Below are 262,887 nucleotides of genomic sequence, written 5' to 3' on the forward strand. Positions count from 1 at the left end.
AGTGTCTGTGAGAGAGAGTCTGTGAGAGAAAGTCTGTGAGAGAGTGTCTGTGAGAGAGAGTCTGTGAGAGACAGTCTGTGACAGTGTCTGTGAGAGTGTCTCTGTGAGTGTATGAAAGTGACTGTGAGAGTGTCTGTGTGAGAGAGTCTGTGAGAGAGAGTCTGTGAGAGAGAGTCTGAGAGAGTCTGTGAGAGAGTATGTGAGAGTGTGTGGGAGACTGTGAAAGAGTGTCTGTGATAGTCTGTGAGAGAGAATCTGTGAGAGTGTCTGTGATAGTGTCTGTGAAAGAGAGTCTGTGAGTGTCTGTGAGAGTGTCTGTGTCTGTGAGTGAGTATCTGTGAGAGTCTGTGAGAGAGTCTGTGAGAAAGTGTCTTTGAGAGTGTCTGTGAGAGTGTGTCTGTGAGAGTGTCTGTGAGAGAGTGTCTGTGAGAGAGAGTCTGTGAGAGAGCGTCTGTGAGAGTCTGTGAGAAAGTGACTGTGAGAGTGTCTGTGAGAGAGTGTCTGTGAGAGTGAGAGAGTGTCTGTGAGAGTGTCTGTGAGAGTCTGTGAGAGAGTGTCTGTGAGAGTATCTGTGAGAGTGTCTATGAGAGAGTGTCTGTGAGAGAGAGTCTGTGAGAGAGTGTCTGTGAGAGAGTGTCTGTGAGAGAGTGTCTATGAGAGAGTGTCTGTGAGTGTATGAAAGTGTCTGTGAGAGTGTCTGTGAGAGTGATTCTGTGAGAGTGAGTCTGTGAGAGTGAGTCTGTGAGAGAGTGTCTGTGAGAGAGTATGTGAGAGTGAATCTGTGAGAGAGTGTCTGTGAGAGAGTGTCTGTGAGAGAGTGTCTGTGAGCAAGAGTCTGTGAGAGAGTGGCTGTGAGATTCTGTGAGAGAATGTCTGTGAGAGAGTGTGAGAGAGTTTCTGTGAGAGAGTATCAGTGATAGTCTGTGAGAGTGTCTGTGAGCGAGAGTCTGTGAGAGAGCATCTGTGAGAGAGAGTATGTGAGAGAGAGTCTGTGAGAGTATCTGTGAGAGTGTCTGTGAGAGTATGTGAGAGTCTGTCTGTGAGTGTCTGTGAAGGAGGGTCTGTGAGAGAGTGTCTGTGAGAGAGAGTCTGTGAGAGAGTGTCTGTGAGAGAGTGTCTGTGAGCAAGAGTCTGTGAGAGAGTGGCTGTGAGAGTCTGTGAGAGAATGTCAGTGAGAGAGTGTGAGATAGTTTCTGTGAGAGACTGTCTGTGAGAGTGTCTGTGAGAGAGTGTGTGAGAGTGTCTGTGAGAGTGAGTCTGTGAGAGTGAGTCTGTGAGAGAGTGTCTGTGAGTGAGTGTCTGTGAGTGTATGAAAGTGTATGTGATAGTGTCTGTGAGAGTCTGTCTGTGTCTGTGAGAGGGTGTCAGTGAGAGAGTATCTGTGAGAGTGTCTATGAGAGTGTCTGTGAGAGAGAGTCTGTGAGAGAGAGTCTGTGAGAGAGTATGTGAGAGAGTGTCTATGAGAGAGTGTCTGTGAGTGTCTGAAAGTGTCTGTGAGAGTGTCTGTGAGAGTGAGTCTGTGAGAGTGAGTCTGTGAGAGAGTGTCTGTGAGAGAGTGTCTGTGAGAGAGTATGTGAGAGTGAGTCTGTGAGAGTGTCTGTGAGAGAGTGTCTATGAGAGAGTGTCTGTGAGTGTGAGTCTGTGAGAGAGTGTCTGTGAGAGAGTGTCTGTGAGAGAGTGTCTGTGAGAGAGTGTCTGTGAGAGAGTATCTGTGTGAGAGTCTGTGAGAGAATGTCTGTGAGAGAGTGTCTGTGAGTGTATGAAAGTGTCTGTGAGAGTGTCTGTGAGAGTGTCTGTGAGAGTGAGTCTGTGAGAGTGAGTCTGTGAGAGTGAGTCTGTGAGAGTGAGTCTGTGAGAGAGTGTCTGTGAGAGAGTATGTGAGAGTGAATCTGTGAGAGAGTGTCTGTGAGAGAGTGTCTGTGAGAGAGTGTCTGTGAGCAAGAGTCTGTGAGAGAGTGGCTGTGAGATTCTGTGAGAGAATGTCTGTGAGAGAGTGTGAGAGAGTTTCTGTGAGAGAGTATCAGTGATAGTCTGTGAGAGTGTCTGTGAGCGAGAGTCTGTGAGAGAGCATCTGTGAGAGAGAGTATGTGAGAGAGAGTCTGTGAGAGTATCTGTGAGAGTGTCTGTGAGAGTATGTGAGAGTCTGTCTGTGAGTGTCTGTGAAGGAGGGTCTGTGAGAGAGTGTCTGTGAGAGAGAGTCTGTGAGAGAGTGTCTGTGAGAGAGTGTCTGTGAGCAAGAGTCTGTGAGAGAGTGGCTGTGAGAGTCTGTGAGAGAATGTCAGTGAGAGAGTGTGAGATAGTTTCTGTGAGAGACTGTCTGTGAGAGTGTCTGTGAGAGAGTGTGTGAGAGTGTCTGTGAGAGTGAGTCTGTGAGAGTGAGTCTTTGAGAGAGTGTCTGTGAGAGAGTGTCTGTGAGTGAATGTCTGTGAGTGTATGAAAGTGTATGTGATAGTGTCTGTGAGAGTCTGTCTGTGTCTGTGAGAGGGTGTCAGTGAGAGAGTATCTGTGAGAGTGTCTATGAGAGTGTCTGTGAGAGAGAGTCTGTGAGAGAGAGTCTGTGAGAGAGTGTATGTGAGAGAGTGTCTATGAGAGAGTGTCTGTGAGTGTCTGAAAGTGTCTGTGAGAGTGTCTGTGAGAGTGAGTCTGTGAGAGTGAGTCTGTGAGAGTGAGTCTGTGAGAGAGTGTCTGTGAGAGAGTGTCTGTGAGAGAGTATGTGAGAGTGAGTCTGTGAGAGTGTCTGTGAGAGAGTGTCTGTGAGAGAGTGTCTGTGAGTGTGAGTCTGTGAGAGAGTGTCTGTGAGAGAGTGTCTGTGAGAGAGTGTCTGTGAGTGTCTGAAAGTGTCTGTGAGAGTGTCTGTGAGAGTGAGTCTGTGAGAGTGAGTCTGTGAGAGAGTGTCTGTGAGAGAGTGTCTGTGAGAGTGAGTCTGTGAGAGAGTGTCTGTGAGAGAGTGTCTCTGTGAGAGTCTGTGAGAGAGTGGCTGTGAGAGAGTGTCTGTGAGAGAGTGTTTGTGATAGACTGTGAGAGTCTGTCTGTGAGAGAGAGTCTGTGAGAGAGTGTCTGTAAGAGTGTCTATGAGAGTGTCTGTGAGAGAGAGTCTGTGAGAGAAAGTCTGTGAGAGAGTGTCTGTGAGAGAGAGTCTGTGAGAGAAAGTCTGTGAGAGTGTCTGTGAGAGTGTCTGTGTGAGAGTGTCTGTGAGAGTATCTATGAGAGTGTCTGTGAGAGTGTCTGTGAGAGTGTATGTGAGAGAGTGTCTGTGTGAGAGAGTCTGTGAGAATCTTTGAGAGAGTGTCTGTGAGAGTGTCTGTGAGAGTGTGTCTGTGAGAGTGTCTGTGAGAGAGAGTCTGTGAGAGAAAGTCTGTGAGAGGGAGTCTGTGAGAGTGTCTGTGAGAGAGTCTGTGAGCGAGAGTCTGTGAGAGAGTGTCTGTGAGAGTCTGTGAGAGTGTGAGAGAGTGTCTGTGAGAGAGTGTCTATGAGAGAGTGTCTGTAAGAGTGAGTCTGTGAGAGAGTGTCTGTGAGAGAGTATCTGTGTGAGAGTCTGTGAGAGAGTGTCTGTGAGAGAGTGTCTGTGAGTGTATGAAAGTGTCTGTGAGAGTGTCTGTGAGAGTGTCTGTGAGAGTGAGTCTGTGAGAGTGAGTCTGTGAGAGTGAGTCTGTGAGAGTGAGTCTGTGAGAGAGTGTCTGTGAGAGAGTATGTGAGAGTGAATCTGTGAGAGAGTGTCTGTGAGAGAGTGTCTGTGAGAGAGTGTCTGTGAGCAAGAGTCTGTGAGAGAGTGGCTGTGAGAGTCTGTGAGAGAATGTCTATGAGAGAGTGTGAGAGAGTTTCTGTGAGAGAGTGTCAGTGATAGTCTGTGAGAGTGTCTGTGAGCGAGAGTCTGTGAGAGAGCATCTGTGAGAGAGAGTATGTGAGAGAGAGTCTGTGAGAGTATCTGTGAGAGTGTCTGTGAGAGTATGTGAGAGTCTGTCTATGAGTGTCTGTGAAGGAGGGTCTGTGAGAGAGTGTCTGTGAGAGAGAGACTGTGAGAGAGTGTCTGTGAGAGAGTGTCTGTGAGCAAGAGTCTTTGAGAGAGTGGCTGTGAGAGTCTGTGAGAGAATGTCTGTGAGAGAGTGTGAGAGAGTTTCTGTGAGAGACTGTCTGTGAGAGTGTCTATGAGAGAGTGTGTGAGAGTGTCTGTGAGAGTGAGTCTGTGAGAGTGAGTCTGTGAGAGTGAGTCTGTGAGAGAGTGTCTGTGAGAGAGTATGTGAGAGTGAATCTGTGAGAGAGTGTCTGTGAGAGAGTGTCTGTGAGAGAGTGTCTGTGAGCAAGAGTCTGTGAGAGAGTGGCTGTGAGAGTCTGTGAGAGAATGTCTGTGAGAGAGTGTGAGAGAATTTCTGTGAGAGAGTATCAGTGATAGTCCGTGAGAGTGTCTGTGAGCGAGAGTCTGTGAGAGAGCATCTGTGAGAGAGAGTATGTGAGAGAGAGTCTATGAGAGTATCTGTGAGAGTGTCTGTGAGAGTATGTGAGAGTCTGTCTGTGAGTGTCTGTGAAGGAGGGTCTGTGAGAGAGTGTCTGTGAGAGAGAGTCTGTGAGAGAGTGTCTGTGAGAGAGTGTCTGTGAGCAAGAGTCTGTGAGAGAGTGGCTGTGAGAGTCTGTGAGAGAATGTCTGTGAGAGAGTGTGAGATAGTTTCTGTGAGAGACTGTCTGTGAGAGTGTCTGTGAGAGAGTGTGTGAGAGTGTCTGTGAGAGTGAGTCTGTGAGAGTGAGTCTGTGAGAGAGTGTCTGTGAGAGAGTGTCTGTGAGTGAGTGTCTGTGAGTGTATGAAAGTGTCTGTGATAGTGTTTGTGAGAGTCTGTCTGTGTCTGTGAGAGGGTGTCAGTGAGAGAGTATCCGTGAGAGTGTCTATGAGAGTGTCTGTGAGAGAGAGTCTGTGAGAGAGAGTCTGTGAGAGAGTGTATGTGAGAGAGTGTCTATGAGAGAGTGTCTGTGAGTGTCTGAAAGTGTCTGTGAGAGTGTCTGTGAGAGTGAGTCTGTGAGAGTGAGTCTGTGAGAGAGTGTCTGTGAGAGAGTGTCTGTGAGAGAGTATGTGAGAGTGAGTCTGTGAGAGTGTCTGTGAGAGAGTGTCTGTGAGAGAGTGTCTGTGAGTGTAAGTCTGTGAGAGAGTGTCTGTGAGAGAGTGTCTGTGAGAGTGTCTGTGAGTGAGTGTCTGTGAGTGTATGAAAGTATCTGTGATAGTGTCTGTGAGAGTCTGTCTGTGTCTGTGAGAGGGTGTCAGTGAGAGAGTATCTGTGAGAGTGTCTATGAGAGTGTCTGTGAGAGAGAGTCTGTGAGAGAGAGTCTGTGAGAGAGTGTATGTGAGAGAGTGTCTATGAGAGAGTGTCTGTGAGTGTCTAAAAGTGTCTGTGAGAGTGTCTGTGAGAGTGAGTCTGTGAGAGTGAGTCTGTGAGAGAGTGTCTGTGAGAGAGTGTCTGTGAGAGAGTATGTGAGAGTGAGTCTGTGAGAGTGTCTGTGAGAGAGTGTCTGTGAGAGAGTGTCTGTGAGTGTGAGTCTGTGAGAGAGTGTCTGTGAGAGAGTGTCTGTGAGAGAGTGTCTGTGAGAGAGTATGTGAGAGTGAATCTGTGAGAGAGTGTCTGTGAGAGAGTGTCTGTGAGAGAGTGTCTGTGAGCAAGAGTCTGTGAGAGAGTGGTTGTGAGAGTCTGTGAGAGAATGTCTATGAGAGAGTGTGAGAGAGTTTCTGTGAGAGAGTGTCAGTGATAGTCTGTGAGAGTGTCTGTGAGCGAGAGTCTGTGAGAGAGCATCTGTGAGAGAGAGTATGTGAGAGAGAGTCTGTGAGAGTATCTGTGAGAGTGTCTGTGAGAGTATGTGAGAGTCTGTCTATGAGTGTCTGTGAAGGAGGGTCTGTGAGAGAGTGTCTGTGAGAGAGAGACTATGAGAGAGTGTCTGTGAGAGAGTGTCTGTGAGCAAGAGTCTGTGAGAGAGTGGCTGTGAGAGTCTGTGAGAGAATGTCTGTGAGAGAGTGTGAGAGAGTTTCTGTGAGAGACTGTCTGTGAGAGTGTCTGTGAGAGAGTGTGTGAGAGTGTCTGTGAGAGTGAGTCTGTGAGAGTGTCTGTGAGAGAGTGTCTGTGAGCAAGAGTCTGTGAGAGAGTGGCTGTGAGAGTCTGTGAGAGAATGTCAGTGAGAGAGTGTGAGATAGTTTCTGTGAGAGACTGTCTGTGAGAGTGTCTGTGAGAGTATGTGAGAGTCTGTCTGTGAGTGTCTGTGAAGGAGGGTCTGTGAGAGAGTGTCTGTGAGAGAGAGTCTGTGAGAGAGTGTCTGTGAGAGAGTGTCTGTGAGCAAGAGTCTGTGAGAGAGTGGCTGTGAGAGTCTGTGAGAGAATGTCAGTGAGAGAGTGTGAGATAGTTTCTGTGAGAGACTGTCTGTGAGAGTGTCTGTGAGAGAGTGTGTGAGAGTGTCTGTGAGAGTGAGTCTGTGAGAGTGAGTCTGTGAGAGAGTGTCTGTGAGAGAGTGTCTGTGAGTGAGTGTCTGTGAGTGTATGAAAGTGTCTGTGATAGTGTCTGTGAGAGTCTGTCTGTGTCTGTGAGAGGGTGTCAGTGAGAGAGTATCTGTGAGAGTGTCTATGAGAGTGTCTGTGAGAGAGAGTCTGTGAGAGAGAGTCTGTGAGAGAGTGTATGTGAGAGAGTGTCTATGAGAGAGTGTCTGTGAGTGTCTGAAAGTGTCTGTGAGAGTGTCTGTGAGAGTGAGTCTGTGAGAGTGAGTCTGCAAGAGAGTGTCTGTGAGAGAGTATGTGAGAGTGAGTCTGTGAGAGTGAGTCTGTGAGAGTGTCTGTGAGAGAGTGTCTGTGAGAGAGTGTCTGTGAGTGTGAGTCTGTGAGAGAGTGTCTGTGAGAGAGTGTCTGTGAGAGAGTGTCTGTGAGAGAGTATGTGAGAGTGAATCCGTGAGAGAGTGTCTGTGAGAGAGTGTCTGTGAGAGAGTGTCTGTGAGCAAGAGTCTGTGAGAGAGTGGCTGTGAGAGTCTGTGAGAGAATGTCTATGAGAGAGTGTGAGAGAGTTTCTGTGAGAGAGTGTCAGTGATAGTCTGTGAGAGTGTCTGTGAGCGAGAGTCTGTGAGAGAGCATCTGTGAGAGAGAGTATGTGAGAGAGAGTCTGTGAGAGTATCTGTGAGAGTGTCTGTGAGAGTATGTGAGAGTCTGTCTATGAGTGTCTGTGAAGGAGGGTCTGTGAGAGAGTGTCTGTGAGAGAGAGACTATGAGAGAGTGTCTGTGAGAGAGTGTCTGTGAGCAAGAGTCTGTGAGAGAGTGGCTGTGAGAGTCTGTGAGAGAATGTCTGTGAGAGAGTGTGAGAGAGTTTCTGTGAGAGACTGTCTGTGAGAGTGTCTGTGAGAGAGTGTGTGAGAGTGTCTGTAAGAGTGAGTCTGTGAGAGTGTCTGTGAGAGAGTGTCTGTGAGAGAGTGTCTTTGAGAGAGTGTCTGTGAGAGAGTGTCTGTGAGTGTCTGAATGTGTCTGTGAGAGTGTCTGTGAGAGTGAGTCTGTGAGAGTGAGTCTGTGAGAGAGTGTCTGTGAGAGAGTGTCTGTGAGAGTGAGTCTGTGAGAGAGTGTCTGTGAGAGAGTGTCTGTGTGAGAGTTTGTGAGAGAGTGTCTGTGAGAGAGTGTCTGTGAGAGAGTTTTTGTGATAGACTGTGAGAGTCTGTCTGTGAGAGAAAGTCTGTGAGAGAGTGTCTGTGAGAGAGAGTCTGTGAGAGACAGTCTGTGAGAGTGTCTGTGAGAGTGTCTGTGTGAGAGTGTCTGTGAGAGTGTCTGTGAGAGTGTATCTGAGAGTGTATGTGAGAGAGTGTCTGTGTGAGAGAGTCTGTAAGAATCTTTGAGAGAGTGTCTGTGAGAGTGTCTGTGAGAGTGTGTCTGTGAGAGTGTCTGTGAGAGAGTGTCTGTGAGAGAGAGTCTGTGAGAGAAAGTCTGTGAGAGAAAGTCTGTGAGAGAAAGTCTGTGAGAGAGTCTGTGAGCGAGAGTCTGTAAGAGAGTGTCTGTGAGAGTCTGTGAGAGTGTGAGAGAGTGTCTGTGAGAGAGTGTCTATGAGAGAGTGTCTGTGAGAGTGAGTCTGTGAGAGAGTGTCTATGAGAGAGTATCTGTGTGAGAGAGTGTCTGTGAGAGAGTGTCTATGAGAGAGTGTTTGTGATAGACTGTGAGAGTCTGTCTGTGAGAGAGAGTCTGTGAGAGAGTGTCTGTGAGAGAGAGTCTGTGAGAGACAGTCTGTGACAGTGTCTGTGAGAGTGTCTCTGTGAGTGTATGAAAGTGACTGTGAGAGTGTCTGTGTGAGAGAGTCTGTGAGAGAGAGTCTGTGAGAGAGAGTCTGAGAGAGTCTGTGAGAGAGTATGTGAGAGTGTGTGGGAGACTGTGAAAGAGTGTCTGTGATAGTCTGTGAGAGAGAATCTGTGAGAGTGTCTGTGATAGTGTCTGTGAAAGAGAGTCTGTGAGTGTCTGTGAGAGTGTCTGTGTCTGTGAGAGAGTATCTGTGAGAGTCTGTGAGAGAGTCTGTGAGAAAGTGTCTTTGAGAGTGTCTGTGAGAGTGTGTCTGTGAGAGTGTCTGTGAGAGAGTGTCTGTGAGAGAGAGTCTGTGAGAGAGCGTCTGTGAGAGTCTGTGAGAAAGTGACTGTGAGAGTGTCTGTGAGAGTGTCTGTGAGAGAGTGTCTGTGAGAGTGAGAGAGTGTCTGTGAGAGTGTCTGTGAGAGTCTGTGAGAGAGTGTCTGTGAGAGTATCTGTGAGAGTGTCTATGAGAGAGTGTCTGTGAGAGAGAGTCTGTGAGAGAGAGTCTGTGAGAGAGTGTCTGTGAGAGAATGTCTGTGAGAGAGTGTCTGTGAGAGAGTGTCTGTGAGTGTATGAAAGTGTCTGTGAGAGTGTCTGTGAGAGTGAGTCTGTGAGAGTGAGTCTGTGAGAGAGTGTCTGTGAGAGAGTATGTGAGAGTGAATCTGTGAGAGAGTGTCTGTGAGAGAGTGTCTGTGAGAGAGTGTCTGTGAGCAAGAGTCTGTGAGAGAGTGGCTGTGAGAGTCTGTGAGAGAATGTCTGTGAGAGAGTGTGAGAGAGTTTCTGTGAGAGAGTATCAGTGATAGTCTGTGAGAGTGTCTGTGAGCGAGAGTCTGTGAGAGAGCATCTGTGAGAGAGAGTATGTGAGAGAGAGTCTGTGAGAGTATCTGTGAGAGTGTCTGTGAGAGTATGTGAGAGTCTGTCTGTGAGTGTCTGTGAAGGAGGGTCTGTGAGAGAGTGTCTGTGAGAGAGAGTCTGTGAGAGAGTGTCTGTGAGAGAGTGTCTGTGAGCAAGAGTCTGTGAGAGAGTGGCTGTGAGAGTCTGTGAGAGAATGTCAGTGAGAGAGTGTGAGATAGTTTCTGTGAGAGACTGTCTGTGAGAGTGTCTGTGAGAGAGTGTGTGAGAGTGTCTGTGAGAGTGAGTCTGTGAGAGTGAGTCTGTGAGAGAGTGTCTGTGAGAGAGTGTCTGTGAGTGAGTGTCTGTGAGTGTATGAAAGTGTCGGTGATAGTGTCTGTGAGAGTCTGTCTGTGTCTGTGAGAGGGTGTCAGTGAGAGAGTATCTGTGAGAGTGTCTATGAGAGTGTCTGTGAGAGAGAGTCTGTGAGAGAGAGTCTGTGAGAGAGTGTATGTGAGAGAGTGTCTATGAGAGAGTGTCTGTGAGTGTCTGAAAGTGTCTGTGAGAGTGTCTGTGAGAGTGAGTCTGTGAGAGTGAGTCTGTGAGAGAGTGTCTGTGAGAGAGTGTCTGTGAGAGAGTATGTGAGAGTGAGTCTGTGAGAGTGTCTGTGAGAGAGTGTCTGTGAGAGAGTGTCTGTGAGTGTGAGTCTGTGAGAGAGTGTCTGTGAGAGAGTGTCTGTGAGAGAGTGTCTGTGAGTGTCTGAAAGTGTCTGTGAGAGTGTCTGTGAGAGTGAGTCTGTGAGAGTGAGTCTGTGAGAGAGTGTCTGTGAGAGAGTGTCTGTGAGAGTGAGTCTGTGAGAGAGTGTCTGTGAGAGAGTGTCTCTGTGAGAGTCTGTGAGAGAGTGGCTGTGAGAGAGTGTCTGTGAGAGAGTGTTTGTGATAGACTGTGAGAGTCTGTCTGTGAGAGAGAGTCTGTGAGAGAAAGTCTGTGAGAGTGTCTGTGAGAGTGTCTGTGTGAGAGTGTCTGTGAGAGTATCTATGAGAGTGTCTGTGAGAGTGTCTGTGAGAGTGTATGTGAGAGAGTGTCTGTGTGAGAGAGTCTGTGAGAATCTTTGAGAGAGTGTCTGTGAGAGTGTCTGTGAGAGTGTGTCTGTGAGAGTGTCTGTGAGAGAGAGTCTGTGAGAGAAAGTCTGTGAGAGGGAGTCTGTGAGAGTGTCTGTGAGAGTGTCTGTGAGAGAGTCTGTGAGCGAGAGTCTGTGAGAGAGTGTCTGTGAGAGTCTGTGAGAGTGTGAGAGAGTGTCTGTGAGAGAGTGTCTATGAGAGAGTGTCTGTAAGAGTGAGTCTGTGAGAGAGTGTCTGTGAGAGAGTATCTGTGTGAGAGTCTGTGAGAGAGTGTCTGTGAGTGTATGAAAGTGTCTGTGAGAGTGTCTGTGAGAGTGTCTGTGAGAGTGAGTCTGTGAGAGTGAGTCTGTGAGAGTGAGTCTGTGAGAGTGAGTCTGTGAGAGAGTGTCTGTGAGAGAGTATGTGAGAGTGAATCTGTGAGAGAGTGTCTGTGAGAGAGTGTCTGTGAGAGAGTGTCTGTGAGCAAGAGTCTGTGAGAGAGTGGCTGTGAGAGTCTGTGAGAGAATGTCTATGAGAGAGTGTGAGAGAGTTTCTGTGAGAGAGTGTCAGTGATAGTCTGTGAGAGTGTCTGTGAGCGAGAGTCTGTGAGAGAGCATCTGTGAGAGAGAGTATGTGAGAGAGAGTCTGTGAGAGTATCTGTGAGAGTGTCTGTGAGAGTATGTGAGAGTCTGTCTATGAGTGTCTGTGAAGGAGGGTCTGTGAGAGAGTGTCTGTGAGAGAGAGACTGTGAGAGAGTGTCTGTGAGAGAGTGTCTGTGAGCAAGAGTCTGTGAGAGAGTGGCTGTGAGAGTCTGTGAGAGAATGTCTGTGAGAGAGTGTGAGAGAGTTTCTGTGAGAGACTGTCTGTGAGAGTGTCTGTGAGAGAGTGTGTGAGAGTGTCTGTGAGAGTGAGTCTGTGAGAGTGAGTCTGTGAGAGAGTGTCTGTGAGAGAGTATGTGAGAGTGAATCTGTGAGAGAGTGTCTGTGAGAGAGTGTCTGTGAGAGAGTGTCTGTGAGCAAGAGTCTGTGAGAGAGTGGCTGTGAGAGTCTGTGAGAGAATGTCTGTGAGAGAGTGTGAGAGAGTTTCTGTGAGAGAGTATCAGTGATAGTCCGTGAGAGTGTCTGTGAGCGAGAGTCTGTGAGAGAGCATCTGTGAGAGAGAGTATGTGAGAGAGAGTCTGTGAGAGTATCTGTGAGAGTGTCTGTGAGAGTATGTGAGAGTCTGTCTGTGAGTGTCTGTGAAGGAGGGTCTGTGAGAGAGTGTCTGTGAGAGAGAGTCTGTGAGAGAGTGTCTGTGAGAGAGTGTCTGTGAGCAAGAGTCTGTGAGAGAGTGGCTGTGAGAGTCTGTGAGAGAATGTCTGTGAGAGAGTGTGAGATAGTTTCTGTGAGAGACTGTCTGTGAGAGTGTCTGTGAGAGAGTGTGTGAGAGTGTCTGTGAGAGTGAGTCTGTGAGAGTGAGTCTGTGAGAGAGTGTCTGTGAGAGAGTGTCTGTGAGTGAGTGTCTGTGAGTGTATGAAAGTGTCTGTGATAGTGTTTGTGAGAGTCTGTCTGTGTCTGTGAGAGGGTGTCAGTGAGAGAGTATCTGTGATAGTGTCTATGAGAGTGTCTGTGAGAGAGAGTCTGTGAGAGAGAGTCTGTGAGAGAGTGTATGTGAGAGAGTGTCTATGAGAGAGTGTCTGTGAGTGTCTGAAAGTGTCTGTGAGAGTGTCTGTGAGAGTGAGTCTGTGAGAGTGAGTCTGTGAGAGAGTGTCTGTGAGAGAGTGTCTGTGAGAGAGTATGTGAGAGTGAGTCTGTGAGAGTGTCTGTGAGAGAGTGTCTGTGAGAGAGTGTCTGTGAGTGTAAGTCTGTGAGAGAGTGTCTGTGAGAGAGTGTCTGTGAGAGAGTGTCTGTGAGTGTCTGAAAGTGTCTGTGAGAGTGTCTGTGAGAGTGAGTCTGTGAGAGTGAGTCTGTGTGAGAGTGTCTGTGAGAGAGTGTCTGTGAGAGTGAGTCTGTGAGAGAGTGTCTGTGAGAGAGTGTCTCTGTGAGAGTCTGTGAGAGAGTGGCTGTGAGAGAGTGTCTGTGAGAGAGTGTTTGTGATAGACTGTGAGAGTCTGTCTGTGAGAGAGAGTCTGTGAGAGAGTGTCTGTAAGAGTGTCTATGAGAGTGTCTGTGAGAGAGAGTCTGTGAGAGAAAGTCTGTGAGAGAGTGTCCGTGAGAGAGAGTCTGTGAGAGAGAGTCTGTGAGAGTGTCTGTGAGAGTGTCTGTGTGAGAGTGTCTGTGAGAGTATCTATGAGAGTGTCTGTGAGAGTGTCTGTGAGAGTGTATGTGAAAGAGTGTCTGTGTGAGAGAGTCTGTGAGAATCTTTGAGAGAGTGTCTGTGAGAGTGTCTGTGAGAGTGTGTCTGTGAGAGTGTCTGTGAGAGAGAGTCTGTGAGAGAAAGTCTGTGAGAGGGAGTCTGTGAGAGTGTCTGTGAGAGAGTCTGTGAGCGAGAGTCTGTGAGAGAGTGTCTGTGAGAGTCTGTGAGAGTGTGAGAGAGTGTCTGTGAGAGAGTGTCTATGAGAGAGTGTCTGTAAGAGTGAGTCTGTGAGAGAGTGTCTGTGTGAGAGTTTGTGAGAGAGTGTCTGTGAGAGAGTGTCTGTGAGAGAGTGTTTGTGATAGACTGTGAGAGTCTGTCTGTGAGAGAAAGTCTGTGAGAGAGTGGCTGTGAGAGAGAGTCTGTGAGAGACAGTCTGTGAGAGTGTCTGTGAGAGTGTCTGTGTGAGAGTGTCTGTGAGAGTGTCTGTGAGAGTGTATGTGAGAGTGTATGTGAGAGAGTGTCTGTGTGAGAGAGTCTGTAAGAATCTTTGAGAGAGTGTCTGTGAGAGTGTCTGTGAGAGTGTGTCTGTGAGAGTGTCTGTGAGAGAGTGTCTGTGAGAGAGAGTCTGTGAGAGAAAGTCTGTGAGAGGGAGTCTGTGAGAGTGTCTGTGAGAGAGTCTGTGAGCGAGAGTCTGTAAGAGAGTGTCTGTGAGAGTCTGTGAGAGTGTGAGAGAGTGTCTGTGAGAGAGTGTCTATGAGAGAGTGTCTGAGAGTGAGTCTGTGAGAGAGTGTCTGTGTGAGAGAGTCTGTGAGAGAGAGTCTGTGAGAGAGAGTCTGAGAGAGTCTGTGAGAGAGTATGTGAGAGTGTGTGGGAGACTGTGAAAGAGTGTCTGTGATAGTCTGTGAGAGAGAATCTGTGAGAGTGTCTGTGATAGTGTCTGTGAAAGAGAGTCTGTGAGTGTCTGTGAGAGTGTCTGTGTCTGTGAGAGAGTATCTGTGAGAGTCTGTGAGAGAGTCTGTGAGAAAGTGTCTTTGAGAGTGTCTGTGAGAGTGTGTCTGTGAGAGTGTCTGTGAGAGAGTGTCTGTGAGAGAGAGTCTGTGAGAGAGCGTCTGTGAGAGTCTGTGAGAAAGTGACTGTGAGAATGTCTGTGAGAGTGTCTGTGAGAGAGTGTCTGTGAGAGTGAGAGAGTGTCTGTGAGAGTGTCTGTGAGAGTCTGTGAGAGAGTGTCTGTGAGAGTATCTGTGAGAGTGTCTATGAGAGAGTGTCTGTGAGAGAGAGTCTGTGAGAGAGTGTCTGTGAGAGAGTGTCTGTGAGAGAGTGTCTATGAGAGAGTGTCTGTGAGTGTATGAAAGTGTCTGTGAGAGTGTCTGTGAGAGTGATTCTGTGAGAGTGAGTCTGTGAGAGTGAGTCTGTGAGAGAGTGTCTGTGAGAGAGTATGTGAGAGTGAATCTGTGAGAGAGTGTCTGTGAGAGAGTGTCTGTGAGAGAGTGTCTGTGAGCAAGAGTCTGTGAGAGAGTGGCTGTGAGAGAATGTCTGTGAGAGAGTGTGAGAGAGTTTCTGTGAGAGAGTATCAGTGATAGTCTGTGAGAGTGTCTGTGAGCGAGAGTCTGTGAGAGAGCATCTGTGAGAGAGAGTATGTGAGAGAGAGTCTGTGAGAGTATCTGTGAGAGTGTCTGTGAGAGTATGTGAGAGTCTGTCTGTGAGTGTCTGTGAAGGAGGGTCTGTGAGAGAGTGTCTGTGAGAGAGAGTCTGTGAGAGAGTGTCTGTGAGAGAGTGTCTGTGAGCAAGAGTCTGTGAGAGAGTGGCTGTGAGAGTCTGTGAGAGAATGTCAGTGAGAGAGTGTGAGATAGTTTCTGTGAGAGACTGTCTGTGAGAGTGTCTGTGAGAGAGTGTGTGAGAGTGTCTGTGAGAGTGAGTCTGTGAGAGTGAGTCTGTGAGAGAGTGTCTGTGAGAGAGTGTCTGTGAGTGAGTGTCTGTGAGTGTATGAAAGTGTATGTGATAGTGTCTGTGAGAGTCTGTCTGTGTCTGTGAGAGGGTGTCAGTGAGAGAGTATCTGTGAGAGTGTCTATGAGAGTGTCTGTGAGAGAGAGTCTGTGAGAGAGAGTCTGTGAGAGAGTATGTGAGAGAGTGTCTATGAGAGAGTGTCTGTGAGTGTCTGAAAGTGTCTGTGAGAGTGTCTGTGAGAGTGAGTCTGTGAGAGTGAGTCTGTGAGAGAGTGTCTGTGAGAGAGTGTCTGTGAGAGAGTATGTGAGAGTGAGTCTGTGAGAGTGTCTGTGAGAGAGTGTCTATGAGAGAGTGTCTGTGAGTGTGAGTCTGTGAGAGAGTGTCTGTGAGAGAGTGTCTGTGAGAGAGTGTCTGTGAGAGAGTGTCTGTGAGAGAGTATCTGTGTGAGAGTCTGTGAGAGAATGTCTGTGAGAGAGTGTCTGTGAGTGTATGAAAGTGTCTGTGAGAGTGTCTGTGAGAGTGTCTGTGAGAGTGAGTCTGTGAGAGTAAGTCTGTGAGAGTGAGTCTGTGAGAGTGAGTCTGTGAGAGAGTGTCTGTGAGAGAGTATGTGAGAGTGAATCTGTGAGAGAGTGTCTGTGAGAGAGTGTCTGTGAGAGAGTATCTGTGAGCAAGAGTCTGTGAGAGAGTGGCTGTGAGAGTCTGTGAGAGAATGTCTATGAGAGAGTGTGAGAGAGTTTCTGTGAGAGAGTGTCAGTGATAGTCTGTGAGAGTGTCTGTGAGCGAGAGTCTGTGAGAGAGCATCTGTGAGAGAGAGTATGTGAGAGAGAGTCCGTGAGAGTATCTGTGAGAGTGTCTGTGAGAGTATGTGAGAGTCTGTCTATGAGTGTCTGTGAAGGAGGGTCTGTGAGAGAGTGTCTGTGAGAGAGAGACTGTGAGAGAGTGTCTGTGAGAGAGTGTCTGTGAGCAAGAGTCTGTGAGAGAGTGGCTGTGAGAGTCTGTGAGAGAATGTCTGTGAGAGAGTGTGAGAGAGTTTCTGTGAGAGACTGTCTGTGAGAGTGTCTGTGAGAGAGTGTGTGAGAGTGTCTGTGAGAGTGAGTCTGTGAGAGTGTCTGTGAGAGAGTGTCTGTGAGAGAGTGTCTTTGAGAGAGTGTCTGTGAGAGAGTGTCTGTGAGTGTCTGAATGTGTCTGTGAGAGTGTCTGTGAGAGTGAGTCTGTGAGAGTGAGTCTGTGAGAGAGTGTCTGTGAGAGAGTGTCTGTGAGAGTGAGTCTGTGAGAGAGTGTCTGTGAGAGAGTGTCTGTGTGAGAGTTTGTGAGAGAGTGTCTGTGAGAGAGTGTCTGTGAGAGAGTGTTTGTGATAGACTGTGAGAGTCTGTCTGTGAGAGAAAGTCTGTGAGAGAGTGGCTGTGAGAGAGAGTCTGTGAGAGACAGTCTGTGAGAGTGTCTGTGAGAGTGTCTGTGTGAGAGTGTCTGTGAGAGTGTCTGTGAGAGTGTATGTGAGAGTGTATGTGAGAGAGTGTCTGTGTGAGAGAGTCTGTAAGAATCTTTGAGAGAGTGTCTGTGAGAGTGTCTGTGAGAGTGTGTCTGTGAGAGTGTCTGTGAGAGAGTGTCTGTGAGAGAGAGTCTGTGAGAGAAAGTCTGTGAGAGGGAGTCTGTGAGAGTGTCTGTGAGAGAGTCTGTGAGCGAGAGTCTGTAAGAGAGTGTCTGTGAGAGTCTGTGAGAGTGTGAGAGAGTGTCTGTGAGAGAGTGTCTATGAGAGAGTGTCTGTGAGAGTGAGTCTGTGAGAGAGTGTCTATGAGAGAGTATCTGTGTGAGAGAGTGTCTGTGAGAGAGAGTCTGTGAGAGAGTGTCTGTAAGAGTGTCTATGAGAGTGTCTGTGAGAGAGAGTCTGTGAGAGAAAGTCTGTGAGAGAGTGTCTGTGAGAGAGAGTCTGTGAGAGACAGTCTGTGACAGTGTCTGTGAGAGTGTCTCTGTGAGTGTATGAAAGTGACTGTGAGAGTGTCTGTGTGAGAGAGTCTGTGAGAGAGAGTCTGTGAGAGAGAGTCTGAGAGAGTCTGTGAGAGAGTATGTGAGAGTGTGTGGGAGACTGTGAAAGAGTGTCTGTGATAGTCTGTGAGAGAGAATCTGTGAGAGTGTCTGTGATAGTGTCTGTGAAAGAGAGTCTGTGAGTGTCTGTGTCTGTGAGAGAGTATCTGTGAGAGTCTGTGAGAGAGTCTGTGAGAAAGTGTCTTTGAGAGTGTCTGTGAGAGTGTGTCTGTGAGAGTGTCTGTGAGAGAGTGTCTGTGAGAGAGAGTCTGTGAGAGAGCGTCTGTGAGAGTCTGTGAGAAAGTGACTGTGAGAGTGTCTGTGAGAGTGTCTGTGAGAGAGTGTCTGTGAGAGTGAGAGAGTGTCTATGAGAGTGTCTGTGAGAGTCTGTGAGAGAGTGTCTGTGAGAGTATCTGTGAGAGTGTCTATGAGAGAGTGTCTGTGAGAGAGAGTCTGTGAGAGAGTGTCTGTGAGAGAGTGTCTGTGAGAGAGTGTCTATGAGAGAGTGTCTGTGAGTGTATGAAAGTGTCTGTGAGAGTGTCTGTGAGAGTATCTGTGAGAGTGTCTATGAGAGAGTGTCTGTGAGAGAGAGTCTGTGAGAGAGTGTCTGTGAGAGAGTGTCTGTGAGAGAGTGTCTATGAGAGAGTGTCTGTGAGTGTATGAAAGTGTCTGTGAGAGTGTCTGTGAGAGTGATTCTGTGAGAGTGAGTCTGTGAGAGTGAGTCTGTGAGAGAGTGTCTGTGAGAGAGTATGTGAGAGTGAATCTGTGAGAGAGTGTCTGTGAGAGAGTGTCTGTGAGAGAGTGTCTGTGAGCAAGAGTCTGTGAGAGAGTGGCTGTGAGAGTCTGTGAGAGAATGTCTGTGAGAGAGTGTGAGAGAGTTTCTGTGAGAGAGTATCAGTGATAGTCTGTGAGAGTGTCTGTGAGCGAGAGTCTGTGAGAGAGCATCTGTGAGAGAGAGTATGTGAGAGAGAGTCTGTGAGAGTATCTGTGAGAGTGTCTGTGAGAGTATGTGAGAGTCTGTCTGTGAGTGTCTGTGAAGGAGGGTCTGTGAGAGAGTGTCTGTGAGAGAGAGTCTGTGAGAGAGTGTCTGTGAGAGAGTGTCTGTGAGCAAGAGTCTGTGAGAGAGTGGCTGTGAGAGTCTGTGAGAGAATGTCAGTGAGAGAGTGTGAGATAGTTTCTGTGAGAGACTGTCTGTGAGAGTGTCTGTGAGAGAGTGTGTGAGAGTGTCTGTGAGAGTGAGTCTGTGAGAGTGAGTCTTTGAGAGAGTGTCTGTGAGAGAGTGTCTGTGAGTGAGTGTCTGTGAGTGTATGAAAGTGTATGTGATAGTGTCTGTGAGAGTCTGTCTGTGTCTGTGAGAGGGTGTCAGTGAGAGAGTGTCTATGAGAGTGTCTGTGAGAGAGAGTCTGTGAGAGAGAGTCTGTGAGAGAGTGTATGTGAGAGAGTGTCTATGAGAGAGTGTCTGTGAGTGTCTGAAAGTGTCTGTGAGAGTGTCTGTGAGAGTGAGTCTGTGAGAGTGAGTCTGTGAGAGAGTGTCTGTGAGAGAGTGTCTGTGAGAGAGTATGTGAGAGTGAGTCTGTGAGAGTGTCTGTGAGAGAGTGTCTGTGAGAGAGTGTCTGTGAGTGTGAGTCTGTGAGAGAGTGTCTGTGAGAGAGTGTCTGTGAGAGAGTGTCTGTGAGTGTCTGAAAGTGTCTGTGAGAGTGTCTGTGAGAGTGAGTCTGTGAGAGTGAGTCTGTGAGAGAGTGTCTGTGAGAGAGTGTCTGTGAGAGTGAGTCTGTGAGAGAGTGTCTGTGAGAGAGTGTCTCTGTGAGAGTCTGTGAGAGAGTGGCTGTGAGAGAGTGTCTGTGAGAGAGTGTTTGTGATAGACTGTGAGAGTCTGTCTGTGAGAGAGAGTCTGTGAGAGAGTGTCTGTAAGAGTGTCTATGAGAGTGTCTGTGAGAGAGAGTCTGTGAGAGAAAGTCTGTGAGAGAGTGTCTGTGAGAGAGAGTCTGTGAGAGAAAGTCTGTGAGAGTGTCTGTGAGAGTGTCTGTGTGAGAGTGTCTGTGAGAGTATCTATGAGAGTGTCTGTGAGAGTGTCTGTGAGAGTGTCTGTGAGAGAGTGTCTGTGTGAGAGAGTCTGTGAGAATCTTTGAGAGAGTGTCTGTGAGAGTGTCTGTGAGAGTGTGTCTGTGAGAGTGTCTGTGAGAGAGAGTCTGTGAGAGAAAGTCTGTGAGAGGGAGTCTGTGAGAGTGTCTGTGAGAGAGTCTGTGAGCGAGAGTCTGTGAGAGAGTGTCTGTGAGAGTCTGTGAGAGTGTGAGAGAGTGTCTGTGAGAGAGTGTCTATGAGAGAGTGTCTGTAAGAGTGAGTCTGTGAGAGAGTGTCTGTGAGAGAGTATCTGTGTGAGAGTCTGTGAGAGAGTGTCTGTGAGAGAGTGTATGTGAGTGTATGAAAGTGTCTGTGAGAGTGTCTGTGAGAGTGTCTGTGAGAGTGAGTCTGTGAGAGTGAGTCTGTGAGAGTGAGTCTGTGAGAGTGAGTCTGTGAGAGAGTGTCTGTGAGAGAGTATGTGAGAGTGAATCTGTGAGAGAGTGTCTGTGAGAGAGTGTCTGTGAGAGAGTGTCTGTGAGCAAGAGTCTGTGAGAGAGTGGCTGTGAGAGTCTGTGAGAGAATGTCTATGAGAGAGTGTGAGAGAGTTTCTGTGAGAGAGTGTCAGTGATAGTCTGTGAGAGTGTCTGTGAGCGAGAGTCTGTGAGAGAGCATCTGTGAGAGAGAGTATGTGAGAGAGAGTCTGTGAGAGTATCTGTGAGAGTGTCTGTGAGAGTATGTGAGAGTCTGTCTATGAGTGTCTGTGAAGGAGGGTCTGTGAGAGAGTGTCTGTGAGAGAGAGACTGTGAGAGAGTGTCTGTGAGAGAGTGTCTGTGAGCAAGAGTCTTTGAGAGAGTGGCTGTGAGAGTCTGTGAGAGAATGTCTGTGAGAGAGTGTGGAAGAGTTTCTGTGAGAGACTGTCTGTGAGAGTGTCTATGAGAGAGTGTGTGAGAGTGTCTGTGAGAGTGAGTCTGTGAGAGTGAGTCTGTGAGAGTGAGTCTGTGAGAGAGTGTCTGTGAGAGAGTATGTGAGAGTGAATCTGTGAGAGAGTGTCTGTGAGAGAGTGTCTGTGAGAGAGTGTCTGTGAGCAAGAGTCTGTGAGAGAGTGGCTGTGAGAGTCTGTGAGAGAATGTCTGTGAGAGAGTGTGAGAGAATTTCTGTGAGAGAGTATCAGTGATAGTCCGTGAGAGTGTCTGTGAGCGAGAGTCTGTGAGAGAGCATCTGTGAGAGAGAGTATGTGAGAGAGAGTCTGTGAGAGTATCTGTGAGAGTGTCTGTGAGAGTATGTGAGAGTCTGTCTGTGAGTGTCTGTGAAGGAGGGTCTGTGAGAGAGTGTCTGTGAGAGAGAGTCTGTGAGAGAGTGTCTGTGAGAGAGTGTCTGTGAGCAAGAGTCTGTGAGAGAGTGGCTGTGAGAGTCTGTGAGAGAATGTCTGTGAGAGAGTGTGAGATCGTTTCTGTGAGAGACTGTCTGTGAGAGTGTCTGTGAGAGAGTGTGTGAGAGTGTCTGTGAGAGTGAGTCTGTGAGAGTGAGTCTGTGAGAGAGTGTCTGTGAGAGAGTGTCTGTGAGTGAGTGTCTGTGAGTGTATGAAAGTGTCTGTGATAGTGTTTGTGAGAGTCTGTCTGTGTCTGTGAGAGGGTGTCAGTGAGAGAGTATCTGTGAGAGTGTCTATGAGAGTGTCTGTGAGAGAGAGTCTGTGAGAGAGAGTCTGTGAGAGAGTGTATGTGAGAGAGTGTCTATGAGAGAGTGTCTGTGAGTGTCTGAAAGTGTCTGTGAGAGTGTCTGTGAGAGTGAGTCTGTGAGAGTGAGTCTGTGAGAGAGTGTCTGTGAGAGAGTGTCTGTGAGAGAGTATGTGAGAGTGAGTCTGTGAGAGTGTCTGTGAGAGAGTGTCTGTGAGAGAGTGTCTGTGAGTGTAAGTCTGTGAGAGAGTGTCTGTGAGAGAGTGTCTGTGAGAGAGTGTCTGTGAGTGTCTGAAAGTGTCTGTGAGAGTGTCTGTGAGAGTGAGTCTGTGAGAGTGAGTCTGTGAGAGAGTGTCTGTGAGAGAGTGTCTGTGAGAGTGAGTCTGTGAGAGTGAGTCTGTGAGAGAGTGTCTCTGTGAGAGTCTGTGAGAGAGTGGCTGTGAGAGAGTGTCTGTGAGAGAGTGTTTGTGATAGACTGTGAGAGTCTGTCTGTGAGAGAGAGTCTGTGAGAGAGTGTCTGTAAGAGTGTCTATGAGAGTGTCTGTGAGAGAGAGTCTGTGAGAGAAAGTCTGTGAGAGAGTGTCCGTGAGAGAGAGTCTGTGAGAGAGAGTCTGTGAGAGTGTCTGTGAGAGTGTCTGTGTGAGAGTGTCTGTGAGAGTATCTATGAGAGTGTCTGTGAGAGTGTCTGTGAGAGTGTATGTGAAAGAGTGTCTGTGTGAGAGAGTCTGTGAGAATCTTTGAGAGAGTGTCTGTGAGAGTGTCTGTGAGAGTGTGTCTGTGAGAGTGTCTGTGAGAGAGAGTCTGTGAGAGAAAGTCTGTGAGAGGGAGTCTGTGAGAGTGTCTGTGAGAGAGTCTGTGAGCGAGAGTCTGTGAGAGAGTGTCTGTGAGAGTCTGTGAGAGTGTGAGAGAGTGTCTGTGAGAGAGTGTCTATGAGAGAGTGTCTGTAAGAGTGAGTCTGTGAGAGAGTGTCTGTGAGAGAGTATCTGTGTGAGAGTCTGTGAGAGAGTGTCTGTGAGAGAGTGTCTGTGAGTGTATGAAAGTGTCTGTGAGAGTGTCTGTGAGAGTGTCTGTGAGAGTGAGTCTGTGAGAGTGAGTCTGTGAGAGTGAGTCTGTGAGAGAGTGTCTGTGAGAGAGTATGTGAGAGTGAATCTGTGAGAGAGTGTCTGTGAGCGAGAGTCTGTGAGAGAGCATCTGTGAGAGAGAGTATGTGAGAGAGAGTCTGTGAGAGTATCTGTGAGAGTGTCTGTGAGAGTATGTGAGAGTCTGTCTATGAGTGTCTGTGAAGGAGGGTCTGTTAGAGAGTGTCTGTGAGAGAGAGACTGTGAGAGAGTGTCTGTGAGAGAGTGTCTGTGAGCAAGAGTCTGTGAGAGAGTGGCTGTGAGAGTCTGTGAGAGAATGTCTGTGAGAGAGTGTGAGAGAGTTTCTGTGAGAGACTGTCTGTGAGAGTGTCTGTGAGAGAGTGTGTGAGAGTGTCTGTGAGAGTGAGTCTGTGAGAGTGTCTGTGAGAGAGTGTCTGTGAGAGAGTGTCTTTGAGAGAGTGTCTGTGAGAGAGTGTCTGTGAGTGTCTGAATGTGTCTGTGAGAGTGTCTGTGAGAGTGAGTCTGTGAGAGTGAGTCTGTGAGAGAGTGTCTGTGAGAGAGTGTCTGTGAGAGTGAGTCTGTGAGAGAGTGTCTGTGAGAGAGTGTCTGTGTGAGAGTTTGTGAGAGAGTGACTGTGAGAGAGTGTCTGTGAGAGAGTGTTTGTGATAGACTGTGAGAGTCTGTCTGTGAGAGAAAGTCTGTGAGAGAGTGGCTGTGAGAGAGAGTCTGTGAGAGACAGTCTGTGAGAGTGTCTGTGAGAGTGTCTGTGTGAGAGTGTCTGTGAGAGTATCTGTGAGAGTGTATGTGAGAGTGTATGTGAGAGAGTGTCTGTGTGAGAGAGTCTGTAAGAATCTTTGAGAGAGTGTCTGTGAGAGTGTCTGTGAGAGTGTGTCTGTGAGAGTGTCTGTGAGAGAGTGTCTGTGAGAGAGAGTCTGTGAGAGAAAGTCTGTGAGAGGGAGTCTGTGAGAGTGTCTGTGAGAGAGTCTGTGAGCGAGAGTCTGTAAGAGAGTGTCTGTGAGAGTCTGTGAGAGTGTGAGAGAGTGTCTGTGAGAGAGTGTCTATGAGAGAGTGTCTGTGAGAGTGAGTCTGTGAGAGAGTGTCTATGAGAGAGTATCTGTGTGAGAGAGTGTCTGTGAGAGAGTGTCTGTGAGAGAGTGTTTGTGATAGACTGTGAGAGTCTGTCTGTGAGAGAGAGTCTGTGAGAGAGTGTCTGTAAGAGTGTCTATGAGAGTGTCTGTGAGAGAGAGTCTGTGAGAGAAAGTCTGTGAGAGAGTGTCTGTGAGAGAGAGTCTGTGAGAGAAAGTCTGTGACAGTGTCTGTGAGAGTGTCTCTGTGAGTGTATGAAAGTGACTGTGAGAGTGTCTGTGTGAGAGAGTCTGTGAGAGAGAGTCTGTGAGAGAGAGTCTGAGAGAGTCTGTGAGAGAGTATGTGAGAGTGTGTGGGAGACTGTGAAAGAGTGTCTGTGATAGTCTGTGAGAGAGAATCTGTGAGAGTGTCTGTGATAGTGTCTGTGAAAGAGAGTCTGTGAGTGTCTGTGAGAGTGTCTGTGTCTGTGAGAGAGTATCTGTGAGAGTCTGTGAGAGAGTCTGTGAGAAAGTGTCTTTGAGAGTGTCTGTGAGAGTGTGTCTGTGAGAGTGTCTGTGAGAGAGTGTCTGTGAGAGAGAGTCTGTGAGAGAGCGTCTGTGAGAGTCTGTGAGAAAGTGACTGTGAGAGTGTCTGTGAGAGTGTCTGTGAGAGAGTGTCTGTGAGAGTGAGAGAGTGTCTGTGAGAGTGTCTGTGAGAGTCTGTGAGAGAGTGTCTGTGAGAGTATCTGTGAGAGTGTCTATGAGAGAGTGTCTGTGAGAGAGAGTCTGTGAGAGAGTGTCTGTGAGAGAGTGTCTGTGAGAGAGTGTCTATGAGAGAGTGTCTGTGAGTGTATGAAAGTGTCTGTGAGAGTGTCTGTGAGAGTGAGTCTGTGAGAGTGAGTCTGTGAGAGTGAGTCTGTGAGAGAGTGTCTGTGAGAGAGTATGTGAGAGTGAATCTGTGAGAGAGTGTCTGTGAGAGAGTGTCTGTGAGAGAGTGTCTGTGAGCAAGAGTCTGTGAGAGAGTGGCTGTGAGAGTCTGTGAGAGAATGTCTGTGAGAGAGTGTGAGAGAGTTTCTGTGAGAGAGTATCAGTGATAGTCTGTGAGAGTGTCTGTGAGCGAGAGTCTGTGAGAGAGCATCTGTGAGAGAGAGTATGTGAGAGAGAGTCTGTGAGAGTATCTGTGAGAGTGTCTGTGAGAGTATGTGAGAGTCTGTCTGTGAGTGTCTGTGAAGGAGGGTCTGTGAGAGAGTGTCTGTGAGAGAGAGTCTGTGAGAGAGTGTCTGTGAGAGAGTGTCTGTGAGCAAGAGTCTGTGAGAGAGTGGCTGTGAGAGTCTGTGAGAGAATGTCAGTGAGAGAGTGTGAGATAGTTTCTGTGAGAGACTGTCTGTGAGAGTGTCTGTGAGAGAGTGTGTGAGAGTGTCTGTGAGAGTGAGTCTGTGAGAGTGAGTCTGTGAGAGAGTGTCTGTGAGAGAGTGTCTGTGAGAGAGTATGTGAGAGTGAGTCTGTGAGAGTGTCTGTGAGAGAGTGTCTGTGAGAGAGTGTCTGTGAGTGTGAGTCTGTGAGAGAGTGTCTGTGAGAGAGTGTCAGTGAGAGAGTGTCTGTGAGTGTCTGAAAGTGTCTGTGAGAGTGTCTGTGAGAGTGAGTCTGTGAGAGTGAGTCTGTGAGAGAGTGTCTGTGAGAGAGTGTCTGTGAGAGTGAGTCTGTGAGAGAGTGTCTGTGAGAGAGTGTCTCTGTGAGAGTCTGTGAGAGAGTGGCTGTGAGAGAGTGTCTGTGAGAGAGTGTTTGTGATAGACTGTGAGAGTCTGTCTGTGAGAGAGAGTCTGTGTGAGAGTGTCTGTAAGAGTGTCTATGAGAGTGTCTGTGAGAGAGTGTCTGTGAGAGAAAGTCTGTGAGAGAGTGTCTGTGAGAGAGAGTCTGTGAGAGAAAGTCTGAGAGTGTCTGTGAGAGTGTCTGTGTGAGAGTGTCTGTGAGAGTATCTATGAGAGTGTCTGTGAGAGTGTCTGTGAGAGTGTCTGTGAGAGTGTATGTGAGAGAGTGTCTGTGTGAGAGAGTCTGTGAGAATCTTTGAGAGAGTGTCTGTGAGAGTGTCTGTGAGAGTGTGTCTGTGAGAGTGTCTGTGAGAGAGAGTCTGTGAGAGAAAGTCTGTGAGAGGGAGTCTGTGAGAGTGTCTGTGAGAGAGTCTGTGAGCGAGAGTCTGTGAGAGAGTGTCTGTGAGAGTCTGTGAGAGTGTGAGAGAGTGTCTGTGAGAGAGTGTCTATGAGAGAGTGTCTGTAAGAGTGAGTCTGTGAGAGAGTGTCTGTGAGAGAGTATCTGTGTGAGAGTCTGTGAGAGAGTGTCTGTGAGAGAGTGTCTGTGAGTGTATGAAAGTGTCTGTGAGAGTGTCTGTGAGAGTGTCTGTGAGAGTGAGTCTGTGAGAGTGAGTCTGTGAGAGTGAGTCTGTGAGAGTGAGTCTGTGAGAGAGTGTCTGTGAGAGAGTATGTGAGAGTGAATCTGTGAGAGAGTGTCTGTGAGAGAGTGTCTGTGAGAGAGTGTCTGTGAGCAAGAGTCTGTGAGAGAGTGGCTGTGAGAGTCTGTGAGAGAATGTCTATGAGAGAGTGTGAGAGAGTTTCTGTGAGAGAGTGTCAGTGATAGTCTGTGAGAGTGTCTGTGAGCGAGAGTCTGTGAGAGAGCATCTGTGAGAGAGAGTATGTGAGAGAGAGTCTGTGAGAGTATCTGTGAGAGTGTCTGTGAGAGTATGTGAGAGTCTGTCTATGAGTGTCTGTGAAGGAGGGTCTGTGAGAGAGTGTCTGTGAGAGAGAGACTGTGAGAGAGTGTCTGTGAGAGAGTGTCTGTGAGCAAGAGTCTTTGAGAGAGTGGCTGTGAGAGTCTGTGAGAGAATGTCTGTGAGAGAGTTTCTGTGAGAGACTGTCTGTGAGAGTGTCTATGAGAGAGTGTGTGAGAGTGTCTGTGAGAGTGAGTCTGTGAGAGTGAGTCTGTGAGAGTGAGTCTGTGAGAGAGTGTCTGTGAGAGAGTATGTGAGAGTGAATCTGTGAGAGAGTGTCTGTGAGAGAGTGTCTGTGAGAGAGTGTCTGTGAGCAAGAGTCTGTGAGAGAGTGGCTGTGAGAGTCTGTGAGAGAATGTCTGTGAGAGAGTGTGAGAGAATTTCTGTGAGAGAGTATCAGTGATAGTCCGTGAGAGTGTCTGTGAGCGAGAGTCTGTGAGAGAGCATCTGTGAGAGAGAGTATGTGAGAGAGAGTCTGTGAGAGTATCTGTGAGAGTGTCTGTGAGAGTATGTGAGAGTCTGTCTGTGAGTGTCTGTGAAGGAGGGTCTGTGAGAGAGTGTCTGTGAGAGAGAGTCTGTGAGAGAGTGTCTGTGAGAGAGTGTCTGTGTGCAAGAGTCTGTGAGAGAGTGGCTGTGAGAGTCTGTGAGAGAATGTCTGTGAGAGAGTGTGAGATAGTTTCTGTGAGAGACTGTCTGTGAGAGTGTCTGTGAGAGAGTGTGTGAGAGTGTCTGTGAGAGTGAGTCTGTGAGAGTGAGTCTGTGAGAGAGTGTCTGTGAGAGAGTGTCTGTGAGTGAGTGTCTGTGAGTGAGTGTCTGTGATAGTGTTTGTGAGAGTCTGTCTGTGTCTGTGAGAGGGTGTCAGTGAGAGAGTATCTGTGAGAGTGTCTATGAGAGTGTCTGTGAGAGAGAGTCTGTGAGAGAGAGTCTGTGAGAGAGTGTATGTGAGAGAGTGTCTATGAGAGAGTGTCTGTGAGTGTCTGAAAGTGTCTGTGAGAGTGTCTGTGAGAGTGAGTCTGTGAGAGTGAGTCTGTGAGAGAGTGTCTGTGAGAGAGTGTCTGTGAGAGAGTATGTGAGAGTGAGTCTATGAGAGTGTCTGTGAGAGAGTGTCTGTGAGAGAGTGTCTGTGAGTGTAAGTCTGTGAGAGAGTGTCTGTGAGAGAGTGTCTGTGAGAGAGTGTCTGTGAGTGTCTGAAAGTGTCTGTGAGAGTGTCTGTGAGAGTGAGTCTGTGAGAGTGAGTCTGTGAGAGAGTGTCTGTGAGAGAGTGTCTGTGAGAGTGAGTCTGTGAGAGTGAGTCTGTGAGAGAGTGTCTCTGTGAGAGTCTGTGAGAGAGTGGCTGTGAGAGAGTGTCTGTGAGAGAGTGTTTGTGATAGACTGTGAGAGTCTGTCTGTGAGAGAGAGTCTGTGAGAGAGTGTCTGTAAGAGTGTCTATGAGAGTGTCTGTGAGAGAGAGTCTGTGAGAGAAAGTCTGTGAGAGAGTGTCCGTGAGAGAGAGTCTGTGAGAGAGAGTCTGTGAGAGTGTCTGTGAGAGTGTCTGTGTGGGAGTGTCTGTGAGAGTATCTATGAGAGTGTCTGTGAGAGTGTCTGTGAGAGTGTATGTGAAAGAGTGTCTGTGTGAGAGAGTCTGTGAGAATCTTTGAGAGAGTGTCTGTGAGAGTGTCTGTGAGAGTGTGTCTGTGAGAGTGTCTGTGAGAGAGAGTCTGTGAGAGAAAGTCTGTGAGAGGGAGTCTGTGAGAGTGTCTGTGAGAGAGTCTGTGAGCGAGAGTCTGTGAGAGAGTGTCTGTGAGAGTCTGTGAGAGTGTGAGAGAGTGTCTGTGAGAGAGTGTCTATGAGAGAGTGTCTGTAAGAGTGAGTCTGTGAGAGAGTGTCTGTGAGAGAGTATCTGTGTGAGAGTCTGTGAGAGAGTGTCTGTGAGAGAGTGTCTGTGAGTGTATGAAAGTGTCTGTGAGAGTGTCTGTGAGAGTGTCTGTGAGAGTGAGTCTGTGAGAGTGAGTCTGTGAGAGTGAGTCTGTGAGAGTGAGTCTGTGAGAGAGTGTCTGTGAGAGAGTATGTGAGAGTGAATCTGTGAGAGAGTGTCTGTGAGCGAGAGTCTGTGAGAGAGCATCTGTGAGAGAGAGTATGTGAGAGAGAGTCTGTGAGAGTATCTGTGAGAGTGTCTGTGAGAGTATGTGAGAGTCTGTCTATGAGTGTCTGTGAAGGAGGGTCTGTTAGAGAGTGTCTGTGAGAGAGAGACTGTGAGAGAGTGTCTGTGAGAGAGTGTCTGTGAGCAAGAGTCTGTGAGAGAGTGGCTGTGAGAGTCTGTGAGAGAATGTCTGTGAGAGAGTGTGAGAGAGTTTCTGTGAGAGACTGTCTGTGAGAGTGTCTGTGAGAGAGTGTGTGAGAGTGTCTGTGAGAGTGAGTCTGTGAGAGTGTCTGTGAGAGAGTGTCTGTGAGAGAGTGTCTTTGAGAGAGTGTCTGTGAGAGAGTGTCTGTGAGTGTCTGAATGTGTCTGTGAGAGTGTCTGTGAGAGTGAGTCTGTGAGAGTGAGTCTGTGAGAGAGTGTCTGTGAGAGAGTGTCTGTGAGAGTGAGTCTGTGAGAGAGTGTCTGTGAGAGAGTGTCTGTGTGAGAGTTTGTGAGAGAGTGTCTGTGAGAGAGTGTCTGTGAGAGAGTGTTTGTGATAGACTGTGAGAGTCTGTCTGTGAGAGAAAGTCTGTGAGAGAGTGGCTGTGAGAGAGAGTCTGTGAGAGACAGTCTGTGAGAGTGTCTGTGAGAGTGTCTGTGTGAGAGTGTCTGTGAGAGTATCTGTGAGAGTGTATGTGAGAGTGTATGTGAGAGAGTGTCTGTGTGAGAGAGTCTGTAAGAATCTTTGAGAGAGTGTCTGTGAGAGTGTCTGTGAGAGTGTGTCTGTGAGAGTGTCTGTGAGAGAGTGTCTGTGAGAGAGAGTCTGTGAGAGAAAGTCTGTGAGAGGGAGTCTGTGAGAGTGTCTGTGAGAGAGTCTGTGAGCGAGAGTCTGTAAGAGAGTGTCTGTGAGAGTCTGTGAGAGTGTGAGAGAGTGTCTGTGAGAGAGTGTCTATGAGAGAGTGTCTGTGAGAGTGAGTCTGTGAGAGAGTGTCTATGAGAGAGTATCTGTGTGAGAGAGTGTCTGTGAGAGAGTGTCTGTGAGAGAGTGTTTGTGATAGACTGTGAGAGTCTGTCTGTGAGAGAGAGTCTGTGAGAGAGTGTCTGTAAGAGTGTCTATGAGAGTGTCTGTGAGAGAGAGTCTGTGAGAGAAAGTCTGTGAGAGAGTGTCTGTGAGAGAGAGTCTGTGAGAGAAAGTCTGTGACAGTGTCTGTGAGAGTGTCTCTGTGAGTGTATGAAAGTGACTGTGAGAGTGTCTGTGTGAGAGAGTCTGTGAGAGAGAGTCTGTGAGAGAGAGTCTGAGAGAGTCTGTGAGAGAGTATGTGAGAGTGTGTGGGAGACTGTGAAAGAGTGTCTGTGATAGTCTGTGAGAGAATCTGTGAGAGTGTCTGTGATAGTGTCTGTGAAAGAGAGTCTGTGAGTGTCTGTGAGAGTGTCTGTGTCTGTGAGAGAGTATCTGTGAGAGTCTGTGAGAGAGTCTGTGAGAAAGTGTCTTTGAGAGTGTCTGTGAGAGTGTGTCTGTGAGAGTGTCTGTGAGAGAGTGTCTGTGAGAGAGAGTCTGTGAGAGAGCGTCTGTGAGAGTCTGTGAGAAAGTGACTGTGAGAGTGTCTGTGAGAGTGTCTGTGAGAGAGTGTCTGTGAGAGTGAGAGAGTGTCTGTGAGAGTCTGTGAGAGAGTGTCTGTGAGAGTATCTGTGAGAGTGTCTATGAGAGAGTGTCTGTGAGAGAGAGTCTGTGAGAGAGTGTCTGTGAGAGAGTGTCTGTGAGAGAGTGTCTATGAGAGAGTGTCTGTGAGTGTATGAAAGTGTCTGTGAGAGTGTCTGTGAGAGTGAGTCTGTGAGAGTGAGTCTGTGAGAGTGAGTCTGTGAGAGAGTGTCTGTGAGAGAGTATGTGAGAGTGAATCTGTGAGAGAGTGTCTGTGAGAGAGTGTCTGTGAGAGAGTGTCTGTGAGCAAGAGTCTGTGAGAGAGTGGCTGTGAGAGTCTGTGAGAGAATGTCTGTGAGAGAGTGTGAGAGAGTTTCTGTGAGAGAGTATCAGTGATAGTCTGAGAGTGTCTGTGAGCGAGAGTCTGTGAGAGAGCATCTGTGAGAGAGAGTATGTGAGAGAGAGTCTGTGAGAGTATCTGTGAGAGTGTCTGTGAGAGTATGTGAGAGTCTGTCTGTGAGTGTCTGTGAAGGAGGGTCTGTGAGAGAGTGTCTGTGAGAGAGAGTCTGTGAGAGAGTGTCTGTGAGAGAGTGTCTGTGAGCAAGAGTCTGTGAGAGAGTGGCTGTGAGAGTCTGTGAGAGAATGTCAGTGAGAGAGTGTGAGATAGTTTCTGTGAGAGACTGTCTGTGAGAGTGTCTGTGAGAGAGTGTGTGAGAGTGTCTGTGAGAGTGAGTCTGTGAGAGTGAGTCTGTGAGAGAGTGTCTGTGAGAGAGTGTCTGTGAGTGAGTGTCTGTGAGTGTATGAAAGTGTATGTGATAGTGTCTGTGAGAGTCTGTCTGTGTCTGTGAGAGGGTGTCAGTGAGAGAGTATCTGTGAGAGTGTCTATGAGAGTGTCTGTGAGAGAGAGTCTGTGAGAGAGAGTCTGTGAGAGAGTGTATGTGAGAGAGTGTCTATGAGAGAGTGTCTGTGAGTGTCTGAAAGTGTCTGTGAGAGTGTCTGTGAGAGTGAGTCTGTGAGAGTGAGTCTGTGAGAGAGTGTCTGTGAGAGAGTGTCTGTGAGAGAGTATGTGAGAGTGAGTCTGTGAGAGTGTCTGTGAGAGAGTGTCTGTGAGAGAGTGTCTGTGAGTGTGAGTCTGTGAGAGAGTGTCTGTGAGAGAGTGTCTGTGAGAGAGTGTCTGTGAGAGAGTATGTGAGAGTGAATCTGTGAGAGAGTGTCTGTGAGAGAGTGTCTGTGAGAGAGTGTCTGTGAGCAAGAGTCTGTGAGAGAGTGGCTGTGAGAGTCTGTGAGAGAATGTCTATGAGAGAGTGTGAGAGAGTTTCTGTGAGAGAGTGTCAGTGATAGTCTGTGAGAGTGTCTGTGAGCGAGAGTCTGTGAGAGAGCATCTGTGAGAGAGAGTATGTGAGAGAGAGTCTGTGAGAGTATCTGTGAGAGTGTCTGTGAGAGTATGTGAGAGTCTGTCTATGAGTGTCTGTGAAGGAGGGTCTGTGAGAGAGTGTCTGTGAGAGAGAGACTGTGAGAGAGTGTCTGTGAGAGAGTGTCTGTGAGCAAGAGTCTGTGAGAGAGTGGCTGTGAGAGTCTGTGAGAGAATGTCTGTGAGAGAGTGTGAGAGAGTTTCTGTGAGAGACTGTCTGTGAGAGTGTCTGTGAGAGAGTGTGTGAGAGTGTCTGTGAGAGTGAGTCTGTGAGAGTGTCTGTGAGAGAGTGTCTGTGAGAGAGTGTCTTTGAGAGAGTGTCTGTGAGAGAGTGTCTGTGAGTGTCTGAATGTGTCTGTGAGAGTGTCTGTGAGAGTGAGTCTGTGAGAGTGAGTCTGTGAGAGAGTGTCTGTGAGAGAGTGTCTGTGAGAGTGAGTCTGTGAGAGAGTGTCTGTGAGAGAGTGTCTGTGTGAGAGTTTGTGAGAGAGTGTCTGTGAGAGAGTGTCTGTGAGAGAGTGTTTGTGATAGACTGTGAGAGTCTGTCTGTGAGAGAAAGTCTGTGAGAGAGTGTCTGTGAGAGAGAGTCTGTGAGAGACAGTCTGTGAGAGTGTCTGTGAGAGTGTCTGTGTGAGAGTGTCTGTGAGAGTGTCTGTGAGAGTGTATGTGAGAGTGTATGTGAGAGAGTGTCTGTGTGAGAGAGTCTGTAAGAATCTTTGAGAGAGTGTCTGTGAGAGTGTCTGTGAGAGTGTGTCTGTGAGAGTGTCTGTGAGAGAGTGTCTGTGAGAGAGAGTCTGTGAGAGAAAGTCTGTGAGAGGGAGTCTGTGAGAGTGTCTGTGAGAGAGTCTGTGAGCGAGAGTCTGTAAGAGAGTGTCTGTGAGAGTCTGTGAGAGTGTGAGAGAGTGTCTGTGAGAGAGTGTCTATGAGAGAGTGTCTGTGAGAGTGAGTCTGTGAGAGAGTGTCTATGAGAGAGTATCTGTGTGAGAGAGTGTCTGTGAGAGAGTGTCTGTGAGAGAGTGTTTGTGATAGACTGTGAGAGTCTGTCTGTGAGAGAGAGTCTGTGAGAGAGTGTCTGTAAGAGTGTCTATGAGAGTGTCTGTGAGAGAGAGTCTGTGAGAGAAAGTCTGTGAGAGAGTGTCTGTGAGAGAGAGTCTGTGAGAGAAAGTCTGTGACAGTGTCTGTGAGAGTGTCTCTGTGAGTGTATGAAAGTGACTGTGAGAGTGTCTGTGTGAGAGAGTCTGTGAGAGAGAGTCTGTGAGAGAGAGTCTGAGAGAGTCTGTGAGAGAGTATGTGAGAGTGTGTGGGAGACTGTGAAAGAGTGTCTGTGATAGTCTGTGAGAGAGAATCTGTGAGAGTGTCTGTGATAGTGTCTGTGAAAGAGAGTCTGTGAGTGTCTGTGAGAGTGTCTGTGTCTGTGAGAGAGTATCTGTGAGAGTCTGTGAGAGAGTCTGTGAGAAAGTGTCTTTGAGAGTGTCTGTGAGAGTGTGTCTGTGAGAGTGTCTGTGAGAGAGTGTCTGTGAGAGAGAGTCTGTGAGAGAGCGTCTGTGAGAGTCTGTGAGAAAGTGACTGTGAGAGTGTCTGTGAGAGTGTCTGTGAGAGAGTGTCTGTGAGAGTGAGAGAGTGTCTGTGAGAGTGTCTGTGAGAGTCTGTGAGAGAGTGTCTGTGAGAGTATCTGTGAGAGTGTCTATGAGAGAGTGTCTGTGAGAGAGAGTCTGTGAGAGAGTGTCTGTGAGAGAGTGTCTATGAGAGAGTGTCTGTGAGTGTATGAAAGTGTCTGTGAGAGTGTCTGTGAGAGTGAGTCTGTGAGAGTGAGTCTGTGAGAGTGAGTCTGTGAGAGAGTGTCTGTGAGAGAGTATGTGAGAGTGAATCTGTGAGAGAGTGTCTGTGAGAGAGTGTCTGTGAGAGAGTGTCTGTGAGCAAGAGTCTGTGAGAGAGTGGCTGTGAGAGTCTGTGAGAGAATGTCTGTGAGAGAGTGTGAGAGAGTTTCTGTGAGAGAGTATCAGTGATAGTCTGTGAGAGTGTCTGTGAGCGAGAGTCTGTGAGAGAGCATCTGTGAGAGAGAGTATGTGAGAGAGAGTCTGTGAGAGTATCTGTGAGAGTGTCTGTGAGAGTATGTGAGAGTCTGTCTGTGAGTGTCTGTGAAGGAGGGTCTGTGAGAGAGTGTCTGTGAGAGAGAGTCTGTGAGAGAGTGTCTGTGAGAGAGTGTCTGTGAGCAAGAGTCTGTGAGAGAGTGGCTGTGAGAGTCTGTGAGAGAATGTCAGTGAGAGAGTGTGAGATAGTTTCTGTGAGAGACTGTCTGTGAGAGTGTCTGTGAGAGAGTGTGTGAGAGTGTCTGTGAGAGTGAGTCTGTGAGAGTGAGTCTGTGAGAGAGTGTCTGTGAGAGAGTGTCTGTGAGTGAGTGTCTGTGAGTGTATGAAAGTGTATGTGATAGTGTCTGTGAGAGTCTGTCTGTGTCTGTGAGAGGGTGTCAGTGAGAGAGTATCTGTGAGAGTGTCTATGAGAGTGTCTGTGAGAGAGAGTCTGTGAGAGAGAGTCTGTGAGAGAGTGTATGTGAGAGAGTGTCTATGAGAGAGTGTCTGTGAGTGTCTGAAAGTGTCTGTGAGAGTGTCTGTGAGAGTGAGTCTGTGAGAGTGAGTCTGTGAGAGAGTGTCTGTGAGAGAGTGTCTGTGAGAGAGTATGTGAGAGTGAGTCTGTGAGAGTGTCTGTGAGAGAGTGTCTGTGAGAGAGTGTCTGTGAGAGAGTGTCTGTGAGAGAGTGTCTGTGAGTGTGAGTCTGTGAGAGAGTGTCTGTGAGAGAGTGTCTGTGAGAGAGTGTCTGTGAGAGAGTATGTGAGAGTGAATCTGTGAGAGAGTGTCTGTGAGAGAGTGTCTGTGAGAGAGTGTCTGTGAGCAAGAGTCTGTGAGAGAGTGGCTATGAGAGTCTGTGAGAGAATGTCTATGAGAGAGTGTGAGAGAGTTTCTGTGAGAGAGTGTCAGTGATAGTCTGTGAGAGTGTCTGTGAGCGAGAGTCTGTGAGAGAGCATCTGTGGGAGAGAGTATGTGAGAGAGAGTCTGTGAGAGTATCTGTGAGAGTGTCTGTGAGAGTATGTGAGAGTCTGTCTATGAGTGTCTGTGAAGGAGGGTCTGTGAGAGAGTGTCTGTGAGAGAGAGACTGTGAGAGAGTGTCTGTGAGAGAGTGTCTGTGAGCAAGAGTCTGTGAGAGAGTGGCTGTGAGAGTCTGTGAGAGAATGTCTGTGAGAGAGTGTGAGAGAGTTTCTGTGAGAGACTGTCTGTGAGAGTGTCTGTGAGAGAGTGTGTGAGAGTGTCTGTGAGAGTGAGTCTGTGAGAGTGTCTGTGAGAGAGTGTCTGTGAGAGAGTGTCTTTGAGAGAGTGTCTGTGAGAGAGTGTCTGTGAGTGTCTGAATGTGTCTGTGAGAGTGTCTGTGAGAGTGAGTCTGTGAGAGTGAGTCTGTGAGAGAGTGTCTGTGAGAGAGTGTCTGTGAGAGTGAGTCTGTGAGAGAGTGTCTGTGAGAGAGTGTCTGTGTGAGAGTTTGTGAGAGAGTGTCTGTGAGAGAGTGTCTGTGAGAGAGTGTTTGTGATAGACTGTGAGAGTCTGTCTGTGAGAGAACGTCTGTGAGAGAGTGTCTGTGAGAGAGAGTCTGTGAGAGACAGTCTGTGAGAGTGTCTGTGAGAGTGTCTGTGTGAGAGTGTCTGTGAGAGTGTCTGTGAGAGTGTATGTGAGAGTGTATGTGAGAGAGTGTCTGTGTGAGAGAGTCTGTAAGAATCTTTGAAAAGAGTGTCTGTGAGAGTGTCTGTGAGAGTGTGTCTGTGAGAGTGTCTGTGAGAGAGTGTCTGTGAGAGAGAGTCTGTGAGAGAAAGTCTGTGAGAGGGAGTCTGTGAGAGTGTCTGTGAGAGAGTCTGTGAGCGAGAGTCTGTAAGAGAGTGTCTGTGAGAGTCTGTGAGAGTGTGAGAGAGTGTCTGTGAGAGAGTGTCTATGAGAGAGTGTCTGTGAGAGTGAGTCTGTGAGAGAGTGTCTATGAGAGAGTATCTGTGTGAGAGAGTGTCTGTGAGAGAGTGTCTGTGAGAGAGTGTTTGTGATAGACTGTGAGAGTCTGTCTGTGAGAGAGAGTCTGTGAGAGAGTGTCTGTAAGAGTGTCTATGAGAGTGTCTGTGAGAGAGAGTCTGTGAGAGAAAGTCTGTGAGAGAGTGTCTGTGAGAGAGAGTCTGTGAGAGACAGTCTGTGACAGTGTCTGTGAGAGTGTCTCTGTGAGTGTATGAAAGTGACTGTGAGAGTGTCTGTGTGAGAGAGTCTGTGAGAGAGAGTCTGTGAGAGAGAGTCTGAGAGAGTCTGTGAGAGAGTATGTGAGAGTGTGTGGGAGACTGTGAAAGAGTGTGTGTGATAGTCTGTGAGAGAGAATCTGTGAGAGTGTCTGTGATAGTGTCTGTGAAAGAGAGTCTGTGAGTGTCTGTGAGAGTGTCTGTGTCTGTGAGAGAGTATCTGTGAGAGTCTGTGAGAGAGTCTGTGAGAAAGTGTCTTTGAGAGTATCTGTGAGAGTGTGTCTGTGAGAGTGTCTGTGAGAGAGTGTCTGTGAGAGAGAGTCTGTGAGAGAGCGTCTGTGAGAGTCTGTGAGAAAGTGACTGTGAGAGTGTCTGTGAGAGTGTCTGTGAGAGAGTGTCTGTGAGAGTGAGAGAGTGTCTGTGAGAGTGTCTGTGAGAGTCTGTGAGAGAGTGTCTGTGAGAGTATCTATGAGAGTGTCTATGAGAGAGTGTCTGTGAGAGAGAGTCTGTGAGAGAGAGTCTGTGAGAGAGTGTCTGTGAGAGAGTGTCTGTGAGAGAGTGTCTATGAGAGAGTGTCTGTGAGTGTATGAAAGTGTCTGTGAGAGTGTCTGTGAGAGTGAGTCTGTGAGAGTGAGTCTGTGAGAGTGAGTCTGTGAGAGAGTGTCTGTGAGAGAGTATGTGAGAGTGAATCTGTGAGAGAGTGTCTGTGAGAGAGTGTCTGTGAGAGAGTGTCTGTGAGCAAGAGTCTGTGAGAGAGTGGCTGTGAGAGTCTGTGAGAGAATGTCTGTGAGAGAGTGTGAGAGAGTTTCTGTGAGAGAGTATCAGTGATAGTCTGTGAGAGTGTCTGTGAGCGAGAGTCTGTGAGAGAGCATCTGTGAGAGAGAGTATGTGAGAGAGAGTCTGTGAGAGTATCTGTGAGAGTGTCTGTGAGAGTATGTGAGAGTCTGTCTGTGAGTGTCTGTGAAGGAGGGTCTGTGAGAGAGTGTCTGTGAGAGAGAGTCTGTGAGAGAGTGTCTGTGAGAGAGTGTCTGTGAGCAAGAGTCTGTGAGAGAGTGGCTGTGAGAGTCTGTGAGAGAATGTCAGTGAGAGAGTGTGAGATAGTTTCTGTGAGAGACTGTCTGTGAGAGTGTCTGTGAGAGTGTGTGTGAGAGTGTCTGTGAGAGTGAGTCTGTGAGAGTGAGTCTGTGAGAGAGTGTCTGTGAGAGAGTCTGTGAGCAAGAGTCTGTAAGAGAGTGTCTGTGAGAGTCTGTGAGAGTGTGAGAGAGTGTCTGTGAGAGAGTGTCTATGAGAGAGTGTCTGTGAGAGTGAGTCTGTGAGAGAGTGTCTATGAGAGAGTATCTGTGTGAGAGAGTGTCTGTGAGAGAGTGTTTGTGATAGACTGTGAGAGTCTGTCTGTGAGAGAGAGTCTGTGAGAGAGTGTCTGTAAGAGTGTCTATGAGAGTGTCTGTGAGAGAGAGTCTGTGAGAGAAAGTCTGTGAGAGAGTGTCTGTGAGAGAGAGTCTGTGAGAGACAGTCTGTGACAGTGTCTGTGAGAGTGTCTCTGTGAGTGTATGAAAGTGACTGTGAGAGTGTCTGTGTGAGAGAGTCTGTGAGAGAGAGTCTGTGAGAGAGAGTCTGAGAGAGTCTGTGAGAGAGTATGTGAGAGTGTGTGGGAGACTGTGAAAGAGTGTCTGTGATAGTCTGTGAGAGAGAATCTGTGAGAGTGTCTGTGATAGTGTCTGTGAAAGAGAGTCTGTGAGTGTCTGTGAGAGTGTCTGTGTCTGTGAGAGAGTATCTGTGAGAGTCTGTGAGAGAGTCTGTGAGAAAGTGTCTTTGAGAGTATCTGTGAGAGTGTGTCTGTGAGAGTGTCTGTGAGAGAGTGTCTGTGAGAGAGAGTCTGTGAGAGAGCGTCTGTGAGAGTCTGTGAGAAAGTGACTGTGAGAGTGTCTGTGAGAGTGTCTGTGAGAGAGTGTCTGTGAGAGTGAGAGAGTGTCTGTGAGAGTGTCTGTGAGAGTCTGTGAGAGAGTGTCTGTGAGAGTATCTGTGAGAGTGTCTATGAGAGAGTGTCTGTGAGAGAGAGTCTGTGAGAGAGAGTCTGTGAGAGAGTGTCTGTGAGAGAGTGTCTGTGAGAGAGTGTCTATGAGAGAGTGTCTGTGAGTGTATGAAAGTGTCTGTGAGAGTGTCTGTGAGAGTGAGTCTGTGAGAGTGAGTCTGTGAGAGTGAGTCTGTGAGAGAGTGTCTGTGAGAGAGTATGTGAGAGTGAATCTGTGAGAGAGTGTCTGTGAGAGAGTGTCTGTGAGAGAGTGTCTGTGAGCAAGAGTCTGTGAGAGAGTGGCTGTGAGAGTCTGTGAGAGAATGTCTGTGAGAGAGTGTGAGAGAGTTTCTGTGAGAGAGTATCAGTGATAGTCTGTGAGAGTGTCTGTGAGCGAGAGTCTGTGAGAGAGCATCTGTGAGAGAGAGTATGTGAGAGAGAGTCTGTGAGAGTATCTGTGAGAGTGTCTGTGAGAGTATGTGAGAGTCTGTCTGTGAGTGTCTGTGAAGGAGGGTCTGTGAGAGAGTGTCTGTGAGAGAGAGTCTGTGAGAGAGTGTCTGTGAGAGAGTGTCTGTGAGCAAGAGTCTGTGAGAGAGTGGCTGTGAGAGTCTGTGAGAGAATGTCAGTGAGAGAGTGTGAGATAGTTTCTGTGAGAGACTGTCTGTGAGAGTGTCTGTGAGAGAGTGTGTGAGAGTGTCTGTGAGAGTGAGTCTGTGAGAGTGAGTCTGTGAGAGAGTGTCTGTGAGAGAGTGTCTGTGAGTGAGTGTCTGTGAGTGTATGAAAGTGTCTGTGATAGTGTCTGTGAGAGTCTGTCTGTGTCTGTGAGAGGGTGTCAGTGAGAGAGTATCTGTGAGAGTGTCTATGAGAGTGTCTGTGAGAGAGAGTCTGTGAGAGAGAGTCTGTGAGAGAGTGTATGTGAGAGAGTGTCTATGAGAGAGTGTCTGTGAGTGTCTAAAAGTGTCTGTGAGAGTGTCTGTGAGAGTGAGTCTGTGAGAGTGTCTGTGAGAGAGTGTCTGTGAGAGAGTGTCTGTGAGTGTGAGTCTGTGAGAGAGTGTCTGTGAGAGAGTGTCTGTGAGAGAGTGTCTGTGAGAGAGTATGTGAGAGTGAATCTGTGAGAGAGTGTCTGTGAGAGAGTGTCTGTGAGAGAGTGTCTGTGAGAGAGTGTCTGTGAGAGAGTGGCTGTGAGAGTCTGTGAGAGAATGTCTATGAGAGAGTGTGAGAGAGTTTCTGTGAGAGAGTGTCAGTGATAGTCTGTGAGAGTGTCTGTGAGCGAGAGTCTGTGAGAGAGCATCTGTGAGAGAGAGTATGTGAGAGAGAGTCTGTGAGAGTATCTGTGAGAGTGTCTGTGAGAGTATGTGAGACTCTGTCTATGAGTGTCTGTGAAGGAGGGTCTGTGAGAGAGTGTCTGTGAGAGAGAGACTGTGAGAGAGTGTCTGTGAGAGAGTGTCTGTGAGCAAGAGTCTGTGAGAGAGTGGCTGTGAGAGTCTGTGAGAGAATGTCTGTGAGAGAGTGTGAGAGAGTTTCTGTGAGAGACTGTCTGTGAGAGTGTCTGTGAGAGAGTGTGTGAGAGTGTCTGTGAGAGTGAGTCTGTGAGAGTGTCTGTGAGAGAGTGTCTGTGAGAGAGTGTCTTTGAGAGAGTGTCTGTGAGAGAGTGTCTGTGAGTGTCTGAATGTGTCTGTGAGAGTGTCTGTGAGAGTGAGTCTGTGAGAGAGTGTCTGTGAGAGAGTGTCTGTGAGAGTGAGTCTGTGAGAGAGTGTCTGTGAGAGAGTGTCTGTGAGAGAGTGTTTGTGATAGACTGTGAGAGTCTGTCTGTGAGAGAAAGTCTGTGAGAGAGTGTCCGTGAGAGAGAGTCTGTGAGAGACAGTCTGTGAGAGTGTCTGTGAGAGTGTCTGTGTGAGAGTGTCTGTGAGAGTGTCTGTGAGAGTGTATGTGAGAGTGTATGTGAGAGAGTGTCTGTGTGAGAGAGTCTGTAAGAATCTTTGAGAGAGTGTCTGTGAGAGTGTCTGTGAGAGTGTGTCTGTGAGAGTGTCTGTGAGAGAGTGTCTGTGAGAGAGAGTCTGTGAGAGAAAGTCTGTGAGAGGGAGTCTGTGAGAGTGTCTGTGAGAGAGTCTGTGAGCGAGACCTGTAAGAGAGTGTCTGTGAGAGTCTGTGAGAGTGTGAGAGAGTGTCTGTGAGAGAGTGTCTATGAGAGAGTGTCTGTGAGAGTGAGTCTGTGAGAGAGTGTCTATGAGAGAGTATCTGTGTGAGAGAGTGTCTGTGAGAGAGTGTCTGTGAGAGAGTGTTTGTGATAGACTGTGAGAGTCTGTCTGTGAGAGAGTGTCTGTGAGAGAGTGTCTGTAAGAGTGTCTATGAGAGTGTCTGTGAGAGAGAGTCTATGAGAGAAAGTCTGTGAGAGAGTGTCTGTGAGAGAGAGTCTGTGAGAGACAGTCTGTGACAGTGTCTGTGAGAGTGTCTCTGTGAGTGTATGAAAGTGACTGTGAGAGTGTCTGTGTGAGAGAGTCTGTGAGAGAGAGTCTGTGAGAGAGAGTCTGAGAGAGTCTGTGAGAGAGTATGTGAGAGTGTGTGGGAGACTGTGAAAGAGTGTCTGTGATAGTCTGTGAGAGAGAATCTGTGAGAGTGTCTGTGATAGTGTCTGTGAAAGAGAGTCTGTGAGTGTCTGTGAGAGTGTCTGTGTCTGTGAGAGAGTATCTGTGAGAGTCTGTGAGAGAGTCTGTGAGAAAGTGTCTTTGAGAGTGTCTGTGAGAGTGTGTCTGTGAGAGTGTCTGTGAGAGAGTGTCTGTGAGAGAGAGTCTGTGAGAGAGCGTCTGTGAGAGTCTGTGAGAAAGTGACTGTGAGAGTGTCTGTGAGAGTGTCTGTGAGAGTGTCTGTGAGAGTGAGAGAGTGTCTGTGAGAGTGTCTGTGAGAGTCTGTGAGAGAGTGTCTGTGAGAGTATCTGTGAGAGTGTCTATGAGAGAGTGTCTGTGAGAGAGAGACTGTGAGAGAGAGTCTGTGAGAGAGTGTCTGTGAGAGAGTGTCTGTGAGAGAGTGTCTATGAGAGAGTGTCTGTGAGTGTATGAAAGTGTCTGTGAGAGTGTCTGTGAGAGTGAGTCTGTGAGAGTGAGTCTGTGAGAGTGAGTCTGTGAGAGAGTGTCTGTGAGAGAGTATGTGAGAGTGAATCTGTGAGAGAGTGTCTGTGAGAGAGTGTCTGTGAGAGAGTGTCTGTGAGAGAGTGTCTGTGAGCAAGAGTCTGTGAGAGAGTGGCTGTGAGAGTCTTTGAGAGAATGTCTGTGAGAGAGTGTGAGAGAGTTTCTGTAAGAGAGTATCAGTGATAGTCTGTGAGAGTGTCTGTGAGCGAGAGTCTGTGAGAGAGCATCTGTGAGAGAGAGTATGTGAGAGAGAGTCTGTGAGAGTATCTGTGAGAGTGTCTGTGAGAGTATGTGAGAGTCTGTCTGTGAGTGTCTGTGAAGGAGGGTCTGTGAGAGAGTGTCTGTGAGAGAGAGTCTGTGAGAGAGTGTCTGTGAGAGAGTGTCTGTGAGCAAGAGTCTGTGAGAGAGTGGCTGTGAGAGTCTGTGAGAGAATGTCAGTGAGAGAGTGTGAGATAGTTTCTGTGAGAGACTGTCTGTGAGAGTGTCTGTGAGAGAGTGTGTGAGAGTGTCTGTGAGAGTGAGTCTGTGAGAGTGAGTCTGTGAGAGAGTGTCTGTGAGAGAGTGTCTGTGAGTGAGTGTCTGTGAGTGTATGAAAGTGTCTGTGATAGTGTCTGTGAGAGTCTGTCTGTGTCTGTGAGAGGGTGTCAGTGAGAGAGTATCTGTGAGAGTGTCTATGAGAGTGTCTGTGAGAGAGAGTCTGTGAGAGAGAGTCTGTGAGAGAGTGTATGTGAGAGAGTGTCTATGAGAGAGTGTCTGTGAGAGTGTCTGTGAGAGTGAGTCTGTGAGAGTGAGTCTGTGAGAGAGTGTCTGTGAGAGAGTGTCTGTGAGAGAGTATGTGAGAGTGAGTCTGTGAGAGTGTCTGTGAGAGAGTGTCTGTGAGAGAGTGTCTGTGAGTGTGAGTCTGTGAGAGAGTGTCTGTGAGAGAGTGTCTGTGAGAGAGTGTCTGTGAGTGTCTGAAAGTGTCTGTGAGAGTGTCTGTGAGAGTGAGTCTGTGAGAGTGAGTCTGTGAGAGAGTGTCTGTGAGAGAGTGTCTGTGAGAGTGAGTCTGTGAGAGAGTGTCTGTGAGAGAGTGTCTCTGTGAGAGTCTGTGAGAGAGTGGCTGTGAGAGAGTGTCTGTGAGAGAGTGTTTGTGATAGACTGTGAGAGTCTGTCTGTGAGAGAGAGTCTGTGAGAGAGTGTCTGTAAGAGTGTCTATGAGAGTGTCTGTGAGAGAGAGTCTGTGAGAGAAAGTCTGTGAGAGAGTGTCTGTGAGAGAGAGTCTGTGAGAGAGAGTCTGTGAGAGTGTCTGTGAGAGTGTCTGTGTGAGAGTGTCTGTGAGAGTATCTGTGAGAGTGTCTGTGAGAGTGTCTGTGAGAGTGTATGTGAGAGAGTGTCTGTGTGAGAGAGTCTGTGAGAATCTTTGAGAGAGTGTCTGTGAGAGTGTCTGTGAGAGTGTGTCTGTGAGAGTGTCTGTGAGAGAGAGTCTGTGAGAGAAAGTCTGTAAGAGGGAGTCTGTGAGAGTGTCTGTGAGAGAGTCTGTGAGCGAGAGTCTGTGAGAGAGTGTCTGTGAGAGTCTGTGAGAGTGTGAGAGAGTGTCTGTGAGAGAGTGTCAATGAGAGAGTGTCTGTAAGAGTGAGTCTGTGAGAGAGTGTCTGTGAGAGAGTATCTGTGTGAGAGTCTGTGAGAGAGTGTCTGTGAGAGAGTGTCTGTGAGTGTATGAAAGTGTCTGTGAGAGTGTCTGTGAGAGTGAGTCTGTGAGAGTGAGTCTGTGAGAGTGAGTCTGTGGGAGTGAGTCTGTGAGAGAGTGTCTGTGAGAGAGTATGTGAGAGTGAATCTGTGAGAGAGTGTCTGTGAGAGAGTGTCTCTGAGAGAGTGTCTGTGAGCAAGAGTCTTTGAGAGAGTGGCTGTGAGAGTCTGTGAGAGAATGTCTGTGAGAGAGTGTGAGAGAGTTTCTGTGAGAGAGTCAGTGATAGTCTGTGAGAGTGTCTGTGAGCAAGAGTCTGTGAGAGAGCATCTGTGAGAGAGAGTATGTGAGAGAGAGTCTGTGAGAGTATCTGTGAGAGTGTCTGTGAGAGTATGTGAGAGTCTGTCTATGAGTGTCTGTGAAGGAGGGTCTGTGAGAGAGTGTCTGTGAGAGAGAGACTGTGAGAGAGTGTCTGTGAGAGAGTGTCTGTGAGCAAGAGTCTGTGAGAGAGTGGCTGTGAGAGTCTGTGAGAGAATGTCTGTGAGAGATTGTGAGAGAGTTTCTGTGAGAGACTGTCTGTGAGAGTGTCTGTGAGAGAGTGTGTGAGAGTGTCTGTGAGAGTGAGTCTGTGAGAGTGAGTCTGTGAGAGAGTGTCTGTGAGAGAGTGTCTGTGAGAGAGTGTCTGTGAGTGTATGAAAGTGTCTGTGATAGTGTCTGTGAGAGTCTGTCTGTGTCTGTGAGAGAGTGTCAGTGAGAGAGTATCTGTGAGAGTGTCTATGAGAGTGTCTGTGAGAGAGAGTCTGTGAGAGAGAGTCTGTGAGAGAGTGTATGTGAAAGAGTGTCTATGAGAGAGTGTCTGTGAGTATCTGAAAGTGTCTGTGAGAGTGTCTGTGAGAGTGAGTCTGTGAGAGTGAGTCTGTGAGAGAGTGTCTGTGAGAGAGTGTCTGTGAGAGAGTGTCTGTGAGAGAGTATGTGAGAGTGAGTCTGTGAGAGTGTCTGTGAGAGAGTGTCTGTGAGAGAGTGTCTTTGAGAGAGTGTCTGTGAGAGAGTGTCTGTGAGTGTCTGAAAGTGTCTGTGAGAGTGTCTGTGAGAGTGAGTCTGTGAGAGTGAGTCTGTGAGAGAGTGTCTGTGAGAGAGTGTCTGTGAGAGTGAGTCTGTGAGAGAGTGTCTGTGAGAGAGTGTCTGTGTGAGAGTTTGTGAGAGAGTGTCTGTGAGAGAGTGTCTGTGAGAGAGTATTTGTGATAGACTGTGAGAGTCTGTCTGTGAGAGAGAGTCTGTGAGAGAGTGTCTGTGAGAGAAAGTCTGTGAGAGAGTGTCTGTGAGAGAGAGTCTGTGAGAGACAGTCTGTGAGAGTGTCTGTGAGAGTGTCTGTGTAAGAGTGTCTGTGAGAGTATCTGTGAGAGTGTCGGTGAGAGTGTCTGTGAGAGTGTATGTGAGAGTGTGTCTGTGAGAGTGTCTGTGAGAGAGAGTCTGTGAGAATCTTTGAGAGAGTGTCTGTGAGAGTGTCTGTGAGAGTGTGTCTGTGAGAGTGTCTGTGAGAGAGTGTCAGTGAGAGAGAGTCTATGAGAGAAAGTCTGTGAGAGGGAGTCTGTGAGAGTGTCTGTGAGAGAGTCTGTGAGCGAGAGTCTGTAAGAGAGTGTCTGTGAGAGTCTGTGAGTGTGAGAGAGTGTCTGTGAGAGAGTGTCTATGAGAGAGTGTCTGTGAGAGTGAGTCTGTGAGAGAGTGTCTATGAGAGAGTATCTGTGTGAGAGTCTGTGAGAGAGTGTCTGTGAGAGAGTGTCTGTGAGTGTATGAAAGTGTCTGTGAGAGTGTCTGTGAGAGTGTCTGTGAGAGTGAGTCTGTGAGAGTGAGTCTGTGAGAGTGAGTCTGTGAGAGTGAGTCTGTGAGAGAGTGTCTGTGAGAGAGTATGTGAGAGTGAATCTGTGAGAGAGTGTCTGTGAGCGAGAGTCTGTGAGAGAGCATCTGTGAGAGAGAGTATGTGAGAGAGAGTCTGTGAGAGTATCTGTGAGAGTGTCTGTGAGAGTATGTGAGAGTCTGTCTATGAGTGTCTGTGAAGGAGGGTCTGTTAGAGAGTGTCTGTGAGAGAGAGACTGTGAGAGAGTGTCTGTGAGAGAGTGTCTGTGAGCAAGAGTCTGTGAGAGAGTGGCTGTGAGAGTCTGTGAGAGAATGTCTGTGAGAGAGTGTGAGAGAGTTTCTGTGAGAGACTGTCTGTGAGAGTGTCTGTGAGAGAGTGTGTGAGAGTGTCTGTGAGAGTGAGTCTGTGAGAGTGTCTGTGAGAGAGTGTCTGTGAGAGAGTGTCTTTGAGAGAGTGTCTGTGAGAGAGTGTCTGTGAGTGTCTGAATGTGTCTGTGAGAGTGTCTGTGAGAGTGAGTCTGTGAGAGTGAGTCTGTGAGAGAGTGTCTGTGAGAGAGTGTCTGTGAGAGTGAGTCTGTGAGAGAGTGTCTGTGAGAGAGTGTCTGTGTGAGAGTTTGTGAGAGAGTGTCTGTGAGAGAGTGTCTGTGAGAGAGTGTTTGTGATAGACTGTGAGAGTCTGTCTGTGAGAGAAAGTCTGTGAGAGAGTGGCTGTGAGAGAGAGTCTGTGAGAGACAGTCTGTGAGAGTGTCTGTGAGAGTGTCTGTGTGAGAGTGTCTGTGAGAGTATCTGTGAGAGTGTATGTGAGAGTGTATGTGAGAGAGTGTCTGTGTGAGAGAGTCTGTAAGAATCTTTGAGAGAGTGTCTGTGAGAGTGTCTGTGAGAGTGTGTCTGTGAGAGTGTCTGTGAGAGAGTGTCTGTGAGAGAGAGTCTGTGAGAGAAAGTCTGTGAGAGGGAGTCTGTGAGAGTGTCTGTGAGAGAGTCTGTGAGCGAGAGTCTGTAAGAGAGTGTCTGTGAGAGTCTGTGAGAGTGTGAGAGAGTGTCTGTGAGAGAGTGTCTATGAGAGAGTGTCTGTGAGAGTGAGTCTGTGAGAGAGTGTCTATGAGAGAGTATCTGTGTGAGAGAGTGTCTGTGAGAGAGTGTCTGTGAGAGAGTGTTTGTGATAGACTGTGAGAGTCTGTCTGTGAGAGAGAGTCTGTGAGAGAGTGTCTGTAAGAGTGTCTATGAGAGTGTCTGTGAGAGAGAGTCTGTGAGAGAAAGTCTGTGAGAGAGTGTCTGTGAGAGAGAGTCTGTGAGAGAAAGTCTGTGACAGTGTCTGTGAGAGTGTCTCTGTGAGTGTATGAAAGTGACTGTGAGAGTGTCTGTGTGAGAGAGTCTGTGAGAGAGAGTCTGTGAGAGAGAGTCTGAGAGAGTCTGTGAGAGAGTATGTGAGAGTGTGTGGGAGACTGTGAAAGAGTGTCTGTGATAGTCTGTGAGAGAGAATCTGTGAGAGTGTCTGTGATAGTGTCTGTGAAAGAGAGTCTGTGAGTGTCTGTGAGAGTGTCTGTGTCTGTGAGAGAGTATCTGTGAGAGTCTGTGAGAGAGTCTGTGAGAAAGTGTCTTTGAGAGTGTCTGTGAGAGTGTGTCTGTGAGAGTGTCTGTGAGAGAGTGTCTGTGAGAGAGAGTCTGTGAGAGAGCGTCTGTGAGAGTCTGTGAGAAAGTGACTGTGAGAGTGTCTGTGAGAGTGTCTGTGAGAGAGTGTCTGTGAGAGTGAGAGAGTGTCTGTGAGAGTGTCTGTGAGAGTCTGTGAGAGAGTGTCTGTGAGAGTATCTGTGAGAGTGTCTATGAGAGAGTGTCTGTGAGAGAGAGTCTGTGAGAGAGAGTCTGTGAGAGAGTGTCTGTGAGAGAGTGTCTATGAGAGAGTGTCTGTGAGTGTATGAAAGTGTCTGTGAGAGTGTCTGTGAGAGTGAGTCTGTGAGAGTGAGTCTGTGAGAGTGAGTCTGTGAGAGAGTGTCTGTGAGAGAGTATGTGAGAGTGAATCTGTGAGAGAGTGTCTGTGAGAGAGTGTCTGTGAGAGAGTGTCTGTGAGCAAGAGTCTGTGAGAGAGTGGCTGTGAGAGTCTGTGAGAGAATGTCTGTGAGAGAGTGTGAGAGAGTTTCTGTGAGAGAGTATCAGTGATAGTCTGTGAGAGTGTCTGTGAGCGAGAGTCTGTGAGAGAGCATCTGTGAGAGAGAGTATGTGAGAGAGAGTCTGTGAGAGTATCTGTGAGAGTGTCTGTGAGAGTATGTGAGAGTCTGTCTGTGAGTGTCTGTGAAGGAGGGTCTGTGAGAGAGTGTCTGTGAGAGAGAGTCTGTGAGAGAGTGTCTGTGAGAGAGTGTCTGTGAGCAAGAGTCTGTGAGAGAGTGGCTGTGAGAGTCTGTGAGAGAATGTCAGTGAGAGAGTGTGAGATAGTTTCTGTGAGAGACTGTCTGTGAGAGTGTCTGTGAGAGAGTGTGTGAGAGTGTCTGTGAGAGTGAGTCTGTGAGAGTGAGTCTGTGAGAGAGTGTCTGTGAGAGAGTGTCTGTGAGTGAGTGTCTGTGAGTGTATGAAAGTGTATGTGATAGTGTCTGTGAGAGTCTGTCTGTGTCTGTGAGAGGGTGTCAGTGAGAGAGTATCTGTGAGAGTGTCTATGAGAGTGTCTGTGAGAGAGAGTCTGTGAGAGAGAGTCTGTGAGAGAGTGTATGTGAGAGAGTGTCTATGAGAGAGTGTCTGTGAGTGTCTGAAAGTGTCTGTGAGAGTGTCTGTGAGAGTGAGTCTGTGAGAGTGAGTCTGTGAGAGAGTGTCTGTGAGAGAGTGTCTGTGAGAGAGTATGTGAGAGTGAGTCTGTGAGAGTGTCTGTGAGAGAGTGTCTGTGAGAGAGTGTCTGTGAGTGTGAGTCTGTGAGAGAGTGTCTGTGAGAGAGTGTCTGTGAGAGAGTGTCTGTGAGAGAGTATGTGAGAGTGAATCTGTGAGAGAGTGTCTGTGAGAGAGTGTCTGTGAGAGAGTGTCTGTGAGCAAGAGTCTGTGAGAGAGTGGCTGTGAGAGTCTGTGAGAGAATGTCTATGAGAGAGTGTGAGAGAGTTTCTGTGAGAGAGTGTCAGTGATAGTCTGTGAGAGTGTCTGTGAGCGAGAGTCTGTGAGAGAGCATCTGTGAGAGAGAGTATGTGAGAGAGAGTCTGTGAGAGTATCTGTGAGAGTGTCTGTGAGAGTATGTGAGAGTCTGTCTATGAGTGTCTGTGAAGGAGGGTCTGTGAGAGAGTGTCTGTGAGAGAGAGACTGTGAGAGAGTGTCTGTGAGAGAGTGTCTGTGAGCAAGAGTCTGTGAGAGAGTGGCTGTGAGAGTCTGTGAGAGAATGTCTGTGAGAGAGTGTGAGAGAGTTTCTGTGAGAGACTGTCTGTGAGAGTGTCTGTGAGAGAGTGTGTGAGAGTGTCTGTGAGAGTGAGTCTGTGAGAGTGTCTGTGAGAGAGTGTCTGTGAGAGAGTGTCTTTGAGAGAGTGTCTGTGAGAGAGTGTCTGTGAGTGTCTGAATGTGTCTGTGAGAGTGTCTGTGAGAGTGAGTCTGTGAGAGTGAGTCTGTGAGAGAGTGTCTGTGAGAGAGTGTCTGTGAGAGTGAGTCTGTGAGAGAGTGTCTGTGAGAGAGTGTCTGTGTGAGAGTTTGTGAGAGAGTGTCTGTGAGAGAGTGTCTGTGAGAGAGTGTTTGTGATAGACTGTGAGAGTCTGTCTGTGAGAGAAAGTCTGTGAGAGAGTGTCTGTGAGAGAGAGTCTGTGAGAGACAGTCTGTGAGAGTGTCTGTGAGAGTGTCTGTGTGAGAGTGTCTGTGAGAGTGTCTGTGAGAGTGTATGTGAGAGTGTATGTGAGAGAGTGTCTGTGTGAGAGAGTCTGTAAGAATCTTTGAGAGAGTGTCTGTGAGAGTGTCTGTGAGAGTGTGTCTGTGAGAGTGTCTGTGAGAGAGTGTCTGTGAGAGAGAGTCTGTGAGAGAAAGTCTGTGAGAGGGAGTCTGTGAGAGTGTCTGTGAGAGAGTCTGTGAGCGAGAGTCTATAAGAGAGTGTCTGTGAGAGTCTGTGAGAGTGTGAGAGAGTGTCTGTGAGAGAGTGTCTATGAGAGAGTGTCTGTGAGAGTGAGTCTGTGAGAGAGTGTCTATGAGAGAGTATCTGTGTGAGAGAGTGTCTGTGAGAGAGTGTCTGTGAGAGAGTGTTTGTGATAGACTGTGAGAGTCTGTCTGTGAGAGAGAGTCTGTGAGAGAGTGTCTGTAAGAGTGTCTATGAGAGTGTCTGTGAGAGAGAGTCTGTGAGAGAAAGTCTGTGAGAGAGTGTCTGTGAGAGAGAGTCTGTGAGAGAAAGTCTGTGACAGTGTCTGTGAGAGTGTCTCTGTGAGTGTATGAAAGTGACTGTGAGAGTGTCTGTGTGAGAGAGTCTGTGAGAGAGAGTCTGTGAGAGAGAGTCTGAGAGAGTCTGTGAGAGAGTATGTGAGAGTGTGTGGGAGACTGTGAAAGAGTGTCTGTGATAGTCTGTGAGAGAGAATCTGTGAGAGTGTCTGTGATAGTGTCTGTGAAAGAGAGTCTGTGAGTGTCTGTGAGAGTGTCTGTGTCTGTGAGAGAGTATCTGTGAGAGTCTGTGAGAGAGTCTGTGAGAAAGTGTCTTTGAGAGTGTCTGTGAGAGTGTGTCTGTGAGAGTGTCTGTGAGAGAGTGTCTGTGAGAGAGAGTCTGTGAGAGAGCGTCTGTGAGAGTCTGTGAGAAAGTGACTGTGAGAGTGTCTGTGAGAGAGTGTCTGTGAGAGAGTGTCTGTGAGAGTGAGAGAGTGTCTGTGAGAGTGTCTGTGAGAGTCTGTGAGAGAGTGTCTGTGAGAGTATCTGTGAGAGTGTCTATGAGAGAGTGTCTGTGAGAGAGAGTCTGTGAGAGAGTGTCTGTGAGAGAGTGTCTATGAGAGAGTGTCTGTGAGTGTATGAAAGTGTCTGTGAGAGTGTCTGTGAGAGTGAGTCTGTGAGAGTGAGTCTGTGAGAGTGAGTCTGTGAGAGAGTGTCTGTGAGAGAGTATGTGAGAGTGAATCTGTGAGAGAGTGTCTGTGAGAGAGTGTCTGTGAGAGAGTGTCTGTGAGCAAGAGTCTGTGAGAGAGTGGCTGTGAGAGTCTGTGAGAGAATGTCTGTGAGAGAGTGTGAGAGAGTTTCTGTGAGAGAGTATCAGTGATAGTCTGTGAGAGTGTCTGTGAGCGAGAGTCTGTGAGAGAGCATCTGTGAGAGAGAGTATGTGAGAGAGAGTCTGTGAGAGTATCTGTGAGAGTGTCTGTGAGAGTATGTGAGAGTCTGTCTGTGAGTGTCTGTGAAGGAGGGTCTGTGAGAGAGTGTCTGTGAGAGAGAGTCTGTGAGAGAGTGTCTGTGAGAGAGTGTCTGTGAGCAAGAGTCTGTGAGAGAGTGGCTGTGAGAGTCTGTGAGAGAATGTCAGTGAGAGAGTGTGAGATAGTTTCTGTGAGAGACTGTCTGTGAGAGTGTCTGTGAGAGAGTGTGTGAGAGTGTCTGTGAGAGTGAGTCTGTGAGAGTGAGTCTGTGAGAGAGTGTCTGTGAGAGAGTGTCTGTGAGTGAGTGTCTGTGAGTGTATGAAAGTGTATGTGATAGTGTCTGTGAGAGTCTGTCTGTGTCTGTGAGAGGGTGTCAGTGAGAGAGTATCTGTGAGAGTGTCTATGAGAGTGTCTGTGAGAGAGAGTCTGTGAGAGAGAGTCTGTGAGAGAGTGTATGTGAGAGAGTGTCTATGAGAGAGTGTCTGTGAGTGTCTGAAAGTGTCTGTGAGAGTGTCTGTGAGAGTGAGTCTGTGAGAGTGAGTCTGTGAGAGAGTGTCTGTGAGAGAGTGTCTGTGAGAGAGTATGTGAGAGTGAGTCTGTGAGAGTGTCTGTGAGAGAGTGTCTGTGAGAGAGTGTCTGTGAGTGTGAGTCTGTGAGAGAGTGTCTGTGAGAGAGTGTCTGTGAGAGAGTGTCTGTGAGAGAGTATGTGAGAGTGAATCTGTGAGAGAGTGTCTGTGAGAGAGTGTCTGTGAGAGAGTGTCTGTGAGCAAGAGTCTGTGAGAGAGTGGCTGTGAGAGTCTGTGAGAGAATGTCTATGAGAGAGTGTGAGAGAGTTTCTGTGAGAGAGTGTCAGTGATAGTCTGTGAGAGTGTCTGTGAGCGAGAGTCTGTGAGAGAGCATCTGTGAGAGAGAGTATGTGAGAGAGAGTCTGTGAGAGTATCTGTGAGAGTGTCTGTGAGAGTATGTGAGAGTCTGTCTATGAGTGTCTGTGAAGGAGGGTCTGTGAGAGAGTGTCTGTGAGAGAGAGACTGTGAGAGAGTGTCTGTGAGAGAGTGTCTGTGAGCAAGAGTCTGTGAGAGAGTGGCTGTGAGAGTCTGTGAGAGAATGTCTGTGAGAGAGTGTGAGAGAGTTTCTGTGAGAGACTGTCTGTGAGAGTGTCTGTGAGAGAGTGTGTGAGAGTGTCTGTGAGAGTGAGTCTGTGAGAGTGTCTGTGAGAGAGTGTCTGTGAGAGAGTGTCTTTGAGAGAGTGTCTGTGAGAGAGTGTCTGTGAGTGTCTGAATGTGTCTGTGAGAGTGTCTGTGAGAGTGAGTCTGTGAGAGTGAGTCTGTGAGAGAGTGTCTGTGAGAGAGTGTCTGTGAGAGTGAGTCTGTGAGAGAGTGTCTGTGAGAGAGTGTCTGTGTGAGAGTTTGTGAGAGAGTGTCTGTGAGAGAGTGTCTGTGAGAGAGTGTTTGTGATAGACTGTGAGAGTCTGTCTGTGAGAGAAAGTCTGTGAGAGAGTGTCTGTGAGAGAGAGTCTGTGAGAGACAGTCTGTGAGAGTGTCTGTGAGAGTGTCTGTGTGAGAGTGTCTGTGAGAGTGTCTGTGAGAGTGTATGTGAGAGTGTATGTGAGAGAGTGTCTGTGTGAGAGAGTCTGTAAGAATCTTTGAGAGAGTGTCTGTGAGAGTGTCTGTGAGAGTGTGTCTGTGAGAGTGTCTGTGAGAGAGTGTCTGTGAGAGAGAGTCTGTGAGAGAAAGTCTGTGAGAGGGAGTCTGTGAGAGTGTCTGTGAGAGAGTCTGTGAGCGAGAGTCTATAAGAGAGTGTCTGTGAGAGTCTGTGAGAGTGTGAGAGAGTGTCTGTGAGAGAGTGTCTATGAGAGAGTGTCTGTGAGAGTGAGTCTGTGAGAGAGTGTCTATGAGAGAGTATCTGTGTGAGAGAGTGTCTGTGAGAGAGTGTCTGTGAGAGAGTGTTTGTGATAGACTGTGAGAGTCTGTCTGTGAGAGAGAGTCTGTGAGAGAGTGTCTGTAAGAGTGTCTATGAGAGTGTCTGTGAGAGAGAGTCTGTGAGAGAAAGTCTGTGAGAGAGTGTCTGTGAGAGAGAGTCTGTGAGAGAAAGTCTGTGACAGTGTCTGTGAGAGTGTCTCTGTGAGTGTATGAAAGTGACTGTGAGAGTGTCTGTGTGAGAGAGTCTGTGAGAGAGAGTCTGTGAGAGAGAGTCTGAGAGAGTCTGTGAGAGAGTATGTGAGAGTGTGTGGGAGACTGTGAAAGAGTGTCTGTGATAGTCTGTGAGAGAGAATCTGTGAGAGTGTCTGTGATAGTGTCTGTGAAAGAGAGTCTGTGAGTGTCTGTGAGAGTGTCTGTGTCTGTGAGAGAGTATCTGTGAGAGTCTGTGAGAGAGTCTGTGAGAAAGTGTCTTTGAGAGTGTCTGTGAGAGTGTGTCTGTGAGAGTGTCTGTGAGAGAGTGTCTGTGAGAGAGAGTCTGTGAGAGAGCGTCTGTGAGAGTCTGTGAGAAAGTGACTGTGAGAGTGTCTGTGAGAGTGTCTGTGAGAGAGTGTCTGTGAGAGTGAGAGAGTGTCTGTGAGAGTGTCTGTGAGAGTCTGTGAGAGAGTGTCTGTGAGAGTATCTGTGAGAGTGTCTATGAGAGAGTGTCTGTGAGAGAGAGTCTGTGAGAGAGTGTCTGTGAGAGAGTGTCTATGAGAGAGTGTCTGTGAGTGTATGAAAGTGTCTGTGAGAGTGTCTGTGAGAGTGAGTCTGTGAGAGTGAGTCTGTGAGAGTGAGTCTGTGAGAGAGTGTCTGTGAGAGAGTATGTGAGAGTGAATCTGTGAGAGAGTGTCTGTGAGAGAGTGTCTGTGAGAGAGTGTCTGTGAGCAAGAGTCTGTGAGAGAGTGGCTGTGAGAGTCTGTGAGAGAATGTCTGTGAGAGAGTGTGAGAGAGTTTCTGTGAGAGAGTATCAGTGATAGTCTGTGAGAGTGTCTGTGAGCGAGAGTCTGTGAGAGAGCATCTGTGAGAGAGAGTATGTGAGAGAGAGTCTGTGAGAGTATCTGTGAGAGTGTCTGTGAGAGTATGTGAGAGTCTGTCTGTGAGTGTCTGTGAAGGAGGGTCTGTGAGAGAGTGTCTGTGAGAGAGAGTCTGTGAGAGAGTGTCTGTGAGAGAGTGTCTGTGAGCAAGAGTCTGTGAGAGAGTGGCTGTGAGAGTCTGTGAGAGAATGTCAGTGAGAGAGTGTGAGATAGTTTCTGTGAGAGACTGTCTGTGAGAGTGTCTGTGAGAGAGTGTGTGAGAGTGTCTGTGAGAGTGAGTCTGTGAGAGTGAGTCTGTGAGAGAGTGTCTGTGAGAGAGTGTCTGTGAGTGAGTGTCTGTGAGTGTATGAAAGTGTATGTGATAGTGTCTGTGAGAGTCTGTCTGTGTCTGTGAGAGGGTGTCAGTGAGAGAGTATCTGTGAGAGTGTCTATGAGAGTGTCTGTGAGAGAGAGTCTGTGAGAGAGAGTCTGTGAGAGAGTGTATGTGAGAGAGTGTCTATGAGAGAGTGTCTGTGAGTGTCTGAAAGTGTCTGTGAGAGTGTCTGTGAGAGTGAGTCTGTGAGAGTGAGTCTGTGAGAGAGTGTCTGTGAGAGAGTGTCTGTGAGAGAGTATGTGAGAGTGAGTCTGTGAGAGTGTCTGTGAGAGAGTGTCTGTGAGAGAGTGTCTGTGAGAGAGTGTCTGTGAGTGTGAGTCTGTGAGAGAGTGTCTGTGAGAGAGTGTCTGTGAGAGAGTGTCTGTGAGAGAGTATGTGAGAGTGAATCTGTGAGAGAGTGTCTGTGAGAGAGTGTCTGTGAGAGAGTGTCTGTGAGCAAGAGTCTGTGAGAGAGTGGCTGTGAGAGTCTGTGAGAGAATGTCTATGAGAGAGTGTGAGAGAGTTTCTGTGAGAGAGTGTCAGTGATAGTCTGTGAGAGTGTCTGTGAGCGAGAGTCTGTGAGAGAGCATCTGTGAGAGAGAGTATGTGAGAGAGAGTCTGTGAGAGTATCTGTGAGAGTGTCTGTGAGAGTATGTGAGAGTCTGTCTATGAGTGTCTGTGAAGGAGGGTCTGTGAGAGAGTGTCTGTGAGAGAGAGACTGTGAGAGAGTGTCTGTGAGAGAGTGTCTGTGAGCAAGAGTCTGTGAGAGAGTGGCTGTGAGAGTCTGTGAGAGAATGTCTGTGAGAGAGTGTGAGAGAGTTTCTGTGAGAGACTGTCTGTGAGAGTGTCTGTGAGAGAGTGTGTGAGAGTGTCTGTGAGAGTGAGTCTGTGAGAGTGTCTGTGAGAGAGTGTCTGTGAGAGAGTGTCTTTGAGAGAGTGTCTGTGAGAGAGTGTCTGTGAGTGTCTGAATGTGTCTGTGAGAGTGTCTGTGAGAGTGAGTCTGTGAGAGTGAGTCTGTGAGAGAGTGTCTGTGAGAGAGTGTCTGTGAGAGTGAGTCTGTGAGAGAGTGTCTGTGAGAGAGTGTCTGTGTGAGAGTTTGTGAGAGAGTGTCTGTGAGAGAGTGTCTGTGAGAGAGTGTTTGTGATAGACTGTGAGAGTCTGTCTGTGAGAGAACGTCTGTGAGAGAGTGTCTGTGAGAGAGAGTCTGTGAGAGACAGTCTGTGAGAGTGTCTGTGAGAGTGTCTGTGTGAGAGTGTCTGTGAGAGTGTCTGTGAGAGTGTATGTGAGAGTGTATGTGAGAGAGTGTCTGTGTGAGAGAGTCTGTAAGAATCTTTGAAAAGAGTGTCTGTGAGAGTGTCTGTGAGAGTGTGTCTGTGAGAGTGTCTGTGAGAGAGTGTCTGTGAGAGAGAGTCTGTGAGAGAAAGTCTGTGAGAGGGAGTCTGTGAGAGTGTCTGTGAGAGAGTCTGTGAGCGAGAGTCTGTAAGAGAGTGTCTGTGAGAGTCTGTGAGAGTGTGAGAGAGTGTCTGTGAGAGAGTGTCTATGAGAGAGTGTCTGTGAGAGTGAGTCTGTGAGAGAGTGTCTATGAGAGAGTATCTGTGTGAGAGAGTGTCTGTGAGAGAGTGTCTGTGAGAGAGTGTTTGTGATAGACTGTGAGAGTCTGTCTGTGAGAGAGAGTCTGTGAGAGAGTGTCTGTAAGAGTGTCTATGAGAGTGTCTGTGAGAGAGAGTCTGTGAGAGAAAGTCTGTGAGAGAGTGTCTGTGAGAGAGAGTCTGTGAGAGACAGTCTGTGACAGTGTCTGTGAGAGTGTCTCTGTGAGTGTATGAAAGTGACTGTGAGAGTGTCTGTGTGAGAGAGTCTGTGAGAGAGAGTCTGTGAGAGAGAGTCTGAGAGAGTCTGTGAGAGAGTATGTGAGAGTGTGTGGGAGACTGTGAAAGAGTGTCTGTGATAGTCTGTGAGAGAGAATCTGTGAGAGTGTCTGTGATAGTGTCTGTGAAAGAGAGTCTGTGAGTGTCTGTGAGAGTGTCTGTGTCTGTGAGAGAGTATCTGTGAGAGTCTGTGAGAGAGTCTGTGAGAAAGTGTCTTTGAGAGTATCTGTGAGAGTGTGTCTGTGAGAGTGTCTGTGAGAGAGTGTCTGTGAGAGAGAGTCTGTGAGAGAGCGTCTGTGAGAGTCTGTGAGAAAGTGACTGTGAGAGTGTCTGTGAGAGTGTCTGTGAGAGAGTGTCTGTGAGAGTGAGAGAGTGTCTGTGAGAGTGTCTGTGAGAGTCTGTGAGAGAGTGTCTGTGAGAGTATCTGTGAGAGTGTCTATGAGAGAGTGTCTGTGAGAGAGAGTCTGTGAGAGAGAGTCTGTGAGAGAGTGTCTGTGAGAGAGTGTCTGTGAGAGAGTGTCTATGAGAGAGTGTCTGTGAGTGTATGAAAGTGTCTGTGAGAGTGTCTGTGAGAGTGAGTCTGTGAGAGTGAGTCTGTGAGAGTGAGTCTGTGAGAGAGTGTCTGTGAGAGAGTATGTGAGAGTGAATCTGTGAGAGAGTGTCTGTGAGAGAGTGTCTGTGAGAGAGTGTCTGTGAGCAAGAGTCTGTGAGAGAGTGGCTGTGAGAGTCTGTGAGAGAATGTCTGTGAGAGAGTGTGAGAGAGTTTCTGTGAGAGAGTATCAGTGATAGTCTGTGAGAGTGTCTGTGAGCGAGAGTCTGTGAGAGAGCATCTGTGAGAGAGAGTATGTGAGAGAGAGTCTGTGAGAGTATCTGTGAGAGTGTCTGTGAGAGTATGTGAGAGTCTGTCTGTGAGTGTCTGTGAAGGAGGGTCTGTGAGAGAGTGTCTGTGAGAGAGAGTCTGTGAGAGAGTGTCTGTGAGAGAGTGTCTGTGAGCAAGAGTCTGTGAGAGAGTGGCTGTGAGAGTCTGTGAGAGAATGTCAGTGAGAGAGTGTGAGATAGTTTCTGTGAGAGACTGTCTGTGAGAGTGTCTGTGAGAGAGTGTGTGAGAGTGTCTGTGAGAGTGAGTCTGTGAGAGTGAGTCTGTGAGAGAGTGTCTGTGAGAGAGTGTCTGTGAGTGAGTGTCTGTGAGTGTATGAAAGTGTCTGTGATAGTGTCTGTGAGAGTCTGTCTGTGTCTGTGAGAGGGTGTCAGTGAGAGAGTATCTGTGAGAGTGTCTATGAGAGTGTCTGTGAGAGAGAGTCTGTGAGAGAGAGTCTGTGAGAGAGTGTATGTGAGAGAGTGTCTATGAGAGAGTGTCTGTGAGTGTCTAAAAGTGTCTGTGAGAGTGTCTGTGAGAGTGAGTCTGTGAGAGTGTCTGTGAGAGAGTGTCTGTGAGAGAGTGTCTGTGAGTGTGAGTCTGTGAGAGAGTGTCTGTGAGAGAGTGTCTGTGAGAGAGTGTCTGTGAGAGAGTATGTGAGAGTGAATCTGTGAGAGAGTGTCTGTGAGAGAGTGTCTGTGAGAGAGTGTCTGTGAGCAAGAGTCTGTGAGAGAGTGGCTGTGAGAGTCTGTGAGAGAATGTCTATGAGAGAGTGTGAGAGAGTTTCTGTGAGAGAGTGTCAGTGATAGTCTGTGAGAGTGTCTGTGAGCGAGAGTCTGTGAGAGAGCATCTGTGAGAGAGAGTATGTGAGAGAGAGTCTGTGAGAGTATCTGTGAGAGTGTCTGTGAGAGTATGTGAGAGTCTGTCTATGAGTGTCTGTGAAGGAGGGTCTGTGAGAGAGTGTCTGTGAGAGAGAGACTGTGAGAGAGTGTCTGTGAGAGAGTGTCTGTGAGCAAGAGTCTGTGAGAGAGTGGCTGTGAGAGTCTGTGAGAGAATGTCTGTGAGAGAGTGTGAGAGAGTTTCTGTGAGAGACTGTCTGTGAGAGTGTCTGTGAGAGAGTGTGTGAGAGTGTCTGTGAGAGTGAGTCTGTGAGAGTGTCTGTGAGAGAGTGTCTGTGAGAGAGTGTCTTTGAGAGAGTGTCTGTGAGAGAGTGTCTGTGAGTGTCTGAATGTGTCTGTGAGAGTGTCTGTGAGAGTGAGTCTGTGAGAGAGTGTCTGTGAGAGAGTGTCTGTGAGAGTGAGTCTGTGAGAGAGTGTCTGTGAGAGAGTGTCTGTGAGAGAGTGTTTGTGATAGACTGTGAGAGTCTGTCTGTGAGAGAAAGTCTGTGAGAGAGTGTCTGTGAGAGAGAGTCTGTGAGAGACAGTCTGTGAGAGTGTCTGTGAGAGTGTCTGTGTGAGAGTGTCTGTGAGAGTGTCTGTGAGAGTGTATGTGAGAGTGTATGTGAGAGAGTGTCTGTGTGAGAGAGTCTGTAAGAATCTTTGAGAGAGTGTCTGTGAGAGTGTCTGTGAGAGTGTGTCTGTGAGAGTGTCTGTGAGAGAGTGTCTGTGAGAGAGAGTCTGTGAGAGAAAGTCTGTGAGAGGGAGTCTGTGAGAGTGTCTGTGAGAGAGTCTGTGAGCGAGAGTCTGTAAGAGAGTGTCTGTGAGAGTCTGTGAGAGTGTGAGAGAGTGTCTGTGAGAGAGTGTCTATGAGAGAGTGTCTGTGAGAGTGAGTCTGTGAGAGAGTGTCTATGAGAGAGTATCTGTGTGAGAGAGTGTCTGTGAGAGAGTGTCTGTGAGAGAGTGTTTGTGATAGACTGTGAGAGTCTGTCTGTGAGAGAGAGTCTGTGACAGAGTGTCTGTAAGAGTGTCTATGAGAGTGTCTGTGAGAGAGAGTCTATGAGAGAAAGTCTGTGAGAGAGTGTCTGTGAGAGAGAGTCTGTGAGAGACAGTCTGTGACAGTGTCTGTGAGAGTGTCTCTGTGAGTGTATGAAAGTGACTGTGAGAGTGTCTGTGTGAGAGAGTCTGTGAGAGAGAGTCTGTGAGAGAGAGTCTGAGAGAGTCTGTGAGAGAGTATGTGAGAGTGTGTGGGAGACTGTGAAAGAGTGTCTGTGATAGTCTGTGAGAGAGAATCTGTGAGAGTGTCTGTGATAGTGTCTGTAAAAGAGAGTCTGTGAGTGTCTGTGAGAGTGTCTGTGTCTGTGAGAGAGTATCTGTGAGAGTCTGTGAGAGAGTCTGTGAGAAAGTGTCTTTGAGAGTGTCTGTGAGAGTGTGTCTGTGAGAGTGTCTGTGAGAGAGTGTCTGTGAGAGAGAGTCTGTGAGAGAGCGTCTGTGAGAGTCTGTGAGAAAGTGACTGTGAGAGTGTCTGTGAGAGTGTCTGTGAGAGAGTGTCTGTGAGAGTGAGAGAGTGTCTGTGAGAGTGTCTGTGAGAGTCTGTGAGAGAGTGTCTGTGAGAGTATCTGTGAGAGTGTCTATGAGAGAGTGTCTGTGAGAGAGAGTCTGTGAGAGAGAGTCTGTGAGAGAGTGTCTGTGAGAGAGTGTCTGTGAGAGAGTGTCTATGAGAGAGTGTCTGTGAGTGTATGAAAGTGTCTGTGAGAGTGTCTGTGAGAGTGAGTCTGTGAGAGTGAGTCTGTGAGAGTGAGTCTGTGAGAGAGTGTCTGTGAGAGAGTATGTGAGAGTGAATCTGTGAGAGAGTGTCTGTGAGAGAGTGTCTGTGAGAGAGTGTCTGTGAGCAAGAGTCTGTGAGAGAGTGGCTGTGAGAGTCTTTGAGAGAATGTCTGTGAGAGAGTGTGAGAGAGTTTCTGTAAGAGAGTATCAGTGATAGTCTGTGAGAGTGTCTGTGAGCGAGAGTCTGTGAGAGAGCATCTGTGAGAGAGAGTATGTGAGAGAGAGTCTGTGAGAGTATCTGTGAGAGTGTCTGTGAGAGTATGTGAGAGTCTGTCTGTGAGTGTCTGTGAATGAGGGTCTGTGAGAGAGTGTCTGTGAGAGAGAGTCTGTGAGAGAGTGTCTGTGAGAGAGTGTCTGTGAGCAAGAGTCTGTGAGAGAGTGGCTGTGAGAGTCTGTGAGAGAATGTCAGTGAGAGAGTGTGAGATAGTTTCTGTGAGAGACTGTCTGTGAGAGTGTCTGTGAGAGAGTGTGTGAGAGTGTCTGTGAGAGTGAGTCTGTGAGAGTGAGTCTGTGAGAGAGTGTCTGTGAGAGAGTGTCTGTGAGTGAGTGTCTGTGAGTGTATGAAAGTGTCTGTGATAGTGTCTGTGAGAGTCTGTCTGTGTCTGTGAGAGGGTGTCAGTGAGAGAGTATCTGTGAGAGTGTCTATGAGAGTGTCTGTGAGAGAGAGTCTGTGAGAGAGAGTCTGTGAGAGAGTGTATGTGAGAGAGTGTCTATGAGAGAGTGTCTGTGAGAGTGTCTGTGAGAGTGAGTCTGTGAGAGTGAGTCTGTGAGAGAGTGTCTGTGAGAGAGTGTCTGTGAGAGAGTATGTGAGAGTGAGTCTGTGAGAGTGTCTGTGAGAGAGTGTCTGTGAGAGAGTGTCTGTGAGTGTGAGTCTGTGAGAGAGTGTCTGTGAGAGAGTGTCTGTGAGAGAGTGTCTGTGAGTGTCTGAAAGTGTCTGTGAGAGTGTCTGTGAGAGTGAGTCTGTGAGAGTGAGTCTGTGAGAGAGTGTCTGTGAGAGAGTGTCTGTGAGAGTGAGTCTGTGAGAGAGTGTCTGTGAGAGAGTGTCTCTGTGAGAGTCTGTGAGAGAGTGGCTGTGAGAGAGTGTCTGTGAGAGAGTGTTTGTGATAGACTGTGAGAGTCTGTCTGTGAGAGAGAGTCTGTGAGAGAGTGTCTGTAAGAGTGTCTATGAGAGTGTCTGTGAGAGAGAGTCTGTGAGAGAAAGTCTGTGAGAGAGTGTCTGTGAGAGAGAGTCTGTGAGAGAGAGTCTGTGAGAGTGTCTGTGAGAGTGTCTGTGTGAGAGTGTCTGTGAGAGTATCTGTGAGAGTGTCTGTGAGAGTGTCTGTGAGAGTGTATGTGAGAGAGTGTCTGTGTGAGAGAGTCTGTGAGAATCTTTGAGAGAGTGTCTGTGAGAGTGTCTGTGAGAGTGTGTCTGTGAGAGTGTCTGTGAGAGAGAGTCTGTGAGAGAAAGTCTGTAAGAGGGAGTCTGTGAGAGTGTCTGTGAGAGAGTCTGTGAGCGAGAGTCTGTGAGAGAGTGTCTGTGAGAGTCTGTGAGAGTGTGAGAGAGTGTCTGTGAGAGAGTGTCAATGAGAGAGTGTCTGTAAGAGTGAGTCTGTGAGAGAGTGTCTGTGAGAGAGTATCTGTGTGAGAGTCTGTGAGAGAGTGTCTGTGAGAGAGTGTCTGTGAGTGTATGAAAGTGTCTGTGAGAGTGTCTGTGAGAGTGAGTCTGTGAGAGTGAGTCTGTGAGAGTGAGTCTGTGGGAGTGAGTCTGTGAGAGAGTGTCTGTGAGAGAGTATGTGAGAGTGAATCTGTGAGAGAGTGTCTGTGAGAGAGTGTCTCTGAGAGAGTGTCTGTGAGCAAGAGTCTTTGAGAGAGTGGCTGTGAGAGTCTGTGAGAGAGTGTCTGTGAGAGAGTGTCTCTGTGAGAGTGTCTGTGAGCAAGAGTCTGTGAGAGAGCATCTGTGAGAGAGAGTATGTGAGAGAGAGTCTGTGAGAGTATCTGTGAGAGTGTCTGTGAGAGTATGTGAGAGTCTGTCTATGAGTGTCTGTGAAGGAGGGTCTGTGAGAGAGTGTCTGTGAGAGAGAGACTGTGAGAGAGTGTCTGTGAGAGAGTGTCTGTGAGCAAGAGTCTGTGAGAGAGTGGCTGTGAGAGTCTGTGAGAGAATGTCTGTGAGAGAGTGTGAGAGAGTTTCTGTGAGAGACTGTCTGTGAGAGTGTCTGTGAGAGAGTGTGTGAGAGTGTCTGTGAGAGTGAGTCTGTGAGAGTGAGTCTGTGAGAGAGTGTCTGTGAGAGAGTGTCTGTGAGTGAGTGTCTGTGAGTGTATGAAAGTGTCTGTGATAGTGTCTGTGAGAGTCTGTCTGTGTCTGTGAGAGAGTGTCAGTGAGAGAGTATCTGTGAGAGTGTCTATGAGAGTGTCTGTGAGAGAGAGTCTGTGAGAGAGAGTCTGTGAGAGAGTGTATGTGAAAGAGTGTCTATGAGAGAGTGTCTGTGAGTATCTGAAAGTGTCTGTGAGAGTGTCTGTGAGAGTGAGTCTGTGAGAGTGAGTCTGTGAGAGAGTGTCTGTGAGAGAGTGTCTGTGAGAGAGTGTCTGTGAGAGAGTATGTGAGAGTGAGTCTGTGAGAGTGTCTGTGAGAGAGTGTCTGTGAGAGAGTGTCTTTGAGAGAGTGTCTGTGAGAGAGTGTCTGTGAGTGTCTGAAAGTGTCTGTGAGAGTGTCTGTGAGAGTGAGTCTGTGAGAGTGAGTCTGTGAGAGAGTGTCTGTGAGAGAGTGTCTGTGAGAGTGAGTCTGTGAGAGAGTGTCTGTGAGAGAGTGTCTGTGTGAGAGTTTGTGAGAGAGTGTCTGTGAGAGAGTGTCTGTGAGAGAGTATTTGTGATAGACTGTGAGAGTCTGTCTGTGAGAGAGAGTCTGTGAGAGAGTGTCTGTGAGAGAAAGTCTGTGAGAGAGTGTCTGTGAGAGAGAGTCTGTGAGAGACAGTCTGTGAGAGTGTCTGTGAGAGTGTCTGTGTAAGAGTGTCTGTGAGAGTATCTGTGAGAGTGTCGGTGAGAGTGTCTGTGAGAGTGTATGTGAGAGAGTGTCTGTGTGAGAGAGTCTGTGAGAATCTTTGAGAGAGTGTCTGTGAGAGTGTCTGTGAGAGTGTGTCTGTGAGAGTGTCTGTGAGAGAGTGTCAGTGAGAGAGAGTCTATGAGAGAAAGTCTGTGAGAGGGAGTCTGTGAGAGTGTCTGTGAGAGAGTCTGTGAGCGAGAGTCTGTAAGAGAGTGTCTGTGAGAGTCTGTGAGTGTGAGAGAGTGTCTGTGAGAGAGTGTCTATGAGAGAGTGTCTGTGAGAGTGAGTCTGTGAGAGAGTGTCTATGAGAGAGTATCTGTGTGAGAGAGTGTCTGTGAGAGAGTGTCTGTGAGAGAGTGTTTGTGATAGACTGTGAGAGTCTGTCTGTGAGAGAGAGTCTGTGAGAGAGTGTCTGTAAGAGTGTCTATGAGAGTGTCTGTGAGAGAGAGTCTGTGAGAGAAAGTCTGTGAGAGAGTGTCTGTGAGAGAGAGTCTGTGAGAGACAGTCTGTGACAGTGTCTGTGAGAGTGTCTCTGTGAGTGTATGAAAGTGACTGTGAGAGTGTCTGTGTGAGAGAGTCTGTGAGAGAGAGTCTGTGAGAGAGAGTCTGAGAGAGTCTGTGAGAGAGTATGTGAGAGTGTGTGGGAGACTGTGAAAGAGTGTCTGTGATAGACTGTGAGAGAGAATCTGTGAGAGTGTCTGTGATAGTGTCTGTGAAAGAGAGTCTGTGAGTGTCTGTGAGAGTGTCTGTGTCTGTGAGAGAGTATCTGTGAGAGTCTGTGAGAGAGTCTGTGAGAAAGTGTCTTTGAGAGTGTCTGTGAGAGTGTGTCTGTGAGAGTGTCTGTGAGAGAGTGTCTGTGAGAGAGAGTCTGTGAGAGAGCGTCTGTGAGAGTCTGTGAGAAAGTGACTGTGAGAGTGTCTGTGAGAGTGTCTGTGAGAGAGTGTCTGTGAGAGTGAGAGAGTGTCTGTGAGAGTGGCTGTGAGAGTCTGTGAGAGAGTGTCTGTGAGAGTATCTGTGAGAGTGTCTGTGAGAGAGTGTCTGTGAGAGAGAGTCTGTGAGAGAGAGTCTGTGAGAGAGTGTGTGTGAGAGAGTGTGTGTGAGAGAGAGTGTATGTGAGAGAGTGTCTGTGAGAGAGTGTCTGTGAGTGTATGAATGTGTCTGTGAGAGTGTCTGTGAGAGTGAGTCTGTGAGAGTGAGTCTGTGAGAGTGAGTCTGTGAGAGAGTGTCTGTGAGAGAATATGTGAGAGTGAATCTGTGAGAGAGTGTCTGTGAGAGAGTGTCTGTGAGAGAGTGTCTGTTAGCAAGAGTCTGTGAGAGAGTGGCTGTGAGAGTCTGTGAGAGAATGTCTGTGAGAGAGTGTGAGAGAGTTTCTGTGAGAGAGTGTCAGTGATAGTCTGTGAGAGTGTCTGTGAGTGAGAGTCTGTGAGAGAGCATCTGTGAGAGAGAGTATGTGAGAGAGAGTCTGTGAGAGTATCTGTGAGAGTGTCTGTGAGAGTATGTGAGAGTCTGTCTGTGAGTGTCTGTGAAGGAGGGTCTGTGAGAGAGTGTCTGTGAGAGAGAGTCTGTGAGAGAGTGTCTGTGAGAGAGTGTTTGTGAGCAAGAGTCTGTGAGAGAGTGGCTGTGAGAGTCTGTGAGAGAATGTCTTTGAGAGAGTGTGAGAGAGTTTCTGTGAGAGACTGTCTGTGAGAGTGTCTGTGAGAGAGTGTGTGAGAGTGTCTGTAAGAGTGAGTCTGTGAGAGTGAGTCTGTGAGAGAGTGTCTGTGAGAGAGTGTCTGTGAGTGAGTGTCTGTGAGTGTATGAAAGTGTCTGTGATAGTGTCTGTGAGAGTCTGTCTGTGTCTGTGAGAGAGTGTCAGTGAGAGAGTATATGTGAGAGTGTCTATGAGAGTGTCTGTGAGAGAGAGTCTGTAAGAGAAAGTCTGTGAGAGAGTGTATGTGAGAGAGTGTCTATGAGAGTGTCTGTGAGTGTCTGAAAGTGTCTGTGAGAGTGTCTGTGAGAGTGAGTCTGTGAGAGTGAGTCTGTGAGTGAGTGTCTGTGAGAGAGTGTCTGTGAGAGAGTATGTGAGAGTGAGTCTGTGAGAGTGTCTTTGAGAGAGTGTCTGTGAGTGTGAGTCTGTGAGAGAGTGTCTGTGAGAGAGTTTCTGTGAGAGAGTGTCTGTGAGAGAGTGTCTGAAAGTGTCTGTGAGAGTGTCTGTGAGAGTGAGTCTATGAGAGTGAGTCTGTGGGAGAGTGTCTGTGAGAGAGTGTCTGTGAGAGAGTGTGAGAGAGTTTCTGTGAGAGAGTGTCTGTGAGAGTGTCTGTGAGAGAGTGTGTGAGAGTATCTGTGAGAGTGAGTCTGTGAGAGAGAGTCTGTGAGAGTGAGTCTGTGAGAGAGTGTCTGTGAGAGAGTGTCTGTGAGAGAGTGTCTGTGAGAGAGTGTCTGTGAGTGTATGAAAGTGTCTGTGAGAGTGTCTGTGAGAGTGAGTCTGTGAGAGTGAGTCTGTGAGAGTGAGTCTGTGAGAGAGTGTCTGTGAGAGAGTATGTGAGAGTGAATCTGTGAGAGAGTGTCTGTGAGAGAGTGTCTGTGAGAGAGTGTCTGTGAGCAAGAGTCTGTGAGAGAGTGGCTGTGAGAGTCTGTGAGAGAATGTCTGTGAGAGAGTGTGAGAGAGTTTCTGTGAGAGAGTGTCAGTGATAGTCTGTGAGAGTGTCTGTGAGTGAGAGTCTGTGAGAGAGCATCTGTGAGAGAGAGTATGTGAGAGAGAGTCTGTGAGAGTATCTGTGAGAGTGTCTGTGAGAGTATGTGAGAGTCTGTCTGTGAGTGTCTGTGAAGGAGGGTCTGTGAGAGAGTGTCTGTGAGAGAGAGTCTGTGAGAGAGTGTCTGTGAGAGAGTGTCTTTGAGCAAGAGTCTGTGAGAGAGTGGCTGTGAGAGTCTGTGAGAGAATGTCTGAAAGCGAGTGTGAGAGAGTTTCTGTGAGAGTCTGTCTGTGAGAGTGTCTGTGAGAGAGTGTGTGAGAGTGTCTGTGAGAGTGAGTCTGTGAGAGTGAGTCTGTGAGAGAGTGTCTGTGAGAGAGTGTCTGTGAGTGAGTGTCTGTGAGTGTATGAAAGTGTCTGTGATAGTGTCTGTGAGAGTCTGTCTGGGTCTGTGAGAGAGTGTCAGTGAGAGAGTATCTGTGAGAGTATCTATGAGAGTGTCTGTGAGAGAGAGTCTGTGAGAGAGAGTCTGTGAGAGAGTGTATGTGAGAGAGTGTCTATGAGAGAGTGTCTGTGAGTGTCTGAAAGTGTCTGTGAGAGTGTCTGTGAGAGTGAGTCTGTGAGAGTGAGTCTGTGAGAGAGTGTCTGTGAGAGAGTGTCTGTGAGAGAGTATGTCAGAGTGAGTCTGTGAGAGTGTCTGTGAGAGTGAGTCTGTGAGAGAGTGTCTGTGAGAGATTGTCTGTGAGAGTGAGTCTGTGAGAGAGTGTCTGTGAGAGAGTGTCTGTGAGAGAGTGTCTGTGTGAGAGTCTGTGAGAGAGTGTCTGTGAGAGAGTGTCGGTGAGAGAGTGTTTGTGATAGACTGTGAGAGTCTGTCTGTGAGAGAGAGTCTGTGAGAGAGTGTCTGTAAGAGTGTCTATGAGAGTGTCTGTGAGAGAGAGTCTGTGAGAGAAAGTCTGTGAGAGAGTGTCTGTGAGAGAGAGTCTGTGAGAGACAGTCTGTGAGAGTGTCTGTGAGAGTGTCTGTGTGAGAGTGTCTGTGAGAGTATCTGTGAGAGTGTCTGTGAGAGTGTCTGTGAGAGTGTATGTGAGAGAGTGTCTGTGTGAGAGAGTCTGTGAGAGGGAGTCTGTGAGAGTGTCTGTGAGAGAGTGTCTGTGAGAGAGAGTCTATGACAGAGAGTCTGTGAGAGAAAGTCTGTGGGAGAAAGTCTGTGAGAGTGTCTATGAGAGAGAGTCTGTGAGCAAGAGTCTGTGAGAGAGTGGCTGTGAGAGTCCATGAGAGAATGTCTGTGAGAGAGTGTGAGAGAGTTTCTGTGAGAGAGTGTCTGTGAGAGTGTCTGTGAGAGAGTGTGTGAGAGTATTTGTGAGAGTGAGTCTGTGAGAGAGAGTCTGTGAGAGTGAGTCTGTGAGAGAGTGTCTGTGAGAGAGTGTCTGTGAGAGAGTGTCTGTGAGTGCATGAAAGTGTCTGTGAGAGTGTCTGTGAGAGTGAGTCTGTGAGAGTGAGTCTGTGAGAGTGAGTCTGTGAGAGAGTGTCTGTGAGAGAGTATGTGAGAGTGAATCTGTGAGAGAGTGTCTGTGAGAGAGTGTCTGTGAGAGAGTGTCTGTGAGCAAGAGTCTGTGAGAGAGTGGCTGTGAGAGTCTGTGAGAGAGTTTCTGTGAGAGAGTATCAGTGATAGTCTGTGAGAGTGTCTGTGAGCGAGAGTCTGTGAGAGAGCATCTGTGAGAGAGAGTATGTGAGAGAGAGTCTGTGAGAGTATCTGTGAGAGTGTCTGTGAGAGTATGTGAGAGTCTGTCTGTGAGTGTCTGTGAAGGAGGGTCTGTGAGAGAGTGTCTGTGAGAGAGAGTCTGTGAGAGAGTGTCTGTGAGAGAGTGTCTGTGAGCAAGAGTCTGTGAGAGAGTGGCTGTGAGAGTCTGTGAGAGAATGTCTGTGAGAGAGTGTGGGATAGTTTCTGTGAGAGACTGTCTGTGAGAGTCTGTCTGTGTCTGTGAGAGGGTGTCAGTGAGAGAGTTTCTGTGAGAGTGTCTATGAGAGTGTCTGTGAGAGAGAGTCTGTGAGAGAGAATCTGTGAGAGAGTGTATGTGAGAGAGTGTCTATGAGAGAGTGTCTGTGAGTGTCTGAAAGTGTCTGTGAGAGTGTCTGTGAGAGTGAGTCTGTGAAAGTGAGTCTGTGAGAGAGTGTCTGTGAGAGAGTGTCTGTGAGAGAGTATGTGAGAGTGAGTCTGTGAGAGTGTCTGTGAGAGAGTGTCTATGAGAGAATGTCTGTGAGTGTGAGTCTGTGAGAGAGTGTCTGTGAGAGAGTGTCTGTGAGAGAGTGTCTGTGAGTGTCTGAAAGTGTCTGTGAGAGTGTCTGTGAGAGTGAGTCTGTGAGAGTGAGTCTGTGAGAGAGTGTCTGTGAGAGAGTGTCTGTGAGAGTGAGTCTGTGAGAGAGTGTCTGTGAGAGAGTGTCTCTGTGAGAGTCTGTGAGAGAGTGTCTGTGAGAGAGTGTCTGTGAGAGAGTGTCTGTAAGAGTGTCTATGAGAGTGTCTGTGAGAGAGAGTCTGTGAGAGAAAGTCTGTGAGAGAGTGTCTGTGAGAGAGAGTCTGTGAGAGAGAGTCTGTGAGAGTGTCTGTGAGAGTGTCTGTGTGAGAGTGTCTGTGAGAGTATCTGTGAGAGTGTCTGTGAGAGTGTCTGTGAGAGTGTATGTGAGAGAGTTTCTGTGTGAGAGAGTCTGTGAGAATCTTTGAGAGAGTGTCTGTGAGAGTGTGTCTGTGAGAGAGAGTCTGTGAGAGAAAGTCTGTGAGAGGGAGTCTGTGAGAGTGTCTGTGAGAGAGTCTATGAGCGAGAGTCTATAAGAGAGTGTCTGTGAGAGTCTGTGAGAGTGTGAGAGAGTGTCTGTGAGAGAGTGTCTATGAGAGAGTGTCTGTAAGAGTGAGTCTGTGAGAGAGTGTCTGTGAGAGAGTATCTGTGTGAGAGTCTGTGAGAGAGTGTCTGTGAGAGAGTGTCTGTGAGTGTATGAAAGTGTCTGTGAGAGTGTCTGTGAGAGTGAGTCTGTGAGAGTGAGTCTGTGAGAGTGAGTCTGTGAGAGAGTGTCTGTGAGAGAGTATGTGAGAGTGAATCTGTGAGAGAGTGTCTGTGAGAGAGTGTCTGTGAGAGAGTGTCTGTGAGCAGGAGTCTGTGAGAGAGTGGCTGTGAGAGTCTGTGAGAGAATGTCTGTGAGAGAGTGTGAGAGAGTTTCTGTGAGAGAGTGTCAGTGATAGTCTGTGAGAGTGTCTGTGAGCGAGAGTCTGTGAGAGAGCATCTGTGAGAGAGAGTATGTGAGAGAGAGTCTGTGAGAGTATCTGTGAGAGTGTCTGTGAGAGTATGTGAGAGTCTGTCTATGAGTGTCTGTGAAGGAGGGTCTGTGAGAGAGTGTCTGTGAGAGAGAGACTGTGAGAGAGTGTCTGTGAGAGAGTGTCTGTGAGCAAGAGTCTGTGAGAGAGTGGCTGTGAGAGAGTGTGTGAGAGAATGTCTGTGAGAGAGTGTGAGAGAGTTTCTGTGAGAGACTGTCTGTGAGAGTGTCTGTGAGAGAGTGTGTGAGAGTGTCTGTGAGAGTGAGTCTGTGAGAGTGAGTCTGTGAGAGAGTGTCTGTGAGAGAGTGTCTGTGAGTGAGTGTCTGTGAGTGTATGAAAGTGTCTGTGATAGTGTCTGTGAGTGTCTGTCTGTGTCTGTGAGAGAGTGTCAGTGAGAGAGTATCTGTGAGAGTATCTGTGAGAGTGTCTATGAGAGTGTCTGTGAGAGAGAGTCTATGAGAGAGAGTCTGTGAGAGAGTGTATGTGAGAGAGTGTCTATGAGAGAGTGTCTGTGAGTATCTGAAAGTGTCTGTGAGAGTGTCTGTGAGAGTGAGTCTGTGAGAGTGAGTCTGTGAGAGAGTGTCTGTGAGAGAGTGTCTGTGAGAGAGTAGGTGAGAGTGAGTCTGTGAGAGTGTCTGTGAGAGAGTGTCTGTGAGAGAGAGTCTTTGAGAGAGTGTCTGTGAGAGAGTGTCTGTGAGTGTCTGAAAGTGTCTGTGAGAGTGTCTGTGAGAGTGAGTCTATGAGAGTGAGTCTGTGAGAGAGTGTCTGTGAGAGAGTGTCTGTGTGAGAGTTTGTGAGAGAGTGTCTGTGAGAGAGTGTCTGTGAGAGAGTGTTTGTGATAGACTGTGAGAGTCTGTCTGTGAGAGAGAGTCTGTGAGAGAGTGTCTGTGAGAGAAAGTCTGTGAGAGAGTGTCTGTGAGAGAGAGTCTGTGAGAGACAGTCTGTGAGAGTGTCTGTGAGAGTGTCTGTGTGAGAGTGTCTGTGAGAGTATCTGTGAGAGTGTCTGTGAGAGTGTCTGTGAGAGTGTATGTGAGAGAGTGTCTGTGTGAGAGAGTCTGTGAGAATCTTTGAGAGAGTGTCTGTGAGAGTGTCTGTGAGAGTGTGTCTGTGAGAGTGTCTGTGAGAGAGAGTCTGTGAGAGAAAGTCTGTGAGAGGGAGTCTGTGAGAGTGTCTGTGAGAGAGTCTGTGAGCGAGAGTCTGTAAGAGAGTGTCTGTGAGAGTCTGTGAGAGTGTGAGAGAGTGTCTGTGAGAGAGTGTCTATGAGAGAGTGTCTGTGAGAGTGAGTCTGTGAGAGAGTGTCTATGAGAGAGTATCTGTGTGAGAGAGTGTCTGTGAGAGAGTGTCTGTGAGAGAGTGTTTGTGAGAGAGTGTGAGAGAGTGTCTGTGTGAGAGTCTGTGAGAGAGTGTCTGTGAGAGAGTGTTTGTGATAGACTGTGAGAGTCTGTCTGTGAGAGAGAGTCTGTGAGAGAGTGTCTGTAAGAGTGTCTATGAGAGTGTCTGTGAGAGAGTCTGTGAGAGAAAGTCTGTGAGAGAGTGTCTGCGAGAGAGAGTCTGTGAGAGACAGTCTGTGAGAGTGTCTGTGAGAGTGTCTGTGTGAGTGTGTGAAAGTGACTGTGAGAGTGTCTGTGTGAGAGTCTGTGAGAGAGAGTCTGTGAGAGAGAGTCTGAGAGAGTCTGTGAGAGAGTATGTGAGAGTGTGTGGGAGACTGTGAAAGAGTGTCTGTGATAGTCTGTGAGAGAGAATCTGTGAGAGTGTCTGTGATAGTGTCTGTGAAAGAGAGTCTGTGAGTGTCTGTGAGAGTGTCTGTGTCTGTGAGAGAGTATCTGTGAGAGTCTGTGAGAGAGTCTGTGAGAAAGTGTCTTTGAGAGTGTCTGTGAGAGTGTGTCTGTGAGAGTGTCTGTGAGAGAGTGTCTGTGAGAGAGAGTCTGTGAGAGAGAGTCTGTGAGAGTCTGTGAGAAAGTGACTGTGAGAGACTGTCTGTGAGAGTGTCTGTGAGAGAGTGTGTGAGAGTGTCTGTGAGAGTGAGTCTGTGAGAGTGAGTCTGTGAGAGAGTGTCTGTGAGAGAGTGTCTGTGAGTGAGTGTCTGTGAGTGTATGAAAGTGTCTGTGATAGTGTCTGTGAGAGTCTGTCTGTGTCTGTGAGAGAGTGTCAGTGAGAGAGTATCTGTGAGAGTGTCTATGAGAGTGTCTGTGAGAGAGAGTCTGTGAGAGAGAGTCTGTGAGAGAGTGTATGTGAAAGAGTGTCTATGAGAGAGTGTCTGTGAGTATCTGAAAGTGTCTGTGAGAGTGTCTGTGAGAGTGAGTCTGTGAGAGTGAGTCTGTGAGAGAGTGTCTGTGAGAGAGTGTCTGTGAGAGAGTGTCTGTGAGAGAGTATGTGAGAGTGAGTCTGTGAGAGTGTCTGTGAGAGAGTGTCTGTGAGAGAGTGTGAGAGAGTTTCTGTGAGAGAGTGTCTGTGAGTGTCTGAAAGTGTCTGTGAGAGTGTCTGTGAGAGTGAGTCTGTGAGAGTGAGTCTGTGAGAGAGTGTCTGTGAGAGTGAGTCTGTGAGAGAGTGTCTGTGAGAGAGTGTCTGTGTGAGAGTTTGTGAGAGAGTGTCTGTGAGAGAGTGTCTGTGAGAGAGTATTTGTGATAGACTGTGAGAGTCTGTCTGTGAGAGAGAGTCTGTGAGAGAGTGTCTGTGAGAGAAAGTCTGTGAGAGAGTGTCTGTGAAAGAGAGTCTGTGAGAGACAGTCTGTGAGAGTGTCTGTGAGAGTGTCTGTGTAAGAGTGTCTGTGAGAGTATCTGTGAGAGTGTCGGTGAGAGTGTCTGTGAGAGTGTATGTGAGAGAGTGTCTGTGTGAGAGAGTCTGTGAGAATCTTTGAGAGAGTGTCTGTTAGAGTGTCTGTGAGAGTGTGTCTGTGAGAGTGTCTGTGAGAGAGTGTCAGTGAGAGAGAGTCTATGAGAGAAAGTCTGTGAGAGGGAGTCTGTGAGAGTGTCTGTGAGAGAGTCTGTGAGCGAGAGTCTGTAAGAGAGTGTCTGTGAGAGTCTGTGAGTGTGAGAGAGTGTCTGTGAGAGAGTGTCTATGAGAGAGTGTCTGTGAGAGTGAGTCTGTGAGAGAGTGTCTATGAGAGAGTATCTGTGTGAGAGAGTGTCTGTGAGAGAGTGTCTGTGAGAGAGTGTTTGTGATAGACTGTGAGAGTCTGTCTGTGAGAGAGAGTCTGTGAGAGAGTGTCTGTAAGAGTGTCTATGAGAGTGTCTGTGAGAGAGAGTCTGTGAGAGAAAGTCTGTGAGAGAGTGTCTGTGAGAGAGAGTCTGTGAGAGACAGTCTGTGACAGTGTCTGTGAGAGTGTCTCTGTGAGTGTATGAAAGTGACTGTGAGAGTGTCTGTGTGAGAGAGTCTGTGAGAGAGAGTCTGTGAGAGAGAGTCTGAGAGAGTCTGTGAGAGAGTATGTGAGAGTGTGTGGGAGACTGTGAAAGAGTGTCTGTGATAGACTGTGAGAGAGAATCTGTGAGAGTGTCTGTGATAGTGTCTGTGAAAGAGAGTCTGTGAGTGTCTGTGAGAGTGTCTGTGTCTGTGAGAGAGTATCTGTGAGAGTCTGTGAGAGAGTCTGTGAGAAAGTGTCTTTGAGAGTGTCTGTGAGAGTGTGTCTGTGAGAGTGTCTGTGAGAGAGTGTCTGTGAGAGAGAGTCTGTGAGAGAGCGTCTGTGAGAGTCTGTGAGAAAGTGACTGTGAGAGTGTCTGTGAGAGTGTCTGTGAGAGAGTGTCTGTGAGAGTGAGAGAGTGTCTGTGAGAGTGGCTGTGAGAGTCTGTGAGAGAGTGTCTGTGAGAGTATCTGTGAGAGTGTCTGTGAGAGAGTGTCTGTGAGAGAGAGTCTGTGAGAGAGAGTCTGTGAGAGAGTGTGTGTGAGAGAGAGTGTATGTGAGAGAGTGTCTGTGAGAGAGTGTCTGTGAGTGTATGAATGTGTCTGTGAGAGTGTCTGTGAGAGTGAGTCTGTGAGAGTGAGTCTGTGAGAGTGAGTCTGTGAGAGAGTGTCTGTGAGAGAATATGTGAGAGTGAATCTGTGAGAGAGTGTCTGTGAGAGAGTGTCTGTGAGAGAGTGTCTGTTAGCAAGAGTCTGTGAGAGAGTGGCTGTGAGAGTCTGTGAGAGAATGTCTGTGAGAGAGTGTGAGAGAGTTTCTGTGAGAGAGTGTCAGTGATAGTCTGTGAGAGTGTCTGTGAGTGAGAGTCTGTGAGAGAGCATCTGTGAGAGAGAGTATGTGAGAGAGAGTCTGTGAGAGTATCTGTGAGAGTGTCTGTGAGAGTATGTGAGAGTCTGTCTGTGAGTGTCTGTGAAGGAGGGTCTGTGAGAGAGTGTCTGTGAGAGAGAGTCTGTGAGAGAGTGTCTGTGAGAGAGTGTTTGTGAGCAAGAGTCTGTGAGAGAGTGGCTGTGAGAGTCTGTGAGAGAATGTCTTTGAGAGAGTGTGAGAGAGTTTCTGTGAGAGACTGTCTGTGAGAGTGTCTGTGAGAGAGTGTGTGAGAGTGTCTGTAAGAGTGAGTCTGTGAGAGTGAGTCTGTGAGAGAGTGTCTGTGAGAGAGTGTCTGTGAGTGAGTGTCTGTGAGTGTATGAAAGTGTCTGTGATAGTGTCTGTGAGAGTCTGTCTGTGTCTGTGAGAGAGTGTCAGTGAGAGAGTATATGTGAGAGTGTCTATGAGAGTGTCTGTGAGAGAGAGTCTGTAAGAGAAAGTCTGTGAGAGAGTGTATGTGAGAGAGTGTCTATGAGAGTGTCTGTGAGTGTCTGAAAGTGTCTGTGAGAGTGTCTGTGAGAGTGAGTCTGTGAGAGTGAGTCTGTGAGTGAGAGTCTGTGAGAGAGTGTCTGTGAGAGAGTATGTGAGAGTGAGTCTGTGAGAGTGTCTTTGAGAGAGTGTCTGTGAGTGTGAGTCTGTGAGAGAGTGTCTGTGAGAGAGTTTCTGTGAGAGAGTGTCTGTGAGAGAGTGTCTGAAAGTGTCTGTGAGAGTGTCTGTGAGAGTGAGTCTATGAGAGTGAGTCTGTGGGAGAGTGTCTGTGAGAGAGTGTCTGTGAGAGAGTGTGAGAGAGTTTCTGTGAGAGAGTGTCTGTGAGAGTGTCTGTGAGAGAGTGTGTGAGAGTATCTGTGAGAGTGAGTCTGTGAGAGAGAGTCTGTGAGAGTGAGTCTGTGAGAGAGTGTCTGTGAGAGAGTGTCTGTGAGAGAGTGTCTGTGAGAGAGTGTCTGTGAGTGTATGAAAGTGTCTGTGAGAGTGTCTGTGAGAGTGAGTCTGTGAGAGTGAGTCTGTGAGAGTGAGTCTGTGAGAGAGTGTCTGTGAGAGAGTATGTGAGAGTGAATCTGTGAGAGAGTGTCTGTGAGAGAGTGTCTGTGAGAGAGTGTCTGTGAGCAAGAGTCTGTGAGAGAGTGGCTGTGAGAGTCTGTGAGAGAATGTCTGTGAGAGAGTGTGAGAGAGTTTCTGTGAGAGAGTGTCAGTGATAGTCTGTGAGAGTGTCTGTGAGTGAGAGTCTGTGAGAGAGCATCTGTGAGAGAGAGTATGTGAGAGAGAGTCTGTGAGAGTATCTGTGAGAGTGTCTGTGAGAGTATGTGAGAGTCTGTCTGTGAGTGTCTGTGAAGGAGGGTCTGTGAGAGAGTGTCTGTGAGAGAGAGTCTGTGAGAGAGTGTCTGTGAGAGAGTGTCTTTGAGCAAGAGTCTGTGAGAGAGTGGCTGTGAGAGTCTGTGAGAGAATGTCTGAAAGCGAGTGTGAGAGAGTTTCTGTGAGAGTCTGTCTATGAGAGTGTCTGTGAGAGAGAGTCTGTGAGAGAAAGTCTGTGAGAGAGTGTCTGTGAGAGAGAGTCTGTGAGAGACAGTCTGTGACAGTGTCTGTGAGAGTGTCTCTGTGAGTGTATGAAAGTGACTGTGAGAGTGTCTGTGTGAGAGAGTCTGTGAGAGAGAGTCTGTGAGAGAGAGTCTGAGAGAGTCTGTGAGAGAGTATGTGAGAGTGTGTGGGAGACTGTGAAAGAGTGTCTGTGATAGACTGTGAGAGAGAATCTGTGAGAGTGTCTGTGATAGTGTCTGTGAAAGAGAGTCTGTGAGTGTCTGTGAGAGTGTCTGTGTCTGTGAGAGAGTATCTGTGAGAGTCTGTGAGAGAGTCTGTGAGAAAGTGTCTTTGAGAGTGTCTGTGAGAGTGTGTCTGTGAGAGTGTCTGTGAGAGAGTGTCTGTGAGAGAGAGTCTGTGAGAGAGCGTCTGTGAGAGTCTGTGAGAAAGTGACTGTGAGAGTGTCTGTGAGAGTGTCTGTGAGAGAGTGTCTGTGAGAGTGAGAGAGTGTCTGTGAGAGTGGCTGTGAGAGTCTGTGAGAGAGTGTCTGTGAGAGTATCTGTGAGAGTGTCTGTGAGAGAGTGTCTGTGAGAGAGAGTCTGTGAGAGAGAGTCTGTGAGAGAGTGTGTGTGAGAGAGTGTGTGTGAGAGAGAGTGTATGTGAGAGAGTGTCTGTGAGAGAGTGTCTGTGAGTGTATGAATGTGTCTGTGAGAGTGTCTGTGAGAGTGAGTCTGTGAGAGTGAGTCTGTGAGAGTGAGTCTGTGAGAGAGTGTCTGTGAGAGAATATGTGAGAGTGAATCTGTGAGAGAGTGTCTGTGAGAGAGTGTCTGTGAGAGAGTGTCTGTTAGCAAGAGTCTGTGAGAGAGTGGCTGTGAGAGTCTGTGAGAGAATGTCTGTGAGAGAGTGTGAGAGAGTTTCTGTGAGAGAGTGTCAGTGATAGTCTGTGAGAGTGTCTGTGAGTGAGAGTCTGTGAGAGAGCATCTGTGAGAGAGAGTATGTGAGAGAGAGTCTGTGAGAGTATCTGTGAGAGTGTCTGTGAGAGTATGTGAGAGTCTGTCTGTGAGTGTCTGTGAAGGAGGGTCTGTGAGAGAGTGTCTGTGAGAGAGAGTCTGTGAGAGAGTGTCTGTGAGAGAGTGTTTGTGAGCAAGAGTCTGTGAGAGAGTGGCTGTGAGAGTCTGTGAGAGAATGTCTTTGAGAGAGTGTGAGAGAGTTTCTGTGAGAGACTGTCTGTGAGAGTGTCTGTGAGAGAGTGTGTGAGAGTGTCTGTAAGAGTGAGTCTGTGAGAGTGAGTCTGTGAGAGAGTGTCTGTGAGAGAGTGTCTGTGAGTGAGTGTCTGTGAGTGTATGAAAGTGTCTGTGATAGTGTCTGTGAGAGTCTGTCTGTGTCTGTGAGAGAGTGTCAGTGAGAGAGTATATGTGAGAGTGTCTATGAGAGTGTCTGTGAGAGAGAGTCTGTAAGAGAAAGTCTGTGAGAGAGTGTATGTGAGAGAGTGTCTATGAGAGTGTCTGTGAGTGTCTGAAAGTGTCTGTGAGAGTGTCTGTGAGAGTGAGTCTGTGAGAGTGAGTCTGTGAGTGAGTGTCTGTGAGAGAGTGTCTGTGAGAGAGTATGTGAGAGTGAGTCTGTGAGAGTGTCTTTGAGAGAGTGTCTGTGAGTGTGAGTCTGTGAGAGAGTGTCTGTGAGAGAGTTTCTGTGAGAGAGTGTCTGTGAGAGAGTGTCTGAAAGTGTCTGTGAGAGTGTCTGTGAGAGTGAGTCTATGAGAGTGAGTCTGTGGGAGAGTGTCTGTGAGAGAGTGTCTGTGAGAGAGTGTGAGAGAGTTTCTGTGAGAGAGTGTCTGTGAGAGTGTCTGTGAGAGAGTGTGTGAGAGTATCTGTGAGAGTGAGTCTGTGAGAGAGAGTCTGTGAGAGTGAGTCTGTGAGAGAGTGTCTGTGAGAGAGTGTCTGTGAGAGAGTGTCTGTGAGAGAGTGTCTGTGAGTGTATGAAAGTGTCTGTGAGAGTGTCTGTGAGAGTGAGTCTGTGAGAGTGAGTCTGTGAGAGTGAGTCTGTGAGAGAGTGTCTGTGAGAGAGTATGTGAGAGTGAATCTGTGAGAGAGTGTCTGTGAGAGAGTGTCTGTGAGAGAGTGTCTGTGAGCAAGAGTCTGTGAGAGAGTGGCTGTGAGAGTCTGTGAGAGAATGTCTGTGAGAGAGTGTGAGAGAGTTTCTGTGAGAGAGTGTCAGTGATAGTCTGTGAGAGTGTCTGTGAGTGAGAGTCTGTGAGCGAGAGTCTGTGAGAGAGCATCTGTGAGAGAGAGTATGTGAGAGAGAGTCTGTGAGAGTATCTGTGAGAGTGTCTGTGAGAGTATGTGAGAGTCTGTCTGTGAGTGTCTGTGAAGGAGGGTCTGTGAGAGAGTGTCTGTGAGAGAGAGTCTGTGAGAGAGTGTCTGTGAGAGAGTGTCTTTGAGCAAGAGTCTGTGAGAGAGTGGCTGTGAGAGTCTGTGAGAGAATGTCTGAAAGCGAGTGTGAGAGAGTTTCTGTGAGAGTCTGTCTGTGAGAGTGTCTGTGAGAGAGTGTGTGAGAGTGTCTGTGAGAGTGAGTCTGTGAGAGTGAGTCTGTGAGAGAGTGTCTGTGAGAGAGTGTCTGTGAGTGAGTGTCTGTGAGTGTATGAAAGTGTCTGTGATAGTGTCTGTGAGAGTCTGTCTGGGTCTGTGAGAGAGTGTCAGTGAGAGAGTATCTGTGAGAGTATCTATGAGAGTGTCTGTGAGAGAGAGTCTGTGAGAGAGAGTCTGTGAGAGAGTGTATGTGAGAGAGTGTCTATGAGAGAGTGTCTGTGAGTGTCTGAAAGTGTCTGTGAGAGTGTCTGTGAGAGTGAGTCTGTGAGAGTGAGTCTGTGAGAGAGTGTCTGTGAGAGAGTGTCTGTGAGAGAGTATGTCAGAGTGAGTCTGTGAGAGTGTCTGTGAGAGTGAGTCTGTGAGAGAGTGTCTGTGAGAGATTGTCTGTGAGAGTGAGTCTGTGAGAGAGTGTCTGTGAGAGAGTGTCTGTGAGAGAGTGTCTGTGTGAGAGTCTGTGAGAGAGTGTCTGTGAGAGAGTGTCGGTGAGAGAGTGTTTGTGATAGACTGTGAGAGTCTGTCTGTGAGAGAGAGTCTGTGAGAGAGTGTCTGTAAGAGTGTCTATGAGAGTGTCTGTGAGAGAGAGTCTGTGAGAGAAAGTCTGTGAGAGAGTGTCTGTGAGAGAGAGTCTGTGAGAGACAGTCTGTGAGAGTGTCTGTGAGAGTGTCTGTGTGAGAGTGTCTGTGAGAGTATCTGTGAGAGTGTCTGTGAGAGTGTCTGTGAGAGTGTATGTGAGAGAGTGTCTGTGTGAGAGAGTCTGTGAGAGGGAGTCTGTGAGAGTGTCTGTGAGAGAGTGTCTGTGAGAGAGAGTCTATGACAGAGAGTCTGTGAGAGAAAGTCTGTGGGAGAAAGTCTGTGAGAGTGTCTATGAGAGAGAGTCTGTGAGCAAGAGTCTGTGAGAGAGTGGCTGTGAGAGTCCATGAGAGAATGTCTGTGAGAGAGTGTGAGAGAGTTTCTGTGAGAGAGTGTCTGTGAGAGTGTCTGTGAGAGAGTGTGTGAGAGTATTTGTGAGAGTGAGTCTGTGAGAGAGAGTCTGTGAGAGTGAGTCTGTGAGAGAGTGTCTGTGAGAGAGTGTCTGTGAGAGAGTGTCTGTGAGTGCATGAAAGTGTCTGTGAGAGTGTCTGTGAGAGTGAGTCTGTGAGAGTGAGTCTGTGAGAGTGAGTCTGTGAGAGAGTGTCTGTGAGAGAGTATGTGAGAGTGAATCTGTGAGAGAGTGTCTGTGAGAGAGTGTCTGTGAGAGAGTGTCTGTGAGCAAGAGTCTGTGAGAGAGTGGCTGTGAGAGTCTGTGAGAGAGTTTCTGTGAGAGAGTATCAGTGATAGTCTGTGAGAGTGTCTGTGAGCGAGAGTCTGTGAGAGAGCATCTGTGAGAGAGAGTATGTGAGAGAGAGTCTGTGAGAGTATCTGTGAGAGTGTCTGTGAGAGTATGTGAGAGTCTGTCTGTGAGTGTCTGTGAAGGAGGGTCTGTGAGAGAGTGTCTGTGAGAGAGAGTCTGTGAGAGAGTGTCTGTGAGAGAGTGTCTGTGAGCAAGAGTCTGTGAGAGAGTGGCTGTGAGAGTCTGTGAGAGAATGTCTGTGAGAGAGTGTGGGATAGTTTCTGTGAGAGACTGTCTGTGAGAGTCTGTCTGTGTCTGTGAGAGGGTGTCAGTGAGAGAGTTTCTGTGAGAGTGTCTATGAGAGTGTCTGTGAGAGAGAGTCTGTGAGAGAGAATCTGTGAGAGAGTGTATGTGAGAGAGTGTCTATGAGAGAGTGTCTGTGAGTGTCTGAAAGTGTCTGTGAGAGTGTCTGTGAGAGTGAGTCTGTGAAAGTGAGTCTGTGAGAGAGTGTCTGTGAGAGAGTGTCTGTGAGAGAGTATGTGAGAGTGAGTCTGTGAGAGTGTCTGTGAGAGAGTGTCTATGAGAGAATGTCTGTGAGTGTGAGTCTGTGAGAGAGTGTCTGTGAGAGAGTGTCTGTGAGAGAGTGTCTGTGAGTGTCTGAAAGTGTCTGTGAGAGTGTCTGTGAGAGTGAGTCTGTGAGAGTGAGTCTGTGAGAGAGTGTCGGTGAGAGAGTGTCTGTGAGAGTGAGTCTGTGAGAGAGTGTCTGTGAGAGAGTGTCTCTGTGAGAGTCTGTGAGAGAGTGTCTGTGAGAGAGTGTCTGTGAGAGAGTGTCTGTAAGAGTGTCTATGAGAGTGTCTGTGAGAGAGTCTGTGAGAGAAAGTCTGTGAGAGAGAGTCTGTGAGAGAGAGTCTGTGAGAGAGAGTCTGTGAGAGTGTCTGTGAGAGTGTCTGTGTGAGAGTGTCTGTGAGAGTATCTGTGAGAGTGTCTGTGAGAGTGTCTGTGAGAGTGTATGTGAGAGAGTTTCTGTGTGAGAGAGTCTGTGAGAATCTTTGAGAGAGTGTCTGTGAGAGTGTGTCTGTGAGAGAGAGTCTGTGAGAGAAAGTCTGTGAGAGGGAGTCTGTGAGAGTGTCTGTGAGAGAGTCTATGAGCGAGAGTCTATAAGAGAGTGTCTGTGAGAGTCTGTGAGAGTGTGAGAGAGTGTCTGTGAGAGAGTGTCTATGAGAGAGTGTCTGTAAGAGTGAGTCTGTGAGAGAGTGTCTGTGAGAGAGTATCTGTGTGAGAGTCTGTGAGAGAGTGTCTGTGAGAGAGTGTCTGTGAGTGTATGAAAGTGTCTGTGAGAGTGTCTGTGAGAGTGAGTCTTGGAGAGTGAGTCTGTGAGAGTGAGTCTGTGAGAGTGAGTCTGTGAGAGAGTGTCTGTGAGAGAGTATGTGAGAGTGAATCTGTGAGAGAGTGTCTGTGAGAGAGTGTCTGTGAGAGAGTGTCTGTGAGCAGGAGTCTGTGAGAGAGTGGCTGTGAGAGTCTGTGAGAGAATGTCTGTGAGAGAGTGTGAGAGAGTTTCTGTGAGAGAGTGTCAGTGATAGTCTGTGAGAGTGTCTGTGAGCGAGAGTCTGTGAGAGAGCATCTGTGAGAGAGAGTATGTGAGAGAGAGTCTGTGAGAGTATCTGTGAGAGTGTCTGTGAGAGTATGTGAGAGTCTGTCTATGAGTGTCTGTGAAGGAGGGTCTGTGAGAGAGTGTCTGTGAGAGAGAGACTGTGAGAGAGTGTCTGTGAGAGAGTGTCTGTGAGCAAGAGTCTGTGAGAGAGTGGCTGTGAGAGAGTGTGTGAGAGAATGTCTGTGAGAGAGTGTGAGAGAGTTTCTGTGAGAGACTGTCTGTGAGAGTGTCTGTGAGAGAGTGTGTGAGAGTGTCTGTGAGAGTGAGTCTGTGAGAGTGAGTCTGTGAGAGAGTGTCTGTGAGAGAGTGTCTGTGAGTGAGTGTCTGTGAGTGTATGAAAGTGTCTGTGATAGTGTCTGTGAGTGTCTGTCTGTGTCTGTGAGAGAGTGTCAGTGAGAGAGTATCTGTGAGAGTATCTGTGAGAGTGTCTATGAGAGTGTCTGTGAGAGAGAGTCTATGAGAGAGAGTCTGTGAGAGAGTGTATGTGAGAGAGTGTCTATGAGAGAGTGTCTGTGAGTATCTGAAAGTGTCTGTGAGAGTGTCTGTGAGAGTGAGTCTGTGAGAGTGAGTCTGTGAGAGAGTGTCTGTGAGAGAGTGTCTGTGAGAGAGTAGGTGAGAGTGAGTCTGTGAGAGTGTCTGTGAGAGAGTGTCTGTGAGAGAGAGTCTTTGAGAGAGTGTCTGTGAGAGAGTGTCTGTGAGTGTCTGAAAGTGTCTGTGAGAGTGTCTGTGAGAGTGAGTCTATGAGAGTGAGTCTGTGAGAGAGTGTCTGTGAGAGAGTGTCTGTGTGAGAGTTTGTGAGAGAGTGTCTGTGAGAGAGTGTCTGTGAGAGAGTGTTTGTGATAGACTGTGAGAGTCTGTCTGTGAGAGAGAGTCTGTGAGAGAGTGTCTGTGAGAGAAAGTCTGTGAGAGAGTGTCTGTGAGAGAGAGTCTGTGAGAGACAGTCTGTGAGAGTGTCTGTGAGAGTGTCTGTGTGAGAGTGTCTGTGAGAGTATCTGTGAGAGTGTCTGTGAGAGTGTCTGTGAGAGTGTATGTGAGAGAGTGTCTGTGTGAGAGAGTCTGTGAGAATCTTTGAGAGAGTGTCTGTGAGAGTGTCTGTGAGAGTGTGTCTGTGAGAGTGTCTGTGAGAGAGAGTCTGTGAGAGAAAGTCTGTGAGAGGGAGTCTGTGAGAGTGTCTGTGAGAGAGTCTGTGAGCGAGAGTCTGTAAGAGAGTGTCTGTGAGAGTCTGTGAGAGTGTGAGAGAGTGTCTGTGAGAGAGTGTCTATGAGAGAGTGTCTGTGAGAGTGAGTCTGTGAGAGAGTGTCTATGAGAGAGTATCTGTGTGAGAGAGTGTCTGTGAGAGAGTGTCTGTGAGAGAGTGTTTGTGAGAGAGTGTGAGAGAGTGTCTGTGTGAGAGTCTGTGAGAGAGTGTCTGTGAGAGAGTGTTTGTGATAGACTGTGAGAGTCTGTCTGTGAGAGAGAGTCTGTGAGAGAGTGTCTGTAAGAGTGTCTATGAGAGTGTCTGTGAGAGAGTCTGTGAGAGAAAGTCTGTGAGAGAGTGTCTGCGAGAGAGAGTCTGTGAGAGACAGTCTGTGAGAGTGTCTGTGAGAGTGTCTGTGTGAGTGTGTGAAAGTGACTGTGAGAGTGTCTGTGTGAGAGTCTGTGAGAGAGAGTCTGTGAGAGAGAGTCTGAGAGAGTCTGTGAGAGAGTATGTGAGAGTGTGTGGGAGACTGTGAAAGAGTGTCTGTGATAGTCTGTGAGAGAGAATCTGTGAGAGTGTCTGTGATAGTGTCTGTGAAAGAGAGTCTGTGAGTGTCTGTGAGAGTGTCTGTGTCTGTGAGAGAATATCTGTGAGAGTCTGTGAGAGAGTCTGTGAGAAAGTGTCTTTGAGAGTGTCTGTGAGAGTGTGTCTGTGAGAGTGTCTGTGAGAGAGTGTCTGTGAGAGAGAGTCTGTGAGAGAGAGTCTGTGAGAGTCTGTGAGAAAGTGACTGTGAGAGACTGTCTGTGAGAGTGTCTGTGAGAGAGTGTGTGAGAGTGTCTGTGAGAGTGAGTCTGTGAGAGTGAGTCTGTGAGAGAGTGTCTGTGAGAGAGTGTCTGTGAGTGAGTGTCTGTGAGTGTATGAAAGTGTCTGTGATAGTGTCTGTGAGAGTCTGTCTGTGTCTGTGAGAGAGTGTCAGTGAGAGAGTATCTGTGAGAGTGTCTATGAGAGTGTCTGTGAGAGAGAGTCTGTGAGAGAGAGTCTGTGAGAGAGTGTATGTGAAAGAGTGTCTATGAGAGAGTGTCTGTGAGTATCTGAAAGTGTCTGTGAGAGTGTCTGTGAGAGTGAGTCTGTGAGAGTGAGTCTGTGAGAGAGTGTCTGTGAGAGAGTGTCTGTGAGAGAGTGTCTGTGAGAGAGTATGTGAGAGTGAGTCTGTGAGAGTGTCTGTGAGAGAGTGTCTGTGAGAGAGTGTGAGAGAGTTTCTGTGAGAGAGTGTCTGTGAGTGTCTGAAAGTGTCTGTGAGAGTGTCTGTGAGAGTGAGTCTGTGAGAGTGAGTCTGTGAGAGAGTGTCTGTGAGAGTGAGTCTGTGAGAGAGTGTCTGTGAGAGAGTGTCTGTGTGAGAGTTTGTGAGAGAGTGTCTGTGAGAGAGTGTCTGTGAGAGAGTATTTGTGATAGACTGTGAGAGTCTGTCTGTGAGAGAGAGTCTGTGAGAGAGTGTCTGTGAGAGAAAGTCTGTGAGAGAGTGTCTGTGAAAGAGAGTCTGTGAGAGACAGTCTGTGAGAGTGTCTGTGAGAGTGTCTGTGTAAGAGTGTCTGTGAGAGTATCTGTGAGAGTGTCGGTGAGAGTGTCTGTGAGAGTGTATGTGAGAGAGTGTCTGTGTGAGAGAGTCTGTGAGAATCTTTGAGAGAGTGTCTGTTAGAGTGTCTGTGAGAGTGTGTCTGTGAGAGTGTCTGTGAGAGAGTGTCAGTGAGAGAGAGTCTATGAGAGAAAGTCTGTGAGAGGGAGTCTGTGAGAGTGTCTGTGAGAGAGTCTGTGAGCGAGAGTCTGTAAGAGAGTGTCTGTGAGAGTCTGTGAGTGTGAGAGAGTGTCTGTGAGAGAGTGTCTATGAGAGAGTGTCTGTGAGAGTGAGTCTGTGAGAGAGTGTCTATGAGAGAGTATCTGTGTGAGAGAGTGTCTGTGAGAGAGTGTCTGTGAGAGAGTGTTTGTGATAGACTGTGAGAGTCTGTCTGTGAGAGAGAGTCTGTGAGAGAGTGTCTGTAAGAGTGTCTATGAGAGTGTCTGTGAGAGAGAGTCTGTGAGAGAAAGTCTGTGAGAGAGTGTCTGTGAGAGAGAGTCTGTGAGAGACAGTCTGTGACAGTGTCTGTGAGAGTGTCTCTGTGAGTGTATGAAAGTGACTGTGAGAGTGTCTGTGTGAGAGAGTCTGTGAGAGAGAGTCTGTGAGAGAGAGTCTGAGAGAGTCTGTGAGAGAGTATGTGAGAGTGTGTGGGAGACTGTGAAAGAGTGTCTGTGATAGACTGTGAGAGAGAATCTGTGAGAGTGTCTGTGATAGTGTCTGTGAAAGAGAGTCTGTGAGTGTCTGTGAGAGTGTCTGTGTCTGTGAGAGAGTATCTGTGAGAGTCTGTGAGAGAGTCTGTGAGAAAGTGTCTTTGAGAGTGTCTGTGAGAGTGTGTCTGTGAGAGTGTCTGTGAGAGAGTGTCTGTGAGAGAGAGTCTGTGAGAGAGCGTCTGTGAGAGTCTGTGAGAAAGTGACTGTGAGAGTGTCTGTGAGAGTGTCTGTGAGAGAGTGTCTGTGAGAGTGAGAGAGTGTCTGTGAGAGTGGCTGTGAGAGTCTGTGAGAGAGTGTCTGTGAGAGTATCTGTGAGAGTGTCTGTGAGAGAGTGTCTGTGAGAGAGAGTCTGTGAGAGAGAGTCTGTGAGAGAGTGTGTGTGAGAGAGAGTGTATGTGAGAGAGTGTCTGTGAGAGAGTGTCTGTGAGTGTATGAATGTGTCTGTGAGAGTGTCTGTGAGAGTGAGTCTGTGAGAGTGAGTCTGTGAGAGTGAGTCTGTGAGAGAGTGTCTGTGAGAGAATATGTGAGAGTGAATCTGTGAGAGAGTGTCTGTGAGAGAGTGTCTGTGAGAGAGTGTCTGTTAGCAAGAGTCTGTGAGAGAGTGGCTGTGAGAGTCTGTGAGAGAATGTCTGTGAGAGAGTGTGAGAGAGTTTCTGTGAGAGAGTGTCAGTGATAGTCTGTGAGAGTGTCTGTGAGTGAGAGTCTGTGAGAGAGCATCTGTGAGAGAGAGTATGTGAGAGAGAGTCTGTGAGAGTATCTGTGAGAGTGTCTGTGAGAGTATGTGAGAGTCTGTCTGTGAGTGTCTGTGAAGGAGGGTCTGTGAGAGAGTGTCTGTGAGAGAGAGTCTGTGAGAGAGTGTCTGTGAGAGAGTGTTTGTGAGCAAGAGTCTGTGAGAGAGTGGCTGTGAGAGTCTGTGAGAGAATGTCTTTGAGAGAGTGTGAGAGAGTTTCTGTGAGAGACTGTCTGTGAGAGTGTCTGTGAGAGAGTGTGTGAGAGTGTCTGTAAGAGTGAGTCTGTGAGAGTGAGTCTGTGAGAGAGTGTCTGTGAGAGAGTGTCTGTGAGTGAGTGTCTGTGAGTGTATGAAAGTGTCTGTGATAGTGTCTGTGAGAGTCTGTCTGTGTCTGTGAGAGAGTGTCAGTGAGAGAGTATATGTGAGAGTGTCTATGAGAGTGTCTGTGAGAGAGAGTCTGTAAGAGAAAGTCTGTGAGAGAGTGTATGTGAGAGAGTGTCTATGAGAGTGTCTGTGAGTGTCTGAAAGTGTCTGTGAGAGTGTCTGTGAGAGTGAGTCTGTGAGAGTGAGTCTGTGAGTGAGAGTCTGTGAGAGAGTGTCTGTGAGAGAGTATGTGAGAGTGAGTCTGTGAGAGTGTCTTTGAGAGAGTGTCTGTGAGTGTGAGTCTGTGAGAGAGTGTCTGTGAGAGAGTTTCTGTGAGAGAGTGTCTGTGAGAGAGTGTCTGAAAGTGTCTGTGAGAGTGTCTGTGAGAGTGAGTCTATGAGAGTGAGTCTGTGGGAGAGTGTCTGTGAGAGAGTGTCTGTGAGAGAGTGTGAGAGAGTTTCTGTGAGAGAGTGTCTGTGAGAGTGTCTGTGAGAGAGTGTGTGAGAGTATCTGTGAGAGTGAGTCTGTGAGAGAGAGTCTGTGAGAGTGAGTCTGTGAGAGAGTGTCTGTGAGAGAGTGTCTGTGAGAGAGTGTCTGTGAGAGAGTGTCTGTGAGTGTATGAAAGTGTCTGTGAGAGTGTCTGTGAGAGTGAGTCTGTGAGAGTGAGTCTGTGAGAGTGAGTCTGTGAGAGAGTGTCTGTGAGAGAGTATGTGAGAGTGAATCTGTGAGAGAGTGTCTGTGAGAGAGTGTCTGTGAGAGAGTGTCTGTGAGCAAGAGTCTGTGAGAGAGTGGCTGTGAGAGTCTGTGAGAGAATGTCTGTGAGAGAGTGTGAGAGAGTTTCTGTGAGAGAGTGTCAGTGATAGTCTGTGAGAGTGTCTGTGAGTGAGAGTCTGTGAGAGAGCATCTGTGAGAGAGAGTATGTGAGAGAGAGTCTGTGAGAGTATCTGTGAGAGTGTCTGTGAGAGTATGTGAGAGTCTGTCTGTGAGTGTCTGTGAAGGAGGGTCTGTGAGAGAGTGTCTGTGAGAGAGAGTCTGTGAGAGAGTGTCTGTGAGAGAGTGTCTTTGAGCAAGAGTCTGTGAGAGAGTGGCTGTGAGAGTCTGTGAGAGAATGTCTGAAAGCGAGTGTGAGAGAGTTTCTGTGAGAGTCTGTCTGTGAGAGTGTCTGTGAGAGAGTGTGTGAGAGTGTCTGTGAGAGTGAGTCTGTGAGAGTGAGTCTGTGAGAGAGTGTCTGTGAGAGAGTGTCTGTGAGTGAGTGTCTGTGAGTGTATGAAAGTGTCTGTGATAGTGTCTGTGAGAGTCTGTCTGGGTCTGTGAGAGAGTGTCAGTGAGAGAGTATCTGTGAGAGTATCTATGAGAGTGTCTGTGAGAGAGAGTCTGTGAGAGAGAGTCTGTGAGAGAGTGTATGTGAGAGAGTGTCTATGAGAGAGTGTCTGTGAGTGTCTGAAAGTGTCTGTGAGAGTGTCTGTGAGAGTGAGTCTGTGAGAGTGAGTCTGTGAGAGAGTGTCTGTGAGAGAGTGTCTGTGAGAGAGTATGTCAGAGTGAGTCTGTGAGAGTGTCTGTGAGAGTGAGTCTGTGAGAGAGTGTCTGTGAGAGATTGTCTGTGAGAGTGAGTCTGTGAGAGAGTGTCTGTGAGAGAGTGTCTGTGTGAGAGTCTGTGAGAGAGTGTCTGTGAGAGAGTGTCGGTGAGAGAGTGTTTGTGATAGACTGTGAGAGTCTGTCTGTGAGAGAGAGTCTGTGAGAGAGTGTCTGTAAGAGTGTCTATGAGAGTGTCTGTGAGAGAGAGTCTGTGAGAGAAAGTCTGTGAGAGAGTGTCTGTGAGAGAGAGTCTGTGAGAGACAGTCTGTGAGAGTGTCTGTGAGAGTGTCTGTGTGAGAGTGTCTGTGAGAGTATCTGTGAGAGTGTCTGTGAGAGTGTCTGTGAGAGTGTATGTGAGAGAGTGTCTGTGTGAGAGAGTCTGTGAGAGGGAGTCTGTGAGAGTGTCTGTGAGAGAGTGTCTGTGAGAGAGAGTCTATGACAGAGAGTCTGTGAGAGAAAGTCTGTGGGAGAAAGTCTGTGAGAGTGTCTATGAGAGAGAGTCTGTGAGCAAGAGTCTGTGAGAGAGTGGCTGTGAGAGTCCGTGAGAGAATGTCTGTGAGAGAGTGTGAGAGAGTTTCTGTGAGAGAGTGTCTGTGAGAGTGTCTGTGAGAGAGTGTGTGAGAGTATTTGTGAGAGTGAGTCTGTGAGAGAGAGTCTGTGAGAGTGAGTCTGTGAGAGAGTGTCTGTGAGAGAGTGTCTGTGAGAGAGTGTCTGTGAGTGCATGAAAGTGTCTGTGAGAGTGTCTGTGAGAGTGAGTCTGTGAGAGTGAGTCTGTGAGAGTGAGTCTGTGAGAGAGTGTCTGTGAGAGAGTATGTGAGAGTGAATCTGTGAGAGAGTGTCTGTGAGAGAGTGTCTGTGAGAGAGTGTCTGTGAGCAAGAGTCTGTGAGAGAGTGGCTGTGAGAGTCTGTGAGAGAGTTTCTGTGAGAGAGTATCAGTGATAGTCTGTGAGAGTGTCTGTGAGCGAGAGTCTGTGAGAGAGCATCTGTGAGAGAGAGTATGTGAGAGAGAGTCTGTGAGAGTATCTGTGAGAGTGTCTGTGAGAGTATGTGAGAGTCTGTCTGTGAGTGTCTGTGAAGGAGGGTCTGTGAGAGAGTGTCTGTGAGAGAGAGTCTGTGAGAGAGTGTCTGTGAGAGAGTGTCTGTGAGCAAGAGTCTGTGAGAGAGTGGCTGTGAGAGTCTGTGAGAGAATGTCTGTGAGAGAGTGTGGGATAGTTTCTGTGAGAGACTGTCTGTGAGAGTGTCTGTGAGAGAGTGTGTGAGAGTGTCTGTGAGAGTGAGTCTGTGAGAGTGAGTCTGTGAGAGAGTGTCTGTGAGAGAGTGTCTGTGAGTGAGTGTCTGTGAGTGTATGAAAGTGTCTGTGATAGTGTCTGTGAGAGTCTGTCTGTGTCTGTGAGAGGGTGTCAGTGAGAGAGTTTCTGTGAGAGTGTCTATGAGAGTGTCTGTGAGAGAGAGTCTGTGAGAGAGAATCTGTGAGAGAGTGTATGTGAGAGAGTGTCTATGAGAGAGTGTCTGTGAGTGTCTGAAAGTGTCTGTGAGAGTGTCTGTGAGAGTGAGTCTGTGAAAGTGAGTCTGTGAGAGAGTGTCTGTGAGAGAGTGTCTGTGAGAGAGTATGTGAGAGTGAGTCTGTGAGAGTGTCTGTGAGAGAGTGTCTATGAGAGAATGTCTGTGAGTGCGAGTCTGTGAGAGAGTGTCTGTGAGAGAGTGTCTGTGAGAGAGTGTCTGTGAGAGAGTGTCTGTGAGTGTCTGAAAGTGTCTGTGAGAGTGTCTGTGAGAGTGAGTCTGTGAGAGTGAGTCTGTGAGAGAGTGTCTGTGAGAGAGTGTCTGTGAGAGTGAGTCTGTGAGAGAGTGTCTGTGAGAGAGTGTCTCTGTGAGAGTCTGTGAGAGAGTGTCTGTGAGAGAGTGTCTGTGAGAGAGTGTCTGTAAGAGTGTCTATGAGAGTGTCTTTGAGAGAGAGTCTGTGAGAGAAAGTCTGTGAGAGAGTGTCTGTGAGAGAGAGTCTGTGAGAGAGAGTCTGTGAGAGTGTCTGTGAGAGTGTCTGTGTGAGAGTGTCTGTGAGAGTATCTGTGAGAGTGTCTGTGAGAGTGTCTGTGAGAGTGTATGTGAGAGAGTTTCTGTGTGAGAGAGTCTGTGAGAATCTTTGAGAGAGTGTCTGTGAGAGTGTGTCTGTGAGAGAGAGTCTGTGAGAGAAAGTCTGTGAGAGGGAGTCTGTGAGAGTGTCTGTGAGAGAGTCTATGAGCGAGAGTCTATAAGAGAGTGTCTGTGAGAGTCTGTGAGAGTGTGAGAGAGTGTCTGTGAGAGAGTGTCTATGAGAGAGTGTCTGTAAGAGTGAGTCTGTGAGAGAGTGTCTGTGAGAGAGTATCTGTGTGAGAGTCTGTGAGAGAGTGTCTGTGAGAGAGTGTCTGTGAGAGAGTGTCTGTGAGTGTATGAAAGTGTCTGTGAGAGTGTCTGTGAGAGTGAGTCTTGGAGAGTGAGTCTGTGAGAGTGAGTCTGTGAGAGTGAGTCTGTGAGAGAGTGTCTGTGAGAGAGTATGTGAGAGTGAATCTGTGAGAGAGTGTCTGTGAGAGAGTGTCTGTGAGAGAGTGTCTGTGAGCAAGAGTCTGTGAGAGAGTGGCTGTGAGAGTCTGTGAGAGAATGTCTGTGAGAGAGTGTGAGAGAGTTTCTGTGAGAGAGTGTCAGTGATAGTCTGTGAGAGTGTCTGTGAGCGAGAGTCTGTGAGAGAGCATCTGTGAGAGAGAGTATGTGAGAGAGAGTCTGTGAGAGTATCTGTGAGAGTGTCTGTGAGAGTATGTGAGAGTCTGTCTATGAGTGTCTGTGAAGGAGGGTCTGTGAGAGAGTGTCTGTGAGAGAGAGACTGTGAGAGAGTGTCTGTGAGAGAGTGTCTGTGAGCAAGAGTCTGTGAGAGAGTGGCTGTGAGAGAGTGTGTGAGAGAATGTCTGTGAGAGAGTGTGAGAGAGTTTCTGTGAGAGACTGTCTGTGAGAGTGTCTGTGAGAGAGTGTGTGAGAGTGTCTGTGAGAGTGAGTCTGTGAGAGTGAGTCTGTGAGAGAGTGTCTGTGAGAGAGTGTCTGTGAGTGAGTGTCTGTGAGTGTATGAAAGTGTCTGTGATAGTGTCTGTGAGTGTCTGTCTGTGTCTGTGAGAGAGTGTCAGTGAGAGAGTATCTGTGAGAGTATCTGTGAGAGTGTCTATGAGAGTGTCTGTGAGAGAGAGTCTATGAGAGAGAGTCTGTGAGAGAGTGTATGTGAGAGAGTGTCTATGAGAGAGTGTCTGTGAGTATCTGAAAGTGTCTGTGAGAGTGTCTGTGAGAGTGAGTCTGTGAGAGTGAGTCTGTGAGAGAGTGTCTGTGAGAGAGTGTCTGTGAGAGAGTAGGTGAGAGTGAGTCTGTGAGAGTGTCTGTGAGAGAGTGTCTGTGAGAGAGAGTCTTTGAGAGAGTGTCTGTGAGAGAGTGTCTGTGAGTGTCTGAAAGTGTCTGTGAGAGTGTCTGTGAGAGTGAGTCTATGAGAGTGAGTCTGTGAGAGAGTGTCTGTGAGAGAGTGTCTGTGTGAGAGTTTGTGAGAGAGTGTCTGTGAGAGAGTGTCTGTGAGAGAGTGTTTGTGATAGACTGTGAGAGTCTGTCTGTGAGAGAGAGTCTGTGAGAGAGTGTCTGTGAGAGAAAGTCTGTGAGAGAGTGTCTGTGAGAGAGAGTCTGTGAGAGACAGTCTGTGAGAGTGTCTGTGAGAGTGTCTGTGTGAGAGTGTCTGTGAGAGTATCTGTGAGAGTGTCTGTGAGAGTGTCTGTGAGAGTGTATGTGAGAGAGTGTCTGTGTGAGAGAGTCTGTGAGAATCTTTGAGAGAGTGTCTGTGAGAGTGTCTGTGAGAGTGTGTCTGTGAGAGTGTCTGTGAGAGAGAGTCTGTGAGAGAAAGTCTGTGAGAGGGAGTCTGTGAGAGTGTCTGTGAGAGAGTCTGTGAGCGAGAGTCTGTAAGAGAGTGTCTGTGAGAGTCTGTGAGAGTGTGAGAGAGTGTCTGTGAGAGAGTGTCTATGAGAGAGTGTCTGTGAGAGTGAGTCTGTGAGAGAGTGTCTATGAGAGAGTATCTGTGTGAGAGAGTGTCTGTGAGAGAGTGTCTGTGAGAGAGTGTTTGTGAGAGAGTGTGAGAGAGTGTCTGTGTGAGAGTCTGTGAGAGAGTGTCTGTGAGAGAGTGTTTGTGATAGACTGTGAGTCTGTCTGTGAGAGAGAGTCTGTGAGAGAGTGTCTGTAAGAGTGTCTATGAGAGTGTCTGTGAGAGAGTCTGTGAGAGAAAGTCTGTGAGAGAGTGTCTGCGAGAGAGAGTCTGTGAGAGACAGTCTGTGAGAGTGTCTGTGAGAGTGTCTGTGTGAGTGTGTGAAAGTGACTGTGAGAGTGTCTGTGTGAGAGTCTGTGAGAGAGAGTCTGTGAGAGAGAGTCTGAGAGAGTCTGTGAGAGAGTATGTGAGAGTGTGTGGGAGACTGTGAAAGAGTGTCTGTGATAGTCTGTGAGAGAGAATCTGTGAGAGTGTCTGTGATAGTGTCTGTGAAAGAGAGTCTGTGAGTGTCTGTGAGAGTGTCTGTGTCTGTGAGAGAGTATCTGTGAGAGTCTGTGAGAGAGTCTGTGAGAAAGTGTCTTTGAGAGTGTCTGTGAGAGTGTGTCTGTGAGAGTGTCTGTGAGAGAGTGTCTGTGAGAGAGAGTCTGTGAGAGAGAGTCTGTGAGAGTCTGTGAGAAAGTGACTGTGAGAGTGCCTGTGAGAGTGTCTGTGAGAGAGTGTCTGTGAGAGTGAGAGAGTGTCTGTGAGAGTGTCTGTGAGAGTCTGTGAGAGAGTGTCTGTGAGAGTATCTGTGAGAGTGTCTGTGAGAGAGTGTCTGTGAGAGAGAGTCTGTGAGAGAGAGTCTGTGAGAGAGAGTCTGTGGGAGAAAGTCTGTGAGAGTGTCTATGAGAGAGAGTCTGTGAGCAAGAGTCTGTGAGAGAGTGGCTGTGAGAGTCTGTGAGAGAATGTCTGTGAGAGAGTGTGAGAGAGTTTCTGTGAGAGAGTGTCTGTGAGAGTGTCTGTGAGAGAGTGTGTGAGAGTATCTGTGAGAGTGAGTCTGTGAGAGTGAGTCTGTGAGAGAGTGTCTGTGAGAGAGTATGTGAGAGTGAGTCTGTGAGAGTGAGTCTGTGAGAGAGTGTCTGTGAGAGAGTGTCTGTGAGTGAGTGTCTGTGAGTGTATGAAAGTGTCTGTGATAGTGTCTGTGAGAGTCTGTCTGTGTCTGTGAGAGAGTGTCAGTGAGAGAGTATCTGTGAGAGTGTCTATGAGAGTGTCTGTGAGAGAGAGTCTGTGAGAGAAAGTCTGTGAGAGGGTGTATGTGAGAGAGTGTCTATGAGAGAGTGTCTGTGAGTGTCTGAAAGTGTCTGTGAGAGTGTCTGTGAGAGTGAGTCTGTGAGAGTGAGTCTGTGAGAGAGTGTCTGTGAGAGAGTGTCTGTGAGAGAGTATGTGAGAGTGAGTCTGTGAGAGTGTCTGTGAGAGAGTGTCTGTGAGTGTGAGTCTGTGAGAGAGTGTCTGTGAGAGAGTGTCTGTGAGAGAGTATGTGAGAGTGAGTCTGTGAGAGTGTCTGTGAGAGAGTGTCTGTGAGAGTGAGTCTGTGAGAGTGAGTCTGTGGGAGAGTGTCTGTGAGAGAGTGTCTGTGAGAGAGTGTGAGAGAGTTTCTGTGAGAGAGTGTCTGTGAGAGTGTTTGTGAGAGAGTGTGTGAGAGTATCTGTGAGAGTGAGTCTGTGAGAGAGAGTCTGTGAGAGTGAGTCTGTGAGAGAGTGTCTGTGAGAGAGTGTCTGTGAGAGAGTGTCTGTGAGTGTATGAAAGTGTCTGTGAGAGTGTCTGTGAGAGTGAGTCTGTGAGAGTGAGTCTGTGAGAGTGAGTCTGTGAGAGTGAGTCTGTGAGAGAGTGTCTGTGAGAGAGTGTCTGTGAGAGTGAGTCTGTAAGAGAGTGTCTATGAGAGAGTGTCTGTGTGAGAGTTTGTGAGAGAGTGTCTGTGAGAGAGTGTGAGAGAGTGTTTGTGATAGACTGTGAGAGTCTGTCTGTGAGAGAGAGTCTGTGAGAGAGTGTCTGTGAGAGAAAGTCTGTGAGAGAGTGTCTGTGAGAGAGAGTCTGTGAGAGACAGTCTGTGAGAGTGTCTGTGAGAGTGTCTGTGTGAGAGTGTCTGTGAGAGTATCTGTGAGAGTGTCTGTGAGAGTGTCTGTGAGAGTGTATGTGAGAGAGTGTCTGTGTGAGAGAGTCTGTGAGAATCTTTGAGAGAGTGTCTGTGAGAGTGTCTGTGAGAGTGTGTCTGTGAGAGAGAGTCTGTGAGAGACAGTCTGTGAGAGTGTCTGTGAGAGTGTCTGTGAGAGAGTGTCTGTGAGAGAGAGTCTGTGAGAGAAAGTCTGTGAGAGGGAGTCTGTGAGAGTGTCTGTGAGAGAGTCTGTGAGCGAGAGTCTGTAAGAGAGTGTCTGTGAGAGTCTTTGAGAGTGTGAGAGAGTATCTGTGAGAGAGTGTCTATGAGAGAGTGTCTGTGAGAGTGAGTCTGTGAGAGAGTGTCTATGAGAGAGTATCTGTGTGAGAGAGTATCTGTGAGAGAGTGTCTGTGAGAGAGTGTTTGTGATAGACTGTGAGAGTCTGTCTGTGAGAGAGTCTGTGAGAGAGTGTCTGTAAGAGTGTCTATGAGAGTGTCTGTGAGAGAGAGTCTGTGAGAGAAAGTCTGTGTGAGAGTGTCTGTGAGAGAGAGTCTGTGAGAGACAGTCTGTGACAGTGTCTGTGAGAGTGTCTCTGTGAGTGTATGAAAGTGACTGTGAGAGTGTCTGTGTGAGAGAGTCTGTGAGAGAGAGTCTGTGAGAGAGAGTCTGAGAGAGTCTGTGAGAGAGTATGTGAGAGTGTGTGGGAGACTGTGAAAGAGTGTCTGTGATAGTCTGTGAGAGAGAATCTGTGAGAGTGTCTGTGATAGTGTCTGTGAAAGAGAGTCTGTGAGTGTCTGTGAGAGTGTCTGTGTCTGTGAGAGAGTATCTGTGAGAGTCTGTGAGAGAGTCTGTGAGAAAGTGTCTTTGAGAGTGTCTGTGAGAGTGTGTCTGTGAGAGTGTCTGTGAGAGAGTGTCTGTGAGAGAGAGTCTTTGAGAGAGTGTCTGTGAGAGAGTGTCTGTGAGTGTCTGAAAGTGTCTATGAGAGTGTCTGTGAGAGTGAGTCTATGAGAGTGAGTCTGTGAGAGAGTGTCTGTGAGAGAGTGTCTGTGTGAGAGTTTGTGAGAGAGTGTCTGTGAGAGAGTGTCTGTGAGAGAGTGTTTGTGATAGACTGTGAGAGTCTGTCTGTGAGAGAGAGTCTGTGAGAGAGTGTCTGTGAGAGAAAGTCTGTGAGAGAGTGTCTGTGAGAGAGAGTCTGTGAGAGACAGTCTGTGAGAGTGTCTGTGAGAGTGTCTGTGTGAGAGTGTCTGTGAGAGTATCTGTGAGAGTGTCTGTGAGAGTGTCTATGAGAGTGTATGTGAGAGAGTGTCTGTGTGAGAGAGTCTGTGAGAATCTTTGAGAGAGTGTCTGTGAGAGTGTCTGTGAGAGTGTGTCTGTGAGAGTGTCTGTGAGAGAGTGTCTGTGAGAGAGTCTGTGAGAGAAAGTCTGTGAGAGGGAGTCTGTGAGAGTGTCTGTGAGAGAGTCTGTGAGCGAGAGTCTGTAAGAGAGTGTCTGTGAGAGTCTGTGAGAGTGTGAGAGAGTGTCTGTGAGAGAGTGTCTATGAGAGAGTGTCTGTGAGAGTGAGTCTGTGAGAGAGTGTCTATGAGAGAGTATCTGTGTGAGAGAGTGTCTGTGAGAGAGTGTCTATGAGAGAGTGTTTGTGAGAGAGTGTGAGAGAGTGTCTGTGTGAGAGTCTGTGAGAGAGTGTCTGTGAGAGAGTGTTTGTGATAGACTGTGAGAGTCTGTCTGTGAGAGAGAGTCTGTGAGAGAGTGTCTGTAAGAGTGTCTATGAGAGTGTCTGTGAGAGAGTCTGTGAGAGAAAGTCTGTGAGAGAGTGTCTGTGAGAGAGAGTCTGTGAGAGACAGTCTGTGAGAGTGTCTGTGAGAGTGTCTGTGTGAGTGTGTGAAAGTGACTGTGAGAGTGTCTGTGTGAGAGTCTGTGAGAGAGAGTCTGTGAGAGAGAGTCTGAGAGAGTCTGTGAGAGAGTATGTGAGAGTGTGTGGGAGACTGTGAAAGAGTGTCTGTGATAGTCTGTGAGAGAGAATCTGTGAGAGTGTCTGTGATAGTGTCTGTGAAAGAGAGTCTTTGAGTGTCTGTGAGAGTGTCTGTGTCTGTGAGAGAGTATCTGTGAGAGTCTGTGAGAGAGTCTGTGAGAAAGTGTCTTTGAGAGTGTCTGTGAGAGTGTGTCTGTGAGAGTGTCTGTGAGAGAGTGTCTGTGAGAGAGAGTCTGTGAGAGAGAGTCTGTGAGAGTCTGTGAGAAAGTGACTGTGAGAGTGCCTGTGAGAGTGTCTGTAAGAGAGTGTCTGTGAGAGTCTGTGAGAGTGTGAGAGAGTGTCTGTGAGAGAGTGTCTATGAGAGAGTGTCTGTGAGAGTGAGTCTGTGAGAGAGTGTCTATGAGAGAGTATCTGTGTGAGAGAGTGTCTGTGAGAGAGTGTCTGTGAGAGAGTGTTTGTGATAGACTGTGAGAGTCTGTCTGTGAGAGAGAGTCTGTGAGAGAGTGTCTGTAAGAGTGTCTATGAGAGTGTCTGTGAGAGAGAGTCTGTGAGAGAAAGTCTGTGAGAGAGTGTCTGTGAGAGAGAGTCTGTGAGAGACAGTCTGTGACAGTGTCTGTGAGAGTGTCTCTGTGAGTGTATGAAAGTGACTGTGAGAGTGTCTGTGTGAGAGAGTCTGTGAGAGAGAGTCTGTGAGAGAGAGTCTGTGAGAGAGTATGTGAGAGTGTGTGGGAGACTGTGAAAGAGTGTCTGTGATAGACTGTGAGAGAGAATCTGTGAGAGTGTCTGTTATAGTGTCTGTGAAAGAGAGTCTGTGAGTGTCTGTGAGAGTGTCTGTGTCTGTGAGAGAGTATCTGTGAGAGTCTGTGAGAGAGTCTGTGAGAAAGTGTCTTTGAGAGTGTCTGTGAGAGTGTGTCTGTGAGAGTGTCTGTGAGAGAGTGTCTGTGAGAGAGAGTCTGTGAGAGAGCGTCTGTGAGAGTCTGTGAGAAAGTGTCTGTGAGAGTGTCTGTGAGAGTGTCTGTGAGAGTGAGAGAGTGTCTGTGAGAGTGGCTGTGAGAGTCTGTGAGAGAGTGTCTGTGAGAGTATCTGTGAGAGTGTCTGTGAGAGAGTGTCTGTGAGAGAGAGTCTGTGAGAGAGAGTCTGTGAGAGAGAGTCTGTGAGAGAGTGTGTGTGAGAGAGAGTGTATGTGAGAGAGTGTCTGTGAGAGAGTGTCTGTGAGTGTATGAATGTGTCTGTGAGAGTGTCTGTGAGAGTGAGTCTGTGAGAGTGAGTCTGTGAGAGTGAGTCTGTGAGAGAGTGTCTGTGAGAGAGTATGTGAGAGTGAATCTGTGAGAGAGTGTCTGTGAGAGAGTGTCTGTGAGAGAGTGTCTGTTAGCAAGAGTCTGTGAGAGAGTGGCTGTGAGAGTCTGTGAGAGAATGTCTGTGAGAGAGTGTGAGAGAGTTTCTGTGAGAGAGTGTCAGTGATAGTCTGTGAGAGTGTCTGTGAGTGAGAGTCTGTGAGAGAGCATCTGTGAGAGAGAGTATGTGAGAGAGAGTCTGTGAGAGTATCTGTGAGAGTGTCTGTGAGAGTATGTGAGAGTCTGTCTGTGAGTGTCTGTGAAGGAGGGTCTGTGAGAGAGTGTCTGTGAGAGAGAGTCTGTGAGAGAGTGTCTGTGAGAGAGTGTTTGTGAGCAAGAGTCTGTGAGAGAGTGGCTGTGAGAGTCTGTGAGAGAATGTCTTTGAGAGAGTGTGAGAGAGTTTCTGTGAGAGACTGTCTGTGAGAGTGTCTGTGAGAGAGTGTGTGAGAGTGTCTGTAAGAGTGAGTCTGTGAGAGTGAGTCTGTGAGAGAGTGTCTGTGAGAGAGTGTCTGTGAGTGAGTGTCTGTGAGTGTATGAAAGTGTCTGTGATAGTGTCTGTGAGAGTCTGTCTGTGTCTGTGAGAGAGTGTCAGTGAGAGAGTATATGTGAGAGTGTCTATGAGAGTGTCTGTGAGAGAGAGTCTGTAAGAGAAAGTCTGTGAGAGAGTGTATGTGAGAGAGTGTCTATGAGAGTGTCTGTGAGTGTCTGAAAGTGTCTGTGAGAGTGTCTGTGAGAGTGAGTCTGTGAGAGTGAGTCTGTGAGTGAGTGTCTGTGAGAGAGTGTCTGTGAGAGAGTATGTGAGAGTGAGTCTGTGAGAGTGTCTTTGAGAGAGTGTCTGTGAGTGTGAGTCTGTGAGAGAGTGTCTGTGAGAGAGTTTCTGTGAGAGAGTGTCTGTGAGAGAGTGTCTGAAAGTGTCTGTGAGAGTGTCTGTGAGAGTGAGTCTATGAGAGTGAGTCTGTGGGAGAGTGTCTGTGAGAGAGTGTCTGTGAGAGAGTGTGAGAGAGTTTCTGTGAGAGAGTGTCTGTGAGAGTGTCTGTGAGAGAGTGTGTGAGAGTATCTGTGAGAGTGAGTCTGTGAGAGAGAGTCTGTGAGAGTGAGTCTGTGAGAGAGTGTCTGTGAGAGAGTGTCTGTGAGAGAGTGTCTGTGAGTGTATGAAAGTGTCTGTGAGAGTGTCTGTGAGAGTGAGTCTGTGAGAGTGAGTCTGTGAGAGTGAGTCTGTGAGAGAGTGTCTGTGAGAGAGTATGTGAGAGTGAATCTGTGAGAGAGTGTCTGTGAGAGAGTGTCTGTGAGAGAGTGTCTGTGAGAGAGTGTCTGTGAGCAAGAGTCTGTGAGAGAGTGGCTGTGAGAGTCTGTGAGAGAATGTCTGTGAGAGAGTGTGAGAGAGTTTCTGTGAGAGAGTGTCAGTGATAGTCTGTGAGAGTGTCTGTGAGTGAGAGTCTGTGAGAGAGCATCTGTGAGAGAGAGTATGTGAGAGAGAGTCTGTGAGAGTATCTGTGAGAGTGTCTGTGAGAGTATGTGAGAGTCTGTCTGTGAGTGTCTGTGAAGGAGGGTCTGTGAGAGAGTGTCTGTGAGAGAGAGTCTGTGAGAGAGTGTCTGTGAGAGAGTGTCTTTGAGCAAGAGTCTGTGAGAGAGTGGCTGTGAGAGTCTGTGAGAGAATGTCTGAAAGCGAGTGTGAGAGAGTTTCTGTGAGAGTCTGTCTGTGAGAGTGTCTGTGAGAGAGTGTGTGAGAGTGTCTGTGAGAGTGAGTCTGTGAGAGTGAGTCTGTGAGAGAGTGTCTGTGAGAGAGTGTCTGTGAGTGAGTGTCTGTGAGTGTATGAAAGTGTCTGTGATAGTGTCTGTGAGAGTCTGTCTGGGTCTGTGAGAGAGTGTCAGTGAGAGAGTATCTGTGAGAGTATCTATGAGAGTGTCTGTGAGAGAGAGTCTGTGAGAGAGAGTCTGTGAGAGAGTGTATGTGAGAGAGTGTCTATGAGAGAGTGTCTGTGAGTGTCTGAAAGTGTCTGTGAGAGTGTCTGTGAGAGTGAGTCTGTGAGAGTGAGTCTGTGAGAGAGTGTCTGTGAGAGAGTGTCTGTGAGAGAGTATGTCAGAGTGAGTCTGTGAGAGTGTCTGTGAGAGTGAGTCTGTGAGAGAGTGTCTGTGAGAGATTGTCTGTGAGAGTGAGTCTGTGAGAGAGTGTCTGTGAGAGAGTGTCTGTGTGAGAGTCTGTGAGAGAGTGTCTGTGAGAGAGTGTCGGTGAGAGAGTGTTTGTGATAGACTGTGAGAGTCTGTCTGTGAGAGAGAGTCTGTGAGAGAGTGTCTGTAAGAGTGTCTATGAGAGTGTCTGTGAGAGAGAGTCTGTGAGAGAAAGTCTGTGAGAGAGTGTCTGTGAGAGAGAGTCTGTGAGAGACAGTCTGTGAGAGTGTCTGTGAGAGTGTCTGTGTGAGAGTGTCTGTGAGAGTATCTGTGAGAGTGTCTGTGAGAGTGTCTGTGAGAGTGTATGTGAGAGAGTGTCTGTGTGAGAGAGTCTGTGAGAGGGAGTCTGTGAGAGTGTCTGTGAGAGAGTGTCTGTGAGAGAGAGTCTATGACAGAGAGTCTGTGAGAGAAAGTCTGTGGGAGAAAGTCTGTGAGAGTGTCTATGAGAGAGAGTCTGTGAGCAAGAGTCTGTGAGAGAGTGGCTGTGAGAGTCCGTGAGAGAATGTCTGTGAGAGAGTGTGAGAGAGTTTCTGTGAGAGAGTGTCTGTGAGAGTGTCTGTGAGAGAGTGTGTGAGAGTATTTGTGAGAGTGAGTCTGTGAGAGAGAGTCTGTGAGAGTGAGTCTGTGAGAGAGTGTCTGTGAGAGAGTGTCTGTGAGAGAGTGTCTGTGAGTGCATGAAAGTGTCTGTGAGAGTGTCTGTGAGAGTGAGTCTGTGAGAGTGAGTCTGTGAGAGTGAGTCTGTGAGAGAGTGTCTGTGAGAGAGTATGTGAGAGTGAATCTGTGAGAGAGTGTCTGTGAGAGAGTGTCTGTGAGAGAGTGTCTGTGAGCAAGAGTCTGTGAGAGAGTGGCTGTGAGAGTCTGTGAGAGAGTTTCTGTGAGAGAGTATCAGTGATAGTCTGTGAGAGTGTCTGTGAGCGAGAGTCTGTGAGAGAGCATCTGTGAGAGAGAGTATGTGAGAGAGAGTCTGTGAGAGTATCTGTGAGAGTGTCTGTGAGAGTATGTGAGAGTCTGTCTGTGAGTGTCTGTGAAGGAGGGTCTGTGAGAGAGTGTCTGTGAGAGAGAGTCTGTGAGAGAGTGTCTGTGAGAGAGTGTCTGTGAGCAAGAGTCTGTGAGAGAGTGGCTGTGAGAGTCTGTGAGAGAATGTCTGTGAGAGAGTGTGGGATAGTTTCTGTGAGAGACTGTCTGTGAGAGTGTCTGTGAGAGAGTGTGTGAGAGTGTCTGTGAGAGTGAGTCTGTGAGAGTGAGTCTGTGAGAGAGTGTCTGTGAGAGAGTGTCTGTGAGTGAGTGTCTGTGAGTGTATGAAAGTGTCTGTGATAGTGTCTGTGAGAGTCTGTCTGTGTCTGTGAGAGGGTGTCAGTGAGAGAGTTTCTGTGAGAGTGTCTATGAGAGTGTCTGTGAGAGAGAGTCTGTGAGAGAGAATCTGTGAGAGAGTGTATGTGAGAGAGTGTCTATGAGAGAGTGTCTGTGAGTGTCTGAAAGTGTCTGTGAGAGTGTCTGTGAGAGTGAGTCTGTGAAAGTGAGTCTGTGAGAGAGTGTCTGTGAGAGAGTGTCTGTGAGAGAGTATGTGAGAGTGAGTCTGTGAGAGTGTCTGTGAGAGAGTGTCTATGGGAGAATGTCTGTGAGTGTGAGTCTGTGAGAGAGTGTCTGTGAGAGAGTGTCTGTGAGAGAGTGTCTGTGAGTGTCTGAAAGTGTCTGTGAGAGTGTCTGTGAGAGTGAGTCTGTGAGAGTGAGTCTGTGAGAGAGTGTCTGTGAGAGAGTGTCTGTGAGAGTGAGTCTGTGAGAGAGTGTCTGTGAGAGAGTGTCTCTGTGAGAGTCTGTGAGAGAGTGTCTGTGAGAGAGTGTCTGTAAGAGTGTCTATGAGAGTGTCTGTGAGAGAGAGTCTGTGAGAGAAAGTCTGTGAGAGAGTGTCTGTGAGAGAGAGTCTGTGAGAGAGAGTCTGTGAGAGTGTCTGTGAGAGTGTCTGTGTGAGAGTGTCTGTGAGAGTATCTGTGAGAGTGTCTGTGAGAGTGTCTGTGAGAGTGTATGTGAGAGAGTTTCTGTGTGAGAGAGTCTGTGAGAATCTTTGAGAGAGTGTCTGTGAGAGTGTGTCTGTGAGAGAGAGTCTGTGAGAGAAAGTCTGTGAGAGGGAGTCTGTGAGAGTGTCTGTGAGAGAGTCTATGAGCGAGAGTCTATAAGAGAGTGTCTGTGAGAGTCTGTGAGAGTGTGAGAGAGTGTCTGTGAGAGAGTGTCTATGAGAGAGTGTCTGTAAGAGTGAGTCTGTGAGAGAGTGTCTGTGAGAGAGTATCTGTGTGAGAGTCTGTGAGAGAGTGTCTGTGAGAGAGTGTCTGTGAGTGTATGAAAGTGTCTGTGAGAGTGTCTGTGAGAGTGAGTCTTGGAGAGTGAGTCTGTGAGAGTGAGTCTGTGAGAGTGAGTCTGTGAGAGAGTGTCTGTGAGAGAGTATGTGAGAGTGAATCTGTGAGAGAGTGTCTGTGAGAGAGTGTCTGTGAGAGAGTGTCTGTGAGCAAGAGTCTGTGAGAGAGTGGCTGTGAGAGTCTGTGAGAGAATGTCTGTGAGAGAGTGTGAGAGAGTTTCTGTGAGAGAGTGTCAGTGATAGTCTGTGAGAGTGTCTGTGAGCGAGAGTCTGTGAGAGAGCATCTGTGAGAGAGAGTATGTGAGAGAGAGTCTGTGAGAGTATCTGTGAGAGTGTCTGTGAGAGTATGTGAGAGTCTGTCTATGAGTGTCTGTGAAGGAGGGTCTGTGAGAGAGTGTCTGTGAGAGAGAGACTGTGAGAGAGTGTCTGTGAGAGAGTGTCTGTGAGCAAGAGTCTGTGAGAGAGTGGCTGTGAGAGAGTGTGTGAGAGAATGTCTGTGAGAGAGTGTGAGAGAGTTTCTGTGAGAGACTGTCTGTGAGAGTGTCTGTGAGAGAGTGTGTGAGAGTGTCTGTGAGAGTGAGTCTGTGAGAGTGAGTCTGTGAGAGAGTGTCTGTGAGAGAGTGTCTGTGAGTGAGTGTCTGTGAGTGTATGAAAGTGTCTGTGATAGTGTCTGTGAGTGTCTGTCTGTGTCTGTGAGAGAGTGTCAGTGAGAGAGTATCTGTGAGAGTGTCTATGAGAGTGTCTGTGAGAGAGAGTCTATGAGAGAGAGTCTGTGAGAGAGTGTATGTGAGAGAGTGTCTATGAGAGAGTGTCTGTGAGTATCTGAAAGTGTCTGTGAGAGTGTCTGTGAGAGTGAGTCTGTGAGAGTGAGTCTGTGAGAGAGTGTCTGTGAGAGAGTGTCTGTGAGAGAGTAGGTGAGAGTGAGTCTGTGAGAGTGTCTGTGAGAGAGTGTCTGTGAGAGAGAGTCTTTGAGAGAGTGTCTGTGAGAGAGTGTCTGTGAGTGTCTGAAAGTGTCTGTGAGAGTGTCTGTGAGAGTGAGTCTATGAGAGTGAGTCTGTGAGAGAGTGTCTGTGAGAGAGTGTCTGTGTGAGAGTTTGTGAGAGAGTGTCTGTGAGAGAGTGTCTGTGAGAGAGTGTTTGTGATAGACTGTGAGAGTCTGTCTGTGAGAGAGAGTCTGTGAGAGAGTGTCTGTGAGAGAAAGTCTGTGAGAGAGTGTCTGTGAGAGAGAGTCTGTGAGAGACAGTCTGTGAGAGTGTCTGTGAGAGTGTCTGTGTGAGAGTGTCTGTGAGAGTATCTGTGAGAGTGTCTGTGAGAGTGTCTGTGAGAGTGTATGTGAGAGAGTGTCTGTGTGAGAGAGTCTGTGAGAATCTTTGAGAGAGTGTCTGTGAGAGTGTCTGTGAGAGTGTGTCTGTGAGAGTGTCTGTGAGAGAGAGTCTGTGAGAGAAAGTCTGTGAGAGGGAGTCTGTGAGAGTGTCTGTGAGAGAGTCTGTGAGCGAGAGTCTGTAAGAGAGTGTCTTTGAGAGTCTGTGAGAGTGTGAGAGAGTGTCTGTGAGAGAGTGTCTATGAGAGAGTGTCTGTGAGAGTGAGTCTGTGAGAGAGTGTCTATGAGAGAGTATCTGTGTGAGAGAGTGTCTGTGAGAGAGTGTCTGTGAGAGAGTGTCTGTGAGAGAGTGTGAGAGAGTGTCTGTGTGAGAGTCTGTGAGAGAGTGTCTGTGAGAGAGTGTTTGTGATAGACTGTGAGAGTCTGTCTGTGAGAGAGAGTCTGTGAGAGAGTGTCTGTAAGAGTGTCTATGAGAGTGTCTGTGAGAGAGTCTGTGAGAGAAAGTCTGTGAGAGAGTGTCTGCGAGAGAGAGTCTGTGAGAGACAGTCTGTGAGAGTGTCTGTGAGAGTGTCTGTGTGAGTGTGTGAAAGTGACTGTGAGAGTGTCTGTGTGAGAGTCTGTGAGAGAGAGTCTGTGAGAGAGAGTCTGAGAGAGTCTGTGAGAGAGTATGTGAGAGAGTGTGGGAGACTGTGAAAGAGTGTCTGTGATAGTCTGTGAGAGAGAATCTGTGAGAGTGTCTGTGATAGTGTCTGTGAAAGAGAGTCTGTGAGTGTCTGTGAGAGTGTCTGTGTCTGTGAGAGAGTATCTGTGAGAGTCTGTGAGAGAGTCTGTGAGAAAGTGTCTTTGAGAGTGTCTGTGAGAGTGTGTCTGTGAGAGTGTCTGTGAGAGAGTGTCTGTGAGAGAGAGTCTGTGAGAGAGAGTCTGTGAGAGTCTGTGAGAAAGTGACTGTGAGAGTGCCTGTGAGAGTGTCTGTGAGAGAGTGTCTGTGAGAGTGAGAGAGTATCTGTGAGAGTGTCTGTGAGAGTCTGTGAGAGAGTGTCTGTGAGAGTATCTGTGAGAGTGTCTGTGAGAGAGTGTCTGTGAGAGAGAGTCTGTGAGAGAGAGTCTGTGAGAGAGAGTCTGTGGGAGAAAGTCTGTGAGAGTGTCTATGAGAGAGAGTCTGTGAGCAAGAGTCTGTGAGAGAGTGGCTGTGAGAGTCTGTGATAGAATGTCTGTGAGAGAGTGTGAGAGAGTTTCTGTGAGAGAGTGTCTGTGAGAGTGTCTGTGAGAGAGTGTGTGAGAGTATCTGTGAGAGTGAGTCTGTGAGAGTGAGTCTGTGAGAGAGTGTCTGTGAGAGAGTATGTGAGAGTGAGTCTGTGAGAGTGAGTCTGTGAGAGAGTGTCTGTGAGAGAGTGTCTGTGAGTGAGTGTCTGTGAGTGTATGAAAGTGTCTGTGATAGTGTCTGTGAGAGTCTGTCTGTGTCTGTGAGAGAGTGTCAGTGAGAGAGTATCTGTGAGAGTGTCTATGAGAGTGTCTGTGAGAGAGAGTCTGTGAGAGAAAGTCTGTGAGAGAGTGTATGTGAGAGAGTGTCTATGAGAGAGTGTCTGTGAGTGTCTGAAAGTGTCTGTGAGAGTGTCTGTGAGAGTGAGTCTGTGAGAGTGAGTCTGTGAGAGAGTGTCTGTGAGAGAGTGTCTGTGAGAGAGTATGTGAGAGTGAGTCTGTGAGAGTGTCTGTGAGAGAGTGTCTGTGAGTGTGAGTCTGTGAGAGAGTGTCTGTGAGAGAGTGTCTGTGAGAGAGTGTCTGTGAGTGTCTGAAAGTGTCTGTGAGAGTGTCTATGAGAGTGAGTCTGTGAGAGTGAGTCTGTGGGAGAGTGTCTGTGAGAGAGTGTCTGTGAGAGAGTGTGAGAGAGTTTCTGTGAGAGAGTGTCTGTGAGAGTGTTTGTGAGAGAGTGTGTGAGAGTATCTGTGAGAGTGAGTCTGTGAGAGAGAGTCTGTGAGAGTGAGTCTGTGAGAGAGTGTCTGTGAGAGAGTGTCTGTGAGAGAGTGTCTGTGAGAGAGTGTCTGTGAGTGTATGAAAGTGTCTGTGAGAGTGTCTGTGAGAGTGAGTCTGTGAGAGTGAGTCTGTGAGAGTGAGTCTGTGAGAGTGAGTCTGTGAGAGAGTGTCTGTGAGAGAGTGTCTGTGAGAGTGAGTCTGTAAGAGAGTGTCTATGAGAGAGTGTCTGTGTGAGAGAGTGTCTGTGAGAGAGTGTGAGAGAGTGTTTGTGATAGACTGTGAGAGTCTGTCTGTGAGAGAGAGTCTGTGAGAGAGTGTCTGTGAGAGAAAGTCTGTGAGAGAGTGTCTGTGAGAGAGAGTCTGTGAGAGACAGTCTGTGAGAGTGTCTGTGAGAGTGTCTGTGTGAGAGTGTCTGTGAGAGTATCTGTGAGAGTGTCTGTGAGAGTGTCTGTGAGAGTGTATGTGAGAGAGTGTCTGTGTGAGAGAGTCTGTGAGAATCTTTGAGAGAGTGTCTGTGAGAGTGTCTGTGAGAGTGTGTCTGTGAGAGAGAGTCTGTGAGAGAGAGTCTGTGAGAGACAGTCTGTGAGAGTGTCTGTGAGAGTGTCTGTGAGAGAGTGTCTGTGAGAGAGAGTCTGTGAGAGAAAGTCTGTGAGAGAAAGTCTGTGAGAGTGTCTGTGAGAGAGTCTGTGAGCGAGAGTCTGTAAGAGAGTGTCTGTGAGAGTCTTTGAGAGTGTGAGAGAGTATCTGTGAGAGAGTGTCTATGAGAGAGTGTCTGTGAGAGTGAGTCTGTGAGAGAGTGTCTATGAGAGAGTATCTGTGTGAGAGAGTATCTGTGAGAGAGTGTCTGTGAGAGAGTGTTTGTGATAGACTGTGAGAGTCTGTCTGTGAGAGAGAGTCTGTGAGAGAGTGTCTGTAAGAGTGTCTATGAGAGTGTCTGTGAGAGAGAGTCTGTGAGAGAAAGTCTGTGAGAGAGTGTCTGTGAGAGAGAGTCTGTGAGAGACAGTCTGTGACAGTGTCTGTGAGAGTGTCTCTGTGAGTGTATGAAAGTGACTGTGAGAGTGTCTGTGTGAGAGAGTCTGTGAGAGAGAGTCTGTGAGAGAGAGTCTGAGAGAGTCTGTGAGAGAGTATGTGAGAGTGTGTGGGAGACTGTGAAAGAGTGTCTGTGATAGTCTGTGAGAGAGAATCTGTGAGAGTGTCTGTGATAGTGTCTGTGAAAGAGAGTCTGTGAGTGTCTGTGAGAGTGTCTGTGTCTGTGAGAGAGTATCTGTGAGAGTCTGTGAGAGAGTCTGTGAGAAAGTGTCTTTGAGAGTGTCTGTGAGAGTGTGTCTGTGAAAGTGTCTGTGAGAGAGTGTCTGTGAGAGAGAGTCTTTGAGAGAGTGTCTGTGAGAGAGTGTCTGTGAGTGTCTGAAAGTGTCTGTGAGAGTGTCTGTGAGAGTGAGTCTATGAGAGTGAGTCTGTGAGAGAGTGTCTGTGAGAGAGTGTCTGTGTGAGAGTTTGTGAGAGAGTGTCTGTGAGAGAGTGTCTGTGAGAGAGTGTTTGTGATAGACTGTGAGAGTCTGTCTGTGAGAGAGAGTCTGTGAGAGAGTGTCTGTGAGAGAAAGTCTGTGAGAGAGTGTCTGTGAGAGAGAGTCTGTGAGAGACAGTCTGTGAGAGTGTCTGTGAGAGTGTCTGTGTGAGAGTGTCTGTGAGAGTATCTGTGAGAGTGTCTGTGAGAGTGTCTATGAGAGTGTATGTGAGAGAGTGTCTGTGTGAGAGAGTCTGTGAGAATCTTTGAGAGAGTGTCTGTGAGAGTGTCTGTGAGAGTGTGTCTGTGAGAGTGTCTGTGAGAGAGTGTCTGTGAGAGAGTCTGTGAGAGAAGGTCTGTGAGAGGGAGTCTGTGAGAGTGTCTGTGAGAGAGTCTGTGAGCGAGAGTCTGTAAGAGAGTGTCTGTGAGAGTCTGTGAGAGTGTGAGAGAGTGTCTGTGAGAGAGTGTCTATGAGAGAGTGTCTGTGAGAGTGAGTCTGTGAGAGAGTGTCTATGAGAGAGTATCTGTGTGAGAGAGTGTCTGTGAGAGAGTGTCTGTGAGAGAGTGTTTGTGAGAGAGTGTGAGAGAGTGTCTGTGTGAGAGTCTGTGAGAGAGTGTCTGTGAGAGAGTGTTTGTGATAGACTGTGAGAGTCTGTCTGTGAGAGAGAGTCTGTGAGAGAGTGTCTGTAAGAGTGTCTATGAGAGTGTCTGTGAGAGAGTCTGTGAGAGAAAGTCTGTGAGAGAGTGTCTGCGAGAGAGAGTCTGTGAGAGACAGTCTGTGAGAGTGTCTGTGAGAGTGTCTGTGTGAGTGTGTGAAAGTGACTGTGAGAGTGTCTGTGTGAGAGTCTGTGAGAGAGAGTCTGTGAGAGAGAGTCTGAGAGAGTCTGTGAGAGAGTATGTGAGAGTGTGTGGGAGACTGTGAAAGAGTGTCTGTGATAGTCTGTGAGAGAGAATCTGTGAGAGTGTCTGTGATAGTGTCTGTGAAAGAGAGTCTGTGAGTGTCTGTGAGAGTGTCTGTGTCTGTGAGAGAGTATCTGTGAGAGTCTGTGAGAGAGTCTGTGAGAAAGTGTCTTTGAGAGTGTCTGTGAGAGTGTGTCTGTGAGAGTGTCTGTGAGAGAGTGTCTGTGAGAGAGAGTCTGTGAGAGAGAGTCTGTGAGAGTCTGTGAGAAAGTGACTGTGAGAGTGCCTGTGAGAGTGTCTGTGAGAGAGTGTCTGTGAGAGTGAGAGAGTGTCTGTGAGAGTGTCTGTGAGAGTCTGTGAGAGAGTGTCTGTGAGAGTATCTGTGAGAGTGTCTGTGAGAGAGTGTCTGTGAGAGAGAGTCTGTGAGAGAGAGTCTGTGAGAGAGAGTCTGTGGGAGAAAGTCTGTGAGAGTGTCTATGAGAGAGAGTCTGTGAGCAAGAGTCTGTGAGAGAGTGGCTGTGAGAGTCTGTGAGAGAATGTCTGTGAGAGAGTGTGAGAGAGTTTCTGTGAGAGAGTGTCTGTGAGAGTGTCTGTGAGAGAGTGTGTGAGAGTATCTGTGAGAGTGAGTCTGTGAGAGTGAGTCTGTGAGAGAGTGTCTGTGAGAGAGTATGTGAGAGTGAGTCTGTGAGAGTGAGTCTGTGAGAGAGTGTCTGTGAGAGAGTGTCTGTGAGTGAGTGTCTGTGAGTGTATGAAAGTGTCTGTGATAGTGTCTGTGAGAGTCTGTCTGTGTCTGTGAGAGAGTGTCAGTGAGAGAGTATCTGTGAGAGTGTCTATGAGAGTGTCTGTGAGAGAGAGTCTGTGAGAGAAAGTCTGTGAGAGAGTGTATGTGAGAGAGTGTCTATGAGAGAGTGTCTGTGAGTGTCTGAAAGTGTCTGTGAGAGTGTCTGTGAGAGTGAGTCTGTGAGAGTGAGTCTGTGAGAGAGTGTCTGTGAGAGAGTGTCTGTGAGAGAGTATGTGAGAGTGAGTCTGTGAGAGTGTCTGTGAGAGAGTGTCTGTGAGTGTGAGTCTGTGAGAGAGTGTCTGTGAGAGAGTGTCTGTGAGAGAGTGTCTGTGAGTGTCTGAAAGTGTCTGTGAGAGTGTCTGTGAGAGTGAGTCTGTGAGAGTGAGTCTGTGGGAGAGTGTCTGTGAGAGAGTGTCTGTGAGAGAGTGTGAGAGAGTTTCTGTGAGAGAGTGTCTGTGAGAGTGTTTGTGAGAGAGTGTGTGAGAGTATCTGTGAGAGTGAGTCTGTGAGAGAGAGTCTGTGAGAGTGAGTCTGTGAGAGAGTGTCTGTGAGAGAGTGTCTGTGAGAGAGTGTCTGTGAGTGTATGAAAGTGTCTGTGAGAGTGTCTGTGAGAGTGAGTCTGTGAGAGTGAGTCTGTGAGAGTGAGTCTGTGAGAGTGAGTCTGTGAGAGTGAGTCTGTGAGAGAGTGTCTGTGAGAGAGTGTCTGTGAGAGTGAGTCTGTAAGAGAGTGTCTATGAGAGAGTGTCTGTGTGAGAGTTTGTGAGAGAGTGTCTGTGAGAGAGTGTGAGAGAGTGTTTGTGATAGACTGTGAGAGTCTGTCTGTGAGAGAGAGTCTGTGACAGAGTGTCTGTGAGAGAAAGTCTGTGAGAGAGTGTCTGTGAGAGAGAGTCTGTGAGAGACAGTCTGTGAGAGTGTCTGTGAGAGTCTCTGTGTGAGAGTGTCTGTGTGAGAGTGTCTGTGTGAGAGTGTCTGTGAGAGTATCTGTGAGAGTGTCTGTGAGAGTGTCTGTGAGAGTGTATGTGAGAGAGTGTCTGTGTGAGAGAGTCTGTGAGAATCTTTGAGAGAGTGTCTGTGAGAGTGTCTGTGAGAGTGTGTCTGTGAGAGAGAGTCTGTGAGAGACAGTCTGTGAGAGTGTCTGTGAGAGTGTCTGTGAGAGAGTGTCTGTGAGAGAGAGTCTGTGAGAGAAAGTCTGTGAGAGGGAGTCTGTGAGAGTGTCTGTGAGAGAGTCTGTGAGCGAGAGTCTGTAAGAGAGTGTCTGTGAGAGTCTTTGAGAGTGTGAGAGAGTGTCTGTGAGAGAGTGTCTATGAGAGAGTGTCTGTGAGAGTGAGTCTGTGAGAGAGTATCTATGAGAGAGTATCTGTGTGAGAGAGTATCTGTGAGAGAGTGTCTGTGAGAGAGTGTTTGTGATAGACTGTGAGAGTCTGTCTGTGAGAGAGAGTCTGTGAGAGAGTGTCTGTAAGAGTGTCTATGAGAGTGTCTGTGAGAGAGAGTCTGTGAGAGAAAGTCTGTGAGAGAGTGTCTGTGAGAGAGAGTCTGTGAGAGACAGTCTGTGACAGTGTCTGTGAGAGTGTCTCTGTGAGTGTATGAAAGTGACTGTGAGAGTGTCTGTGTGAGAGAGTCTGTGAGAGAGAGTCTGTGAGAGAGAGTCTGAGAGAGTCTGTGAGAGAGTATGTGAGAGTGTGTGGGAGACTGTGAAAGAGTGTCTGTGATAGTCTGTGAGAGAGAATCTGTGAGAGTGTCTGTGATAGTGTCTGTGAAAGAGAGTCTGTGAGTGTCTGTGAGAGTGTCTGTGTCTGTGAGAGAGTATCTGTGAGAGTCTGTGAGAGAGTCTGTGAGAAAGTGTCTTTGAGAGTGTCTGTGAGAGTGTGTCTGTGAGAGTGTCTGTGAGAGAGTGTCTGTGAGAGAGAGTCTGTGAGAGAGTGTCTGTGAGAGTCTGTGAGAAAGTGACTGTGAGAGTGCCTGTGAGAGTGTCTGTGAGAGAGTGTCTGTGAGAGTGAGAGAGTGTCTGTGAGAGTGTGTGAGAGTCTGTGAGAGAGTGTCTGTGAGAGTATCTGTGAGAGTGTCTGTGAGAGAGTGTCTGTGAGAGAGAGTCTGTGAGAGAGAGTCTGTGAGAGAGAGTCTGTGGGAGAAAGTCTGTGAGAGTGTCTATGAGAGAGAGTCTGTGAGCAAGAGTCTGTGAGAGAGTGGCTGTGAGAGTCTGTGAGAGAATGTCTGTGAGAGAGTGTGAGAGAGTTTCTGTGAGAGAGTGTCTGTGAGAGTGTCTGTGAGAGAGTGTGTGAGAGTATCTGTGAGAGTGAGTCTGTGAGAGAGAGTCTGTGAGAGTGAGTCTGTGAGAGACTGTCTGTGAGAGAGTGTATGTGAGAGAGTGTCTATGAGAGAGTGTCTGTGAGTGTATGAAAGTGTCTGTGAGAGTGTCTGTGAGGATGAGTCTGTGAGAGTGAGTCTGTGAGAGTGAGTCTGTGAGAGAGTGTCTGTGAGAGAGTATGTGAGAGTGAATCTGTGAGAGAGTGTCTGTGAGAGAGTGTCTGTGAGAGAGTGTCTGTGAGCAAGAGTCTGTGAGAGAGTGGCTGTGAGAGTCTGTGAGAGAATGTCTGTGAGAGAGTGTGAGAGAGTTTCAGTGAGAGAGTGTCAGTGATAGTCTGTGAGAGTGTCTGTGAGCGAGAGTCTGTGAGAGAGCATCTGTGAGAGAGAGTATGTGAGAGAGAGTCTGTGAGATTATCTGTGAGAGTGTCTGTGTGAGTATGTGAGAGTCTGTCTGTGAGTGTCTGTGAAGGAGGGTCTGTGAGAGAGTGTCTGTGAGAGAGAGTCTGTGAGAGAGTGTCTGTGAGAGAGTGTCTGTGAGCAAGAGTCTGTGAGAGAGTGGCTGTGAAAGTCCGTGAGAGAATGTCTGTGAGAGAGTGTGAGAGAGTTTCTGTGAGAGACTGTCTGTGAGAGTGTCTGTGAGAGAGTGTGTGAGAGTGTCTGTGAGAGTGAGTCTGTGAGAGTGAGTCTGTGAGAGAGTGTCTGTGAGAGAGTGTCTGTGAGTGAGTGTCTGTGAGTGTATGAAAGTGTCTGTGATAGTGTCTGTGAGAGTGAGTCTGTGAGAGTGAGTCTGTGAGAGTGAGTCTGTGAGAGAGTGTCTGTGAGAGAGTATGTGAGAGTGAATCTGTGAGAGAGTGTCTGTGAGAGAGTGTCTGTGAGAGAGTGTCTGTGAGCAAGAGTCTGTGAGAGAGTGGCTGTGAGAGTCTGTGAGAGAGTTTCTGTGAGAGAGTATCAGTGATAGTCTGTGAGAGTGTCTGTGAGCGAGAGTCTGTGAGAGAGCATCTGTGAGAGAGAGTATGTGAGAGAGAGTCTGTGAGAGTATCTGTGAGAGTGTCTGTGAGAGTATGTGAGAGTCTGTCTGTGAGTGTCTGTGAAGGAGGGTCTGTGAGAGAGTGTCTGTGAGAGAGAGTCTGTGAGAGAGTGTCTGTGAGAGAGTGTCTGTGAGAGTGAGTCTGTGAGAGAGTGTCTGTGAGAGAGTGTCTGTGAGAGAGTATGTCAGAGTGAGTCTGTGAGAGTGTCTGTGAGAGTGAGTCTGTGAGAGAGTGTCTGTGAGAGATTGTCTGTGAGAGTGAGTCTGTGAGAGAGTGTCTGTGAGAGAGTGTCTGTGTGAGAGTCTGTGAGAGAGTGTCTGTGAGAGAGTGTCGGTGAGAGAGTGTTTGTGATAGACTGTGAGAGTCTGTCTGTGAGAGAGAGTCTGTGAGAGAGTGTCTGTAAGAGTGTCTATGAGAGTGTCTGTGAGAGAGAGTCTGTGAGAGAAAGTCTGTGAGAGAGTGTCTGTGAGAGAGAGTCTGTGAGAGACAGTCTGTGAGAGTGTCTGTGAGAGTGTCTGTGTGAGAGTGTCTGTGAGAGTATCTGTGAGAGTGTCTGTGAGAGTGTCTGTGAGAGTGTATGTGAGAGAGTGTCTGTGTGAGAGAGTCTGTGAGAGGGAGTCTGTGAGAGTGTCTGTGAGAGAGTGTCTGTGAGAGAGAGTCTATGACAGAGAGTCTGTGAGAGAAAGTCTGTGGGAGAAAGTCTGTGAGAGTGTCTATGAGAGAGAGTCTGTGAGCAAGAGTCTGTGAGAGAGTGGCTGTGAGAGTCTGTGAGAGAATGTCTGTGAGAGAGTGTGAGAGAGTTTCTGTGAGAGAGTGTCTGTGAGAGTGTCTGTGAGAGAGTGTGTGAGAGTATTTGTGAGAGTGAGTCTGTGAGAGAGAGTCTGTGAGAGTGAGTCTGTGAGAGAGTGTCTGTGAGAGAGTGTCTGTGAGAGAGTGTCTGTGAGTGCATGAAAGTGTCTGTGAGAGTGTCTGTGAGAGTGAGTCTGTGAGAGTGAGTCTGTGAGAGTGAGTCTGTGAGAGAGTGTCTGTGAGAGAGTATGTGAGAGTGAATCTGTGAGAGAGTGTCTGTGAGAGAGTGTCTGTGAGAGAGTGTCTGTGAGCAAGAGTCTGTGAGAGAGTGGCTGTGAGAGTCTGTGAGAGAGTTTCTGTGAGAGAGTATCAGTGATAGTCTGTGAGTGTCTGTGAGCGAGAGTCTGTGAGAGAGCATCTGTGAGAGAGAGTATGTGAGAGAGAGTCTGTGAGAGTATCTGTGAGAGTGTCTGTGAGAGTATGTGAGAGTCTGTCTGTGAGTGTCTGTGAAGGAGGGTCTGTGAGAGAGTGTCTGTGAGAGAGAGTCTGTGAGAGAGTGTCTGTGAGAGAGTGTCTGTGAGCAAGAGTCTGTGAGAGAGTGGCTGTGAGAGTCTGTGAGAGAATGTCTGTGAGAGAGTGTGAGATAGTTTCTGTGAGAGACTGTCTGTGAGAGTGTCTGTGAGAGAGTGTGTGAGAGTGTCTGTGAGAGTGAGTCTGTGAGAGTGAGTCTGTGAGAGAGTGTCTGTGAGAGAGTGTCTGTGAGTGAGTGTCTGTGAGTGTATGAAAGTGTCTGTGATAGTGTCTGTGAGAGTCTGTCTGTGTCTGTGAGAGGGTGTCAGTGAGAGAGTTTCTGTGAGAGTGTCTATGAGAGTGTCTGTGAGAGAGAGTCTGTGAGAGAGAATCTGTGAGAGAGTGTATGTGAGAGAGTGTCTATGAGAGAGTGTCTGTGAGTGTCTGAAAGTGTCTGTGAGAGTGTCTGTGAGAGTGAGTCTGTGAGAGTGAGTCTGTGAGAGAGTGTCTGTGAGAGAGTGTCTGTGAGTGTCTGAAAGTGTCTGTGAGAGTGTCTGTGAGAGTGAGTCTGTGAGAGTTAGTCTGTGAGAGTGAGTCTGTGAGAGAGTAACTGTGAGAGAGTGTCTGTGAGAGTGAGTCTGTGAGAGAGTGTCTGTGAGAGAGTGTCTCTGTGAGAGTCTGTGAGAGAGTGTCTGTGAGAGAGTGTCTGTGAGAGAGTGTCTGTAAGAGTGTCTATGAGAGTGTCTGTGAGAGAGAGTCTGTGAGAGAAAGTCTGTGAGAGAGTGTCTGTGAGAGAGAGTCTGTGAGAGAGAGTCTGTGAGAGTGTCTGTGAGAGTGTCTGTGTGAGAGTGTCTGTGAGAGTATCTGTGAGAGTGTCTGTGAGAGTGTCTGTGAGAGTGTATGTGAGAGAGTTTCTGTGTGAGAGAGTCTGTGAGAATCTTTGAGAGAGTGTCTGTGAGAGTGTCTGTGAGAGTGTGTCTGTGAGAGAGAGTCTGTGAGAGAAAGTCTGTGAGAGGGAGTCTGTGAGAGTGTCTGTGAGAGAGTCTATGAGCGAGAGTCTGTAAGAGAGTGTCTGTGAGAGTCTGTGAGAGTGTGAGAGAGTGTCTGTGAGAGAGTGTCTATGAGAGAGTCTGTGAGAGAGTGTCTGTGAGAGAGTGTCTGTGAGTGTATGAAAGTGTCTGTGAGAGTGTCTGTGAGAGTGAGTCTGTGAGAGTGAGTCTGTGAGAGTGAGTCTGTGAGAGTGAGTCTGTGAGAGAGTGTCTGTGAGAGAGTATGTGAGAGTGAATCTGTGAGAGAGTGTCTGTGAGAGAGTGTCTGTGAGAGAGTGTCTGTGAGCAAGAGTCTGTGAGAGAGTGGCTGTGAGAGTCTGTGAGAGAATGTCTGTGAGAGAGTGTGAGAGAGTTTCTGTGAGAGAGTGTCAGTGATAGTCTGTGAGAGTGTCTGTGAGCGAGAGTCTGTGAGAGAGCATCTGTGAGAGAGAATATGTGAGAGAGAGTCTGTGAGAGTATCTGTGAGAGTGTCTGTGAGAGTATGTGAGAGTCTGTCTATGAGTGTCTGTGAAGGAGGGTCTGTGAGAGAGTGTCTGTGAGAGAGAGACTGTGAGAGAGTGTCTGTGAGAGAGTGTCTGTGAGCAAGAGTCTGTGAGAGAGTGGCTGTGAGAGAGTGTGTGAGAGAATGTCTGTGAGAGAGTGTGAGAGAGTTTCTGTGAGAGACTGTCTGTGAGAGTGTCTGTGAGAGAGTGTGTGAGAGTGTCTGTGAGAGTGAGTCTGTGAGAGTGAGTCTGTGAGAGAGTGTCTGTGAGAGAGTGTCTGTGAGAGAGTGTCTGTGAGTGTATGAAAGTGTCTGTGATAGTGTCTGTGAGTGTCTGTCTGTGTCTGTGAGAGAGTGTCAGTGAGAGAGTATCTGTGAGAGTGTCTATGAGAGTGTCTGTGAGAGAGAGTCTATGAGAGAGAGTCTGTGAGAGAGTGTATGTGAGAGAGTGTCTATGAGAGAGTGTCTGTGAGTATCTGAAAGTGTCTGTGAGAGTGTCTGTGAGAGTGAGTCTGTGAGAGTGAGTCTGTGAGAGAGTGTCTGTGAGAGAGTGTCTGTGAGAGAGTATGTGAGAGTGAGTCTGTGAGAGTGTCTGTGAGAGAGTGTCTGTGAGAGAGAGTCTTTGAGAGAGTGTCTGTGAGAGAGTGTCTGTGAGTGTCTGAAAGTGTCTGTGAGAGTGTCTGTGAGAGTGAGTCTATGAGAGTGAGTCTGTGAGAGAGAGTCTGTGAGAGACAGTCTGTGAGAGTGTCTGTGAGAGTGTCTGTGTGAGAGTGTCTGTGAGAGTATCTGTGAGAGTGTCTGTGAGAGTGTCTATGAGAGTGTATGTGAGAGAGTGTATGTGTGAGAGAGTCTGTGAGAATCTTTGAGAGAGTGTCTGTGAGAGTGTCTGTGAGAGTGTGTCTGTGAGAGTGTCTGTGAGAGAGTGTCTGTGAGAGAGAGTCTGTGAGAGAAAGTCTGTGAGAGGGAGTCTGTGAGAGGGAGTCTGTGAGAGTGTCTGTGAGAGAGTCTGTGAGCGAGAGTCTGTAAGAGAGTGTCTGTGAGAGTCTGTGAGAGTGTGAGAGAGTGTCTGTGAGAGAGTGTCTATGAGAGAGTGTCTGTGAGAGTGAGTCTGTGAGAGAGTGTCTATGAGAGAGTATCTGTGTGAGAGAGTGTCTGTGAGAGAGTGTCTGTGAGAGAGTGTTTGTGAGAGAGTGTGAGAGAGTGTCTGTGTGAGAGTCTGTGAGAGAGTGTCTGTGAGAGAGTGTTTGTGATAGACTGTGAGAGTCTGTCTGTGAGAGAGAGTCTGTGAGAGAGTGTCTGTAAGAGTGTCTATGAGAGTGTCTGTGAGAGAAAGTCTGTGAGAGAGTGTATGCGAGAGAGAGTCTGTGAGAGACAGTCTGTGAGAGTGTCTGTGAGAGTGTCTGTGTGAGTGTGTGAAAGTGACTGTGAGAGTGTCTGTGTGAGAGTCTGTGAGAGAGAGTCTGTGAGAGAGAGTCTGAGAGAGTCTGTGAGAGAGTATGTGAGAGTGTGTGGGAGACTGTGAAAGAGTGTCTGTGATAGTCTGTGAGAGAGAATCTGTGAGAGTGTCTGTGATAGTGTCTGTGAAAGAGAGTCTGTGAGTGTCTGTGAGAGTGTCTGTGTCTGTGAGAGAGTATCTGTGAGAGTCTGTGAGAGAGTCTGTGAGAAAGTGTCTTTGAGAGTGTCTGTGAGAGTGTCTGTGAGAGTGTCTGTGAGAGAGTGTCTGTGAGAGAGAGTCTGTGAGAGAGAGTCTGTGAGAGTCTGTGAGAAAGTGACTGTGAGAGTGCCTGTGAGAGTGTCTGTGAGAGAGTGTCTGTGAGAGTGAGAGAGTGTCTGTGAGAGTGTCTGTGAGAGTCTGTGAGAGAGTGTCTGTGAGAGTATCTGTGAGAGTGTCTGTGAGAGAGTGTCTGTGAGAGAGAGTCTGTGAGAGAGAGTCTGTGAGAGAGAGTCTGTGGGAGAAAGTCTGTGAGAGTGTCTATGAGAGAGAGTCTGTGAGCAAGAGTCTGTGAGAGAGTGGCTGTGAGAGTCTGTGAGAGAATGTCTGTGAGAGAGTGTGAGAGAGTTTCTGTGAGAGAGTGTCTGTGAGAGTGTCTGTGAGAGAGTGTGTGAGAGTATCTGTGAGAGTGAGTCTGTGAGAGTGAGTCTGTGAGAGAGTGTCTGTGAGAGAGTATGTGAGAGTGAGTCTGTGAGAGTGAGTCTGTGAGAGAGTGTCTGTGAGAGAGTGTCTGTGAGAGAGTGTCTGTGAGTGAGTGTCTGTGAGTGTATGAAAGTGTCTGTGATAGTGTCTGTGAGAGTCTGTCTGTGTCTGTGAGAGAGTGTCAGTGAGAGAGTATCTGTGAGAGTGTCTATGAGAGTGTCTGTGAGAGAGAGTCTGTGAGAGAAAGTCTGTGAGAGAGTGTATGTGAGAGAGTGTCTATGAGAGAGTGTCTGTGAGTGTCTGAAAGTGTCTGTGAGAGTGTCTGTGAGAGTGAGTCTGTGAGAGTGAGTCTGTGAGAGAGTGTCTGTGAGAGAGTGTCTGTGAGAGAGTATGTGAGAGTGAGTCTGTGAGAGTGTCTGTGAGAGAGTGTCTGTGAGTGTGAGTCTGTGAGAGAGTGTCTGTGAGAGAGTGTCTGTGAGAGAGTGTCTGTGAGTGTCTGAAAGTGTCTGTGAGAGTGTCTGTGAGAGTGAGTCTGTGAGAGTGAGTCTGTGGGAGAGTGTCTGTGAGAGAGTGTCTGTGAGAGAGTGTGAGAGAGTTTCTGTGAGAGAGTGTCTGTGAGAGTGTTTGTGAGAGAGTGTGTGAGAGTATCTGTGAGAGTGAGTCTGTGAGAGAGAGTCTGTGAGAGTGAGTCTGTGAGAGACTGTCTGTGAGAGAGTGTATGTGAGAGAGTGTCTATGAGAGAGTGTCTGTGAGTGTATGAAAGTGTCTGTGAGAGTGTCTGTGAGGATGAGTCTGTGAGAGTGAGTCTGTGAGAGTGAGTCTGTGAGAGAGTGTCTGTGAGAGAGTATGTGAGAGTGAATCTGTGAGAGAGTGTCTGTGAGAGAGTGTCTGTGAGAGAGTGTCTGTGAGCAAGAGTCTGTGAGAGAGTGGCTGTGAGAGTCTGTGAGAGAATGTCTGTGAGAGAGTGTGAGAGAGTTTCAGTGAGAGAGTGTCAGTGATAGTCTGTGAGAGTGTCTGTGAGCGAGAGTCTGTGAGAGAGCATCTGTGAGAGAGAGTATGTGAGAGAGAGTCTGTGAGATTATCTGTGAGAGTGTCTGTGTGAGTATGTGAGAGTCTGTCTGTGAGTGTCTGTGAAGGAGGGTCTGTGAGAGAGTGTCTGTGAGAGAGAGTCTGTGAGAGAGTGTCTGTGAGAGAGTGTCTGTGAGCAAGAGTCTGTGAGAGAGTGGCTGTGAAAGTCCGTGAGAGAATGTCTGTGAGAGAGTGTGAGAGAGTTTCTGTGAGAGACTGTCTGTGAGAGTGTCTGTGAGAGAGTGTGTGAGAGTGTCTGTGAGAGTGAGTCTGTGAGAGTGAGTCTGTGAGAGAGTGTCTGTGAGAGAGTGTCTGTGAGTGAGTGTCTGTGAGTGTATGAAAGTGTCTGTGATAGTGTCTGTGAGAGTGAGTCTGTGAGAGTGAGTCTGTGAGAGTGAGTCTGTGAGAGAGTGTCTGTGAGAGAGTATGTGAGAGTGAATCTGTGAGAGAGTGTCTGTGAGAGAGTGTCTGTGAGAGAGTGTCTGTGAGCAAGAGTCTGTGAGAGAGTGGCTGTGAGAGTCTGTGAGAGAGTTTCTGTGAGAGAGTATCAGTGATAGTCTGTGAGAGTGTCTGTGAGCGAGAGTCTGTGAGAGAGCATCTGTGAGAGAGAGTATGTGAGAGAGAGTCTGTGAGAGTATCTGTGAGAGTGTCTGTGAGAGTATGTGAGAGTCTGTCTGTGAGTGTCTGTGAAGGAGGGTCTGAGAGAGAGTGTCTGTGAGAGAGAGTCTGTGAGAGAGTGTCTGTGAGAGAGTGTCTGTGAGAGTGAGTCTGTGAGAGAGTGTCTGTGAGAGAGTGTCTGTGAGAGAGTATGTCAGAGTGAGTCTGTGAGAGTGTCTGTGAGAGTGAGTCTGTGAGAGAGTGTCTGTGAGAGATTGTCTGTGAGAGTGAGTCTGTGAGAGAGTGTCTGTGAGAGAGTGTCTGTGTGAGAGTCTGTGAGAGAGTGTCTGTGAGAGAGTGTCGGTGAGAGAGTGTTTGTGATAGACTGTGAGAGTCTGTCTGTGAGAGAGAGTCTGTGAGAGAGCGTCTGTAAGAGTGTCTATGAGAGTGTCTGTGAGAGAGAGTCTGTGAGAGAAAGTCTGTGAGAGAGTGTCTGTGAGAGAGAGTCTGTGAGAGACAGTCTGTGAGAGTGTCTGTGAGAGTGTGTGTGAGAGTGTCTGTGAGAGTATCTGTGAGAGTGTCTGTGAGAGTGTCTGTGAGAGTGTATGTGAGAGAGTGTCTGTGTGAGAGAGTCTGTGAGAGGGAGTCTGTGAGAGTGTCTGTGAGAGAGTGTCTGTGAGAGAGAGTCTATGACAGAGAGTCTGTGAGAGAAAGTCTGTGGGAGAAAGTCTGTGAGAGTGTCTATGAGAGAGAGTCTGTGAGCAAGAGTCTGTGAGAGAGTGGCTGTGAGAGTCTGTGAGAGAATGTCTGTGAGAGAGTGTGAGAGAGTTTCTGTGAGATAGTGTCTGTGAGAGTGTCTGTGAGAGAGTGTGTGAGAGTATTTGTGAGAGTGAGTCTGTGAGAGAGAGTCTGTGAGAGTGAGTCTGTGAGAGAGTGTCTGTGAGAGAGTGTCTGTGAGAGAGTGTCTGTGAGTGCATGAAAGTGTCTGTGAGAGTGTCTGTGAGAGTGAGTCTGTGAGAGTGAGTCTGTGAGAGTGAGTCTGTGAGAGAGTGTCTGTGAGAGAGTATGTGAGAGTGAATCTGTGAGAGAGTGTCTGTGAGAGAGTGTCTGTGAGAGAGTGTCTGTGAGCAAGAGTCTGTGAGAGAGTGGCTGTGAGAGTCTGTGAGAGAGTTTCTGTGAGAGAGAGTCTGTGAGAGAGCATCTGTGAGAGAGAGTATGTGAGAGAGAGTCTGTGAGAGTATCTGTGAGAGTGTCTGTGAGAGTATGTGAGAGTCTGTCTGTGAGTGTCTGTGAAGGAGGGTCTGTGAGAGAGTGTCTGTGAGAGAGAGTCTGTGAGAGAGTGTCTGTGAGAGAGTGTCTGTGAGCAAGAGTCTGTGAGAGAGTGGCTGTGAGAGTCTGTGAGAGAATGTCTGTGAGAGAGTGTGAGATAGTTTCTGTGAGAGACTGTCTGTGAGAGTGTCTGTGAGAGAGTGTGTGAGAGTGTCTGTGAGAGTGAGTCTGTGAGAGTGAGTCTGTGAGAGAGTGTCTGTGAGAGAGTGTGTGAGTGAGTGTCTGTGAGTGTATGAAAGTGTCTGTGATAGTGTCTGTGAGAGTCTGTCTGTGTCTGTGAGAGGGTGTCAGTGAGAGAGTTTCTGTGAGAGTGTCTGTGAGAGTGAGTCTGTGAGAGTGAGTCTGTGAGAGAGTGTCTGTGAGAGAGTGTCTGTGAGAGAGTATGTGAGAGTGAGTCTGTGAGAGTGTCTGTGAGAGAGTGTCTGTGAGAGAATGTCTGTGAGTGTGAGTCTGTGAGAGAGTGTCTGTGAGAGAGTGTCTGTGAGTGTCTGAAAGTGTCTGTGAGAGTGTCTGTGAGAGTGAGTCTGTGAGAGTGAGTCTGTGAGAGAGTGTCTGTGAGAGAGTGTCTGTGAGAGTGAGTCTGTGAGAGAGTGTCTGTGAGAGAGTGTCTCTGTGAGAGTCTGTGAGAGAGTGTCTGTGAGAGAGTGTCTGTGAGAGAGTGTCTGTAAGAGTGTCTATGAGAGTGTCTGTGAGAGAGAGTCTGTGAGAGAAAGTCTGTGAGAGAGTGTCTGTGAGAGAGAGTCTGTGAGAGAGAGTCTGTGAGAGTGTCTGTGAGAGTGTCTGTGTGAGAGTGTCTGTGAGAGTATCTATGAGAGTGTCTGTAAGAGTGTCTGTGAGAGTGTATGTGAGAGAGTTTCTGTGTGAGAGAGTCTGTGAGAATCTTTGAGAGAGTGTCTGTGAGAGTGTCTGTGAGAGTGTGTCTGTGAGAGAGAGTCTGTGAGAGAAAGTCTGTGAGAGGGAGTCTGTGAGAGTGTCTGTGAGAGAGTCTATGAGCGAGAGTCTGTAAGAGAGTGTCTGTGAGAGTCTGTGAGAGTGTGAGAGAGTGTCTGTGAGAGAGTGTCTATGAGAGAGTGTCTGTAAGAGTGAGTCTGTGAGAGAGTGTCTGTGAGAGAGTATCTGTGTGAGAGTCTGTGAGAGAGTGTCTGTGAGAGAGTGTCTGTGAGTGTATGAAAGTGTCTGTGAGAGTGTCTGTGAGAGTGAGTCTGTGAGAGTGAGTCTGTGAGAGTGAGTCTGTGAGAGTGAGTCTGTGAGAGAGTGTCTGTGAGAGAGTATGTGAGAGTGAATCTGTGAGAGAGTGTCTGTGAGAGAGTGTCTGTGAGAGAGTGTCTGTGAGCAAGAGTCTGTGAGAGAGTGGCTGTGAGAGTCTGTGAGAGAATGTCTGTGAGAGAGTGTGAGAGAGTTTCTGTGAGAGAGTGTCAGTGATAGTCTGTGAGAGTGTCTGTGAGCGAGAGTCTGTGAGAGAGCATCTGTGAGAGAGAGTATGTGAGAGAGAGTCTGTGAGAGTATCTGTGAGAGTGTCTGTGAGAGTATGTGAGAGTCTGTCTATGAGTGTCTGTGAAGGAGGGTCTGTGAGAGAGTGTCTGTGAGAGAGAGACTGTGAGAGAGTGTCTGTGAGAGAGTGTCTGTGAGCAAGAGTCTGTGAGAGAGTGGCTGTGAGAGAGTGTGTGAGAGAATGTCTGTGAGAGAGTGTGAGAGAGTTTCTGTGAGAGACTGTCTGTGAGAGTGTCTGTGAGAGAGTGTGTGAGAGTGTCTGTGAGAGTGAGTCTGTGAGAGTGAGTCTGTGAGAGAGTGTCTGTGAGAGAGTGTCTGTGAGTGAGTGTCTGTGAGTGTATGAAAGTGTCTGTGAGAGTGTCTGTCTGTGTCTGTGAGAGAGTGTCAGTGAGAGAGTATCTGTGAGAGTGTCTATGAGAGTGTCTGTGAGAGAGAGTCTATGAGAGAGAGTCTGTGAGAGAGTGTATGTGAGAGAGTGTCTATGAGAGAGTGTCTGTGAGTATCTGAAAGTGTCTGTGAGAGTGTCTGTGAGAGTGAGTCTGTGAGAGTGAGTCTGTGAGAGAGTGTCTGTGAGAGAGTGTCTGTGAGAGAGTATGTGAGAGTGAGTCTGTGAGAGTGTCTGTGAGAGAGTGTCTGTGAGAGAGAGTCTTTGAGAGAGTGTCTGTGAGAGAGTGTCTGTGAGTGTCTGAAAGTGTCTGTGAGAGTGTCTGTGAGAGTGAGTCTATGAGAGTGAGTCTGTGAGAGAGTGTCTGTGAGAGAGTGTCTGTGTGAGAGTTTGTGAGAGAGTGTCTGTGAGAGAGTGTCTGTGAGAGAGTGTTTGTGATAGACTGTTAGAGTCTGTCTGTGAGAGAGAGTCTGTGAGAGAGTGTCTGTGAGAGAAAGTCTGTGAGAGAGTGTCTGTGAGAGAGAGTCTGTGAGAGACAGTCTGTGAGAGTGTCTGTGAGAGTGTCTGTGTGAGAGTGTCTGTGAGAGTATCTGTGAGAGTGTCTGTGAGAGTGTCTGTGAGAGTGTATATGAGAGAGTGTATGTGTGAGAGAGTCTGTGAGAATCTTTGAGAGAGTGTCTGTGAGAGTGTCTGTGAGAGTGTGTCTGTGAGAGTGTCTGTGAGAGAGTGTCTGTGAGAGAGAGTCTGTGACAGAAAGTCTGTGAGAGGGAGTCTGTGAGAGTGTCTGTGAGAGAGTCTGTGAGCGAGAGTCTGTAAGAGAGGGTCTGTGAGAGTCTGTGAGAGTGTGAGAGAGTGTCTGTGAGAGAGTGTCTATGAGAGAGTGTCTGTGAGAGTGAGTCTGTGAGAGAGTGTCTATGAGAGAGTATCTGTGTGAGAGAGTGTCTGTGAGAGAGTGTCTGTGAGAGAGTGTTTGTGAGAGAGTGTGAGAGAGTGTCTGTGTGAGAGTCTGTGAGAGAGTGTCTGTGAGAGAGTGTTTGTGATAGACTGTGAGAGTCTGTCTGTGAGAGAGAGTCTGTGAGAGAGTGTCTGTAAGAGTGTCTATGAGAGTGTCTGTGAGAGAGTCTGTGAGAGAAAGTCTGTGAGAGAGTGTCTGCGAGAGAGAGTCTGTGAGAGACAGTCTGTGAGAGTGTCTGTGAGAGTGTCTGTGTGAGTGTGTGAAAGTGACTGTGAGAGTGTCTGTGTGAGAGTCTGTGAGAGAGAGTCTGTGAGAGAGAGTCTGAGAGAGTCTGTGAGAGAGTATGTGAGAGTGTGTGGGAGACTGTGAAAGAGTGTCTGTGATAGTCTGTGAGAGAGAATCTGTGAGAGTGTCTGTGATAGTGTCTGTGAAAGAGAGTCTGTGAGTGTCTGTGAGAGTGTCTGTGTCTGTGAGAGAGTATCTGTGAGAGTCTGTGAGAGAGTCTGTGAGAAAGTGTCTTTGAGAGTGTCTGTGAGAGTGTGTCTGTGAGAGTGTCTGTGAGAGAGTGTCTGTGAGAGAGAGTCTGTGAGAGAGAGTCTGTGAGAGTCTGTGAGAAAGTGACTGTGAGAGTGCCTGTGAGAGTGTCTGTGAGAGAGTGTCTGTGAGAGTGAGAGAGTGTCTGTGAGAGTGTCTGTGAGAGTCTGTGAGAGAGTGTCTGTGAGAGTATCTGTGAGAGTGTCTGTGAGAGAGTGTCTGTGAGAGAGAGTCTGTGAGAGAGAGTCTGTGGGAGAAAGTCTGTGAGAGTGTCTATGAGAGAGAGTCTGTGAGCAAGAGTCTGTGAGAGAGTGGCTGTGAGAGTCTGTGAGAGAATGTCTGTGAGAGAGTGTGAGAGAGTTTCTGTGAGAGAGTGTCTGTGAGAGTGTCTGTGAGAGAGTGTGTGAGAGTATCTGTGAGAGTGAGTCTGTGAGAGTGAGTCTGTGAGAGAGTGTCTGTGAGAGAGTATGTGAGAGTGAGTCTGTGAGAGTGAGTCTGTGAGAGAGTGTCTGTGAGAGAGTGTCTGTGAGTGAGTGTCTGTGAGTGTATGAAAGTGTCTGTGATAGTGTCTGTGAGAGTCTGTCTGTGTCTGTGAGAGAGTGTCAGTGAGAGAGTATCTGTGAGAGTGTCTATGAGAGTGTCTGTGAGAGAGAGTCTGTGAGAGAAAGTCTGTGAGAGAGTGTATGTGAGAGAGTGTCTATGAGAGAGTGTCTGTGAGTGTCTGAAAGTGTCTGTGAGAGTGTCTGTGAGAGTGAGTCTGTGAGAGTGAGTCTGTGAGAGAGTGTCTGTGAGAGAGTGTCTGTGAGAGAGTATGTGAGAGTGAGTCTGTGAGAGTGTCTGTGAGAGAGTGTCTGTGAGTGTGAGTCTGTGAGAGAGTGTCTGTGAGAGAGTGTCTGTGAGAGAGTGTCTGTGAGTGTCTGAAAGTGTCTGTGAGAGTGTCTGTGAGAGTGAGTCTGTGAGAGTGAATCTGTGGGAGAGTGTCTGTGAGAGAGTGTCTGTGAGAGAGTGTGTGAGAGTATCTGTGAGAGTGAGTCTGTGAGAGAGAGTCTGTGAGAGTGAGTCTGTGAGAGAGTGTCTGTGAGAGAGTGTCTGTGAGAGAGTGTCTGTGAGCAAGAGTCTGTGAGAGAGTGGCTGTGAGAGAGTGTGTGAGAGAATGTCTGTGAAAGAGTGTGAGAGAGTTTCTGTGAGAGACTGTCTGTGAGAGTGTCTGTGAGAGAGTGTGTGAGAGTGTCTGTGAGAGTGAGTCTGTGAGAGTGAGTCTGTGAGAGAGTGTCTGTGAGAGAGTGTCTGTGAGTGAGTGTCTGTGAGTGTATGAAAGTGTCTGTGAGAGTGTCTGTCTGTGTCTGTGAGAGAGTGTCAGTGAGAGAGTATCTGTGAGAGTGTCTATGAGAGTGTCTGTGAGAGAGAGTCTATGAGAGAGAGTCTGTGAGAGAGTGTATGTGAGAGAGTGTCTATGAGAGAGTGTCTGTGAGTATCTGAAAGTGTCTGTGAGAGTGTCTGTGAGAGTGAGTCTGTGAGAGTGAGTCTGTGAGAGAGTGTCTGTGAGAGAGTGTCTGTGAGAGAGTATGTGAGAGTGAGTCTGTGAGAGTGTCTGTGAGAGAGTGTCTGTGAGAGAGAGTCTTTGAGAGAGTGTCTGTGAGAGAGTGTCTGTGAGTGTCTGAAAGTGTCTGTGAGAGTGTCTGTGAGAGTGAGTCTATGAGAGTGAGTCTGTGAGAGAGTGTCTGTGAGAGAGTGTCTGTGTGAGAGTTTGTGAGAGAGTGTCTGTGAGAGAGTGTCTGTGAGAGAGTGTTTGTGATAGACTGTGAGAGTCTGTCTGTGAGAGAGAGTCTGTGAGAGAGTGTCTGTGAGAGAAAGTCTGTGAGAGAGTGTCTGTGAGAGAGAGTCTGTGAGAGACAGTCTGTGAGAGTGTCTGTGAGAGTGTCTGTGTGAGAGTGTCTGTGAGAGTATCTGTGAGAGTGTCTGTGAGAGTGTCTGTGAGAGTGTATGTGAGAGAGTGTATGTGTGAGAGAGTCTGTGAGAATCTTTGAGAGAGTGTCTGTGAGAGTGTCTGTGAGAGTGTGTCTGTGAGAGTGTCTGTGAGAGAGTGTCTGTGAGAGAGAGTCTGTGACAGAAAGTCTGTGAGAGGGAGTCTGTGAGAGTGTCTGTGAGAGAGTCTGTGAGCGAGAGTCTGTAAGAGAGTGTCTGTGAGAGTCTGTGAGAGTGTGAGAGAGTGTCTGTGAGAGAGTGTCTATGAGAGAGTGTCTGTGAGAGTGAGTCTGTGAGAGAGTGTCTATGAGAGAGTATCTGTGTGAGAGAGTGTCTGTGAGAGAGTGTCTGTGAGAGAGTGTTTGTGTGAGAGTGTGAGAGAGTGTCTGTGTGAGAGTCTGTGAGAGAGTGTCTGTGAGAGAGTGTTTGTGATAGACTGTGAGAGTCTGTCTGTGAGAGAGAGTCTGTGAGAGAGTGTCTGTAAGAGTGTCTATGAGAGTGTCTGTGAGAGAGTCTGTGAGAGAAAGTCTGTGAGAGAGTGTCTGCGAGAGAGAGTCTGTGAGAGACAGTCTGTGAGAGTGTCTGTGAGAGTGTCTGTGTGAGTGTGTGAAAGTGACTGTGAGAGTGTCTGTGTGAGAGTCTGTGAGAGAGAGTCTGTGAGAGAGAGTCAGAGAGTCTGTGAGAGAGTATGTGAGAGTGTGTGGGAGACTGTGAAAGAGTGTCTGTGATAGTCTGTGAGAGAGAATCTGTGAGAGTGTCTGTGATAGTGTCTGTGAAAGAGAGTCTGTGAGTGTCTGTGAGAGAGTCTGTGTCTGTGAGAGAGTATCTGTGAGAGTCTGTGAGAGAGTCTGTGAGAAAGTGTCTTTGAGAGTGTCTGTGAGAGTGTGTCTGTGAGAGTGTCTGTGAGAGAGTGTCTGTGAGAGAGAGTCTGTGAGAGAGAGTCTGTGAGAGAGAGTCTGTGAGAAAGTGACTGTGAGAGTGCCTGTGAGAGTGTCTGTGAGAGAGTGTCTGTGAGAGTGAGAGAGTGTCTGTGAGAGTGTCTGTGAGAGTCTGTGAGAGAGTGTCTGTGAGAGTATCTGTGAGAGTGTCTGTGAGAGAGTGTCTGTGAGAGAGAGTCTGTGAGAGAGAGTCTGTGGGAGAAAGTCTGTGAGAGTGTCTATGAGAGAGAGTCTGTGAGCAAGAGTCTGTGAGAGAGTGGCTGTGAGAGTCTGTGAGAGAATGTCTGTGAGAGAGTGTGAGAGAGTTTCTGTGAGAGAGTGTCTGTGAGAGTGTCTGTGAGAGAGTGTGTGAGAGTATCTGTGTGAGAGTCTGTGAGAGAGTGTCTGTGAGAGAGTGTCTGTGAGAGAGTGTTTGTGATAGACTGTGAGAGTCTGTCTGTGAGAGAGAGTCTGTGAGAGAGTGTCTGTAAGAGTGTCTATGAGAGTGTCTGTGAGAGAGAGTCTGTGAGAGAAAGTCTGTGAGAGAGTGTCTGTGAGAGAGAGTCTGTGAGAGACAGTCTGTGACAGTGTCTGTGAGAGTGTCTCTGTGAGTGTGTGAAAGTGACTGTGAGAGTGTCTGTGTGAGAGAGTCTGTGAGAGAGAGTCTGTGAGAGAGAGTCTGAGAGAGTCTGTGAGAGAGTATGTGAGAGTGTGTGGGAGACTGTGAAAGAGTGTCTGTGATAGTCTGTGAGAGAGAATCTATGAGAGTGTCTGTGATAGTGTCTGTGAAAGAGAGTCTGTGAGGGTCTGTGAGAGTGTCTGTGTCTGTGAGAGAGTATCTGTGAGAGTCTGTGAGAGAGTCTGTGAGAAAGTGTCTTCGAGAGTGTCTGTGAGAGTGTGTCTGTGAGAGTGTCTGTGAGAGAGTGTCTGTGAGAGAGAGTCTGTGAGAGAAAGTCTGTGAGAGAGAGTCTGTGGGAGAAAGTCTGTGAGAGTGTCTATGAGAGAGAGTCTGTGAGCAAGAGTCTGTGAGAGAGTGGCTGTGAGAGTCTGTGAGAGAATGTCTGTGAGAGAGTGTGAGAGAGTTTCTGTGAGAGAGTGTCTGTGAGAGTGTCTGTGAGAGAGTGTGTGAGAGTATCTGTGAGAGTGAGTCTGTGAGAGAGAGTCTGTGAGAGACTGTCTGTGAGAGAGTGTATGTGAGAGAGTGTCTATGAGAGAGTGTCTGTGAGTGTATGAAAGTGTCTGTGAGAGTGTCTGTGAGGATGAGTCTGTGAGAGTGAGTCTGTGAGAGTGAGTCTGTGAGAGAGTGTCTGTGAGAGAGTATGTGAGAGTGAATCTGTGAGAGAGTGTCTGTGAGAGAGTGTCTGTGAGAGAGTGTCTGTGAGCAAGAGTCTGTGAGAGAGTGGCTGTGAGAGTCTGTGAGAGAATGTCTGTGAGAGAGTGTGAGAGAGTTTCAGTGAGAGAGTGTCAGTGATAGTCTGTGAGAGTGTCTGTGAGCGAGAGTCTGTGAGAGAGCATCTGTGAGAGAGAGTATGTGAGAGAGAGTCTGTGAGATTATCTGTGAGAGTGTCTGTGTGAGTATGTGAGAGTCTGTCTGTGAGTGTCTGTGAAGGAGGGTCTGTGAGAGAGTGTCTGTGAGAGAGAGTCTGTGAGAGAGTGTCTGTGAGAGAGTGTCTGTGACCAAGAGTCTGTGAGAGAGTGGCTGTGAAAGTCCATGAGAGAATGTCTGTGAGAGAGTGTGAGAGAGTTTCTGTGAGAGACTGTCTGTGAGAGTGTCTGTGAGAGAGTGTGTGAGAGTGTCTGTGAGAGTGAGTCTGTGAGAGTGAGTCTGTGAGAGAGTGTCTGTGAGAGAGTGTCTGTGAGTGAGTGTCTGTGAGTGTATGAAAGTGTCTGTGATAGTGTCTGTGAGAGTCTGTCTGTGTCTGTGAGAGAGTGTCAGTGAGAGAGTATCTGTGAGAGTGTCTATGAGAGTGTCTGTGAGAGAGAGTCTGTGAGAGAAAGTCTGTGAGAGAGTGTATGTGAGAGAGTGTCTATGAGAGAGTGTCTGTGAGTGTCTGAAAGTGTCTGTGAGAGTGTCTGTGAGAGTGAGTCTGTGAGAGTGAGTCTGTGAGAGAGTGTCTGTGAGAGAGTGTCTGTGAGAGAGTATGTGAGAGTGAGTCTGTGAGAGTGTCTGTGAGAGAGTGTCTGTGAGTGTGAGTCTGTGAGAGAGTGTCTGTGAGAGAGTGTCTGTGAGAGAGTGTCTGAGTGTCTGAAAGTGTCTGTGAGAGTGTCTGTGAGAGTGAGTCTGTGAGAGTGAGTCTGTGGGAGAGTGTCTGTGAGAGAGTGTCTGTGAGAGAGTGTGAGAGAGTTTCTGTGAGAGAGTGTCTGTGAGAGTGTCTGTGAGAGAGTGTGTGAGAGTATCTGTGAGAGTGAGTCTGTGAGAGAGAGTCTGTGAGAGTGAGTCTGTGAGAGAGTGTCTGTGAGAGAGTGTCTGTGAGAGAGTGTCTGTGAGAGAGTGTCTGTGAGTGTATGAAAGTGTCTGTGAGAGTGTCTGTAAGAGTGAGTCTGTGAGAGTGAGTCTGTGAGAGTGTGTCTGTGAGAGTGAGTCTGTGAGAGAGTGTCTGTGAGAGAGTATGTGAGAGTGAATCTGTGAGAGAGTGTCTGTGAGAGAGTGTCTGTGAGAGAGTGTCTGTGAGCAAGAGTCTGTGAGAGAGTGGCTGTGAGAGTCTGTAAGAGAATGTCTGTGAGAGAGTGTGAGAGAGTTTCTGTGAGAGAGTGTCAGTGATAGTCTGTGAGAGTGTCTGTGAGCGAGAGTCTGTGAGAGAGCATCTGTGAGAGAGAGTATGTGAGAGAGAGTCTGTGAGAGTATCTGTGAGAGTGTCTGTGAGAGTATGTGAGAGTCTGTCTGTGAGTGTCTGTGAAGGAGGGTCTGTGAGAGAGTGTCTGTGAGAGAGAGTCTGTGAGAGAGTGTCTGTGAGAGAGTGTCTGTGAGCAAAAGTCTGTGAGAGAGTGGCTGTGAGAGTCTGTGAGAGAATGTCTGTGAGAGAGTGTGAGAGAGTTTCTGTGAGAGACTGTCTGTGAGAGTGTCTGTGAGAGAGTGTGTGAGAGTGTCTGTGAGAGTGAGTCTGTGAGAGTGAGTCTGTGAGAGAGTGTCTGTGAGAGAGTGTCTGTGAGTGAGTGTCTGTGAGTGTATGAAAGTGTCTGTGATAGTGTCTGTGAGAGTCTGTCTGTGTCTGTGAGAGAGTGTCAGTGAGAGAGTATCTGTGAGAGTGTCTATGAGAGTGTCTGTGAGAGAGAGTCTGTGAGAGAGAGTCTGTGAGAGAGTGTATGTGAGAGAGTGTCTATGAGAGAGTGTCTGTGAGTGTCTGAAAGTGTCTGTGAGAGTATCTGTGAGAGTGAGTCTGTGAGAGTGAGTCTGTGAGAGAGTGTCTGTGAGAGTGTCTGTGAGAGAGTATGTGAGAGTGAGTCTGTGAGAGTGTCTGTGAGAGTGAGTCTATGAGAGAGTGTCTGTGAGAGAGTGTCTGTGAGAGTGAGTCTGTGAGAGAGTGTCTGTGAGAGAGTGTCTGTGTGAGAGTCTGTGAGAGAGTGTCTGTGAGAGAGTGTCTGTGAGAGAGTGTTTGTGATAGACTGTGAGAGTCTGTCTGTGAGAGAGAGTCTGTGAGAGAGTGTCTGTAAGAGTGTCTATGAGAGTGTCTGTGAGAGAGAGTCTGTGAGAGAAAGTCTGTGAGAGAGTGTCTGTGAGAGAGAGTCTGTGAGAGACAGTCTGTGAGAGTGTCTGTGAGAGTGTCTGTGTGAGAGTGTCTGTGAGAGTATCTGTGAGAGTGTCTGTGAGAGTGTCTGTGAGAGTGTATGTGAGAGAGTGTCTGTGTGAGAGAGTCTGTGAGAGGGAGTCTGTGAGAGTGTCTGTGAGAGAGTGTCTGTGAGAGAGAGTCTATGAGAGAGAGTCTGTGAGAGAGAGTCTGTGGGAAAAAGTCTGTGAGAATGTCTATGAGAGAGAGTCTGTGAGCAAGAGTCTGTGAGAGAGTGGCTGTGAGAGTCTGCGAGAGAATGTCTGTGAGAGAGTGTGAGAGAGTTTCTGTGAGAGAGTTTCTGTGAGAGTGTCTGTGAGAGAGTGTGTGAGAGTATCTGTGAGAGTGAGTCTGTGAGAGAGAGTCTGTGAGAGTGAGTCTGTGAGAGAGTGTCTGTGAGAGTGTCTGTGGGAGAGTGTCTATGAGAGAGTGTCTGTGAGTGTATGAAAGTGTCTGTGAGAGTGTCTGTGAGAGTGAGTCTGTGAGAGTGAGTCTGTGAGAGTGAGTCTGTGAGAGAGTGTCTGTGAGAGAGTATGTGAGAGTGAATCTGTGAGAGAGTGTCTGTGAGAGAGTGTCTGTGAGCAAGAGTCTGTGAGAGAGTGGCTGTGAGAGTCTGTGAGAGAATGTCTGTGAGAGAGTGTGAGAGAGTTTCTGTGAGAGAGTGTCAGTGATAGTCTGTGAGAGTGTCTGTGAGCGAGAGTCTGTGAGAGAGCATCTGTGAGAGAGAGTATGTGAGAGAGAGTCTGTGAGAGTATCTGTGAGAGTGTCTGTGAGAGTGTCTGTGAGAGTCTGTCTGTGAGTGTCTGTGAAGGAGGGTCTGTGAGAGAGTGTCTGTGAGAGAGAGTCTGTGAGAGAGTGTCTGTGAGAGAGTGTCTGTGAGCAAGAGTCTGTGAGAGAGTGGCTGTGAGAGTCTGTGAGAGAATGTCTGTGAGAGAGTGTGAGAGAGTTTCTGTGAGAGACTGTCTGTGAGAGTGTCTGTGAGAGAGTGTGTGAGAGTGTCTGTGAGAGTGAGTCTGTGAGAGTGACTGTGAGAGAGTGTCTGTGAGAGAGTGTCTGTGAGTGAGTGTCTGTGAGTGTATGAAAGTGTCTATGATAGTGTCTGTGAGAGTCTGTCTGTGTCTGTGAGAGGGTGTCAGTGAGAGAGTATCTGTGAGAGTGTCTATGAGAGTGTCTGTGAGAGAGAGTCTGTGAGAGAGAGTCTGTGAGAGAGTGTATGTGAGAGAGTGTCTATGAGAGAGTGTCTGTGAGTGTCTGAAAGTGTCTGGGAGAGTGTCTGTGAGAGTGAGTCTGTGAGAGTGAGTCTGTGAGAGAGTGTCTGTGAGAGAGTGTCTGTGAGAGAGTATGTGAGAGTGAGTCTGTGAGAGTGTCTGTGAGAGAGTGTCAGTGAGAGAGTGTCAGTGAGTGTGAGTCTGTGAGAGAGTGTCTGTGAGAGAGTGTCTGTGAGAGAGTGTCTGTGAGTGTCTGAAAGTGTCTGTGAGAGTGTCTGTGAGAGTGAGTCTGTGAGAGTGAGTCTGTGAGAGAGTGTCTGTGAGAGAGTGTCTGTGAGAGTGAGTCTATGAGAGAGTGTCTGTGAGAGAGTGTCTGTGTGAGAGTCTGTGAGAGAGTGTCTGTGAGAGAGTGTCTGTGAGAGAGTGTTTGTGATAGACTGTGAGAGTCTGTCTGTGAGAGAGAGTCTGTGAGAGAGTGTCTGTAAGAGTGTCTATGAGAGTGTCTGTGAGAGAGAGTCTGTGAGTAAAAGTCTGTGAGAGAGTGTCTGTGAGAGAGAGTCTGTGGGAGACAGTCTGTGAGAGTGTCTGTGAGAGTGTCTGTGAGAGTGTCTGTGAGAGAGTGTCTGTGAGAGTATCTGTGAGAGTGTCTGTGAGAGTGTATGTGAGAGTGTATGTGAGAGAGTGTCTGTGTGGGAGAGTCTGTGAGAATCTTTGAGAGAGTGTCTGTGAGAGTGTCTGTGAGAGTGTGTCTGTGAGAGTGTCTGTGAGAGAGAGTCTGTGAGAGAAAGTCTGTGAGAGGGAGTCTGTGAGAGTGTCTGTGAGAGAGTCTGTGAGCGAGAGTCTGTAAGAGAGTGTCTGTGAGAGTCTGTGAGAGTGTGAGAGAGTGTCTGTGAGAGAGAGTCTGTGAGAGAGTGTCTGTAAGAGTGTCTATGAGAGTGTCTGTGAGAGAGAGTCTGTGAGAGAAAGTCTGTGAGAGAGTGTCTGTGAGAGAGAGTCTGTGAGAGACAGTCTGTGACAGTGTCTGTGAGAGTGTCTCTGTGAGTGTGTTAAAGTGACTGTGAGAGTGTCTGTGTGAGAGAGTCTGTGAGAGAGAGTCTGTGAGAGAGAGTCTGAGAGAGTCTGTGAGAGAGTATGTGAGAGTGTGTGGGAGACTGTGAGAGAGTGTCTGTGATAGTCTGTGAGAGAGAGTCTGTGAGAGTGTCTGTGATAGTGTCTTTGAAAGAGAGTCTGTGAGTGTCTGTGAGAGTGTCTGTGTCTGTGAGAGAGTATCTGTGAGAGTCTGTGAGAGAGTCTGTGAGAAAGTGTCTTTGAGAGTGTCTGTGAGAGTGTGTCTGTGAGAGTGTCTGTGAGAGAGTGTCTGTGAGAGAGAATCTGTGAGAGAGAGTCTGTGAGAGTCTGTGAGAAAGTGACTGTGAGAGTGTCTGTGAGAGTGTCTGTGAGAGAGTGTCTGTGAGAGTGAGAGAGTGTCTGTGAGAGTGTCTGTGAGAGTCTGTGAGAGAGTGTCTGTGAGAGTATCTGTGAGAGTGTCTGTGAGAGTGTCTGTGAGAGTGTTTGTGAGAGAGTGTCTGTGTGAGAGAGTCTGTGAGAATCTTTGAGAGAGTGTCTGTGAGAGTGTCCGTGAGAGTGTGTCTGTGAGAGTGTCTGTGAGAGAGTGTCTGTGAGAGAGAGTCTGTGAGAGAGAGTCTGTGAGAGAGAGTCTGTGAGAGTGTCTGTGAGAGAGTCTGTGAGCAAGAGTCTGTAAGAGAGTGTCTGTGAGAGTCTGTGAGAGTGTGAGAGAGTGTCTGTGAGAGAGTGTCTATGAGAGAGTGTCTGTAAGAGTGAGTCTGTGAGAGAGTGTCAGTGAGAGAGTGTCAGTGAGAGAGTCTGTGAGAGAGTGTCTGTGAGAGAGTGTCTGTGGGAGAGTGTTTGTGATAGACTGTGAGAGTCTGTCTGTGAGAGAGAGTCTGTGAGTGAGTGTCTGTAAGAGTGTCTATGAGAGTGTCTGTGAGAGAGAGTCTGTGAGAGAAAGTCTGTGAGAGAGTGTCTGTGAGAGAGAGTCTGTGAGAGACAGTCTGTGACAGTGTCTGTGAGAGTGTCTCTGTGAGTGTGTGAAAGTGACTGTGAGAGTGTCTGTGTGAGAGAGTCTGTGAGAGAGAGTCTGTGAGAGAGAGTCTGAGAGAGTCTGTGAGAGAGTATATGAGAGTGTGTGGGAGACTGTGAGAGAGTGCCTGTGATAGTCTGTGAGAGAGAGTCTGTGAGAGTGTCTGTGATAGTGTCTGTGAAAGAGAGTCTGTGAGGGTCTGTGAGAGTGTCTGTGTCTGTGAGAGAGTATCTGAGAGAGTCTGTGAGAGAGTCTGTGAGAAAGTGTCTATGAGAGAGAGTCTGTGAGAGAGAGTCTGTGGGCAAAAGTCTGTGAGAGTGTCTATGAGAGAGAGTCTGTGAGCAAGAGTCTGTGAGAGAGAAGCTGTGAGAGTCTGTGAGAGAATGTCTGTGAGAGAGTGTGAGAGAGTTTCTGTGAGAGAGTGTCTGTGAGAGTGTCTGTGAGAGAGTGTGTGAGAGTATCTGTGAGAGTGAGTCTGTGAGAGAGAGTCTGTGAGAGTGAGTCTGTGAGAGAGTGTCTGTGAGAGAGTGTCTTTGAGAGAGTGTCTGTGAGAGAGTGTCTGTGAGTGTATGAAAGTGTCTGTGAGAGTGTCTGTGAGAGTGAGTCTGTGAGAGTGAGTCTGTGAGAGTGAGTCTGTGAGAGAGTGTCTGTGAGAGAGTATGTGAGAGTGAATCTGTGAGAGAGTGTCTATGAGAGAGTATCTGTGAGAGAGTGTCTGTGAGCAAGAGTCTGTGAGAGAGTGGCTGTGAGAGTCGGTGAGAGAATGTCTGTGAGAGAGTGTGAGAGAGTTTCTGTGAGAGAGTGTCAGTGATAGTCTGTGAGAGTGTCTGTGAGCGAGAGTCTATGAGAGAGCATCTGTGAGAGAGAGTATGTGAGAGAGAGTATGTGAGAGTATCTGTGAGAGTGTCTGTGAGAGTATGTGAGAGTCTGTCTGTGAGTGTCTGTGAAGGAGGGTCTGTGAGAGAGTGTCTGTGAGAGAGAGACTGTGAGAGAGTGTCTGTGCGAGAGTGTCTGTGAGCAAGAGTCTGTGAGAGAGTGGCTGTGAGAGTCTGTGAGAGAATGTCTGTGAGAGAGTGTGAGAGAGTTTCTGTGAGAGACTGTCTGTGAGAGTGTCTGTGAGAGAGTGTGTGAGAGTGTCTGTGAGAGTGAGTCTGTGAGAGTGAGTCTGTGAGAGAGTGTCTGTGAGAGAGTGTCTGTGAGTGAGTGTCTATGAGTGTATGAAAGTGTCTGTGATAGTGTCTGTGAGAGTCTGTCAATGTCTGTGAGAGAGTGTCAGTGAGAGAGTATCTGTGAGAGTGTCTATGAGAGTGTCTGTGAGAGAGAGTCTGTGAGAGAGAGTCTGTGAGAGAGTGTATGTGAGAGAGTGTCTATGAGAGAGTGTCTGTGAGTATCTGAAAGTGTCTGTGAGAGTGTCTGTGAGAGTGAGTCTGTGAGAGTGAGTCTGTGAGAGAGTGTCTGTGAGAGAGTGTCTGTGAGAGAGTATGTGAGAGTGAGTCTGTGAGAGTGTCTGTGAGAGAGTGTCTGTGAGAGAGTGTCTGTGAGTGTGAGTCTGTGAGAGAGTGTCTGTGAGAGAGTGTCTGTGAGAGAGTGTCTGTGAGTGTCTGAAAGTGTCTGTGAGAGAGTGTCTGTGAGAGAGTGTTTGTGATAGACTGTGAGAGTCTGTCTGTGAGAGAGAGTCTGTGAGAGAGTGTCTGTAAGAGTGTCTATGAGAGTGTCTGTGAGAGAGAGTCTGTGAGAGAAAGTCTGTGAGAGAGTGTCTGTGAGAGAGAGTCTGTGAGAGAGTGTCTGTGAGAGTGTCTGTGTGAGAGTGTCTGTGAGAGTATCTGTGAGAGTGTCTGTGAGAGTGTCTGTGAGAGTGTATGTGAGAGAGTGTCTGTGTGAGAGAGTCTGTGAGAATCTTTGAGAGAGTGTCTGTGAGAGTGTCTGTGAGAGTGTGTCTGTGAGAGTGTCTGTGAGAGTGTGTCTGTGAGAGAGAGTCTGTGAGAGAAAGTCTGTGAGAGGGAGTCTGTGAGAGTGTCTGTGAGAGAGTCTGTGAGCGAGAGTCTGTAAGAGAGGGTCTGTGAGAGTCTGTGAGAGTGTGAGAGAGTGTCTGTGAGAGAGTGTCTATGAGAGAGTGTCTGTGAGAGTGAGTCTGTGAGAGAGTGTCTATGAGAGAGTATCTGTGTGAGAGAGTGTCTGTGAGAGAGTGTCTGTGAGAGAGTGTTTGTGAGAGAGTGTGAGAGAGTGTCTGTGTGAGAGTCTGTGAGAGAGTGTCTGTGAGAGAGTGTTTGTGATAGACTGTGAGAGTCTGTCTGTGAGAGAGAGTCTGTGAGAGAGTGTCTGTAAGAGTGTCTATGAGAGTGTCTGTGAGAGAGTCTGTGAGAGAAAGTCTGTGAGAGAGTGTCTGCGAGAGAGAGTCTGTGAGAGACAGTCTGTGAGAGTGTCTGTGAGAGTGTCTGTGTGAGTGTGTGAAAGTGACTGTGAGAGTGTCTGTGTGAGAGTCTGTGAGAGAGAGTCTGTGAGAGAGAGTCTGAGAGAGTCTGTGAGAGAGTATGTGAGAGTGTGTGGGAGACTGTGAAAGAGTGTCTGTGATAGTCTGTGAGAGAGAATCTGTGAGAGTGTCTGTGATAGTGTCTGTGAAAGAGAGTCTGTGAGTGTCTGTGAGAGTGTCTGTGTCTGTGAGAGAGTATCTGTGAGAGTCTGTGAGAGAGTCTGTGAGAAAGTGTCTTTGAGAGTGTCTGTGAGAGTGTGTCTGTGAGAGTGTCTGTGAGAGAGTGTCTGTGAGAGAGAGTCTGTGAGAGAGAGTCTGTGAGAGTCTGTGAGAAAGTGACTGTGAGAGTGCCTGTGAGAGTGTCTGTGAGAGAGTGTCTGTGAGAGTGAGAGAGTGTCTGTGAGAGTGTCTGTGAGAGTCTGTGAGAGAGTGTCTGTGAGAGAGTGTCTGTGAGAGTGTCTGTGAGAGTGTCTGTGAGAGAGTGTCTGTGAGAGAGAGTCTGTGAGAGAGAGTCTGTGGGAGAAAGTCTGTGAGAGTGTCTATGAGAGAGAGTCTGTGAGCAAGAGTCTGTGAGAGAGTGGCTGTGAGAGTCTGTGAGAGAATGTCTGTGAGAGAGTGTGAGAGAGTTTCTGTGAGAGAGTGTCTGTGAGAGTGTCTGTGAGAGAGTGTGTGAGAGTATCTGTGAGAGTGAGTCTGTGAGAGTGAGTCTGTGAGAGAGTGTCTGTGAGAGAGTATGTGAGAGTGAGTCTGTGAGAGTGAGTCTGTGAGAGAGTGTCTGTGAGAGAGTGTCTGTGAGTGAGTGTCTGTGAGTGTATGAAAGTGTCTGTGATAGTGTCTGTGAGAGTCTGTCTGTGTCTGTGAGAGAGTGTCAGTGAGAGAGTATCTGTGAGAGTGTCTATGAGAGTGTCTGTGAGAGAGAGTCTGTGAGAGAAAGTCTGTGAGAGAGTGTATGTGAGAGAGTGTCTATGAGAGAGTGTCTGTGAGTGTCTGAAAGTGTCTGTGAGAGTGTCTGTGAGAGTGAGTCTGTGAGAGTGAGTCTGTGAGAGAGTGTCTGTGAGAGAGTGTCTGTGAGAGAGTATGTGAGAGTGAGTCTGTGAGAGTGTCTGTGAGAGAGTGTCTGTGAGTGTGAGTCTGTGAGAGAGTGTCTGTGAGAGAGTGTCTGTGAGAGAGTGTCTGTGAGTGTCTGAAAGTGTCTGTGAGAGTGTCTGTGAGAGTGAGTCTGTGAGAGTGAATCTGTGGGAGAGTGTCTGTGAGAGAGTGTCTGTGAGAGAGTGTGTGAGAGTATCTGTGAGAGTGAGTCTGTGAGAGAGAGTCTGTGAGAGTGAGTCTGTGAGAGAGTGTCTGTGAGAGAGTGTCTGTGAGAGAGTGTCTGTGAGCAAGAGTCTGTGAGAGAGTGGCTGTGAGAGAGTGTGTGAGAGAATGTCTGTGAAAGAGTGTGAGAGAGTTTCTGTGAGAGACTGTCTGTGAGAGTGTCTGTGAGAGAGTGTGTGAGAGTGTCTGTGAGAGTGAGTCTGTGAGAGTGAGTCTGTGAGAGAGTGTCTGTGAGAGAGTGTCTGTGAGTGAGTGTCTGTGAGTGTATGAAAGTGTCTGTGAGAGTGTCTGTCTGTGTCTGTGAGAGAGTGTCAGTGAGAGAGTATCTGTGAGAGTGTCTATGAGAGTGTCTGTGAGAGAGAGTCTATGAGAGAGAGTCTGTGAGAGAGTGTATGTGAGAGAGTGTCTATGAGAGAGTGTCTGTGAGTATCTGAAAGTGTCTGTGAGAGTGTCTGTGAGAGTGAGTCTGTGAGAGTGAGTCTGTGAGAGAGTGTCTGTGAGAGAGTGTCTGTGAGAGAGTATGTGAGAGTGAGTCTGTGAGAGTGTCTGTGAGAGAGTGTCTGTGAGAGAGAGTCTTTGAGAGAGTGTCTGTGAGAGAGTGTCTGTGAGTGTCTGAAAGTGTCTGTGAGAGTGTCTGTGAGAGTGAGTCTATGAGAGTGAGTCTGTGAGAGAGTGTCTGTGAGAGAGTGTCTGTGTGAGAGTTTGTGAGAGAGTGTCTGTGAGAGAGTGTCTGTGAGAGAGTGTTTGTGATAGACTGTGAGAGTCTGTCTGTGAGAGAGTCTGTGAGAGAGTGTCTGTGAGAGAAAGTCTGTGAGAGAGTGTCTGTGAGAGAGAGTCTGTGAGAGACAGTCTGTGAGAGTGTCTGTGAGAGTGTCTGTGTGAGAGTGTCTGTGAGAGTATCTGTGAGAGTGTCTGTGAGAGTGTCTGTGAGAGTGTATGTGAGAGAGTGTATGTGTGAGAGAGTCTGTGAGAATCTTTGAGAGAGTGTCTGTGAGAGTGTCTGTGAGAGTGTGTCTGTGAGAGTGTCTGTGAGAGAGTGTCTGTGAGAGAGAGTCTGTGACAGAAAGTCTGTGAGAGGGAGTCTGTGAGAGTGTCTGTGAGAGAGTCTGTGAGCGAGAGTCTGTAAGAGAGTGTCTGTGAGAGTCTGTGAGAGTGTGAGAGAGTGTCTGTGAGAGAGTGTCTATGAGAGAGTGTCTGTGAGAGTGAGTCTGTGAGAGAGTGTCTATGAGAGAGTATCTGTGTGAGAGAGTGTCTGTGAGAGAGTGTCTGTGAGAGAGTGTTTGTGTGAGAGTGTGAGAGAGTGTCTGTGTGAGAGTCTGTGAGAGAGTGTCTGTGAGAGAGTGTTTGTGATAGACTGTGAGAGTCTGTCTGTGAGAGAGAGTCTGTGAGAGAGTGTCTGTAAGAGTGTCTATGAGAGTGTCTGTGAGAGAGTCTGTGAGAGAAAGTCTGTGAGAGAGTGTCTGCGAGAGAGAGTCTGTGAGAGACAGTCTGTGAGAGTGTCTGTGAGAGTGTCTGTGTGAGTGTGTGAAAGTGACTGTGAGAGTGTCTGTGTGAGAGTCTGTGAGAGAGAGTCTGTGAGAGAGAGTCAGAGAGTCTGTGAGAGAGTATGTGAGAGTGTGTGGGAGACTGTGAAAGAGTGTCTGTGATAGTCTGTGAGAGAGAATCTGTGAGAGTGTCTGTGATAGTGTCTGTGAAAGAGAGTCTGTGAGTGTCTGTGAGAGAGTCTGTGTCTGTGAGAGAGTATCTGTGAGAGTCTGTGAGAGAGTCTGTGAGAAAGTGTCTTTGAGAGTGTCTGTGAGAGTGTGTCTGTGAGAGTGTCTGTGAGAGAGTGTCTGTGAGAGAGAGTCTGTGAGAGAGAGTCTGTGAGAGAGAGTCTGTGAGAAAGTGACTGTGAGAGTGCCTGTGAGAGTGTCTGTGAGAGAGTGTCTGTGAGAGTGAGAGAGTGTCTGTGAGAGTGTCTGTGAGAGTCTGTGAGAGAGTGTCTGTGAGAGTATCTGTGAGAGTGTCTGTGAGAGAGTGTCTGTGAGAGAGAGTCTGTGAGAGAGAGTCTGTGGGAGAAAGTCTGTGAGAGTGTCTATGAGAGAGAGTCTGTGAGCAAGAGTCTGTGAGAGAGTGGCTGTGAGAGTCTGTGAGAGAATGTCTGTGAGAGAGTGTGAGAGAGTTTCTGTGAGAGAGTGTCTGTGAGAGTGTCTGTGAGAGAGTGTGTGAGAGTATCTGTGTGAGAGTCTGTGAGAGAGTGTCTGTGAGAGAGTGTCTGTGAGAGAGTGTTTGTGATAGACTGTGAGAGTCTGTCTGTGAGAGAGAGTCTGTGAGAGAGTGTCTGTAAGAGTGTCTATGAGAGTGTCTGTGAGAGAGAGTCTGTGAGAGAAAGTCTGTGAGAGAGTGTCTGTGAGAGAGAGTCTGTGAGAGACAGTCTGTGACAGTGTCTGTGAGAGTGTCTCTGTGAGTGTGTGAAAGTGACTGTGAGAGTGTCTGTGTGAGAGAGTCTGTGAGAGAGAGTCTGTGAGAGAGAGTCTGAGAGAGTCTGTGAGAGAGTATGTGAGAGTGTGTGGGAGACTGTGAAAGAGTGTCTGTGATAGTCTGTGAGAGAGAATCTATGAGAGTGTCTGTGATAGTGTCTGTGAAAGAGAGTCTGTGAGGGTCTGTGAGAGTGTCTGTGTCTGTGAGAGAGTATCTGTGAGAGTCTGTGAGAGAGTCTGTGAGAAAGTGTCTTCGAGAGTGTCTGTGAGAGTGTGTCTGTGAGAGTGTCTGTGAGAGAGTGTCTGTGAGAGAGAGTCTGTGAGAGAAAGTCTGTGAGAGAGAGTCTGTGGGAGAAAGTCTGTGAGAGTGTCTATGAGAGAGAGTCTGTGAGCAAGAGTCTGTGAGAGAGTGGCTGTGAGAGTCTGTGAGAGAATGTCTGTGAGAGAGTGTGAGAGAGTTTCTGTGAGAGAGTGTCTGTGAGAGTGTCTGTGAGAGAGTGTGTGAGAGTATCTGTGAGAGTGAGTCTGTGAGAGAGAGTCTGTGAGAGACTGTCTGTGAGAGAGTGTATGTGAGAGAGTGTCTATGAGAGAGTGTCTGTGAGTGTATGAAAGTGTCTGTGAGAGTGTCTGTGAGGATGAGTCTGTGAGAGTGAGTCTGTGAGAGTGAGTCTGTGAGAGAGTGTCTGTGAGAGAGTATGTGAGAGTGAATCTGTGAGAGAGTGTCTGTGAGAGAGTGTCTGTGAGAGAGTGTCTGTGAGCAAGAGTCTGTGAGAGAGTGGCTGTGAGAGTCTGTGAGAGAATGTCTGTGAGAGAGTGTGAGAGAGTTTCAGTGAGAGAGTGTCAGTGATAGTCTGTGAGAGTGTCTGTGAGCGAGAGTCTGTGAGAGAGCATCTGTGAGAGAGAGTATGTGAGAGAGAGTCTGTGAGATTATCTGTGAGAGTGTCTGTGTGAGTATGTGAGAGTCTGTCTGTGAGTGTCTGTGAAGGAGGGTCTGTGAGAGAGTGTCTGTGAGAGAGAGTCTGTGAGAGAGTGTCTGTGAGAGAGTGTCTGTGACCAAGAGTCTGTGAGAGAGTGGCTGTGAAAGTCCATGAGAGAATGTCTGTGAGAGAGTGTGAGAGAGTTTCTGTGAGAGACTGTCTGTGAGAGTGTCTGTGAGAGAGTGTGTGAGAGTGTCTGTGAGAGTGAGTCTGTGAGAGTGAGTCTGTGAGAGAGTGTCTGTGAGAGAGTGTCTGTGAGTGAGTGTCTGTGAGTGTATGAAAGTGTCTGTGATAGTGTCTGTGAGAGTCTGTCTGTGTCTGTGAGAGAGTGTCAGTGAGAGAGTATCTGTGAGAGTGTCTATGAGAGTGTCTGTGAGAGAGAGTCTGTGAGAGAAAGTCTGTGAGAGAGTGTATGTGAGAGAGTGTCTATGAGAGAGTGTCTGTGAGTGTCTGAAAGTGTCTGTGAGAGTGTCTGTGAGAGTGAGTCTGTGAGAGTGAGTCTGTGAGAGAGTGTCTGTGAGAGAGTGTCTGTGAGAGAGTATGTGAGAGTGAGTCTGTGAGAGTGTCTGTGAGAGAGTGTCTGTGAGTGTGAGTCTGTGAGAGAGTGTCTGTGAGAGAGTGTCTGTGAGAGAGTGTCTGAGTGTCTGAAAGTGTCTGTGAGAGTGTCTGTGAGAGTGAGTCTGTGAGAGTGAGTCTGTGGGAGAGTGTCTGTGAGAGAGTGTCTGTGAGAGAGTGTGAGAGAGTTTCTGTGAGAGAGTGTCTGTGAGAGTGTCTGTGAGAGAGTGTGTGAGAGTATCTGTGAGAGTGAGTCTGTGAGAGAGAGTCTGTGAGAGTGAGTCTGTGAGAGAGTGTCTGTGAGAGAGTGTCTGTGAGAGAGTGTCTGTGAGAGAGTGTCTGTGAGTGTATGAAAGTGTCTGTGAGAGTGTCTGTAAGAGTGAGTCTGTGAGAGTGAGTCTGTGAGAGTGTGTCTGTGAGAGTGAGTCTGTGAGAGAGTGTCTGTGAGAGTATGTGAGAGTGAATCTGTGAGAGAGTGTCTGTGAGAGAGTGTCTGTGAGAGAGTGTCTGTGAGCAAGAGTCTGTGAGAGAGTGGCTGTGAGAGTCTGTAAGAGAATGTCTGTGAGAGAGTGTGAGAGAGTTTCTGTGAGAGAGTGTCAGTGATAGTCTGTGAGAGTGTCTGTGAGCGAGAGTCTGTGAGAGAGCATCTGTGAGAGAGAGTATGTGAGAGAGAGTCTGTGAGAGTATCTGTGAGAGTGTCTGTGAGAGTATGTGAGAGTCTGTCTGTGAGTGTCTGTGAAGGAGGGTCTGTGAGAGAGTGTCTGTGAGAGAGAGTCTGTGAGAGAGTGTCTGTGAGAGAGTGTCTGTGAGCAAAAGTCTGTGAGAGAGTGGCTGTGAGAGTCTGTGAGAGAATGTCTGTGAGAGAGTGTGAGAGAGTTTCTGTGAGAGACTGTCTGTGAGAGTGTCTGTGAGAGAGTGTGTGAGAGTGTCTGTGAGAGTGAGTCTGTGAGAGTGAGTCTGTGAGAGAGTGTCTGTGAGAGAGTGTCTGTGAGTGAGTGTCTGTGAGTGTATGAAAGTGTCTGTGATAGTGTCTGTGAGAGTCTGTCTGTGTCTGTGAGAGAGTGTCAGTGAGAGAGTATCTGTGAGAGTGTCTATGAGAGTGTCTGTGAGAGAGAGTCTGTGAGAGAGAGTCTGTGAGAGAGTGTATGTGAGAGAGTGTCTATGAGAGAGTGTCTGTGAGTGTCTGAAAGTGTCTGTGAGAGTATCTGTGAGAGTGAGTCTGTGAGAGTGAGTCTGTGAGAGAGTGTCTGTGAGAGTGTCTGTGAGAGAGTATGTGAGAGTGAGTCTGTGAGAGTGTCTGTGAGAGTGAGTCTATGAGAGAGTGTCTGTGAGAGAGTGTCTGTGAGAGTGAGTCTGTGAGAGAGTGTCTGTGAGAGAGTGTCTGTGTGAGAGTCTGTGAGAGAGTGTCTGTGAGAGAGTGTCTGTGAGAGAGTGTTTGTGATAGACTGTGAGAGTCTGTCTGTGAGAGAGAGTCTGTGAGAGAGTGTCTGTAAGAGTGTCTATGAGAGTGTCTGTGAGAGAGAGTCTGTGAGAGAAAGTCTGTGAGAGAGTGTCTGTGAGAGAGAGTCTGTGAGAGACAGTCTGTGAGAGTGTCTGTGAGAGTGTCTGTGTGAGAGTGTCTGTGAGAGTATCTGTGAGAGTGTCTGTGAGAGTGTCTGTGAGAGTGTATGTGAGAGAGTGTCTGTGTGAGAGAGTCTGTGAGAGGGAGTCTGTGAGAGTGTCTGTGAGAGAGTGTCTGTGAGAGAGAGTCTATGAGAGAGAGTCTGTGAGAGAGAGTCTGTGGGAAAAAGTCTGTGAGAATGTCTATGAGAGAGAGTCTGTGAGCAAGAGTCTGTGAGAGAGTGGCTGTGAGAGTCTGCGAGAGAATGTCTGTGAGAGAGTGTGAGAGAGTTTCTGTGAGAGAGTTTCTGTGAGAGTGTCTGTGAGAGAGTGTGTGAGAGTATCTGTGAGAGTGAGTCTGTGAGAGAGAGTCTGTGAGAGTGAGTCTGTGAGAGAGTGTCTGTGAGAGTGTCTGTGGGAGAGTGTCTATGAGAGAGTGTCTGTGAGTGTATGAAAGTGTCTGTGAGAGTGTCTGTGAGAGTGAGTCTGTGAGAGTGAGTCTGTGAGAGTGAGTCTGTGAGAGAGTGTCTGTGAGAGAGTATGTGAGAGTGAATCTGTGAGAGAGTGTCTGTGAGAGAGTGTCTGTGAGCAAGAGTCTGTGAGAGAGTGGCTGTGAGAGTCTGTGAGAGAATGTCTGTGAGAGAGTGTGAGAGAGTTTCTGTGAGAGAGTGTCAGTGATAGTCTGTGAGAGTGTCTGTGAGCGAGAGTCTGTGAGAGAGCATCTGTGAGAGAGAGTATGTGAGAGAGAGTCTGTGAGAGTATCTGTGAGAGTGTCTGTGAGAGTGTCTGTGAGAGTCTGTCTGTGAGTGTCTGTGAAGGAGGGTCTGTGAGAGAGTGTCTGTGAGAGAGAGTCTGTGAGAGAGTGTCTGTGAGAGAGTGTCTGTGAGCAAGAGTCTGTGAGAGAGTGGCTGTGAGAGTCTGTGAGAGAATGTCTGTGAGAGAGTGTGAGAGAGTTTCTGTGAGAGACTGTCTGTGAGAGTGTCTGTGAGAGAGTGTGTGAGAGTGTCTGTGAGAGTGAGTCTGTGAGAGTGACTGTGAGAGAGTGTCTGTGAGAGAGTGTCTGTGAGTGAGTGTCTGTGAGTGTATGAAAGTGTCTATGATAGTGTCTGTGAGAGTCTGTCTGTGTCTGTGAGAGGGTGTCAGTGAGAGAGTATCTGTGAGAGTGTCTATGAGAGTGTCTGTGAGAGAGAGTCTGTGAGAGAGAGTCTGTGAGAGAGTGTATGTGAGAGAGTGTCTATGAGAGAGTGTCTGTGAGTGTCTGAAAGTGTCTGGGAGAGTGTCTGTGAGAGTGAGTCTGTGAGAGTGAGTCTGTGAGAGAGTGTCTGTGAGAGAGTGTCTGTGAGAGAGTATGTGAGAGTGAGTCTGTGAGAGTGTCTGTGAGAGAGTGTCAGTGAGAGAGTGTCAGTGAGTGTGAGTCTGTGAGAGAGTGTCTGTGAGAGAGTGTCTGTGAGAGAGTGTCTGTGAGTGTCTGAAAGTGTCTGTGAGAGTGTCTGTGAGAGTGAGTCTGTGAGAGTGAGTCTGTGAGAGAGTGTCTGTGAGAGAGTGTCTGTGAGAGTGAGTCTATGAGAGAGTGTCTGTGAGAGAGTGTCTGTGTGAGAGTCTGTGAGAGAGTGTCTGTGAGAGAGTGTCTGTGAGAGAGTGTTTGTGATAGACTGTGAGAGTCTGTCTGTGAGAGAGAGTCTGTGAGAGAGTGTCTGTAAGAGTGTCTATGAGAGTGTCTGTGAGAGAGAGTCTGTGAGTAAAAGTCTGTGAGAGAGTGTCTGTGAGAGAGAGTCTGTGGGAGACAGTCTGTGAGAGTGTCTGTGAGAGTGTCTGTGAGAGTGTCTGTGAGAGAGTGTCTGTGAGAGTATCTGTGAGAGTGTCTGTGAGAGTGTATGTGAGAGTGTATGTGAGAGTGTATGTGAGAGTGTATGTGAGAGAGTGTCTGTGTGGGAGAGTCTGTGAGAATCTTTGAGAGAGTGTCTGTGAGAGTGTCTGTGAGAGTGTGTCTGTGAGAGTGTCTGTGAGAGAGAGTCTGTGAGAGAAAGTCTGTGAGAGGGAGTCTGTGAGAGTGTCTGTGAGAGAGTCTGTGAGCGAGAGTCTGTAAGAGAGTGTCTGTGAGAGTCTGTGAGAGTGTGAGAGAGTGTCTGTGAGAGAGAGTCTGTGAGAGAGTGTCTGTAAGAGTGTCTATGAGAGTGTCTATGAGAGTGTCTGTGAGAGAGAGTCTGTGAGAGAAAGTCTGTGAGAGAGTGTCTGTGAGAGAGAGTCTGTGAGAGACAGTCTGTGACAGTGTCTGTGAGAGTGTCTCTGTGAGTGTGTTAAAGTGACTGTGAGAGTGTCTGTGTGAGAGAGTCTGTGAGAGAGAGTCTGTGAGAGAGAGTCTGAGAGAGTCTGTGAGAGAGTATGTGAGAGTGTGTGGGAGACTGTGAGAGAGTGTCTGTGATAGTCTGTGAGAGAGAGTCTGTGAGAGTGTCTGTGATAGTGTCTTTGAAAGAGAGTCTGTGAGTGTCTGTGAGAGTGTCTGTGTCTGTGAGAGAGTATCTGTGAGAGTCTGTGAGAGAGTCTGTGAGAAAGTGTCTTTGAGAGTGTCTGTGAGAGTGTGTCTGTGAGAGTGTCTGTGAGAGAGTGTCTGTGAGAGAGAATCTGTGAGAGAGAGTCTGTGAGAGTCTGTGAGAAAGTGACTGTGAGAGTGTCTGTGAGAGTGTCTGTGAGAGAGTGTCTGTGAGAGTGAGAGAGTGTCTGTGAGAGTGTCTGTGAGAGTCTGTGAGAGAGTGTCTGTGAGAGTATCTGTGAGAGTGTCTGTGAGAGTGTCTGTGAGAGTGTTTGTGAGAGAGTGTCTGTGTGAGAGAGTCTGTGAGAATCTTTGAGAGAGTGTCTGTGAGAGTGTCCGTGAGAGTGTGTCTGTGAGAGTGTCTGTGAGAGAGTGTCTGTGAGAGAGAGTCTGTGAGAGAGAGTCTGTGAGAGAGAGTCTGTGAGAGTGTCTGTGAGAGAGTCTGTGAGCAAGAGTCTGTAAGAGAGTGTCTGTGAGAGTCTGTGAGAGTGTGAGAGAGTGTCTGTGAGAGAGTGTCTATGAGAGAGTGTCTGTAAGAGTGAGTCTGTGAGAGAGTGTCAGTGAGAGAGTGTCTGTGTGAGAGTCTGTGAGAGAGTGTCTGTGAGAGAGTGTCTGTGGGAGAGTGTTTGTGATAGACTGTGAGAGTCTGTCTGTGAGAGAGAGTCTGTGAGTGAGTGTCTGTAAGAGTGTCTATGAGAGTGTCTGTGAGAGAGAGTCTGTGAGAGAAAGTCTGTGAGAGAGTGTCTGTGAGAGAGAGTCTGTGAGAGACAGTCTGTGACAGTGTCTGTGAGAGTGTCTCTGTGAGTGTGTGAAAGTGACTGTGAGAGTGTCTGTGTGAGAGAGTCTGTGAGAGAGAGTCTGTGAGAGAGAGTCTGAGAGAGTCTGTGAGAGAGTATATGAGAGTGTGTGGGAGACTGTGAGAGAGTGCCTGTGATAGTCTGTGAGAGAGAGTCTGTGAGAGTGTCTGTGATAGAGTCTGTGAAAGAGAGTCTGTGAGGGTCTGTGAGAGTGTCTGTGTCTGTGAGAGAGTATCTGAGAGAGTCTGTGAGAGAGTCTGTGAGAAAGTGTCTATGAGAGAGAGTCTGTGAGAGAGAGTCTGTGGGCAAAAGTCTGTGAGAGTGTCTATGAGAGAGAGTCTGTGAGCAAGAGTCTGTGAGAGAGAAGCTGTGAGAGTCTGTGAGAGAATGTCTGTGAGAGAGTGTGAGAGAGTTTCTGTGAGAGAGTGTCTGTGAGAGTGTCTGTGAGAGAGTGTGTGAGAGTATCTGTGAGAGTGAGTCTGTGAGAGAGAGTCTGTGAGAGTGAGTCTGTGAGAGAGTGTCTGTGAGAGAGTGTCTTTGAGAGAGTGTCTGTGAGAGAGTGTCTGTGAGTGTATGAAAGTGTCTGTGAGAGTGTCTGTGAGAGTGAGTCTGTGAGAGTGAGTCTGTGAGAGTGAGTCTGTGAGAGAGTGTCTGTGAGAGAGTATGTGAGAGTGAATCTGTGAGAGAGTGTCTATGAGAGAGTATCTGTGAGAGAGTGTCTGTGAGCAAGAGTCTGTGAGAGAGTGGCTGTGAGAGTCGGTGAGAGAATGTCTGTGAGAGAGTGTGAGAGAGTTTCTGTGAGAGAGTGTCAGTGATAGTCTGTGAGAGTGTCTGTGAGCGAGAGTCTATGAGAGAGCATCTGTGAGAGAGAGTATGTGAGAGAGAGTATGTGAGAGTATCTGTGAGAGTGTCTGTGAGAGTATGTGAGAGTCTGTCTGTGAGTGTCTGTGAAGGAGGGTCTGTGAGAGAGTGTCTGTGAGAGAGAGACTGTGAGAGAGTGTCTGTGCGAGAGTGTCTGTGAGCAAGAGTCTGTGAGAGAGTGGCTGTGAGAGTCTGTGAGAGAATGTCTGTGAGAGAGTGTGAGAGAGTTTCTGTGAGAGACTGTCTGTGAGAGTGTCTGTGAGAGAGTGTGTGAGAGTGTCTGTGAGAGTGAGTCTGTGAGAGTGAGTCTGTGAGAGAGTGTCTGTGAGAGAGTGTCTGTGAGTGAGTGTCTATGAGTGTATGAAAGTGTCTGTGATAGTGTCTGTGAGAGTCTGTCAATGTCTGTGAGAGAGTGTCAGTGAGAGAGTATCTGTGAGAGTGTCTATGAGAGTGTCTGTGAGAGAGAGTCTGTGAGAGAGAGTCTGTGAGAGAGTGTATGTGAGAGAGTGTCTATGAGAGAGTGTCTGTGAGTATCTGAAAGTGTCTGTGAGAGTGTCTGTGAGAGTGAGTCTGTGAGAGTGAGTCTGTGAGAGAGTGTCTGTGAGAGAGTGTCTGTGAGAGAGTATGTGAGAGTGAGTCTGTGAGAGTGTCTGTGAGAGAGTGTCTGTGAGAGAGTGTCTGTGAGTGTGAGTCTGTGAGAGAGTGTCTGTGAGAGAGTGTCTGTGAGAGAGTGTCTGTGAGTGTCTGAAAGTGTCTGTGAGAGAGTGTCTGTGAGAGAGTGTTTGTGATAGACTGTGAGAGTCTGTCTGTGAGAGAGAGTCTGTGAGAGAGTGTCTGTAAGAGTGTCTATGAGAGTGTCTGTGAGAGAGAGTCTGTGAGAGAAAGTCTGTGAGAGAGTGTCTGTGAGAGAGAGTCTGTGAGAGACAGTCTGTGAGAGTGTCTGTGAGAGTGTCTGTGTGAGAGTGTCTGTGAGAGTATCTGTGAGAGTGTCTGTGAGAGTGTCTGTGAGAGTGTATGTGAGAGAGTGTCTGTGTGAGAGAGTCTGTGAGAATCTTTGAGAGAGTGTCTGTGAGAGTGTCTGTGAGAGTGTGTCTGTGAGAGTGTCTGTGAGAGTGTGTCTGTGAGAGAGAGTCTGTGAGAGAAAGTCTGTGAGAGGGAGTCTGTGAGAGTGTCTGTGAGAGAGTCTGTGAGCGAGAGTCTGTAAGAGAGGGTCTGTGAGAGTCTGTGAGAGTGTGAGAGAGTGTCTGTGAGAGAGTGTCTATGAGAGAGTGTCTGTGAGAGTGAGTCTGTGAGAGAGTGTCTATGAGAGAGTATCTGTGTGAGAGAGTGTCTGTGAGAGAGTGTCTGTGAGAGAGTGTTTGTGAGAGAGTGTGAGAGAGTGTCTGTGTGAGAGTCTGTGAGAGAGTGTCTGTGAGAGAGTGTTTGTGATAGACTGTGAGAGTCTGTCTGTGAGAGAGAGTCTGTGAGAGAGTGTCTGTAAGAGTGTCTATGAGAGTGTCTGTGAGAGAGTCTGTGAGAGAAAGTCTGTGAGAGAGTGTCTGCGAGAGAGAGTCTGTGAGAGACAGTCTGTGAGAGTGTCTGTGAGAGTGTCTGTGTGAGTGTGTGAAAGTGACTGTGAGAGTGTCTGTGTGAGAGTCTGTGAGAGAGAGTCTGTGAGAGAGAGTCTGAGAGAGTCTGTGAGAGAGTATGTGAGAGTGTGTGGGAGACTGTGAAAGAGTGTCTGTGATAGTCTGTGAGAGAGAATCTGTGAGAGTGTCTGTGATAGTGTCTGTGAAAGAGAGTCTGTGAGTGTCTGTGAGAGTGTCTGTGTCTGTGAGAGAGTATCTGTGAGAGTCTGTGAGAGAGTCTGTGAGAAAGTGTCTTTGAGAGTGTCTGTGAGAGTGTGTCTGTGAGAGTGTCTGTGAGAGAGTGTCTGTGAGAGAGAGTCTGTGAGAGAGAGTCTGTGAGAGTCTGTGAGAAAGTGACTGTGAGAGTGCCTGTGAGAGTGTCTGTGAGAGAGTGTCTGTGAGAGTGAGAGAGTGTCTGTGAGAGTGTCTGTGAGAGTCTGTGAGAGAGTGTCTGTGAGAGTATCTGTGAGAGTGTCTGTGAGAGAGTGTCTGTGAGAGAGAGTCTGTGAGAGAGAGTCTGTGGGAGAAAGTCTGTGAGAGTGTCTATGAGAGAGAGTCTGTGAGCAAGAGTCTGTGAGAGAGTGGCTGTGAGAGTCTGTGAGAGAATGTCTGTGAGAGAGTGTGAGAGAGTTTCTGTGAGAGAGTGTCTGTGAGAGTGTCTGTGAGAGAGTGTGTGAGAGTATCTGTGAGAGTGAGTCTGTGAGAGTGAGTCTGTGAGAGAGTGTCTGTGAGAGAGTATGTGAGAGTGAGTCTGTGAGAGTGAGTCTGTGAGAGAGTGTCTGTGAGAGAGTGTCTGTGAGTGAGTGTCTGTGAGTGTATGAAAGTGTCTGTGATAGTGTCTGTGAGAGTCTGTCTGTGTCTGTGAGAGAGTGTCAGTGAGAGAGTATCTGTGAGAGTGTCTATGAGAGTGTCTGTGAGAGAGAGTCTGTGAGAGAAAGTCTGTGAGAGAGTGTATGTGAGAGAGTGTCTATGAGAGAGTGTCTGTGAGTGTCTGAAAGTGTCTGTGAGAGTGTCTGTGAGAGTGAGTCTGTGAGAGTGAGTCTGTGAGAGAGTGTCTGTGAGAGAGTGTCTGTGAGAGAGTATGTGAGAGTGAGTCTGTGAGAGTGTCTGTGAGAGAGTGTCTGTGAGTGTGAGTCTGTGAGAGAGTGTCTGTGAGAGAGTGTCTGTGAGAGAGTGTCTGTGAGTGTCTGAAAGTGTCTGTGAGAGTGTCTGTGAGAGTGAGTCTGTGAGAGTGAATCTGTGGGAGAGTGTCTGTGAGAGAGTGTCTGTGAGAGAGTGTGTGAGAGTATCTGTGAGAGTGAGTCTGTGAGAGAGAGTCTGTGAGAGTGAGTCTGTGAGAGAGTGTCTGTGAGAGAGTGTCTGTGAGAGAGTGTCTGTGAGCAAGAGTCTGTGAGAGAGTGGCTGTGAGAGAGTGTGTGAGAGAATGTCTGTGAAAGAGTGTGAGAGAGTTTCTGTGAGAGACTGTCTGTGAGAGTGTCTGTGAGAGAGTGTGTGAGAGTGTCTGTGAGAGTGAGTCTGTGAGAGTGAGTCTGTGAGAGAGTGTCTGTGAGAGAGTGTCTGTGAGTGAGTGTCTGTGAGTGTATGAAAGTGTCTGTGAGAGTGTCTGTCTGTGTCTGTGAGAGAGTGTCAGTGAGAGAGTATCTGTGAGAGTGTCTATGAGAGTGTCTGTGAGAGAGAGTCTATGAGAGAGAGTCTGTGAGAGAGTGTATGTGAGAGAGTGTCTATGAGAGAGTGTCTGTGAGTATCTGAAAGTGTCTGTGAGAGTGTCTGTGAGAGTGAGTCTGTGAGAGTGAGTCTGTGAGAGAGTGTCTGTGAGAGAGTGTCTGTGAGAGAGTATGTGAGAGTGAGTCTGTGAGAGTGTCTGTGAGAGAGTGTCTGTGAGAGAGAGTCTTTGAGAGAGTGTCTGTGAGAGAGTGTCTGTGAGTGTCTGAAAGTGTCTGTGAGAGTGTCTGTGAGAGTGAGTCTATGAGAGTGAGTCTGTGAGAGAGTGTCTGTGAGAGAGTGTCTGTGTGAGAGTTTGTGAGAGAGTGTCTGTGAGAGAGTGTCTGTGAGAGAGTGTTTGTGATAGACTGTGAGAGTCTGTCTGTGAGAGAGAGTCTGTGAGAGAGTGTCTGTGAGAGAAAGTCTGTGAGAGAGTGTCTGTGAGAGAGAGTCTGTGAGAGACAGTCTGTGAGAGTGTCTGTGAGAGTGTCTGTGTGAGAGTGTCTGTGAGAGTATCTGTGAGAGTGTCTGTGAGAGTGTCTGTGAGAGTGTATGTGAGAGAGTGTATGTGTGAGAGAGTCTGTGAGAATCTTTGAGAGAGTGTCTGTGAGAGTGTCTGTGAGAGTGTGTCTGTGAGAGTGTCTGTGAGAGAGTGTCTGTGAGAGAGAGTCTGTGACAGAAAGTCTGTGAGAGGGAGTCTGTGAGAGTGTCTGTGAGAGAGTCTGTGAGCGAGAGTCTGTAAGAGAGTGTCTGTGAGAGTCTGTGAGAGTGTGAGAGAGTGTCTGTGAGAGAGTGTCTATGAGAGAGTGTCTGTGAGAGTGAGTCTGTGAGAGAGTGTCTATGAGAGAGTATCTGTGTGAGAGAGTGTCTGTGAGAGAGTGTCTGTGAGAGAGTGTTTGTGTGAGAGTGTGAGAGAGTGTCTGTGTGAGAGTCTGTGAGAGAGTGTCTGTGAGAGAGTGTTTGTGATAGACTGTGAGAGTCTGTCTGTGAGAGAGAGTCTGTGAGAGAGTGTCTGTAAGAGTGTCTATGAGAGTGTCTGTGAGAGAGTCTGTGAGAGAAAGTCTGTGAGAGAGTGTCTGCGAGAGAGAGTCTGTGAGAGACAGTCTGTGAGAGTGTCTGTGAGAGTGTCTGTGTGAGTGTGTGAAAGTGACTGTGAGAGTGTCTGTGTGAGAGTCTGTGAGAGAGAGTCTGTGAGAGAGAGTCAGAGAGTCTGTGAGAGAGTATGTGAGAGTGTGTGGGAGACTGTGAAAGAGTGTCTGTGATAGTCTGTGAGAGAGAATCTGTGAGAGTGTCTGTGATAGTGTCTGTGAAAGAGAGTCTGTGAGTGTCTGTGAGAGAGTCTGTGTCTGTGAGAGAGTATCTGTGAGAGTCTGTGAGAGAGTCTGTGAGAAAGTGTCTTTGAGAGTGTCTGTGAGAGTGTGTCTGTGAGAGTGTCTGTGAGAGAGTGTCTGTGAGAGAGAGTCTGTGAGAGAGAGTCTGTGAGAGAGAGTCTGTGAGAAAGTGACTGTGAGAGTGCCTGTGAGAGTGTCTGTGAGAGAGTGTCTGTGAGAGTGAGAGAGTGTCTGTGAGAGTGTCTGTGAGAGTCTGTGAGAGAGTGTCTGTGAGAGTATCTGTGAGAGTGTCTGTGAGAGAGTGTCTGTGAGAGAGAGTCTGTGAGAGAGAGTCTGTGGGAGAAAGTCTGTGAGAGTGTCTATGAGAGAGAGTCTGTGAGCAAGAGTCTGTGAGAGAGTGGCTGTGAGAGTCTGTGAGAGAATGTCTGTGAGAGAGTGTGAGAGAGTTTCTGTGAGAGAGTGTCTGTGAGAGTGTCTGTGAGAGAGTGTGTGAGAGTATCTGTGTGAGAGTCTGTGAGAGAGTGTCTGTGAGAGAGTGTCTGTGAGAGAGTGTTTGTGATAGACTGTGAGAGTCTGTCTGTGAGAGAGAGTCTGTGAGAGAGTGTCTGTAAGAGTGTCTATGAGAGTGTCTGTGAGAGAGAGTCTGTGAGAGAAAGTCTGTGAGAGAGTGTCTGTGAGAGAGAGTCTGTGAGAGACAGTCTGTGACAGTGTCTGTGAGAGTGTCTCTGTGAGTGTGTGAAAGTGACTGTGAGAGTGTCTGTGTGAGAGAGTCTGTGAGAGAGAGTCTGTGAGAGAGAGTCTGAGAGAGTCTGTGAGAGAGTATGTGAGAGTGTGTGGGAGACTGTGAAAGAGTGTCTGTGATAGTCTGTGAGAGAGAATCTATGAGAGTGTCTGTGATAGTGTCTGTGAAAGAGAGTCTGTGAGGGTCTGTGAGAGTGTCTGTGTCTGTGAGAGAGTATCTGTGAGAGTCTGTGAGAGAGTCTGTGAGAAAGTGTCTTCGAGAGTGTCTGTGAGAGTGTGTCTGTGAGAGTGTCTGTGAGAGAGTGTCTGTGAGAGAGAGTCTGTGAGAGAAAGTCTGTGAGAGAGAGTCTGTGGGAGAAAGTCTGTGAGAGTGTCTATGAGAGAGAGTCTGTGAGCAAGAGTCTGTGAGAGAGTGGCTGTGAGAGTCTGTGAGAGAATGTCTGTGAGAGAGTGTGAGAGAGTTTCTGTGAGAGAGTGTCTGTGAGAGTGTCTGTGAGAGAGTGTGTGAGAGTATCTGTGAGAGTGAGTCTGTGAGAGAGAGTCTGTGAGAGACTGTCTGTGAGAGAGTGTATGTGAGAGAGTGTCTATGAGAGAGTGTCTGTGAGTGTATGAAAGTGTCTGTGAGAGTGTCTGTGAGGATGAGTCTGTGAGAGTGAGTCTGTGAGAGTGAGTCTGTGAGAGAGTGTCTGTGAGAGAGTATGTGAGAGTGAATCTGTGAGAGAGTGTCTGTGAGAGAGTGTCTGTGAGAGAGTGTCTGTGAGCAAGAGTCTGTGAGAGAGTGGCTGTGAGAGTCTGTGAGAGAATGTCTGTGAGAGAGTGTGAGAGAGTTTCAGTGAGAGAGTGTCAGTGATAGTCTGTGAGAGTGTCTGTGAGCGAGAGTCTGTGAGAGAGCATCTGTGAGAGAGAGTATGTGAGAGAGAGTCTGTGAGATTATCTGTGAGAGTGTCTGTGTGAGTATGTGAGAGTCTGTCTGTGAGTGTCTGTGAAGGAGGGTCTGTGAGAGAGTGTCTGTGAGAGAGAGTCTGTGAGAGAGTGTCTGTGAGAGAGTGTCTGTGACCAAGAGTCTGTGAGAGAGTGGCTGTGAAAGTCCATGAGAGAATGTCTGTGAGAGAGTGTGAGAGAGTTTCTGTGAGAGACTGTCTGTGAGAGTGTCTGTGAGAGAGTGTGTGAGAGTGTCTGTGAGAGTGAGTCTGTGAGAGTGAGTCTGTGAGAGAGTGTCTGTGAGAGAGTGTCTGTGAGTGAGTGTCTGTGAGTGTATGAAAGTGTCTGTGATAGTGTCTGTGAGAGTCTGTCTGTGTCTGTGAGAGAGTGTCAGTGAGAGAGTATCTGTGAGAGTGTCTATGAGAGTGTCTGTGAGAGAGAGTCTGTGAGAGAAAGTCTGTGAGAGAGTGTATGTGAGAGAGTGTCTATGAGAGAGTGTCTGTGAGTGTCTGAAAGTGTCTGTGAGAGTGTCTGTGAGAGTGAGTCTGTGAGAGTGAGTCTGTGAGAGAGTGTCTGTGAGAGAGTGTCTGTGAGAGAGTATGTGAGAGTGAGTCTGTGAGAGTGTCTGTGAGAGAGTGTCTGTGAGTGTGAGTCTGTGAGAGAGTGTCTGTGAGAGAGTGTCTGTGAGAGAGTGTCTGAGTGTCTGAAAGTGTCTGTGAGAGTGTCTGTGAGAGTGAGTCTGTGAGAGTGAGTCTGTGGGAGAGTGTCTGTGAGAGAGTGTCTGTGAGAGAGTGTGAGAGAGTTTCTGTGAGAGAGTGTCTGTGAGAGTGTCTGTGAGAGAGTGTGTGAGAGTATCTGTGAGAGTGAGTCTGTGAGAGAGAGTCTGTGAGAGTGAGTCTGTGAGAGAGTGTCTGTGAGAGAGTGTCTGTGAGAGAGTGTCTGTGAGAGAGTGTCTGTGAGTGTATGAAAGTGTCTGTGAGAGTGTCTGTAAGAGTGAGTCTGTGAGAGTGAGTCTGTGAGAGTGTGTCTGTGAGAGTGAGTCTGTGAGAGAGTGTCTGTGAGAGAGTATGTGAGAGTGAATCTGTGAGAGAGTGTCTGTGAGAGAGTGTCTGTGAGAGAGTGTCTGTGAGCAAGAGTCTGTGAGAGAGTGGCTGTGAGAGTCTGTAAGAGAATGTCTGTGAGAGAGTGTGAGAGAGTTTCTGTGAGAGAGTGTCAGTGATAGTCTGTGAGAGTGTCTGTGAGCGAGAGTCTGTGAGAGAGCATCTGTGAGAGAGAGTATGTGAGAGAGAGTCTGTGAGAGTATCTGTGAGAGTGTCTGTGAGAGTATGTGAGAGTCTGTCTGTGAGTGTCTGTGAAGGAGGGTCTGTGAGAGAGTGTCTGTGAGAGAGAGTCTGTGAGAGAGTGTCTGTGAGAGAGTGTCTGTGAGCAAAAGTCTGTGAGAGAGTGGCTGTGAGAGTCTGTGAGAGAATGTCTGTGAGAGAGTGTGAGAGAGTTTCTGTGAGAGACTGTCTGTGAGAGTGTCTGTGAGAGAGTGTGTGAGAGTGTCTGTGAGAGTGAGTCTGTGAGAGTGAGTCTGTGAGAGAGTGTCTGTGAGAGAGTGTCTGTGAGTGAGTGTCTGTGAGTGTATGAAAGTGTCTGTGATAGTGTCTGTGAGAGTCTGTCTGTGTCTGTGAGAGAGTGTCAGTGAGAGAGTATCTGTGAGAGTGTCTATGAGAGTGTCTGTGAGAGAGAGTCTGTGAGAGAGAGTCTGTGAGAGAGTGTATGTGAGAGAGTGTCTATGAGAGAGTGTCTGTGAGTGTCTGAAAGTGTCTGTGAGAGTATCTGTGAGAGTGAGTCTGTGAGAGTGAGTCTGTGAGAGAGTGTCTGTGAGAGTGTCTGTGAGAGAGTATGTGAGAGTGAGTCTGTGAGAGTGTCTGTGAGAGTGAGTCTATGAGAGAGTGTCTGTGAGAGAGTGTCTGTGAGAGTGAGTCTGTGAGAGAGTGTCTGTGAGAGAGTGTCTGTGTGAGAGTCTGTGAGAGAGTGTCTGTGAGAGAGTGTCTGTGAGAGAGTGTTTGTGATAGACTGTGAGAGTCTGTCTGTGAGAGAGAGTCTGTGAGAGAGTGTCTGTAAGAGTGTCTATGAGAGTGTCTGTGAGAGAGAGTCTGTGAGAGAAAGTCTGTGAGAGAGTGTCTGTGAGAGAGAGTCTGTGAGAGACAGTCTGTGAGAGTGTCTGTGAGAGTGTCTGTGTGAGAGTGTCTGTGAGAGTATCTGTGAGAGTGTCTGTGAGAGTGTCTGTGAGAGTGTATGTGAGAGAGTGTCTGTGTGAGAGAGTCTGTGAGAGGGAGTCTGTGAGAGTGTCTGTGAGAGAGTGTCTGTGAGAGAGAGTCTATGAGAGAGAGTCTGTGAGAGAGAGTCTGTGGGAAAAAGTCTGTGAGAATGTCTATGAGAGAGAGTCTGTGAGCAAGAGTCTGTGAGAGAGTGGCTGTGAGAGTCTGCGAGAGAATGTCTGTGAGAGAGTGTGAGAGAGTTTCTGTGAGAGAGTTTCTGTGAGAGTGTCTGTGAGAGAGTGTGTGAGAGTATCTGTGAGAGTGAGTCTGTGAGAGAGAGTCTGTGAGAGTGAGTCTGTGAGAGAGTGTCTGTGAGAGTGTCTGTGGGAGAGTGTCTATGAGAGAGTGTCTGTGAGTGTATGAAAGTGTCTGTGAGAGTGTCTGTGAGAGTGAGTCTGTGAGAGTGAGTCTGTGAGAGTGAGTCTGTGAGAGAGTGTCTGTGAGAGAGTATGTGAGAGTGAATCTGTGAGAGAGTGTCTGTGAGAGAGTGTCTGTGAGCAAGAGTCTGTGAGAGAGTGGCTGTGAGAGTCTGTGAGAGAATGTCTGTGAGAGAGTGTGAGAGAGTTTCTGTGAGAGAGTGTCAGTGATAGTCTGTGAGAGTGTCTGTGAGCGAGAGTCTGTGAGAGAGCATCTGTGAGAGAGAGTATGTGAGAGAGAGTCTGTGAGAGTATCTGTGAGAGTGTCTGTGAGAGTGTCTGTGAGAGTCTGTCTGTGAGTGTCTGTGAAGGAGGGTCTGTGAGAGAGTGTCTGTGAGAGAGAGTCTGTGAGAGAGTGTCTGTGAGAGAGTGTCTGTGAGCAAGAGTCTGTGAGAGAGTGGCTGTGAGAGTCTGTGAGAGAATGTCTGTGAGAGAGTGTGAGAGAGTTTCTGTGAGAGACTGTCTGTGAGAGTGTCTGTGAGAGAGTGTGTGAGAGTGTCTGTGAGAGTGAGTCTGTGAGAGTGACTGTGAGAGAGTGTCTGTGAGAGAGTGTCTGTGAGTGAGTGTCTGTGAGTGTATGAAAGTGTCTATGATAGTGTCTGTGAGAGTCTGTCTGTGTCTGTGAGAGGGTGTCAGTGAGAGAGTATCTGTGAGAGTGTCTATGAGAGTGTCTGTGAGAGAGAGTCTGTGAGAGAGAGTCTGTGAGAGAGTGTATGTGAGAGAGTGTCTATGAGAGAGTGTCTGTGAGTGTCTGAAAGTGTCTGGGAGAGTGTCTGTGAGAGTGAGTCTGTGAGAGTGAGTCTGTGAGAGAGTGTCTGTGAGAGAGTGTCTGTGAGAGAGTATGTGAGAGTGAGTCTGTGAGAGTGTCTGTGAGAGAGTGTCAGTGAGAGAGTGTCAGTGAGTGTGAGTCTGTGAGAGAGTGTCTGTGAGAGAGTGTCTGTGAGAGAGTGTCTGTGAGTGTCTGAAAGTGTCTGTGAGAGTGTCTGTGAGAGTGAGTCTGTGAGAGTGAGTCTGTGAGAGAGTGTCTGTGAGAGAGTGTCTGTGAGAGTGAGTCTATGAGAGAGTGTCTGTGAGAGAGTGTCTGTGTGAGAGTCTGTGAGAGAGTGTCTGTGAGAGAGTGTCTGTGAGAGAGTGTTTGTGATAGACTGTGAGAGTCTGTCTGTGAGAGAGAGTCTGTGAGAGAGTGTCTGTAAGAGTGTCTATGAGAGTGTCTGTGAGAGAGAGTCTGTGAGTAAAAGTCTGTGAGAGAGTGTCTGTGAGAGAGAGTCTGTGGGAGACAGTCTGTGAGAGTGTCTGTGAGAGTGTCTGTGAGAGTGTCTGTGAGAGAGTGTCTGTGAGAGTATCTGTGAGAGTGTCTGTGAGAGTGTATGTGAGAGTGTATGTGAGAGAGTGTCTGTGTGGGAGAGTCTGTGAGAATCTTTGAGAGAGTGTCTGTGAGAGTGTCTGTGAGAGTGTGTCTGTGAGAGTGTCTGTGAGAGAGAGTCTGTGAGAGAAAGTCTGTGAGAGGGAGTCTGTGAGAGTGTCTGTGAGAGAGTCTGTGAGCGAGAGTCTGTAAGAGAGTGTCTGTGAGAGTCTGTGAGAGTGTGAGAGAGTGTCTGTGAGAGAGAGTCTGTGAGAGAGTGTCTGTAAGAGTGTCTATGAGAGTGTCTGTGAGAGAGAGTCTGTGAGAGAAAGTCTGTGAGAGAGTGTCTGTGAGAGAGAGTCTGTGAGAGACAGTCTGTGACAGTGTCTGTGAGAGTGTCTCTGTGAGTGTGTTAAAGTGACTGTGAGAGTGTCTGTGTGAGAGAGTCTGTGAGAGAGAGTCTGTGAGAGAGAGTCTGAGAGAGTCTGTGAGAGAGTATGTGAGAGTGTGTGGGAGACTGTGAGAGAGTGTCTGTGATAGTCTGTGAGAGAGAGTCTGTGAGAGTGTCTGTGATAGTGTCTTTGAAAGAGAGTCTGTGAGTGTCTGTGAGAGTGTCTGTGTCTGTGAGAGAGTATCTGTGAGAGTCTGTGAGAGAGTCTGTGAGAAAGTGTCTTTGAGAGTGTCTGTGAGAGTGTGTCTGTGAGAGTGTCTGTGAGAGAGTGTCTGTGAGAGAGAATCTGTGAGAGAGAGTCTGTGAGAGTCTGTGAGAAAGTGACTGTGAGAGTGTCTGTGAGAGTGTCTGTGAGAGAGTGTCTGTGAGAGTGAGAGAGTGTCTGTGAGAGTGTCTGTGAGAGTCTGTGAGAGAGTGTCTGTGAGAGTATCTGTGAGAGTGTCTGTGAGAGTGTCTGTGAGAGTGTTTGTGAGAGAGTGTCTGTGTGAGAGAGTCTGTGTGAGAGAGTCTGTGAGAGAGTGTCTGTGAGAGTGTCTGTGAGAGTGTGTCTGTGAGAGTGTCTGTGAGAGAGTGTCTGTGAGAGAGAGTCTGTGAGAGAGAGTCTGTGAGAGAGAGTCTGTGAGAGTGTCTGTGAGAGAGTCTGTGAGCAAGAGTCTGTAAGAGAGTGTCTGTGAGAGTCTGTGAGAGTGTGAGAGAGTGTCTGTGAGAGAGTGTCTATGAGAGAGTGTCTGTAAGAGTGAGTCTGTGAGAGAGTGTCAGTGAGAGAGTGTCTGTGTGAGAGTCTGTGAGAGAGTGTCTGTGAGAGAGTGTCTGTGGGAGAGTGTTTGTGATAGACTGTGAGAGTCTGTCTGTGAGAGAGAGTCTGTGAGTGAGTGTCTGTAAGAGTGTCTATGAGAGTGTCTGTGAGAGAGAGTCTGTGAGAGAAAGTCTGTGAGAGAGTGTCTGTGAGAGAGAGTCTGTGAGAGACAGTCTGTGACAGTGTCTGTGAGAGTGTCTCTGTGAGTGTGTGAAAGTGACTGTGAGAGTGTCTGTGTGAGAGAGTCTGTGAGAGAGAGTCTGTGAGAGAGAGTCTGAGAGAGTCTGTGAGAGAGTATATGAGAGTGTGTGGGAGACTGTGAGAGAGTGCCTGTGATAGTCTGTGAGAGAGAGTCTGTGAGAGTGTCTGTGATAGTGTCTGTGAAAGAGAGTCTGTGAGGGTCTGTGAGAGTGTCTGTGTCTGTGAGAGAGTATCTGAGAGAGTCTGTGAGAGAGTCTGTGAGAAAGTGTCTATGAGAGAGAGTCTGTGAGAGAGAGTCTGTGGGCAAAAGTCTGTGAGAGTGTCTATGAGAGAGAGTCTGTGAGCAAGAGTCTGTGAGAGAGAAGCTGTGAGAGTCTGTGAGAGAATGTCTGTGAGAGAGTGTGAGAGAGTTTCTGTGAGAGAGTGTCTGTGAGAGTGTCTGTGAGAGAGTGTGTGAGAGTATCTGTGAGAGTGAGTCTGTGAGAGAGAGTCTGTGAGAGTGAGTCTGTGAGAGAGTGTCTGTGAGAGAGTGTCTTTGAGAGAGTGTCTGTGAGAGAGTGTCTGTGAGTGTATGAAAGTGTCTGTGAGAGTGTCTGTGAGAGTGAGTCTGTGAGAGTGAGTCTGTGAGAGTGAGTCTGTGAGAGAGTGTCTGTGAGAGAGTATGTGAGAGTGAATCTGTGAGAGAGTGTCTATGAGAGAGTATCTGTGAGAGAGTGTCTGTGAGCAAGAGTCTGTGAGAGAGTGGCTGTGAGAGTCGGTGAGAGAATGTCTGTGAGAGAGTGTGAGAGAGTTTCTGTGAGAGAGTGTCAGTGATAGTCTGTGAGAGTGTCTGTGAGCGAGAGTCTATGAGAGAGCATCTGTGAGAGAGAGTATGTGAGAGAGAGTATGTGAGAGTATCTGTGAGAGTGTCTGTGAGAGTATGTGAGAGTCTGTCTGTGAGTGTCTGTGAAGGAGGGTCTGTGAGAGAGTGTCTGTGAGAGAGAGACTGTGAGAGAGTGTCTGTGCGAGAGTGTCTGTGAGCAAGAGTCTGTGAGAGAGTGGCTGTGAGAGTCTGTGAGAGAATGTCTGTGAGAGAGTGTGAGAGAGTTTCTGTGAGAGACTGTCTGTGAGAGTGTCTGTGAGAGAGTGTGTGAGAGTGTCTGTGAGAGTGAGTCTGTGAGAGTGAGTCTGTGAGAGTGAGTCTGTGAGAGAGTGTCTGTGAGTGAGTGTCTATGAGTGTATGAAAGTGTCTGTGATAGTGTCTGTGAGAGTCTGTCAATGTCTGTGAGAGAGTGTCAGTGAGAGAGTATCTGTGAGAGTGTCTATGAGAGTGTCTGTGAGAGAGAGTCTGTGAGAGAGAGTCTGTGAGAGAGTGTATGTGAGAGAGTGTCTATGAGAGAGTGTCTGTGAGTATCTGAAAGTGTCTGTGAGAGTGTCTGTGAGAGTGAGTCTGTGAGAGTGAGTCTGTGAGAGAGTGTCTGTGAGAGAGTGTCTGTGAGAGAGTATGTGAGAGTGAGTCTGTGAGAGTGTCTGTGAGAGAGTGTCTGTGAGAGAGTGTCTGTGAGTGTGAGTCTGTGAGAGAGTGTCTGTGAGAGAGTGTCTGTGAGAGAGTGTCTGTGAGTGTCTGAAAGTGTCTGTGAGAGAGTGTCTGTGAGAGAGTGTTTGTGATAGACTGTGAGAGTCTGTCTGTGAGAGAGAGTCTGTGAGAGAGTGTCTGTAAGAGTGTCTATGAGAGTGTCTGTGAGAGAGAGTCTGTGAGAGAAAGTCTGTGAGAGAGTGTCTGTGAGAGAGAGTCTGTGAGAGACAGTCTGTGAGAGTGTCTGTGAGAGTGTCTGTGTGAGAGTGTCTGTGAGAGTATCTGTGAGAGTGTCTGTGAGAGTGTCTGTGAGAGTGTATGTGAGAGAGTGTCTGTGTGAGAGAGTCTGTGAGAATCTTTGAGAGAGTGTCTGTGAGAGTGTCTGTGAGAGTGTGTCTGTGAGAGTGTCTGTGAGAGTGTGTCTGTGAGAGAGAGTCTGTGAGAGAAAGTCTGTGAGAGGGAGTCTGTGAGAGTGTCTGTGAGAGAGTCTGTGAGCGAGAGTCTGTAAGAGAGTGTCTGTGAAAGTCTGTGAGAGAGTATATGAGAGTGTGTGGGAGACTGTGAGAGAGTGCCTGTGATAGTCTGTGAGAGAGAGTCTGTGAGAGTGTCTGTGATAGTGTCTGTGAAAGAGAGTCTGTGAGGGTCTGTGAGAGTGTCTGTGTCTGTGAGAGAGTATCTGAGAGAGTCTGTGAGAGAGTCTGTGAGAAAGTGTCTATGAGAGAGAGTCTGTGAGAGAGAGTCTGTGGGCAAAAGTCTGTGAGAGTGTCTATGAGAGAGAGTCTGTGAGCAAGAGTCTGTGAGAGAGAAGCTGTGAGAGTCTGTGAGAGAATGTCTGTGAGAGAGTGTGAGAGAGTTTCTGTGAGAGAGTGTCTGTGAGAGTGTCTGTGAGAGAGTGTGTGAGAGTATCTGTGAGAGTGAGTCTGTGAGAGAGAGTCTGTGAGAGTGAGTCTGTGAGAGAGTGTCTGTGAGAGAGTGTCTGTGAGAGAGTGTCTGTGAGAGAGTGTCTGTGAGTGTATGAAAGTGTCTGTGAGAGTGTCTGTGAGAGTGAGTCTGTGAGAGTGAGTCTGTGAGAGTGAGTCTGTGAGAGAGTGTCTGTGAGAGAGTATGTGAGAGTGAATCTCTGAGAGAGTGTCTATGAGAGAGTATCTGTGAGAGAGTGTCTGTGAGCAAGAGTCTGTGAGAGAGTGGCTGTGAGAGTCTGTGAGAGAATGTCTGTGAGAGAGTGTGAGAGAGTTTCTGTGAGAGAGTGTCAGTGATAGTCTGTGAGAGTGTCTGTGAGCGAGAGTCTATGAGAGAGCATCTGTGAGAGAGAGTATGTGAGAGAGAGTATGTGAGAGTATCTGTGAGAGTGTCTGTGAGAGTATGTGAGAGTCTGTCTGTGAGTGTCTGTGAAGGAGGGTCTGTGAGAGAGTGTCTGTGAGAGAGAGTCTGTGAGAGAGTGTCTGTGAGAGAGTGTCTGTGAGCAAGAGTCTGTGAGAGAGTGGCTGTGAGAGTCCGTGAGAGAATGTCTGTGAGAGAGTGTGAGAGAGTTTCTGTGAGAGACTGTCTGTGAGAGTGTCTGTGAGAGAGTGTGTGAGAGTGTCTGTGAGAGTGAGTCTGTGAGAGTGAGTCTGTGAGAGAGTGTCTGTGAGAGAGTGTCTGTGAGTGAGTGTCTGTGAGTGTATGAAAGTGTCTGTGATAGTGTCTGTGAGAGTCTGTCAATGTCTGTGAGAGAGTGTCAGTGAGAGAGTATCTGTGAGAGTGTCTATGAGAGTGTCTGTGAGAGAGAGTCTGTGAGAGAGAGTCTGTGAGAGAGTGTATGTGAGAGAGTGTCTATGAGAGAGTGTCTGAGTATCTGAAAGTGTCTGTGAGAGTGTCTGTGAGAGTGAGTCTGTGAGAGTGAGTCTGTGAGAGAGTGTCTGTGAGAGAGTGTCTGTGAGAGAGTATGTGAGAGTGAGTCTGTGAGAGTGTCTGTGAGAGAGTGTCTGTGAGAGTGTCTGTGAGTGTGAGTCTGTGAGAGAGTGTCTGTGAGAGAGTGTCTGTGAGAGAGTGTCTGTGAGTGTCTGAAAGTGTCTGTGAGAGAGTGTCTGTGAGAGAGTGTTTGTGATAGACTGTGAGAGTCTGTCTGTGAGAGAGAGTCTGTGAGAGAGTGTCTGTAAGAGTGTCTATGAGAGTGTCTGTGAGAGAGAGTCTGTGAGAGAAAGTCTGTGAGAGAGTGTCTGTGAGAGAGAGTCTGTGAGAGACAGTCTGTGAGAGTGTCTGTGAGAGTGTCTGTGTGAGAGTGTCTGTGAGAGTATCTGTGAGAGTGTCTGTGAGAGTGTCTGTGAGAGTGTATGTGAGAGAGTGTCTGTGTGAGAGAGTCTGTGAGAATCTTTGAGAGAGTGTCTGTGAGAGTGTCTGTGAGAGTGTGTCTGTGAGAGTGTCTGTGAGAGTGTGTCTGTGAGAGAGAGTCTGTGAGAGAAAGTCTGTGAGAGGGAGTCTGTGAGAGTGTCTGTGAGAGAGTCTGTGAGCGAGAGTCTGTAAGAGAGTGTCTGTGAAAGTCTGTGAGAGTGTGAGAGAGTGTCTGTGAGAGAGTGTCTATGAGAGAGTGTCTGTGAGAGTGAGTCTGTGAGAGAGTGTCTGTGAGAGAGTATCTGTGTGAGAGTCTGTGAGAGAGTGTCTGTGAGAGAGTGTCTGTGAGAGAGTGTTTGTGATAGACTGTGAGAGTCTGTGAGAGAGAGTCTGTGAGAGAGTGTCTGTAAGAGTGTCTATGAGAGTGTCTGTGAGAGAGCCTGTGAGAGAAAGTCTGTGAGAGAGTGTCTGTGAGAGAGAGTCTGTGAGAGACAGTCTGTGACAGTGTCTGTGAGAGTGTCTCTGTGAGTGTGTGAAAGTGACTGTGAGAGGGTCTGTGTGAGAGAGTCTGTGAGAGAGAGTCTGTGAGAGAGAGTCTGAGAGAGTCTGTGAGAGAGTATGTGAGAGTGTGTGGGAGACTGTGAAAGAGTGTCTGTGATAGTCTGTGAGAGAGAGTCTTTGAGAGTGTCTGTGATAGTGTCTGTGAAAGAGAGTCTGTGTCTGTCTGTGAGAGTGTCTGTGTCTGTGAGAGAGTATCTGTGAGAGTCTGTGAGAGAGTCTGTGAGAAAGTGTCTTTGAGAGTGTCTGTGAGAGTGTGTCTGTGAGAGTGTCTGTGAGAGAGTGTCTGTGGGAGAGAGTCTGTGAGAGAGAGTCTGTGAGAGTCTGTGAGAAAGTGACTGTGAGAGTGTCTGTGAGAGAGTGTCTGTGAGAGTGAGAGAGTGTCTGTGAGAGTGTCTGTGAGAGTCTGTGAGAGAGTGTCTGTGAGAGTATCTGTGAGAGTGTCTGTGAGAGAGTGTCTGTGAGAGAGAGTCTGTGAGAGAGAGTCTGTGAGAGAGAGTCTGTGGGAGAAAGTCTGTGAGAGTGTCTATGAGAGAGAGTCTGTGAGCAAGAGTCTGTGAGAGAGTGGCTGTGAGAGTCTGTGAGAGAATGTCTGTGAGAGAGTGTGAGAGAGTTTCTGTGAGAGATAGTCTGTGAGAGAGAGTCTGAGAGAGTCTGTGAGAGAGTATGTGAGAGTGTGTGGGAGACTGTGAGAGAGTGTCTGTGAGAGAGAATCTGTATGAGTGTCTGTGATAGTGTCTGTGAAAGAGAGTCTGTGAGGGTCTGTGAGAGTGTCTGTGTCTGTGAGAGAGTATCTGTGAGTCTGTGAGAGAGTCTGTGAGAAAGTGTCTTCGAGAGTGTCTGTGAGAGTGTGTCTGTGAGAGTGTCTGTGAGAGAGTGTCTGTGAGAGAGAGTCTGTGAGAGAGAGTCTGTGAGAGAGAGTCTGTGGGAGAAAGTCTGTGAGAGTGTCTATGAGAGAGAGTCTGTGAGCAAGAGTCTGTGAGAGAGTGGCTGTGAGAGTCTGTGAGAGAATGTCTGTGAGAGAGTGTGAGAGTGTTTCTGTGAGAGAGTGTCTGTGAGAGTGTCTGTGAGAGAGTGTGTGAGAGTATCTGTGAGAGTGAGTCTGTGAGAGAGTGTCTGTGAGAGAGTGTCTGTGAGAGAGTGTCTGTGAGAGAGTGTCTGTGAGTGTATGAAAGTGTCTGTGAGAGTGAGTCTGTGAGAGTGAGTCTGTGAGAGTGAGTCTGTGAGAGTGAGTCTGTGAGAGAGTGTCTGTGAGAGAGTATGTGAGAGTGAATCTGTGAGAGAGTGTCTGTGAGAGAGTGTCTGTGAGAGAGTGTCTGTGAGAGAGTGTCTGTGAGCAAGAGTCTGTGAGAGAGTGGCTGTGAGAGTCTGTGAGAGAATGTCTGTGAGAGAGTGTGAGAGAGTTTATGTGAGAGAGTGTCAGTGATAGTCTGTGAGAGTGTCTGTGAGCGAGAGTCTGTGAGAGAGCATCTGTGAGAGAGAGTATGTGAGAGAGAGTCTGTGAGAGTATCTGTGAGAGTGTCTGTGAGAGTATGTGAGAGTCTGTCTGTGAGTGTCTGTGAAGGAGGGTCTGTGAGAGAGTGTCTGTGAGAGAGAGACTGTGAGAGAGTGTCTGTGAGAGAGTGTCTGTGAGCAAGAGTCTGTGAGAGAGTGGCTGTGAGAGTCTGTGAGAGAATGTCTGTGAGAGAGTGTGAGAGAGTTTCTGTGAGAGACTGTCTGTGAGAGTGTCTGTGAGAGAGTGTGTGAGAGTGTCTGTGAGAGTGAGTCTGTGAGAGTGAGTCTGTGAGAGAGTGTCTGTGAGAGAGTGTCTGTGAGTGTATGAAAGTGTCTGTGATAGTGTCTGTGAGAGTCTGTCTGTGTCTGTGAGAGAGTGTCAGTGAGAGAGTATCTGTGAGAGTGTCTATGAGAGTGTCTGTGAGAGAGAGTCTGTGAGAGAGTGTATGTGAGAGAGTGTCTATGAGAGAGTGTCTGTGAGTATCTGAAAGTATCAGTGAGAGTGTCTGTGAGAGTGAGTCTGTGAGAGTGAGTCTGTGAGAGAGTGTCTGTGAGAGAGTGTCTGTGAGAGAGTATGTGAGAGTGAGTCTGTGAGAGTGTCTGTGAGAGAGTGTCTGTGAGAGAGTGTCTGTGAGTGTGAGTCTGTGAGAGAGTGTCTGTGAGAGAGTGTCTGTGAGAGAGTGTCTGTGAGTGTCTGAAAGTGTCTGTGAGAGTGTCTGTGAGAGTGAGTCTGTGAGAGTGAGTCTGTGAGAGTGAGTCTGTGAGAGAGTGTCTGTGAGAGAGTGTCTATGAGAGTGAGTCTGTGAGAGAGTGTCTATGTGAGAGCCTGTGAGAGAGTGTCTGTGAGAGAGTGTCTGTGAGAGAGTGTTTATGATAGACTGTGAGAGTCTATCTGTGAGAGAGAGTCTGTGAGAGAGTGTCTGTAAGAGTGTCTGTAAGAGTGTCTATGAGAGTGTCTGTGAGAGAGAGTCTGTGAGAGAAAGTCTGTGAGAGAGTGTCTGTGAGAGAGAGTCTGTGAGAGACAGTCTATGAGAGTGTCTGTGAGAGTGTCTGTGTGAGAGTGTCTGTGAGAGTATCTGTGAGAGTGTCTGTGAGAGTGTCTGTGAGAGTGTATGTGAGAGAGTGTCTGTGTGAGAGAGTCTGTGAGAATCTTTGAGAGAGTGTCTGTGAGAGTGTCTGTGAGAGTGTGTCTGTGAGAGTGTCTGTGAGAGAGTGTCTGTGAGAGAGAGTCTGTGAGAGAAAGTCTGTGAGAGGGAGTCTGTGAGAGTGTCTGTGAGAGAGTCTGTGAGCGAGAGTCTGTAAGAGAGTGTCTGTGAGAGTCTGTGAGAGTGTGAGAGAGTGTCTGTGAGAGAGTGTCTATGAGAGAGTGTCTGTGAGAGTGAGTCTGTGAGAGAGTGTCTGTGAGAGAGTATCTGTGTGAGAGTCTGTGAGAGAGTGTCTGTGAGAGAGTGTCTATGAGAGAGTGTTTGTGATAGACTGTGAGAGTCTGTCTGTGAGAGAGAGTCTGTGAGAGAGTCTGTGAGAGTGTCTGTAAGAGTGTCTATGAGAGTGTCTGTGAGAGAGAGTCTGTGAGAGAAAGTCTGTGAGAGAGTGTCTGTGAGAGAGAGTCTGTGAGAGACAGTCTGTGACAGTGTCTGTGAGAGTGTCTCTGTGAGTGTGTGAAAGTGACTGTGAGAGTGTCTGTGTGAGAGAGTCTGTGAGAGAGAGTCTGTGAGAGAGTCTGAGAGAGTCTGTGAGAGAGTATGTGAGAGTGTGTGGGAGACTGTGAAAGAGTGTCTGTGATAGTCTGTGAGAGAGAGTCTGTGAGAGTGTCTGTGATAGTGTCTGTGAAAGAGAGTATGTGAGTGTCTGTGAGAGTGTCTGTGTCTGTGAGAGAGTATCTGTGAGAGTCTGTGAGAGAGTCTGTGAGAAAGTGTCTTTGAGAGTGTCTGTGAGAGTGTGTCTATGAGAGTGTCTGTGAGAGAGTGTCTGTGAGAGAGAGTCTGTGAGAGAGAGTCTGTGAGAGAGAGTCTGTGAGAAAGTGACTGTGAGAGTGTCTGTGAGAGTGTCTGTGAGAGAGTGTCTGTGAGAGTGAGAGAGTGTCTGTGAGAGTGTCTGTGAGAGTCTGTGAGAGAGTGTCTGTGAGAGTATCTGTGAGAGTGTCTGTGAGAGAGTGTCAGTGAGAGAGAGTCTGTGAGAGAGAGAGTCTGTGAGAGAGAGTCTGTGGGAGAAAGTCTGTGAGAGTGTCTATGAGAGAGAGTCTATGAGCAAGAGTCTGTGAGAGAGTGGCTGTGAGAGTCTGTGAGAGAATGTCTGTGAGAGAGTGTGAGAGAGTTTCTGTGAGAGAGTGTCTGTGAGAGTGTCTGTGAGAGTGTCTGTGAGAGTGTCTGTGAGAGAGTGTGTGAGAGTATCTGTGAGAGTGAGTCTGTGAGAGAGAGTCTGTGAGAGTGAGTCTGTGAGAGAGTGTCTGTGAGAGAGTGTATGTGAGAGAGTGTCTGTGAGAGAGTGCCTGTGAGTGTATGAAAGTGTCTGTGAGAGTGTCTGTGAGAGTGAGTCTGTGAGAGTGAGTCTGTGAGAGTGAGTCTGTGAGAGAGTGTCTGTGAGAGAGTATGTGAGAGTGAATCTGTGAGAGAGTGTCTGTGAGAGAGTGTCTGTGAGAGAGTGTCTGTGAGCAAGAGTCTGTGAGAGAGTGGCTGTGAGAGTCTGTGAGAGAATGTCTGTGAGACAGTGTGAGAGAGTTTCTGTGAGAGAGTGTCAGTGATAGTCTGTGAGAGTGTCTGTGAGCGAGAGTCTGTGAGAGAGCATCTGTGAGAGAGAGTATGTGAGAGAGAGTCTGTGAGAATATCTGTGAGAGTGTCTGTGAGAGTATATGAGAGTCTGTCTGTGAGTGTCTGTGAAGGAGGGTCTGTGAGAGAGTGTCTGTGAGAGAGAGTCTGTGAGAGAGTGTCTGTGAGAGAGTGTCTGTGAGCAAGAGTCTGTGAGAGAGTGGCTGTGAGAGTCCGTGAGAGAATGTCTGTGAGAGAGTGTGAGAGAGTTTCTGTGAGAGACTGTCTGTGAGAGTGTCTGTGAGAGAGTGTGTGAGAGTGTCTGTGAGAGTGAGTCTGTGAGAGTGAGTCTGTGAGAGAGTGTCTGTGAGAGAGTGTCTGTGAGTGTATGAAAGTGTCTGTGATAGTGTCTGTGAGAGTGAGTCTGTGAGAGTGAGTCTGTGAGAGAGTGTCTGTGAGAGAGTGTCTGTGAGAGAGTGTCTGTGAGAGAGTATGTGAGAGTGAGTCTGTGAGAGTGTCTGTGAGAGAGTGTCTGTGAGAGAGTGTCTGTGAGTGTGAGTCTATGAGAGAGTGTCTGTGAGAGAGTGTCTGTGAGAGAGTGTCTGTGAGAGAGTGTCTGTGAGTGTCTGAGAGTGTCTGTGAGAGTGAGTCTGTGGGAGAGTGTCTGTGAGAGAGTGTCTGTGAGAGAGTGTGAGAGAGTTTCTGTGAGAGAGTGTCTGTGAGAGTGTCTGTGAGAGAGTGTGTGAGAGTATCTGTGAGAGTGAGTCTGTGAGAGAGAGTCTGTGAGAGTGAGTCTGTGAGAGAGTGTCTGTGAGAGAGTGTATGTGAGAGAGTGTCTGTGAGAGAGTGTCTGTGAGTGTATGAAAGTGTCTGTGAGAGTGTCTGTGAGAGTGAGTCTGTGAGAGTGAGTCTGTGAGAGTGAGTCTGTGAGAGAGTGTCTGTGAGAGAGTATGTGAGAGTGAATCTGTGAGAGAGTGTCTGTGAGAGAGTGTCTGTGAGAGAGTGTCTGTGAGCAAGAGTCTGTGAGAGAGTGGCTGTGAGAGAATGTCTGTGAGAGAATGTCTGTGAGAGAGTGTGAGAGAGTTTATGTGAGAGAGTGTCAGTGATAGTCTGTGAGAGTGTCTGTGAGTGAGAGTCTGTGAGAGAGCATCTGTGATAGAGAGTATGTGAGAGAGAGTCTGTGAGAGTATCTGTGAGAGTGTCTGTGAGAGTATGTGAGAGTCTGTCTGTGAGTGTCTGTGAAGGAGGGTCTGTGAGAGAGTGTCTGTGAGAGAGAGTCTGTGAGAGAGTGTCTGTGAGAGAGTGTCTGTGAGCAAGAGTTTGTGAGAGAGTGGCTGTGAGAGTCTGTGAGAGAATGTCTGTGAGAGAGTGTGAGAGAGTTTCTGTGAGAGACTGTCTGTGAGAGTGTCTGTGAGAGAGTGTGTGAGAGTGTCTGTGAGAGTGAGTCTGTGAGAGAGTGTCTGTGAGAGAGTGTCTGTGAGTGAGTGTCTCTGAGTGTATGAAAGTGTCTGTGATAGTGTCTGTGAGAGTCTGTCTGTGTCTGTGAGAGAGTGTCAGTGAGAGAGTATCTGTGAGAGTGTCTATGAGAGTGTCTGTGAGAAAGAGTCCATGAGAGAGAGTCTGTGAGAGAGTGTATGTGAGAGAGTGTCTATGAGAGAGTGTCTGTGAGTGTCTGAAAGTGTCTGTGAGAGTGTCTGTGAGAGTGAGTCTGTGGGAGAGGGTCTGTGAGAGAGTGTATGTGAGAGAGTGTCTATGAGAGAGTGTCTGTGAGTATCTGAAAATGTCTGTGAGAGTGTCTGTGAGAGTGAGTCTGTGAGAGTGAGTCTGTGAGAGAGTGTCTGTGAGAGAGTGTCTGTGAGAGAGTATGTGAGAGTGAGTCTGTGAGAGTGTCTGTGAGAGAGTGTCTGTGAGAGAGTGTCTGTGAGTGTGAGTCTGTGAGAGAGTGTCTGTGAGAGAGTGTCTGTGAGAGAGTGTCTGTGAGTGTCTGAAAGTGTCTGTGAGAGTGTTTGTGAGAGTGAGTCTGTGAGAGAGTGTCTGTGAGAGAGTGTCTGTGAGAGTGAGTCTGTGAGAGAGTGTCTGTGAGAGAGTGTCTGTGTGAGAGTGTCTGTGTGAGAGCCTGTGAGAGAGTGTCTGTGAGAGAGTGTCTGTGAGAGAGTGTTTGTAAGAGTGTCTATGAGAGTGTCTGTGAGAGAGAGTCTGTGAGAGAAAGTCTGTGAGAGAGTGTCTGTGAGAGAGAGTCTGTGAGAGACAGTCTGTGAGAGTGTCTGTGAGAGTGTCTGTGTGAGAGTGTCTGTGAGAGTGTCTGTGAGAGTATCTGTGAGAGTGTCTGTGAGAGTGTCTGTGAGAGTGTATGTGAGAGTGTATGTGAGAGTGTCTGTGAGAGAGTGTCTGTGAGAGAGAGTCTGTGAGAGAAAGTCTGTGAGAGGGAGTCTGTGAAAGTGTCTGTGAGAGAGTCTGTGAGCGAGAGTCTGTAAGAGAGTGTCTGTGAGTGTCTGTGAGAGTGTGAGAGAGTGTCTGTGAGAGAGTGTTTGTGATAGACTGTGAGAGTCTGTCTGTGAGAGAGAGTCTGTGAGAGAGTGTCTGTAAGAGTGTCTATGAGAGTGTCTGTGAGAGAGAGTCTGTGAGAGAAAGTCTGTGAGAGAGTGTCTGTGAGAGAGAGTCTGTGAGAGAAAGTCTGTGAGAAGGAGTCTGTGAAAGTGTCTGTGAGAGAGTCTGTGAGTGAGAGTCTGTAAGCTAGTGTCTGTGAGAGTCTGTGAGAGTGAGAGAGAGTGTCTGTGAGAGAGTGTCTATGAGAGAGTGTCTGTGAGAGTGAGTCTGTGAGAGAGTGTCTGTGAGAGAGTATCTGTGTGAGAGTCTGTGAGAGAGTGTCTGTGAGAGAGTGTCTGTGAGAGAGTGTTTGTGATAGACTGTGAGAGTCTGTCTGTGAGAGAGAGTCTGTGAGAGAGTGTCTGTAAGAGTGTCTATGAGAGTGTCTGTGAGAGAGAGTCTGTGAGAGAAAGTCTGTGAGAGAGTGTCTGTGAGAGAGAGTCTGTGAGAGACAGTCTGTGAGAGACAGTCTGTGACAGTGTCTGTGAGAGTGTCTCTGTGAGTGTGTGAAAGTGACTGTGAGAGTGTCTGTGAGTGTCTGAAAGTGTCTGTGAGAGTGTCTGTGAGAGTGAGTCTGTGAGAGTGTCTGTGAGAGAGTGTCTGTGAGAGTGAGTCTGTGAGAGAGTGTCTGTGAGAGAGTGTCTGTGAGAGAGTGTCTGTGAGAGAGTGTCTGTGAGAGAGTGTCTGTGAGTGTCTGAAAGTGTCTGTGAGAGTGTCTGTGAGAGTGAGTCTGTGAGAGAGTGTCTGTGAGAGAGTGTCTGTGAGAGTGAGTCTGTGAGAGAGTGTCTGTGAGAGAGTGTCTGTGAGAGAGTGTCTGTGAGTGTGAGTCTGTGAGAGAGTGTCTGTGAGAGAGTGTCTGTGAGAGAGTGTCTGTGAGTGTCTGAAAGTGTCTGTGAGAGTGTCTGTGAGAGTGAGTCTGTGAGAGAGTGTCTGTGAGAGAGTGTCTGTGAGAGTGAGTCTGTGAGAGAGTGTCTGTGAGAGAGTGTCTGTGAGTGAGTGTCTGTGAGTGAGTGTCTGTGAGTGTATGAAAGTGTCTGTGATAGTGTCTGTGAGAGTCTGTCAATGTCTGTGAGAGAGTGTCAGTGAGAGAGTATCTGTGAGAGTGTCTATGAGAGTGTCTGTGAGAGAGAGTCTGTGAGAGAGAGTCTGTGAGAGAGTGTATGTGAGAGAGTGTCTATGAGAGAGTGTCTGTGAGTATCTGAAAGTGTCTGTGAGAGTGTCTATGAGAGTGAGTCTGTGAGAGTGAGTCTGTGAGAGAGTGTCTGTGAGAGAGTGTCTGTGAGAGAGTATGTGAGAGTGAGTCTGTGAGAGTGTCTGTGAGAGAGTGTCTGTGAGAGAGTGTCTGTGAGTGTGAGTCTATGAGAGAGTGTCTGTGAGAGAGTGTCTGTGAGAGAGTGTCTGTGAGTGTCTGAAAGTGTCTGTGAGAGTGTCTGTGAGAGTGAGTCTGTGAGAGTGAGTCTGTGAGAGAGTGTCTGTGAGAGAGTGTCTGTGAGAGTGAGTCTGTGAGAGAGTGTCTGTGAGAGAGTGTCTGTGTGAGAGCCTGTGAGAGAGTGTCTGTGAGAGAGTGTCTGTGAGAGAGTGTTTGTGATAGACTGTGAGAGTCTGTCTGTGAGAGAGAGTCTGTGAGAGAGTGTCTGTAAGAGTGTCTATGAGAGTGTCTGTGAGAGAGAGTCTGTGAGAGAAAGTCTGTGAGAGAGTGTCTGTGAGAGAGAGTCTGTGAGAGACAGTCTGTGAGAGTGCCTGTGAGAGTGTCTGTGTGAGAGTGTCTGTGAGAGTATCTGTGAGAGTGTCTGTGAGTGTATCTGTGAGAGTGTCTGTGAGAGTGTCTGTGAGAGTGTATGTGAGAGAGTGTCTGTGTGAGAGAGTCTGTGAGAATCTTTGATAGAGTGTCTGTGAGAGTGTATGTGAGAGTGTGTCTGTGAGAGTGTCTGTGAGAGAGTGTCTGTGAGAGAGAGTCTGTGAGAGAAAGTCTGTGAGCGAGAGTCTGTAAGAGAGTGTCTGTGAGAGTCTGTGAGAGTGTGAGAGAGTGTCTGTGAGAGAGTGTCTATGAGAGAGTGTCTGTGAGAGTGAGTCTGTGAGAGAGTGTCTGTGAGAGAGTATCTGTGTGAGAGTCTGTGAGAGAGTGTCTGTGAGAGAGTGTCTGTGAGAGAGTGTTTGTGATAGACTGTGAGAGTTTGTCTGTGAGAGAGAGTCTGTGAGAGAGTGTCTGTAAGAGTGTCTATGAGAGTGTCTGTGAGAGAGCCTGTGAGAGAAAGTCTGTGAGAGAGTGTCTGTGAGAGAGAGTCTGTGAGAGACAGTCTGTGACAGTGTCTGTGAGAGTGTCTCTGTGAGTGTGTGAAAGTGACTGTGAGAGTGTTTGTGTGAGAGAGTCTGTGAGAGAGAGTCTGTGAGAGAGAGTCTGAGAGAGTCTGTGAGAGAGTATGTGAGAGTGTGTGGGAGACTGTGAAAGAGTGTCTGTGATAGTCTGTGAGAGAGAGTCTTTGAGAGTGTCTGTGATAGTGTCTGTGAAAGAGAGTCTGTGAGTGTCTGTGAGAGTGTCTGTGTCTGTGAGAGAGTATCTGTGAGAGTCTGTGAGAGAGTCTGTGAGAAAGTGTCTTTGAGAGTGTCTGTGAGAGTGTGTCTGTGAGAGTGTCTGTGAGAGAGTGTCTGTGAGAGAGAGTCTGTGAGAGAGAGTCTGTGAGAGTCTGTGAGAAAGTGACTGTGAGAGTGTCTGTGAGAGTGTCTGTGAGAGAGTGTCTGTGAGAGTGAGAGAGTGTCTGTGAGAGTGTCTGTGAGAGTCTGTGAGAGAGTGTCTGTGAGAGTATCTGTGAGAGTGTCTGTGAGAGAGTGTCTGTGAGAGAGAGTCTGTGAGAGAGAGTCTGTGAGAGAGAGTCTGTGGGAGAAAGTCTGTGAGAGTGTCTATGAGAGAGAGTCTGTGAGCAAGAGTCTGTGAGAGAGTGGCTGTGAGAGTCTGTGAGAGAATGTCTGTGAGAGAGTGTGAGAGAGTTTCTGTGAGAGAGAGTCTGTGAGAGAGAGTCTGAGATAGTCTGTGAGAGAGTATGTGAGAGTGTGTGGGAGACTGTGAGAGAGTGTCTGTGATAGTCTGTGAGAGAGAATCTATGAGAGTGTCTGTGATAGTGTCTGTGAAAGAGAGTCTGTGAGGGTCTGTGAGAGTGTCTGTGTCTGTGAGAGAGTATCTGTGAGAGTCTGTGAGAGAGTCTGTGAGAAAGTGTCTTCGAGAGTGTCTGTGAGAGTGTGTCTGTGAGAGTGTCTGTGAGAGAGTGTCTGTGAGAGAGAGTCTGTGAGAGAGAGTCTGTGAGAGAGAGTCTGTGGGAGAAAGTCTGTGAGAGTGTCTATGAGAGAGAGTCTGTGAGCAAGAGTCTGTGAGAGAGTGGCTGTGAGAGTCTGTGAGAGAATGTCTGTGAGAGAGTGTGAGAGTGTTTCTGTGAGAGAGTGTCTGTGAGAGTGTCTGTGAGAGAGTGTGTGAGAGTATCTGTGAGAGTGAGTCTGTGAGAGAGAGTCTGTGAGAGTGAGTCTGTGAGAGAGTGTCTATGAGAGAGTGTCTGTGAGAGAGTGTCTGTGAGTGTATGAAAGTGTCTGTGAGAGTGAGTCTGTGAGAGTGAGTCTGTGAGAGAGTGTTTGTGATAGACTGTGAGAGTCTGTCTGTGAGAGAGAGTCTGAGAGAATGTCTGTAAGAGTGTCTATGAGAGTGTCTGTGAGAGAGAGTCTGTGAGAGAAAGTCTGTGAGAGAGTGTCTGTGAGAGAGAGTCTGTGAGAGACAGTCTGTGAGAGTGTCTGTGTGAGAGTGTCTGTGAGAGTATCTGTGAGAGTGTCTGTGAGAGTGTCTGTGAGAGTGTATGTGAGAGAGTGTCTGTGTGAGAGAGTCTGTGAGAATCTTTGAGAGAGTGTCTGTGAGAGTGTCTGTGAGAGTGTGTCTGTGAGAGTGTCTGTGAGAGAGTGTCTGTGAGAGAGTGTCTGTGAGAGAGAGTCTGTGAGAGAAAGTCTCTGAGAGGGAGTCTGTGAAAGTGTCTGTGAGAGAGTCTGTGAGCGAGAGTCTGTAAGAGAGTGTCTGTGAGAGTCTGTGAGAGTGTGAGAGAGTGTCTGTGAGAGAGTGTCTATGAGAGAGTGTCTGTGAGAGTGAGTATGTGAGAGAGTGTCTGTGAGAGAGTATCTGTGTGAGAGTCTGTGAGAGAGTGTCTGTGAGAGAGTGTCTGTGAGAGAGTGTTTGTGATAGACTGTGAGAGTCTGTCTGTGAGAGAGTGTCTGTGAGAGAGTGTCTGTGAGCAAGAGTCTGTGAGAGAGTGGCTGTGAGAGTCTGTGAGAGAATGTCTGTGAGACAGTGTGAGAGAGTTTCTGTGAGAGAGTGTCAGTGATAGTCTGTGAGAGTGTCTGTGAGCGAGAGTCTGTGAGAGAGCATCTGTGAGAGAGAGTATGTGAGAGAGAGTCTGTGAGAGTATCTGTGAGAGTGTCTGTGAGAGCATATGAGAGTCTGTCTGTGAGTGTCTGTGAAGGAGGGTCTGTGAGAGAGTGTCTGTGAGAGAGAGTCTGTGAGAGAGTGTCTGTGAGAGAGTGTCTGTGAGCAAGAGTCTGTGAGAGAGTGGCTGTGAGAGTCCGTGAGAGAATGTCTGTGAGAGAGTGTGAGAGTTTCTGTGAGAGACTGTCTGTGAGAGTGTCTGTGAGAGAGTGTGTGAGAGTGTCTGTGAGAGTGAGTCTGTGAGAGTGAGTCTGTGAGAGAGTGTCTGTGAGAGAGTGTCTGTGAGTGTCTGTGAGTGTATGAAAGTGTCTGTGATAGTGTCTGTGAGAGTGAGTCTGTGAGAGTGAGTCTGTGAGAGAGTGTCTGTGAGAGAGTGTCTGTGAGAGAGTATGTGAGAGTGAGTCTGTGAGAGTGTCTGTGAGAGAGTGTCTGTGAGAGAGTGTCTGTGAGTGTGAGTCTATGAGAGAGTGTCTGTGAGAGAGTGTCTGTGAGAGAGTGTCTGTGAGTGTCTGAGAGTGTCTGTGAGAGTGTCTGTGAGAGTGAGTCTGTGAGAGTGAGTCTGTGGGAGAGTGTCTGTGAGAGAGTGTCTGTGAGAGTGTGAGAGAGTTTCTGTGAGAGAGTGTCTGTGAGAGTGTCTGTGAGAGAGTGTGTGAGAGTATCTGTGAGAGTGAGTTTGTGAGAGAGAGTCTGTGAGAGTGAGTCTGTGAGAGAGTGTCTGTGAGAGAGTGTCTGTGAGAGAGTGTCTGTGAGAGAGTGTCTGTGAGTGTATGAAAGTGTCTGTGAGAGTGTCTGTGAGAGTGAGTCTGTGAGAGTGAGTCTGTGAGAGTGAGTCTGTGAGAGAGTGTCTGTGAGAGAGTATGTGAGAGTGAATCTGTAAGAGAGTGTCTGTGAGAGAGTGTCTGTGAGAGAGTGTCTGTGAGCAAGAGTCTGTGAGAGAGTGGCTGTGAGAGAATGTCTGTGAGAGAATGTCTGTGAGAGAGTGTGAGAGAGTTTATGTGAGAGAGTGTCAGTGATAGTCTGTGAGAGTGTCTGTGAGTGAGAGTCTGTGAGAGAGCATCTGTGAGAGAGAGTATGTGAGAGAGAGTCTGTGAGAGTATCTGTGAGAGTGTCTGTGAGAGTATGTGAGAGTCTGTCTGTGAGTGTCTGTGAAGGAGGGTCTGTGAGAGAGTGTCTGTGAGAGAGAGTCTGTGAGAGAGTGTCTGTGAGAGAGTGTCTGTGAGCAAGAGTCTGTGAGAGAGTGGCTGTGAGAGTCTGTGAGAGAATGTCTGTGAGAGAGTGTGAGAGAGTTTCTGTGAGAGACTGTCTGTGAGAGTGTCTGTGAGAGAGTGTGTGAGAGTGTCTGTGAGAGTGAGTCTGTGAGAGTGAGTCTGTGAGAGAGTGTCTGTGAGAGAGTGTCTGTGAGTGAGTGTCTGTGAGTGTATGAAAGTGTCTGTGATAGTGTCTGTGAGAGTCTGTCTGTGTCTGTGAGAGAGTGTCAGTGAGAGAGTATCTGTGAGAGTGTCTATGAGAGTGTCTGTGAGAAAGAGTCCGTGAGAGAGAGTCTGTGAGAGAGTGTATGTGAGAGAGTGTCTATGAGAGAGTGTCTGTGAGTATCTGAAAGTGTCTGTGAGAGTGTCTGTGAGAGTGAGTCTGTGAGAGTGAGTCTGTGAGAGAGTGTCTGTGAGAGAGTGTCTGTGAGAGAGTATGTGAGAGAGAGTCTGTGAGAGAGTGTCTGTGAGAGAGTATGTGAGAGAGAGTCTGTGAGAGTGTCTGTGAGAGTGAGTCTGTGGGAGAGTGTCTGTGAGAGAGTGTATGTGAGAGAGTGTCTATGAGAGAGTGTCTGTGAGTATCTGAAAATGTCTGTGAGAGTGTCTGTGAGAGTGAGTCTGTGAGAGTGAGTCTGTGAGAGAGTGTCTGTGAGAGAGTGTCTGTGAGAGAGTATGTGAGAGTGAGTCTGTGAGAGTGTCTGTGAGAGAGTGTCTGTGAGAGAGTGTCTGTGAGTGTGAGTCTGTGAGAGAGTGTCTGTGAGAGAGTGTCTGTGAGAGAGTGTCTGTGAGTGTCTGAAAGTGTCTGTGAGAGTGTTTGTGAGAGTGAGTCTGTGAGAGAGTGTCTGTGAGAGAGTGTCTGTGAGAGTGAGTCTGTGAGAGAGTGTCTGTGAGAGAGTGTCTGTGTGAGAGCCTGTGAGAGAGTGTCTGTGAGAGAGTGTCTGTGAGAGAGTGTTTGTGATAGACTGTGAGAGTCTGTCTGTGAGAGAGAGTCTGTGAGAGAATGTCTGTAAGAGTGTCTATGAGAGTGTCTGTGAGAGAGAGTCTGTGAGAGAAAGTCTGTGACAGAGTGTCTGTGAGAGAGAGTCTGTGAGAGACAGTCTGTGAGAGTGTCTGTGAGAGTGTCTGTGTGAGAGTGTCTGTGAGAGTGTCTGTGAGAGTATCTGTGAGAGTGTCTGTGAGAGTGTCTGTGAGAGTGTCTGTGAGAGTGTATGTGAGAGAGTGTCTGTGTGAGAGAGTCTGTGAGAATCTTTGAGAGAGTGTCTGTGAGAGTGTCTGTGAGAGTGTGTCTGTGAGAGTGTCTGTGAGAGAGTGTCTGTGAGAGAGAGTCTGTGAGAGAAAGTCTGTGAGAGGGAGTCTGTGAAAGTGTCTGTGAGAGAGTCTGTGAGCGAGAGTCTGTAAGAGAGTGTCTGTGAGAGTCTGTGAGAGTGTGAGAGAGTGTCTGTGAGAGAGTGTCTATGAGAGAGTGTCTGTGAGAGTGAGTCTGTGAGAGTGAGTCTGTGAGAGAGTGTCTGTGAGAGAGTATCTGTGTGAGAGTCTGTGAGAGAGTGTCTGTGAGAGAGTGTCTGTGAAAGAGTGTTTGTGATAGACTGTGAGAGTCTGTCTGTGAGAGAGAGTCTGTGAGAGAGTGTCTGTAAGAGTTTCTATGAGAGTGTCTGTGAGAGAGAGTCTGTGAGAGAAAGTCTGTGAGAGAGTGTCTGTGAGAGAGAGTCTGTGAGAGAAAGTCTGTGAGAAGGAGTCTGTGAAAGTGTCTGTGAGTGAGTCTGTGAGTGAGAGTCTGTAAGCTAGTGTCTGTGAGAGTCTGTGAGAGTGAGAGAGAGTGTCTGTGAGAGAGTGTCTATGAGAGAGTGTCTGTGAGAGTGAGTCTGTGAGAGAGTGTCTGTGAGAGAGTATCTGTGTGAGAGTCTGTGAGAGAGTGTCTGTGAGAGAGTGTCTGTGAGAGAGTGTTTGTGATAGACTGTGAGAGTCTGTCTGTGAGAGAGAGTCTGTGAGAGAGTGTCTGTAAGAGTGTCTATGAGAGTGTCTGTGAGAGAGAGTCTGTGAGAGAAAGTCTGTGAGAGAGTGTCTGTGAGAGAGAGTCTGTGAGAGACAGTCTGTGACAGTGTCTGTGAGAGTGTCTCTGTGAGTGTGTGAAAGTGACTGTGAGAGTGTCTGTGAGTGTCTGAAAGTGTCTGTGAGAGTGTCTGTGAGAGTGAGTCTGTGAGAGTGTCTGTGAGAGAGTGTCTGTGAGAGTGAGTCTGTGAGAGAGTGTCTGTGAGAGAGTGTCTGTGAGAGAGTGTCGGTGAGAGAGTGTCTATGAGAGAGTGTCTGTGAGTGTCTGAAAGTGTCTGTGAGAGTGTCTGTGAGAGTGAGTCTGTGAGAGAGTGTCTGTGAGAGAGTGTCTGTGAGAGTGAGTCTGTGAGAGAGTGTCTGTGAGAGAGTGTCTGTGAGAGAGTGTCTGTGAGTGTGAGTCTGTGAGAGAGTGTCTGTGAGAGAGTGTCTGTGAGAGAGTGTCTGTGAGTGTCTGAAAGTGTCTGTGAGAGTGTCTGTGAGAGTGAGTCTGTGAGAGAGTGTCTGTGAGAGAGTGTCTGTGAGAGTGAGTCTGTGAGAGAGTGTCTGTGAGAGAGTGTCTGTGAGTGAGTGTCTGTGAGTGTATGAAAGTGTCTGTGATAGTGTCTGTGAGAGTCTGTCAATGTCTGTGAGAGAGTGTCAGTGAGAGAGTATCTGTGAGAGTGTCTATGAGAGTGTCTGTGAGAGAGAGTCTGTGAGAGAGAGTCTGTGAGAGAGTGTATGTGAGAGAGTGTCTATGAGAGAGTGTCTGTGAGTATCTGAAAGTGTCTGTGAGAGTGTCTATGAGAGTGAGTCTGTGAGAGTGAGTCTGTGAGAGAGTGTCTGTGAGAGAGTGTCTGTGAGAGAGTATGTGAGAGTGAGTCTGTGAGAGTGTCTGTGAGAGAGTGTCTGTGAGAGAGTGTCTGTGAGCGTGAGTCTATGAGAGAGTGTCTGTGAGAGAGTGTCTGTGAGAGAGTGTCTGTGAGTGTCTGAAAGTGTCTGTGAGAGTGTCTGTGAGAGTGAGTCTGTGAGAGTGAGTCTGTGAGAGAGTGTCTGTGAGAGAGTGTCTGTGAGAGTGAGTCTGTGAGAGAGTGTCTGTGAGAGAGTGTCTGTGTGAGAGCCTGTGAGAGAGTGTCTGTGAGAGAGTGTCTGTGAGAGAGTGTTTGTGATAGACTGTGAGAGTCTGTCTGTGAGAGAGAGTCTGTGAGAGAGTGTCTGTAAGAGTGTCTATGAGAGTGTCTGTGAGAGAGAGTCTGTGAGAGAAAGTCTGTGAGAGAGTGTCTGTGAGAGAGAGTCTGTGAGAGACAGTCTGTGAGAGTGCCTGTGAGAGTGTCTGTGTGAGAGTGTCTGTGAGAGTATCTGTGAGAGTGTCTGTGAGAGTGTCTGTGAGAGTGTATGTGAGAGAGTGTCTGTGTGAGAGAGTCTGTGAGAATCTTTGAGAGAGTGTCTGTGAGAGTGTATGTGAGAGTGTGTCTGTGAGAGTGTCTGTGAGAGAGTGTCTGTGAGAGAGAGTCTGTGAGAGAAAGTCTGTGAGAGGGAGTCTGTGAGAGTGTCTGTGAGAGAGTCTGTGAGCGAGAGTCTGTAAGAGAGTGTCTGTGAGAGTCTGTGAGAGTGTGAGAGAGTGTCTGTGAGAGAGTGTCTATGAGAGAGTGTCTGTGAGAGTGAGTCTGTGAGAGAGTGTCTGTGAGAGAGTATCTGTGTGAGAGTCTGTGAGAGAGTGTCTGTGAGAGTTTGTCTGTGAGAGAGAGTCTGTGAGAGAGTGTCTGTAAGAGTGTCCATGAGAGTGTCTGTGAGAGAGCCTGTGAGAGAAAGTCTGTGAGAGAGTGTCTGTGAGAGAGAGTCTGTGAGAGACAGTCTGTGACAGTGTCTGTGAGAGTGTCTCTGTGAGTGTGTGAAAGTGACTGTTAGAGTGTTTGTGTGAGAGAGTCTGTGAGAGAGAGTCTGTGAGAGAGAGTCTGAGAGAGTCTGTGAGAGAGTATGTGAGAGTGTGTGGGAGACTGTGAAAGAGTGTCTGTGATAGTCTGTGAGAGAGAGTCTTTGAGAGTGTCTGTGATAGTGTCTGTGAAAGAGAGTCTGTGAGTGTCTGTGAGAGTGTCTGTGAGAGAGTATCTGTGAGAGTCTGTGAGAGAGTCTGTGAGAAAGTGTCTTTGAGAGTGTCTGTGAGAGTGTGTCTGTGAGAGTGTCTGTGAGAGAGTGTCTGTGAGAGAGAGTCTGTGAGAGAGAGTCTGTGAGAGTCTGTGAGAAAGTGACTGTGAGAGTGTCTGTGAGAGTGTCTGTGAGAGAGTGTCTGTGAGAGTGAGTCTGTGAGAGAGTGTCTGTGAGAGAGTATCTGTGTGAGAGTCTGTGAGAGAGTGTCTGTGAGAGAGTGTCTGTGAGAGAGTGTTTGTGATAGACTGTGAGAGTCTGTCTGTGAGAGAGAGTCTGTGAGAGAGTGTCTGTAAGAGTGTCTATGAGAGTGTCTGTGAGAGAGAGTCTGTGAGAGAAAGTCTGTGAGAGAGTGTCTGTGAGAGAGAGTCTGTGAGAGAAAGTCTGTGAGAAGGAGTCTGTGAAAGTGTCTGTGAGAGAGTCTGTGAGTGAGAGTCTGTAAGCTAGTGTCTGTGAGAGTCTGTGAGAGTGAGAGAGAGTGTCTGTGAGAGAGTGTCTATGAGAGAGTGTCTGTGAGAGTGAGTCTGTGAGAGAGTGTCTGTGAGAGAGTATCTGTGTGAGAGTCTGTGAGAGAGTGTCTGTGAGAGAGTGTCTGTGAGAGAGAGTTTGTGATAGACTGTGAGAGTCTGTCTGTGAGAGAGAGTCTGTGAGAGAGTGTCTGTAAGAGTGTCTATGAGAGTGTCTGTGAGAGAGAGTCTGTGAGAGAAAGTCTGTGAGAGAGTGTCTGTGAGAGAGAGTCTGTGAGAGACAGTCTGTGAGAGACAGTCTGTGACAGTGTCTGTGAGAGTGTCTCTGTGAGTGTGTGAAAGTGACTGTGAGAGTGTCTGTGAGTGTCTGAAAGTGTCTGTGAGAGTGTCTGTGAGAGTGAGTCTGTGAGAGTGTCTGTGAGAGAGTGTCTGTGAGAGTGAGTCTGTGAGAGAGTGTCTGTGAGAGAGTGTCTGTGAGAGAGTGTCTGTGAGAGAGTGTCTGTGAGAGAGTGTCTGTGAGAGAGTGTCTGTGAGAGAGTGTCTGTGAGTGTCTGAAAGTGTCTGTGAGAGTGTCTGTGAGAGTGAGTCTGTGAGAGAGTGTCTGTGAGAGAGTGTCTGTGAGAGTGAGTCTGTGAGAGAGTGTCTGTGAGAGAGTGTCTGTGAGTGAGTGTCTGTGAGTGTATGAAAGTGTCTGTGATAGTGTCTGTGAGAGTCTGTCAATGTCTGTGAGAGAGTGTCAGTGAGAGAGTATCTGTGAGAGTGTCTATGAGAGTGTCTGTGAGAGAGAGTCTGTGAGAGAGAGTCTGTGAGAGAGTGTATGTGAGAGAGTGTCTATGAGAGAGTGTCTGTGAGTATCTGAAAGTGTCTGTGAGAGGGTCTATGAGAGTGAGTCTGTGAGAGTGAGTCTGTGAGAGAGTGTCTGTGAGAGAGTGTCTGTGAGAGAGTATGTGAGAGTGAGTCTGTGAGAGTGTCTGTGAGAGAGTGTCTGTGAGAGAGTGTCTGTGAGTGTGAGTCTATGAGAGAGTGTCTGTGAGAGAGTGTCTGTGAGAGAGTGTCTGTGAGTGTCTGAAAGTGTCTGTGAGAGTGTCTGTGAGAGTGAGTCTGTGAGAGTGAGTCTGTGAGAGAGTGTCTGTGAGAGAGTGTCTGTGAGAGTGAGTCTGTGAGAGAGTGTCTGTGAGAGAGTGTCTGTGTGAGAGCCTGTGAGAGAGTGTCTGTGAGAGAGTGTCTGTGAGAGAGTGTTTGTGATAGACTGTGAGAGTCTGTCTGTGAGAGAGAGTCTGTGAGAGAGTGTCTGTAAGAGTGTCTATGAGAGTGTCTGTGAGAGAGAGTCTGTGAGAGAAAGTCTGTGAGAGAGTGTCTGTGAGAGAGAGTCTGTGAGAGACAGTCTGTGAGAGTGCCTGTGAGAGTGTCTGTGTGAGAGTGTCTGTGAGAGTATCTGTGAGAGTGTCTGTGAGAGTGTCTGTGAGAGTGTCTGTGAGAGTGTATGTGAGAGAGTGTCTGTGTGAGAGAGTCTGTGAGAATCTTTGATAGAGTGTCTGTGAGAGTGTATGTGAGAGTGTGTCTGTGAGAGTGTCTGTGAGAGAGTGTCTGTGAGAGAGAGTCTGTGAGAGAAAGTCTGTGAGAGGGAGTCTGTGAGAGTGTCTGTGAGAGAGTCTGTGAGCGAGAGTCTGTAAGAGAGTGTCTGTGAGAGTGTGAGAGAGTGTCTGTGAGAGAGTGTCTATGAGAGAGTGTCTGTGAGAGTGAGTCTGTGAGAGAGTGTCTGTGAGAGAGTATCTGTGTGAGAGTCTGTGAGAGAGTGTCTGTGAGAGAGTGTCTGTGAGAGAGTGTTTGTGATAGACTGTGAGAGTTTGTCTGTGAGAGAGAGTCTGTGAGAGAGTGTCTGTAAGAGTGTCTATGAGAGTGTCTGTGAGAGAGCCTGTGAGAGAAAGTCTGTGAGAGAGTGTCTGTGAGAGAGAGTCTGTGAGAGACAGTCTGTGACAGTGTCTGTGAGAGTGTCTCTGTGAGTGTGTGAAAGTGACTGTGAGAGTGTTTGTGTGAGAGAGTCTGTGAGAGAGAGTCTGTGAGAGAGAGTCTGAGAGAGTCTGTGAGAGAGTATGTGAGAGTGTGTGGGAGACTGTGAAAGAGTGTCTGTGATAGTCTGTGAGAGAGAGTCTTTGAGAGTGTCTGTGATAGTGTCTATGAAAGAGAGTCTGTGAGTGTCTGTGAGAGTGTCTGTGTCTGTGAGAGAGTATCTGTGAGAGTCTGTGAGAGAGTCTGTGAGAAAGTGTCTTTGAGAGTGTCTGTGAGAGTGTGTCTGTGAGAGTGTCTGTGAGAGAGTGTCTGTGAGAGAGAGTCTGTGAGAGAGAGTCTGTGAGAGTCTGTGAGAAAGTGACTGTGAGAGTGTCTGTGAGAGTGTCTGTGAGAGAGTGTCTGTGAGAGTGAGAGAGTGTCTGTGAGAGTGTCTGTGAGAGTCTGTGAGAGAGTGTCTGTGAGAGTATCTGTGAGAGTGTCTGTGAGAGAGTGTCTGTGAGAGAGAGTCTGTGAGAGAGAGTCTGTGAGAGAGAGTCTGTGGGAGAAAGTCTGTGAGAGTGTCTATGAGAGAGAGTCTGTGAGCAAGAGTCTGTGAGAGAGTGGCTGTGAGAGTCTGTGAGAGAATGTCTGTGAGAGAGTGTGAGAGAGTTTCTGTGAGAGAGAGTCTGTGAGAGAGAGTCTGAGATAGTCTGTGAGAGATTATGTGAGAGTGTGTGGGAGACTGTGAGAGAGTGTCTGTGATAGTCTGTGAGAGAGAATCTATGAGAGTGTCTGTGATAGTGTCTGTGAAAGAGAGTCTGTGAGGGTCTGTGAGAGTGTCTGTGTCTGTGAGAGAGTATCTGTGAGAGTCTGTGAGAGAGTCTGTGAGAAAGTGTCTTCGAGAGTGTCTGTGAGAGTGTGTCTGTGAGAGTGTCTGTGAGAGAGTGTCTGTGAGAGAGAGTCTGTGAGAGAGAGTCTGTGAGAGAGAGTCTGTGAGAGAAAGTCTGTGAGAGTGTCTATGAGAGAGAGTCTGTGAGCAAGAGTCTGTGAGAGAGTGGCTGTGAGAGTCTGTGAGAGAATGTCTGTGAGAGAGTGTGAGAGTGTTTCTGTGAGAGAGTGTCTGTGAGAGTGTCTGTGAGAGAGTGTGTGAGAGTATCTGTGAGAGTGAGTCTGTGAGAGAGAGTCTGTGAGAGTGAGTCTGTGAGAGAGTGTCTATGAGAGAGTGTCTGTGAGAGAGTGTCTGTGAGTGTATGAAAGTGTCTGTGAGAGTGAGTCTGTGAGAGTGAGTCTGTGAGAGTGAGTCTGTGAGAGAGTGTTTGTGATAGACTGTGAGAGTCTGTCTGTGAGAGAGAGTCTGAGAGAATGTCTGTAAGAGTGTCTATGAGAGTGTCTGTGAGAGAGAGTCTGTGAGAGAAAGTCTGTGAGAGAGTGTCTGTGAGAGAGAGTCTGTGAGAGACAGTCTGTGAGAGTGTCTGTGAGAGTGTCTGTGTGAGAGTGTCTGTGAGAGTATCTGTGAGAGTGTCTGTGAGAGTGTCTGTGAGAGTGTATGTGAGAGAGTGTCTGTGTGAGAGAGTCTGTGAGAATCTTTGAGAGAGTGTCTGTGAGAGTGTCTGTGAGAGTGTGTCTGTGAGAGTGTCTGTGAGAGAGTGTCTGTGAGAGAGAGTCTGTGAGAGAAAGTCTCTGAGAGGGAGTCTGTGAAAGTGTCTGTGAGAGAGTCTGTGAGCGAGAGTCTGTAAGAGAGTGTCTGTGAGAGTCTGTGAGAGTGTGAGAGAGTGTCTGTGAGAGAGTGTCTATGAGAGAGTGTCTGTGAGAGTGAGTATGTGAGAGAGTGTCTGTGAGAGAGTATCTGTGTGAGAGTCTGTGAGAGAGTGTCTGTGAGAGAGTGTCTGTGAGAGAGTGTTTGTGATAGACTGTGAGAGTCTGTCTGTGAGAGAGTGTCTGTGAGAGAGTGTCTGTGAGCAAGAGTCTGTGAGAGAGTGGCTGTGAGAGTCTGTGAGAGAATGTCTGTGAGACAGTGTGAGAGAGTTTCTGTGAGAGAGTGTCAGTGATAGTCTGTGAGAGTGTCTGTGAGCGAGAGTCTGTGAGAGAGCATCTGTGAGAGAGAGTATGTGAGAGAGAGTCTGTGAGAGTATCTGTGAGAGTGTCTGTGAGAGTATATGAGAGTCTGTCTGTGAGTGTCTGTGAAGGAGGGTCTGTGAGAGAGTGTCTGTGAGAGAGAGTCTGTGAGAGAGTGTCTGTGAGAGAGTGTCTGTGAGCAAGAGTCTGTGAGAGAGTGGCTGTGAGAGTCCGTGAGAGAATGTCTGTGAGAGAGTGTGAGAGAGTTTCTGTGAGAGACTGTCTGTGAGAGTGTCTGTGAGAGAGTGTGTGAGAGTGTCTGTGAGAGTGAGTCTGTGAGAGTGAGTCTGTGAGAGAGTGTCTGTGAGAGAGTGTCTGTGAGTGTCTGTGAGTGTATGAAAGTGTCTGTGATAGTGTCTGTGAGAGTGAGTCTGTGAGAGTGAGTCTGTGAGAGAGTGTCTGTGAGAGAGTGTCTGTGAGAGAGTATGTGAGAGTGAGTCTGTGAGAGTGTCTGTGAGAGAGTGTCTGTGAGAGAGTGTCTGTGAGTGTGAGTCTATGAGAGAGTGTCTGTGAGAGAGTGTCTGTGAGAGAGTGTCTGTGAGTGTCTGAGAGTGTCTGTGAGAGTGTCTGTGAGAGTGAGTCTGTGAGAGTGAGTCTGTGGGAGAGTGTCTGTGAGAGAGTGTCTGTGAGAGAGTGTGAGAGAGTTTCTGTGAGAGAGTGTCTGTGAGAGTGTCTGTGAGAGAGTGTGTGAGAGTATCTGTGAGAGTGAGTTTGTGAGAGAGAGTCTGTGAGAGTGAGTCTGTGAGAGAGTGTCTGTGAGAGAGTGTCTGTGAGAGAGTGTCTGTGAGAGAGTGTCTGTGAGTGTATGAAAGTGTCTGTGAGAGTGTCTGTGAGAGTGAGTCTGTGAGAGTGAGTCTGTGAGAGTGAGTCTGTAAGAGAGTGTCTGTGAGAGAGTATGTGAGAGTGAATCTGTAAGAGAGTGTCTGTGAGAGAGTGTCTGTGAGAGAGTGTCTGTGAGCAAGAGTCTGTGAGAGAGTGGCTGTGAGAGAATGTCTGTGAGAGAATGTCTGTGAGAGAGTGTGAGAGAGTTTATGTGAGAGAGTGTCAGTGATAGTCTGTGAGAGTGTCTGTGAGTGAGAGTCTGTGAGAGAGCATCTGTGAGAGAGAGTATGTGAGAGAGAGTCTGTGAGAGTATCTGTGAGAGTGTCTGTGAGAGTATGTGAGAGTCTGTCTGTGAGTGTCTGTGAAGGAGGGTCTGTGAGAGAGTGTCTGTGAGAGAGAGTCTGTGAGAGAGTGTCTGTGAGAGAGTGTCTGTGAGCAAGAGTCTGTGAGAGAGTGGCTGTGAGAGTCTATGAGAGAATGTCTGTGAGAGAGTGTGAGAGAGTTTCTGTGAGAGACTGTCTGTGAGAGTGTCTGTGAGAGAGTGTGTGAGAGTGTCTGTGAGAGTGAGTCTGTGAGAGTGAGTCTGTGAGAGAGTGTCTGTGAGAGAGTGTCTGTGAGTGAGTGTCTGTGAGTGTATGAAAGTGTCTGTGATAGTGTCTGTGAGAGTCTGTCTGTGTCTGTGAGAGAGTGTCAGTGAGAGAGTATCTGTGAGAGTGTCTATGAGAGTGTCTGTGAGAAAGAGTCCGTGAGAGAGAGTCTGTGAGAGAGTGTATGTGAGAGAGTGTCTATGAGAGAGTGTCTGTGAGTATCTGAAAGTGTCTGTGAGAGTGTCTGTGAGAGTGAGTCTGTGAGAGTGAGTCTGTGAGAGAGTGTCTGTGAGAGAGTGTCTGTGAGAGAGTATGTGAGAGTGAGTCTGTGAGAGTGTCTGTGAGAGTGAGTCTGTGGGAGAGTGTCTGTGAGAGAGTGTATGTGAGAGAGTGTCTATGAGAGAGTGTCTGTGAGTATCTGAAAATGTCTGTGAGAGTGTCTGTGAGAGTGAGTCTGTGAGAGTGAGTCTGTGAGAGGGTGTCTGTGAGAGAGTGTCTGTGAGAGAGTATGTGAGAGTGAGTCTGTGAGAGTGTCTGTGAGAGAGTGTCTGTGAGAGAGTGTCTGTGAGTGTGAGTCTGTGAGAGAGTGTCTGTGAGAGAGTGTCTGTGAGAGAGTGTCTGTGAGTGTCTGAAAGTGTCTGTGAGAGTGTTTGTGAGAGTGAGTCTGTGAGAGAGTGTCTGTGAGAGAGTGTCTGTGAGAGTGAGTCTGTGAGAGAGTGTCTGTGAGAGAGTGTCTGTGTGAGAGCCTGTGAGAGAGTCTGTGAGAGAGTGTCTGTGAGAGAGTGTTTGTGATAGACTGTGAGAGTCTGTCTGTGAGAGAGAGTCTGTGAGAGAATGTCTGTAAGAGTGTCTATGAGAGTGTCTGTGAGAGAGAGTCTGTGAGAGAAAGTCTGTGACAGAGTGTCTGTGAGAGAGAGTCTGTGAGAGACAGTCTGTGAGAGTGTCTGTGAGAGTGTCTGTGTGAGAGTGTCTGTGAGAGTGTCTGTGAGAGTATCTGTGAGAGTGTCTGTGAGAGTGTCTGTGAGAGTGTATGTGAGAGAGTGTCTGTGTGAGAGAGTCTGTGAGAATCTTTGAGAGAGTGTCTGTGAGAGTGTCTGTGAGAGTGTGTCTGTGAGAGTGTCTGTGAGAGAGTGTCTGTGAGAGAGAGTCTGTGAGAGAAAGTCTGTGAGAGGGAGTCTGTGAAAGTGTCTGTGAGAGAGTCTGTGAGCGAGAGTCTGTAAGAGAGTGTCTGTGAGAGTCTGTGAGAGTGTGAGAGAGTGTCTGTGAGAGAGTGTCTATGAGAGAGTGTCTGTGAGAGTGAGTCTGTGAGAGAGTGTCTGTGAGAGAGTATCTGTGTGAGAGTCTGTGAGAGAGTGTCTGTGAGAGAGTGTCTGTGAAAGAGTGTTTGTGATAGACTGTGAGAGTCTGTCTGTGAGAGAGAGTCTGTGAGAGAGTGTCTGTAAGAGTTTCTATGAGAGTGTCTGTGAGAGAGAGTCTGTGAGAGAAAGTTTGTGAGAGAGTGTCTGTGAGAGAGAGTCTGTGAGAGAAAGTCTGTGAGAAGGAGTCTGTGAAAGTGTCTGTGAGTGAGTCTGTGAGTGAGAGTCTGTAAGCTAGTGTCTGTGAGAGTGAGAGAGAGTGTCTGTGAGAGAGTGTCTATGAGCGAGTGTCTGTGAGAGTGAGTCTGAGAGTGAGTCTGTGAGAGAGAGTCTGTGAGAGTGAGTCTGTGAGAGAGTGTCTATGAGAGAGTGTCTGTGAGAGAGTGTCTGTGAGTGTATGAAAGTGTCTGTGAGAGTGAGTCTGTGAGAGTGAGTCTGTGAGAGTGAGTCTGTGAGAGAGTGTTTGTGATAGACTGTGAGAGTCTGTCTGTGAGAGAGAGTCTGAGAGAATGTCTGTAAGAGTGTCTATGAGAGTGTCTGTGAGAGAGAGTCTGTGAGAGAAAGTCTGTGAGAGAGTGTCTGTGAGAGAGAGTCTGTGAGAGACAGTCTGTGAGAGTGTCTGTGAGAGTGTCTGTGTGAGAGTGTCTGTGAGAGTATCTGTGAGAGTGTCTCTGAGAGTGTCTGTGAGAGTGTATGTGAGAGAGTGTCTGTGTGAGAGAGTCTGTGAGAATCTTTGAGAGAGTGTCTGTGAGAGTGTCTGTGAGAGTGTGTCTGTGAGAGTGTCTGTGAGAGAGTGTCTGTGAGAGAGAGTCTGTGAGAGAAAGTCTCTGAGAGGGAGTCTGTGAAAGTGTCTGTGAGAGAGTCTGTGAGCGAGAGTCTGTAAGAGAGTGTCTGTGAGAGTCTGTGAGAGTGTGAGAGAGTGTCTGTGAGAGAGTGTCTATGAGAGAGTGTCTGTGAGAGTGAGTATGTGAGAGAGTGTCTGTGAGAGAGTATCTGTGTGAGAGTCTGTGAGAGAGTGTCTGTGAGAGAGTGTCTGTGAGAGAGTGTTTGTGATAGACTGTGAGAGTCTGTCTGTGAGAGAGTGTCTGTGAGAGAGTGTCTGTGAGAGAGTGTCTGTGAGCAAGAGTCTGTGAGAGAGTGGCTGTGAGAGTCTGTGAGAGAATGTCTGTGAGACAGTGTGAGAGAGTTTCTGTGAGAGAGTGTCAGTGATAGTCTGTGAGAGTGTCTGTGAGCGAGAGTCTGTGAGAGAGCATCTGTGAGAGAGAGTATGTGAGAGAGAGTCTGTGAGAGTATCTGTGAGAGTGTCTGTGAGAGTATATGAGAGTCTGTCTGTGAGTGTCTGTGAAGGAGGGTCTGTGAGAGAGTGTCTGTGAGAGAGAGTCTGTGAGAGAGTGTCTGTGAGAGAGTGTCTGTGAGCAAGAGTCTGTGAGAGAGTGGCTGTGAGAGTCCGTGAGAGAATGTCTGTGAGAGAGTGTGAGAGAGTTTCTGTGAGAGACTGTCTGTGAGAGTGTCTGTGAGAGAGTGTGTGAGAGTGTCTGTGAGAGTGAGTCTGTGAGAGTGAGTCTGTGAGAGAGTGTCTGTGAGAGAGTGTCTGTGAGTGTCTGTGAGTGTATGAAAGTGTCTGTGATAGTGTCTGTGAGAGTGAGTCTGTGAGAGTGAGTCTGTGAGAGAGTGTCTGTGAGAGAGTGTCTGTGAGAGAGTATGTGAGAGTGAGTCTGTGAGAGTGTCTGTGAGAGAGTGTCTGTGAGAGAGTGTCTGTGAGTGTGAGTCTATGAGAGAGTGTCTGTGAGAGAGTGTCTGTGAGAGAGTGTCTGTGAGTGTCTGAGAGTGTCTGTGAGAGTGTCTGTGAGAGTGAGTCTGTGAGAGTGAGTCTGTGGGAGAGTGTCTGTGAGAGAGTGTCTGTGAGAGAGTGTGAGAGAGTTTCTGTGAGAGAGTGTCTGTGAGAGTGTCTGTGAGAGAGTGTGTGAGAGTATCTGTGAGAGTGAGTTTGTGAGAGAGAGTCTGTGAGAGTGAGTCTGTGAGAGAGTGTCTGTGAGAGAGTGTCTGTGAGAGAGTGTCTGTGAGAGAGTGTCTGTGAGTGTATGAAAGTGTCTGTGAGAGTGTCTGTGAGAGTGAGTCTGTGAGAGTGAGTCTGTGAGAGTGAGTCTGTAAGAGAGTGTCTGTGAGAGAGTATGTGAGAGTGAATCTGTAAGAGAGTGTCTGTGAGAGAGTGTCTGTGAGAGAGTGTCTGTGAGCAAGAGTCTGTGAGAGAGTGGCTGTGAGAGAATGTCTGTGAGAGAATGTCTGTGAGAGAGTGTGAGAGAGTTTATGTGAGAGAGTGTCAGTGATAGTCTGTGAGAGTGTCTGTGAGTGAGAGTCTGTGAGAGAGCATCTGTGAGAGAGAGTATGTGAGAGAGAGTCTGTGAGAGTATCTGTGAGAGTGTCTGTGAGAGTATGTGAGAGTCTGTCTGTGAGTGTCTGTGAAGGAGGGTCTGTGAGAGAGTGTCTGTGAGAGAGAGTCTGTGAGAGAGTGTCTGTGAGAGAGTGTCTGTGAGCAAGAGTCTGTGAGAGAGTGGCTGTGAGAGTCTATGAGAGAATGTCTGTGAGAGAGTGTGAGAGAGTTTCTGTGAGAGACTGTCTGTGAGAGTGTCTGTGAGAGAGTGTGTGAGAGTGTCTGTGAGAGTGAGTCTGTGAGAGTGAGTCTGTGAGAGAGTGTCTGTGAGAGAGTGTCTGTGAGTGAGTGTCTGTGAGTGTATGAAAGTGTCTGTGATAGTGTCTGTGAGAGTCTGTCTGTGTCTGTGAGAGAGTGTCAGTGAGAGAGTATCTGTGAGAGTGTCTATGAGAGTGTCTGTGAGAAAGAGTCCGTGAGAGAGAGTCTGTGAGAGAGTGTATGTGAGAGAGTGTCTATGAGAGAGTGTCTGTGAGTATCTGAAAGTGTCTGTGAGAGTGTCTGTGAGAGTGAGTCTGTGAGAGTGAGTCTGTGAGAGAGTGTCTGTGAGAGAGTGTCTGTGAGAGAGTATGTGAGAGTGAGTCTGTGAGAGTGTCTGTGAGAGTGAGTCTGTGGGAGAGTGTCTGTGAGAGAGTGTATGTGAGAGAGTGTCTATGAGAGAGTGTCTGTGAGTATCTGAAAATGTCTGTGAGAGTGTCTGTGAGAGTGAGTCTGTGAGAGTGAGTCTGTGAGAGGGTGTCTGTGAGAGAGTGTCTGTGAGAGAGTATGTGAGAGTGAGTCTGTGAGAGTGTCTGTGAGAGAGTGTCTGTGAGAGAGTGTCTGTGAGTGTGAGTCTGTGAGAGAGTGTCTGTGAGAGAGTGTCTGTGAGAGAGTGTCTGTGAGTGTCTGAAAGTGTCTGTGAGAGTGTTTGTGAGAGTGAGTCTGTGAGAGAGTGTCTGTGAGAGAGTGTCTGTGAGAGTGAGTCTGTGAGAGAGTGTCTGTGAGAGAGTGTCTGTGTGAGAGCCTGTGAGAGAGTCTGTGAGAGAGTGTCTGTGAGAGAGTGTTTGTGATAGACTGTGAGAGTCTGTCTGTGAGAGAGAGTCTGTGAGAGAATGTCTGTAAGAGTGTCTATGAGAGTGTCTGTGAGAGAGAGTCTGTGAGAGAAAGTCTGTGACAGAGTGTCTGTGAGAGAGAGTCTGTGAGAGACAGTCTGTGAGAGTGTCTGTGAGAGTGTCTGTGTGAGAGTGTCTGTGAGAGTGTCTGTGAGAGTATCTGTGAGAGTGTCTGTGAGAGTGTCTGTGAGAGTGTATGTGAGAGAGTGTCTGTGTGAGAGAGTCTGTGAGAATCTTTGAGAGAGTGTCTGTGAGAGTGTCTGTGAGAGTGTGTCTGTGAGAGTGTCTGTGAGAGAGTGTCTGTGAGAGAGAGTCTGTGAGAGAAAGTCTGTGAGAGGGAGTCTGTGAAAGTGTCTGTGAGAGAGTCTGTGAGCGAGAGTCTGTAAGAGAGTGTCTGTGAGAGTCTGTGAGAGTGTGAGAGAGTGTCTGTGAGAGAGTGTCTATGAGAGAGTGTCTGTGAGAGTGAGTCTGTGAGAGAGTGTCTGTGAGAGAGTATCTGTGTGAGAGTCTGTGAGAGAGTGTCTGTGAGAGAGTGTCTGTGAAAGAGTGTTTGTGATAGACTGTGAGAGTCTGTCTGTGAGAGAGAGTCTGTGAGAGAGTGTCTGTAAGAGTTTCTATGAGAGTGTCTGTGAGAGAGAGTCTGTGAGAGAAAGTCTGTGAGAGAGTGTCTGTGAGAGAGAGTCTGTGAGAGACAGTCTGTGACAGTGTCTGTGAGAGTGTCTCTGTGAGTGTGTGAAAGTGACTGTGAGAGTGTCTGTGAGTGTCTGAAAGTGTCTGTGAGAGTGTCTGTGAGAGTGAGTCTGTGAGAGTGTCTGTGAGAGAGTGTCTGTGAGAGTGAGTCTGTGAGAGAGTGTCTGTGAGAGAGTGTCTGTGAGAGAGTGTCGGTGAGAGAGTGTCTATGAGAGAGTGTCTGTGAGTGTCTGAAAGTGTCTGTGAGAGTGTCTGTGAGAGTGAGTCTGTGAGAGAGTGTCTGTGAGAGAGTGTCTGTGAGAGTGAGTCTGTGAGAGAGTGTCTGTGAGAGAGTGTCTGTGAGAGAGTGTCTGTGAGTGTGAGTCTGTGAGAGAGTGTCTGTGAGAGAGTGTCTGTGAGAGAGTGTCTGTGAGTGTCTGAAAGTGTCTGTGAGAGTGTCTGTGAGAGTGAGTCTGTGAGAGAGTGTCTGTGAGAGAGTGTCTGTGAGAGTGAGTCTGTGAGAGAGTGTCTGTGAGAGAGTGTCTGTGAGTGAGTGTCTGTGAGTGTATGAAAGTGTCTGTGATAGTGTCTGTGAGAGTCTGTCAATGTCTGTGAGAGAGTGTCAGTGAGAGAGTATCTGTGAGAGTGTCTATGAGAGTGTCTGTGAGAGAGAGTCTGTGAGAGAGAGTCTGTGAGAGAGTGTATGTGAGAGAGTGTCTATGAGAGAGTGTCTGTGAGTATCTGAAAGTGTCTGTGAGAGTGTCTATGAGAGTGAGTCTGTGAGAGTGAGTCTGTGAGAGAGTGTCTGTGAGAGAGTGTCTGTGAGAGAGTATGTGAGAGTGAGTCTGTGAGAGTGTCTGTGAGAGAGTGTCTGTGAGAGAGTGTCTGTGAGCGTGAGTCTATGAGAGAGTGTCTGTGAGAGAGTGTCTGTGAGAGAGTGTCTGTGAGTGTCTGAAAGTGTCTGTGAGAGTGTCTGTGAGAGTGAGTCTGTGAGAGTGAGTCTGTGAGAGAGTGTCTGTGAGAGAGTGTCTGTGAGAGTGAGTCTGTGAGAGAGTGTCTGTGAGAGAGTGTCTGTGTGAGAGCCTGTGAGAGAGTGTCTGTGAGAGAGTGTCTGTGAGAGAGTGTTTGTGATAGACTGTGAGAGTCTGTCTGTGAGAGAGAGTCTGTGAGAGAGTGTCTGTAAGAGTGTCTATGAGAGTGTCTGTGAGAGAGAGTCTGTGAGAGAAAGTCTGTGAGAGAGTGTCTGTGAGAGAGAGTCTGTGAGAGACAGTCTGTGAGAGTGCCTGTGAGAGTGTCTGTGTGAGAGTGTCTGTGAGAGTATCTGTGAGAGTGTCTGTGAGAGTGTCTGTGAGAGTGTATGTGAGAGAGTGTCTGTGTGAGAGAGTCTGTGAGAATCTTTGAGAGAGTGTCTGTGAGAGTGTATGTGAGAGTGTGTCTGTGAGAGTGTCTGTGAGAGAGTGTCTGTGAGAGAGAGTCTGTGAGAGAAAGTCTGTGAGAGGGAGTCTGTGAGAGTGTCTGTGAGAGAGTCTGTGAGCGAGAGTCTGTAAGAGAGTGTCTGTGAGAGTCTGTGAGAGTGTGAGAGAGTGTCTGTGAGAGAGTGTCTATGAGAGAGTGTCTGTGAGAGTGAGTCTGTGAGAGAGTGTCTGTGAGAGAGTATCTGTGTGAGAGTCTGTGAGAGAGTGTCTGTGAGAGTTTGTCTGTGAGAGAGAGTCTGTGAGAGAGTGTCTGTAAGAGTGTCCATGAGAGTGTCTGTGAGAGAGCCTGTGAGAGAAAGTCTGTGAGAGAGTGTCTGTGAGAGAGAGTCTGTGAGAGACAGTCTGTGACAGTGTCTGTGAGAGTGTCTCTGTGAGTGTGTGAAAGTGACTGTTAGAGTGTTTGTGTGAGAGAGTCTGTGAGAGAGAGTCTGTGAGAGAGAGTCTGAGAGAGTCTGTGAGAGAGTATGTGAGAGTGTGTGGGAGACTGTGAGAGAGTGTCTGTGATAGTCTGTGAGAGAGAATCTATGAGAGTGTCTGTGATAGTGTCTGTGAAAGAGAGTCTGTGAGGGTCTGTGAGAGTGTCTGTGTCTGTGAGAGAGTATCTGTGAGAGTCTGTGAGAGAGTCTGTGAGAAAGTGTCTTCGAGAGTGTCTGTGAGAGTGTGTCTGTGAGAGTGTCTGTGAGAGAGTGTCTGTGAGAGAGAGTCTGTGAGAGAGAGTCTGTGAGAGAGAGTCTGTGGGAGAAAGTCTGTGAGAGTGTCTATGAGAGAGAGTCTGTGAGCAAGAGTCTGTGAGAGAGTGGCTGTGAGAGTCTGTGAGAGAATGTCTGTGAGAGAGTGTGAGAGTGTTTCTGTGAGAGAGTGTCTGTGAGAGTGTCTGTGAAAGAGTGTGTGAGAGTATCTGTGAGAGTGAGTCTGTGAGAGAGAGTCTGTGAGAGTGAGTCTGTGAGAGAGTGTCTGTGAGAGAGTGTCTGTGAGAGAGTGTCTGTGAGAGAAAGTCTGTGACAGAGTGTCTGTGAGAGAGAGTCTGTGAGAGACAGTCTGTGAGAGTGTCTGTGAGAGTGTCTGTGTGAGAGTGTCTGTGAGAGTGTCTGTGAGAGTATCTGTGAGAGTGTCTGTGAGAGTGTCTGTGAGAGTGTATGTGAGAGAGTGTCTGTGTGAGAGAGTCTGTGAGAATCTTTGAGAGAGTGTCTGTGAGAGTGTCTGTGAGAGTGTGTCTGTGAGAGTGTCTGTGAGAGAGTGTCTGTGAGAGAGAGTCTGTGAGAGAAAGTCTGTGAGAGGGAGTCTGTGAAAGTGTCTGTGAGAGAGTCTGTGAGCGAGAGTCTGTAAGAGAGTGTCTGTGAGAGTCTGTGAGAATGTGAGAGAGTGTCTGTGAGAGAGTGTCTATGAGAGAGTGTCTGTGAGAGTGAGTCTGTGAGAGAGTGTCTGTGAGAGAGTATCTGTGTGAGAGTCTGTGAGAGAGTGTCTGTGAGAGAGTGTCTGTGAGAGAGTGTTTGTGATAGACTGTGAGAGTCTGTCTGTGAGAGAGAGTCTGTGAGAGAGTGTCTGTAAGAGTGTCTATGAGAGTGTCTGTGAGAGAGAGTCTGTGAGAGAAAGTCTGTGAGAGAGTGTCTGTGAGAGAGAGTCTGTGAGAGAAAGTCTGTGAGAAGGAGTCTGTGAAAGTGTCTGTGAGAGAGTCTGTGAGTGAGAGTCTGTAAGCTAGTGTCTGTGAGAGTCTGTGAGAGTGAGAGAGAGTGTCTGTGAGAGAGTGTCTATGAGAGAGTGTCTGTGAGAGTGAGTCTGTGAGAGAGTGTCTGTGAGAGAGTATCTGTGTGAGAGTCTGTGAGAGAGTGTCTGTGAGAGAGTGTCTGTGAGAGAGTGTTTGTGATAGACTGTGAGGGTCTGTCTGTGAGAGAGAGTCTGTGAGAGAGTGTCTGTAAGAGTGTCTATGAGAGTGTCTGTGAGAGAGAGTCTGTGAGAGAAAGTCTGTGAGAGAGTGTCTGTGAGAGAGAGAGTCTGTGAGAGACAGTCTGTGACAGTGTCTGTGAGAGTGTCTCTGTGAGTGTGTGAAAGTGACTGTGAGAGTGTCTGTGAGTGTCTGAAAGTGTCTGTGGGAGTGTCTGTGAGAGTGAGTCTGTGAGAGTGTCTGTGAGAGAGTGTCTGTGAGAGTGAGTCTGTGAGAGAGTGTCTGTGAGAGAGTGTCTGTGAGAGAGTGTCTGTGAGAGAGTGTCTGTGAGAGAGTGTCTGTGAGTGTCTGAAAGTGTCTGTGAGAGTGTCTGTGAGAGTGAGTCTGTGAGAGAGTGTCTGTGAGAGAGTGTCTGTGAGAGTGAGTCTGTGAGAGAGTGTCTGTGAGAGAGTGTCTGTGAGAGAGTGTCTGTGAGTGTCTGAAAGTGTCTGTGAGAGTGTCTGTGAGAGTGAGTCTGTGAGAGAGTGTCTGTGAGAGAGTGTCTGTGAGAGTGAGTCTGTGAGAGAGTGTCTGTGAGAGAGTGTCTGTGAGTGAGTGTCTGTGAGTGTATGAAAGTGTCTGTGATAGTGTCTGTGAGAGTCTGTCAATGTCTGTGAGAGAGTGTCAGTGAGAGAGTATCTGTGAGAGTGTCTATGAGAGTGTCTGTGAGAGAGAGTCTGTGAGAGAGAGTCTGTGAGAGAGTGTATGTGAGAGAGTGTCTATGAGAGAGTGTCTGTGAGTATCTGAAAGTGTCTGTGAGAGTGTCTATGAGAGTGAGTCTGTGAGAGTGAGTCTGTGAGAGAGTGTCTGTGAGAGAGTCTGTGAGCGAGAGTCTGTAAGAGAGTGTCTGTGAGAGTCTGTGAGAGTGTGAGAGAGTGTCTGTGAGAGAGTGTCTATGAGAGAGTGTCTGTGAGAGTGAGTCTGTGAGAGAGTGTCTGTGAGAGAGTATCTGTGTGAGAGTCTGTGAGAGAGTGTCTGTGAGAGAGTGTCTGTGAGAGAGTGTTTGTGATAGACTGTGAGAGTTTGTCTGTGAGAGAGAGTCTGTGAGAGAGTGTCTGTAAGAGTGTCTATGAGAGTGTCTGTGAGAGAGCCTGTGAGAGAAAGTCTGTGAGAGAGTGTCTGTGAGAGAGAGTCTGTGAGAGACAGTCTGTGACAATGTCTGTGAGAGTGTCTCTGTGAGTGTGTGAAAGTGACTGTTAGAGTGTTTGTGTGAGAGAGTCTGTGAGAGAGATTCTGTGAGAGAGAGTCTGAGAGAGTCTGTGAGAGAGTATGTGAGAGTGTGTGGGAGACTGTGAAAGAGTGTCTGTGATAGTCTGTGAGAGAGAGTCTTTGAGAGTGTCTGTGATAGTGTCTGTGAAAGAGAGTCTGTGAGTGTCTGTGAGAGTGTCTGTGTCTGTGAGAGAGTATCTGTGAGAGTCTGTGAGAGAGTCTGTGAGAAAGTGTCTTTGAGAGTGTCTGTGAGAGTGTGTCTGTGAGAGTGTCTGTGAGAGAGTGTCTGTGAGAGAGAGTCTGTGAGAGAGAGTCTGTGAGAAAGTGACTGTGAGAGTGTCTGTGAGAGTGTCTGTGAGAGTCTGTGAGAGAGTGTCTGTGAGAGTATCTGTGAGAGTGTCTGTGAGAGAGTGTCTGTGAGAGAGAGTCTGTGAGAGAGAGTCTGTGAGAGAGAGTCTGTGGGAGAAAGTCTGTGAGAGTGTCTATGAGAGAGAGTCTGTGAGCAAGAGTCTGTGAGAGAGTGGCTGTGAGAGTCTGTGAGAGAATGTCTGTGAGAGAGTGTGAGAGAGTTTCTGTGAGAGAGAGTCTGTGAGAGAGAGTCTGAGAGAGTCTGTGAGAGAGTATGTGAGAGTGTGTGGGAGACTGTGAGAGAGTGTCTGTGATAGTCTGTGAGAGAGAATCTATGAGAGTGTCTGTGATAGTGTCTGTGAAAGAGAGTCTGTGAGGGTCTGTGAGAGTGTCTGTGTCTGTGAGAGAGTATCTGTGAGAGTCTGTGAGAGAGTCTGTGAGAAAGTGTCTTCGAGAGTGTCTGTGAGAGTGTGTCTGTGAGAGTGTCTGTGAGAGAGTGTCTGTGAGAGAGAGTCTGTGAGAGAAAGTCTGTGAGAGAGAGTCTGTGGGAGAAAGTCTGTGAGAGTGTCTATGAGAGAGAGTCTGTGAGCAAGAGTCTGTGAGAGAGTGGCTGTGAGAGTCTGTGAGAGAATGTCTGTGAGAGAGTGTGAGAGTGTTTCTGTGAGAGAGTGTCTGTGAGAGTGTCTGTGAGAGAGTGTGTGAGAGTATCTGTGAGAGTGAGTCTGTGAGAGAGAGTCTGTGAGAGTGAGTCTGTGAGAGAGTGTCTGTGAGAGAGTGTCTGTGAGAGAGTGTCTGTGAGAGAGTGTCTGTGAGAGTATCTGTGAGAGTGTCTGTGAGAGTGTCTGTGAGAGTGTATGTGAGAGAGTGTCTGTGTGAGAGAGTCTGTGAGAATCTTTGAGAGAGTGTCTGTGAGAGTGTCTGTGAGAGTGTGTCTGTGAGAGTGTCTGTGAGAGAGTGTCTGTGAGAGAGAGTCTGTGAGAGAAAGTCTGTGTGAGGGAGTCTGTGAAAGTGTCTGTGAGAGAGTCTGTGAGCGAGAGTCTGTAAGAGAGTGTCTGTGAGAGTCTGTGAGAGTGTGAGAGAGTGTCTATGAGAGAGTGTCTGTGAGAGTGAGTCTGTGAGAGAGTGTCTGTGAGAGAGTATCTGTGTGAGAGTCTGTGAGAGAGTGTCTGTGAGAGAGTGTCTGTGAGAGAGTGTTTGTGATAGACTGTGAGAGTCTGTCTGTGAGAGAGAGTCTGTGAGAGAGTGTCTGTAAGAGTGTCTATGAGAGTGTCTGTGAGAGAGAGTCTGTGAGAGAAAGTCTGTGAGAGAGTGTCTGTGAGAGAGAGTCTGTGAGAGAAAGTCTGTGAGAAGGAGTCTGTGAAAGTGTCTGTGAGAGAGTCTGTGAGTGAGAGTCTGTAAGCTAGTGTCTGTGAGAGTCTGTGAGAGTGAGAGAGAGTGTCTGTGAGAGAGTGTCTATGAGAGAGTGTCTGTGAGAGAGTGTCTGTGAGAGTGAGTCTGTGAGAGAGTGTCTGTGAGAGAGTATCTGTGTGAGAGTCTGTGAGAGAGTGTCTGTGAGAGAGTGTCTGTGAGAGAGTGTTTGTGATAGACTGTGAGAGTCTGTCTGTGAGAGAGAGTCTGTGAGAGAGTGTCTGTAAGAGTGTCTATGAGAGTGTCTGTGAGAGAGAGTCTGTGAGAGAAAGTCTGTGAGAGAGTGTCTGTGAGAGAGAGAGTCTGTGAGAGACAGTCTGTGACAGTGTCTGTGAGAGTGTCTCTGTGAGTGTGTGAAAGTGACTGTGAGAGTGTCTGTGAGTGTCTGAAAGTGTCTGTGAGAGTGTCTGTGAGAGTGAGTCTGTGAGAGTGTCTGTGAGAGAGTGTCTGTGAGAGTGAGTCTGTGAGAGAGTGTCTGTGAGAGAGTGTCTGTGAGAGAGTGTCTGTGAGAGAGTGTCTGTGAGAGAGTGTCTGTGAGAGAGTGTCTGTGAGTGTCTGAAAGTGTCTGTGAGAGTGTCTGTGAGAGTGAGTCTGTGCGAGAGTGTCTGTGAGAGAGTGTCTGTGAGAGTGAGTCTGTGAGAGAGTGTCTGTGACAGAGTGTCTGTGAGAGAGTGTCTGTGAGTGTGAGTCTGTGAGAGAGTGTCTGTGAGAGAGTGTCTGTGAGAGAGTGTCTGTGAGTGTCTGAAAGTGTCTGTGAGAGTGTCTGTGAGAGTGAGTCTGTGAGAGAGTGTCTGTGAGAGAGTGTCTGTGAGAGTGAGTCTGTGAGAGAGTGTCTGTGAGAGAGTGTCTGTGAGTGAGTGTCTGTGAGTGTATGAAAGTGTCTGTGATAGTGTCTGTGAGAGTCTGTCAATGTCTGTGAGAGAGTGTCAGTGAGAGAGTATCTGTGAGAGTGTCTATGAGAGTGTCTGTGAGAGAGAGTCTGTGAGAGAGTGTATGTGAGAGAGTGTCTATGAGAGAGTGTCTGTGAGTATCTGAAAGTGTCTGTGAGAGTGTCTATGAGAGTGAGTCTGTGAGAGTGAGTCTGTGAGAGAGTGTCTGTGAGAGAGTGTCTGTGAGAGAGTATGTGAGAGTGAGTCTGTGAGAGTGTCTGTGAGAGAGTGTCTGTGAGAGAGTGTCTGTGAGCGTGAGTCTATGAGAGAGTGTCTGTGAGAGAGTGTCTGTGAGAGAGTGTCTGTGAGTGTCTGAAAGTGTCTGTGAGAGTGTCTGTGAGAGTGAGTCTGTGAGAGTGAGTCTGTGAGAGAGTGTCTGTGAGAGAGTGTCTGTGAGAGTGAGTCTGTGAGAGAGTGTCTGTGAGAGAGTGTCTGTGTGAGAGCCTGTGAGAGAGTGTCTGTGAGAGAGTGTCTGTGAGAGAGTGTTTGTGATAGACTGTGAGAGTCTGTCTGTGAGAGAGAGTCTGTGAGAGAGTGTCTGTAAGAGTGTCTATGAGAGTGTCTGTGAGAGAGAGTCTGTGAGAGAAAGTCTGTGAGAGAGTGTCTGTGAGAGAGAGTCTGTGAGAGACAGTCTGTGAGAGTGCCTGTGAGAGTGTCTGTGTGAGAGTGTCTATGAGAGTATCTGTGAGAGTGTCTGTGAGAGTGTCTGTGAGAGTGTATGTGAGAGAGTGTCTGTGTGAGAGAGTCTGTGAGAATCTTTGAGAGAGTGTCTGTGAGAGTGTATGTGAGAGTGTGTCTGTGAGAGTGTCTGTGAGAGAGTGTCTGTGAGAGAGAGTCTGTGAGAGAAAGTCTGTGAGAGGGAGTCTGTGAGAGAGTCTGTGAGCGAGAGTCTGTAAGAGAGTGTCTGTGAGAGTCTGTGAGAGTGTGAGAGAGTATCTGTGAGAGAGTGTCTATGAGAGAGTGTCTGTGAGAGTGAGTCTGTGAGAGAGTGTCTGTGAGAGAGTATCTGTGTGAGAGTCTGTGAGAGAGTGTCTGTGAGAGAGTGTCTGTGAGAGAGTGTTTGTGATAGACTGTGAGAGTTTGTCTGTGAGAGAGAGTCTGTGAGAGAGTGTCTGTAAGAGTGTCTATGAGAGTGTCTGTGAGAGAGCCTGTGAGAGAAAGTCTGTGAGAGAGTGTCTGTGAGAGAGAGTCTGTGAGAGACAGTCTGTGACAGTGTCTGTGAGAGTGTCTCTGTGAGTGTGTGAAAGTGACTGTTAGAGTGTTTGTGTGAGAGAGTCTGTGAGAGAGAGTCTGTGAGAGAGAGTCTGAGAGAGTCTGTGAGAGAGTATGTGAGAGTGTGTGGGAGACTGTGAAAGAGTGTCTGTGATAGTCTGTGAGAGAGAGTCTTTGAGAGTGTCTGTGATAGTGTCTGTGAAAGAGAGTCTGTGAGTGTCTGTGAGAGTGTCTGTGTCTGTGAGAGAGTATCTGTGAGAGTCTGTGAGAGAGTCTGTGAGAAAGTGTCTTTGAGAGTGTCTGTGAGAGTGTGTCTGTGAGAGTGTCTGTGAGAGAGTGTCTGTGAGAGAGTGTCTGTGAGAGAGAGTCTGTGAGAGAGAGTCTGTGAGAGTCTGTGAGAAAGTGACTGTGAGAGTGTCTGTGAGAGTGTCTGTGAGAGAGTGTCTGTGAGAGTGAGAGAGTGTCTGTGAGAGTGTCTGTGAGAGTCTGTGAGAGAGTGTCTGTGAGAGTATCTGTGAGAGTGTCTGTGAGAGAGTGTCTGTGAGAGAGAGTCTGTGAGAGAGAGTCTGTGAGAGAGAGTCTGTGGGAGAAAGTCTGTGAGAGTGTCTATGAGAAAGAGTCTGTGAGCAAGAGTCTGTGAGAGAGTGGCTGTGAGAGTCTGTGAGAGAATGTCTGTGAGAGAGTGTGAGAGAGTTTCTGTGAGAGAGAGTCTGTGAGAGAGAGTCTGAGAGAGTCTGTGAGAGAGTATGTGAGAGTGTGTGGGAGACTGTGAGAGAGTGTCTGTGATAGTCTGTGAGAGAGAATCTATGAGAGTGTCTGTGATAGTGTCTGTGAAAGAGAGTCTGTGAGGGTCTGTGAGAGTGTCTGTGTCTGTGAGAGAGTATCTGTGAGAGTCTGTGAGAGAGTCTGTGAGAAAGTGTCTTCGAGAGTGTCTGTGAGAGTGTGTCTGTGAGAGTGTCTGTGAGAGAGTGTCTGTGAGAGAGAGTCTGTGAGAGAGAGTCTGTGAGAGAGAGTCTGTGGGAGAAAGTCTGTGAGAGTGTCTATGAGAGAGAGTCTGTGAGCAAGAGTCTGTGAGAGAGTGGCTGTGAGAGTCTGTGAGAGAATGTCTGTGAGAGAGTGTGAGAGTGTTTCTGTGAGAGTGAGTCTGTGAGAGAGAGTCTGTGAGAGTGAGTCTGTGAGAGAGTGTCTGTGAGAGAGTGTCTGTGAGAGAGTGTCTGTGAGAGAAAGTCTGTGACAGAGTGTCTGTGAGAGAGAGTCTGTGAGAGACAGTCTGTGAGAGTGTCTGTGAGAGTGTCTGTGTGAGTGTCTGTGTGAGAGTGTCTGTGAGAGTGTCTGTGTGAGAGTGTCTGTGAGAGTGTCTGTGAGAGTATCTGTGAGAGTGTCTGTGAGAGTGTCTGTGAGAGTGTATGTGAGAGAGTGTCTGTGTGAGAGAGTCTGTGAGAATCTTTGAGAGAGTGTCTGTGAGAGTGTCTGTGAGAGTGTGTCTGTGAGAGTGTCTGTGAGAGAGTGTCTGTGAGAGAGAGTCTGTGAGAGAAAGTCTGTGAGAGGGAGTCTGTGAAAGTGTCTGTGAGAGAGTCTGTGAGCGAGAGTCTGTAAGAGAGTGTCTGTGAGAGTCTGTGAGAGTGTGAGAGAGTGTCTGTGAGAGAGTGTCTATGAGAGAGTGTCTGTGAGAGTGAGTCTGTGAGAGAGTGTCTGTGAGAGAGTATCTGTGTGAGAGTCTGTGAGAGAGTGTCTGTGAGAGAGTGTCTGTGAGAGAGTGTTTGTGATAGACTGTGAGAGTCTGTCTGTGAGAGAGAGTCTGTGAGAGAGTGTCTGTAAGAGTGTCTATGAGAGTGTCTGTGAGAGAGAGTCTGTGAGAGAAAGTCTGTGAGAGAGTGTCTGTGAGAGAGAGTCTGTGAGAGAAAGTCTGTGAGAAGGAGTCTGTGAAAGTGTCTGTGAGAGAGTCTGTGAGTGAGAGTCTGTAAGCTAGTGTCTGTGAGAGTCTGTGAGAGTGAGAGAGAGTGTCTGTGAGAGAGTGTCTATGAGAGAGTGTCTGTGAGAGTGAGTCTGTGAGAGAGTGTCTGTGAGAGAGTATCTGTGTGAGAGTCTGTGAGAGAGTGTCTGTGAGAGAGTGTCTGTGAGAGAGTGTTTGTGATAGACTGTGAGAGTCGGTCTGTGAGAGAGAGTCTGTGAGAGAGTGTCTGTAAGAGTGTCTATGAGAGTGTCTGTGAGAGAGTGTCTGTGAGAGAAAGTCTGTGAGAGAGTGTCTGTGAGAGAGAGAGTCTGTGAGAGACAGTCTGTGACAGTGTCTGTGAGAGTGTCTCTGTGAGTGTATGAAAGTGACTGTGAGAGTGTCTGTGAGTGTCTGAAAGTGTCTGTGAGAGTGTCTGTGAGAGTGAGTCTGTGAGAGTGTCTGTGAGAGAGTGTCTGTGAGAGTGAGTCTGTGAGAGAGTGTCTGTGAGAGAGTGTCTGTGAGAGAGTGTCTGTGAGAGAGTGTCTGTGAGAGAGTGTCTGTGAGTGTCTGAAAGTGTCTGTGCGAGTGTCTGTGAGAGTGAGTCTGTGAGAGAGTGTCTGTGAGAGAGTGTCTGTGAGAGTGAGTCTGTGAGAGAGTGTCTGTGAGAGAGTGTCTGTGAGTGAGTGTCTGTGAGTGTATGAAAGTGTCTGTGAGAGTCTGTCAATGTCTGTGAGAGAGTGTCAGTGAGAGAGTATCTGTGAGAGTGTCTATGAGAGTGTCTGTGAGAGAGAGTCTGTGAGAGAGAGTCTGTGAGAGAGTGTATGTGAGAGAGTGTCTATGAGAGAGTGTCTGTGAGTATCTGAAAGTGTCTGTGAGAGTGTCTATGAGAGTGAGTCTGTGAGAGTGAGTCTGTGAGAGAGTGTCTGTGAGAGAGTGAGTCTGTGAGAGTGTCTGTGAGAGAGTGTCTGTGAGAGAGTGTCTGTGAGCGTGAGTCTATGAGAGAGTGTCTGTGAGAGAGTGTCTGTGAGAGAGTATCTGTGAGTGTCTGAAAGTGTCTGTGAGAGTGTTTGTGAGAGTGAGTCTGTGAGAGTGAGTCTGTGAGAGAGTGTCTGTGAGAGAGTGTCTGTGAGAGTGAGTCTGTGAGAGAGTGTCTGTGAGAGAGTGTCTGTGTGAGAGCCTGTGAGAGAGTGTCTGTGAGAGAGTGTCTGTGAGAGAGTGTCTGTGAGAGAGTGTTTGTGATAGACTGTGAGAGTCTGTCTGTGAGAGAGAGTCTGTGAGAGAGTGTCTGTAAGAGTGTCTATGAGAGTGTCTGTGAGAGAGAGTCTGTGAGAGAAAGTCTGTGAGAGAGTGTCTGTGAGAGAGAGTCTGTGAGAGACAGTCTGTGAGAGTGCCTGTGAGAGTGTCTGTGTGAGAGTGTCTGTGAGAGTATCTGTGAGAGTGTCTGTGAGAGTGTCTGTGAGAGTGCATGTGAGAGAGTGTCTGTGTGAGAGAGTCTGTGAGAATCTTTGAGAGAGTGTCTGTGAGAGTGTATGTGAGAGTGTGTCTGTGAGAGTGTCTGTGAGAGAGTGTCTGTGAGAGAGAGTCTGTGAGAGAAAGTCTGTGAGAGGGAGTCTGTGAGAGTGTCTGTGAGAGAGTGTGTGAGCGAGAGTCTGTAAGAGAGTGTCTGTGAGAGTCTGTGAGAGTGTGAGAGAGTGTCTGTGAGAGAGTGTCTATGAGAGAGTGTCTGTGAGAGTGAGTCTGTGAGAGAGTGTCTGTGAGAGAGTATCTGTGTGAGAGTCTGTGAGAGAGTGTCTGTGAGAGAGTGTCTGTGAGAGAGTGTTTGTGATAGACTGTGAGAGTTTGTCTGTGAGAGAGAGTCTGTGAGAGAGTGTCTGTAAGAGTGTCTATGAGAGTGTCTGTGAGAGAGCCTGTGAGAGAAAGTCTGTGAGAGAGTGTCTGTGAGAGAGAGTCTGTGAGAGAGAGTCTGTGAGAGAGAGTCTGTGGGAGAAAGTCTGTGAGAGTGTCTATGAGATAGAGTCTGTGAGCAAGAGTCTGTGAGAGAGTGGCTGTGAGAGTCTGTGAGAGAATGTCTGTGAGAGAGTGTGAGAGAGTTTCTGTGAGAGAGAGTCTGTGAGAGAGAGTCTGAGAGCGTCTGTGAGAGAGTATGTGAGAGTGTGTGGGAGACTGTGAGAGAGTGTCTGTGATAGTCTGTGAGAGAGAATCTATGAGAGTGTCTGTGATAGTGTCTGTGAAAGAGAGTCTGTGAGGGTCTGTGAGAGTGTCTGTGTCTGTGAGAGAGTATCTGTGAGAGTCTGTGAGAGAGTCTGTGAGAAAGTGTCTTCGAGAGTGTCTGTGAGAGTGTGTCTGTGAGAGTGTCTGTGAGAGAGTGTCTGTGAGAGAGAGTCTGTGAGAGAGAGTCTGTGAGAGAGAGTCTGTGGGAGAAAGTCTGTGAGAGTGTCTATGAGAGAGAGTCTGTGAGCAAGAGTCTGTGAGAGAGTGGCTGTGAGAGTCTGTGAGAGAATGTCTGTGAGAGAGTGTGAGAGTGTTTCTGTGAGAGAGTGTCTGTGAGAGTGTCTGTGAGAGAGTGTGTGAGAGTATCTGTGAGAGTGAGTCTGTGAGAGAGAGTCTGTGAGAGTGAGTCTGTGAGAGAGTGTCTGTGAGAGAGTGTCTGTGAGAGAGTGTCTGTGAGTGTATGAAAGTGTCTGTGAGAGTGAGTCTGTGAGAGTGAGTCTGTGAGAGTGAGTCTGTGAGAGAGTGTTTGTGATAGACTGTGAGAGTCTGTCTGTGAGAGAGAGTCTGAGAGAATGTCTGTAAGAGTGTCTATGAGAGTGTCTGTGAGAGAGAGTCTGTGAGAGAAAGTCTGTGAGAGAGTGTCTGTGAGAGAGAGTCTGTGAGAGACAGTCTGTGAGAGTGTCTGTGAGAGTGTCTGTGTGAGAGTGTCTGTGAGAGTATCTGTGAGAGTGTCTGTGAGAGTGTCTGTGAGAGTGTATGTGAGAGAGTGTCTGTGTGAGAGAGTCTGTGAGAATCTTTGAGAGAGTGTCTGTGAGAGTGTCTGTGAGAGTGTGTCTGTGAGAGTGTCTGTGAGAGTATGTGAGAGTCTGTCTGTGAGTGTCTGTGAAGGAGGGTCTGTGAGAGAGTGTCTGTGAGAGAGAGTCTGTGAGAGAGTGTCTGTGAGAGAGTGTCTGTGAGCAAGAGTCTGTGAGAGAGTGGCTGTGAGAGTCTGTGAGAGAATGTCTGTGAGAGAGTGTGAGAGAGTTTCTGTGAGAGACTGTCTGTGAGAGTGTCTGTGAGAGAGTGTGTGAGAGTGTCTGTGAGAGTGAGTCTGTGAGAGAGTGTGTGAGAGAGTGTCTGTGAGTGAGTGTCTGTGAGTGTATGAAAGTGTCTGTGATAGTGTCTGTGAGAGTCTGTCTGTGTCTGTGAGAGAGTGTCAGTGAGAGAGTATCTGTGAGAGTGTCTATGAGAGTGTCTGTGAGAAAGAGTCCGTGAGAGAGAGTCTGTGAGAGAGTGTATGTGAGAGAGTGTCTATGAGAGAGTGTCTGTGAGTATCTGAAAGTGTCTGTGAGAGTGTCTGTGAGAGTGAGTCTGTGAGAGTGAGTCTGTGAGAGAGTGTCTGTGAGAGAGTGTCTGTGAGAGAGTATGTGAGAGTGAGTCTGTGAGAGTGTCTGTGAGAGTGAGTCTGTGGGAGAGTGTCTGTGAGAGAGTGTATGTGAGAGAGTGTCTATGAGAGAGTGTCTGTGAGTATCTGAAAATGTCTGTGAGAGTGTCTGTGAGAGTGTCTGTGAGAGTGAGTCTGTGAGAGTGAGTCTGTGAGAGAGTGTCTGTGAGAGAGTGTCTGTGAGAGAGTGTCTGTGAGAGAGTCTGTGAGAGTGTCTGTGAGAGTGTCTGTGAGAGAGTGTCTGTGAGAGAGTGTCTGTGAGTGTGAGTCTGTGAGAGAGTGTCTGTGAGAGAGTGTCTGTGAGAGAGTGTCTGTGAGTGTCTGAGAGTGTCTGTGAGAGTGTTTGTGAGAGTGAGTCTGTGAGAGAGTGTCTGTGAGAGAGTGTCTGTGAGAGTGAGTCTGTGAGAGAGTGTCTGTGAGAGAGTGTCTGTGTGAGAGCCTGTGAGAGAGTGTCTGTGAGAGAGTGTTTGTGATAGACTGTGAGAGTCTGTCTGTGAGAGAGAGTCTGTAAGAGTGTCTATGAGAGTGTCTGTGAGAGAGAGTCTGTGAGAGAAAGTCTGTGACAGAGTGTCTGTGAGAGAGAGTCTGTGAGAGACAGTCTGTGAGAGTGTCTGTGAGAGTGTCTGTGTGAGAGTGTCTGTGAGAGTGTCTGTGAGAGTATCTGTGAGAGTGTCTGTGAGAGTGTCTGTGAGAGTGTATGTGAGAGTGTATGTGAGAGAGTGTCTGTGTGAGAGAGTCTGTGAGAATCTTTGAGAGAGTGTCTGTGAGAGTGTCTGTGAGAGTGTGTCTGTGAGAGTGTCTGTGAGAGAGTGTCTGTGAGAGAGAGTCTGTGAGAGAGAGTCTGTGAGAGGGAGTCTGTGAGAGGGAGTCTGTGAGAGAGTCTGTGAGCGAGAGTCTGTAAGAGAGTGTCTGTGAGAGTCTGTGAGAGTGTGAGAGAGTGTCTGTGAGAGAGTGTCTATGAGAGAGTGTCTGTGAGAGTGAGTCTGTGAGAGAGTGTCTGTGAGAGAGTCTGTGTGAGAGTCTGTGAGAGAGTGTCTGTGAGAGAGTGTCTGTGAAAGAGTGTTTGTGATAGACTGTGAGAGTCTGTCTGTGAGAGAGAGTCTGTGAGAGAGTGTCTGTAAGAGTTTCTATGAGAGTGTCTGTGAGAGAGAGTCTGTGAGAGAAAGTCTGTGAGAGAGTGTCTGTGAGAGAGAGTCTGTGAGAGAAAGTCTGTGAGAAGGAGTCTGTGAAAGTGTCTGTGAGAGAGTCTGTGAGTGAGAGTCTGTGAGCTAGTGTATGTGAGAGTCTGTGAGAGTGAGAGAGAGTGTCTGTGAGAGAGTGTCTATGAGAGAGTGTCTGTGAGAGTGAGTCTGTGAGAGAGTGTCTGTGAGAGAGTATCTGTGTGAGAGTCTGTGAGAGAGTGTCTGTGAGAGAATGTCTGTGAGAGAGTGTTTGTGATAGACTGTGAGAGTCTGTCTGTGAGAGAGAGTCTGTGAGAGAGTGTCTGTAAGAGTGTCTATGAGAGTGTCTGTGAGAGAGAGTCTGTGAGAGAAAGTCTGTGAGAGAGTGTCTGTGAGAGAGAGTCTGTGAGAGACAGTCTGTGACAGTGTCTGTGAGAGTGTCTCTGTGAGTGTGTGAAAGTGACTGTGAGAGTGTCTGTGAGTGTCTGAAAGTGTCTGTGAGAGTGTCTGTGAGAGTGAGTCTGTGAGAGTGTCTGTGAGAGAGTGTCTGTGAGAGTGAGTCTGTGAGAGAGTGTCTGTGAGAGAGTGTCTGTGAGAGAGTGTCTGTGAGAGAGTGTCTATGAGAGAGTGTCTGTGAGTGTCTGAAAGTGTCTGTGAGAGTGTTTGTGAGAGTGAGTCTGTGAGAGAGTGTCTGTGAGAGAGTGTCTGTGAGAGTGAGTCTGTGAGAGAGTGTCTGTGAGAGAGTGTCTGTGAGAGAGTGTCTGTGAGTGTGAGTCTGTGAGAGAGTGTCTGTGAGAGAGTGTCTGTGAGAGAGTGTCTGTGAGTGTCTGAAAGTGTCTGTGAGAGTGTCTGTGAGAGTGAGTCTGTGAGAGAGTGTCTGTGAGAGAGTGTCTGTGAGAGTGAGTCTGTGAGAGAGTGTCTGTGAGAGAGTGTCTGTGAGTGAGTGTCTGTGAGTGTATGAAAGTGTCTGTGATAGTGTCTGTGAGAGTCTGTCAATGTCTGTGAGAGAGTGTCAGTGAGAGAGTATCTGTGAGAGTGTCTATGAGAGTGTCTGTGAGAGAGAGTCTATGAGAGAGAGTCTGTGAGAGAGTGTATGTGAGAGAGTGTCTATGAGAGAGTGTCTGTGAGTATCTGAAAGTGTCTGTGAGAGTGTCTATGAGAGTGAGTCTGTGAGAGTGAGTCTGTGAGAGAGTGTCTGTGAGAGAGTGTCTGTGAGAGAGTATGTGAGAGTGAGTCTGTGAGAGTGTCTGTGAGAGAGTGTCTGTGAGAGAGTGTCTGTGAGCGTGAGTCTATGAGAGAGTGTCTGTGAGAGAGTGTCTGTGAGAGAGTGTCTGTGAGTGTCTGAAAGTGTCTGTGAGAGTGTCTGTGAGAGTGAGTCTGTGAGAGTGAGTCTGTGAGAGAGTGTCTGTGAGAGAGTGTCTGTGAGAGTGAGTCTGTGAGAGAGTGTCTGTGAGAGAGTGTCTGTGTGAGAGCCTGTGAGAGAGTGTCTGTGAGAGAGTGTCTGTGAGAGAGTGTTTGTGATAGACTGTGAGAGTCTGTCTGTGAGAGAGAGTCTGTGAGAGAGTGTCTGTAAGAGTGTCTATGAGAGTGTCTGTGAGAGAGAGTCTGTGAGAGAAAGTCTGTGAGAGAGTGTCTGTGAGAGAGAGTCTGTGAGAGACAGTCTGTTAGAGTGCCTGTGAGAGTGTCTGTGTGAGAGTGTCTGTGAGAGTATCTGTGAGAGTGTCTGTGAGAGTGTCTGTGAGAGTGTATGTGAGAGAGTGTCTGTGTGAGAGAGTCTGTGAGAATCTTTGAGAGAGTGTCTGTGAGAGTGTCTGTGAGAGTGTGTCTGTGAGAGTGTCTGTGAGAGAGTGTCTGTGAGAGAGAGTCTGTGAGAGAAAGTCTGTGAGAGGGAGTCTGTGAAAGTGTCTGTGAGAGAGTCTGTGAGCGAGAGTCTGTAAGAGAGTGTCTGTGAGAGTCTGTGAGAGTGTGAGAGAGTGTCTGTGAGAGAGTGTCTATGAGAGAGTGTCTGTGAGAGTGAGTCTGTGAGAGAGTGTCTGTGAGAGAGTATCTGTGTGAGAGTCTGTGAGAGAGTGTCTGTGAGAGAGTGTCTGTGAGAGAGTGTTTGTGATAGACTGTGAGAGTCTGTCTGTGAGAGAGAGTCTGTGAGAGAGTGTCTGTAAGAGTGTCTATGAGAGTGTCTGTGAGAGAGAGTCTGTGAGAGAAAGTCTGTGAGAGAGTGTCTGTGAGAGAGAGTCTGTGAGAGAAAGTCTGTGAGAAGGAGTCTGTGAAAGTGTCTGTGAGAGAGTCTGTGAGTGAGAGTCTGTAAGCTAGTGTCTGTGAGAGTCTGTGAGAGTGAGAGAGAGTGTCTGTGAGAGAGTGTCTGTGAGAGAGTGTCTATGAGAGAGTGTCTGTGAGAGTGAGTCTGTGAGAGTGTCTGTGAGAGAGTATCTGTGAGAGAGTGTCTGTGAGAGAGTGTTTGTGATAGACTGTGAGAGTCTGTCTGTGAGAGAGAGTCTGTGAGAGTGTCTGTAAGAGTGTCTATGAGAGTGTCTGTGAGAGAGAGTCTGTGAGAGAAAGTCTGTGAGAGAGTGTCTGTGAGAGAGAGAGTCTGTGAGAGACAGTCTGTGACAGTGTCTGTGAGAGTGTCTCTGTGAGTGTGTGAAAGTGACTGTGAGAGTGTCTGTGAGTGTCTGAAAGTGTCTGTGAGAGTGTCTGTGAGAGTGAGTCTGTGAGAGTGTCTGTGAGAGAGTGTCTGTGAGAGTGAGTCTGTGAGAGAGTGTCTGTGAGAGAGTGTCTGTGAGAGAGTGTCTGTGAGAGAGTGTCTGTGAGAGAGTGTCTGTGAGAGAGTGTCTGAAAGTGTCTGTGAGAGTGTCTGTGAGAGTGAGTCTGTGAGAGAGTGTCTGTGAGAGAGTGTCTGTGAGAGTGAGTCTGTGAGAGAGTGTCTATGAGAGAGTGTCTGTGAGAGAGTGTCTGTGAGTGTGAGTCTGTGAGAGAGTGTCTGTGAGAGAGTGTCTGTGAGAGAGTGTCTGTGAGTGTCTGAAAGTGTCTGTGAGAGTGTCTGTGAGAGTGAGTCTGTGAGAGAGTGTCTGTGAGAGAGTGTCTGTGAGAGTGAGTCTGTGAGAGAGTGTCTGTGAGAGAGTGTCTGTGAGTGAGTGTCTGTGAGTGTATGAAAGTGTCTGTGATAGTGTCTGTGAGAGTCTGTCAATGTCTGTGAGAGAGTGTCAGTGAGAGAGTATCTGTGAGAGTGTCTATGAGAGTGTCTGTGAGAGAGAGTCTGTGAGAGAGAGTCTGTGAGAGAGTGTATGTGAGAGAGTGTCTATGAGAGAGTGTCTGTGAGTATCTGAAAGTGTCTGTGAGAGTGTCTATGAGAGTGAGTCTGTGAGAGTGAGTCTGTGAGAGAGTGTCTGTGAGAGAGTGTCTGTGAGAGAGTATGTGAGAGTGAGTCTGTGAGAGTGTCTGTGAGAGAGTGTCTGTGAGAGAGTGTCTGTGAGTGTGAGTCTATGAGAGAGTGTCTGTGAGAGAGTGTCTGTGAGAGAGTGTCTGTGAGTGTCTGAAAGTGTCTGTGAGAGTGTCTGTGAGAGTGAGTCTGTGAGAGTGAGTCTGTGAGAGAGTGTCTGTGAGAGAGTGTCTGTGAGAGTGAGTCTGTGAGAGAGTGTCTGTGAGAGAGTGTCTGTGTGAGAGCCTGTGAGAGAGTGTCTGTGAGAGAGTGTCTGTGAGAGAGTGTTTGTGATAGACTGTGAGAGTCTGTCTGTGAGAGAGAGTCTGTGAGAGAGTGTCTGTAAGAGTGTCTATGAGAGTGTCTGTGAGAGAGAGTCTGTGAGAGAAAGTCTGTGAGAGAGTGTCTGTGAGAGAGAGTCTGTGAGAGACAGTCTGTGAGAGTGTCTGTGAGAGTGTCTGTGTGAGAGTGTCTGTGAGAGTATCTGTGAGAGTGTCTGTGAGAGTGTCTGTGAGAGTGTATGTGAGAGAGTGTCTGTGTGAGAGAGTCTGTGAGAATCTTTGAGAGAGTGTCTGTGAGAGTGTATGTGAGAGTGTGTCTGTGAGAGTGTCTGTGAGAGAGTGTCTGTGAGAGTGAGTCTGTGAGAGAGTGTCTGTGAGAGAGTATGTGAGAGTGAGTCTGTGAGAGTGTCTGTGAGAGAGTGTCTGTGAGAGAGTGTCTGTGAGTGTGAGTCTGTGAGAGAGTGTCTGTGAGAGAGTGTCTGTGAGAGAGTGTCTGTGAGTGTCTGAAAGTTTCTGTGAGAGTGTTTGTGAGAGTGAGTCTGTGAGAGAGTGTCTGTGAGAGAGTGTCTGTGAGAGTGAGTCTGTGAGAGAGTGTCTGTGAGAGAGTGTCTGTGTGAGAGCCTGTGAGAGAGTGTCTGTGAGAGAGTGTCTGTGAGAGAGTGTTTGTGATAGACTGTGAGAGTCTGTCTGTGAGAGAGATTCTGTGAGAGAATGTCTGTAAGAGTGTCTATGAGAGTGTCTGTGTGAGAGTGTCTGTGAGAGTATCTGTGAGAGTGTCTGTGAGAGTGTCTGTGAGAGTGTATGTGAGAGAGTGTCTGTGAGAGAAAGTCTGTGACAGAGTGTCTGTGAGAGAGAGTCTGTGAGAGACAGTCTGTGAGAGTGTCTGTGAGAGTGTCTGTGTGAGAGTGTCTGTGAGAGTATCTGTGAGAGTGTCTGTGAGAGTGTCTGTGAGAGTGTATGTGAGAGAGTGTCTGTGTGAGAGAGTCTGTGAGAATCTTTGAGAGAGTGTCTGTGAGAGTGTCTGTGAGAGTGTGTCTGTGAGAGTGTCTGTGAGAGAGTGTCTGTGAGAGAGAGTCTGTGAGAGAAAGTCTGTGAGAGGGAGTCTGTGAAAGTGTCTGTGAGAGAGTCTGTGAGCGAGAGTCTGTAAGAGAGTGTCTGTGAGAGTCTGTGAGAGTGTGAGAGAGTGTCTGTGAGAGAGTGTCTATGAGAGAGTGTCTGTGAGAGTGAATCTGTGAGAGAGTGTCTGTGAGAGAGTATCTGTGTGAGAGTCTGTGAGAGAGTGTCTGTGAGAGAGTGTCTGTGAGAGAGTGTTTGTGATAGACTGTGAGAGTCTGTCTGTGAGAGAGAGTCTGTGAGAGAGTGTCTGTAAGAGTGTCTATGAGAGTGTCTGTGAGAGAGAGTCTGTGAGAGAAAGTCTGTGAGAGAGTGTCTGTGAGAGAGAGTCTGTGAGAGAAAGTCTGTGAGAAGGAGTCTGTGAAAGTGTCTATGAGAGAGTCTGTGAGTGAGAGTCTGTAAGAGAGTGTCTGTGAGAGTCTGTGAGAGTGAGAGAGAGTGTCTGTGAGAGAGTGTCTATGAGAGAGTGTCTGTGAGAGAGTGTCTGTGAGAGTTAGTCTGTGAGAGAGTGTCTGTGAGAGAGTATCTGTGTGAGAGTCTGTGAGAGAGTGTCTGTGAGAGAGTGTCTGTGAGAGAGTGTTTGTGAGAGAGTGTCTGTGAGAGTGAGTCTGTGAGAGAGTGTCTGTGAGAGAGTGTCTGTGTGAGAGTCTGTGAGAGAGTGTCTGTGAGAGAGTGTCTGTGAGAGAGTGTTTGTGATAGACTGTGGGAGTCTGTCTGTGAGAGAGAGTCTGTGAGAGAGTGTCTGTAAGAGTGTCTATGAGAGTGTCTGTGAGAGAGAGTCTGTGAGAGAAAGTCTATGAGAGAGTGTCTGTGAGAGAGAGTCTGTGAGAGACAGTCTGTGACAGTGTCTGTGAGAGTGTCTCTGTGAGTGTGTGAAAGTGACTGTGAGAGTGTCTGTGAGTGTCTGAAAGTGTCTGTGAGAGTGTCTGTGAGAGTGAGTCTGTGAGAGTGTCTGTGAGAGAGTGTCTGTGAGAGTGAGTCTGTGAGAGAGTGTCTGTGAGAGAGTGTCTGTGAGAGAGTATCTGTGAGAGAGTGTCTGTGAGAGAGTGTCTGTGAGAGAGTGTCTGTGAGAGAGTGTCTGTGAGAGAGTGTCTGTGAGTGTCTGAAAGTGTCTGTGAGAGTGTCTGTGAGAGTGAGTCTGTGAGAGAGTGTCTGTGAGAGAGTGTCTGTGAGAGTGAGTCTGTGAGAGAGTGTCTGTGAGAGAGTGTCTGTGAGTGAGTGTCTGTGAGTGTATGAAAGTGTCTGTGATAGTGTCTGTGAGAGTCTGTCAATGTCTGTGAGAGAGTGTCAGTGAGAGAGTATCTGTGAGAGTGTCTATGAGAGTGTCTGTGAGAGAGAGTCTGTGAGAGAGAGTCTGTGAGAGAGTGTATGTGAGAGAGTGTCTATGAGAGAGTGTCTGTGAGTATCTGAAAGTGTCTGTGAGAGTGTCTATGAGAGTGAGTCTGTGAGAGTGAGTCTGTAAGAGAGTGTCTGTGAGAGAGTGTCTGTGAGAGAGTATGTGAGAGTGAGTCTGTGAGAGTGTCTGTGAGAGAGTGTCTGTGAGAGAGTGTCTGTGAGTGTGAGTCTATGAGAGAGTGTCTGTGAGAGAGTGTCTGTGAGAGAGTGTCTGTGAGTGTCTGAAAGTGTCTGTGAGAGTGTCTGTGAGAGTGAGTCTGTGAGAGTGAGTCTGTGAGAGAGTGTCTGTGAGAGAGTGTCTGTGAGAGTGAGTCTGTGAGAGAGTGTCTGTGAGAGAGTGTCTGTGTGAGAGCCTGTGAGAGAGTGTCTGTGAGAGAGTGTCTGTGAGAGAGTGTTTGTGATAGACTGTGAGAGTCTGTCTGTGAGAGAGAGTCTGTGAGAGAGTGTCTGTAAGAGTGTCTATGAGAGTGTCTGTGAGAGAGAGTCTGTGAGAGAAAGTCTGTGAGAGAGTGTCTGTGAGAGAGAGTCTGTGAGAGACAGTCTGTGAGAGTGTCTGTGAGAGTGTCTGTGTGAGAGTGTCTGTGAGAGTATCTGTGAGAGTGTCTGTGAGAGTGTCTGTGAGAGTGTATGTGAGAGAGTGTCTGTGTGAGAGAGTCTGTGAGAATCTTTGAGAGAGTGTCTGTGAGAGTGTATGTGAGAGTGTGTCTGTGAGAGTGTCTGTGAGAGAGTGTCTGTGAGAGAGAGTCTGTGAGAGAAAGTCTGTGAGAGGGAGTCTGTGAGAGTGTCTGTGAGAGAGTCTGTGAGTGAGAGTCTGTAAGAGAGTGTCTGTGAGAGTCTGTGAGAGTGTGAGAGAGTGTCTGTGAGAGAGTGTCTATGAGAGAGTGTCTGTGAGAGTGAGTCTGTGAGAGTGAGTCTGTGAGAGAGTATCTGTGAGAGAGTATCTGTGAGAGAGTATCTGTGTGAGAGTCTGTGAGAGAGTGTCTGTGAGAGAGTGTCTGTGAGAGAGTGTTTGTGATAGACTGTGAGAGTTTGTCTGTGAGAGAGAGTCTGTGAGAGAGTGTCTGTAAGAGTGTCTATGAGAGTGTCTGTGAGAGAGCCTGTGAGAGAAAGTCTGTGAGAGAGTGTCTGTGAGAGAGAGTCTGTGAGAGACAGTCTGTGACAGTGTCTGTGAGAGTGTCTCTGTGAGTGTGTAAAAGTGACTGTGAGAGTGTCTGTGTGAGAGAGTCTGTGAGAGAGAGTCTGTGAGAGAGAGTCTGTGAGAGAGAGTCTGAGAGAGTCTGTGAGAGAGTATGTGAGAGTGTGTGGGAGACTGTGAAAGAGTGTTTGTGATAGTCTGTGAGAGAGAGTCTTTGAGAGTGTCTGTGATAGTGTCTGTGAAAGAGAGTCTGTGAGTGTCTGTGAGAGTGTCTGTGTCTGTGAGAGAGTATCTGTGAGAGTCTGTGAGAGAGTCTGTGAGAAAGTGTCTTTGAGAGTGTCTGTGAGAGTGTGTCTGTGAGAGTGTCTGTGAGAGAGTGTCTGTGAGAGAGAGTCTGTGAGAGAGAGTCTGTGAGAGTCTGTGAGAAAGTGACTGTGAGAGTGTCTGTGAGAGTGTCTGTGAGAGAGTGTCTGTGAGAGTGAGAGAGTGTCTGTGAGAGTGTCTGTGAGAGAGTGTCTGTGAGAGAGTGTCTGTGAGAGTATCTGTGAGAGTGTCTGAGAGAGAGTGTCTGTGAGAGAGAGTCTGTGAGAGAGAGTCTGTGAGAGAGAGTCTGTGGGAGAAAGTCTGTGAGAGTGTCTATGAGAGAGAGTCTGTGAGCAAGAGTCTGTGAGAGAGTGGCTGTGAGAGTCTGTGAGAGAATGTCTGTGAGAGAGTGTGAGAGAGTTTCTGTGAGAGAGAGTCTGTGAGAGAGAGTCTGAGAGAGTCTGTGAGAGAGTATGTGAGAGTGTGTGGGAGACTGTGAGAGAGTGTCTGTGATAGTCTGTGAGAGAGAATCTGTGAGAGTGTCTGTGATAGTGTCTGTGAAAGAGAGTCTGTGAGGGTCTGTGAGAGTGTCTGTGTCTGTGAGAGAGTATCTGTGAGAGTCTGTGAGAGAGTCTGTGAGAAAGTGTCTTCGAGAGTGTCTGTGAGAGTGTGTCTGTGAGAGTGTCTGTGAGAGAGTGTCTGTGAGAGAGAGTCTGTGAGAGAGAGTCTGTGAGAGAGAGTCTGTGGGAGAAAGTCTGTGAGAGTGTCTATGAGAGAGAGTCTGTGAGCAAGAGTCTGAGAGAGTGGCTGTGAGAGTCTGTGAGAGAATGTCTGTGAGAGAGTGTGAGAGTGTTTCTGTGAGAGAGTGTCTGTGAGAGTGTCTGTGAGAGAGTGTGTGAGAGTATCTGTGAGAGTGAGTCTGTGAGAGAGAGTCTGTGAGAGTGAGTCTGTGAGAGAGTGTCTGTGAGAGAGTGTCTGTGAGAGAGTGTCTGTGAGTGTATGAAAGTGCCTGTGAGAGTGAGTCTGTGAGAGTGAGTCTGTGAGAGTGAGTCTGTGAGAGAGTGTTTGTGATAGACTGTGAGAGTCTGTCTGTGAGAGAGAGTCTGAGAGAATGTCTGTAAGAGTGTCTATGAGAGTGTCTGTGAGAGAGAGTCTGTGAGAGAAAGTCTGTGAGAGAGTGTCTGTGAGAGAGAGTCTGTGAGAGACAGTCTGTGAGAGTGTCTGTGAGAGTGTCTGTATGAGAGTGTCTGTGAGAGTATCTGTGAGAGTGTCTGTGAGAGTGTCTGTGAGAGTGTATGTGAGAGAGTGTCTGTGTGAGAGAGTCTGTGAGAATCTTTGAGAGAGTGTCTGTGAGAGTGTCTGTGAGAGTGTGTCTATGAGAGTGTCTGTGAGAGAGTGTCTGTGAGAGAGAGTCTGTGAGAGAAAGTCTGTGAGAGGGAGTCTGTGAAAGTGTCTGTGAGAGAGTCTGTGAGCGAGAGTCTGTAAGAGAGTGTCTGTGAGAGTCTGTGAGAGTGTGAGAGAGTGTCTGTGAGAGAGTGTCTATGAGAGAGTGTCTGTGAGAGTGAGTCTGTGAGAGAGTGTCTGTGAGAGAGTATCTGTGTGAGAGTCTGTGAGAGAGTGTCTGTGAGAGAGTGTCTGTGAGAGAGTGTTTGTGATAGACTGTGAGTCTGTCTGTGAGAGAGAGTCTGTGAGAGAGTGTCTGTAAGAATGTCTATGAGAGTGTCTGTGAGAGAGAGTCTGTGAGAGAAAGTCTGTGAGAGAGTGTCTGTGAGAGAGAGCCTGTGAGAGAAAGTCTGTGAGAGGGAGTCTGTGAGAGGGAGTCTGTGAAAGTGTCTGTGAGAGAGTCTGTGAGCGAGAGTCTGTAAGAGAGCGTCTGTGAGAGTCTGTGAGAGTGTGAGAGAGTGTCTGTGAGAGAGTGTCTATGAGAGAGTGTCTGTGAGAGTGAGTCTGTGAGAGAGTGTCTGTGAGAGAGTATCTGTGTGAGAGTCTGTGAGAGAGTGTCTGTGAGAGAGTGTCTATGAGAGAGTGTTTGTGATAGACTGTGAGAGTCTGTCTGTGAGAGAGAGTCTGTGAGAGAGTGTCTGTAAGAGTGTCTATGAGAGTGTCTGTGAGAGAGAGTCTGTGAGAGAAAGTCTGTGAGAGAGTGTCTGTGAGAGAGAGATTGTGAGAGACAGTCTGTGACAGTGTCTGTGAGAGTGTCTCTGTGAGTGTGTGAAAGTGACTGTGAGAGTGTCTGTGAGAGAGTGTCTGTGAGTGTCTGAAAGTGTCTGTGAGAGTGAGTCTGTGAGAGTGTCTGTGAGAGTGTCTGTGAGAGTGAGTCTGTGAGAGAGTGTCTGTGAGAGAGTGTCTGTGAGAGAGTGTCTGTGAGAGAGTGTCTGTGAGAGAGTGTCTGTGAGAGAGTGTCTGTGAGTGTCTGAAAGTGTGAGAGTGTCTGTGAGAGTGAGTCTGTGAGAGAGTGTCTGTGAGAGAGTGTCTGTGAGAGTGAGTCTGTGAGAGAGTGTCTGTGAGAGAGTGTCTGTGAGAGAGTGTCTGTGAGTGTGAGTCTGTGAGAGAGTGTCTGTGAGAGAGTGTCTGTGAGAGAGTGTCTGTGAGTGTCTGAAAGTGTCTGTGAGAGTGTCTGTGAGAGTGAGTCTGTGAGAGAGTGTCTGTGAGAGAGTGTCTGTGAGAGTGAGTCTGTGAGAGAGTGTCTGTGAGAGAGTGTCTGTGAGTGAGTGTCTGTGAGTGTATGAAAGTGTCTGTGATAGTGTCTGTGAGAGTCTGTCAATGTCTGTGAGAGAGTGTCAGTGAGAGAGTATCTGTGAGAGTGTCTATGAGAGTGTCTGTGAGAGAGAGTCTGTGAGAGAGAGTCTGTGAGAGAGTGTATGTGAGAGAGTGTCTATGAGAGAGTGTCTGTGAGTATCTGAAAGTGTCTGTGAGAGTGTCTATGAGAGTGAGTCTGTGAGAGTGAGTCTGTGAGAGAGTGTCTGTGAGAGAGTGTCTGTGAGAGTGAGTCTGTGAGAGTGTCTGTGAGAGAGTGTCTGTGAGAGAGTGTCTGTGATAGAGTGTCTGTGAGTGTGAGTCTATGAGAGAGTGTCTGTGAGAGAGTGTCTGTGAGAGAGTGTCTGTGAGTGTCTGAAAGTGTCTGTGAGAGTGTCTGTGAGAGTGAGTCTGTGAGAGTGAGTCTGTGAGAGAGTGTCTGTGAGAGAGTGTCTGTGAGAGTGAGTCTGTGAGAGAGTGTCTGTGAGAGAGTGTCTGTGTGAGAGCCTGTGAGAGAGTGTCTGTGAGAGAGTGTCTGTGAGAGAGTGTTTGTGATAGACTGTGAGAGTCTGTCTGTGAGAGAGAGTCTGTGAGAGAGTGTCTGTAAGAGTGTCTATGAGAGTGTCTGTGAGAGAGAGTCTGTGAGAGAAAGTCTGTGAGAGAGTGTCTGTGAGAGAGAGTCCGTGAGAGACAGTCTGTGAGAGTGTCTGTGAGAGTGTCTGTGTGAGAGTGTCTGTGAGAGTATCTGTGAGAGTGTCTGTGAGAGTGTCTGTGAGAGTGTATGTGAGAGAGTGTCTGTGTGAGAGAGTCTGTGAGAATCTTTGAGAGAGTGTCTGTGAGAGTGTATGTGAGAGTGTGTCTGTGAGAGTGTCTGTGAGAGAGTGTCTGTGAGAGAGAGTCTGTGAGAGAAAGTCCGTGAGAGGGAGTCTGTGAGAGTGTCTGTGAGAGAGTCTGTGAGTGAGAGTCTGTAAGAGAGTGTCTGTGAGAGTCTGTGAGAGTGTGAGAGAGTGTCTGTGAGAGAGTGTCTATGAGAGAGTGTCTGTGAGAGTGAGTCTGTGAGAGAGTGTCTGTGAGAGAGTATCTGTGTGAGAGTCTGTGAGAGAGTGTCTGTGAGAGAGTGTCTGTGAGAGAGTGTTTGTGATAGACTGTGAGAGTTTGTCTGTGAGAGAGAGTCTGTGAGAGAGTGTCTGTAAGAGTGTCTATGAGAGTGTCTGTGAGAGAGTGTTGGACCCGGCCTCGTGGCGTGGTCCTTAACCCCCTGGATTGTGCCCGTTCCCCGCCCCGGCCTTCACGGGCCACCCGTCTGAACTGCACCAAGGCCCTTCACCCGGAGCTGCACGTGGTCGCATACTCCTCGTGGCTCCGCCATCTTGTTGGCATCCACGTCACCCCGTGCACCAACCCGGCCTCGACCCCAGCGAAGCCCGACATCGAGGCACCACGAACTAGCCAGGGGGTGCCGCAGGAACCATTCATTGCCCCCGGCGGAGGACAGTATCGATGGGACCCCCAACTGTCCTCCCCTCTCGAGGTGTGATCGCCCGGCAACTCCCATGGGCCTGGCGCCTCTCCTGCTGGGCGTCTGGCCACCTCCACCCGGCCACTCCGCCCCCTCGGGCGCATAGGTCCGGACATCAAAGGGCTCTAGACCTATATCTGGGGCAACCCCACCACAGCTCGGCAGTTGTATCCCGGAGTCGAGAGCCCTGCTGATTGAATCGCGGCTGACCCTACGGAGAAGAACTCTTGTCGGAACCATCACGAGCCCTGCTGACTGCGTCGCGGCTCCCTCTTGTGAACTCTTTCTGAACCACCTGGAACATCGGAGCCCTGCTGACGCTGACGCGGCCCAACCTCGCTGGAACCTTCCTCGGAGCCCTGCTGACGACGTCGCGGCTCGAGCTGAACAGAGACCATCTTGAGAGCCCTGCTGATTGAATCGCGGCTCTCCACGAACTGTACGCCAGAGCCCTGCTGACGCCGTCGCGGCTCGACCCCTCCGAGATCAGAGGTCCTCCAGCGTGAGGATAAGAACTGGGCCCCAGGTACCCTCGTACCACATTCCTGCCAAAGACTGTCCCGCTACCCCTACCCTTCCAAAGAGACATTGAGACTTTTGGTGGATCCCTCGATCCCTTCGTGTAAATATTGAGCTCGTAACCTTTTATTGATGATAAAGAATTGCTTGTCTTGAGACAACCTCCTTGAGTCCGGTGTGGTGGTGTTACTGTGCTAGTACGGGATAGGAGAAGGATCTCTCAGGAGACTTCTCGGCAGCGCTCGGCTACTTCGTGCAGTGAGAGGGCCCCCCCTTGGTGGTCTCACCGACTCCTCGGGGTCCGCCTTCCAACATTTGGTGGCCAGCGACGGGATCCGAGCCGAACGCAGTACGTACCAGCCAGTACCCACTAGCTACCCATCCAAACAAATAGCATCATGAGCAACCAGGAAAACAACGCGACAATGGAGTTCCAGCCCGAACGGCTGGAGGAATATACGCACAAAGAATTAAAACAGTTCTGCAGAGACAAAGGCATTGCAACCACCAGCCTCGGTACCAAGGAAGAGATGCAGAAAGCTCTGAGGGCATGGTTGGAGGCTGGGGCAGGCCCCTCCCAGGAAGAAGGGCCCTTGCCCCTGACGGAGACCACAGCAACCGCACTGACCCCGGCAACCGGAGGAAGAAAGAGCCTAGAAACCGGCCTCTCCGAGGAAGAAATACGAGAGCGGGAAAAGGTCCGGAGCCACGAACTAGAGCTCGCCCGACTGCGGCTGGACGGCGAACTCCAGCTGGCAGAAAAGAAACTGGCCCTCGAGCAGCTACGCCTTCAAGAAGAAATAGAAGAGAAGAGACGACACCGGGAGTTGGAGGAAAAGAAAATAACTCTTGAGCACGAGTGCAGTCTCAAGGAGCTCGAGATCAAGGCCAAGAACGGAGGGACCGACACCCCCAGTACTAGAGACACTCTACCACCCCCCGAGGCCAAGGTGCATATCCCGAAGGAGGTCGTCAAGGAGTATTACAAGAATGACGATATCCAACAATGGTTCAAGGCCTACGAGGTGGCCATGACCTCCCATCGGGTGCCCCGAAAAGACTGGGGCGCAGGCCTGTGGGGGCGATTCCTGAGTGAAGGGCGGGACACGCTGCTCCAGCTACCGGAGGAGGTGATGACCTCCTACGATCACATGAAGGAGGCCCTGCTCACCCGATACGGACTAACAGCGGAGATGTACCGCCAGCGGTTCCGAGACTGCAAGAAAATCCCGGGTACCACATGGGTGGAATATGTGGACTTTTTCAGTCGGGCCCTAGAAGGGTGGATCAAAGGCAGCAAAGTAATCACCTACGGACAACTGGTCGACCTCATCGTCTGGGAACACCTTTCCAATAATTGCTTCGTGGAACTGAGACAGCACCTCCTCGACAGCAAAATGACCGACCCGCGCAAACTTGCCGTCGAGGCCGATCGATGGGTCAACTCCCGGGTCCCCCGGAGCTCAATGGGGGAGTACCAGAGGAATCCCAACGGACCCCCACGCCAGCGCGGTGGGGGGGGAGGGCCGAACAGGAACCGAGACCCTCCCGCTGGGGCCCCCAGGAGCCCCCCTCGAGGGCCACCGCAGCCACATCTCTCCCCGAGCCTAGCGCGAAGGGTGGGCCCGGCCCGACCCGGACCACGGCCACCAGTGACCTGCTATGGCTGCCAACAAACCGGACACTTTGCCAGCGACCCGGCCTGCCCCCTGAACCGAAGAAACGGGGCCGGCGGGCCCCCGCCCCGGCAGCTGACAGCCGCCGCCTTGGGGGGAGAGGAGGAAGAAGAGGCCCTCGACCGAGAAAACACTGAGTGGGAGCCGGCAGCCATGTCCCTGGTCTGCCTGGGTAGCCGAGAGATGGTACCCTGCACCCCCATCCCAACCAACACCCAGAAGTACCGGCAGCAGGTCACGGTCAACGGACAACGGGCCGAAGCCCTTCGCGACACCGGCGCCAGTATCACCGCTGTCCGCTGCCACCTGGTGACCCCGGAACAGATTCTACCGAATGTGCTGTGCCCTGTGCGGACGGCCGACAACAGTGAAAGCCTATTCCAGATGGCCCTGGTCCCCTTCGAGTGGGGAGGGGTGACGGGCCTGCTGAAGGTGACGGTGCGCGACGACGCCCCGGTCGACTGCCTCCTGGGGAACGACTTGGAGAGTTCCCCCTGGGCTCAAGTAGAACGACGAGAGCACCTCCGAATGTTGGGACTGGCTGATTGGGCCTGCGCCATCACCCGGTCCATGACCGCCCAGGCCCCCCGCTCCTCCTCGACCTCCGGGACGGCCCGACCCGAGGGGCTCACACCCCCTCCCGCCAGCAGCGAGGAGGAGGCGGACACCGACCCCGGGCCCAGCGAATCCTCCCCCGAAGAGATGGCTTCTCCGAGCGCCCTACCAGAACTGACGCAATGGCAACATGAAGGGGGCCCCACCCGAGAGCAGTTCCAGCAAGAGCAACAGTCCTGTCCCTCTCTCGAAGGGGTCCGACAGCAGGCGACCACGCAAGCCAACGGTGACCAGACCGGCACCCACTGGATCTACTGGGCCGAGGGCCTGTTGTACAGTGAACAGAAAGTGGCAGAACTCGGGGCCGGCCGCGTGTTGGTGGTCCCCCTCCGCTTCCGGGAGTTCCTTCTCAACCTGGCCCATGATGTGCCCCTCGCCAGACACTTGGGGCAAGACAAAACGTACAGTCGTCTGGTGACCCACTTCTACTGGCCTCGGATGCGGAGAGATGTGGACAACCACTGCCGGTCCTGCCAGACCTGCCAAGCCAGCGGAAAGACGGGGGGTCGGGTCAAGGCCCCCCTCCAGCCCTTTCCCGCCGTCAGCACCCCGTTTGAACGAGTCGGAATCGACATTGTGGGACCCCTGGACCCCCAAACCGCCCTGGGCCACCGCTTCATCCTGGTCCTCGTGGACCACGCCACCAGGTACCCGGAGGCGGTCCCGCTCAGAACTATAACGGCCCCTGTGGTAGGCCGGGCCTTGATGGGGATCTTCTCCCGAGTGGGATTCCCCAGCGAAGTGGTGAGCGACCGTGGCACGAACTTTATCTCCAGGTACATGCGGTCCCTGTGGCAACAATGCGGGGTCACATACAAGTTCACGACCCCATATCACCCTCAGGGGAACGGGCTGGTTGAGCGGTTCAACCGAACATTGAAAGGGATGATCCAGGGCCTGGAAGAACCCCTCAGGCGGAAATGGGATGTCCTGCTGCCCTGCCTCCTGTTTGCCTATCGGGAGGTCCCGCAGAAGTCCCTGGGGTTCAGCCCGTTTGAACTATTGTATGGGCACCCGGTCCGCGGACCACTCAGCCTGGTCAGGGAGGGCTGGGAGATGAAGCCCCGAGGCGCCCCTCCTGACGTCTACCGATACCTCCTGACCCTCCGAAACCAGACCCGCAAGTTCCGAGCCATAGCCGAAGCCAACCTCGAGGCCAGCCAGGAGGACATGAAGCGGTGGTACGATCGCAACACTTCTACGGTAGAATTCGAGCCAGGTCAGAAAGTATGGGTCATGGCCCCGGTCGAACCCGGCGCCCTCCAGGACAAGTGGACCGGGCCCTTCAAGGTGGTGGAGAAGAAAAGTCCCGTCACCTACCTGGTCGATCTGGAGTCCCCCCGGAACCCCCTCCGGGTCCTACATGCGAACAGGCTAAAACCCCACTTCGCCCGGACCGAACTGAGCCTGCTGCTGGCGACCGACGAGGGGAGCGAGGACGACTCCGAGCCCTTGCCTGACCTCTTGCAGTCCAACATCCATGATGGATCGATCGAAGGTGTCCAACTCGCCTCGTCCCTGACCCCGGAGCAGCGCAACGACTGCCAGCGATTACTGCGGGACTACGCAGCCCTCTTCTCTCTCACCCCGGGGGTGACCCACTGGTGCGTCCACGACGTCGACACCGGGGAGAACCCCCCCATACGACACAGAGCCTACCGGGTGCCTGACCGAGTGCGGGCCTGCATCCAGGCCGAAGTAGCGAAGATGCTGGCCCTGGGGGTCATCGAGCCTTCCGACAGCCCGTGGGCCAGCCCTGTCGTCCTGGTGCCCAAGGCCGCAGCTCCCGGTCACCCCCCGGAGTTGCGATTCTGCGTGGACTACCGAGCACTGAATGGAGTAACAAAGACGGACGCACACCCGATACCCCGGGCCGACGAACTGATCGACCGCCTAGGGGCCGCTCGCTACTTGAGCACGCTGGACCTCACCGCCGGGTACTGGCAAATCCAGCTCACCCCCGGCGCCCAAGAAAGATCCGCCTTTTCGACTCCGGATGGGCATTACCACTTTCGGGTGATGCCCTTCGGAATGAAGAACGCCCCGGCCACCTTCCAAAGACTGGTGAACAAGGTTTTGGCCGGGCTTGAGGCCTTCAGCGCGGTCTACTTAGATGACATTGCCGTGTACAGCAGCCACTGGGCCGAGCACCTCCTCCACCTGGAGGCCGTCCTGGCCGCCCTCCAGCGGGCCGGGCTCACAATCAAGGCCAGCAAATGCCAAATCGGCCACGGATCCGTGACCTACCTGGGCCATCAAGTGGGGAGCGGGCAGGTGGCCCCCCTCCAAGCGAAGATAGATGCCATCCAGACCTGGGAACCCCCCACTACCCAGACCGCTGTCCAGGCCTTCCTGGGTCTCACCGGATACTACCGGCGGTTTATCCGGGACTATGGGAGCATTGTTGGCCCCCTCACAGAGTTAACGTCCAAAAAGCAGCCCAAGAAGGTACACTGGACACCCCGCTGCCAAACAGCCTTCGACACCCTAAAGACAGCCATGTGTACTGCCCCGGTGCTGCAGGCCCCGGACTATCAGAAGGAGTTCGTGGTACAGACGGACGCCTCCGAGTATGGGATCGGGGCCGTCCTATCCCAAGCCGACGAAAAGGGGCTCGACCGACCAGTGGCCTTCATCAGCCGACGACTACTGCCCCGAGAGCAACGCTGGAGCACTATTGAGCGCGAGGCCTTCGCTGTGGTGTGGGCCCTCAAGAAGCTCCGGCCCTACCTCTTTGGCACCCACTTCCGGGTCCAGACCGACCACCGGCCCTTGCAATGGTTGATGCAAATGCGGGGCGAGAACCCCAAGCTGCTGCGGTGGTCCATCTCGCTACAAGGGATGGACTTTGACGTCGAACACCGGCCCGGCAATGACCACGCCAACGCCGACGGCCTGTCCCGCTTCTTCCGCCTTGACGAGGAGAATCCCCAAGGAGATGGGTGACTCTCCATGCCTTCGGCTGGGGGGGACGCCTGTTGGACCCGGCCTCGTGGCGTGGTCCTTAACCCCCTGGATTGTGCCCGTTCCCCGCCCCGGCCTTCACGGGCCACCCGTCTGAACTGCACCAAGGCCCTTCACCCGGAGCTGCACGTGGTCGCATACTCCTCGTGGCTCCGCCATCTTGTTGGCATCCACGTCACCCCGTGCACCAACCCGGCCTCGACCCCAGCGAAGCCCGACATCGAGGCACCACGAACTAGCCAGGGGGTGCCGCAGGAACCATTCATCGCCCCCGGCGGAGGACAGTATCGATGGGACCCCCAACTGTCCTCCCCTCTCGAGGTGTGATCGCCCGGCAACTCCCATGGGCCTGGCGCCTCTCCTGCTGGGCGTCTGGCCACCTCCACCCGGCCACTCCGCCCCCTCGGGCGCATAGGTCCGGACATCAAAGGGCTCCAGACCTATATCTGGGGCAACCCCACCACAGCTCGGCAGTTGTATCCCGGAGTCGAGAGCCCTGCTGATTGAATCGCGGCTGACCCTACGGAGAAGAACTCTTGTCGGAACCATCACGAGCCCTGCTGACTGCGTCGCGGCTCCCTCTTGTGAACTCTTTCTGAACCACCTGGAACATCGGAGCCCTGCTGACGCTGTCGCGGCCCAACCTCGCTGGAACCTTCCTCGGAGCCCTGCTGACGACGTCGCGGCTCGAGCTGAACAGAGACCATCTTGAGAGCCCTGCTGATTGAATCGCGGCTCTCCACGAACTGTACGCCAGAGCCCTGCTGACGCCGTCGCGGCTCGACCCCTCCGAGATCAGAGGTCCTCCAGCGTGAGGATAAGAACTGGGCCCCAGGTACCCTCGTACCACATTCCTGCCAAAGACTGTCTCGCTACCCCTACCCTTCCAAAGAGACATTGAGACTTTTGGTGGATCCCTCGATCCCTTCGTGTAAATATTGAGCTCGTAACCTTTTATTGATGATAAAGAATTGCTTGTCTTGAGACAACCTCCTTGAGTCCGGTGTGGTGGTGTTACTGTGCTAGTACGGGATAGGAGAAGGATCTCTCAGGAGACTTCTCGGCAGCGCTCGGCTACTTCGTGCAGTGAGAGGGCCCCCCCTTGGTGGTCTCACCGACTCCTCGGGGTCCGCCTTCCAACAGAGAGCCTGTGAGAGAAAGTCTGTGAGAGAGTGTCTGTGAGAGAGAGTCTGTGAGAGACAGTCTGTGACAGTGTCTGTGAGAGTGTCTCTGTGAGTGTGTGAAAGTGACTGTGAGAGTGTCTGTGTGAGAGAGTCTGTGAGAGAGAGTCTGTGAGAGAGAGTCTGTGAGAGAGAGTCTGAGAGAGTCTGTGAGAGAGTATGTGAGAGTGTGTGGGAGACTGTGAAAGAGTGTCTGTGATAGTCTGTGAGAGAGAGTCTTTGAGAGTGTCTGTGATAGTGTCTGTGAAAGATAGTCTGTGAGTGTCTGTGAGAGTGTCTGTGTCTGTGAGAGAGTATCTGTGAGAGTCTGTGAGAGAGTCTGTGAGAAAGTGTCTTTGAGAGTGTCTGTGAGAGTGTGTCTGTGAGAGTGTCTGTGAGAGAGTGTCTGTGAGAGAGAGTCTGTGAGAGAGAGTCTGTGAGAGTCTGTGAGAGAGTGTCTGTGAGAGTGAGAGAGTGTCTGTGAGAGTGTCTGTGAGAGTCTGTGAGAGAGTGTCTGTGAGAGTATCTGTGAGAGTGTCTGAGAGATAGTGTCTGTGAGAGAGAGTCTGTGAGAGAGAGTCTGTGAGAGAGAGTCTGTGGGAGAAAGTCTGTGAGAGTGTCTATGAGAGAGAGTCTGTGAGCAAGAGTCTGTGAGAGAGTGGCTGTGAGAGTCTGTGAGAGAATGACTGTGAGAGAGTGTGAGAGAGTTTCTGTGAGAGAGAGTCTGTGAGAGAGAGTCTGAGAGAGTCTGTGAGAGAGTATGTGAGAGTGTGTGGGAGACTGTGAGAGAGTGTCTGTGATAGTCTGTGAGAGAGAATCTGTGAGAGTGTCTGTGATAGTGTCTGTGAAAGAGAGTCTGTGAGGGTCTGTGAGAGTGTCTGTGTCTGTGAGAGAGTATCTGTGAGAGTCTATGAGAGAGTCTGTGAGAAAGTGTCTTCGAGAGTGTCTGTGAGAGTGTGTCTGTGAGAGTGTCTGTGAGAGAGTGTCTGTGAGAGAGAGTCTGTGAGAGAGAGTCTGTGAGAGAGAGTCTGTGGGAGAAAGTCTGTGAGAGTGTCTATGAGAGAGAGTCTGTGAGCAAGAGTCTGTGAGAGAGTGGCTGTGAGAGTCTGTGAGAGAATGTCTGTGAGAGAGTGTGAGAGTGTTTCTGTGAGAGAGTGTCTGTGAGAGTGTCTGTGAGAGAGTGTGTGAGAGTATCTGTGAGAGTGAGTCTGTGAGAGAGAGTCTGTGAGAGTGAGTCTGTGAGAGAGTGTCTGTGAGAGAGTGTCTGTGAGAGAGTGTCTGTGAGTGTATGAAAGTGTCTGTGAGAGTGAGTCTGTGAGAGTGAGTCTGTGAGAGTGAGTCTGTGAGAGAGTGTTTGTGATAGACTGTGAGAGTCTGTCTGTGAGAGAGAGTCTGAGAGAATGTCTGTAAGAGTGTCTATGAGAGTGTCTGTGAGAGAGAGTCTGTGAGAGAAAGTCTGTGAGAGAGTGTCTGTGAGAGAGAGTCTGTGAGAGACAGTCTGTGAGAGTGTCTGTGAGAGTGTCTGTGTGAGAGTGTCTGTGAGAGTATCTGTGAGAGTGTCTGTGAGAGTGTCTGTTAGAGTGTATGTGAGAGAGTGTCTGTGTGAGAGAGTCTGTGAGAATCTTTGAGAGAGTGTCTGTGAGAGTGTCTGTGAGAGTGTGTCTATGAGAGTGTCTGTGAGAGAGTGTCTGTGAGAGAGAGTCTGTGAGAGAAAGTCTGTGAGAGGGAGTCTGTGAAAGTGTCTGTGAGAGAGTCTGTGAGCGAGAGTCTGTAAGAGAGTGTCTGTGAGAGTCTGTGAGAGTGTGAGAGAGTGTCTGTGAGAGAGTGTCTATGAGAGAGTGTCTGTGAGAGTGAGTCTGTGAGAGAGTGTCTGTGAGAGAGTATCTGTGTGAGAGTCTGTGAGAGAGTGTCTGTGAGAGAGTGTCTGTGAGAGAGTGTTTGTGATAGACTGTGAGAGTCTGTCTGTGAGAGAGAGTCTGTGAGAGAGTGTCTGTAAGAGTGTCTATGAGAGTGTCTGTGAGAGAGAGTCTGTGAGAGAAAGTCTGTGAGAGAGTGTCTGTGAGAGAGAGTCTGTGAGAGAAAGTCTGTGAGAGGGAGTCTGTGAAAGTGTCTGTGAGAGAGTCTGTGAGCGAGAGTCTGTAAGAGAGTGTCTGTGAGAGTCTGTGAGAGTGTGAGAGAGTGTCTGTGAGAGAGTGTCTATGAGAGAGTGTCTGTGAGAGTGAGTCTGTGAGAGAGTGTCTGTGAGAGAGTATCTGTGTGAGAGTCTGTGAGAGAGTGTCTGTGAGAGAGTGTCTATGAGAGAGTGTTTGTGATAGACTGTGAGAGTCTGTCTGTGAGAGAGAGTCTGTGAGAGAGTGTCTGTAAGAGTGTCTATGAGAGTGTCTGTGAGAGAGAGTCTGTGAGAGAAAGTCTGTGAGAGAGTGTCTGTGAGAGAGAGTCTGTGAGAGACAGTCTGTGACAGTGTCTGTGAGAGTGTCTCTGTGAGTGTGTGAAAGTGACTGTGAGAGTGTCTGTGAGAGAGTGTCTGTGAGTGTCTGAAAGTGTCTGTGAGAGTGTCTGTGAGAGTGAGTCTGTGAGAGTGTCTGTGAGAGAGTGTCTGTGAGAGTGAGTCTGTGAGAGTGAGTCTGTGAGAGAGTGTCTGTGAGAGAGTGTCTGTGAGAGAGTGTCTGTGAGAGAGTGTCTGTGAGAGAGTGTCTGTGAGTGTCTGAAAGTGTCTGTGACAGTGTCTGTGAGAGTGAGTCTGTGAGAGAGTGTCTGTGAGAGAGTGTCTGTGAGAGAGTGTCTGTGAGAGTGAGTCTGTGAGAGAGTGTCTGTGAGAGAGTGTCTGTGAGAGAGTGTCTGTGAGTGTGAGTCTGTGAGAGAGTGTCTGTGAGAGAGTGTCTGTGAGAGAGTGTCTGTGAGTGTCTGAAAGTGTATGTGAGAGTGTCTGTGAGAGTGAGTCTGTGAGAGAGTGTCTGTGAGAGAGTGTCTGTGAGAGTGAGTCTGTGAGAGAGTGTCTGTGAGAGAGTGTCTGTGAGTGAGTGTCTGTGAGTGTATGAAAGTGTCTGTGATAGTGTCTGTGAGAGTCTGTCAATGTCTGTGAGAGAGTGTCAGTGAGAGAGTATCTGTGAGAGTGTCTATGAGAGTGTCTGTGAGAGAGAGTCTGTGAGAGAGAGTCTTTGAGAGAGTGTATGTGAGAGAGTGTCTATGAGAGAGTGTCTGTGAGTATCTGAAAGTGTCTGTGAGAGTGTCTATGAGAGTGAGTCTGTGAGAGTGAGTCTGTGAGAGAGTGTCTGTGAGAGAGTGTCTGTGAGAGAGTATGTGAGTGTGAGTCTATGAGAGAGTGTCTGTGAGAGAGTGTCTGTGAGAGAGTGTCTGTGAGTGTCTGAAAGTGTCTGTGAGAGTGTCTGTGAGAGTGAGTCTGTGAGAGTGAGTCTGTGAGAGAGTGTCTGTGAGAGAGTGTCTGTGAGAGTGAGTCTGTGAGAGAGTGTCTGTGAGAGAGTGTCTGTGTGAGAGCCTGTGAGAGAGTGTCTGTGAGAGAGTGTCTGTGAGAGAGTGTTTGTGATAGACTGTGAGAGTCTGTCTGTGAGAGAGAGTCTGTGAGAGAGTGTCTGTAAGAGTGTCTATGAGAGTGTCTGTGAGAGAGAGTCTGTAAGAGAAAGTCTGTGAGAGAGTGTCTGTGAGAGAGAGTCTGTGAGAGACAGTCTGTGAGAGTGTCTGTGAGAGTGTCTGTGTGAGAGTGTCTGTGAGAGTATCTGTGAGAGTGTCTGTGAGAGTGTCTGTGAGAGTGTATGTGAGAGAGTGTCTGTGTGAGAGAGTCTGTGAGAATCTTTGAGAGAGTGTCTGTGAGAGTGTATGTGAGAGTGTGTCTGTGAGAGTGTCTGTGAGAGAGTGTCTGTGAGAGAGAGTCTGTGAGAGAAAGTCTGTGAGAGGGAGTCTGTGAGAGTGTCTGTGAGAGAGTCTGTGAGTGAGAGTCTGTAAGAGAGTGTCTGTGAGAGTCTGTGAGAGTGTGAGAGAGTGTCTGTGAGAGAGTGTCTATGAGAGAGTCTGTGAGAGAGTGTCTGTGAGAGAGTATCTGTGTGAGAGTCTGTGAGAGAGTGTCTGTGAGAGAGTGTCTATGAGAGAGTGTTTGTGATAGACTGTGAGAGTCTGTCTGTGAGAGAGAGTCTGTGAGAGAGTGTCTGTAAGAGTGTCTATGAGAGTGTCTGTGAGAGAGAGTCTGTGAGAGAAAGTCTGTGAGAGAGTGTCTGTGAGAGAGAGTCTGTGAGAGACAGTCTGTGACAGTGTCTGTGAGAGTGTCTCTGTGAGTGTGTGAAAGTGACTGTGAGAGTGTCTGTGAGTGTCTGAAAGTGTCTGTGAGAGTGTCTGTGAGAGTGAGTCTGTGAGAGTGTCTGTGAGAGAGTGTCTGTGAGAGTGAGTCTGTGAGAGAGTGTCTGTGAGAGAGTGTCTGTGAGAGAGTGTCTGTGAGAGAGTGTCTGTGAGTGTCTGAAAGTGTCTGTGAGAGTGTCTGTGAGAGTGAGTCTGTGAGAGAGTGTCTGTGAGAGAGTGTCTGTGAGAGTGAGTCTGTGAGAGAGTGTCTGTGAGAGAGTGTCTGTGAGAGAGTGTCTGTGAGTGTGAGTCTGTGAGAGAGTGTCTGTGAGAGAGTGTCTGTGAGAGAGTGTCTGTGAGTGTCTGAAAGTGTCTGTGAGAGTGTCTGTGAGAGTGAGTCTGTGAGAGAGTGTCTGTGAGAGAGTGTCTGTGAGAGTGAGTCTGTGAGAGAGTGTCTGTGAGAGAGTGTCTGTGAGTGAGTGTCTGTGAGTGTATGAAAGTGGCTGTGATAGTGTCTGTGAGAGTCTGTCAATGTCTGTGAGAGAGTGTCAGTGAGAGAGTATCTGTGAGAGTGTCTATGAGAGTGTCTGTGAGAGAGAGTCTGTGAGAGAGAGTCTGTGAGAGAGTGTATGTGAGAGAGTGTCTATGAGAGAGTGTCTGTGAGTATCTGAAAGTGTCTGTGAGAGTGTCTATGAGAGTGAGTCTGTGAGAGTGAGTCTGTGAGAGAGTGTCTGTGAGAGAGTGTCTGTGAGAGAGTATGTGAGAGTGAGTCTGTGAGAGTGTCTGTGAGAGAGTGTCTGTGAGAGAGTGTCTGTGAGCGTGAGTCTATGAGAGAGTGTCTGTGAGAGAGTGTCTGTGAGAGAGTGTCTGTGAGTGTCTGAAAGTGTCTGTGAGAGTGTCTGTGAGAGTGAGTCTGTGAGAGTGAGTCTGTGAGAGAGTGTCTGTGAGAGAGTGTCTGTGAGAGTGAGTCTGTGAGAGAGTGTCTGTGAGAGAGTGTCTGTGTGAGAGCCTGTGAGAGAGTGTCTGTGAGAGAGTGTCTGTGAGAGAGTGTTTGTGATAGACTGTGAGAGTCTGTCTGTGAGAGAGAGTCTGTGAGAGAGTGTCTGTAAGAGTGTCTATGAGAGTGTCTGTGAGAGAGAGTCTGTGAGAGAAAGTCTGTGAGAGAGTGTCTGTGAGAGAGAGTCTGTGAGAGACAGTCTGTGAGAGTGCCTGTGAGAGTGTCTGTGTGAGAGTGTCTGTGAGAGTATCTGTGAGAGTGTCTGTGAGAGTGTCTGTGAGAGTGCATGTGAGAGAGTGTCTGTGTGAGAGAGTCTGTGAGAATCTTTGAGAGAGTGTCTGTGAGAGTGTATGTGAGAGTGTGTCTGTGAGAGTGTCTGTGAGAGAGTGTCTGTGAGAGAGAGTCTGTGAGAGAAAGTCTGTGAGAGGGAGTCTGTGAGAGTGTCTGTGAGAGAGTGTGTGAGCGAGAGTCTGTAAGAGAGTGTCTGTGAGAGTCTGTGAGAGTGTGAGAGAGTGTCTGTGAGAGAGTGTCTATGAGAGAGTGTCTGTGAGAGTGAGTCTGTGAGAGAGTGTCTGTGAGAGAGTATCTGTGTGAGAGTCTGTGAGAGAGTGTCTGTGAGAGAGTGTCTGTGAGAGAGTGTTTGTGATAGACTGTGAGAGTTTGTCTGTGAGAGAGAGTCTGTGAGAGAGTGTCTGTAAGAGTGTCTATGAGAGTGTCTGTGAGAGAGCCTGTGAGAGAAAGTCTGTGAGAGAGTGTCTGTGAGAGAGAGTCTGTGAGAGACAGTCTGTGACAGTGTCTGTGAGAGTGTCTCTGTGAGTGTGTGAAAGTGACTGTGAGAGTGTTTGTGTGAGAGAGTCTGTGAGAGAGAGTCTGTGAGAGAGAGTCTGAGAGAGTCTGTGAGAGAGTATGTGAGAGTGTGTGGGAGACTGTGAAAGAATGTCTGTAATAGTCTGTGAGAGAGAGTCTTTGAGAGTGTCTGTGATAGTGTCTGTGAAAGAGAGTCTATGAGTGTCTGTGAGAGTGTCTGTGTCTGTGAGAGAGTATCTGTGAGAGTCTGTGAGAGAGTCTGTGAGAAAGTGTCTTTGAGAGTGTCTGTGAGAGTGTGTCTGTGAGAGTGTCTGTGAGAGAGTGTCTGTGAGAGAGAGTCTGTGAGAGAGAGTCTGTGAGAGTCTGTGAGAAAGTGACTGTGAGAGTGTCTGTGAGAGTGTCTGTGAGAGAGTGTCTGTGAGAGTGAGAGAGTGTCTGTGAGAGTGTCTGTGAGAGTCTGTGAGAGAGTGTCTGTGAGAGTATCTGTGAGAGTGTCTGTGAGAGAGTGTCTGTGAGAGAGAGTCTGTGAGAGAGAGTCTGTGGGAGAAAGTCTGTGAGAGTGTCTATGAGATAGAGTCTGTGAGCAAGAGTCTGTGAGAGAGTGGCTGTGAGAGTCTGTGAGAGAATGTCTGTTAGAGAGTGTGAGAGAGTTTCTGTGAGAGAGAGTCTGTGAGAGAGAGTCTGAGAGAGTCTGTGAGAGAGTATGTGAGAGTGTGTGGGAGACTGTGAGAGAGTGTCTGTGATAGTCTGTGAGAGAGAAGCTATGAGAGTGTCTGTGATAGTGTCTGTGAAAGAGAGTCTGTGAGGGTCTGTGAGAGTGTCTGTGTCTGTGAGAGAGTATCTGTGAGAGTCTGTGAGAGAGTCTGTGAGAAAGTGTCTTCGAGAGTGTCTGTGAGAGTGTGTCTGTGAGAGTGTCTGTGAGAGAGTGTCTGTGAGAGAGAGTCTGTGAGAGAGAGTCTGTGAGAGAGAGTCTGTGGGAGAAAGTCTGTGAGAGTGTCTATGAGAGAGAGTCTGTGAGCAAGAGTCTGTGAGAGAGTGGCTGTGAGAGTCTGTGAGAGAATGTCTGTGAGAGAGTGTGAGAGTGTTTCTGTGAGAGAGTGTCTGTGAGAGTGTCTGTGAGAGAGTGTGTGAGAGTATCTGTGAGAGTGAGTCTGTGAGAGAGTGTCTGTGAGAGTGAGTCTGTGAGAGAGTGTCTGTGAGAGAGTGTCTGTGAGAGAGTGTATGTGAGTGTATGAAAGTGTCTGTGAGAGTGAGTCTGTGAGAGTGAGTCTGTGAGAGTGAGTCTGTGAGAGAGTGTTTGTGATAGACTGTGAGAGTCTGTCTGTGAGAGAGAGTCTGAGAGAATGTCTGTAAGAGTGTCTATGAGAGTGTCTGTGAGAGAGAGTCTGTGAGAGAAAGTCTGTGAGAGAGTGTCTGTGAGAGAGAGTCTGTGAGAGACAGTCTGTGAGAGTGTCTGTGAGAGTGTCTGTGTGAGAGTGTCTCTGAGAGTATCTGTGAGAGTGTCTGTGAGAGTGTCTGTGAGAGTGTATGTGAGAGAGTGTCTGTGTGAGAGAGTCTGTGAGAATCTTTGAGAGAGTGTCTGTGAGAGTGTCTGTGAGAGTGTGTCTGTGAGAGTGTCTGTGAGAGAGTGTCTGTGAGAGAGAGTCTGTGAGAGAAAGTCTGTGAAAGTGTCTGTGAGAGAGTCTGTGAGCGAGAGTCTGTAAGAGAGTGTCTGTGAGAGTCTGTGAGAGTGTGAGAGAGTGTCTGTGAGAGAGTGTCTATGAGAGAGTGTCTGTGAGAGTGAGTCTGTGAGAGAGTGTCTGTGAGAGAGTATCTGTGTGAGAGTCTGTGAGAGAGTGTCTGTGAGAGAGTGTCTGTGAGAGAGTGTTTGTGATAGACTGTGAGAGTCTGTCTGTGAGAGAGAGTCTGTGAGAGAGTGTCTGTAAGAGTGTCTATGAGAGTGTCTGTGAGAGAGAGTCTGTGAGAGAAAGTCTGTGAGAGAGTGTCTGTGAGAGAGAGTCTGTGAGAGACAGTCTGTGACAGTGTCTGTGAGAGTGTCTCTGTGAGTGTGTGAAAGTGACTGTGAGAGTGTCTGTGAGAGAGTGTCTGTGAGCAAGAGTCTATGAGAGAGTGGCTGTGAGAGTCTGTGAGAGAATGTCTGTGAGAGAGTGTGAGAGAGTTTCTGTGAGAGACTGTCTGTGAGAGTGTCTGTGAGAGAGTGTGTGAGAGTGTCTGTGAGAGTGAGTCTGTGAGAGAGTGTCTGTGAGAGAGTGTCTGTGAGTGAGTGTCTGTGAGTGTATGAAAGTGTCTGTGATAGTGTCTGTGAGAGTCTGTCTGTGTCTGTGAGAGAGTGTCAGTGAGAGAGTATCTGTGAGAGTGTCTATGAGAGTGTCTGTGAGAAAGAGTCCGTGAGAGAGAGTCTGTGAGAGAGTGTATGTGAGAGAGTGTCTATGAGAGAGTGTCTGTGAGTGTCTGAAAGTGTCTGTGAGAGTGTCTGTGAGAGTGAGTCTGTGAGAGTGAGTCTGTGAGAGAGTGTCTGTGAGAGAGTGTCTGTGAGAGAGTATGTGAGAGTGAGTCTGTGAGAGTGTCTGTGAGAGTGAGTCTGTGGGAGAGTGTCTGTGAGAGAGTGTATGTGAGAGAGTGTCTATGAGAGAGTGTCTGTGAGTATCTGAAAGTGTCTGTGAGAGTGTCTGTGAGAGTGAGTCTGTGAGAGTGAGTCTGTGAGAGAGTGTCTGTGAGAGAGTGTCTGTGAGAGAGTATGTGAGAGTGAGTCTGTGAGAGTGTCTGTGAGAGAGTGTCTGTGAGAGAGTGTCTGTGAGTGTGAGTCTGTGAGAGAGTGTCTGTGAGAGAGTGTCTGTGAGAGAGTGTCTGTGAGTGTCTGAAAGTGTCTGTGAGAGTGTTTGTGAGAGTGAGTCTGTGAGAGAGTGTCTGTGAGAGAGTGTCTGTGAGAGTGAGTCTGTGAGAGAGTGTCTGTGAGAGAGTGTCTGTGTGAGAGCCTGTGAGAGAGTGTCTGTGAGAGAGTGTCTGTGAGAGAGTGTTTGTGATAGACTGTGAGAGTCTGTCTGTGAGAGAGATTCTGTGAGAGAATGTCTGTAAGAGTGTCTATGAGAGTGTCTGTGTGAGAGTGTCTGTGAGAGTATCTGTGAGAGTGTCTGTGAGAGTGTCTGTGAGAGTGTATGTGAGAGAGTGTCTGTGAGAGAAAGTCTGTGACAGAGTGTCTGTGAGAGAGAGTCTGTGAGAGACAGTCTGTGAGAGTGTCTGTGAGAGTGTCTGTGTGAGAGTGTCTGTGAGAGTATCTGTGAGAGTGTCTGTGAGAGTGTCTGTGAGAGTGTATGTGAGAGAGTGTCTGTGTGAGAGAGTCTGTGAGAATCTTTGAGAGAGTGTCTGTGAGAGTGTCTGTGAGAGTGTGTCTGTGAGAGTGTCTGTGAGAGAGTGTCTGTGAGAGAGAGTCTGTGAGAGAAAGTCTGTGAGAGGGAGTCTGTGAAAGTGTCTGTGAGAGAGTCTGTGAGCGAGAGTCTGTAAGAGAGTGTCTGTGAGAGTCTGTGAGAGTGTGAGAGAGTGTCTGTGAGAGAGTGTCTATGAGAGAGTGTCTGTGAGAGTGAATCTGTGAGAGAGTGTCTGTGAGAGAGTATCTGTGTGAGAGTCTGTGAGAGAGTGTCTGTGAGAGAGTGTCTGTGAGAGAGTGTTTGTGATAGACTGTGAGAGTCTGTCTGTGAGAGAGAGTCTGTGAGAGAGTGTCTGTAAGAGTGTCTATGAGAGTGTCTGTGAGAGAGAGTCTGTGAGAGAAAGTCTGTGAGAGAGTGTCTGTGAGAGAGAGTCTGTGAGAGAAAGTCTGTGAGAAGGAGTCTGTGAAAGTGTCTGTGAGAGAGTCTGTGAGTGAGAGTCTGTAAGAGAGTGTCTGTGAGAGTCTGTGAGAGTGAGAGAGAGTGTCTGTGAGAGAGTGTCTATGAGAGAGTGTCTGTGAGAGTGAGTCTGTGAGAGAGTGTCTGTGAGAGAGTATCTGTGTGAGAGTCTGTGAGAGAGTGTCTGTGAGAGAGTGTCTGTGAGAGAGTGTTTGTGAGAGAGTGTCTGTGAGAGTGAGTCTGTGAGAGAGTGTCTGTGAGAGAGTGTCTGTGTGAGAGTCTGTGAGAGAGTGTCTGTGAGAGAGTGTCTGTGAGAGAGTGTTTGTGATAGACTGTGGGAGTCTGTCTGTGAGAGAGAGTCTGTGAGAGAGTGTCTGTAAGAGGGTCTATGAGAGTGTCTGTGAGAGAGAGTCTGTGAGAGAAAGTCTATGAGAGAGTGTCTGTGAGAGAGAGTCTGTGAGAGACAGTCTGTGACAGTGTCTGTGAGAGTGTCTCTGTGAGTGTGTGAAAGTGACTGTGAGAGTGTCTGTGAGTGTCTGAAAGTGTCTGTGAGAGTGTCTGTGAGAGTGAGTCTGTGAGAGTGTCTGTGAGAGAGTGTCTGTGAGAGTGAGTCTGTGAGAGTGTCTGTGAGAGAGTGTCTGTGAGAGAGTATCTGTGAGAGAGTGTCTGTGAGAGAGTGTCTGTGAGAGAGTGTCTGTGAGAGAGTGTCTGTGAGTGTCTGAAAGTGTCTGTGAGAGTGTCTGTGAGAGTGAGTCTGTGAGAGAGTGTCTGTGAGAGAGTGTCTGTGAGAGTGAGTCTGTGAGAGAGTGTCTGTGAGAGAGTGTCTGTGAGTGAGTGTCTGTGAGTGTATGAAAGTGTCTGTGATAGTGTCTGTGAGAGTCTATCAATGTCTGTGAGAGAGTGTCAGTGAGAGAGTATCTGTGAGAGTGTCTATGAGAGTGTCTGTGAGAGAGAGTCTGTGAGAGAGAGTCTGTGAGAGAGTGTATGTGAGAGAGTGTCTATGAGAGAGTGTCTGTGAGTATCTGAAAGTGTCTGTGAGAGTGTCTATGAGAGTGAGTCTGTGAGAGTGAGTCTGTGAGAGAGTGTCTGTGAGAGAGTGTCTGTGAGAGAGTATGTGAGAGTGAGTCTGTGAGAGTGTCTGTGAGAGAGTGTCTGTGAGAGAGTGTCTGTGAGTGTGAGTCTATGAGAGAGTGTCTGTGAGAGAGTGTCTGTGAGAGAGTGTCTGTGAGTGTCTGAAAGTGTCTGTGAGAGTGTCTGTGAGAGTGAGTCTGTGAGAGTGAGTCTGTGAGAGAGTGTCTGTGAGAGAGTGTCTGTGAGAGTGAGTCTGTGAGAGAGTGTCTGTGAGAGAGTGTCTGTGTGAGAGCCTGTGAGAGAGTGTCTGTGAGAGAGTGTCTGTGAGAGAGTGTTTGTGATAGACTGTGAGAGTCTGTCTGTGAGAGAGAGTCTGTGAGAGAGTGTCTGTAAGAGTGTCTATGAGAGTGTCTGTGAGAGAGAGTCTGTGAGAGAAAGTCTGTGAGAGAGTGTCTGTGAGAGAGAGTCTGTGAGAGACAGTCTGTGAGAGTGTCTGTGAGAGTGTCTGTGTGAGAGTGTCTGTGAGAGTATCTGTGAGAGTGTCTGTGAGAGTGTCTGTGAGAGTGTATGTGAGAGAGTGTCTGTGTGAGAGAGTCTGTGAGAATCTTTGAGAGAGTGTCTGTGAGAGTGTATGTGAGAGTGTGTCTGTGAGAGTGTCTGTGAGAGAGTGTCTGTGAGAGTGAGTCTGTGAGAGAGTGTCTGTGAGAGAGTATTTGAGAGTGAGTCTGTGAGAGTGTCTGTGAGAGAGTGTCTGTGAGAGAGTGTCTGTGAGTGTGAGTCTGTGAGAGAGTGTCTGTGAGAGAGTGTCTGTGAGAGAGTGTCTGTGAGTGTCTGAAAGTGTCTGTGAGAGTGTTTGTGAGAGTGAGTCTGTGAGAGAGTGTCTGTGAGAGAGTGTCTGTGAGAGTGAGTCTGTGAGAGAGTGTCTGTGAGAGAGTGTCTGTGTGAGAGCCTGTGAGAGAGTGTCTGTGAGAGAGTGTCTGTGAGAGAGTGTTTGTGATAGACTGTGAGAGTCTGTCTGTGAGAGAGATTCTGTGAGAGAATGTCTGTAAGAGTGTCTATGAGAGTGTCTGTGTGAGAGTGTCTGTGAGAGTATCTGTGAGAGTGTCTGTGAGAGTGTCTGTGAGAGTGTATGTGAGAGAGTGTCTGTGAGAGAAAGTCTGTGACAGAGTGTCTGTGAGAGAGAGTCTGTGAGAGACAGTCTGTGAGAGTGTCTGTGAGAGTGTCTGTGTGAGAGTCTGTGAGAGTGTCTGTGAGAGTGTCTGTGAGAGTGTATGTGAGAGAGTGTCTGTGTGAGAGAGTCTGTGAGAATCTTTGAGAGAGTGTCTGTGAGAGTGTCTGTGAGAGTGTGTCTGTGAGAGTGTCTGTGAGAGAGTGTCTGTGAGAGAGAGTCTGTGAGAGAAAGTCTGTGAGAGGGAGTCTGTGAAAGTGTCTGTGAGAGAGTCTGTGAGCGAGAGTCTGTAAGAGAGTGTCTGTGAGAGTCTGTGAGAGTGTGAGAGAGTGTCTGTGAGAGAGTGTCTATGAGAGAGTGTCTGTGAGAGTGAATCTGTGAGAGAGTGTCTGTGAGAGAGTATCTGTGTGAGAGTCTGTGAGAGAGTGTCTGTGAGAGAGTGTCTGTGAGAGAGTGTTTGTGATAGACTGTGAGAGTCTGTCTGTGAGAGAGAGTCTGTGAGAGAGTGTCTGTAAGAGTGTCTATGAGAGTGTCTGTGAGAGAGAGTCTGTGAGAGAAAGTCTGTGAGAGAGTGTCTGTGAGAGAGAGTCTGTGAGAGAAAGTCTGTGAGAAGGAGTCTGTGAAAGTGGCTGTGAGAGAGTCTGTGAGTGAGAGTCTGTAAGAGAGTGTCTGTGAGAGTCTGTGAGAGTGAGAGAGAGTGTCTGTGAGAGAGTGTCTATGAGAGAGTGTCTGTGAGAGTGAGTCTGTGAGAGAGTGTCTGTGAGAGAGTATCTGTGTGAGAGTCTGTGAGAGAGTGTCTGTGAGAGAGTGTCTGTGAGAGAGTGTTTGTGAGAGAGTGTCTGTGAGAGTGAGTCTGTGAGAGAGTGTCTGTGAGAGAGTGTCTGTGTGAGAGTCTGTGAGAGAGTGTCTGTGAGAGAGTGTCTGTGAGAGAGTGTTTGTGATAGACTGTGGGAGTCTGTCTGTGAGAGAGAGTCTGTGAGAGAGTGTCTGTAAGAGTGTCTATGAGAGTGTCTGTGAGAGAGAGTCTGTGAGAGAAAGTCTATGAGAGAGTGTCTGTGAGAGAGAGTCTGTGAGAGACAGTCTGTGACAGTGTCTGTGAGAGTGTCTCTGTGAGTGTGTGAAAGTGACTGTGAGAGTGTCTGTGAGTGTCTGAAAGTGTCTGTGAGAGTGTCTGTGAGAGTGAGTCTGTGAGAGTGTCTGTGAGAGAGTGTCTGTGAGAGTGAGTCTGTGAGAGAGTGTCTGTGAGAGAGTGTCTGTGAGAGAGTATCTGTGAGAGAGTGTCTGTGAGAGAGTGTCTGTGAGAGAGTGTCTGTGAGAGAGTGTCTGTGAGTGTCTGAAAGTGTCTGTGAGAGTGTCTGTGAGAGTGAGTCTGTGAGAGAGTGTCTGTGAGAGAGTGTCTGTGAGAGTGAGTCTGTGAGAGAGTGTCTGTGAGAGAGTGTCTGTGAGTGAGTGTCTGTGAGTGTATGAAAGTGTCTGTGATAGTGTCTGTGAGAGTCTGTCAATGTCTGTGAGAGAGTGTCAGTGAGAGAGTATCTGTGAGAGTGTCTATGAGAGTGTCTGTGAGAGAGAGTCTGTGAGAGAGAGTCTGTGAGAGAGTGTATGTGAGAGAGTGTCTATGAGAGAGTGTCTGTGAGTATCTGAAAGTGTCTGTGAGAGTGTCTATGAGAGTGAGTCTGTGAGAGTGAGTCTGTAAGAGAGTGTCTGTGAGAGAGTGTCTGTGAGAGAGTATGTGAGAGTGAGTCTGTGAGAGTGTCTGTGAGAGAGTGTCTGTGAGAGAGTGTCTGTGAGTGTGAGTCTATGAGAGAGTGTCTGTGAGAGAGTGTCTGTGAGAGAGTGTCTGTGAGTGTCTGAAAGTGTCTGTGAGAGTGTCTGTGAGAGTGAGTCTGTGAGAGTGAGTCTGTGAGAGAGTGTCTGTGAGAGAGTGTCTGTGAGAGTGAGTCTGTGAGAGAGTGTCTGTGAGAGAGTGTCTGTGTGAGAGCCTGTGAGAGAGTGTCTGTGAGAGAGTGTCTGTGAGAGAGTGTTTGTGATAGACTGTGAGAGTCTGTCTGTGAGAGAGAGTCTGTGAGAGAGTGTCTGTAAGAGTGTCTATGAGAGTGTCTGTGAGAGAGAGTCTGTGAGAGAAAGTCTGTGAGAGAGTGTCTGTGAGAGAGAGTCTGTGAGAGACAGTCTGTGAGAGTGTCTGTGAGAGTGTCTGTGTGAGAGTGTCTGTGAGAGTATCTGTGAGAGTGTCTGTGAGAGTGTCTGTGAGAGTGTATGTGAGAGAGTGTCTGTGTGAGAGAGTCTGTGAGAATCTTTGAGAGAGTGTCTGTGAGAGTGTATGTGAGAGTGTGTCTGTGAGAGTGTCTGTGAGAGAGTGTCTGTGAGAGAGAGTCTGTGAGAGAAAGTCTGTGAGAGGGAGTCTGTGAGAGTGTCTGTGAGAGAGTCTGTGAGTGAGAGTCTGTAAGAGAGTGTCTGTGAGAGTCTGTGAGAGTGTGAGAGAGTGTCTGTGAGAGAGTGTCTATGAGAGAGTGTCTGTGAGAGTGAGTCTGTGAGAGTGAGTCTGTGAGAGAGTATCTGTGAGAGAGTATCTGTGAGAGAGTATCTGTGTGAGAGTCTGTGAGAGAGTGTCTGTGAGAGAGTGTCTGTGAGAGAGTGTTTGTGATAGACTGTGAGAGTTTGTCTGTGAGAGAGAGTCTGTGAGAGAGTGTCTGTAAGAGTGTCTATGAGAGTGTCTGTGAGAGAGCCTGTGAGAGAAAGTCTGTGAGAGAGTGTCTGTGAGAGAGAGTCTGTGAGAGACAGTCTGTGACAGTGTCTGTGAGAGTGTCTCTGTGAGTGTGTAAAAGTGACTGTGAGAGTGTCTGTGTGAGAGAGTCTGTGAGAGAGAGTCTGTGAGAGAGAGTCTGTGAGAGAGAGTCTGAGAGAGTCTGTGAGAGAGTATGTGAGAGTGTGTGGGAGACTGTGAAAGAGTGTTTGTGATAGTCTGTGAGAGAGAGTCTTTGAGAGTGTCTGTGATAGTGTCTGTGAAAGAGAGTCTGTGAGTGTCTGTGAGAGTGTCTGTGTCTGTGAGAGAGTATCTGTGAGAGTCTGTGAGAGAGTCTGTGAGAAAGTGTCTTTGAGAGTGTCTGTGAGAGTGTGTCTGTGAGAGTGTCTGTGAGAGAGTGTCTGTGAGAGAGAGTCTGTGAGAGAGTCTGTGAGAGTCTGTGAGAAAGTGACTGTGAGAGTGTCTGTGAGAGTGTCTGTGAGAGAGTGTCTGTGAGAGTGAGAGAGTGTCTGTGAGAGTGTCTGTGAGAGAGTGTCTGTGAGAGAGTGTCTGTGAGAGTATCTGTGAGAGTGTCTGAGAGAGAGTGTCTGTGAGAGAGAGTCTGTGAGAGAGAGTCTGTGAGAGAGAGTCTGTGGGAGAAAGTCTGTGAGAGTGTCTATGAGAGAGAGTCTGTGAGCAAGAGTCTGTGAGAGAGTGGCTGTGAGAGTCTGTGAGAGAATGTCTGTGAGAGAGTGTGAGAGAGTTTCTGTGAGAGAGAGTCTGTGAGAGAGAGTCTGAGAGAGTCTGTGAGAGAGTATGTGAGAGTGTGTGGGAGACTGTGAGAGAGTGTCTGTGATAGTCTGTGAGAGAGAATCTGTGAGAGTGTCTGTGATAGTGTCTGTGAAAGAGAGTCTGTGAGGGTCTGTGAGAGTGTCTGTGTCTGTGAGAGAGTATCTGTGAGAGTCTGTGAGAGAGTCTGTGAGAAAGTGTCTTCGAGAGTGTCTGTGAGAGTGTGTCTGTGAGAGTGTCTGTGAGAGAGTGTCTGTGAGAGAGAGTCTGTGAGAGAGAGTCTGTGAGAGAGAGTCTGTGGGAGAAAGTCTGTGAGAGTGTCTATGAGAGAGAGTCTGTGAGCAAGAGTCTGTGAGAGAGTGGCTGTGAGAGTCTGTGAGAGAATGTCTGTGAGAGAGTGTGAGAGTGTTTCTGTGAGAGAGTGTCTGTGAGAGTGTCTGTGAGAGAGTGTGTGAGAGTATCTGTGAGAGTGAGTCTGTGAGAGAGAGTCTGTGAGAGTGAGTCTGTGAGAGAGTGTCTGTGAGAGAGTGTCTGTGAGAGAGTGTCTGTGAGTGTATGAAAGTGTCTGTGAGAGTGAGTCTGTGAGAGTGAGTCTGTGAGAGTGAGTCTGTGAGAGAGTGTTTGTGATAGACTGTGAGAGTCTGTCTGTGAGAGAGAGTCTGAGAGAATGTCTGTAAGAGTGTCTATGAGAGTGTCTGTGAGAGAGAGTCTGTGAGAGAAAGTCTGTGAGAGAGTGTCTGTGAGAGAGAGTCTGTGAGAGACAGTCTGTGAGAGTGTCTGTGAGAGTGTCTGTGTGAGAGTGTCTGTGAGAGTATCTGTGAGAGTGTCTGTGAGAGTGTCTGTGAGAGTGTATGTGAGAGAGTGTCTGTGTGAGAGAGTCTGTGAGAATCTTTGAGAGAGTGTCTGTGAGAGTGTCTGTGAGAGTGTGTCTATGAGAGTGTCTGTGAGAGAGTGTCTGTGAGAGAGAGTCTGTGAGAGAAAGTCTGTGAGAGGGAGTCTGTGAAAGTGTCTGTGAGAGAGTCTGTGAGCGAGAGTCTGTAAGAGAGTGTCTGTGAGAGTCTGTGAGAGTGTGAGAGAGTGTCTGTGAGAGAGTGTCTATGAGAGAGTGTCTGTGAGAGTGAGTCTGTGAGAGAGTGTCTGTGAGAGAGTATCTGTGTGAGAGTCTGTGAGAGAGTGTCTGTGAGAGAGTGTCTGTGAGAGAGTGTTTGTGATAGACTGTGAGTCTGTCTGTGAGAGAGAGTCTGTGAGAGAGTGTCTGTAAGAATGTCTATGAGAGTGTCTGTGAGAGAGAGTCTGTGAGAGAAAGTCTGTGAGAGAGTGTCTGTGAGAGAGAGTCTGTGAGAGAAAGTCTGTGAGAGGGAGTCTGTGAGAGGGAGTCTGCGAAAGTGTCTGTGAGAGAGTCTGTGAGCGAGAGTCTGTAAGAGAGTGTCTGTGAGAGTCTGTGAGAGTGTGAGAGAGTGTCTGTGAGAGAGTGTCTATGAGAGAGTGTCTGTGAGAGTGAGTCTGTGAGAGAGTGTCTGTGAGAGAGTATCTGTGTGAGAGTCTGTGAGAGAGTGTCTGTGAGAGAGTGTCTATGAGAGAGTGTTTGTGATAGACTGTGAGAGTCTGTCTGTGAGAGAGAGTCTGTGAGAGAGTGTCTGTAAGAGTGTCTATGAGAGTGTCTGTGAGAGAGAGTCTGTGAGAGAAAGTCTGTGAGAGAGTGTCTGTGAGAGAGAGATTGTGAGAGACAGTCTGTGACAGTGTCTGTGAGAGTGTCTCTGTGAGTGTGTGAAAGTGACTGTGAGAGTGTCTGTGAGAGAGTGTCTGTGAGTGTCTGAAAGTGTCTGTGAGAGTGAGTCTGTGAGAGTGTCTGTGAGAGTGTCTGTGAGAGTGAGTCTGTGAGAGAGTGTCTGTGAGAGAGTGTCTGTGAGAGAGTGTCTGTGAGAGAGTGTCTGTGAGAGAGTGTCTGTGAGTGTCTGAAAGTGTGAGAGTGTCTGTGAGAGTGAGTCTGTGAGAGAGTGTCTGTGAGAGAGTGTCTGTGAGAGTGAGTCTGTGAGAGAGTGTCTGTGAGAGAGTGTCTGTGAGAGAGTGTCTGTGAGTGTGAGTCTGTGAGAGAGTGTCTGTGAGAGAGTGTCTGTGAGAGAGTGTCTGTGAGTGTCTGAAAGTGTCTGTGAGAGTGTCTGTGAGAGTGAGTCTGTGAGAGAGTGTCTGTGAGAGAGTGTCTGTGAGAGTGAGTCTGTGAGAGAGTGTCTGTGAGAGAGTGTCTGTGAGTGAGTGTCTGTGAGTGTATGAAAGTGTCTGTGATAGTGTCTGTGAGAGTCTGTCAATGTCTGTGAGAGAGTGTCAGTGAGAGAGTATCTGTGAGAGTGTCTATGAGAGTGTCTGTGAGAGAGAGTCTGTGAGAGAGAGTCTGTGAGAGAGTGTATGTGAGAGAGTGTCTATGAGAGAGTGTCTGTGAGTATCTGAAAGTGTCTGTGAGAGTGTCTATGAGAGTGAGTCTGTGAGAGTGAGTCTGTGAGAGAGTGTCTGTGAGAGAGTGTCTGTGAGAGTGAGTCTGTGAGAGTGTCTGTGAGAGAGTGTCTGTGAGAGAGTGTCTGTGATAGAGTGTCTGTGAGTGTGAGTCTATGAGAGAGTGTCTGTGAGAGAGTGTCTGTGAGAGAGTGTCTGTGAGTGTCTGAAAGTGTCTGTGAGAGTGTCTGTGAGAGTGAGTCTGTGAGAGTGAGTCTGTGAGAGAGTGTCTGTGAGAGAGTGTCTGTGAGAGTGAGTCTGTGAGAGAGTGTCTGTGAGAGAGTGTCTGTGTGAGAGCCTGTGAGAGAGTGTCTGTGAGAGAGTGTCTGTGAGAGAGTGTTTGTGATAGACTGTGAGAGTCTGTCTGTGAGAGAGAGTCTGTGAGAGAGTGTCTGTAAGAGTGTCTATGAGAGTGTCTGTGAGAGAGAGTCTGTGAGAGAAAGTCTGTGAGAGAGTGTCTGTGAGAGAGAGTCTGTGAGAGACAGTCTGTGAGAGTGTCTGTGAGAGTGTCTGTGTGAGAGTGTCTGTGAGAGTATCTGTGAGAGTGTCTGTGAGAGTGTCTGTGAGAGTGTATGTGAGAGAGTGTCTGTGTGAGAGAGTCTGTGAGAATCTTTGAGAGAGTGTCTGTGAGAGTGTATGTGAGAGTGTGTCTGTGAGAGTGTCTGTGAGAGAGTGTCTGTGAGAGAGAGTCTGTGAGAGAAAGTCCGTGAGAGGGAGTCTGTGAGAGTGTCTGTGAGAGAGTCTGTGAGTGAGAGTCTGTAAGAGAGTGTCTGTGAGAGTCTGTGAGAGTGTGAGAGAGTGTCTGTGAGAGAGTGTCTATGAGAGAGTGTCTGTGAGAGTGAGTCTGTGAGAGAGTGTCTGTGAGAGAGTATCTGTGTGAGAGTCTGTGAGAGAGTGTCTGTGAGAGAGTGTCTGTGAGAGAGTGTTTGTGATAGACTGTGAGAGTTTGTCTGTGAGAGAGAGTCTGTGAGAGAGTGTCTGTAAGAGTGTCTATGAGAGTGTCTGTGAGAGAGTGTTGGACCCGGCCTCGTGGCGTGGTCCTTAACCCCCTGGATTGTGCCCGTTCCCCGCCCCGGCCTTCACGGGCCACCCGTCTGAACTGCACCAAGGCCCTTCACCCGGAGCTGCACGTGGTCGCATACTCCTCGTGGCTCCGCCATCTTGTTGGCATCCACGTCACCCCGTGCACCAACCCGGCCTCGACCCCAGCGAAGCCCGACATCGAGGCACCACGAACTAGCCAGGGGGTGCCGCAGGAACCATTCATTGCCCCCGGCGGAGGACAGTATCGATGGGACCCCCAACTGTCCTCCCCTCTCGAGGTGTGATCGCCCGGCAACTCCCATGGGCCTGGCGCCTCTCCTGCTGGGCGTCTGGCCACCTCCACCCGGCCACTCCGCCCCCTCGGGCGCATAGGTCCGGACATCAAAGGGCTCCAGACCTATATCTGGGGCAACCCCACCACAGCTCGGCAGTTGTATCCCGGAGTCGAGAGCCCTGCTGATTGAATCGCGGCTGACCCTACGGAGAAGAACTCTTGTCGGAACCATCACGAGCCCTGCTGACTGCGTCGCGGCTCCCTCTTGTGAACTCTTTCTGAACCACCTGGAACATCGGAGCCCTGCTGACGCTGACGCGGCCCAACCTCGCTGGAACCTTCCTCGGAGCCCTGCTGATGACGTCGCGGCTCGAGCTGAACAGAGACCATCTTGAGAGCCCTGCTGATTGAATCGCGGCTCTCCACGAACTGTACGCCAGAGCCCTGCTGACGCCGTCGCGGCTCGACCCCTCCGAGATCAGAGGTCCTCCAGCGTGAGGATAAGAACTGGGCCCCAGGTACCCTCGTACCACATTCCTGCCAAAGACTGTCCCGCTACCCCTACCCTTCCAAAGAGACATTGAGACTTTTGGTGGATCCCTCGATCCCTTCGTGTAAATATTGAGCTCGTAACCTTTTATTGATGATAAAGAATTGCTTGTCTTGAGACAACCTCCTTGAGTCCGGTGTGGTGGTGTTACTGTGCTAGTACGGGATAGGAGAAGGATCTCTCAGGAGACTTCTCGGCAGCGCTCGGCTACTTCGTGCAGTGAGAGGGCCCCCCCTTGGTGGTCTCACCGACTCCTCGGGGTCCGCCTTCCAACATTTGGTGGCCAGCGACGGGATCCGAGCCGAACGCAGTACGTACCAGCCAGTACCCACTAGCTACCCATCCAAACAAATAGCATCATGAGCAACCAGGAAAACAACGCGACAATGGAGTTCCAGCCCGAACGGCTGGAGGAATATACGCACAAAGAATTAAAACAGTTCTGCAGAGACAAAGGCATTGCAACCACCAGCCTCGGTACCAAGGAAGAGATGCAGAAAGCTCTGAGGGCATGGTTGGAGGCTGGGGCAGGCCCCTCCCAGGAAGAAGGGCCCTTGCCCCTGACGGAGACCACAGCAACCGCACTGACCCCGGCAACCGGAGGAAGAAAGAGCCTAGAAACCGGCCTCTCCGAGGAAGAAATACGAGAGCGGGAAAAGGTCCGGAGCCACGAACTAGAGCTCGCCCGACTGCGGCTGGACGGCGAACTCCAGCTGGCAGAAAAGAAACTGGCCCTCGAGCAGCTACGCCTTCAAGAAGAAATAGAAGAGAAGAGACGACACCGGGAGTTGGAGGAAAAGAAAATAACTCTTGAGCACGAGTGCAGTCTCAAGGAGCTCGAGATCAAGGCCAAGAACGGAGGGACCGACACCCCCAGTACTAGAGACACTCTACCACCCCCCGAGGCCAAGGTGCATATCCCGAAGGAGGTCGTCAAGGAGTATTACAAGAATGACGATATCCAACAATGGTTCAAGGCCTACGAGGTGGCCATGACCTCCCATCGGGTGCCCCGAAAAGACTGGGGCGCAGGCCTGTGGGGGCGATTCCTGAGTGAAGGGCGGGACACGCTGCTCCAGCTACCGGAGGAGGTGATGACCTCCTACGATCACATGAAGGAGGCCCTGCTCACCCGATACGGACTAACAGCGGAGATGTACCGCCAGCGGTTCCGAGACTGCAAGAAAATCCCGGGTACCACATGGGTGGAATATGTGGACTTTTTCAGTCGGGCCCTAGAAGGGTGGATCAAAGGCAGCAAAGTAATCACCTACGGACAACTGGTCGACCTCATCGTCTGGGAACACCTTTCCAATAATTGCTTCATGGAACTGAGACAGCACCTCCTCGACAGCAAAATGACCGACCCGCGCAAACTTGCCGTCGAGGCCGATCGATGGGTCAACTCCCGGGTCCCCCGGAGCTCAATGGGGGAGTACCAGAGGAATCCCAACGGACCCCCACGCCAGCGCGGTGGGGGGGGAGGGCCGAACAGGAACCGAGACCCTCCCGCTGGGGCCCCCAGGAGCCCCCCTCGAGGGCCACCGCAGCCACATCTCTCCCCGAGCCTAGCGCGAAGGGTGGGCCCGGCCCGACCCGGACCACGGCCACCAGTGACCTGCTATGGCTGCCAACAAACCGGACACTTTGCCAGCGACCCGGCCTGCCCCCTGAACCGAAGAAACGGGGCCGGCGGGCCCCCGCCCCGGCAGCTGACAGCCGCCGCCTTGGGGGGAGAGGAGGAAGAAGAGGCCCTCGACCGAGAAAACACTGAGTGGGAGCCGGCAGCCATGTCCCTGGTCTGCCTGGGTAGCCGAGAGATGGTACCCTGCACCCCCATCCCAACCAACACCCAGAAGTACCGGCAGCAGGTCACGGTCAACGGACAACGGGCCGAAGCCCTTCGCGACACCGGCGCCAGTATCACCGCTGTCCGCTGCCACCTGGTGACCCCGGAACAGATTCTACCGAATGTGCTGTGCCCTGTGCGGACGGCCGACAACAGTGAAAGCCTATTCCAGATGGCCCTGGTCCCCTTCGAGTGGGGAGGGGTGACGGGCCTGCTGAAGGTGACGGTGCGCGACGACGCCCCGGTCGACTGCCTCCTGGGGAACGACTTGGAGAGTTCCCCCTGGGCTCAAGTAGAACGACGAGAGCACCTCCGAATGTTGGGACTGGCTGATTGGGCCTGCGCCATCACCCGGTCCATGACCGCCCAGGCCCCCCGCTCCTCCTCGACCTCCGGGACGGCCCGACCCGAGGGGCTCACACCCCCTCCCGCCAGCAGCGAGGAGGAGGCGGACACCGACCCCGGGCCCAGCGAATCCTCCCCCGAAGAGATGGCTTCTCCGAGCGCCCTACCAGAACTGACGCAATGGCAACATGAAGGGGGCCCCACCCGAGAGCAGTTCCAGCAAGAGCAACAGTCCTGTCCCTCTCTCGAAGGGGTCCGACAGCAGGCGACCACGCAAGCCAACGGTGACCAGACCGGCACCCACTGGATCTACTGGGCCGAGGGCCTGTTGTACAGTGAACAGAAAGTGGCAGAACTCGGGGCCGGCCGCGTGTTGGTGGTCCCCCTCCGCTTCCGGGAGTTCCTTCTCAACCTGGCCCATGATGTGCCCCTCGCCGGACACTTGGGGCAAGACAAAACGTACAGTCGTCTGGTGACCCACTTCTACTGGCCTCGGATGCGGAGAGATGTGGACAACCACTGCCGGTCCTGCCAGACCTGCCAAGCCAGCGGAAAGACGGGGGGTCGGGTCAAGGCCCCCCTCCAGCCCTTTCCCGCCGTCAGCACCCCGTTTGAACGAGTCGGAATCGACATTGTGGGACCCCTGGACCCCCAAACCGCCCTGGGCCACCGCTTCATCCTGGTCCTCGTGGACCACGCCACCAGGTACCCGGAGGCGGTCCCGCTCAGAACTATAACGGCCCCTGTGGTAGGCCGGGCCTTGATGGGGATCTTCTCCCGAGTGGGATTCCCCAGCGAAGTGGTGAGCGACCGTGGCACGAACTTTATCTCCAGGTACATGCGGTCCCTGTGGCAACAATGCGGGGTCACATACAAGTTCACGACCCCATATCACCCTCAGGGGAACGGGCTGGTTGAGCGGTTCAACCGAACATTGAAAGGGATGATCCAGGGCCTGGAAGAACCCCTCAGGCGGAAATGGGATGTCCTGCTGCCCTGCCTCCTGTTTGCCTATCGGGAGGTCCCGCAGAAGTCCCTGGGGTTCAGCCCGTTTGAACTATTGTATGGGCACCCGGTCCGCGGACCACTCAGCCTGGTCAGGGAGGGCTGGGAGATGAAGCCCCGAGGCGCCCCTCCTGACGTCTACCGATACCTCCTGACCCTCCGAAACCAGACCCGCAAGTTCCGAGCCATAGCCGAAGCCAACCTCGAGGCCAGCCAGGAGGACATGAAGCGGTGGTACGATCGCAACACTTCTACGGTAGAATTCGAGCCAGGTCAGAAAGTATGGGTCATGGCCCCGGTCGAACCCGGCGCCCTCCAGGACAAGTGGACCGGGCCCTTCAAGGTGGTGGAGAAGAAAAGTCCCGTCACCTACCTGGTCGATCTGGAGTCCCCCCGGAACCCCCTCCGGGTCCTACATGCGAACAGGCTAAAACCCCACTTCGCCCGGACCGAACTGAGCCTGCTGCTGGCGACCGACGAGGGGAGCGAGGACGACTCCGAGCCCTTGCCCGACCTCTTGCAGTCCAACATCCATGATGGATCGATCGAAGGTGTCCAACTCGCCTCGTCCCTGACCCCGGAGCAGCGCAACGACTGCCAGCGATTACTGCGGGACTACGCAGCCCTCTTCTCTCTCACCCCGGGGGTGACCCACTGGTGCGTCCACGACGTCGACACCGGGGAGAACCCCCCCATACGACACAGAGCCTACCGGGTGCCTGACCGAGTGCGGGCCTGCATCCAGGCCGAAGTAGCGAAGATGCTGGCCCTGGGGGTCATCGAGCCTTCCGACAGCCCGTGGGCCAGCCCTGTCGTCCTGGTGCCCAAGGCCGCAGCTCCCGGTCACCCCCCGGAGTTGCGATTCTGCGTGGACTACCGAGCACTGAATGGAGTAACAAAGACGGACGCACACCCGATACCCCGGGCCGACGAACTGATCGACCGCCTAGGGGCCGCTCGCTACTTGAGCACGCTGGACCTCACCGCCGGGTACTGGCAAATCCAGCTCACCCCCGGCGCCCAAGAAAGATCCGCCTTTTCGACTCCGGATGGGCATTACCACTTTCGGGTGATGCCCTTCGGAATGAAGAACGCCCCGGCCACCTTCCAAAGACTGGTGAACAAGGTTTTGGCCGGGCTTGAGGCCTTCAGCGCGGCCTACTTAGATGACATTGCCGTGTACAGCAGCCACTGGGCCGAGCACCTCCTCCACCTGGAGGCCGTCCTGGCCGCCCTCCAGCGGGCCGGGCTCACAATCAAGGCCAGCAAATGCCAAATCGGCCACGGATCCGTGACCTACCTGGGCCATCAAGTGGGGAGCGGGCAGGTGGCCCCCCTCCAAGCGAAGATAGATGCCATCCAGACCTGGGAACCCCCCACTACCCAGACCGCTGTCCGGGCCTTCCTGGGTCTCACCGGATACTACCGGCGGTTTATCCGGGACTATGGGAGCATTGTTGGCCCCCTCACAGAGTTAACGTCCAAAAAGCAGCCCAAGAAGGTACACTGGACACCCCGCTGCCAAACAGCCTTCGACACCCTAAAGACAGCCATGTGTACTGCCCCGGTGCTGCAGGCCCCGGACTATCAGAAGGAGTTCGTGGTACAGACGGACGCCTCCGAGTATGGGATCGGGGCCGTCCTATCCCAAGCCGACGAAAAGGGGCTCGACCGACCAGTGGCCTTCATCAGCCGACGACTACTGCCCCGAGAGCAACGCTGGAGCACTATTGAGCGCGAGGCCTTCGCTGTGGTGTGGGCCCTCAAGAAGCTCCGGCCCTACCTCTTTGGCACCCACTTCCGGGTCCAGACCGACCACCGGCCCTTGCAATGGTTGATGCAAATGCGGGGCGAGAACCCCAAGCTGCTGCGGTGGTCCATCTCGCTACAAGGGATGGACTTTGACGTCGAACACCGGCCCGGCAATGACCACGCCAACGCCGACGGCCTGTCCCGCTTCTTCCGCCTTGACGAGGAGAATCCCCAAGGAGATGGGTGACTCTCCATGCCTTCGGCTGGGGGGGACGCCTGTTGGACCCGGCCTCGTGGCGTGGTCCTTAACCCCCTGGATTGTGCCCGTTCCCCGCCCCGGCCTTCACGGGCCACCCGTCTGAACTGCACCAAGGCCCTTCACCCGGAGCTGCACGTGGTCGCATACTCCTCGTGGCTCCGCCATCTTGTTGGCATCCACGTCACCCCGTGCACCAACCCGGCCTCGACCCCAGCGAAGCCCGACATCGAGGCACCACGAACTAGCCAGGGGGTGCCGCAGGAACCATTCATCGCCCCCGGCGGAGGACAGTATCGATGGGACCCCCAACTGTCCTCCCCTCTCGAGGTGTGATCGCCCGGCAACTCCCATGGGCCTGGCGCCTCTCCTGCTGGGCGTCTGGCCACCTCCACCCGGCCACTCCGCCCCCTCGGGCGCATAGGTCCGGACATCAAAGGGCTCCAGACCTATATCTGGGGCAACCCCACCACAGCTCGGCAGTTGTATCCCAGAGTCGAGAGCCCTGCTGATTGAATCGCGGCTGACCCTACGGAGAAGAACTCTTGTCGGAACCATCACGAGCCCTGCTGACTGCGTCGCGGCTCCCTCTTGTGAACTCTTTCTGAACCACCTGGAACATCGGAGCCCTGCTGACGCTGTCGCGGCCCAACCTCGCTGGAACCTTCCTCGGAGCCCTGCTGACGACGTCGCGGCTCGAGCTGAACAGAGACCATCTTGAGAGCCCTGCTGATTGAATCGCGGCTCTCCACGAACTGTACGCCAGAGCCCTGCTGACGCCGTCGCGGCTCGACCCCTCCGAGATCAGAGGTCCTCCAGCGTGAGGATAAGAACTGGGCCCCAGGTACCCTCGTACCACATTCCTGCCAAAGACTGTCTCGCTACCCCTACCCTTCCAAAGAGACATTGAGACTTTTGGTGGATCCCTCGATCCCTTCGTGTAAATATTGAGCTCGTAACCTTTTATTGATGATAAAGAATTGCTTGTCTTGAGACAACCTCCTTGAGTCCGGTGTGGTGGTGTTACTGTGCTAGTACGGGATAGGAGAAGGATCTCTCAGGAGACTTCTCGGCAGCGCTCGGCTACTTCGTGCAGTGAGAGGGCCCCCCCTTGGTGGTCTCACCGACTCCTCGGGGTCCGCCTTCCAACAGAGAGCCTGTGAGAGAAAGTCTGTGAGAGAGTGTCTGTGAGAGAGAGTCTGTGAGAGACAGTCTGTGACAGTGTCTGTGAGAGTGTCTCTGTGAGTGTGTGAAAGTGACTGTGAGAGTGTCTGTGTGAGAGAGTCTGTGAGAGAGAGTCTGTGAGAGAGAGTCTGTGAGAGAGAGTCTGAGAGAGTCTGTGAGAGAGTATGTGAGAGTGTGTGGGAGACTGTGAAAGAGTGTCTGTGATAGTCTGTGAGAGAGAGTCTTTGAGAGTGTCTGTGATAGTGTCTGTGAAAGATAGTCTGTGAGTGTCTGTGAGAGTGTCTGTGTCTGTGAGAGAGTATCTGTGAGAGTCTGTGAGAGAGTCTGTGAGAAAGTGTCTTTGAGAGTGTCTGTGAGAGTGTGTCTGTGAGAGTGTCTGTGAGAGAGTGTCTGTGAGAGAGAGTCTGTGAGAGAGAGTCTGTGAGAGTCTGTGAGAGAGTGTCTGTGAGAGTGAGAGAGTGTCTGTGAGAGTGTCTGTGAGAGTCTGTGAGAGAGTGTCTGTGAGAGTATCTGTGAGAGTGTCTGAGAGATAGTGTCTGTGAGAGAGAGTCTGTGAGAGAGAGTCTGTGAGAGAGAGTCTGTGGGAGAAAGTCTGTGAGAGTGTCTATGAGAGAGAGTCTGTGAGCAAGAGTCTGTGAGAGAGTGGCTGTGAGAGTCTGTGAGAGAATGACTGTGAGAGAGTGTGAGAGAGTTTCTGTGAGAGAGAGTCTGTGAGAGAGAGTCTGAGAGAGTCTGTGAGAGAGTATGTGAGAGTGTGTGGGAGACTGTGAGAGAGTGTCTGTGATAGTCTGTGAGAGAGAATCTGTGAGAGTGTCTGTGATAGTGTCTGTGAAAGAGAGTCTGTGAGGGTCTGTGAGAGTGTCTGTGTCTGTGAGAGAGTATCTGTGAGAGTCTATGAGAGAGTCTGTGAGAAAGTGTCTTCGAGAGTGTCTGTGAGAGTGTGTCTGTGAGAGTGTCTGTGAGAGAGTGTCTGTGAGAGAGAGTCTGTGAGAGAGAGTCTGTGAGAGAGAGTCTGTGGGAGAAAGTCTGTGAGAGTGTCTATGAGAGAGAGTCTGTGAGCAAGAGTCTGTGAGAGAGTGGCTGTGAGAGTCTGTGAGAGAATGTCTGTGAGAGAGTGTGAGAGTGTTTCTGTGAGAGAGTGTCTGTGAGAGTGTCTGTGAGAGAGTGTGTGAGAGTATCTGTGAGAGTGAGTCTGTGAGAGAGAGTCTGTGAGAGTGAGTCTGTGAGAGAGTGTCTGTGAGAGAGTGTCTGTGAGAGAGTGTCTGTGAGTGTATGAAAGTGTCTGTGAGAGTGAGTCTGTGAGAGTGAGTCTGTGAGAGTGAGTCTGTGAGAGAGTGTTTGTGATAGACTGTGAGAGTCTGTCTGTGAGAGAGAGTCTGAGAGAATGTCTGTAAGAGTGTCTATGAGAGTGTCTGTGAGAGAGAGTCTGTGAGAGAAAGTCTGTGAGAGAGTGTCTGTGAGAGAGAGTCTGTGAGAGACAGTCTGTGAGAGTGTCTGTGAGAGTGTCTGTGTGAGAGTGTCTGTGAGAGTATCTGTGAGAGTGTCTGTGAGAGTGTCTGTTAGAGTGTATGTGAGAGAGTGTCTGTGTGAGAGAGTCTGTGAGAATCTTTGAGAGAGTGTCTGTGAGAGTGTCTGTGAGAGTGTGTCTATGAGAGTGTCTGTGAGAGAGTGTCTGTGAGAGAGAGTCTGTGAGAGAAAGTCTGTGAGAGGGAGTCTGTGAAAGTGTCTGTGAGAGAGTCTGTGAGCGAGAGTCTGTAAGAGAGTGTCTGTGAGAGTCTGTGAGAGTGTGAGAGAGTGTCTGTGAGAGAGTGTCTATGAGAGAGTGTCTGTGAGAGTGAGTCTGTGAGAGAGTGTCTGTGAGAGAGTATCTGTGTGAGAGTCTGTGAGAGAGTGTCTGTGAGAGAGTGTCTGTGAGAGAGTGTTTGTGATAGACTGTGAGAGTCTGTCTGTGAGAGAGAGTCTGTGAGAGAGTGTCTGTAAGAGTGTCTATGAGAGTGTCTGTGAGAGAGAGTCTGTGAGAGAAAGTCTGTGAGAGAGTGTCTGTGAGAGAGAGTCTGTGAGAGAAAGTCTGTGAGAGGGAGTCTGTGAAAGTGTCTGTGAGAGAGTAGGTGAGCGAGAGTCTGTAAGAGAGTGTCTGTGAGAGTCTGTGAGAGTGTGAGAGAGTGTCTGTGAGAGAGTGTCTATGAGAGAGTGTCTGTGAGAGTGAGTCTGTGAGAGAGTGTCTGTGAGAGAGTATCTGTGTGAGAGTCTGTGAGAGAGTGTCTGTGAGAGAGTGTCTATGAGAGAGTGTTTGTGATAGACTGTGAGAGTCTGTCTGTGAGAGAGAGTCTGTGAGAGAGTGTCTGTAAGAGTGTCTATGAGAGTGTCTGTGAGAGAGAGTCTGTGAGAGAAAGTCTGTGAGAGAGTGTCTGTGAGAGACAGTCTGTGAGAGACAGTCTGTGACAGTGTCTGTGAGAGTGTCTCTGTGAGTGTGTGAAAGTGACTGTGAGAGTGTCTGTGAGAGAGTGTCTGTGAGTGTCTGAAAGTGTCTGTGAGAGTGTCTGTGAGAGTGAGTCTGTGAGAGTGTCTGTGAGAGAGTGTCTGTGAGAGTGAGTCTGTGAGAGTGAGTCTGTGAGAGAGTGTCTGTGAGAGAGTGTCTGTGAGAGAGTGTCTGTGAGAGAGTGTCTGTGAGAGAGTGTCTGTGAGTGTCTGAAAGTGTCTGTGACAGTGTCTGTGAGAGTGAGTCTGTGAGAGAGTGTCTGTGAGAGAGTGTCTGTGAGAGAGTGTCTGTGAGAGTGAGTCTGTGAGAGAGTGTCTGTGAGAGAGTGTCTGTGAGAGAGTGTCTGTGAGTGTGAGTCTGTGAGAGAGTGTCTGTGAGAGAGTGTCTGTGAGAGAGTGTCTGTGAGTGTCTGAAAGTGTATGTGAGAGTGTCTGTGAGAGTGAGTCTGTGAGAGAGTGTCTGTGAGAGAGTGTCTGTGAGAGTGAGTCTGTGAGAGAGTGTCTGTGAGAGAGTGTCTGTGAGTGAGTGTCTGTGAGTGTATGAAAGTGTCTGTGATAGTGTCTGTGAGAGTCTGTCAATGTCTGTGAGAGAGTGTCAGTGAGAGAGTATCTGTGAGAGTGTCTATGAGAGTGTCTGTGAGAGAGAGTCTGTGAGAGAGAGTCTTTGAGAGAGTGTATGTGAGAGAGTGTCTATGAGAGAGTGTCTGTGAGTATCTGAAAGTGTCTGTGAGAGTGTCTATGAGAGTGAGTCTGTGAGAGTGAGTCTGTGAGAGAGTGTCTGTGAGAGAGTGTCTGTGAGAGAGTATGTGAGTGTGAGTCTATGAGAGAGTGTCTGTGAGAGAGTGTCTGTGAGAGAGTGTCTGTGAGTGTCTGAAAGTGTCTGTGAGAGTGTCTGTGAGAGTGAGTCTGTGAGAGTGAGTCTGTGAGAGAGTGTCTGTGAGAGAGTGTCTGTGAGAGTGAGTCTGTGAGAGAGTGTCTGTGAGAGAGTGTCTGTGTGAGAGCCTGTGAGAGAGTGTCTGTGAGAGAGTGTCTGTGAGAGAGTGTTTGTGATAGACTGTGAGAGTCTGTCTGTGAGAGAGAGTCTGTGAGAGAGTGTCTGTAAGAGTGTCTATGAGAGTGTCTGTGAGAGAGAGTCTGTGAGAGAAAGTCTGTGAGAGAGTGTCTGTGAGAGAGAGTCTGTGAGAGACAGTCTGTGAGAGTGTCTGTGAGAGTGTCTGTGTGAGAGTGTCTGTGAGAGTATCTGTGAGAGTGTCTGTGAGAGTGTCTGTGAGAGTGTATGTGAGAGAGTGTCTGTGTGAGAGAGTCTGTGAGAATCTTTGAGAGAGTGTCTGTGAGAGTGTATGTGAGAGTGTGTCTGTGAGAGTGTCTGTGAGAGAGTGTCTGTGAGAGAGAGTCTGTGAGAGAAAGTCTGTGAGAGGGAGTCTGTGAGAGTGTCTGTGAGAGAGTCTGTGAGTGAGAGTCTGTAAGAGAGTGTCTGTGAGAGTCTGTGAGAGTGTGAGAGAGTGTCTGTGAGAGAGTGTCTATGAGAGAGTGTCTGTGAGAGTGAGTCTGTGAGAGAGTGTCTGTGAGAGAGTATCTGTGTGAGAGTCTGTGAGAGAGTGTCTGTGAGAGAGTGTCTGTGAGAGAGTGTTTGTGATAGACTGTGAGAGTTTGTCTGTGAGAGAGAGTCTGTGAGAGAGTGTCTGTAAGAGTGTCTATGAGAGTGTCTGTGAGAGAGCCTGTGAGAGAAAGTCTGTGAGAGAGTGTCTGTGAGAGAGAGTCTGTGAGAGACAGTCTGTGACAGTGTCTGTGAGAGTGTCTCTGTGAGTGTGTGAAAGTGACTGTGAGAGTGTCTGTGTGAGAGAGTCTGTGAGAGAGAGTCTGTGAGAGAGAGTCTGTGAGAGAGAGTCTGAGAGAGTCTGTGAGAGAGTATGTGAGAGTGTGTGGGAGACTGTGAAAGAGTGTCTGTGATAGTCTGTGAGAGAGAGTCTTTGAGAGTGTCTGTGATAGTGTCTGTGAAAGAGAGTCTGTGAGTGTCTGTGAGAGTGTCTGTGTCTGTGAGAGAGTATCTGTGAGAGTCTGTGAGAGAGTCTGTGAGAAAGTGTCTTTGAGAGTGTCTGTGAGAGTGTGTCTGTGAGAGTGTCTGTGAGAGAGTGTCTGTGAGAGAGAGTCTGTGAGAGAGAGTCTGTGAGAGTCTGTGAGAAAGTGACTGTGAGAGTGTCTGTGAGAGTGTCTGTGAGAGAGTGTCTGTGAGAGTGAGAGAGTGTCTGTGAGAGTGTCTGTGAGAGTCTGTGAGAGAGTGTCTGTGAGAGTATCTGTGAGAGTGTCTGAGAGAGAGTGTCTGTGAGAGAGAGTCTGTGAGAGAGAGTCTGTGAGAGAGAGTCTGTGGGAGAAAGTCTGTGAGAGTGTCTATGAGAGAGAGTCTGTGAGCAAGAGTCTGTGAGAGAGTGGCTGTGAGAGTCTGTGAGAGAATGTCTGTGAGAGAGTGTGAGAGAGTTTCTGTGAGAGAGTCTGTGAGAGAGAGTCTGAGAGAGTCTGTGAGAGAGTATGTGAGAGTGTGTGGGAGACTGTGAGAGAGTGTCTGTGATAGTCTGTGAGAGAGAATCTGTGAGAGTGTCTGTGATAGTGTCTGTGAAAGAGAGTCTGTGAGGGTCTGTGAGAGTGTCTGTGTCTGTGAGAGAGTATCTGTGAGAGTCTGTGAGAGAGTCTGTGAGAAAGTGTCTTCAAGAGTGTCTGTGAGAGTGTGTCTGTGAGAGTGTCTGTGAGAGAGTGTCTGTGAGAGAGAGTCTGTGAGAGAGAGTCTGTGAGAGAGAGTCTGTGGGAGAAAGTCTGTGAGAGTGTCTATGAGAGAGAGTCTGTGAGCAAGAGTCTGTGAGAGAGTGGCTGTGAGAGTCTGTGAGAGAATGTCTGTGAGAGAGTGTGAGAGTGTTTCTGTGAGAGAGTGTCTGTGAGAGTGTCTGTGAGAGAGTGTGTGAGAGTATCTGTGAGAGTGAGTCTGTGAGAGTGAGTCTGTGAGAGTGAGTCTGTGAGAGAGTGTTTGTGATAGACTGTGAGAGTCTGTCTGTGAGAGAGAGTCTGAGAGAATGTCTGTAAGAGTGTCTATGAGAGTGTCTGTGAGAGAGAGTCTGTGAGAGAAAGTCTGTGAGAGAGTGTCTGTGAGAGAGAGTCTGTGAGAGACAGTCTGTGAGAGTGTCTGTGAGAGTGTCTGTGTGAGAGTGTCTGTGAGAGTATCTGTGAGAGTGTCTGTGAGAGTGTCTGTGAGAGTGTATGTGAGAGAGTGTCTGTGTGAGAGAGTCTGTGAGAATCTTTGAGAGAGTGTCTGTGAGAGTGTCTGTGAGAGTGTGTCTGTGAGAGTGTGTCTGTGAGAGTGTCTGTGAGAGAGTGTCTGTGAGAGAGAGTCTGTGAGAGAAAGTCTGTGAGAGGGAGTCTGTGAAAGTGTCTGTGAGAGAGTCTGTGAGCGAGAGTCTGTAAGAGAGTGTCTGTGAGAGTCTGTGAGAGTGTGAGAGAGTGTCTGTGAGAGAGTGTCTATGAGAGAGTGTCTGTGAGAGTGAGTCTATGAGAGAGTGTCTGTGAGAGAGTATCTGTGTGAGAGTCTGTGAGAGAGTGTCTGTGAGAGAGTGTCTGTGAGAGAGTGTTTGTGATAGACTGTGAGAGTCTGTCTGTGAGAGAGAGTCTGTGAGAGAGTGTCTGTAAGAGTGTCTATGAGAGTGTCAGTGAGAGAGAGTCTGTGAGAGAAAGTCTGTGAGAGAGTGTCTGTGAGAGAGAGTCTGTGAGAGAAAGTCTGTGAGAGGGAGTCTGTGAAAGTGTCTGTGAGAGAGTCTGTGAGCGAGAGTCTGTAAGAGAGTGTCTGTGAGAGTCTGTGAGAGTGTGAGAGAGTGTCTGTGAGAGAGTGTCTATGAGAGAGTGTCTGTGAGAGTGAGTCTGTGAGAGAGTGTCTGTGAGAGAGTATATGTGTGAGAGTCTGTGAGAGAGTGTCTGTGAGAGAGTGTCTGTGAGAGAGTGTCTGTGAGAGAGTGTTTGTGATAGACTGTGAGAGTCTGTCTGTGAGAGAGAGTCTGTGAGAGAGTGTCTGTAAGAGTGTCTATGAGAGTGTCTGTGAGAGAGAGTCTGTGAGAGAAAGTCTGTGAGAGAGTGTCTGTGAGAGAGAGTCTGTGAGAGACAGTCTGTGACAGTGTCTGTGAGAGTGTCTCTGTGAGTGTGTTAAAGTGACTGTGAGAGTGTCTGTGAGAGAGTGTCTGTGAGTGTCTGAAAGTGTCTGTGAGAGTGTCTGTGAGAGTGAGTCTGTGAGAGTGTCTGTGAGAGAGTGTCTGTGAGAGTGAGTCTGTGAGAGAGTGTCTGTGAGAGAGTGTCTGTGAGAGAGTGTCTGTGAGAGAGTGTCTGTGAGAGAGTGTCTGTGAGTGTCTGAAAGTGTCTGTGAGAGTGTCTGTGAGAGTGAGTCTGTGAGAGAGTGTCTGTGAGAGAGTGTCTGTGAGAGTGAGTCTGTGAGAGAGTGTCTGTGAGAGATTGTCTGTGAGAGAGTGTCTGTGAGTGTGAGTCTGTGAGAGAGTGTCTGTGAGAGAGTGTCTGTGAGAGAGTGTCTGTGAGTGTCTGAAAGTGTCTGTGAGAGTGTCTGTGAGAGTGAGTCTGTGAGAGAGTGTCTGTGAGAGAGTGTCTGTGAGAGTGAGTCTGTGAGAGAGGGTCTGTGAGAGAGTGTCTGTGAGTGAGTGTCTGTGAGTGTATGAAAGTGTCTGTGATAGTGTCTGTGAGAGTCTGTCAATGTCTGTGAGAGAGTGTCAGTGAGAGAGTATCTGTGAGAGTGTCTATGAGAGTGTCTGTGAGAGAGAGTCTGTGAGAGAGAGTCTGTGAGAGAGTGTATGTGAGAGAGTGTCTATGAGAGAGTGTCTGTGAGTATCTGAAAGTGTCTGTGAGAGTGTCTATGAGAGTGAGTCTGTGAGAGTGAGTCTGTGAGAGAGTGTCTGTGAGAGAGTGTCTGTGAGAGAGTATGTGAGAGTGAGTCTGTGAGAGTGTCTGTGAGAGAGTGTCTGTGAGAGAGTGTCTGTGAGTCTGTGAGAGAGTGTCTGTGAGAGAGTGTCTGTGAGAGAGTGTCTGTGAGTGTCTGAAAGTGTCTGTGAGAGTGTCTGTGAGAGTGAGTCTGTGAGAGTGAGTCTGTGAGAGAGTGTCTGTGAGAGAGTGTCTGTGAGAGTGAGTCTGTGAGAGAGTGTCTGTGAGAGAGTGTCTGTGTGAGAGCCTGTGAGAGAGTGTCTGTGAGAGAGTGTCTGTGAGAGAGTGTTTGTGATAGACTGTGAGAGTCTGTCTGTGAGAGAGAGTCTGTGAGAGAGTGTCTGTAAGAGTGTCTATGAGAGTGTCTGTGAGAGAGAGTCTGTGAGAGAAAGTCTGTGAGAGAGTATCTGTGAGAGAGAGTCTGTGAGAGACAGTCTGTGAGAGTGTCTGTGAGAGTGTCTGTGTGAGAGTGTCTGTGAGAGTATCTGTGAGAGTGTCTGTGAGAGTGTCTGTGAGAGTGTATGTGAGAGAGTGTCTGTGTGAGAGAGTCTGTGAGAATCTTTGAGAGAGTGTCTGTGAGAGTGTATGTGAGAGTGTGTCTGTGAGAGTGTCTGTGAGAGAGTGTCTGTGAGAGAGAGTCTGTGAGAGAAAGTCTGTGAGAGGGAGTCTGTGAGAGTGTCTGTGAGAGAGTCTGTGAGCGAGAGTCTGTAAGAGAGTGTCTGTGAGAGTCTGTGAGAGTGTGAGAGAGTGTCTGTGAGAGAGTGTCTATGAGAGAGTGTCTGTGAGAGTGAGTCTGTGAGAGAGTGTCTGTGAGAGAGTATCTGTGTGAGAGTCTGTGAGAGAGTGTCTGTGAGAGAGTGTCTGTGAGAGAGTGTTTGTGATAGACTGTGAGAGTCTGTCTGTGAGAGAGAGTCTGTGAGAGAGTGTCTGTAAGAGTGTCTATGAGAGTGTCTGTGAGAGAGCCTGTGAGAGAAAGTCTGTGAGAGAGTGTCTGTGAGAGAGAGTCTGTGAGAGACAGTCTGTAACAGTGTCTGTGAGAGTGTCTCTGTGAGTGTGTGAAAGTGACTGTGAGAGTGTCTGTGTGAGAGAGTCTGTGAGAGAGAGTCTGTGAGAGAGAGTCTGAGAGAGTCTGTGAGAGAGTATGTGAGAGTGTGTGGGAGACTGTGAAAGAGTGTCTGTGATAGTCTGTGAGAGAGAGTCTTTGAAAGTGTCTGTGATAGTGTCTGTGAAAGAGAGTCTGTGAGTGTCTGTGAGAGTGTCTGTGTCTGTGACAGAGTTTCGGTGAGAGTCTGTGAGAGAGTCTGTGAGAAAGTGTCTTTGAGAGTGTCTGTGAGAGTGTGTCTGTGAGAGTGTCTGTGAGAGAGTGTCTGTGAGAGAGAGTCTGTGAGAGAGAGTCTGTGAGAGAGAGTCTGTGGGAGAAAGTCTGTGAGAGTGTCTATGAGAGAGAGTCTGTGAGCAAGAGTCTGTGAGAGAGTGGCTGTGAGAGTCTGTGAGAGAATGTCTGTGAGAGAGTGTGAGAGTGTTTCTGTGAGAGAGTGTCTGTGAGAGTGTCTGTGAGAGAGTGTGTGAGAGTATCTGTGAGAGTGAGTCTGTGAGAGAGAGTCTGTGAGAGTGAGTCTGTGAGAGAGTGTCTGTGAGAGAGTGTCTGTGAGAGAGTGTCTGTGAGTGTATGAAAGTGTCTGTGAGAGTGAGTCTGTGAGAGTGAGTCTGTGAGAGTGAGTCTGTGAGAGAGTGTTTGTGATAGACTGTGAGAGTCTGTCTGTGAGAGAGAGTCTGAGAGAATGTCTGTAAGAGTGTCTATGAGAGTGTCTGTGAGAGAGAGTCTGTGAGAGAAAGTCTGTGAGAGAGTGTCTGTGAGAGAGAGTCTGTGAGAGACAGTCTGTGAGAGTGTCTGTGAGAGTGTCTGTGTGAGAGTGTCTGTGAGAGTATCTGTGAGAGTGTCTGTGAGAGTGTCTGTGAGAGTGTCTGTTAGAGTGTATGTGAGAGAGTGTCTGTGTGAGAGAGTCTGTGAGAATCTTTGAGAGAGTGTCTGTGAGAGTGTCTGTGAGAGTGTGTCTATGAGAGTGTCTGTGAGAGAGTGTCTGTGAGAGAGAGTCTGTGAGAGAAAGTCTGTGAGAGGGAGTCTGTGAAAGTGTCTGTGAGAGAGTCTGTGAGCGAGAGTCTGTAAGAGAGTGTCTGTGAGAGTCTGTGAGAGTGTGAGAGAGTGTCTGTGAGAGAGTGTCTATGAGAGAGTGTCTGTGAGAGTGAGTCTGTGAGAGAGTGTCTGTGAGAGAGTATCTGTGTGAGAGTCTGTGAGAGAGTGTCTGTGAGAGAGTGTCTGTGAGAGAGTGTTTGTGATAGACTGTGAGAGTCTGTCTGTGAGAGAGAGTCTGTGAGAGAGTGTCTGTAAGAGTGTCTATGAGAGTGTCTGTGAGAGAGAGTCTGTGAGAGAAAGTCTGTGAGAGAGTGTCTGTGAGAGAGAGTCTGTGAGAGAAAGTCTGTGAGAGGGAGTCTGTGAAAGTGTCTGTGAGAGAGTCTGTGAGCGAGAGTCTGTAAGAGAGTGTCTGTGAGAGTCTGTGAGAGTGTGAGAGAGTGTCTGTGAGAGAGTGTCTATGAGAGAGTGTCTGTGAGAGTGAGTCTGTGAGAGAGTGTCTGTGAGAGAGTATCTGTGTGAGAGTCTGTGAGAGAGTGTCTGTGAGAGAGTGTCTATGAGAGAGTGTTTGTGATAGACTGTGAGAGTCTGTCTGTGAGAGAGAGTCTGTGAGAGAGTGTCTGTAAGAGTGTCTATGAGAGTGTCTGTGAGAGAGAGTCTGTGAGAGAAAGTCTGTGAGAGAGTGTCTGTGAGAGAGAGTCTGTGAGAGACAGTCTGTGACAGTGTCTGTGAGAGTGTCTCTGTGAGTGTGTGAAAGTGACTGTGAGAGTGTCTGTGAGAGAGTGTCTGTGAGTGTCTGAAAGTGTCTGTGAGAGTGTCTGTGAGAGTGAGTCTGTGAGAGTGTCTGTGAGAGAGTGTCTGTGAGAGTGAGTCTGTGAGAGTGAGTCTGTGAGAGAGTGTCTGTGAGAGAGTGTCTGTGAGAGAGTGTCTGTGAGAGAGTGTCTGTGAGAGAGTGTCTGTGAGTGTCTGAAAGTGTCTGTGACAGTGTCTGTGAGAGTGAGTCTGTGAGAGAGTGTCTGTGAGAGAGTGTCTGTGAGAGAGTGTCTGTGAGAGTGAGTCTGTGAGAGAGTGTCTGTGAGAGAGTGTCTGTGAGAGAGTGTCTGTGAGTGTGAGTCTGTGAGAGAGTGTCTGTGAGAGAGTGTCTGTGAGAGAGTGTCTGTGAGTGTCTGAAAGTGTATGTGAGAGTGTCTGTGAGAGTGAGTCTGTGAGAGAGTGTCTGTGAGAGAGTGTCTGTGAGAGTGAGTCTGTGAGAGAGTGTCTGTGAGAGAGTGTCTGTGAGTGAGTGTCTGTGAGTGTATGAAAGTGTCTGTGATAGTGTCTGTGAGAGTCTGTCAATGTCTGTGAGAGAGTGTCTGTGAGAGAGTATCTGTGAGAGTGTCTATGAGAGTGTCTGTGTGAGAGAGTCTGTGAGAGAGAGTCTTTGAGAGAGTGTATGTGAGAGAGTGTCTATGAGAGAGTGTCTGTGAGTATCTGAAAGTGTCTGTGAGAGTGTCTATGAGAGTGAGTCTGTGAGAGTGAGTCTGTGAGAGAGTGTCTGTGAGAGAGTGTCTGTGAGAGAGTATGTGAGTGTGAGTCTATGAGAGAGTGTCTGTGAGAGAGTGTCTGTGAGAGAGTGTCTGTGAGTGTCTGAAAGTGTCTGTGAGAGTGTCTGTGAGAGTGAGTCTGTGAGAGTGAGTCTGTGAGAGAGTGTCTGTGAGAGAGTGTCTGTGAGAGTGAGTCTGTGAGAGAGTGTCTGTGAGAGAGTGTCTGTGAGAGAGTGTCTGTGAGAGAGTGTCTGTGAGAGAGTGTCTGTGAGAGAGTGTCTGTGATAGACTGTGAGAGTCTGTCTGTGAGAGAGAGTCTGTGAGAGAGTGTCTGTAAGAGTGTCTATGAGAGTGTCTGTGAGAGAGAGTCTGTGAGAGAAAGTCTGTGAGAGAGTGTCTGTGAGAGAGAGTCTGTGAGAGACAGTCTGTGAGAGTGTCTGTGAGAGTGTCTGTGTGAGAGTGTCTGTGAGAGTATCTGTGAGAGTGTCTGTGAGAGTGTCTGTGAGAGTGTATGTGAGAGAGTGTCTGTGTGAGAGAGTCTGTGAGAATCTTTGAGAGAGTGTCTGTGAGAGTGTATGTGAGAGTGTGTCTGTGAGAGTGTCTGTGAGAGAGTGTCTGTGAGAGAGAGTCTGTGAGAGAAAGTCTGTGAGAGGGAGTCTGTGAGAGTGTCTGTGAGAGAGTCTGTGAGTGAGAGTCTGTAAGAGAGTGTCTGTGAGAGTCTGTGAGAGTGTGAGAGAGTGTCTGTGAGAGAGTGTCTATGAGAGAGTGTCTGTGAGAGTGAGTCTGTGAGAGAGTGTCTGTGAGAGAGTATCTGTGTGAGAGTCTGTGAGAGAGTGTCTGTGAGAGAGTGTCTGTGAGAGAGTGTTTGTGATAGACTGTGAGAGTTTGTCTGTGAGAGAGAGTCTGTGAGAGAGTGTCTGTAAGAGTGTCTATGAGAGTGTCTGTGAGAGAGCCTGTGAGAGAAAGTCTGTGAGAGAGTGTCTGTGAGAGAGAGTCTGTGAGAGACAGTCTGTGACAGTGTCTGTGAGAGTGTCTCTGTGAGTGTGTGAAAGTGACTGTGAGAGTGTCTGTGTGAGAGAGTCTGTGAGAGAGAGTCTGTGAGAGAGAGTCTGTGAGAGAGAGTCTGAGAGAGTCTGTGAGAGAGTATGTGAGAGTGTGTGGGAGACTGTGAAAGAGTGTCTGTGATAGTCTGTGAGAGAGAGTCTTTGAGAGTGTCTGTGATAGTGTCTGTGAAAGAGAGTCTGTGAGTGTCTGTGAGAGTGTCTGTGTCTGTGAGAGAGTATCTGTGAGAGTCTGTGAGAGAGTCTGTGAGAAAGTGTCTTTGAGAGTGTCTGTGAGAGTGTGTCTGTGAGAGTGTCTGTGAGAGAGTGTCTGTGAGAGAGAGTCTGTGAGAGAGAGTCTGTGAGAGTCTGTGAGAAAGTGACTGTGAGAGTGTCTGTGAGAGTGTCTATGAGAGAGTGTCTGTGAGAGTGAGAGAGTGTCTGTGAGAGTGTCTGTGAGAGTCTGTGAGAGAGTGTCTGTGAGAGTATCTGTGAGAGTGTCTGTGAGAGAGTGTCTGTGAGAGAGAGTCTGTGAGAGAGAGTCTTTGAGAGAGTGTATGTGAGAGAGTGTCTATGAGAGAGTGTCTGTGAGTATCTGAAAGTGTCTGTGAGAGTGTCTATGAGAGTGAGTCTGTGAGAGTGAGTCTGTGAGAGAGTGTCTGTGAGAGAGTGTCTGTGAGAGAGTATGTGAGTGTGAGTCTATGAGAGAGTGTCTGTGAGAGAGTGTCTGTGAGAGAGTGTCTGTGAGTGTCTGAAAGTGTCTGTGAGAGTGTCTGTGAGAGTGAGTCTGTGAGAGTGAGTCTGTGAGAGAGTGTCTGTGAGAGAGTGTCTGTGAGAGTGAGTCTGTGAGAGAGTGTCTGTGAGAGAGTGTCTGTGTGAGAGCCTGTGAGAGAGTGTCTGTGAGAGAGTGTCTGTGAGAGAGTGTTTGTGATAGACTGTGAGAGTCTGTCTGTGAGAGAGAGTCTGTGAGAGAGTGTCTGTAAGAGTGTCTATGAGAGTGTCTGTGAGAGAGAGTCTGTGAGAGAAAGTCTGTGAGAGAGTGTCTGTGAGAGAGAGTCTGTGAGAGACAGTCTGTGAGAGTGTCTGTGAGAGTGTCTGTGTGAGAGTGTCTGTGAGAGTATCTGTGAGAGTGTCTGTGAGAGTGTCTGTGAGAGTGTATGTGAGAGAGTGTCTGTGTGAGAGAGTCTGTGAGAATCTTTGAGAGAGTGTCTGTGAGAGTGTATGTGAGAGTGTGTCTGTGAGAGTGTCTGTGAGAGAGTGTCTGTGAGAGAGAGTCTGTGAGAGAAAGTCTGTGAGAGGGAGTCTGTGAGAGTGTCTGTGAGAGAGTCTGTGAGTGAGAGTCTGTAAGAGAGTGTCTGTGAGAGTCTGTGAGAGTGTGAGAGAGTGTCTGTGAGAGAGTGTCTATGAGAGAGTGTCTGTGAGAGTGAGTCTGTGAGAGAGTGTCTGTGAGAGAGTATCTGTGTGAGAGTCTGTGAGAGAGTGTCTGTGAGAGAGTGTCTGTGAGAGAGTGTTTGTGATAGACTGTGAGAGTTTGTCTGTGAGAGAGAGTCTGTGAGAGAGTGTCTGTAAGAGTGTCTATGAGAGTGTCTGTGAGAGAGCCTGTGAGAGAAAGTCTGTGAGAGAGTGTCTGTGAGAGAGAGTCTGTGAGAGACAGTCTGTGACAGTGTCTGTGAGAGTGTCTCTGTGAGTGTGTGAAAGTGACTGTGAGAGTGTCTGTGTGAGAGAGTCTGTGAGAGAGAGTCTGTGAGAGAGAGTCTGTGAGAGAGAGTCTGAGAGAGTCTGTGAGAGAGTATGTGAGAGTGTGTGGGAGACTGTGAAAGAGTGTCTGTGATAGTCTGTGAGAGAGAGTCTTTGAGAGTGTCTGTGATAGTGTCTGTGAAAGAGAGTCTGTGAGTGTCTGTGAGAGTGTCTGTGTCTGTGAGAGAGTATCTGTGAGAGTCTGTGAGAGAGTCTGTGAGAAAGTGTCTTTGAGAGTGTCTGTGAGAGTGTGTCTGTGAGAGTGTCTGTGAGAGAGTGTCTGTGAGAGAGAGTCTGTGAGAGAGAGTCTGTGAGAGTCTGTGAGAAAGTGACTGTGAGAGTGTCTGTGAGAGTGTCTGTGAGAGAGTGTCTGTGAGAGTGAGAGAGTGTCTGTGAGAGTGTCTGTGAGAGTCTGTGAGAGAGTGTCTGTGAGAGTATCTGTGAGAGTGTCTGAGAGAGAGTGTCTGTGAGAGAGAGTCTGTGAGAGAGAGTCTGCGAGAGAGAGTCTGTGGGAGAAAGTCTGTGAGAGTGTCTATGAGAGAGAGTCTGTGAGCAAGAGTCTGTGAGAGAGTGGCTGTGAGAGTCTGTGAGAGAATGTCTGTGAGAGAGTGTGAGAGAGTTTCTGTGAGAGAGTCTGTGAGAGAGAGTCTGAGAGAGTCTGTGAGAGAGTATGTGAGAGTGTGTGGGAGACTGTGAGAGAGTGTCTGTGATAGTCTGTGAGAGAGAATCTGTGAGAGTGTCTGTGATAGTGTCTGTGAAAGAGAGTCTGTGAGGGTCTGTGAGAGTGTCTGTGTCTGTGAGAGAGTATCTGTGAGAGTCTGTGAGAGAGTCTGTGAGAAAGTGTCTTCGAGAGTGTCTGTGAGAGTGTGTCTGTGAGAGTGTCTGTGAGAGAGTGTCTGTGAGAGAGAGTCTGTGAGAGAGAGTCTGTGAGAGAGAGTCTGTGGGAGAAAGTCTGTGAGAGTGTCTATGAGAGAGAGTCTGTGAGCAAGAGTCTGTGAGAGAGTGGCTGTGAGAGCCTGTGAGAGAGTGTCTGTGAGAGAGTGTCTGTGAGAGAGTGTTTGTGATAGACTGTGAGAGTCTGTCTGTGAGAGAGAGTCTGTGAGAGAGTGTCTGTAAGAGTGTCTATGAGAGTGTCTGTGAGAGAGAGTCTGTGAGAGAAAGTCTGTGAGAGAGTGTCTGTGAGAGAGAGTCTGTGAGAGACAGTCTGTGAGAGTGTCTGTGAGAGTGTCTGTGTGAGAGTGTCTGTGAGAGTATCTGTGAGAGTGTCTGTGAGAGTGTCTGTGAGAGTGTATGTGAGAGAGTGTCTGTGTGAGAGAGTCTGTGAGAATCTTTGAGAGAGTGTCTGTGAGAGTGTATGTGAGAGTGTGTCTGTGAGAGTGTCTGTGAGAGAGTGTCTGTGAGAGAGAGTCTGTGAGAGAAAGTCTGTGAGAGGGAGTCTGTGAGAGTGTCTGTGAGAGAGTCTGTGAGTGAGAGTCTGTAAGAGAGTGTCTGTGAGAGTCTGTGAGAGTGTGAGAGAGTGTCTGTGAGAGAGTGTCTATGAGAGAGTGTCTGTGAGAGTGAGTCTGTGAGAGAGTGTCTGTGAGAGAGTATCTGTGTGAGAGTCTGTGAGAGAGTGTCTGTGAGAGAGTGTCTGTGAGAGAGTGTTTGTGATAGACTGTGAGAGTCTGTCTATGAGAGAGAGTCTGTGAGAGAGAGTCTGTGAGAGAGTGTCTGTAAGAGTGTCTATGAGAGTGTCTGTGAGAGAGCCTGTGAGAGAAAGTCTGTGAGAGAGTGTCTATGAGAGAGAGTCTGTGAGAGACAGTCTGTGACAGTGTCTGTGAGAGTGTCTCTGTGAGTGTGTGAAAGTGACTGTGAGAG

Source organism: Triturus cristatus, chromosome 1_1 (assembly GCF_964204655.1).
Source record: "Triturus cristatus chromosome 1_1, aTriCri1.1, whole genome shotgun sequence".
Taxonomy (NCBI): Eukaryota; Metazoa; Chordata; class Amphibia; order Caudata; family Salamandridae; genus Triturus; species Triturus cristatus.